Below are 279,832 nucleotides of genomic sequence, written 5' to 3'. Positions count from 1 at the left end.
TATCTGGTTCTAAAGGCAGGTCTGACTATTGTAACGAGCAACTATTTTTCGAAGCAACCGCTCAGGCGATGACATGCTGGTGGTATGGACAGTTGGTGGGATCCGTCTTGGATGAATGGGTTGATTGGTAGTAGTCCAACAGCCGCAATAAGGGTGGTTACCAGTCCCCACATACTTCTGTCTATTTGTGTGTGGGTGTGTTTGTGTGTCTGTTGTTGTTGTTGCGTCCACGTATCGATCTGAAATTCGCGGAACTTTGTAACCATCAAGAGCATTGGAGTGGTACTGTTTACTCCCTCGGCAAAAGCAGCCCGTGTATGCGCTGACGAACTGCAATGCACCGGTGCACTTGGGATGCAAGGAGCGGAACAGCGTAGCTGAGAGGCAGGCAAATTACACCTCCACCACGCTAGGCTGCCAGGACGGGAGGACCAAAAGAGTCGATGTATTCCGGGCTTGCCAGAGCAAGAAGGTGACCCATACAGCGCTGCACAAACTTCCGTCATGGGCTGCACACTCCCGCACAGTGGAATTGATCTAGGATAAAAATATAGGATCGCTTTTATGGGGCATAACGGTATTCTCACGTACTCAATGTTATAAAAAATTAAAACAATTATTCACACAAACAATAATGATTTAGAAATTTTTCAAAATGACATACTGTATATGAATTTAAGTCAAACTAAGGAACCAACGCTTCCATTGTTCGAAATAGATAGGATGGTTTTTTGAGGAGATGTTTCGGAAAAACAGCTATAACACAATCGCTACGTTGCAATAACTCCTGCAGTATTACTACTGTGCATCGTCAAAGGTGCAGCTAAAAGTTAGAGCAGGAGCAGCTGAGAAGAGAAAGGAGCGATCGCTATAGCGAACGGTGCGAAGTAGTTTGGGAACAAGTAGGGACGTGCGTGATCGCGGTCGTGGTCCAGTCCGCCGTCTTGAGAAGGCAAGGCAGAGTGAAACAACGCGAAAGCACAAAGGTATATGATCTTACTACGGTGCGCGAAGACAGCGAGACAGAGAGGGAAGGGACAGTGCGACCCACTAGGAGTAGGAAATCACTAAGTGGCCCCCCAAATACAACCTACCCTAAGGGGGTAGAAAGGGACGGAGAAACGATTTCCTCGGCTAGCAAGGGCAAGTGAGACAGCTCTCAGCGGTCGAACGGCAGCATGGATTTTTCTATATAAGCGCACGCCGCGTATTTGCGTGCGGTCTGTTTATAAACAAACTGTTGCAAGTGGCGATCGTTCAATCGCACCTTAATACCTGTATCAGCAGGGATCAGTCCAATTTTGGAGCTTGAGTTTGGTTTACACCACTTGCCCAAAGTGTTCAGTGCAGGTACGGTGTTGCACCTTCGGTGTGTTTATATCAGCGGGTGCAAGGACCTCTCAGCGCGAGTATCCTTGAGCGTCGCGTGGTCAGATTGATGATTCCCAATTCTCAATCCCCTTCGCAGCCTCTCAACTCAACGGCCAACCGGATCGACGTTGTTGCGGAAGAACGCCATTCAGCCTGCCGAAACACGACGCGGTCACACCTTTGAACCAGTCAAGCGTTGCTTAAGCGGAGGGTCCCTCGAAGTCACTTCCTCTTGCTCATCTTTTGTCAACAAAACAATCAACCAAAAACCATGAAGTCTCTGGTAAGTGTGTTTTAGCTAGAAAAACATTTGTGGAGTGCGAAATTGTGACACAAGAATTCGTTAAGTGCACCAGAATAGCGACCGAGTGATAAGTGTGCAACCATCGATTTACGCGTGCGAACAGGTCCTACAGTGATTACTCGGAAGAACCACTTGCTAGGAACGTTTTGGTTGTTAGCAAAGCAACCCAGTTGGAAGACCATTTTCCTTCCAGCAAATAAAGAACAAGTTTTTCCTCACCATGAATCCGGGTCAGACTAACTAGTTTCGAAAAAGGAAGCTAGATTGTCAGGTTTCTCGGATGGACGGACGCGCTACAACTGGAAATGATTGTGTAGCACTTCAGGCAGTGCTGCAGCTTATGGTTCGATGGCGGGACTTGCCGGTCCCGTATTCGCCTTTTCTTGTAATGCGTTGATCGTGAACGATTTGTGCCAGTTTCTAGTTGGCTTCCCGGAAACAATTAGACCAGCCGATGTGTACCACTAGTTTAAGCTCGTACACCTTTGTTAGCAAGCTTAGGTGAACGCAGTAGGATGGCGTAGATAACAGATGAAGATGTTACAAAATAACAACTCTATTTATGTTGTAGAGGTCAATTATCTAGTTAAGCCAAGCGCTCCTAACGATTTCACAGGAAAATGACAGTGCCATACCGTAGGAAAACATTCCACATCATCAATAGTTATCCTGAACTATGGCATATTTATGCTTTCAATAAGGAGCGAATGATAACTGTGCGAACAGAAGAGAAGCTCAAACATTCTAAAGTTCTCAAAATGAGTCCCCAGCTGAACACAATTTTGAAAGTAGACGCTCGATGTGCGATGAACCATAAAGGACGATTCTACCTAATGCATGTGCTTCTTTGAAATTGAGATTCGCTTTTTCGGAAGAAGAACATAACGCACGCTCCTATTCGTGGCCCCAAACAGAGGCAAAAAAAGGCCCACAAAGGACCCATCAAAGGCACGTGTACGGAAAAGCGTGTACGGAAAAACATTCATTTTCATTCAACGTCCATTGGGACGAGGCCGGGCCGCCGGTTGTTAATCTGTGGGCGATAAAAAGTTCGCTCGCCGCTTCCGGAAGTAGCGCGTGCGTCCGATGTGCTTGATTTATTGACTATCGAGCGATTTCGCGCCCGTACCACGCCCTTTCCCGTGCCTTGGAGTGATCTCGAAGGGACGGACGACGGCGCGAGCGAGAGGTGGGTCCATAATTTATTTATTTATTCAACACTGCACAGCTGTGCCCCGACATTGGTCGTTGTCGAATTAAATTAAACACCTCCCGCGTACCAAAGTGGCGTACAGCGTACGACTAGGATATATGTTCGGTGGTTGCATGGCACCCTCACCCTCCCATCCATTGACTCAGCCTCGTCTAATGTGGGGGTTGGGAACGAACCCATATTATAACAACTATCAGACGTTCGTGTCGTAATGCTCGGTTGGTCGAGAGTTCTGTCCGCTGAATCGCTCATGCGATACACATTATCCACCGCCGACGGTGCTTGATCAACCGGCAAACCAGCGCAAAAGACGGCAGCCGTACGCTGTAGGCGCTGCAGCGAGAAACAAAAACTTTTGGCGATAATTGATTATCCAAGTCCACCGGAGATAGACGGACTCGCGCGTTTAAGCCCAGGGAACAGGGTGGCAGCAAAACTTTAGCCCACGCTTGCAGCCATTGCGGTCCGCTCGAGCATAGCATACTGCTACGGAAACTGTCTCATATGAGTCGCGCCATAGCGCGCGTACGGTTACGTCGGATCTTACCTCAAACCGTTCCATAATCGTGGAAGAGATTTCGACCGTCGCGCCTCTTAGCTCTTTATGGCAGCCTTCGTGTTGTTGGCCCCTCGGGGAATCTAGATTACCGACCGAAATGTGGCGCAAAAAGTGACCCAAAACACAAACCAGAGACTGCACGGAAAACAGGTTCACCGCAGCACAAGCCGAGGCGAACCGCGCGCGCTGGGGAGCGCCGGTGGACTTGAGCTACTTTTGGGCAGGTGCATTAAAGTCAGGGTGGACACTCAAGACGCTTTTTTCTACCGAACGCTTCTGAAGTCATGAATAAAAGTCTTCAGAGAAAAGTGACACAACGTTCGAGTGCACTACAGTTTTGAAATAAGCTTTAACTAAAATAAATCTTGAGAAAAAAACATACATCAAATGGAATGTTTACAAAATGTCGAAACGAATCCCAAAACTGCTCACTTGTCATAGAAAAACCCCAAATTCTAGGAAACCGGTGAAGTTTTACTTGTGGCTTATCCATCCGAGACTTGTACAATGTAGTAGCTGGCCAAATCTTTAGAAAATCATCGGAGCGGGCAGGTATCAGACCTTATTGCGGCCCTTCTCCGGCCTCCAACTTTGATACACCATTGCTGATCCACGGCTATTTACCAGGCTTTCTTTTCCTGCTGGGGGTTTTCGCTTGCGTAACCGTTAAAACCATTTCGTGTGCCATGGAATTGACAAATTTAAGCACGTTCCGGCTATTATGCAGTTTTATTCTTCACCCCGCCTGTTATTCACGTGATTCTCCAATCGGACCCGGCACCTCATCTGCCTACCTACCCACCCCGGGGAAAAAGGTCGGGCCTAATACTTTGTTTGTGTTATCTCCTTCGCGTAAAATCCATTCTCATTTACGTGGAGTTTTTAGTCTTTTTTTGTGTTCCAGCTCCTTACGGTACCTGGGCTTTCTTGCGAGTTTCCATTTTTATTTTTTCGTTAATGCGAAATTTCACCCTGATTTCGGAAGCCAAGGAGGAGGGGAGGAGGGGTGGCAGTGTACCTAACTGCCAGTACGGTTTCCTAATAGACCATGCGGTGACATGCACCCCTCCCTACAGGCCATGTTTCTCTAAATGGCCGTTGACGTTACCTTTATTTGAGCTCACTTTCGTGCCCACCATTCGATGCCTGCTGATGGTTGGCGAGATTGGCCAGATTTGCCGACCCGAGTTAAGGGAGCATTTAAATTTTTCAATTAATTTGCGTTCGGCTGTCGGGAAGCCAAGCGCTTCGAGCGTGGCCAAATAGCAAGTCGACCGTAAAAGCGTGCTTTAGAGAGAAAGAGAGTAAAAAAAAAGCCAAAAACAAACGGGCACTGTAACACGATTACGAAAGGATCCTTATTAGAATTAGGTGGTTTCTTCTTGCGCTCAGTTTTGCCAAGGAACGGCGAACAGCGTTGTCAACAGCTGTCGACGAAGGAATCATCGCCTAACCTCCGCAAACGCCGACAACCATGGGCCGAAATTCGAAAAAGTAATATTACGCTCTGTTTTCGACAATATCGCCCCGCAGCGAACGCGCGTGGTTTCGGTACGTGTAGGAGTAGAAGCGCGAGCAGAAGAAAAGCTCACCATTCCACGGGCCCACCCACCATACATGTTGTCAGTTTTGGACAGCCTTTCATACGTTTTATTGCCATCTAGCATGGGAACGAAATGCCACACGGATACGAATTTCCACCGTCTGCCAGCGGCGATTTTCCACCAATCTTTTCGTTCGTTCCGATTTTCACACGAATGTGATCTGCACGGTGGAGCAATAAAATGCGCATACCAGCGTTTCGCGGGAAGCCCCAAAATTTCGAGTGAGGGGTGAGGTGAGCGCGGATTGCGGCTTTTGGATGTAAATGAGCCGTCAGCCAGCCGAATCTGCACCGGTGCTGCTGCATTTGGTGCCATCGGTTGGCAAAATATGCACCCGTGCCGTAGGCGGCGGCGGGGTGTGCGGGAAAACGTTTGGCTCAGCTCGGAAAACTCAATACCATCACGTCGAGCGAGTCCTTGTGCGTTGGGAGATTTTGCTGGGGCTGCATTGCACACCTTGCTATTCAACAGGAACAAACCGCAACAAAACTGAGTGTTTTTGTAGGGATCGACTTGTCAAAATAGTGGATCAGAATCATTATCTCAGTCACTATAAAATTGTTCTTTACACCAAGAAATAAATGACACGAACTGTCAAACTCCCATACAAAAAGTAAACAATGCTGAAAACCATCTCACAATGACTTTAAACGAAATAATAAATGAGGATATGCTTTTCATCTCACGCCTGCAGCTACTTCTGTCTGCGGTAGTGACGATTATTGCAGCCCAGAGAGACTACACCACCCCGGTACCGATCCTGAAGCAGATCAACCGACACAACGAGGACGGTAGCTACAGCTACGGCTATGAGGCCGCCGACGGCACGTTCAAGATCGAGACCAAATACCCTAACGGAGAGGTACAAGGCAAGTATGGCTACGTGGACGACGGTGGCAAACTGCGCGAGATCGAGTACGGTGCGAGCAACCGTGGATTCGAACCGCAAGGTAAGGTGAAAGGGATTTAGGAGATCACATTGCTGTATGCTGTACGCTAACGCTTGCCTATCTGCAGGTACCGATATCAACGTGCCACCGCCGACACTGAGTAACAGCAACTACCCGCCGCTCGGCCCGAACGAGGAAGATGACGGCCAGTATCGGGAGGATCCAAGCATCTACTACAAGGATTCCCGCTATAACTCCAAGCCGGCACCGTACAACCCGCGGCCCGCACCGGTAGCCTACAATCCGGCACCGCAGCAGTACTACCGCAACACGGCCGCCCCCGAGGTGCCGGCGGCGACGTACCAGCCCCAGCAGCCGCAACCCCAACACCGATTCCAGCCTCAGCCGCAGCCGCAGCAGCAGCAGTACTACCAGCCAGCCGTTCCTCAACACCGTGCCGACCAGTGGCACCCGAATGCCAAGGTGGACATCAACACGGGCTCCTACTCGCTCAGCTACACCGGCAGATAGAGCATGGTGCCTACCTTTAGGAGCACTCACTGTCGCATAGCTAGCGGAGCTAAACTCCAAACCAATAAAAACAGCCCATACAATGTATCCTAAGTCAGCAAGCACGGGCGGGTGCTGGTCCAGCGCCTGCCCTCAGCTTACCTAGAGTCACACACACCCAAACACACTTTCTCACAAGCCACGCTCGCAATCGTGTCGCACCTAGGTGTACGTTTAAGCTCATTCATGTCGTGCCCAACTCAGTCGACGGTCGACGTTGGTACGACTCACCGCGGTCGAAATAAACCGACGACGAGCCTTTCTCAACCTACCCATCTGAGTCTTCGTTTTCATTCCGTGTGTATGCTGTAGATAGTTCCCATAATCTAGATATTTACTGCGAGATACCAATCGGCACGCAAGATAGGTTAGCGCTGGGTAAATTTCCAGGTCCCTCTTCTACGCCTAGTTGACCCTGCAAGAAAACTGCAGCAAACGATCGACGCCTGAAGCGGAAAATCTGTACAATGGATAGGGCGAATGTTTAACGGCTTCCTGATTCCTAACTTCGTGCTGGTGCGTTAGTCGGGGTTGTAAAATGATGCGATAAACTTCGTCTAGAGGAAAAACTTGAGCTACGGCCCACCGCGATGGTTTCGTTATGCCTTTACAGTTTCCTTTGAGGGGTAAATCACATCTGCTTTAAGTGCCACACATCATTCAGCAGGATACTACTGGTGTGGAAGTTCATAAAACGTTCCAGTCCTTGCCAGCTTCTTGGTATCGTGCAGCTTGCTCTCATCTCAACACGCCTGCTTCTTCAATCGCCTCCCAAACACACGCTTCTCCGTATCGTGTACTTGGCTTAATTAATTTATTCGACAAAGATATTATATGGAACCTTTTTCACTTCAGTGTACAAGGCCCTGGCCTATGGTTAAGCTCGAGCTCGTACAACTTCATCAACAGTCCACTCGATAGGCCCTCGCTGGGATCTTTGACGAATATGCCGGGTTTTTGTTTTATGGCACCACCTTTTCTGAGCGACTACGAATATCATCCAGCATTAATCCAGCGTTGCAAGAGATTCAAGGGATAACCTAATTAAATTCCGTACGTCCGAGTTTCGTCCGTGTCCATGGCTTGCGGTTGCTGTGGTAGCCTTTTTCATTATGATTATACGGTACAGCGCAAAAGGTATGGCCTTTAGCTACGGTCTTGATTCCTAGCTGCCTCTCACCCTTCCTCTCTGTGGTCCTTTCATGCTTGCGGAACACAAAACCGTTACTACACACAGGACGCGAAAGTTTCGAATAAAATCTGTTTGCAAAAAAAAAAAAAAAAACCCGGAACTTTAGGATTCGCAACGAAATATGCGACAATTCAGAAACTATTTCCAAGCGGTTTTACCCTCCGTTTCAGGTGTATCCGTTCTTCAAATAGTTGGTAATATATTCGACCGCGGATTTGGGAGAATAATTAAACAAAATTTAATTACACAATAATTTAATAAAACAGTAAAACGAAGCAAAACCGACAACGGCATCTGGCACGTCTGGCTGGTACATTGTTACTTTGTTTAATATAGTTGACATTATCGCTAGCGCCGTGTTGCGTGCCTGGTTAAAGGATCACATTTCGCCCAATTCGGTGGGTTTCAATCCAGTTCTCCCTGGCGGCAACCAAGTTTTTGTTGCTGTTGTTGACCGTGTGACATTTTAGCACTTTTGATTATTTTCGTTCACTGCCTCTCAGTTCGTTCTTTCTTGTCTCCTTTCGAAACTTCGTACACGGTCCTATCCTTTTGTTTTCCCATGAAAATGAAAGTCGTCCACAGCAATGAAGGTTCAGTTTCCACTGTTTGAGAATAGATATCGAAGTTATAAAACAGGTGTTATCAAACTTGTTTTTTCAAGTTGTGTTAAAGCTGTACGGTAAATACATCTGTGCTTTCGCAGCTACCCTTTGCGGTAGTTATGAATTATGAATTTAACATCCATACACTGCGAAACGTACGCTAGCTCGATGATACGAACAGGAGAGAGAGATAGAAAGCAAAAGACCGTCATAACGAACACAGAACAGAGATGGATGGACGAGGGTACACATTTGGCATTACAGATCTATTTATTTTCTTTACCGTAAACGAAACGTCCTGAAGTGGCGTGACGCACAAATATTCCCATGTCCCCCTTCCTGGTGTTTGCTACCTTCCATTGCGAAGAGTCCTGCCAAGGGGGGAGGGCTGTTTGATGGAAGCGACGGATTCTTGGCCGCAGACGAAACGGAGCAGGAAAAGGGCCGTTGTGGCTCGCAAGGCGTAACAAATGTAATTTCGATAAGCCGCAATTTATAGCCTTCCTGTAAGTGAATGCACATGCTGCGGAAGCCGTACCACAATGGTGGGCCGGCGGGAGGCAAACGGAGGAGGAGCGTTGGAGGGTTGAGAAAGAATACAATATAAAATCCACCCCCGGCCCCATCTGTGTAAAGATGTGCTTTCAAAAGCCCGCAAGAAATGAATGAAGTGACGGTCGGGTACACAACATGAAAAGCTGCCCCGGCTGACGAGCGCCTGGTGAGTGTACGGGAAAATTCGCCAACCGGTGGAAAATATCGTTCCCGTGGCAGCCACCATCATCTCGCCTCACAACGCCAGCGTCCAATCCCAGGGTGGCAGGTTGTGGCTTTTCACAGGCGCGGATTGTTGATGGCAGGGTAAAATGAGCAAAAGGAAAATATGATAAAATAAAATTTGAACAATAAATGCTCTCGCTAGCAAGCTTTCCCAACCCCCACCCTCCCCACCTGCAATAGCAAAAAGAATCGGGTTACGTAACGCACGGCGTTAGGTGTTGGGCGTGCAGAATAGAGGGCAACCCGATACCGACAGCATGTTTACCTCTCCACGCACGAACGCTCCGAAATGTGAATAACTGTTTCTTGTAAGGAGAAGAATGGGAGATGAAAAAAAAACTCACACACGCACACACAAACACACAGTAAGAAAAAACAGCATCAGCCCTTAGGGTGTGCCGGAGCAGCAGCGCGCGGCCTAAAAAAGCACGAAGAAGCTGGCTGGTTTCAAGGTCGCCCCCGATTTGCCGGGTGAAGTTTTAATGAAGAAAGGTATCGAAAAAGGAGCCCGATGATAAACGGCGCGGCGCTGGGGTGAAAGAAGAAACCGCGGCTGGGTGGTGGAGGGTCTGGAAAACCGCGGCCGAAACGAGCAAAGACGACCAAGATGAAATGGAAAGCTTCGCCCCGTTCGCTGTTGCGTCGTTCATGGGCACGCGACGCCTAAGGGTTTGGCTGGGTTTCACGGCACGCGCGGGTGCAGGTGGAAGCCACGGTAGACAGGGGGTAATAATTGGCTCGACCGAAAAGAAATAAGTCAAGGTAAGCGGAGCCATGGCTACCTTTCTCCGGACGGCTTTGGGCCCACAGAAGCCGGTAACTGTACCGTCGGAGTTCCAGAGACCGTGGTCTTGTTTGGAACGCTGGCAACAGCTTCCTGATGCTCAAACGTCACACTGACCCACTCAGACACACCCCACATACACACAAACACATGTGAACACTAATCATTGAGGTACTGGTAGCAACAGACAAGTGATTCAAATTTGATGACCACGTAGGCCAAATCTGGTGATTGGAGAATCTGGAACGCGCGCGAGTCACCGGGCGTGTCAAGTACGTCCAGTTTGGAATTTGGAGTGCACATGCAGAAAGACCTTCCAACGGAAAATGAAAGTACTCGGACCAGTTCCGCATCGTAACGTAATATAGTTAACCGATAAAAACACACACACAACCCAAAAACTAGAGCAGGCTTGGAATGTACGAGATGAACGATTTGCAGCTGACAACTGAGCTGATTTGAGCGATGGATGAAGGTAAACAGGTACGGTTACTATAACCGTTATGTAACGTAACGCAGCAGCCAGATTTGGGAACCATCAGAACGAGGACCATTCGGAGGAAGGTGATGAATATGAATGATTCCGAAAATAATCAATACACATTTCAGCTTATACTCGTACGAAAAATGAACAGAATTAGCACCGCTTTGCTTGTTATGTTACGTCACGTGTCACATCGTCCGCTGGCGGCAGTTTGAGTGCTTCCAGCGGCTCGCGATGTTCTCGCCAGTGCTTTCTAACACGAGGTGATCGGGTGCTTGTCCACCACCAGTCAATAGCGGCTGTTTAGGCCGCACCGCTTGGTATGTTGCAATGGGATGGACCGAAACCGGTTCGAAAAAGTTTATTCTCTCCTCCAAGTTCACTGGCTTGGGGACCCATCGTCACATCGGGCTGTGGTGGGAGTGTTGCTCCCCTCCGCATCTAGAGGCCGATAAAGCCGATGATGTCCAGATGGCTACAGAAGTCGTGCCGTATTTTGGTAGGAAAGCAACGGGCCAGAGAGTGCGAAATGCGGCATCAAGAGCAGCAGAGCGGTTGCAGTAGATGTACGAGGACACAGATGGGCCGCCATCGGGAAGAATTTTACGACATAACGCGCCACTGGCATCTGCTCGCAATGGGAAGCTATAGACTCTAAATATCCAAATGACGCCTCATTAATTACGCTTTGAAAGAGAGTGAATGCGTGTTAATTTTCCGATGTAGCAATCAATTGCTGTTATTCCAACAGGCAATTTCCCCACCCGTTGGAACCGAAGAAAGTGAAGATCAAAGTCTCAAATTTGTCGTAGGACCAACGTGCCTACCCTACCTATTTGCTACTTCCGCTGGTTACGTAGAATTATGCTACGATGATTTTGGGAAGTTCATTACTGCCAGCTACTTTCTAGAAGCTTCGGATCATTAGGCATCCCACTTCTTACCAGTTCCAAACATTCTGGAAGTGTCGGAGTGTGTTATAATTTGGCTCGCGGTTGAAGCTTGCTTTGCCAATACGTATGTTGTTCGCTTTCGTCGTCATTGCTTGAATCTGTTCTTTTGGAGTATCTTAGAAGACTTTTCATGAGTTTCTGAAACTTCTCGTTGCAGGCATGATGTTGTTCCTGCTTTTTTGCACCTCAGAAAAATCGTGTAGTACCGCTCCATGTTTGGACACTCCGAGGAACACACCGGTTGTATTGATACCGGTGCCTTTCCAGCGACCGAATCATGCTTTGCTACTGGCGTTGGATTGTCTGGTTTTTGCTCTTCGCAACAGCGCTGGTCCAATTGCGGACAACCGCACGACGGCACGAATTAGATTTGAACTGGTTCGTGTTATGTCAGCGTTCGCCGCCTCGAGGAGAGTGGCTCAGGGTCTATGAACCTTCCCATACCCTGGTTAGGGACTATATTTGTGTGAAATTCTAACCTGAAATGTGTGCAAAAGCGACATGATTGAGAGTGAGATTGAAAGTTATAGAGAGCGCGAATAGGAGACTAGAGTGCGTAGGTGAAACACAGGAAGGAAGCCGATTCGATCTCCACTTTCAAGGAATGTAAAGTTCGGATACGAATTCCTTTGAACCATCTGCCCGGAATGTGGCAGCAACAATCGGAGGACATTCGATCCGGGCGCTACCAGCTAGTCACGGAGCCTCGTCTCGTATGTCGAGTCACATCTTCCGTCTTCTCCTTCTTGCTGCCTACGCAGGCGACGCAACAACTGGTGTGCTCCATTTCGTCACCTCAGCTCAGCCGCCGAGTGTTACCTTGGGCTACTGACGACCGGATGGATAGTATGCCAACCCATCTAGGGTTTCCCTTCCCAGCAGCAGCTTGAAGTAAGAGACCTCCAGAGACACCCTTGAGTGACGAAAGAAATGTCAAAAAGCGGTTAGCAAATTGTGAAGGAATCGTAAGCATGGTGCGAAAGGTTAAAAACAATATAATTTGGTTAAAAAGAATCTTATTCAATAGAAAGTAGGCTATGGATGACATGAAGAATTAAAATGAAATTTAAATTCAACTAATTTCACACGGATACATTTCTCTGGAAGCAAACATTAGCTTTGCAGAGCCATCAACGTACCGATAACCCTAACTATCACTTAGCACGCACTATCGTATCCAAGCCATTTTGGCTCGATGTGCCACAGTGCCGGCCTTTTGGATGTCAATTTGAAAGCATAATTCGATCGCGACACGATACGGTGTGCACTCTCCGAATGGATTACGCAGGCATGAAACTATCGCTGCCATCGAAATCGCCAATGCAAATTATTAAATTAACACCGGCGCGGACCAGTGCCTGGGCCTGGTGACAAGTGTTGCCGGTGGACTTCGACTTCATACACGCATTTCCCATCCTCAGCGGGATTGTGTCGCGCGCGTGAAATTAGGCGAAGCGTCGGATTGCTATCGATAAATTGAATTAATTGAGCAATTGCCCGCCGGGCGAAGTTGACCAGGAGTGTCAGGAGCCGTTTCGCAAAGCCCGAGCAGCGCTGGGCAGGCATCGAGTTATATTGTGCTTTTCCAGGAATACCAGCCTTTTGTCATCGATGGTAATATACTCAATTACTGTGTTTTTGAGTGTTCATTGTATCGGGACCGTAGGGCAGGACTTCGCAATCCTGAAATAACTGTTTACTCTGGAGTGGGGGGGAAAACCACTAGAAAACTTTGTTGCGCGCGGAAAAGTTCATCGTCAGCTCAACAAAAACTGTGTTCATAAAACAGAACAGGTCCTACGTTATATGCACATAGTTTGAGATTCATAATGTACTAGTTAAATCTGCAAGATGACCAAACAGCCCGTTTGAGCTACTAATTAAGAGTATCACAAGATAATTGATTCGATTGAACATTAGCTTGATCAGTCGTAAAGTTAAATCCTGTGGACTATAAAAGTCATTTTTTGAAATATATTTTATTAATACTTAGCTGTCAAAGTCAGCCCATGTTGCATGGAAGATAAAATAAATGTAAATGGCGCTGATAACTTTTTCTGACTGCTTGACTGGTGTACATCCTTCCGCAAAATATTCTGCCTCGCAAGGAAGAAAATCGCCCATTTGAGAATCCTTCAGCCAGAACGACTGCATTAGCTCGTCAACCCGAAAACGCAGTCCAGGAGCAATTCGGCGTGCGATTCGCTGGCATTGGTGTCATTTGTCAAGTTCACCTCCAGCCCCGGGCAAAGCCTCCCCACAGCAGGCCGCCGAAACCGTCCGGTACAGAATAGTGCAGAATTTTCCTAGCGCGCGAGCGGTTTGGGAAAATTCCAAGCTGTCAATTATGCCGGCCTGAGACGAAGGCCTCGTGAAATTTTGGAGCTCATTATGGCTTTCCACTGATGGAGGCGCATCGCGTACGCACGCCAGCAGCAGACAATCGCGCGCCCGGCTCGCCAACGTTGCACACACCCTTCCGGGCAGTGGGTGAGGAGGCACGGAGGCGGGATGGTGGAAGGTTGGCATCCGACCATTCGTAGCACAATGGGGTTTCGACGCTATTAACGAGTTTCTATTGTTTCCGTCCTAGGCCGCGGCATACCGAAAGATCGCATGAGCAAGGAAACGCGACCGTTAAGCAAAGGAATGAAGAACGGGTGAGGGAGGTTGGGGTCCACGGAGGGATGGGTGAAGTGTGCAAAATGGCCGCACCAGCAAATCCTCCCGACCAGCGAGCGCTCCCGAGTTCCGCCGCACGGAAAAAGAAGGTAAATTCGTAAAAGATGTCTTTCCCGCCATGGTTTCGCTCGTCAAATTACGCTCATCACCAACTCCACCATCACCAAACGACATCATCATCATCATCATCATCTTCATCATCATTGTAGTCGTCGATGGCGCTGTCATAGCTTTCATTGGCCATTCTGTTCATAATCAGCAGCATCATTACCGTTCCAAACGGCAGCACCGGTCCATCGTCCTCGGAGGGTTCTGCATTCCTTTTGAAGTGAAAAATGTTCGCCACGGGAACGCCACTACGCCGAACGCCCTCGCCCCTTTGTCCTGTTTTCGGCTGGGTGTCTGGCATGCTTGATAAGATATCCTTTTCATTTGCTCCACATCCACGCAGGCTCTAATGAACCGAACCCACCCTCTAGGTGAAGCGAGTCTCTTGGCCGCCGGTGCACACTGCTAATGACCAAGAACCCGACACCCGACGTCGCAGTCGGTTACGGTCACCGTATCTAGCACGGGAAGGAAAAAAACACAGGGAAAAATAAAAGGCCAAGCGAAATGAGCGAGCAAGGAGCGTAGTAAATGGGTTAATGTAAGGTGCTCGCCAAAGGGAATAAAAGCCTCAACAGCATCGCGTAGCATGGATGTGGGATAGCGCCAATCGGGCATACATTGTCGGCAAAGAAAAATTTGGGAGAGAAGCGGAGGGGCGAGCTAAAAGTAAAGAGCATAAAATCGTTACTGCACTTCCGCTGTCGCAAGGGACATCGAGCTGACTCCAACGCGGCGTCTTTCAATTTAAGTACCTTCTTATCCTAGAAAAAAAAAACCTTCCGTTGTTTCCGGTTTATGCTTCCTGAAGTTGAAATACATGTAGAAATAGCACCCTCTGCTTCTGTGAGTCGTCTCGTTGGTTTTCATTCATGTTTGATTGAATGTTCTGCACCGAAATCCCCTGAAAGAAAAGCAACCCTAGGATTGAGTTTGAGAGACATTTTTAAACCATTCCAAGTTCTCAGTGCGACTGCATTAGGGGCAGTCTGCGTCACTCGCCGTCCGCCCCCTCTAGACTGCCACGCCGCAGCCAAATCAAATCGCACGCGATTTCAAGAGCGCGTGAAACCACGGCTTTAGCGGTCCGTGTGACCTTTGGAGTGCTCACGGACGTCGTTTTGCCGTTCACCCGGAATCCCGGGAGTCGTGGCGGTGGCAAATGGTTACGTGCACTCGACGTCTACTTCCTGAACGCAGCCGAACCTACCATGGGAAGGGTGTCGGCGAGCTCGGAGAGCTTTGGGGCTACGTTCGATCCAAGAACCGCGCACGCTACTAAGAAGATGTCGATGCGCGCAAGCTGCGCAACAAAGGCCCCAGCATTACGTGACCAGGCTGTGTGGTGCCCACCCCACGGTGGGCTTGTTTCGTCCATGCCTGTTTCGGTCCATAGCGACGGCACTGCTCGAGCTTCGGCGGTTCCAACGCCAGATGGCGGTCGGCGTTGGTATACAATTACCCAGAGGCGAAAGGAGGTCCCGGCGGCTTGCCCTGCTGGGTAACCCGAATCTGGTGCATTCGCCCCGACGCCTAGTGTGCAGTGGCGTGCACGCGCGCGCTCGGCTCTCGATGGGATTCTGTGAAACCGGCAGGCTACTATTACCCAGGCTGCGGCCTATAGCCATTACATCGCCTATATCCCTCCTCCTTTGGCGGCACCAAGCACTTCGCCATCGCTCTCCTTCTCCGATTCTCTTGCAATGCCAGCTCCTCCACTCCGTGGCATCGGTCTCCTACCACCCCAAACTGCCGTTCACCTTTTCCCTCGCCCCCGGGGTTGACCTAGAGCGTCCAAGTAAATCCGCGTTCTCTACCGGCTTGAGGCACGAGGTACCTGTTTTTTTTTTTTGTTTCTTTTTTTGTTGCTGCCTTTCTTTACGAGATCTTACTATCCGCGGTTCACCCTCTCTATCTCGCTTTCGCTATATCTAGCTCTCTGTTTTGCCCCTCCGGTACTCCAGGGTGTGGGAACCAACGCTACCGAGGCTCCAACACCTACCCTACGGCTGGGCTGGGGAGTCGTGGAAGGGTGGATTTTCTATTTGCACGCTTCCAAAAGCCCGGCGCGACTAATAGTAATAAAACTACCAGTAATAAGAGTAACTGTAAATGTAACAAAACGACTCCAGAGGGGTAGGTGAGTGCTAAAAGAGGGTGGTAGGGGGTGGGGGGGGGGGGAGAGGGAAGGTTTAGTGAAAAATACCGAATCGAACCGAAACCGAACCGAGCACCGATCTTGTGGTGACACAAGGACGGGTGAAGAGCAATGAAGCGAAAGGGAGGATTGTATGTGTGTGTGTGTGTGTAGGGGGTGTGTGTTGGGGGGTTGCGTGGTGGATGGTTGGCTAGCTGGCTGACTGCCCTACCAGTTGAGCTCCTGTCTGCCCATGCCACCCCACTATTCTCTCCCCCCCTTCCCACCACCCGCTGCCGACTCAAACACCACGGATCGTTGTCCTTTGTATAAAAGCATTCGAGAGGCCTTAATTGCGCTCAGTACCTTATTTTGTGCAGCCCGACACACGGCCTCCGGTGTGTCCGAACGTGCAGGAGCAGCAGTAGCCCCAGCAGCAGCACTATTCAGCATTCAGCGGCAGCATTCAGCAGCAGCAGCAGCAGCACTTTTCCGATTCGATCGATTAAAAATAAAACAATCAAACGAAAAGAACCAAAGAGAACGATCCTCTTCGAATTCATCAAACTGTGACTGGTTTGCAACAGTGTTGTGAAGTTTTTTTTTGTGTGCGTACGTGCGTCTGTGTGTATGTGCTAAAGGCGGATGCAACCGATCGTGCCCGCGAAAAAAACGTGCATTGTTGTTGTTGCAGGATTCGGATCAAATCTCGGCCAACTGTCGTTAGCTAGCCGCTGTCATATATCCCACTGTGCGAAGCTGCGCCGTTGAAGTCAAAATGACTGGATTCAAACTGGTAGGTTTCGCTGTCGTTCCACAGACCATCGGCAAATGGTTGTAAGGGCCAAAAGGGTTGTTCGATGACCGGAGTGCACAAAACACTGTAACAGTGCGCACGACCTGACGGCATGACCAGGCTGGAACTACACAGCCGTGACTAACGACCCCATGTGAACCACCTGCAAACTCTCCGCCGGACACCCACAAAAGCCTGATACAATTAAACTCCTATCAAACCGACACGTCCACCCTGTCGTCACCTTGGCACAGTATGCTGTAGGTGTATGTGTGTGTGTGTGTGTGTATGTGCGTGTGGGTGCCAAGGGAATGGGGCTCGAATTGTGTGCACGCCCAGCTCCCTGCTCCAAAGCCGGCAACTTTCACTTTTCAAGAATGCGCCTCAACCTCAACTGAGCCTGTGATCCGAAATGGAAAAAAAAATCCAAAGCAACGAACCTTTGCTACCTTTCGGAGCGTGTCGTGGAGCCTAACTTGTGCGGTTCATTGGTGAGGCACACCAACCTAGAACAGGCAGCGCGAGCAAGACCTAATTTGTCCTGCGAGAAAATGTCTTACGGTTCCTTTCTACCCATACGTACGTGGGAAATGTAATTCCTCGATCAATGGACCTCTGCTGTCGTTGTATCTCAAAAATATTGAGAAGTTCACACTAACCTATAATGTTTACGTCCTGATTCATCAAATATCATGATGGATGCCTCCTTGAAAACGACCGCTACAGTTTCGTACTCCCATCCGGAAGATTTAATTCGAATCAATCATTTCGGCGAATCGTGATAGGACACTCGCTCCCCGCGTTCGTTTGCAAAACGAAGCGGTTCCGAAATTCGCCTCAGGACACTCCTTTACACCCCCACCACCCTCTCTCCTCGTCATCGGTGAACTCGGTTGGAAAACCAGTTTTGCTACGGCGTCAGCCCCGCGCGTCTCTGGTCTGGGGTGGCAACGGCGAAATCCAAAATCAAAAGTCAATTTCCGGTATCACTTAACCTTGAGCTGGTTGCTGCATGACTAGCATGCAACCTTTTCAGTGCTTGCAACTGAGCGGCTATAACAGCCAATCACACCCAAACGATCCGCGATGGCTTGCTTGAGGATGTAGAATAAATTATTGCCAGAGAACGGAAATTCGTTTCGACAGGGTGAGGCAGCTCCAGAATGTGCTGCGAGCTTATTTTAAACCAGCCTTAATCGTGACATTTTTCAATCCACCGTCGGCCTACCCTCTCTCTCCCTCTCTCTATCTACTTCCCTCACTGTCTGACTAGATAGACGTTCAATGTATAAACTCTTGACCGAAAGTGATTGCATTAGAAAACATCAATGGCATAATTAACCACCTTCATAAAAGCACACATTATCTCTCTCGGCTGGACAGATAGCTGGCGGGCAACAGCGCACAGCCAACGCCAAAGCCAACGCCGTCGACGCGAGGCGAAAGGCCATGCTGGCAAATCGGCGACTACAACGCACCGTGCCTTCGACAAGGAGCGTTCCAATTCAGGCGGGCGTATACCAAAATGCCCGCTCAAATGAGATATCGATCGAGCCCACTGTTTATTTATTCCGAACCTTCAGCCCGTGGGGAGGTGCGGGTGGCGGCTATCTGGATGCTCAGTTTGGCGTACACACTACGTACACTAGGGCAGTAGTGCTGACACGAGTTCGCTTGTGTTCTTCTCAGAGTTTCCCTTCTCCCGTGGAGGAAATTGGCTCGGGTGCTGGGTGGAGCAGCTTCTGAAGCAGGGGGTGGAGTGGCTGCTGTATGGCCGCCGGCACAATCTATGCTGTACGCTGCAGTACAAAGCGGTTGCTCTACTGTCCGGTTCGCAACGAAAAACCCCGTTCGGGGGCGAGATATAAAACTGACAAAGAAATACTGCAGCGACCAATGATAGTTGGTTGTTCTATTTATTTTTACTAGAGACCCTTTTTTTCGCTTCCACCGCTGGCAAAACCCAATTCGGTGGTGTTGTTGGTATTGTGGAGCACACTGAGTCAACCGGAAGTGGGTCCGGAACCAGGGAGATGGAAAAGTCCGCCCGACGGTTGAACGGTTCACGGATGGATGTCAATAAATAATGATTTTCGGTGGCAGCGCATCTTCCCCTCGGTTGAACCAACTGGAGGCGCCTCTGGTGGAAACAGGCTCAAGGTGAACGACAGTAAGCGGGTGTGGAAGAATGTGTGCCCGAATGAAGGCTTTCCGGTTAGCTGGTTTCCTCCGGGCGGGTTCTAGGACAAGAAATGGAAAGTAATCGTCTCTCGGCGCGCAGTGAAACATGCTTCCCATGCTTTCGATCGTGTATTTCTACATCGATTATTGAAACACTTGACGTGTCTTTGGATGCTAGGTTCGTTACAACATCGCCCGGGCTTTCGGCTACCGCAACGCGATATGATCAGCGATTCCGAAACAGAAGCAAAACAATTTCGCAAAGTGAAACCACACCGTTTGACGTTTGTGATTTTCCCTCCTTCCCTACATGTCTTATTGAAATCGATACGAACAATCATCGGAGTTGCTCCGATGCATGTAACTGACTGCACCAACCGCTCGGAGGATTTACAAGATTGACTGGCCCGCTCCCGCTACCCTCCCCCCTCCCTCAGGGGCCCAGCCGCGGTCAGGTCCTTGCAAATCGACTCCTTGCAACCTTTCGCAGGCGGGAACTCGCTCGTAAAGTTTACCGGCGCTCGTAAAGTGCGATATTGATTTCGCCCCGCGCATTGTTGCCGGGAGTGGGGGGGGGAGCTCTTAGCGAGAGCTGCGCGCTGCCAAGAGTGCATTCCACCGCAACTCTGCCGTGGAGGTGTGCGGTGGAGGCGAAGAAGGAAAGGCAAAAAATCAACTTATTCCTGCAGTTGGCTCGCTCGGCGGGGCTTCACTGACACGGCGTGGGCACACGGAGCGGCCACACTTCCCAAGCACGAATTCGTTATTGGGAAAGTTTACCGAGCTGCCGATGCTGCCCGGGGGTCGGGGCATCCAGGTCAGCGGAATGAAGTATAAACAGGCGGGAGTCTTTTTCTTTTCCCACCGGCGCGCGCTAGAGAAGTGCGAAACGTGATCGAGATCTGTCCCGTTCGCATCGTGCCCCGGCACGGATGGAAATGGAGTTAAAATTAAGTTATAAAGTCGACGGTTGCTCCGATTCTATGGCCATTGAAATAGTTGCGTAGTGAACCCGGACTTTGCCACTTCTCCGGGGGTTGCTTCGATCTGGGTGCGTGGTGCGCCTGTCGAGGGGGAGCGCCTCGCTGTGGAGGGAGGTTTTGGTGGTGCAATCCAAATGGATTACTTGCTTGCCCTTTCCGGTGAGGCGTCCGCCGACTTCCAGCTATGATGAAGTACGTGCGGCTTATGAACTGCAGAGTAACCTCCATCCAAAGTCTGCAAACATGAAGCACAAACAAAAATCCTTACCGAACGCATCTTTTACGTCCAGCAGCTGGCTGTGGAAGCTAGCTTAGACAAATATACCGCTCGCCATGTCACGGAAGTCAGGCGTGGACCGAGCAAAAGTTCTCTCCTTTGTGGAAGGTTTCGATGCTGGCGATGAAGAAAGCATACCGAGGAAATGCCGACCAGTCAATATGTAGGGAGCAAGTTTCGGCGCTCCACTGCACGTGTTGTTGGTTCAGCTTTTGGGCCAGTCGGTAGCGACCCTGTCGTCACTGGGTGGTAAGAAAACTTTTCCTCATTCTAATGAACTATTTGCCTATGGACTGACGATAGTTGGGGGTTCAAGCAACGCGCTGGGTTGAATAATCCTACGAGTAAGCTCTACCCGTCAGAGAAAGGTTTCTTCTAAAAGAAGCCTATTAATTCAGTGTAGTAAAATCCGATCTTGTGCATACGATGGTTGTAAGTTTGTGGTTCTGTTTATACCGGTTCGTTCCTATGAGTTGCCGCTTCATTTTTATAGTCATGGCGTTCTTTATTCGTTTCACTCAATGATAGATGAATGGAGAACGATAAAGTTGTATCTGCGACTTATACGTTCCTTTCTTCCGAGCCGTAAACAGCTCAACTTGATGGATCTTTGTAGTCCTGTCAATACATACCAGTGGCGCAAGGAACAGGACCGAGTGGACCTGCGAACCATTTGATATGCTTCTTCCAACGAGATTACTCACAGTTGAGCGGTTTATGGATGCAAAAATGCTGGATCGCCTGCATCGCTGGAGATGTCGTCCGAGCCTGATGAAGTTTCGACGAGCCGGAAACCGGACCGGTGGAATGTGGAGTCGAGCTGGTACGCTCGACCGGTAGAGCACTTTGAGCCTTGCGGGCGCTTGATGTCTCCCGCGTGCATCACATATAATCGAATGATGCGGCAACAGTCTGGAAGGACGAACACAATGGTGGACAGCTTGAGGTGGTCCCCAAGAGGCGGGGGTGCAGAATGTTGTTCCTATTCCCTGCGTACGGCATATGCTTGGCCGGCTAAGGTCCGACCGGCAGCCAGCACAATCGATAAGCCACCGGACGTCCAGCCGCGTCCATCCGGAATACTCCGGCAAACACTTGAGATTTCAAGAAGCTAAATTGCTTTCGACACACTGCTCCGCCCCTGCCTTCCGGGGGGAATCCGGCGAAGGCATCGATGTTATGCACCTTCGGGCAACACGTCTTCAAGTGCTCGTCCCATCCGAGAAACGAACTGGACGGAAATAGTTTCATCACGGCACGGGCTCGTGTAAATATCTCGAACGTAATTAATTTCAATCCAAATCGATTCGGCACCAGGCTTTGCCCAGTGTGTTTGCTAGGCGTCCCCATCCTCGGCGAGGTTGGGTATTAGGAGGCGGGAGTATGCTCACCAGGGCCGGACAAGGACTCAAGAAAAGCACATTCCATTGGTCGTTGGTGCATTCGTGTGGCACCGTCGGGTGGCGCACAATGAATAACGATTTAATCGATCACGAAGCCGTTTGCAGCATGTCCATCATCGAGTCAAGTTCGTTCCAAATCCCTACGAAGAACCGGCACTATCGGCATAGGCATGAGCAAGAGGAATTTGTATTATTTGCCGGCGAAGGTGAGGTTACGATAAACCTTTCCTACGCATGCCATACAGCGTTTCCTCAATTCGATTAGTGAAAATTGTTCTTGGTATGCTAAGAAGATTCCAATACATTTTCTCGTATGCTCAACCCTCCTCATAGCGCCATAGATTTGGAAAGCTCCTTCTTTGCGGAACCCTTTATTTTTTGCTCTTTTTTTTTCAGTTGATCGCTGCCGCCTGCCTGGCCGGTGTCGTGCTCGCCCAGGACTACCAGGAATATCGCCAGGCACCGCTCCGAATCGGTACCAAGGCCGAGGAGCCAAAGCCGACGCCAGTGCCGATCCTGAAGCAGATCAACAGGTAAGCGTTGCTCGTATCTTCCAATATCGCTCGAAAGTGTTTTCCTACCCATTCCTGGGATGCTTCTAACATCGCTGCAATCGGGACGATTATTTTAATTAATACCTTAAACCAGCCAGTGATGTATGCCCACAAGTGTCCTTACCAATTGATACAAAGATGCTTCTACACACACGTTCGAATGTGGAGCCTATTCCCGAGTGTATTCTAACCGTGAGGAGTTCTTAGTTGCAAACCGGGTCCAATCCCGGCCCTGTCAACTGCCTGTTCCCGTGCTCGCTGCTTCTTCTTGATTACTGGAGGGCCTCGGGGGTGCGGGCGTATGTGTTTGCCGTGTTGCTTTTCGCCTTTAACACATGGTTCGATACATGAAGATATACCCACCGGCGTGTTTCAACCGATGGGTGATTACACTGCTGTCATATTTTGATCCCTCTCGACGGTGGTCACTGACGCCAGGCCACGCGGGACAGTTGTGATAGCCTTTACGTACACATACACCGAATCAGGCATACACACACAACAACAACAACAACAACAAGAACTATCATATGATGCAGCATGGGCGCCGGAAGTCTGTACCATACACGTTGGTTCGGCTCTTTCGCGCGCGAGGGACGATGGATGACCGGGCTTGGCCTTTTTTTTTACTAACCCGCTGTCGTAAAACCCTGTTCCCCGGTACCGATTCCGTTGTACGCCATACTGTATTTTGTTCTTTATCTCTCTCTTGTCTCTCTTTTTTTTCTCTTTCGGTCTTGCATTGCTCTCGTTTGCTGGATGCGGAACGAATGCCCGGCCTGGCTTTAATGGATCAAAAACCAAACATTTAAAAAAAAAAACAACTACAAACAAACACACACACACTTACATTTGCAAACATGCTTTCAACTAAATGCATCCTTGCCCGAATATACTTGCAACCGGCATTTAATCCCGACTTACCGACCATGCTTCCTACCCACACAACCCACCCACACACACATGCACCTCCTCCTCATCTATCACGTAGTGACAGAAGCGGGTACTACCGGAAGCGCTGCTTCACTGCAGTGCGCAACAACTGCAAGCTGCGCTCGGGCGACAAAACTCACTCCAAGTTCAACCCGACCGGTCCGCGGACCACCGTCGAGGGTGCGGAGGCGCGGGGAAGTGCAGTGGCCAGCGAGGCGCAGCGTTCGCCGGCAGCAGCAACGCCCGGTTCCGTCGTCGGCTTCGGCGGAGCGAAGAAGAAACTCTTCAAGACCACCTCAGTATACTAACACCGTCGTGTGTTGCACCGCATTGCATTTAACTCACCTTGCCGTCCCCACGAAAGAGAGTGCACCTTTTTTTTTGTTTTTGCCGGGGCCCCAAACGCATCGTCGTCGGGCCTCGGTTGCTTTTGTTACATCCACTCGCCATTTTTATTTGCCATTCATTCGCGTCCTTCGTCCACGTGAGAGTGCTTTGGGACGCAGTTCGCGAAACGAAGCTTCTTTAAGCAGCAAGAAGCGGGCAAAGAAAGCACGACAGCGAGCGACGAAAATTGCACGACGAACCCTTAGAGTGCCATAGAATCGGCGGGCGGTCATGATGGTTCCATCCATCCCGCACCTTCGATAATTGTTTCAAGTTAAGCGTAATGTCGTTTCGATCCGAACGAAAAAGAAAAACTTCAACACGATAAAATAGACCACCCTCAACAGATCACATAATGTCAAAACACCTAAACCAACAAGATACAACAGAAGAACACATTCATTTACATTCGCTAGGAAATAAGGAAACGGCTACGTTATGTAAATTTATAACCAACTCGCTGTTAAATGTAAATGTTATCCACAGGTTTGTTTTTGTATTTTAAGTTTGTACTTTTGAATAAAAAAAACCATCAGGGATGTTAGAGGTATGACTAGCTCAACGAAAAATAATCATTACCAGTCTGAAGGGAATCCTTTGATTTCGCATGGTAGTCTGCGGTAATTGCAGGGTACAAGATGTTTCCGTAGGTAAGATTGCAATCGATTAAGAGCTGGCAGGGACCTTGAAATTCAAACCACTCGAGTTCCTTGGACCACAAAGAGCCTCCGTCGTTTGGGGAGTTCAGATTCAGGTATCAGTTTTCAAGCACACACACTTTTGCTCAATTTCGTGGATACAAGCTCCCTCAGAGGAGTGTCAGCGCGGCTGAAAGCTGTCCATTTGCGACGACCCGGCGCTCGTCGCTTGTTGCTGATGACTCGCCAATCCTCCGAGCCACCGATCCATTAACTTTTTGGCTCGGTCCGCATGGGTTTCGCAGCTTCCCCCCACCGAAGCATTCGCTTCATTGGGAGTGGGTCAAAAAGGGCTTCCCCGGTGTACGAACGTCGGCTTCTGGCTCTCGTTCATTAGGTCCCGTCCGCAAAACGGTGGGGGGTGGGGGGCCCATCAGCGTTTGGTATGGAATGTCCACCCGACCGGTCACCCGACTTCAGGAAAAGGAAAGCTTAAGAGCTGACAGCTCAACCGTGGAATATACCAGACGTTTAGCTTCACGTCTTTGCACTGCTTCCTGTGTGGGTGTGCGTGTTTTTTCTTCTAGTCCAGCACAAGATTTTCCCACGTAGCACCGTTTTTCCGACCTGCGCCTGCGAGGTTCCGGGAATGCGAGTGGGCAACAAAAAAAAAAAGAAGCAAGCTCTCCAGCGCCGCCATGAACGTCGACGCAACGGGGAGGGCCCAACGCGCGCCGTAATTCCTTTTCGTTAGAATTATATATTTGCTTTCGGTGTGTTTCAGGCGGTTGATTTATTTTGCTCCGTTTCATCTGTCCCCTCCAACCGTTGGGAGTATTTGCACCCTCTCCCCCACCCACTGCCTCCGCCCAAAGAAGGGGAGACCATTTGCCGGGAGAACGTTCTGAGACGGCCTGTGTCTTTCACCTCTCGACCTGTCCCGAGAGTGGAGAAGCAAGCAGGCGAACGAACGAAAGGGAGAGGGGCGAAAGGAAGAAAAACGAAGCCCTGGTGGAGAAGAAAAAAAAACGGCAACGAAATATTCACAGTCATTTATCCTGATTCCATTTCCGCATGGTATTAATGATTCCGGTTGTTACGAGCGAGTTCTGCAAGCCGTCGGCTTTGGGATAGGGCTGGGCTGGGAGGGTTGTCTGAAACGTTGCCAGCGAGTTGATCCCCATTGCCCGTACGGGCAACCCAACGATTCTTAAAAAGCCTACGAATGAGGAGGCAAGAAAGCAGTTGCTGCAGCATCCGAGAGGTAGCGAGAGGTTAAGCGAATGAAGTTGTGTTGGAAAGTTGTGGCCCGACGAAAGAAAGACAGCTCCGGAGCGCTCAGCCGATAGGCCGTGGGTTCGCTGCGAGCGCAGCAGGCCGGATACTTCAGCCGTTTGCTTGTTTTATTGATTGGAAAATCAATATGGCCCCGCCTGGTAGGTCCTGTCTGCTCCGTGTGCCCTCGACGCGCTCGCCATTCAATCAGGCTCGGGGCCTGGCCACCTTCGCCCGGCGGATGGGGATTTCCTGATGCCCGGCCGAGTCCTATTGCTGTTTTTTTGCGGAAACGGATCCCACACACGTACGCTTTCGGAAGGTGTGCGAGGAACCTGAAAATGGCAACGTGTTACGGCGCGCGGGAGCTCGTCAGGAAATTTGTTTGTGTTCCCTCTTTGTGGTTGATTGTTCAAAGTATTTACCGAGTAAATGCCGGCTTGGACCGAGTCATATCCCGAGCGTGGATCCCCCATGGGGCTCTTCGGGCTTTTTACGCCCTGCTGGACATACGCGAAAAACCTACGCATTTTGAGCTGGCAGCACGTGTTATACCAAGTATTTTTGTGCCGTTTCGCTTACTTCCGACAAAGCCGTCGCGTTAGCTCCCCTCCAGAGCGGTACGAGATGAAACAATTTCTCACGAATCACCTCCATCAAAGGCTCGGGGGGAGGGCGCCCCCCTCGGAGTAGGTGCTATGGCCACACGTGATGAGTAGTGCGTGTCTCCGAAGAATGGACAGGGATCAATGCAACGATTGCCGATAAAGCCGCCATGATGGACAGCAACGCAAAAGCACCGTGCGGGATGGTGATGGCCCAAGTGCATCACAAACGCTGCCCATGGACACTAGCGACAGCAACCATCGAACGATGTGGTGAAACTTTGTCGGGTACATTCTTTTGCCGTAAAGGACTAACCAAAAACAGATGCATCCAGCACGGAAACCCCACGAGGGATGCTCGTGCAGAGCGCCGCTAGCGCTTTATGAACGTACGCGACGAAGCGCCGTTCCGTCTTCTCGGCCCTTCCGTTGCGTGCGGCTTTTGTACGAGCAGTGAAAGCGATACTGAAGCTCCAGCACGTACCCTATTCCCAGCACGCACATGGACACAAACACATATTCACAAGAGACCGAGCAATCTTTCCTGCAATCGATCAATGTCCTCCCGCCCTACAAATACCGGTCAGCAGTGGCGATGACTGGTCTCTGCTCCACTGTCGTCGCCCGAGTCGCACGAGAAAGGAATCAAAACGTACGACCACTTTCTGAAGCAAATGGCTTTAAGAAGCTTTACGAAATGATTTCACAGCTAATCTGGAGTGTGGATACGCTTCTATAACGTATCACGAAGTACGATGTAGGGGAAGAGCGAGGACGCATAAATGCATGAGCCTGTTGGCATTCGATACGCTTGTTAAAGCTCCAATGATGGTGTATCCTTTAAGAGCGTTGAGCTAAAGCCGAATGACTTCAATCAGCAGTCCTTGCTTTCCCCAATTCTCAGCAGTAGATTAAACTGGACAAAATAAGACCAAAACGATAAAAGATTTTCACATATTCATAAAAAGACTTTTGGTGGGATCCGTAGTTCCGTAGATCCGTAGGGATCCGTATCTCGGTAAAGTTGGTCAGAGGTGGCTCATCTGGCTCCATGCAACTCATTAGAGATATGTATCAAACGAATGTGTTGTAAAAAAAGCTGCGACCACAAATCTTTGTCTCTGTTAATCTCTTTCACTTGCTACTCTCGCCCACGTTTCCATCTTATAGGCACAACGAAGACGGGTCGTACACCTATGGCTACGAGGGTGCGGACGGTTCGTTCAAGATCGAAACGAAGCTGGCTACCGGTGAGGTGAAGGGCAAGTATGGCTACGTGGATGAGAATGGAAAGGTGAAGGTCGTCGAGTACGGCGCCAACAAGTACGGCTTCCAGCCATCCGGCGAGGGTATTACCGTGCCGCCACCGACCCTGGTTGACGAAACGACTGGCAAGGATGATCTGCTCGACGAGGACAACGACAACGTGCCGCTGGCACCGCGCCAACAGGTACGTACCTCCCGTATAGGGCAGCAACCCTACCACGAAGAGAAGAAGAATTTGCTGCCCTATGGAGAAGTGAGGGCCTTAAACTCGAACCTCTGAGGTTCACTAGTTTCTAAGGAGCATTAACCTTGAGTCGGGTATGCGTTGGGAGATCTGAGTTCTTCTACCTGAACTTTATGTTGTTTTCTCCATCCCCCAGAAGCACCGCCCTGCCTCTAAACCTCGCTACCAGGAAGTGCCGGCGCACCATCAGCACCAACAGCAGCAGCACCAGCCTCATCAGCAGCCTCACCAGCAGCCTCAGCAGCAGCGTCCTCAGTACTACGACTACGAGGACCAGCAGCAGCCTCAGCAGCTGCCTCAGCCGAAGTACCAGCCGGCACCGCAGTACGTCCAACGCTCCCACTTCGGTGGCTCCCCGGCCGCCGCTGGCCCCGCGCCCCCACGCGCTCAAGTCCCCAACGCCGTCCCCGTCGACGTAGTGTACTCGCCGAAGCAGCTGCCCGCACGCCCCGAAGCCGAGTACCGCAGCGTTGGCCCGCAGACCTTCCCCGGTGTGGCGCCCGAGCCGAAGATCCGCTTCTCGCAGCCCGCTTTCGCGCAGGCCGCCCTTCCCCCGCAGCACGCTCCCGCCAAGTCCGCCAATGTAATGTCGCACCCATGAGCTCCCATTGAGTGACTGTTTTCCCATGTCCATCCCTGCATGATGTTTGTTTTGTTTTGTTATTCCCATTTCCATTCCGGTGAACAGCAGCACGCCCCACAGCCCGCCTTCGCACCGGCCCCTCTTCCACAGCCCCGTCCCCAGCCGGCCGTCTACCAGCCCCGTCCGGCCCAGGGACGCAGCACCAGCGTCCTGGACCAGCTGGCTAAGGACTACGCGCTGCCACAGGGTGGTTCCGCGCCGCTGCACGACATCACCTTCGGTTACTACTAAGTCCGATCTCTCCTACCCCTTCCCTACCACCTCCAGTTATCTCTCGCTCTCTATCTCGCTCTCTCTCTCTCCTGTGTTCCTTTTTCACTATGTCCGCTATCCACCTCATCAGAAACATACCTCCTATCGTCATCAGTCCACGGCACTTGTTCCCATCTCTATTTCCATCAACTTTCCCCGTCGATAAATAACCAGAACTTCCCCTTTAACCGTGCACGCACACACACACACACACTCATAACGGATGAGTGAAGCTTCTTGACGACCAACCAACGACCGCCCAGTCGCCATTGCGCGATTTGTGATGTGGTGACCAACCTCCGAACGAAGAACTGCTGATTAGTAGCCATAAGATGAAGAATAAAATTGGTCTTACAAATGGTTACCAGGCCACCGTCTACTTTGACTGCTTTCGGCTCTGCCTACTCTTCGCCTCCCACATTTCCCGAAACTGTTGGCGCTGATCGTGTACCATACATCATCGATGCTGCATAAATAACGCTACCGTCAGCCCACGCACCCATGCGTTCTTCCCCCCCCAACCCAACGCGAAATGGTGGCGCGATGACGACGGAGGAAACCCAATGACTTGCGTAACACACTCTTTGACCTCCGACCTCCCGATGCGGAAGGCGCCGAAAATGGAGGCCAATACCATGAATCTTCCCAGCGCGGTCCCCTTACCCACCCTCCGTCGCTTGCCCGCCCCTCCGTGGGGGGGGGGGGGGGGGGGGGGGGAGCAAATTTAAATCAATCGAAACCATTTCCAATGCGCCCGGGGCGAAACAAAGTTGAAAGAACACACACACACACACGCACACACAGGGGGGGATGCCTCGATAAATAAATAAACCGAACAATGACACGCCATTTTCTCTCGGTCGCGAAGTGCACGCTTTCCTCCGGCCCTCCCCCCATTTGCCCATGGTTTTTTTTTCTATCGCTGTTGGTCCTTTCGCGTGCTTCAAATTGAGGCCGACAAAAAAGGCCTCACCATGCAACGGACGTAGTAAAGCGAAAGTAAAACAATTTTCCGCCGTCGGTCGAGCAAGAATGGTGATTACGTGGAGTAATACGTCGGTAATAAAGTTTTCCGTCACTCACGTACACACACACACACGCACGCGCGCGCGCACACACACACTCTCGGAAGCACAAAAGCGACGGGGTTTGGGGTTGGGGTTATTTATTGTTTTTATCTCATATGATTCCTCTCCCGCGTGGGGTTTGTGCGCACAGGGCGAAAAGAAACATAAGGACGCCGGCGGAACGCTTCGCTCGAACCGTAGGGGAATGCGTTCCGAAATGAGAAAGGTTGAATAAATAGGTTCGTTTCAGGGTTTGGAGAGACATGCGAGGGTTGTACAACGTATCAGTGACTAAAAGGAAATCTTATCAATCCAAATCCAAAAGCAGTTACCGGTTGCCTTGTTTCATTATTTCTCAAACTTGACTTTCGCTGCTTATCGATAAGATGGTACATATTGGAGCATCTTCCCTTACGTGTCTCGGCCTCTCGCGCTCGATAGGCTTACGGATTTGCCAAGAAGGAGGCTGAAAGAAGGCTTCTCACGAAGGACGATCGTAAAAGTGTTCGACGACTTTTGCGTACAATATTATTTCGTCTCCGCGCGTGTTACCGGTGGCGTTTTTTTTTTTTTTTATCAAGCTTTTCCTTCTCGCATCCGGAATGAACGCCGGTGTCATAAAACGGCCCAGTTTGACAATTGCCCACACACCGTGCCTTGTAATGCTGATCCTTCGTCCCAGTTCTTCCGGTTCCGGCAGCGGCGCATCACGGAACGGACGATAGGGAAGATGTCCCCCTCTCCCCCTCCCGCTTCGCTTTGCCTGGCGTCCGGGCAACGGCAATAAATAACGGCACGGATGGTCGAATTTCACGTCGCTTAGTTCGAGTTGAAAGTTTGATAAATTTATATCTCTTTACGACCCCTTGGCCAGTGCCATTTTATGATAGCCACTTTCGGCCGATTAATGGCGCCTGAAATTAGGCAATCGCACCACCATGCGTCTCCACCATGAATGGTTCCCGAACGGCGAAAGGAAAAAAAAAACAACACAACGCCGACCGTTTACGGCGCCAATCAATGTGCGAACGGCGATGAGGTGATGCGGCCTACGGGTTAATCCCAGTGTCTTGTGTTTATTTTTATCCCTCCTTCCCCAAAGAAACACTATTGAGCGGAAATTAGACGACACTTAACGAGCCGCTTTTCAGGACCACCACTTTTCCGACCGACAACGGGGTTCGTGTGGCGCTTCTGGCGAAGGAGCCGCTTCGATCGTCATTCGATAGCGTTCTTATTTGTGTTCTATTCCATGCTAAGCCCCACCCCCCTCTCCCCCAAGGACCAAACAATGTCTTGGCGGAGTTAACAAGCTCGATTCACCTTTTTATCCAATGGTTTGCAGCCAACTTTGCACCGGAAGCCAACTGATAACCGACGAGCAACGGCAACGTTCAATAATGACACTGATTTGACAATGAACGCACCGGAAACGGCATCCAGTCGTGTCTTCGCGCGAGGCGAGCCTCATTGAATTACGCTCGCTGTTGATTCGCGTTCTCTTATCCTGCCCGCAGCCGGAGGCTGAGAGACGTAGGGTGAAGCAGTGCTTCCTGTTGCTACTTTACATCCGAGCGAAATATTTCCGGAATCCGATGGCACATAAACCCCCTCAAGCAACCGCGTCACGTGGATGCAAGGAAAGAAAGCATTCCGGTGAAGAAACGAGAGGCGCCGAAATGAAATAAAATGAAATAACATACAAGTCCTTCGGAGCCTACCTAGAATTGTGGGAGGGGGGGAGGGGGGAAAGATTTTGTGATTTTTTCCTCGCTCTAACTCAACCGTGTTCGTATTATGGCACGTTGGTATCCGCTCAAGAGCATCCTTCCCTTTCCACCCATCGGCCAGAAACAGGCAACGATGAAGCAATTTGTCAGATTCCATTGAATGTATTTTTATGTACTAGCACGCACATACCCACACACACACACACACACTCATATGTACGAACGACATATTCGTCCTACCCACCCGTTCCATTGATGAATGTAGGCTGACATCGGTTGGTGAAGATTTTTTCTGTAAAAAAAAAACAAGCAAGACATGTCCGGGTAGGAATGGGACCCAACCGTCGGTATCCAATTTGCTGCAAAGCATTCCTGCGGCACGGAGCGGAAGGGGAGCCCCCGAGAGGCGAGGTACATTGTAACGGAGCTGTACAATATTAAAAGTCCTTTTTGCCCGGGCCTTTTTTTGTTGTTGTTGTGCTCCGTCGCCAGCAGTTTCGTGTGCGAGAAAAGAAAAGCTTCGCCCAGTTTTTCCCACACATGCTTTCCCTGACGGTCCGGACGATTTTATAAAATCTGTAGTCATTTTGTAACCCACTCGCCCGTGAAAGCACACTCGACCTCTTGGAGAGAGAGAGAGAGGGGGGGGGGGGGGGGGGAGGGGGAGTGATAGAGGGAAAATGGTTGGAAAATAGGAACGTTATTTCGCATTTCGCTTCGCCCGCTGAAAATGCTGCATGCGGAAGCGTATCGGTGACAACTTAATCCGATAACCAGCACCCCAGACCAGCCGAGCCGAGAAAATGCTACCGAGCCGGGAAAATTATGACAACACCGAAACGAAACAATCCAACATTCAGCGCTGTGGTGGGCACGTGCCGCGTGACGCGTGCCCCTCCGCGCCTGAGTTTGTTTGCATTTTCAAATCGGATCTCGAGCGAAAATGCGGGGGCGGGGTGGGTTAAGGTTTTTCGCGCTCCGATTATTCCGTCGTCCGGGGCCCCCGGGGAGGGCGAGGGCAGCGAGTAGCCGATGAAAGAGGTGCTAAAATCACCTGTCAAGCACTCCCACAGTGGTTGACCGGGAGAAGGGGGAAGGTGCGGAGACCGCTGAAGGGTGCGCGGCACGAAGTGATAAGCAGCGAAATGGCGTCGGTGGCAATTATACGAGCCATGACACCAAATTAGAGCAATTAAAAATCCATCCCAGGCGCGAACACACCGAACATGTTTCCTGTTTGTCTAATGAATAAGTGGAGAGGGTTATGGATAAGAGGCGAGATAGAGAGAGAGAGAGAGAGAAAGAGGGGAGGGGGAGGGGGAGAGATAGACCTAGAGAGACGAATGACAGAGGAGAGACAAACAGTGCCTGGTGGAAAAGGGTATAAAAGATGGATTCTAGTCCACCTGCAATGTTTTAATCAATTCCCCACACTCTTCGCTACGGGAAAACCAAGCACACCTTCCCGGTCCATAACCCTCCCGCCTCCCCTTCGCCCCACAAACCTTCCACGTTCTACGTTAGAAGCCGCGGATGTAATCCGCGCGAATGCTTATTTGCTGTCGGGAGCGGAAAGCAACGGAAGTAGGGTTATTAACCATTTCCCGCCCGATTTTCCCGTGCTTGGAACGGGGGCACGGGGCGGACTTTCCTTGGGAACCGGTGTCACAGAAACCGCCCACAAACCACCCGTAGCTCACCGACCATAATTATTTGCGAAAGTAGGCAAATGAATCGTACAGGGTGTTCCAAAGGGGGATTGATTTGTGAGTATGGAAATAAACACAGACTAGCTGGTCGCGGTGATAAGTGTGTGTGCAAGGACACATTTCCATCGTTTAAATGCCACCGACCAATACGCCAAAGATGCTTCTTAATTGGTCTCATAATGTTCATGTGCATAAACCTAAACCCTTATAGAGGAAGGTGTTATCGATTGACAGCTACACGGCGCCTGCAAAAGAATACTAGACATATTTCTTGGTTTCCGTATTTCGGGAAAGGATCGTTACCTTACCGAGCCACCCTGTAGAACATTAAAACGTTATAAGGTATACATACACCACCCTAATGACGCAGACGGTATCAGTGTTCTGGTATGGCCAGTACGCTCTAAATCCAGCAGAGTGTGTTCTACATCCTAGCGACGTAGCGACGTCCGTTCTTCCGTCCAAAGGTAAACACGACCGAGAAACGAGATAATCCCTTCCCGGTACCGATCCTCTTAATCTTGTTCCAGTTGATTGGCTGGACGTACCAAAAACAAAAGTGCCGAGTCTGCCGCAAAGCAAAACATTCGACGCAGCTTATCTGTTGCGAGTACTCGGTGCCGAGTTCCGCGATTCGCCAATCAACAGCGCCATCTGGTCGGGGTTGGCAAATGGTTAAATCGTGTCAAGATCTTTTAGCAGATGTCGTAGCGAAGGCTTTGGAAGATGTCGTACAATTTGTACGGCTAGATCACGGCATGCGATGAAGTAATAAATCGCAACCCTACCTCCCCCCGGTTCCCGCCTGCCGTCTCCCGTTAAGATCTTTGGAGTTTGGAGTTGGATGGTGGATGTCGATGTCAATGGCAGCAGATTGACGCGCCCTTTGCCGAACTCATTGGAAGTCTCACGTCCTGGTGGAAGTAAGCTGAGGCGCGGAGAAGTTGGCTGGATGATATTCTAACCAGCATCTCAAGTCGTTGCTGATGGGTTGTAAGTAACGCTCGTACTGAACCGGTTCGCCAATCTGTTGACAAGTCGTTGGTCGCCCGGTAATGGTCTTTAGTGAGGGTACACCATTTCTTTGGCACTCACACGAACACAAACAACGCAGGCACACACACACACACATACGCCGGAGAATCTTCCTAGTAGGATGCTGGTGCTATGCTGTAATTATGAAACTCCCACGCAGGAACGTTAGACGAGCTTCCCGGCTGCCAGCTAATGGTTCCGCCTGCCAAGAAGCAACCAGATCCGTTGATCTCCCGCATCCCGGTGGTGTCACTCCCTCTCTCGCACCCTGGCTTTTTCTTCCGCCCGAGATTCCGTGGATTTGCGGTGAATATTAATTAGAAGCTCCGGCAGCTCCGGTTGCGATCGAATGCGCATTTTCCCCTTTCGGCAAAATTTTCCACCTAGGGCAGAGGACTAGGATGGACCGTTCTCTACCGTTGCGCTAGCCATTCTCGGGCGAACGCTTGGACCAGCCTGACCGGGAAAGTAATTCGATGATACATTCCCTTTCCTACTGGTGGTGAGGGGAGGGGTGAACCGGACGAGAAGGAAGCTGTTCGTTGACGAGGCGGATTAGCGCTCGGTGACTTATCGTAGTGCTCACCCGACCGATACCGGGCCAGTCCGGCGACTCCCGTCGGCAAGCTGTCAGTGGCCGTTCGACCGAGGCTATACAAACACGCACGCAAGACACGGACCAACTAATGGGCTTCCGGTGGCAGGGGCCCGGAGCGATCAGAGGACGATACCGAATGGATGATTCGCAGTAACGCAACATTTACAACCCCATCCAGGCACTAGCAGCATCCAGGTCACGGTTGGATCTACTCTATTCACTTCGTTTACGGGTGGATAGGAAGCTGTTCGATCTGAACGATATACGAGTATGCCTAAGAAGTCTCAACACCGAGAGTGTTGTAATAGGAGTAGCTTTACGGACAAGGTAACACGATACGGCATGGCACCCTTTCTTCTAGCACGTTGTGATAAGTTGTGTATCTTTCTATCGAAAGCAAAGTAATAACCATCCAATAGACATTCATCGGAACCCATAAAAAACGTATATAAGTAACCAATTGTTAATAACAACCAGGCGGTTTAAATAGGAGTAACAACAAGTTTTTTGTTGTCTAAGATGTGACCATCCGGCCAAACGCGTTTGTGGCACAAATGAGAAAACGTCACTTTTATGAGACACTAGCTGATTAACCCGATTTCATCCGGGTAGAAAGAATTTCGAAACGGAAGAGTGATTTAATTTAGAGTATTTTGAGTTCTACAGTTTTAAGTTTTTACTATTAGCTGAAAATACCTTTAGTCGACGAAACCAGATTAATATACATTTAATATTTATTATCTAACTGTGCTTCCACCTTAGTGCAGCAATTTAAAATTAATCAATTGAAGCAAGCATGACAATAGATAATCGACGTCCGACTGCATAAACAAATGATAAGCCAATCCATGAAGTAATTATGAGAGTTGCAAAATTTGCGTATTATGTTTTAAACACGATTTAAAGTTTTTTTGCTTTCTCGCTTAGAAATAACGTTTTGTGAAAGTTTTCGGGAGAGTTAAAGAAGGGTGATCAAATCTACAAAACTAAGTCCAACAACAAAATTTACTACCCTTAAATCAAGTTTGATGCACACCAGACCAAAAGATATTGCGTAATACAATTGTATGCATGTCATCATAATTAACGCTCTTTGAGTCAAGCCAACATTATTTCGTTGTAGAAGAGGAAAAGGAGGGAAAACAAAAGGAATTGCATATTGCATAAGTAAGGTAGTGGTTAAAAGTAGTGGTTCTGGTTAAATAAAGATAAAGGCAGGACGGAGGCATAAGAATGTCGGACATTCACACTTCAAAAATTGGTTTTCTTATAATTATGTTTGGTGTAAATTGATTAGACCGATTTTGTGTGATTGAGAATAATTGCTACGTAGGAGAAAATAGAAAAAGTATGAGATGAGATTGAGCACTTAAACTGTGACCATTCATTTGATTGACCCTGAATACTACTAAAATGATACCCATATTTCACTTTTATCATTTTTTGAGGTAGGGAATAGTGTGAGAGCCCCCTTTACCCCTTCCCGAAATGAATGTCATGTTATTGCATGATGGCTACATATTTAAGTAGTATGTGTACCAAATTTTGTAAAATCCAATTCCATAATTGTTGAATTATTATTATGTTTCATCATTTTAAGGCATAGGTGTTCGGAAGGGAGAAAGGGAATGAAGACATTCGAAAGAATAAAAAATTAGCAACACTCCAGCCAAGTTTTGTACAGATAGATTTAGTCGATTTTGCGAGCATACATGTGATAAGAATTACCATTTTTCGTTTTGAGCATTGCTATTATTTTGCTGAAGAGGAGGAGGGTAGAGGGAGTCTAAGGTAAGATTGAACATTAAGAGTAACACCATTCGATTTTGAGACCACAAATAATGGGAAATTGATACCCATATTGCATTTTAACCATTTTTGAGGTATGGGGTAATGTGAGAGCCCTCCTTTCCCCTTTCCCTAGATGGATGAAATTTTAACCCATGGTATGTCCATATGTGAGCAGTATGTGTATCAATTTTTGTAAAAATCCGATCAATATTGGTTGTGCTATAATTGTTTTTCATTAATTTTAGAGGGTAGGTGTTCGGGAGGGGTGCGGAGGAATGGGGATATCAACAAACGAAGTTCAGATCATTCAACCTTGGAAAATTAGCTACCTTCCTGCCAAGTTTGGTGCAAATCGGCCCGGTGGATTTTGCGTGATGCGATCACATACATACATATATATATATATACAGACAACGGTGACTTTTATATATTAGATTTATAAATAAAATCTTGCTCTTTTTAAGAAGCTATTTTCAAACGTTCGATCGGATTGTTCCATTGTTGATGGAACATGAAACCGCAATCGTGGGCGCGACGCATACTGTGTAAACTATGCTCTAATTGTGTTGTGCACAGAATGGCAGACGCGGTAATAGCCATTCATGAGCGATCCTTAAATCAGAACGACGGGCAAACACTGACATAAAAGTACAATTTACTGCTCAATGGTCGCCGCGCCAATCGCTGCACGCCGCCCTGTGCGAGATTGATGGTTATCACGTTTAATTGCCACCAAACCCACCCCCACCCAAGCCCACACACATACACAGGCACGCGCGCGTGGTCCTATTTTGCGGCGACGAGTGCTGCTTCGGCCATTTCCATTCGCACATAAATATTTATTGCTCTTAGTTTTGCAGGCCACGGCGGTTAACGACGTGGTGACGAGGGGTGGGGGTGCCCACCCTTCTGCAAGCCTTCACCACAGCCACGCGCACCCCCAGGCCTTTGGGCACACCCCTTTCACACTCGGTCGGTGCGAAGCCAACCCGCTGGAAAGGACGTCTCTATAATTATAAAATGAATATTCGATAGCGCGCCATGACGCGCGGTCTCACTGGCCTTTCTATTCATTAGCCGAGCTTGGGCTGGACTTTCCTTCGCCAGGGTGCTCGCCTAAGCGGACTTCCTCACGCTCACACCCAAGTGAAACTTAATCTTTTCCATTCCCATCCCGCGGTGCTTGCGGTGCCATTGTCTTACGACCGAGCAATGCAGAAAAATGAAACACACCCACACAACCTCCGGTGCTGACCGAAAGTTGGTGGTGAGAAAAGGCCTCCCCACTCCTTTTCCGATGGTAGAAATTGAAAGTGACAACTTGGCTCGTGCAAAAGCACAGGGAGGCCGGGTTCAGCTGTTTAGGGTACATTTCTGTTTGTAATCCATTCTTGCGGACCGGATGTGGACAGGGCACTACCATGAAACTTCACCCGGGCTCGACACGGGGAGACGGTTGACGGGGTTGGTGTATCCCTAGTATCTTTCCCGACCGACGAAGATTTTCCCCGATAAAGGCCCAAAAGGAGACAATGTTTGCACGCTCATTAGGACGATTAGAAGTGGCCTCGGCAAGCGGGCTCGTCCGAAAGCCGACATCCGGAATCGGAAGGCGTGTGTGTGTGGGTGTGGGATGGGAGCGAGTGTCTGTGCGTGTGCCTTTGTTGGTTTTCCCCATTTTTGTTTTTCATCAGACACAATCTCTGCCGTTCGTTGTTCACACTTGGCTTATACGAAACCCGGTGAAGGAAGAAAAAAACAAGCTTCCGGAAAAAACCACCCACACGCAACAAGAGAAAGGGGGTAAGCGCTGCAGCAATCATCTAATTGAATGTTAATGGCAAGCAAAGGGTACACAACGAGGCGCAGGAAAGAAACCAAAATCCGTGAAAATCAATACGAGAATAAAACCGATCGAATGGCGATACACTAAATCCATCAGCTAATAGCGTAATGTCGAAGCTGCTGCTGTCCACTTCGATTATGGTTCGACCCAATGCTTTATCAAGCACGATCCAAGGCATCAAACGGACAGGAAGATTGACATAACGTTGAAAGAATGAACCCATGCACGTTACGAATGAGTGCAGCATCTAAAACGAAATAAAAGGGAAACGTCAAAGAATGTTTGATGGAACGCTTCCATTGGAAGTTAAATGTAACAATGACCTAAGGTAAAACAATTACGGTTCAGCCTGAAATAGCGGATAAGTTCTCGAACGAATCACTTAACATGGCCGTCCTGATTAGAACAGTTTTCATAAGTAAGCCATTCGGTAATGAAACTCAGCGAAGAATCAAAAACTAAATTAGTAGCAACGGAAAACGAACTACTATATCTCCTCCCACCACCCTCTCCCTGTGTGTGTGCTAGTTTGCGGGCCATATTATCATCAAAGATGCATCATCCGGTCCCGAAAAACCATCACGCCACTCGATTTTGTGGCGAAAAGATGTGATAGAAAAAAAAGGAAATCCCCAGCCTTCTCCCATCCGACCGTAGGCCGACCGTAATGAGCGTGTTCCGGCGTAATTATCAGCACTATCAGCACCATCATCGGTGTCGTCGGGCACCGTAATCGGGCCTGCCCGCGGTGGGGGCGGAGGGAGAAGTGGAGGCCGGAATCGGAGGACCACTTGGCGCCTCCATTAGCGCGGAAAGGATAAAGATTACCGCCGCCGAAGCGCGCACGAAGAATCCCGTTTTGGCAGCGAGAAACCCAGCCCTCGGAGACAAGGAGAGGAGAGGGTGAATGGGGGAAAACTGGAGGTCGGCGGGCCGGGGGTGGATAAAATGGCGAAAGATTTATAACAACGTTTCCATCGTTTCGCCCGAACGTACCACAAAGATTGGCTGCTGCCCAATGCATTTTCGACGACGACACTATCCCCACCCCCGGCTTCCCCCGCTCTGTTCCTCCATTTCCACCATCCAGTTTTCCTGTCCTTTTTTTGGGACGAAGAAAAACGGGTGGCTGGTTGAAGCGCGAGCGCAGTAATAAATCGGTGTCGTTGAATCTCGTGTGTTTCGGAACCGGCGAACGCATTACCACCACTCACTTGGGCGCTATCAGCAGCGGGGTATGAGGGTGGGAGGTGACGAACTAAAAGCACCAAAGAAAAAGCACAATTCTTAGCAAAGAAATTCTGCGGGCCAAACGAGCCTTTTTCTGTGGTTTTTCTTCAAGAAATCACTCGTTACCAACCGCACACGTCTTCCCTGGTGGACTGTGAGATGGACTGCGAGTTTATGTGTGAAATGAGCGAGGAGTTTGCCCAAACCCCGGTGGCTACGGCACGGTAGTGGAAGCTCGCGGGCAGGTGAGGTCAGTAATTAAGATAAGATTAATTTCACTTACGTTTCCGGATTGGCGTTACGTACGTTACGGGAGCAGGCTGGCTTTTTGCCCGAATGGCGCTACAATTGGAGTGGATTCCCAAGATTCTTCCTAATCATTTCCCCAGAGGGCGGTGCGTGGAAGGGTGAGGGAGGGGAACCGACACTACCGGCGAGCAAGTCAACGCGCGTCAACTTTCGACTCGCATAATTAAGCCATCGTTCGAAGGAATCGTCGAAAAGCGCCGAACGACCGCCAGGAAAGTTCGACCGTCGAGCGATGGGCGTGAGCGTACTTAAACTTTGACCCGGTAGTAAGCTGCATTTCCAGCCGCCAAAGAGGGGTTTTCCACCAGCCGGAGAAGGCTTAGCGGTACAGCTGAACTGGATTGTTAGCAACTTCGTGAAACTCTCTGGATAGTGGAAAAACGAATTACCACCCAAGGCCGCATTCACCCACGCCCACGGCCTCTTACACCCTTTTACACGTCAACCTAAAACCCTATTACATATTAATTTATAGCTTGCTCCGGGCAAAGGCTCGTATCGCTCGGGTGGGTGCTAGTTTGCTCGTACTCCCCCTTTGCCAAAGCTTTGAACAACCACTTCAGGGATGTTCCGGCAAACGTGCGCGTGTGTACGTCCGAGTCCCAGTACAGCCGGCACCAGGTACGGGGTGTAAAATTAGTTAGAGCGCTAGCGAACCGAACATACCTGGTAGACCGTACATCACGTCGCCTATAACATTCTTTAAAGTCCTCGAATAGCACCTTCTGCCGGATGGGCAAAGGTGAAGCGATAACTTTTTCTCTATGGAGACGTCGCTACAGCACACTCGCACACGTTACCTTAAAGTTCGACGTGTCCCACGGCCAAAGGTGTTCTACTCCGGGGAGACTTACCGGGCTACATAAAGCTTCGTTTTTCGAAGAAGCGTGCAACCAAAGAAGTCTCCTCAAAAATTCCTTCATGAAGGTGTACGTGACGAAATGAGGTGCGAATCGACGACTTGGGACTAGATTTTCCGCACGAGCCACAGCTTTTGAAAGGCCAGACGGTTTGAGGGTCGTAAAATTTGTGTCAGCAATAGAGCTGGCTAAAGACGGTTTGCGGCGGATGCTGGCGTTAATTGTTTGACGATTGCGTCACCAAAGGAAGTTCGGTTCATCCTCAGCGGTATGTACATTGGCTCCATAGATGGAAAGACATCGGCACTGAGCCGGAGCCAATGTGGAGCCGTTTTATGACTCAAGAAGCGTGACCATAAACGGGGTCCGGTTTCGTTGGCGAACTATCGCCTGGGCAAGCGATGGTTCTTGCTTTTGTTTTCGTTGTTCAATATTTGATCAACCCTAGCTGCACTGCCAATGATAATCTGGCATATCTAATGGGGTTCGTCCTTCGAACGAGCGAACGCCGCGCCAGTGGTTGGCACTCGAATCCGAACCGAAGGGGTGTCGCGAACGACGAACACAAAAAGGAGACCATTTTTCCCATTGTTTCATTGTGCAGCTCATAAAACTCGTTTATGAGACCCATCTTGATTTCTTCCATGCCAAAAGAGACGCATACAGGCGGATAAAAGACTTCGGATGTCATACACTCCTCCCAACACCGTGGGAAGCTCCGAACGGCATCGATCTGTCTCAGCCAAGAGTGGGTTCAATTTCTGCCCCCCGGCCACAGCTCGAATTTCCACTCACCATTCACAACCGACCATTCGGTTCGTCGAAAAACCTAATGAACAAGTTGAGCCTGATTCCGGACTCCGGCTGAAACTTGCCAAGGAAAGTTCCACCGTTGCGCCCATTTTCCCATTACAGTGAGGAAGGGGAGAGGGATATACGCAATCACAGCCGCACCATCTGGCTTAGTTTCCACGCGAGGTCGTTCATACACTAGTCCCGTCAAAGTTTTGCGGGGCAAAAGTCGTTGAGTCGATGAATGGAACGGCTCGCTCTTCTATTTCCACATGGATTAGTGCATCAAGTTTTCTTGTTCGCCCCGTTTCAGGACGTATTCATAAAATATTCGCAAATCATCGTAATGCAATCATTTAGGGTTGCTCAAGGCGACAAAATAAAAGACCCTAGAGATGATGTGGAAACATAGGACTGTATGCGGAACAACACGTTTTGTCGAAACATTGCTAGATATGACAAAGTCATGATTAAAGATTCGCTACCTCCAAAACAAGAAATGTCTGTGAAAAGCTCATCGATAGTAGTTTAAAAGCTCTACACAATCTTCACAACTGTTACTCATACGATCGTCATCCCTATCTCTTTTGGAAAAATATTAATTGTACTATCAATACGCCCCGGGTATGCTGCCTGAATTGGTCCCGGAAGTGGTGATTAAGGATATGGACATCACAATACGTCACTGAACATCTCACGAACTCTTTGTTGATACCTGGACACTCTGATGGATAAGGACAAAGTGTGTTTGTAGCTATAATCGGAAGGGTTCGATCTGCACGGTAGCATTATGAAAAGGGAAAACCCAAGATTATCTTTTCGAAGGACACTTTTGGCTCCAACCTTCGTCATAGCTAAGACTGTCGCTTAATGAAGTTTAAAATAGCGGCGACCGAACAGGTCCACCGTACATCTTTTCCCGGTCATCCTTAATAGCATCTCACTGTCAAAAGTTAATATCCAACAGTCAGTGGCTTTGCCGACAGCTAGCTGAACGCCGATTGATTTTTACTTTGTTTTCCACGAATTTCTCCTACACCTGTGTGAAAGTTCACTTAAAAATCTTCCGCTTGGTATTCTTTCTGTCCGGTGCTGATGAATCTTGATGGTTAGCGAGCCAGATTCTTGGCCCCACGCGCCATCCGTGTCAACTACCTCTTTCGTTATCAAGTGCCGAATTGTTTGGCTAAGTGATATTAATGACCTCCTTGCGCAATCGCGACTTACAAATACCCGAAAGTCGGAAGGTTGCTCAATAAGTACAATGGTTGATTAAACCTCAATCGGTGAAAAGGTGAACTGCAAAAAAAGAGCGGTAAGAGAGGGAGAAAAAACATTAGAAACGAAAAGGCGGGACTCATCGGATGAAACTGAAGTCGGATCATTTTTAGTCTTCTTTGTAAAATCCGTTCTGTAAACCGTCCGATCAACGAGGGCAGTCTCCGAAGGGACCGCGATGAACGCGCTAAGAAGGAACCAAGATCAACGGAATTGGTGCACATGTCACAAGGGATAAGTACGTACACACGCACACACAAGACATCCTCCGACGAGTCAATTGATAGCGGATAGCAATCAATCATCCACCCTAATGGCCCACCAAGGAAGGACAGCTTCCGCCCGAAACCGAAACCCAGCAAGCGTCCAATCTAACTCGCACGAAGCGTGCATACCGAACAGGAGACCCGGCCCTATTATTTCACCTTCCGACTCTCGCTACTCTTCCTCGTCACCCATGGCTCTTCAAGGAGGGACAGATCCTTTTTCGGTGCGGTTCGGAAGAATATTTTATGTAAATTCACCACCATTCACCGAACGGTAACCCACTGTGCAGGGAGCGAGAGAGCTGGGTGGAGTGCCCCTGTCACACAGGTTTAAATGTTCGTATAAATAACAGCGAAAACAATCAATGCCTCTCTCGCTTCCTAGCCACAGGAGAAAAGGTGGAAGGGTGAACTGGTAACGACGAAAAAACGACATGGACAGGAAGGGGCCTCAATGTGTGTCGCCAAAGTCCACCGTAGCTACACTGTGCACCCACTGCTGACAATAAATCTTCGAAGTCGATGGTATACGCTTGGAGACATTTTTACTTGAATTGGCCTTCCGCGAGGCAACGGGTTTGATTTACATTACGATATGTATGGAGTAATTGAAAGTTTAGTAGTACTTTGGGCTAAAACAGACCGTAATCGATCCTATTTCAAGATCATCATCCTTTCCGTTTTTCATCACATGATGTTATCAAAATATATGATTATTTTTCTAAAAGAAGTATGCAAAATGCTGTGGTTAAGATTGCCAGCAAAAAATATATTCTGCATGATATTTTCCACAATTGAACTGATTCAGCGAACCCCACCCTGCGGCTTACCCACAGGAAAATTTGAATGGCCACTTTGATGGGTAAATAGAGTGTGGTCGTGAGTGAGAGCATCGTTCGGCCCCCCTACCCACTTCTAATCTCCTTCTCTCCCTCGACAACCCCTATCACATTAATCCACCAAAATGCCAACCCCTATTTAGAGAACTACCATTCCGCCCGATACATTCAAGTGCGCATAAACAAGCACCGGCCTGCCTCGATGGGCCGACCTAATTAAGGGTGATGAAAACAATAAATAAAAACAAAAAACCACTTCTTCCACCATGCCCGGACCGGGTGATGTGCCGTGATTGTGCTGGAAGCGTCCTATCGAAAACTATGCGCACACAATTTCTGTTGCAACACGCCCAAATACCCCGACGATGTGGCATTTTATCGTCGAAAATGGGCCATAAAATAACGTACGTAGAAGATTTAATGCCAGTTGTTTGTAGCTCTTTGCTTTTTGTTCCGTTTAGCTTGCCAGCAGCGTTCTATTTCTCCCAAGGTATGTTCTGCAATTAGAACGTATAGAATGATCCAAACACAAGGAGGCTCTGCGATGGCAAGGTGTCGAATTTTGCAAATCGCCCGCAGGTTCAGCCCTCGTTTGGGCGGATTTTATCGGGGAAATCGATACGCAAATTGATGTGCTTCGTCAAAAGTCCGTGTTCTTCTCAAGACGCAAGGGGGTCGCTAGAGTAACAAGAGCATTTGCGTAAGGAAGTGACGTACGTTTCGTTCTCGCAAAGGATAAGCACACGAAGCATCCTTCATCGTCCCGAAGTCTATCGCCCGTAGCCCTCTATTATTCAAGCACTCCTACCAATCCTTCACTCTTCCATCTTCCCAACGAATTTGTGAAGATTCGCTTTCGTTAGCACACACTATTCATCAATCAGAACCACCGGCGAGAGTGTCTCGAGTGACGGAAAACGAATGTCCTCTCAGTGTTCGATGGATCCTAATTTTTTTGTTCTTTCTCCCATTTTCTTGTTTCCCTTCTGGTTTGTTCAACCTTGCTCGAAGCTGGACACTTCTGGGGGCGCTTAAAAATCGCTTCGCCAATCGCTTCCAATGAGGATTACCGACAAACGGTGGGCGCGCTACAAAGGACGACGCAATGTTGTCTGCGATGCTGCCCCGATGCTGAGCATCCTTCACCAGAAGTCCACCATTGTGGCCCGCTTTGGCGCACACTCTGCAGCCCGTTGTAAATTGATATTCTATTTTTCTTTCCGCCAGGCATTATCTTCCTACTCCACGTTTCACTTGTATGAGTGAGTTTGTGTATCTGTGTAGGATCGATTTCCTGTTGGGAAAATTTCGCCACTGGGTTTCGAAGGGGACGAGACTTCAACCGGCTCAACTGAAAGATGGAAAGGCAAGGTCGTTTTGTGAGGAAAGCCATTCAAACAATCAAACAAAAATTTGAGGAAAACATACATACCTACACAGCCAAACACCGACCGCCATAAACAGCGGAAGAAGCATGTGGATAAGGCGGATGCGGAATATTTGATTTACTTTCCCGCCTCCGATGGCGATCGGCTTTTCGGGAGGGTGTCTCTGTCCAAGGAACGGTATGTTTGTTATCTTTCTTCGAGTTCCGTTTGCCCGGAATGATCGTTTTCTTCTTCGCCCGGTGGAATTATAATTGATCTATATACACTCCTTTTCAATGGAGGGAACGTTTTCCGTTCGGTCGCGTCAGATGACGGACGACAGAGAACTGCCCATCGTTATTCGAGTTGCTGAGCCGTCCGAAGCGGCTTATCCCAATCGAATCTAAATTCAATCAGCGAAAACCGGCGTACCGGAAGGCTCGCTTCCGCTGTAAAGCTGAAAGGTAAATAGAACTAATTTTTAATTCACACAGCCGTCCTTCGGGAAGAGTTCCTTTGAGTTGAGCAGTCTCCCCGGGAGTTTATCTCCGTCAAGAGACGGGATTAATTCGCCCGTTGTTTGACCAGGAACGGAAGAGAATATCGAATTAGGTAATATGAGGAGGCCGGGTCAGGGAGAGAGTACGGTGGTGAACAAAATCACAAATTGATTGCCAGGTCCGGTTCACGCTCGGGGCTCCCAACGAGCCCTTTTTTGTAAGCTACAACCTACGTGCTTCTATGTATAGAACTAGGCTTTAGGACCGTTCTACGCCCCATAGACACACAGTTATACGAGGAACAAACCTACTTTCATAAAGCCGTAATCCTGATGAATGAAATATACCTCTGTAAAACATTAGGAATTTGAAATTTAGTGCACTGTGATCCCGTGCGGTTTACTTGAGGATCACTTGAAGATCACTTGAAGATCATTCGATAACACACGCACAAATTCTTCACATTTCTCCACTTTTTCCACTAATCTTCCACTTTGGCACACATGCTTTTCCTCCACAGAATACTTTTTTACTTGAACTAGCACTGTTTTCCGCAAAAACCACTACATAACCTCTAATTCTGCACACAAAATGTATTGCGAGACCATTCGACAAAACACACCCACATTCTTCACTGTGCTTCACTTTTTCATTCATTTTCCACTCTTGCACAGTTAGTTTTCCGTCACAGAACACTTTTTCACTTCAACTAGCACTATTTTCCGTAGAAAACACTTTTAACACACTAATTTTTCACACAAAAAGTATTGCGTAGTAAACAAATGATCGTTTGTTTTGATTCGAAAACAGCAAATGTCAAATGCTGCTCGAGCACAGTGTTTCTCAGTCTAATTCACATTCATAACAAACTTGACGTCCGGCATATAAGACACTGTTAGGGGTTCAAATGTCTAGAAAAACATTAATTCTTTTGTGAAAATGCTCTCATGGGTGATTCAAACTGTATAAAAATATTATTTTGATTAAATCACTCAAGGGTCAACGAAAATATCCCAGGACATTCATAACTTTTCGTTACCATGCTTTTCCTTGAGTATCCCTTTGTAAAAACTAGATAAACCAAAATGTGAATTGCTGTTAATGCACCTAATGGTTTTTAACTAAAACCAAAACAAATTATGTTTAAACAATCCAAGGAAAAAGCTTTGAACAAGGTGTATTAAAAGCTTTATCGTTAGTCATCGTTTAACGTCAACACCTATTCAATGAACGACCAAGTATGAAAAATATCAATCTACCGCAGTTGGAGAACTCGAAGAACTCTGCTCAACCGCGAAGCGGTTTGTGCTTGCCAGTAAATTATACTAATAACAACAAATTTCAAATCCCACTTCACTCGAGGGATGAACCATAACGACGAGCTATTCTCCGTAAGGACTACGCGCTCGCGCGCGTCTTTAAGATCGTAAAAATAGACATCGCATCGGCAAAGGAACCGTCAAGCCGAAATCCAAGCGAAAATTAAACAGCCCATTCCTTCACAGCTAATGGTCGACGCCATAATGCACGCGATGGGCTTTTCAAAGGAGGCGAAATAACCAAGTGGCTCCATGGCTGTCGTCGGCTGGGTAGAGTTAGACGATGGGTGGGGGTGAGGGTCCAATAATAGTAAATTATTTGAAAATATCATCGAGCCATTTACATTTTTATCGGTCGATATAAAAACGCGAACGCGCGGTGCGTAATCTGAGCTCCGGCACCGGTACGATTCCCGTTCCCGTCGTGGAGGCGCACCGAGAACGGAATCCTCGATCCTTGCTTTGATTTTGTTCCACTGGGCGCACTTCGGTGGGCCGTTACGTTTGAGTGCTCATAATTCTTGAACCGTTTTGCTTAATTGGAAGCGATAGCGCGAGCTGTATGAAGACGTTCTCAAGAATGTAGGGGTGAGCTTTTAGGAAAAGCTATACCCAGTCCTCGTTTTTACCAGGATTTACGCTGTTCAAATATTTTCACCAAACCCACATTCTTCACGGTATGCTCACAGGAGGGAACTTCCTTTAAAAAGTAAGAAGGTGGAGCAACGCGACTCAGCAACTGTGAGACGGTACATTACTTGGAACTCCAGGCATTCTTCTGCTTAACCTCCACAAGAAAAAATTGTAGACCTTTCTGTTGGTAATCTCAAGATCTAAGCACCTAATCATAATTCGACCTGAAATCGTGGGAAAACCTGAGTAAATTATACACAAGACAAATTAAATTACCACCCTGTCCCAATGGGGAAATGAACCAAATCTGGCTATTGAAAGAGAGAGAGAAAAGAGAAAAAATGCACTAGGAAGTAGAATACACGCAACGATCCCAAAAACCAAGTGTCACCGGACGAATTTTTATTAACGGTCCGCACACAAAGGGACGGAAAAATAAAACCACCCAAACCCAACCCAACCGACAAAAGCGCTCCGATTCGCTCGGGCAAAACCACAACCAAACCGGTCCCATCCGTCGCCCGGCTCCCCTGGGGATAATTAAATGGGCATTGCGAGCACTAATTTACATGCTAATGTAAATCCTGCCCGAGTGGATGACAGTTTCATTAAGGGTGTGGATCTCGGATTGGCTTGGCACGCGCCGCGCATGTTGCTGCCAGAGGAAACCGCGGAAGGAGAAGTTAGATCAGCAGAAAGGAAGGGGCTAGTTCTTGTTGGTTTTCACCCGTCGGAATATCGTCGACTTCGTCGTCGTAGTCGTCGTCGTGGTCGTCGTCATCTAGCCAGAAGCAGGGTAGGTATGACCGCGCTCTTTGATATCGACGCACTTATTATTCATGATCTTCGATCAGATCTCGCGCAATTGCGCATAAGTAACAAGCCGCGGTGGGTGAGTGTTGCAGGGGCGCGACCAAGGGGTGAAGCTGTGACATTTCCTGAAGCCACTCACTAATTCATGATTGGGTGAATATTTCAATTCAAAGTTGATTACATTACGCTGCGTACTCGCCGTTCGGGAAACGGGATTCCATTTGCACCAAAGTAGCAACGAGAAATGAAAAAAAACAACCGAAAGCAAAACAACTAAGAAATACGCTAGAGACCCTTTAACCATAATGGCCAACGCCCTTTTTCCTTGGACGAACAAACAGCTCGCCATCAAAGGGACTGGTGGCATTGAACATCAATTAGTTTTTCGTACCCTCCGCCGGCCGACAGTTTTGATGGATTTTGATGGTTCGGTTTTGTTTTCTTCTCCCAAGGTTTTCCGCCGTTGATTTCATCCATATTACATTGACAGCCGCACTTTGATGCAAGGTGCTGGCTGGCGAATGGAAAGGAAGCGCTACGCCTATGTCGGTTTCGTGACAAAATGATGAATAAATAATATCTCAGTGCCCTTTGAAAATGCCGAATTGAGGCAGAGATACACGGGAAGGTAGGAATGAAAGGGGCAGTTGAGAGCAACATTAACAATAAAAAAAAACAACGAAACATATACGAGATAGAATACTCCCACGAAGGGAAAAACATAAAATCAATACCGGTCTGGATGGAATCTCAATCGCCGGAGTTGGAGGACTGGAAGCGAATTTTCATTTTCATTCTCGTTCTGCCCCCTGCAAGCGAGTGTGGAAAACTATTTCTCCCAAAAGCTATCGTGGATTGGTTTTCAGCTGGAAACGAAAAATGGATTCGAACAAAAAAGAAAATAAATCAGAAAACTCACTAGGCAACGTCGGAAAAAGGTTCTGGGCAAGAGTACCTCAATGCACCATAGCCTCTTTTTGCGAAGTTTTGCGTGCAATTTGTCGCGAAATGAACGTTGCAATTTTTTACAATTTTCGTTAACGTGATCAGAAGCTTACTGTAAAAACTAGTTTTGATATAGAATACAATGTATGCCAAGATTTACGATACCATAGCAACATCAGAGTATTAGATTAAATGCTATTTGTTTTACATTGATTATGAAGCACCAGCAGTGAGCAAAGCCACCGGTTTGGACTGGTTTATTCTCCCCGGTCGAAAGTTGGTTATTGAAATGCTCAGGCTGATACCAACCAGTGATTTCCTTTTCCACCAACCCCTACTTTGCTGACTAAGGATAACTATTTGCATCTTATCTACTCGCTATAAACGACATAACTTCGGCTCGGTCGAATGTAATCTACACTAAATGGCTAGGTTCTTTGAGTTTTATTTCGGCTCCTCCTGTCCGGCAACGGCCTTTTTTACGCGCCTCAGACGGTGCAGGCAAAAAGGAAAGATTCAATTTCGTAAAAGTGTTCACCTAAGCACAACCAGCGCAAAGAGTGGTGAGGAGAAAAAGCCCTTAAAATGGAATCCCACCCAGTTCCCCTCTCTGATTCGATTTGGATTCATATCGTTTGATATATTTCATGGTGCTCTTTCACTTGGCGGTACATTTCCCGTTTCCGATGTTTTATTGCCTGTCTCTAGCCGTTGGTTTTTGGGAAACGGACGAGACTGTTTCGCTTTATTTAGCTGGTTGTCCTTGCTGCTTTTTTGTTGTTGCTCAAGTTTTCCTTTGCCTCCCGGCTTTCCGGGACCGTGACCGCCAAGAATCGTTCGCCGTGTATCAGCTGCCCCCGTATTTCTATTTATCTCTTGCTAGCGTGCACAAAGCTTTACACTTCGGCGCGATTAAACTTATCGGAGCCTCGGACGTCGGTGTAAAAACATTCAGCACAGTTTGTTTCGCTGACAAAGCGTGTCCGTCTTGGTGTGCCGGCACTCGGTCTTTGGCTGTCCCGACGTCTTCCACCCCGTTCGTTTTTTTCTTGCCTGAGCTACCAAACTTTTACGGTTTCACGCTTGTCTTTGCTGCACCTTTTATTTTTGTTTTCGGTCTTGAATGAATTTTAGGATTTTCCCTTTTTATTGCTGACGCGGGTGGGGAAAAAAAAGTTGAATACCGAAGCAATCAGGGCCGGCTGACGCTGATTTTTGCCTTCTATTTAATTTTATTTCCATCGACTAATGTCGCCATCAAACGAGACACACACATACGAACAGACTTCGACAAATAAAAATGCTAACGAATTTCTTTTTCCTACGCGGGAACGGGAAAACATTGAAGCGACTGACAGTTTGGAGGAAGTGCACTAGACTAGAGGGAGCTAGCTTTGCGCGATGCGAAGGAACACGCATTCGAAACTGTGGTACATCGTATCACATAAAGCTAGGAACAAACAACCAGCTCGGCCGACCAATCAAGGAAGAGAAGGGGTGTGAGCTATTTCCATCGGTTCAGCGAACAAGTGTCGGTACGGAAAAAAGTGTGAACGCTGGGAGAATAGAAAGGCATTTTCTGATTTCGTTGAACATCCGCCCGCACATCGATGTCTCATCTGAAGATTCTAACCTCTGTTTACTGCATTTATGGATAAGGATACACTTCTTCTCTATTTTTTTTACGAACAGCTTTATAAACATGCTAAGTTGCCAAAACAAAATATCTGTTAAAGCAAATCGGAATAAAGAGTGGAAGCAAAGTGTAGCAGCTCTGCTTCCTAGAAAGTGCACAAAGATTCGAACTAGTACTAATAATATAAGTAAGCAATTTCTTATTTGCTCAAACAGCTCTTTCCAAACCAAACCAGCTCTTTCCGATATCTTAACGTGTGTTTAATTTTACACGCCAAAAAACATGCCCAAAAGCACGCCAATAAGCTTATATTACGGTTCAGAAACTGTGCAAAAAAAGACTTCTCACATTTTGAAAAGCTCTACACACTAACGCATGCACACATACGCCCATAGACCGACACTTACAACTTGTGAATGCTAACCTCGAAACTAGCGATAAGCAGTGCTGCTGAAAGCATCGGCTACCGAAATCGGAAATCGAAAATGGAAATAGTTGTCACAGATGGAAATCAAGCCCCATTTCGCCTTCCTCAGCATCTCATCAGCCCTTCGCCTCCTCGCCAGAACAACCCACTCAAGCAGATCGAAATTCACTTCCGACGACGAGCGAAAGAAACAGAAATAAAAGGACGAAACGAAACCGATATCGGATGGAGCGAAGCGCTTGTGCAGCTCGACAAAGACTCAGGGCGTATTGCGGAGGCCAATTTCCGGCAGCGAAAGAGCACAGCGTGTTCCTAGGCTTGAAAAATACTTCCCCAATAGGGTCGGAAATCGGAAAGGTCAATCTAACTGCCATTAGCCACGCTGTCGAGCTGAAAAAAGGAAACAGCGGCCTACACATGCTGCGTTCAAACGGGAATTGAAGCCATTTCCATTTGTTTGCTTCGCATGGAATGGAAAGGTTCCATACTTAGTGCAAGTGACAGCAAGCGGTGAGGTTTTGCTTTCCACAGGTGAGTTTTGATACGCAGTGCATGTCCCAGCGAACGGTTCGGCTTCAAGAGAACAATACAGCCCAGCCCGGTATCATGGGTAATGTTTGGATGTGTGTACAAATCGTAAATTAACGATTTTTAACCCGTCCAAGCCACACACATTACTTTCCGCTCACGGTAGCACAACGGTCATTTCAACTCGCTCAGTTAAAGGTGGCCGCTAATTTGGGAATCGGTTTTTCCGGTGTGTTCTTTGGAAACCGTCGGGTTTTGGACGATTTTTCCGGTTACCGGATGTTTCACACGCGATCGCCCAGGGTTTCCGCGGGTTGGCAACCCGTCGTTCGACCCACCTGAAACGACTCACCCGAAAACGAAAAGGTGTCCTAAAGACCGAAAATCAAATGGTCACTGTTTGAACAGGGAGGAAGTGGCAAAGAGGGGGGTTTTACGAGCCGGTCTGGTCGTTTAACTGAATACCAGGCAGCGCTGATCAACCCGATATGAGGAGCCAGAACAGGCTCTTCTCCAAGTTCGGTGAGGAAAAGTTTCTCGCTTGTATGCGAACACCAACCCGCTACAAATGGAGGCAAGGCTTCTTAAAGTAGCTGATCTCTTCAGTACGACATAACCGTGTGTTTTTATCACATCAGTTTATGTTATAGAGAAAAGTGTTGTAGTTTTAACTCCTTGTTTTGGTTAAAAAATTAAATGCACTTGTCCAACAACAACAGAGACAATGAAAAGTATCATCCAGATACAATCATTGAAAGTAATGAAAATAATAGGATTATGCTATATTCATCAGCGTGAAACCTATAAAAACGATTTAAGGCATCATAAACGTCGAATATCAGAGAGGCAGTAAAGAAAAACTGACACTCGGTTTTCCAATTAATGTCCAGGTTTGACGTTCCACCAAGCACGTGTGTCTGCATGTGGGAGTCAAAACAGCAAAATACAAGCATACTAAAATAATCACCGATCCCCACGGTGAAGGCACGCGGCACCGGATGTAAAGACGGGCGGCGTTGCGTAGCGATTCCCGGTTTACGGCCGATGGAGCAGAAATGGTATCCTCTCGATTCGTTTATTTATGATGCATGCCAACATGATGCTGCTTCCCTCCCATAATCCCTGCTGCCGAAACCCAGCATCCGTAGCTGAGTTCTGTTTCATATTACGTGAATTAGCTTTTAATAATTTTTTCCCACCTCTCCGCCCACAGACAGCCGTCACCGGGATGGTGGTGATGGGGGTGGTGATTGAGATCTTCCTCCACCAAGGCTTGTAAACCTCGACCCAGCGTCATGTCGGGAGCCAACCGGGAGACCATTTTTCAGCCCGACGAGCACGCTTTGATGTTGGAATCAAATTAGTATGAATGAAACGACACCGAATGTTGACATCGAGATGCTTTCGCGGGGCGGAAGTAGGAAAAGAGAAGGCAAGAACGAGGAGTGACAAACGCCAGCTCAGAGTGAAATAGAAATGGAAATGAAAAAGATGGTACGCTCGCGCCACACACGGTTTGTTTCGGTTTCGCCCCACTTCGCGGGTACACGAGCAGCTTTTCCAGCAGCACAAAGCACGACCAGCGAAGATGGCGATCGGCACAAAAGAGCGTGAGGAGGAGAGGAAAATGATCGAATCAAAATGGCAAAATAAATGGCACGCGAAAATGCAAAGTGAAAGTGGGAGTGAAAAAGTAACGAACTCGAGCGCGAGCCACAAAGGTTTGCCCGAAAATTGTTTCACTTTTTTTCGCTCCAGTTGCTGCCTGCCTTTTCAGGGAAAATTAAGAGCCAGAGATCATCCGTCCCGTTTAGCTGGCAACGTTGCAAACGAGACCTTCTGTTCTACACAAGCAAACAAGGAAGAGGAAAGAAACCAAATACACAAAGTTACCGGGGTGGAAAAATTAAACGTAGCCCGTCGTGGATTGAGTTCGCCACCCGATTGCATCTTCGGTGTAAGTTTGTTTGGGGCTTCTTTTAAACCCCTAGGCAAACGCTTGCTAAAATCCGCATGCCTCACGAAGGGCACTATATTTCAGAATCAGCATCATCATGCTGCATTGCATACGCTTACGGCGAAGGAAAATGTATGGCGCACCGAAAGGGAAAGCTGACTGAAGAGCGAATTAATTAAGACGTTTCGAGCATGGTAGTTTCTGTTTTATAAATTATGTAAATGGTGGCATCTTCTAAAATATTTTTTCATCAATTTTTTTAATAACGAGAGAAGGCATGGGTGGAAACTGTTGCGTTGAGGGGAAAACCGAACGTGAAACCAATCGCAAGCGAGGAAGCCCTTCACAAAACCCGCTTTCATTCTCATACGCTCCCGGTGCCGACTGAATGAACACATATGCTTGATTTATTTTATTCTTAGCGCAACATTGTATTATGCCGCCAGTCAGTTGGCTTCATGCCCCATTGTTCCCCACCGATGAACAACTTTTCTCCACCTACGTAACATAACCCTACGGGGTTTCTTTGCAACATAAATGTGTCCTTAAAAATAAACCGTCACCTTCGAACGGGAGATATTTCACGGCGTTGTGGAATAGGCATCGAGAGCCGAGAGACGGAATTGATGAGAAACAGCCTTTCGGTAAATGGAGGCGCCTGGTGGCTGGTGACGCGAATGGAGCCGCCTGGTGCCCCGTAGGCGAGCGTCTGAGCAAGATTGGCATTGCGTGCTGCTCCCATGGTTCATGTTTGCTCCCAAAACCTTGCTCTCGTTGCCGACAAGGTTCGCCTTTGGACACGGACCAGCACCGGATATTGCACTCATACTTCTTTCTTGCGCACCCGACGTGCCGGCAAACCCTCCAAAAACCAAAGAAAAAGCATAACCAACGTTGCCAAACTGTCGGTGCGCGTGCGAAGGTCGCGGGTGATAAAATAGGAAAGTTTTCACGCAAATGTGTGGTATTTATCACGCGTCACGGTCGCGGAGCAGAGCAGTCGTTTACTGCTACCAGTTGGTACATCGTACGACCGGGGGAAAATAAAATGGAAACATGATGAAACTGTTTACCTTGCCACAGGGGCAGGAAATTACCTAGCATAAGTTAAGGAATTGTGAACGAAAATCGTTTTTCTCCTCACAAACGAAATGCATGATTTGTATTTCATTGTCAGCTGGAAGGGCTGCTGGGGCGGAGCGCCCTGTTATTGAGCCATATTAGTTTTTCCACAAAAGAAAATGTTACGATATTTTGAACTGCTTGAATTATACTCCTATAATGGTGCATCCTTCGCGCTGGAAAGCCATCCCACGTTGATGCCCCTGTTTGCTGCTGCCAAGGCAGTGACGCCACGAGCCAGTGACGGTCCCACGTTTTCCGGCGTTTTCCCACCAACGACCGACCATCCGAACCGAACGCTTACGACGATGGAAATCGTAAAGTTTTACACTGTTTGCTGTACATTTTTCACTTCCCGAGCCAAGATGCCACTTGATGTCCAGGTGGAACACGGGGATGGTTAAATTAAATTTTAGCATCTCCTTTCGCCATCCAACCCGGGTTTTCCCCCCTCCGCACCCCGAACCCGATGGCAGGGCGTAATGGTTCGAGTATCTGCAAAAAGAAGCAGAGCAAAGACAAAAAATAAACCAAATACACCCACAACACAAGAACCACACCCAAGCCGTGTCAAGGGATCGTGTTGGTTATGCCAACAATTGCTGTGTCTGTATGTGTTTGTGTATGCGTGTTTTCTTTTTCCTTTGTGCCGAATTTGTGCAAAGAAACACATGCACGACCTGAGTGCAATTTCGAGCTCGTCGCAGGAACAGCTTGCCAGCAAACCTCTTGGCGAAGGGACGCTTTGCCCTTCCCGATGGCGATACGCACACCTGCTGCATGCCCGCCTAGCTCTGCCCCAGCAGAGATGCAGTTAAAAATACAAACACACACACACACACACACATACACAAGCGCGTGCACGTGCCTTGTTTTGCCAACGGAGACGAGATAATCCCTGGTGCGAGTGAAGCACAGGAAGGGTGGAATAACACAGAGGAGGTCCTGGCGTGGGAAAACAAATGAATACATCAGCGCGTTACTCATGCAGCTAAGTACCAGGGCAAACATTTACCCAGCAGGTCCTGCTTGAAAATGAGACGATAAAGAGTTGGAGGGGAGACGCCTTCCTTCACCCTTCAACTGGGGGGGGGGGCTTAGCCATTTTGTTTATTCTACCACTTCCGATCTGCCCAAGCTAGTGTTAGGATGTACATGCCCTCTGTGTATGTAGCATGCTGCTAAGCCGCGTGCCCGGCTGTAAAACTGAGCGCAGAGGACACTAAGCATCAAAGCAATGTGCTTTGTCTACTTCACACAGCAACGCCAGAGAGTATATGTAGCAGTTTCATTATGTTTTGTTTTTATTATTTTTAACACAACACTACCATAACCTGTCAAGTGTGCATCGCACTAAGTACTCACGCCTTCTCAGGATCGTGCATAACAAACTGGTTCTGAGAAAATCCTCCCATCTCAGAATGAACTCACTCGATTCTAGATTCGATCATTGATTGCTCTGAATCCCATAACTCGGTCCGGAACCCGTTTTACCCATCACTTAAACGAGCTGGTGAAGCTGCTTTATCTCCATCCATCGCAAATAGTTGGCGGAAAGTAGTTTACGAAGGATGAGCTCCACTTTCAGTACTCTATCTGTCTACATGACAAATCAACAAGGGAGAATTGTTATTGAAGCGAATTTCTGAAGAAGTACCTCACAATTGTTTATGGAAAATGAGTTGTCCATGCAACGTAAATCACCTTTCGTAGGCACAGCGTGTTTCCTATAATCGAAGTCTGTGCTGCGAAAACTGTTTTCCTTTTCTCGAGTTGAGCCCTGGTTCGATTGCGCAACCATCTTTACCATCTATAAATAGAGTCCTCTCCGTTTTTCTCCTCTCCGTTTGTTGGATGATACTCTTAACAAGAAATCAACAAAACGTAGTTGCTATGCATCCGCCGATGGGTTCTTGTTGGATTCAATCGGTAGGAAAGCACACTTTCACGGCAGAAGGCTTCAGCTGAATTGTACACAATTGCTTCCAGTACAAAGGTGCTGTTTGCTTTGGTCGTTAAAGCAAGCGTAACGAATGCGTCGAATATCATCCCATTAGAAGATTGATAAATGGGCTGGAGATTATGTTTTATTTGAAACCGAACGTAAGCTTTTTAACTTTGGACATACAAACTCAAAGGTGTTAAGTCGAAATCAAAAGTGTGAACGTGCTGTTGACAAAAGTTCAACTTTATCACTCTGTGCCAATTTTCCCCCCTCATAAGACACGCAAGAAAAACTAGCGGATTAGCATAAATATAATGACGCCCCCCTCTTTCTTTCCCATCCCCTCAGCAATCTTTGTTTGCACAAGCAATCGGCTTGCATGTGAAATAAATGGTGTGTTATTGTCAATGGTAAAAGTTTCGCTGGCGTCTGGCAAGTTTACCTGCGCCTCAGTGTTTACCTTACGATTTGGAGTCCCCAATGTTGCGTTGAGAAAAAGCCGCCACGATCACAGCGGCGCGGAATGGAAAACGGTCCGTGGTTAGCAAATACGGTGCAAGTCGAACGTTTTGCTTGACGGAGGACTGTCGAGATTCGGCGGACAAGGCATGAGGCGAGGGGTATGTTTTCACACAAAATAAACAAACCACGTCCGGGTGGCGAGCCCGAGGCTGAGCGCGCTGGAGAGATTTTACAGAACGTAGCAAACCAGCAAAGGACTCCGCTCTCCACCTCGGGCGGATTCCAAGGAAACTACGTCTCGTGCGCCCCTCTTTGAATGATTGATCAAGCGTAAATTAGTTGGAAGACGAGCAAACGGCAGCATCGTAAGTAGATTACCACCCCAACGTAGTGCGACCCCGGTGTCAACCAGTCCTAGAACCACCCACTGCTACCAGCACAGTTCTGGAGTGTCCTCAGGTACGTAAAACGCTCCTTCTCCCCTCCCGGTATCGACTCCCTCTTCGTGGCGGACGCCGAATTCAATTAGGATAAAATAATCAAGTACGCACCGTGAATCTAATGCCCCATAAAACAAGTGACACGAGAAAGAGAGTCGACGGCTACCGACTCTACCCGGTAGGTAGACCATATTGAATTCACGTCTTTACCCCCGATTATCGACGTGGTTGTCTGCCGGAGAGCGCCTTGCGGGACTTTGGGGACAGCATTTCTTTTCTCCCGAGGGCTCGAAGGCTATTACTTTCCCGCTACGTCTACCGGTATAAAGCGAAGCAGTGGTTTGCAACCTGCCAAACGACGACTTTAAGATGCTGATGCACGAAAACACACAGTTACTAGAGCTCTCCGGGGGAAGAATATACTACTAATTAAAGTGATTTTAACCAAAACCGGACGAATGCGCCTAAAAGTTTGCCACAGTAGCTGCACCAACTGAAACCTTTAAAAAAGTTTACGAGCATTACGAGAACGCTTACGATACAAATAAAAAAAATGTGTTTTGGATTACAAAGTGTGTTGTAAAACAGTTACCAACATTTACAGATTGCGAAACACTGGTGTAGAAAATATTATCGCGGCGAAAAAGCAATGCAACGAGAAAGTACAGATAATGCCCGGTGCTTGGAGGAAAAACGGAAGGAATTGACAATTTTCCCAGCGCCCGTTCGCAAGCGCATGAAACGCTGAAGCGGGAGAAGGGGACGGAAAAAAATACGACCCGGGGTAAGAGATATCACTTCCGCACTGCCGAAGCGACTGTATGTGAAACCATCGACCACCGACCGAGGAAAACATGAGCCGAACTACGAAGTTGGGGGCACGATTTATGGTTTTGGCACAGCATCGTCCGGGGTGCAGCAGCCAAGTTTACAGTCAACCGAGACCCGCCCGGAGCTGAAAGGGATTGTGCCAAAACTGATGGCCGTGCTTGGCTGTGTGTGTGTGTGTCTCCTTGTCGCTCGGGAAAAGCCAATGTCGAATATGGTGAACGGAGCGATTGCCTTAGCCTTGGGCCACAATCTTGCTTCCGGTGTGAGGATCGAACCCGCGTGAAATGTTCATTTGAGATGGACCGGGGCAGGAACGGTGAGGAAGAAGGATGCCGCTAGTTGGGGGGGTGGAGGGAAGCAGGCATCGAAAGGGGAACGGGTTTCAATGCAGCACCAGAACCACAAACGAGCAAGCGCATCCATTCTTTGGCAGCACATTTGTTCCACTATGAGAGTTTTATGTTAATGTCTGCCCGCAAAGCAACAATTCTCTTTTCCGCTCGGTCCAGCCAAAATCACCAGCCCCTCTTTCACTCCCCCACACCCCAGATTGCCCTCTGCGCCAACAGCGAACCGCACGGAACCCGAACCGAAGCCGTTCCCCCAATTTGGCTAATGGCTATCGATGTCAACGTTTTGTTCCGTAAATCGACTTCCCGAAAAACCGATGTCGTCCAAATCAATGAACTGTGTAGACGGCATTGGCACCGACGATCGTACGGTGGACCGGATTCTTCGCCACCTCCGGAGCACAGCGATGGGTGAAAAGCGCCCGGAACTCCAGCCACATGTCGTTACATTTTTGCATAACAATCCGGCAAGATTTTTCATCTTCGGTGGGGATAAATAAACCTTCCAACGGGGCGTCCACAACACACACACCGTATGCCAGCGGAGACGCACGAATTTCGTGCCTTCGTACGGAGGTGGTGTAGGATTCCTATCCTGCGGTACACACAAATTTCCTTGCAATCTTTACAACAACAGTACAAGTCATAGAGTTTCATAGTTACGATCAAGTAATGTTTGTGATTCAACTACAAATCGCAAAACGTTACAGCACCAGATATTGTCGATTTATGAATCCTTAAAGCAGTTTCAAAAGATTGGCGAAACATTCAGATTGTATTAAAAATGTTATCGTTATCGATAGCATTTAAACTGCATTGCGGATGCTGAAGCTGCCATCTCTTGTTTTGATTACAAATTACTGAGAAAACAGTCAAACAAGCTCGTCACAACATGAGGAAGTAATACCTTCACTATGCAGTTCCCGGGAATGGAACACACGATGCATAATGGTCCCTAAACGAATCCCTTTCCATCACTGCACAAACGGTGCCCCTAATGAACGTCAATTGACCCGATTCGATGCAGAATTACTTCTAATGACCTCATTTACAATCTCCGCTCCGACTCTCTTCCCCTCTCGCAACCCTCTATCGCTGGCTTACAGTCGAAGTTGGGGCGCATCCATGATGATGACCATCAATTGGCTCGTAGAACAGTCGGTCGGAAAGTTGACACAATGGATGGATAATGTTGCAAATGGTACGCAAACCCACCCGGACGGGGAACGGATTCGCAATGGAGATTATTTTCATTCCCGATAATCGCCGCTGGCGTTTGGATTGAGTAAGCACCAATAACTGGATGGAATACACACACACACACACACACACACACACACACACACACACACACATACCAAGAATGTGGCGCTGAAAGCTGCGGTGCAGGCGTATCCGGAAGTGTTCAGGGAGTCGTTTCAGCGGCTGCTGGAAACGGGAGAGTTCCCGGCTATATGGAAGAGGCAGAAGTTAGTGCTTCTGCCGAAGCCAGGGAAAGGCATGGGCGGCCCTCCTTCATTCAGACCTCTGGGGCTGCTGGACACAACCGGTAAGCTGCTGGAGAGAGTCATATTGAACCGCCTCAGCGTTTGCACTGAGGGTCAAAATGGACTCTCCGACCGGCAGTTCGGCTTCCGCAAGAAGAGATCAACGGTGGACGCAATCCTTGCGGTAGTGGGGAAGGCGAGAGCAGCGTACGAGAAGAAGAGGACGGGAGATCGTTGCTGCGGAATCGTCACCATCGACGTTAAGAACGCTTTTAACAGTGCCAGCTGGGACGCGATCGGTTTAGCTCTGCGCAGGCACAACGTACCCGAGTACCTGTGCAGGATCCTCGCGAGCTACCTCAGCCAGCGTCGCCTAGTCTACGACTCAGAGCGGGGCCAGGAGTCCATGGCCATAACTGCAGGTGTTCCACAGGGCTCCATTCTGGGGCCTACCCTATGGAACATTATGTACGACGGGCTGCTGGAACTCGACCTCCCCAAAGGTGCAGAACTCATTGGCTTCGCCGATGACATTGCCTTGACTGTACTTGGGGAGGACGCAGCCGAAGTGGAGATCCTTGCGGCCGAGGCCTGTAGTAGGATTGAGTCGTGGATGAGGCAGCACAGGCTCGGGATTGCTCACCACAAAACCGAGTATCTACTGGTGAGCAGCCACAAGCAGAGGCAGTCTTCGTCTATCTGGATGGGTGATTCCCAGATCATCGCTCAGCGGCAGCTGAAGTACCTGGGAGTGATGCTGGACGACCGGCTTTCCTTCAAGGCACACGTCGAGTATGCCTGTGAGAGGGCAACGCGATCTGCAGCAGCTATCTCGCGCATCATGTTGAACACCGCAGGACCCAGAAGCAGTAAACGCCGCCTTCTAGCGACGGTGGCTACGTCGGCGTTACGGTACGCGGCACCAGTGTGGGCAGACGCCCTGAGCGCCACAACGTACCAGGAGAGGATCGGAAGGGTGCATAGGTTACTTGCTATACGGGTAAGCTGTGCATACCGGACGATATCCTTGGATGCAGTAGCGGTGATCGCAGGGATGGTGCCCACGTGGTTGTTGGTGGAGGAAGACGCGGAGTGCTATCGACGGAAGGCGGCAGGAGGTGGCAGCTCCAGTGCGGTGAGATCAGCGGTTCAGCAGGAGACGATGCGGAAGTGGCAAAGCAGATGGGACAGTTCTGGCAGGGGACGATGGACACACACCCTTATCCCAGACCTCGCGTCGTGGGTAGGGAGAAAACACGGAGAGATTGACTTTTACATCACGCAGTTTCTCTCCGGTCATGGGTGCTTCAAGTCCTACCTGCATCGGTTCAATCATGCCAGCGCCCCGTGGTGTTCCTGGTGCAGCAAGATGGTGGAGGACGCAGAACATGTCCTGTTTGTTTGTCCGCGTTTCCGCGTGGAACGCGTCGAGATGGTGCAGAGCTGCAGAGTGGTGCTGACGGCGAGAAACCTCACGCAAGTGATGTGTGCTTCGGAGGAAAACTGGGTGGCAGTTGGTGCTGGAATGCGGACGATTGCGACGAAGCTGCAGATAAGGTGGAGAGAGGAGCAGAGGCAGGCCCGTGTTGGGCATTGACGACGGATTGGAGCCACTGACCAATCGCTAGCCGTGTGCGGGAGCACAACCCCCCCTGGAAGTAAAGCCTTGCGGCAGTTCCCAGGGGATGTGGTCGAGGAGAGGTTTTAGTGGGTAAAAGCCCCACACTACCCTAGTGTGTGGGGTGTCTTACTGAAGATTTCCTCTTCGCGTAACAAATTAAAAAAAAAAAAAAAAAAAAAAAAAAAAAAACACACATACCAAGAACACCCATTATGGTGACGTGAAAAACCGAACGGGAAACTCGCAACAATACTTTGTTTCCCCACCCTTTCGGACCTCAACGACGCCTTTCGATTGCATGCAGTAGGCATGTAAGGGGATGTAAGTCTACAGCATCATGTATACCAACAACTATTGCTGTAAGCCACAATATAAAACTACGGAGCACTGTGTTGGATACATTTTTCAATTATTTCCAGCTCCAAAGGTACTGGGCGCCTCCATCGTGGCTGTTAACTAAAAATTATTTCATCCACGCACATACTCCTCGGCACCCACATCGGACTGGCGCCATTGTGTCCAGACCGGTGAAACACTCTGACGAACGTTTTGGACCGGCGTAAAGGAAAACTTTAACTGCAGAATGCGACTGCAAAAGTGTCATTAACGCGCACGGAACGCAAATTAAGTGTGGCCAATCTGCGATCCGATCCACCGATGCACCGCGCCCTCGGAAAAGGGAAAAGACGGGGGGAGATGGACCATCGAAGTTGGACGTTACAATTTTCGCCCCATGTGACATTTAAAAAAAAACAGGTGCAGCAGGGTAGGTGGTGCGGGGTGTGCCGCAAATACATTACAGCGATTAACGGTCGCGTTTCCGACGTCGGTGTCGAGAAAGGGAAAATTATTGTGCACCTATTTGAGTGGTACGTGATGGCCTCGGGTTGGTGTTGATTGATGTTAACTTGTCAGAGGAGGGACGACACAGGCCGCGATGAGTGAAGGAGGTGGAGGAGGAAATAAATAAAGCTGCGAGGGCCATTTGTGTGGACGTGTTTTTCTCGGGAAGTTGACGCGAGCTTCGGCCTTCGGTTCGTCCATTTCCGGAAACGATGAAGATGAAGAATGAAAAAGGGAAACGCAAAACACAAGCAACGAACCTTCAGGCATGCAACCCCTTTGCCTACGCGGGCAGGGTCATTCAGGCGGGGATGAAAATATTTCGCTATTAAAGTGCATTTCAGCACGCACATCCCGGAGAAGGGAGGGAGGGGGGGGGGAGGAGGGTCGAAACTAAAACAAAAGGCAACCAAAAGGGATCGGTTAGAAATATATAGAGAGAAGCGAACGCGACGTCCATCAACTCGATTGGACGACGACAACACAACGCCCGTGATGGTGGACGAGGCCGTGCAATTTAAACCGAGAAAAGAGCAAACAGATGCCAGTGGGCAAAATTAATACCGTCCTTCGGGGTTGCACATTTTTTCAACTTCCCCGTCACTCCAAGGCCTTTCGGTGACGTCAACGCGTGACGAAGCTTAATCACACGTAGTGCCTCTTAATTTCCCACGCACAAAGAGTGTTTTGGTTATGAGAACGTAGGACGGTTTGAAAAAATGGGGCGAAGATCGGCAAGAAGCAGCTTAACGCTAACCCTTTATTGGGCGCGTTAACAGGTTTCCAAATTTCGATCCTTCCTGCTCGAGCTTTCCGAGTTCGAAAGAAAAACTGCGTACGAGAAGGTCAGCATGCAAGTACATGGTGCTATAACATACGAACCACTAAACCTAGGGTAAAAATAAACTTAACGTTTCTTAACCAAGACTGATTAAGTTGATTTAAAAAAATGAAACTTTGGTTCGCAGGGCATTTCCTCCCTTCGATAGAGCCTTATCCCGGGCTTTGTCGGTTGTTATTAACAAAGTTTGTGCGGGTTGTTGGATAACTATTCTCAGGTAAGTTGTGGTATTGCGCGTCGATATAACTAATATAGTAACTGCACTGTACATTACATAAAAGCACCCACTTTAGGAATCTCAGTTGAATGGTTTGTATACTTATATATTTTTTTCAGGCGATCGAACTGACTATGTGATTGAAAGATGTTTGCAAGTAAGCACCGGAATATGGATGAAAAAGGTAACAAATCATTGCCACAAAAGATTAGATTGGAAAAGCAAGGATAGAAGAGTGGTGTGGTAAGAGAGGACGGATACCTACCCTCCGAGGGCATCAGCCCAGGTCAACGAAAGCGAGGAAAGATGATTCCATCGAACGAATGTCCTTTCGAGGTGAACCAAACCGTGAAATGAGCTGTTCCAAGTGGGAAAGCAGAACGGGGGCAAGTGTCAGGGCGGAAGGAGAGGAGACAATCCCGTTTTCCCAGATGTGTTTCCCGGGCGGCATGTGAACGAACGATTCGCCTCCCACCGCACTCCTCCAGGGAGTACGGGATAATAATGGAAAATAAACATAACCTAACATAACCTCATTCCGGGCAAGCGACCGGAATTCCGTTCCTGTGTTATGCACGTTAACATCAGTCAATATTGGCTGGTGGTGGTAGTGGTGGTCAACGTCTTGCCACCTCGTCACCCCACCTCCGCCTCCCCCACTCTCGTGTGTGTGTTTGTGTGTGTTTTTTCTCCCTTCTATAGCCACCCGAAACCCCTAACGACGCCACATTCTGCCAACCATTTTCCCATTGAAGTGACATGGCCAGGACCGGGTTTTTCCTCCATTTTTCCCCTCTAGCAAGGGGCAAAAGCAAACATACACACACACTCACCAGTCCACCACATGCTCACGATGCGAGTGTGGCTCGCAGGCGGAGAAAATCCGATCCTTGTTCATTTTAGTTCGATGTTGGTTTTGTGTTTGTTTAATGTTATCGTGTGTTGTTGTTTTTGTATTTCCTGCTCCATTGTTTCGATCTCTTCGATGGGTTTGGCTTTGCTCTTTTCGTGGTTCAAGTCCATGGTTGCAGCAGGGTTGCTGCCGTCGGTAGTTTTTACCGGTTTTTGCCACTGTTTGCTTTTCGCCGGCTGTTTATTGCTGTTTTATTTTTAACGCTACTCCTTCCCCAAACAAACACGCACGCAGTTCGAGGACGAGGCCGAGAACCGGTCAGCTGCCAACGACCACGGTGACATCGATTTGCAAACAAATCATCCCGGGGACGCAGGCAGGGTGCAACAGTCAAGCAAAACAAAGAAAAAGGAAGCTCCGAGCTTGTTTGGATTTGCTGCCACATTTATTGGTCTCTGACGAGAGGAGAATAATATCCTGCCCGCGGAACGAGGGGAGAAAGTGTGTGAGGGAGGGAGAGATGGAAAGAAGGAAAGCGCAAATCGACCACCAAACTGCCGCCGGAAATGTCAATCGAGCACGGACACGGCCGAGAAGTCGCACCGATTGGTCGACTTTTCCACCGTGCGAGCGGACATGACATCCGGTAAACGGTCTTGATCTCGATAGCCACATGGTGTGTAAACAACGCTAGGGTATTAGGGCGCTGGTTTTCTTTGCAGAGGACAGTTACTTCGCTAGCAAAACGCTGGCTTGGAGCTCGATGATGCTCTTATCGGAAACTCGTTGTTTACGGGAACGGAAATTTGGGGAAGTGACTTCTTCGTAACATTCAACTGAGCCTAGAGGTAGGCAATCGGCACAACATATAACTCAACTTGAAATCTCATCAGTAAGCTTCGAATACTCTTGACTACACTGAACTTGTGTACTTGACATTCCAATTGCATATGCAACACATCATGCAATGAAAATGTGTCCTGCAAATCCGTTCGTTTAAATCGATTTGAATCTCAAGTATTCGGAAACTTTGTCTGCGATAATGCATTCAGATTGCTTAAGTCATTTGGGGCAAATCAAAATTATAACGTTTGTGCCCAACCAGGCGCCTCCATCATGGAACTGGCTATCAAATGAATGAAATCATGGTACTGGCTATCAAATAGAACTTCTATCAAATTTCTTTGTTTTGCAATTTCCGAAGAACTCTTACCAATGCTTGCAAGTATAGTAATATTTTCAATCATTCATTTGTTAAGCCCGATTATTGTTTATCAACTACCAGGCGCCTCCATTACAATCTTTGCAACAAATCGAAAGAGTAAATCGGATTACCGCGTGATCTTTCATAGCTTACTACATTTTCTTGGATAGCGAAGTGAAACATAAGCAGGAAAGAACAGCAAGGGAAAGATTAAGTAGAATTTTTGTCTATATCATTCCAGTGACACTAAAGTTCAAATCTAACGCAACAGTAATTAGTTCAGAACCAAAAACCAGAAAGTCATGGCCGGGATGGACAACAATTTGGAAAGTAGGCTATACTTCTTATTGGCGGGATTGCTGCGTTTGATGAAACTTTGGAATGCCGACCCGTGACCAGCAAGCCGACAGTAGGAAAGCCGCTCTGGAAAACGGGGCCAACGCCAACCAGTTGCTGCAAACCTACCCCCCTCATCGAAAGGGGCAGCGAGGTGCGTGGGCCTCTTGTCACGTTGGGTCATACTATCCCGCACCCACCCGCAAACCGCTTGGAAAGCAGGGACTAAAAAGGCAACCGAATGAATGTGAAAGCAAAAAAAGGTTGAGAGAATGCAGAAGGGAAGATTAAATTCCACAACGGAAAATGGCTCCAGAAAGCGTCACAGCAGCCCTCATCAAGAAGCACTGCACGGTCTGGTATGGCAAACGGAAAAACACAACCCTTCTCCACGCTCCTTTCTCCCTTTTGGTTCTCCGTAGGTCAAATCAACTCTTATTCCAAAAATTTCTGGTTTTCTCACAAACATGGACCGCTTCGGCATGAGTTTTTGTCCACTCCACCCACCCTCACGCTATTGCTTCTTCCTCTTCTTTTTTTTTCTCCCTCTCTCCCTCACTCTCTTGCTCTGCATCAGCCATCGACAGGGCGAATATGGCGCGGTCGAAAGTCGGCCAAATTATAAAGGATAAAGGCAGCAGTGTGCTGCCACTAGCAGATGATAACAACAATGGATCCCGAATAAGCGAGACTCAGCCCAAGAAAGAAGAAGAAGAAGAAGCAGGGGGAAACGGAACAGGAAGAGTGTCCCTCTCGGACCGCTCCAGGAACTTATTTCAGAACTTTTAACCTTTCGACCGATCCATATCGGTTTGTCTTGTTGTTTTTTCGTATTTTCTCTTTCGTGTTGCTCCCGGTTTATCTTATTTTGTTTCATTTTTTTAAACCCACACATTGACAACCACCACGGGTCTATTTTCCAACCCCCTTTATTGTTTCCCCCAACCCGGTGTTTGCTGGGGGAAAATTCGTTCAGAATCGGGGAAGCAGAACCAATCCGTTTGCTCAGACGCTCGGAAGTGGACGCGGGCTGCAGACGGAGGTGTGGAAAACAATTGGATTGATTTTTTTTATCCCTTTTTTGTTGTCATTGGTGAATGTTTTTCACATTTTTCCGCCCATCATGCACCTCCTCCGCGTGGCTGATTACGACGGTCAGTCAGGCGCTTTCCGGGGAGGGCACTTGCAAATTAATTACTTATCTTGGCGTTAAGAAGCGGAAAGAAAGCACGTCAAAAATAGAAAATGTTTCCGACGAGGCAACAAAAACTGTTCATCTCCAGTTGACTGCTTTTTCGCTACCCATAAATCCTTCGTTTCAACTGTGACTTCAATAACAAGGGCAACGCTGTATAACGTGCCTGCTGCACAATTTACCTTCAATGCAATCGAGTCGCTAGCGACTATCTTGCGCAATAAGGATCATTTTATACACCATACATATTGCAATTTGTTTCATCGCTTCGCCAGCCAGGACAGGGTGGATGATAAAACCTCCTCGCCCACACACACAAGCCATATCAAAACTTACTTTTTACGAAAACGCTCTCTTCTGCGATGTTTTTCTTTAGTATTTTTCTCCCTGTTTCGATTCAGTCAAGAATGGTATTAGCCGCTTTGGCGCTACGCGGATCGTTTTTTATGAATTTCTGCCAGCTGCCGGAGATTGTGATCCGTTGGAATCAACCATCCAACCCGGGAGTGTTTGGCAGACTTGCTAGCTACAGAGTAATTTATTTTTGATGTCTTCGTCCCCTTCTGAAAGTCTTTCAGTCCACTCCGGGAGATGAAATCATGCCGGTCGAGGGAGCAGAGGAAATCGTACTGAACGATCAATTCAACGGTGGTCCCTGCCGCTTATCCACGGTGACCATGTGCCCGGATGTTTTATTGCACCGGACAGCAGCACCGCACGGGCTTTCTACCGCTATTGGTCCCCGTTACTTTCGATTTATGGATCGTGTTTTGGTCCAGAGCTGGCTCTTTTGACGAGAAGCAGATGGCAGGTGAGCAATACTGCATAATAAATGTGCCTTTCCCGGGGTTCGATTGCGAGCTTGAGCAGAACACAGTTTAGGGGATGACGAAACTCAGTCAAACGATGGCGCTATTTTTATGGGAGATTTTGTTTTGTCAGAAGCGAACAGACCACCATCGGATTCGGAAAGGCGCGGTATGAAGAAACCTGGGGAAGCCATGCCCTCGGGCTTGAGAGCCGTTTCAGGAAGTGGCCAACTTTCGAAACAACGAGACCAATTTCCCCCGAGTTGTCACAGAAAGCATCAGTCCCGACTCGCCTAGAAAGTGCTTCGCTTTCGTTGCTGGAAAAGGAATACGAAAGGATGCTGGAAGAAACGCAGCAGTTTGTCCACAGAACGGAACTACCGGCGGGAAAACTCACCGTCGCGTTTGCTGGTAGAAAACAAAGGCTTGTGCTTGCAAGCAGAGCCAGCGATTGCCCGTAAATTGTGTCAGAATGAAGCCTGCATGGGAGACGTAATATGGTGAACCGTTCCACATGGCAAGTCTAGCCACATTTCCCTTAGGATAAAAAGGAAGGAAAAACTCTCAAACTCTCAATCGCCAAAAAATAAAAAAAAGGCGAAAACCTGCTACCCTTTCAGATGCCAATCATTTGCACTATGACGGATTTATTTTGTTGAAACTTTGTTGCTTGCAGGCTCGATTTTCCCTGTTGTAGGTGTTACATGTTTGCTTTCGACCTGCCGCGAGTAGCTGGATCATTTTCCCGGTGCTACTTTGTTTCTCGTAGCTAGAGCTAACGCTTCTGATGTGAATGTTTTTGTTTCTCAGCTCCTAACACAACGCCCGAACTCACGAGACAAGCAATTCTGTTTTGCGAACGAAAGGTGCCAACCCCTAATGGAAGGTTGGCGACGCTTTTGAAACATTCCGGAATGAATGGGACCTTTCGGTCCCCCATTGTTTTCCCCGGTTTTCACGGCCAGGCTACGCAAAGCGGAAAGTTGGCCAGCCTGACCCGAATTTCCCGAAAAAGGGACCGAATTTAACGCCCGCGAACAAATCTCCTCAGATGTGGTGGAAAATGGGGAAGAAAAATGAAAAAAATCACCCTCATCATCCCCTTCCGCTCGTGCCATATTACAAGTGGTGCGTGAAAATACACTTGCCATCCCATTCGTATGCTAGCGAGGTGGAAAATCATAGCCCGGGTTGTAAAAAAGAAATAGCCAGCAGCGAGCAGAGCTATGCAGTGATGGGAAAACCCTTGGAAAACTGCTCGCAGCCGACGGTGCAGCAATACTAGCACGCGAGCACTGGACTACGCTGCGAACAAGCGCGCGATTGTTCTAAAACTCCGAACTGGCACGGCTTTCCCGAGCAAGGTTTTCGGGTTTCGTACGCGCGGAGATGCACACTATGAAAAGCTCCAAGCTGAAGGAAAATCCCAATTGAGCTTCGTGTGCCTCAATCAATGGGAGAGCCGATTTCCACGAGAGTTTCAAGAGTCCCTTGGTTCACAATGAATTTTCCTTTATTAAGAGAAACATAGTGGAGAAAGAAGTTTAATCTAAGGGAGAGAGAGAGAGAGAAAGAGGCCAAATAAGAGAGGATTGAGGAGAGATAAAAAGACAATACACTACGAATCAAGGCAGTTCCATTGCACGGAAACGGAACCGAGGGATCTGCAGCAATCATGCACAAGTCAAAGCTAACTGTCACTGTCGTGGCGGAGTTTTTAAATTGAATTAATCAAAAAATTTATAGAAGCCGCTCCTGTGAAACTAAAAATGAGCTGTACTTAGAGTTCCGATTCTTCATCTCCCCTACTGACGGTTGTTTCAGTTTTCTAGAGCCTTCAAGGGTTGATTGAAAAAGCATGAATTGTGGCCCTAGCAACGAAGCGAACTCTAAGACGTTTAGGCTGAGTTTTGGCCTCAAAAACGAATACTCTAAGCAAGGTCTCTGGTGCAAGTTAATCGTCCGTCGGATTTTTGACTTGATTGACTGTGCCTTTAGTTGTCGAAAGTACTTGCCGGTTGATGTAACTTCGCTTTGTCGAAAAGCAGTTCCTCTTCCAAGGAGCGCGAACGCTACGCTTTCCCAATCGATGGACCCCTCGAGCGAAAAGCTGACAATCTCTCCGCTCTCGTCCTAGCGCTGCTCGGCTCTTCGTAGCCACATTCGGATGGGCACGAACTGGCCCGTGCCAGCCCTTAAAGCAATTCACTTTTCCCAGCGGTAACCAGTCACTGTCGCGATTGCAAACAACACGGAAGCGAGCACGGAAAGCGGAGCAACCAAGAGTTGTCGGGCACAGACCGCACAGGAAAAAGGAGACGGGGAGACTTCTGGTGCCTCCGGCCGTGGTGGTGGCGGTGGTGGTGGTGGTAGTGGTGGTGGTTCTGGTGTTGGTAGCACCTCTCAGCAGCAACAGCAAGGCAGGCAGTTCTTCGGTGGCTTCGGTAGCATCGTACGTCGTGTTTCCGCTTGGTTCTTTTGATTTCTTACGAGGCGTTCTGTAGGCTCTCAGTGGGTTGTGGAACAGCAGGGGGGAGCGCACGGGCGCGTGTGTAGATGGTGCGCGGTTACACTGATATCACTCCCCCTTTCTTACCTCCCATCCCTCTGCCAACGGACTTCCGTTATTCCATTCTCGTTGGAAGTACTCCGCGCGCATCCCGAAGCCTCCCACCGATTGGGTCTGGTGAACCATTAGAACACTTCGCAGCGTGCCGCCAGCAACCTCCGTGGTATCGGGATCACACACGCACAATGTTGTTATTGGGGCCGTATTATTACTACCCCCCATTCTCAGCCCACATGCCTCCTGGGAGGGGTTTAAAACGGATGCTGAATGAGTGGTTCGTGTGTTGGCTGTCTGAAATGAACTCACTTGCTTTCTTGTAATCTCGGTGTGTATTGGATGGAGGGGAAGATAGAGGTGGGAGGTTTTCAGAAAACGGCAGGGGGTAAGAGGAGAAAAAGAAATTGATGTAATGTTGGTGGACGGAAGGGCAGAGCAAAAATAACGACAATCACCACGCCGTTTGAGTGTAGTAATCGTAGGGTGGGCCAGCGGTTTTAACAAAGGACGAACATCGCAAGTTGTGCGAACTTCAGCCAAAGCACCGGAAGGAATCAAGAGAAGATGGTAGCCAGAGAATGGGGACGGGGGTAGAGATAAAAAGCGCGACCTATTCGAAGGCATTTCATTGGAAGTCCGCGGGAAACACAAGCCTCTAGAGGGCGAGCATGTTTCGGGAAAACGGCACCAAAAGGGAAACAAGTTAGAGCTCAGTTTGTTTTACGAAAGCGTAACTGACACCGTCCCATTAAGACGTAACAGTTAACAATGCGGCCATGGCATGTGATTTTCCGTTTGCTACTGCATTCGGTCCCTTCTTTCTCGGTAGGTAGCATTAGTGCAAGAATGCAGAACAATGTGCAGGAAAAGAAGGAACGAACGGGCGTTTTTAACACGAGGACACGAGGTTTTTAAACATGAGTGATTGATGTTAGAATAATTGTAGAAATATTAGAAGACTGGTTCCTATTTCTTGTGATCACTAGAGTTTTCTAATGGGATGTAACAAAGACAGCTTGCGGTGACAAGAACGATTGATTACCAGCGTGACAAAATGTGAGTCCCTCGAGAAAAAGAGAACTTACAAAATATAGAAAAAGGTTCCAATTGCATCGAACGTCATTTCAAACGGTGGAAGAGAACCCAACTAGTTGTACTTCTACCTCGCGACCTACCACTCCTTCTTCGCGCAAGTTAAACAACAATCAACGAAACTTCCAGCTGATCTAAACTCTTCGGGGACTCAGCAGTCTGGGTCTGTGATTCGTATTACTTCGATCAAACAGAACCCAACTAACAGCAATCAATGATCCACTCCCGTCGTAACCGTATGTAACCGATACGTACAACAGCCTCGAAGTAAGTGCAGAGTAAGGCCCAGCAAGCGATTGCATTAGTCTTTTACGGACATACAGGCAAGACAGCTGGCTCACACGGTGCCCCGATGTGTGTGTTTCGATGCATGCGTGCCTTGGTGTCGCGAACGTTGTCCCGAATCGATAGGCAAATCCGCGGTAACCACATTTCCAGCAGACCAACAGCTCCTAAGAACTGTATGTGCCCGGTTACGTAGCAAGCAACGAGCAACGAGTGTTTTGTAGCTAAAGTTGGACCTGGACATACAACAAACATAACGTGCCAACGAAACTCTCACGACCACACATCACCTCTACCTTTTGCAGGATAGCGTTAGTGGAGCCAATCAACTCGGAAGCTCGTCGTCGTCTTGCCCCCTTTCTTTCAGCGGCCAGTTGCGATGGTGATTGAAGTTCCCGAAAGTAGAGTGCAAAGTGCAGCGTTAGAGGCAAACACCCAACGAACCCTGAACGCTTGAGGTGGTATCGACTGCGATACGCTAGTGTGGCTACAGGCCAAACGTTTTGCAAACGTCCGGTAGATGCTGGCGCCTCGCATCAGCCCGTACAAGTGCCAGAATCATCGCGTACGGCAGCAAGCAAACCGGCGGTGCGGATAGATGACCGTCGGCATTGCGGGAGTTTAAGACAAACAACCACCGTCGCAGTAGATTAAAGCGCCCTACCGTGGGCCGACTGGAGTCGACGCCAAGTGCTAAATTTATTAGGGAAATAGTAAACAGCCACCTTGAGTCAAGATGGTAAGTATAGTGGAAATACGTTCCGCGTGTCGGCGTTTTCCTAAAGTAATGCCGTCAATTTGATCGAATGACTCTACACTGCGTTATGCAAATCGATCGTGTCTGTCAACTAGCGTCGGACACTGTCCTTCACTCGATTTACTGATGCAGCACCACGGCGGAACGCTGCCCTGCGATGTGTTCTGACTCCTGAATCGACACTACCTTACGCATTCTCTTTCTCTCTTCCCTCTCGCTCTCTCTCTCTTTCACACACACACACTCTTTCTCTCGTTTATATCACGTTTGCTTTATGCTTTTCGTCTCCATCCTGATCGTGTGACCCGCGCAACGTCTGCAAAACATCCCGCTACCGAACGGCACTAGTACGGATTCGTCAACTACGCGCTCGAGCTACTAGTTTTAAAAAACTTCGGCCTAACGATATGGGAACAAATAAAGTAAGTTGTGCGTCGCCAGCACCCCCTCCAACCAAGCACTCGTTGGTGGGAGGGGGGGGAGGGGGGAATGATTGATGAGAGGTACCGAATGTATGAATTCCGGTGTGTGCAATTTAGGGAAATGGTAAATCCGACTTTGTCGTCAGTTGTTTGCATTTTGTTCTAACTCCGAACAGTGTCCTTCTTATAAAAGTGTATGATTTATTTTTAGATTTTGAAATTTTTATTAAAAGAGATTATTTCCGGCATGAAAAGTGGCGTTTATGCAGTCGCAATATGTGACTGGAGGACGTGCATTTACAAATATTAAAACAATGGAGTGCTTGAACACTTCGTTTAAAAACGATCGCTTTTAGAATCGGAAGCCAAAATAAACAGAAGACACAAACACATCCAATGAGATGTTACCTTCAGGTTCTATGTAAGTCGAATACTGAAGACAATTGTGTATAAAATAGGCCATAGGGCACCGGTGCTGCAATGACATACAGAAAACTCTGCAGCGAAAAAAAGGAAAAACGACCGCAAAGGTCCCCTTTTCTCGGAGCCGGAACGTTATAGCCAAATGGTTGCCAATATGACCCTGGCGCCACATTAAAATGATACCTTCTAGTCCCTCGTTGCCACCGACGGCATCCGCACGAAGGTGTGCGACATTTTGGCAGCGCACCAAATTGCTGCTGCATTGGAGTAACTGCACTGTGTTGCGTCATCCAGAGGAAAAATGCACCAAAACAAACTTCGTAAGACCCCGTGGGGTTTGCTTGCAACCAAGGTCATGCTGAAATGTAATTAATGTTTTTTATTTATTATGATATTACGGACGTTGCCGTATTGTTAAAGCCAACAAGCTCTAACTGACGAATTTGTTGTTAGGGCATTTCCTCCCTACAATTAGGCCTTATCCCGGGCTTTCTCGGTTGTGTAATTAATATTATCAAGGAACAATTTAAAACGACCATGAAGTCGTTGCTGTTGCTTTAAACATTATTTAAAACATTCCGGCATGCTCTTTAAATACGGCATATGCCAGTGAGCTTCCGCTTGCCGCAGTAGAGCCCCATTTGTCAAAAGAACTAAACAGAGACAGGAGATCAACGAATAAGTAGATCATTAAACAACCAATAGAGCACGATTGTTGGCGTCAAACTCGTCCCGGAAACGTAGACTCATCCCTACCGCCGGGATGCACAACGAGACCGGTTTTCCCCCGGTTGTGTTGACAATCAATCCCAATTGCTGCATCTTTCACTTACCATTTATTCATTTCCGGGACTGGATGACTGGGCGCCTCCACCTCCGCACGCGAAATGACAGGAGTGGAAAAATCTGCTTCCACCGACGTCTAGGATCGGCTTACATTCCACGAGGGTAAATGGGGCACACACACACACACACACACACGTACACACACATAAACACTCACTATGACACATATAAGGCAGACGTGAATTACGGCACACCGTTATGCAACATCGCCTGCATTGAGGTACTTTTAATTAAACGTTGACCGTCGGCTCTCGAACGATGGTGAAAATATTGTTTTAAACCAAATTAAACGTTACACAACTGGTACAACTAGGGGGTGATCAATAAATAAACTTGCGTATTGTAACACATTGTCATAGGATGGGGTTGCAAACCGAAAGGAATCGTTTTATAAACACCTCCCAAACGCTGATTAAATAATAGTTAGCGCATATTAAATGCACTTTCAAAAGATGACAAAATCGTTGACTTTATGGCTCGTGCGAAAGTTTCTTGTTTGAGCACAAAAATAGATTCATTCACATTCCCTTAGGATGTTAGAGAATTCATTTGAAAGGAAGATACAACTACTCGATTTTGTTGACGTTCACAGGAAAAAAGCACAGGTAAACATGGAGGGGCAGTTCCTGGTAAGACAGATCTACGAAGACGACATCACGTACAACCTGATAGAGGCTGCCGTAGACATTCTGAGTAAGTGTTGGCCAAAGTTTCTGGAAGGACATTGGGTTAAGCATCTCTTATCTGCATTGATTTTACGGTCGTACGGGTAGACATTCCCGCCGGCGACATCCTCGAGCTGTTCGGCAAGACGTTCTTCGAGTTCTGCCAGGACTCGGGCTACGACAAGATCCTGCAGGTGCTCGGTGCGACGCCGCGTGACTTCCTCCAGAACCTGGATGCGCTGCACGACCACCTGGGCACGCTGTACCCGGGTATGCGGGCACCGTCGTTCCGCTGCACGGAGACGAACGGCCAGCTCGTGCTGCACTACTACTCGGAGCGACCGGGTCTGGAGCACATCGTGATCGGGATCGTGAAGGCAGTCGCGTCGAAGCTGCACGGCGTCGACGTGGAGATCAAGATTATCCGCCGCAAGGGCGACCCAATCGAGCCGGCAGCTCCAGCCGGTGCCCCGCAGGTGGCGGAGGCCAAGGTCGCTCAGAGCCAGCAACCCTCCGCCAGGCTGCCGTACCCGGTGCAGGCCGCCAAGACAGTTCCTATAACGTCCCACGATCCGGTTGGCGTGCCCGAGCTGGCCAACCTAGGTCTGTGCAAGCGCATTCTGGCCTCCAAAACGTACGGTGAATCCTTTTTTTCGCATAGACTAACTAGTAGGTTTCACGATGGTCCCCGCCGCTAGCGCCTTGCGCGAAACATCCCCAGAGCCCGTCCCGTACTAACGCGTAGCACGTTGTTCTGTATTTTTCCGGATCATCATCAACCCCTCGCCACTCATTCGCTCCCTGTTCCGCTAGATCTAGCCACCTCCAAGAGCTCGACCGCGCTCAAGCAACCGCCTACCGACAGCTCGTCCTCGCCCTCATCGTCGGCAGCTAGTCATGGCAATAAAATTAGTATAAGCAGTAGTCAAAACGGAAGCAATAGCATACCGCTCTACGGCGAAGTGAGTGCGACTAGTAAAGACACCAACACCAATTGTGATAGCAGCCCCGGGCAGCATCAGCAGCAGGACCAGCAGCCGACGGCGACGGCGGGACCCACGGTGGAGCGTTCGGACCACTTCCAGTTTCTCATCACGGAGATATCCGGGCCCAAAACGCCGACACGGCGCTCCGACGACAAGGACCAGCAGGCAGTCTACCAGCTGGTTGCTAAAGGTATGTCCTGCTCCGGACTATTGACTCTATAAAGCCCCTTATGTCTACGGCATTCCTTCACTCGCCTTCCAGAACCAATGATCTCGCCTACGACGTTTTGTAAGATTTTCCCATTTCACTTGATGTTCAACCGGAGCATGCACATCGTGCAAGCTGGCCGATCGGTCTCCAGAGTTGTTCCCCGGTAGGTTACACCAACCAAACAAACCGAAATGTCAAACTAATCGCCGTAACGCGATCTCGCTTGCAGGATCTACGAGAAAAACTGTCCCCTATTGGCCTTATTCGAAGCGGTACGGCCGCATCTGCAGCTGAGTTTCGAAAACATTCTGGCCCACATCAACACAATCTACGTGCTGAAGACGAAGGCGGGTGTGATGTCCAAAAGTGAGAGGTATCTAAGACTGAAGGTAGGTGAGATGGTTTTATCAGCGAGGGAGGTGTGGTTCGTTCGGTGTTGCAAGGGGAACTTATCACGATTCACTCTGTTTTCTCACGACAGGGACAAATGATGTACATTCCAGGGTCGGATCTGATTTTATTCCAGTGCTATCCTAGCGTGATGAACCTAGACGATCTAACCAAGTAAGTGTGTCCGGAAACCGACGGTTGTTTGCCCCTTTTTTTCATTATGCGACCCTTCCCCATGACAAACAGGAAAGGGCTACACATCTCCGACATCCCGCTGCACGATGCGTCGCGCGATCTGGTGCTGTTGAGCGAAAAATTCGAAGCCGAATACAAGCTTACCACTAACCTGGAGATACTGACGGACCGGCTGCAGCAGACCTACCGGGACCTGGAGAGCGAGAAGCAAAAGACGGACCGGCTGCTGTACTCCGTCCTGCCAAAGACGGTGGCAAATGAGCTGCGCCACCAGCGCCCGGTAGCGCCGAAGCGCTACGACTCGGTGACGCTGATGTTCTCCGGCATTGTCGGGTTCGGGCAGTACTGCGCGGCAAACACCGACGCCGAGGGTGCGATGAAGATCGTCAAGATGCTGAACGAGCTGTACACCATCTTCGACGAGCTGACCGACTCGAAGAGCAACTCGAACATCTACAAGGTGGAGACGGTCGGCGACAAGTACATGGCCGTCTCGGGGCTTCCAGACGAGTGCGAGAACCACGCCAAGTGCATTGCCCGGCTCGCGCTCGACATGCTGGACATGGCGAAGAACGTCAAGATGGGCACCGAAGCGTTGGTAAGCCACTGGAAAGGTAAAAATTCTCCTTATATCTTCCGTAACCACTTCCTACTCTCTTTCGTAGAAAATTACCATCGGCATACACTCAGGTGAGGTGGTCACCGGGGTTATCGGAAACCGCATGCCACGGTACTGTCTGTTCGGCAACACGGTCAACCTAACTAGCCGTACCGAGACCACGGGAGTCCCGGGCCGGATCAACATCAGCGAAACTACGTACAAGTAAGTATCATAATTATCTACTCAGTCGAGCAAATCTATGTATTTCTGCATTTTGCGTGGTAGTGGCAGTTTCAGTACGCTGCCGGGCAACGCGAAGTTTTCACGTAACACCTCGCGAACCGCACAACGGCAGAGATGACGCAGCGCCGGTATGCCGTACACCTGCTCGATAGGAAGCAGACCGTCGTCCAGCAGGCGTCCGTATTTACCGTGGAACATCTCGCGCCGAATAGCGAACAGGTGCGGTTTGTAGGGTAGCTCGATCATGGTGGATGTGCGCAGCAGCAGCTTCAGGCAGGACACCAACTGGTACGGGTAGCAACCGTTCTCGCTCTCGGCCAGCTTGTCCAGCACAGCCAGCACCGGGCTCGCACCACCGTCGTCCGGGCAGGGATTCGCTCCGTGGCGCAGAAGGATGAGCACGATGTCCGGAGCCGAGGCTTGCAGGGCTACGCGCAGCGGCGAGGCTTTTCCGCAGGATTCAATCGGCACATCAATAAACCTGGAAGGAACACAAAGCATTAGTATCATGGGAGTGAGCTTTTTACCTGGCGCGAACGCACTTCGTTGGACGCAGATGCTGGTAGAGGTAGGAGAAGGTTGGATAGGTCGCACGTGCTTTTGCTGCATGGTGCAGAAAAAACACAACCGCCCTGAGGTTCTCATCCTGATCGTTGAAGTCACTCTTCCAGCCTGCGATGAAGTGCGGTGCATTACAGCCGAAGAGCGCTCCAAGGAATAGACGCTCGAAGGTATTCTCACATCGAAAAATTTCCTCTGAAAATGGAAACATATATAGCGTCCAGCATCAACACAGCAACTCCGTACGATAACAGCATACCTAGCAGCTTGCACACAACTTCCGAATCCTCCAGCCCCCAGTCCCAGGCAACTCGGAGTGCTATGTACAGCACGTTGTGATATTTGCCCATCAGGCAAACCTCATAGTTGTCCCCCTTCATCCGGTTGTGATAGTCGATGGCGGACGTCACCGCCAGCCCGACGGCCAGCTGCGTTGACGCAGTCTGGCGCCCTTGGATGCAACCGGAGATAACCGAGTTCAGGTGGCTTATTATGTCACGTCTACCTGAGCGCGACATCAGCCCACTGCGCGCCATATTCTCGAAGCACTCGTCGAAGAACACATCGAACACGTACTCCATCGTGGTCTGCAGTCACCGACAGTATGAGCCCGTACCTTCACCTGGCGACTCAAAACGCTCTCTCAAAACCCCAACACACAATCAATACTCCAGTCAAAGCTGATTGGTACCACCGACTCCCCGGTTCACCTGGGAATAGCTTGAGAACGGTGGAAGAAACATGCGAAGGAAACGATGGAACCACGCAAGCCTGCCATGCCGTGATGCGATGAAGCCGTGCTAAGCAACGCCACGACGCTCCGTTCGTGTTCAGCTAGAACACCTGTCTACCCAGGAAAGTTGTAAGGATTCACTTTCTGCTACACATACGCCTACACAATGCAAGGCACAGCCAGAATATCGAGGATCCCCTGCCACTTCCGTAACCGACGCCATCGATGGACTAAACCCATACCCTGGACAGTGTGTCAGCGTCTTTGTTACGCAATGCCCTATTTGTTATTTTCCTGGGAGTTGATAACTCAAACAACTTTGCAAGAAGGCAGCCTTTTCCGAAAACGTTGCCAGATTTTTCACATGAAAATTTGAATTATATTAATCGCTTCCGCAACTCTGTTCTGTTTCGTTTTACCAGGCTGCTCTGCGATCCGGTGAACCATGACCCATCCTTCAATCTGGAGTATCGTGGACCAGTTGTCATGAAGGGCAAACCGGAGCCAATGGAATGTTGGTTTTTGACCCGCAAAGCAACGCCGGTAGCAAAGTAGTTTACTCGGCAAGAGTCATCCGGTATTGCCGATCGGGAGCAAAGAGAAAAATAAGAGAGCCAATATTGTAAAACATCACTGATAGTAAAACAACCTGATAGCTTTTCCACTGCGCACTACAGTGTTTCTAGATGTCCAGAAGACGATATACAACATACCTGGCGCGGCATCGCCCCTCCTGATTGTAACGATGTGACAAAGTTGTGTAAAACGAAACCAAACTAATTTCGATACTTTAATGTACTAGCGTAGATGTATTTTTTGTACTTCTGCCAAAACGATTGTCCTGATATTACTCATCGGTGGCCGGTAGAAAGCGGTTATTGTTCTACTATACATAGGCACGGGGTCAAAGCGCTCCGTTCCGAGCCGGAAACTTTCTCCAGCGCACCGTTCAGCAGCTCTCGGCACCGGCCTTCCAACTTACAACCATCAATACACATAGACTCATACACACACAAACGCAGACACATACATTAACAAGCGCCATGTTGAGGAAAATATTTATGTTTTGAAACAAAGCAAAAACTGGATCTGAGCAAATATAATTTTCATCTCATATATATTCTTGGATATACTTTTGTAGCCTTTTTAGATAGCTGTACAATGGAAGATATTTATAAAAGAAATGGATATAGTTTGGACGTTAAAAGAGTAGCGTGTAGGTAAACTAGTAGTCTTCTGAAGATTAGTAGATTGACGCAAATAAAAACCCTAGCTAATAGAATGGGCCAACCGTGATAGATGTAACTCTAATTGAACGCAGTACGCCGGCAGTCGAGTCAGCGTAGATACAACTATTGAAAACTCCGGTGTCTAAAAACAGCCTACGCCTACAAGAAAACAATAACACACACTTTCCCACACACACTTTCACACAAAGACACACACACACACACATGGCATCATACATTCACACCTACACTGGGAAAAACATACCACATTAACGAATATAATCAAGCAGGCTAGGGGAGGGAGGAAGGAATATAGTGGTGGATGAATCATGATTAATTGTGAGTGATTCTAACGAAACATGCAAATGATGTTATACAGTGCAACAAATAAAATCTAAATCTAACCTCTCTACAATCTGATGTGCTGTAGCACCGTGTGGTGTAGACTGTGTAAGCGAACACCATTATGTCCTGACGATGAACTTCTAAACGCTGTTTCCGCAATGTATTTGGATACAGCATCACACAAACGGTATTTAATCGGAGAAAAGTTTATTTCAATAGCATAGCTTTACGATTTGAATGAATGAATTCGAATTTTAAGAAACGACGAATATATATGATAAGAAAAAGAAAAATGAGAGGAATATCCTGATTCCAGATTGCTGTAAGAATTTTACCACCCTCATGGGCAGTACGAGGTTTTAAATTCATTCTCCTGGTCAGCAATAACGGGAAACTTGTTCAGCGGACACACCCGGATGCTCATGCGCAATTCCATAAATTGAACATGGATCTCTTGCACGTAGACGCGAGGAGCAGCCAGCAAACGCCAAGTGAGCGGATTGAGTGGGTTGGTCCGATAGGCCCAGGTGAGCAGCACGCGGAGAGGTTTGGTAACGTACCTTCCAGCCATGATGGCCGAGTAGTTGCTACCAGGCTCGAAGTACAGAGGGTCCTTGGAGAAGTCCATCTTTCCCGAGCGAATGTTTCCTTCGCCTTGTAGCTCCACAGACATCTTCCCGATTTCCCCTCCGTGGATAAGGCTCTCCTCGTCGCTGGATAGGCTCAGCGTGACGCGATAGTGTGACCCTGCAATGACATACGTGTTGTAGTGGGGCATTTACAAAACTGCAGCAAGCGTAGTAGTGCACTTACGACAATATGGAGATTCGTCGCCAGTGATCATGTATACGCTCAGCGGTTGATTAGGATTTTTCAGGATCCCATTCTCAATTAGCCGACTGTAGCTGTCCCTTGCCTTCAGCCCAAACTCGATGCAGTAGTGGCCGTCGGCGTCACAATTGAAGCACTCGCCACGCAAGAACTGTGCATACGAAGAGCACCCGATGCCTACGAACGGACACTGGGGGTTCAGCACACTGTCGGTGAAGAACTGGTGACAGCGCAGATGGTTGCACCCGAAGAACTCCTGGAACCCCCAGAAGAAGGACTCGTCGTGTTTACGGATGAACTTTGTCATAGGGTCGTTGCAACCGGGTTGATTGTAGCCGCCGTTCGGGTAAAAATCCACATGCCCGATTGGTTGATACATGCCGAGACCGCCCTTGCTCACCCACTCCGACCCGTCCGTATGAATTATGTCTACAAACTTCGCATCGCTTCGGTCCAGCCGCACCAGTGGATCGGTATCAGAAAACAATGGCTCGGCGGGATCCAGTCCCGTAATTCGGCCGAGTTGTATTCCGAAGTCCTTCTGCAAGTGATAACCGGCGTACCCACACAGGTGCGATCCTAGCGAGTGTCCCAGCAGATGCACCTTGTCCAAGTTTTCCATGTTCAGTTCCTCCTGTGGAGAAAGGAAAGGAAATTCTTTACAATCAGCTGCCAAACCACAGTCTCGTAACCCGGAAGACCTACATAGAGCATGTAAATCACGTGAGCCGTGATGGCCCCAATCACCCGGATGTTGGCGCAGCACTGGGTGTACGGTGGGTTCGAGGCCTTCCGCCAGTCGATCACCACGCAGCTCGCCGTCCCATCCGGATCGTTATCGATGAGTGCATTCACCATTTGCTGAATCTGCAATCGATTAGCGTAGCGATTAGTACACAATCAAATCTGCTGATCTGCTCGAATATTCTATGCACTCTCGCTTCATCCCTACCCAAGGGCGATCGCCCGATTCGATGTATCCGTGGGTAATGAAGTAGATGCGCCCCTTCGGGTTGATACCAAGCTTCCTCACACCGGCCGGATCGTTGATGTCAATAAAATTCGGATGGTCGGTGTTGGAGCGCACGAATACCGGATATCGCACGTCAACCTGCGACGGTGACTGTGGATGGTAGGCCACCGGTCGCTTTTCGTCCACCCAAGGGTAGGTAATCGGGAAGCACCCGTACACACCGTAGCACCGAACCTCTTCCGGCAGCGAAAACTCACCTGCAATGAAGGACAACGTGGTAAGGAAGTCACTGGCACAGGTTCATTCACTTTTCTCTCGCACAAATGTATCAAGGTCGCTGTAACCTGACCGACACCTACCAGTAGTTTGATTGGTCTCTGCACTTAACGTTTTATTGTGAATCAGATTGATCAACGAGTTGTTGTACTCATGGTTTGCCATGTAGAGCATTGTTTGGAGCAAAAACCCGGTGGTATTGCTCAGCTCCATGGTTGATCGAGGGTCAAAACGCCGGTTGAACAGGACACTCGACAATGCTCTCCCTGAAGGTTCGTATTAGCTACCGATCGCTCGACTGTCCGTCCCTCAACTAATAGCAACACGGCGGCGAAAAGGCTTTCAGCGGCCCGTCAGAGCTACAACATTAAAAACCTGTGCAATGCTGCAAGCTGATGATGATAGTTAAAACAAACCCCGTCTCACGCTGCCAGATTCACAATCGACACCCTCCATAGCCCGGACAAAGAGTACTGATAACGGGCCGGATTCAAGCGATTGAGTCCTAGAAACAAATTGTGAAACTATAAAAAAAAAACACGATCGTTTACCAACACCGCTCAGGAGGCGCACAGTCCAACCCGGCGCAAACAAGTTTCGAAACTGCTCCAAATCCGTTCGATTCGGCACGATGTACTAGAGGTTGAAGTACAAATTGTTTTACTGGCACATGTTTTCGCTCTATCCATTATCAACAGGCAATTAAACCGTGAGTAGAACCAAACCGTCCGTCCACAGTGCTACAATGTTATTATATGCCGTTATTGTTATTATATGTTAATCAATAAGGTTCATCACGCATAATAAGGTCAGATAAAGCTTGTTTTGTTTTTCTATTCTAACCAAATTTATGCTCGAAGAGGATAGGATAGTTTTTCACGATCTACATTTTTAAAGCGTCAAGGTCATTAATTGACCAGCGTGAAATCGACTGCATTTTTTTTTGTTCAACATACAAAAAACATTGCGTAATGAGCGTTGACAGCGTATTTTTAGATAAAGAATGAAGATCGTTTTGACTATGCGATATAGATTATTGATTTTTAGGATGACCGTTATCAGTAACATTTCCTTTCATTTCCTGTTTCACGCGTGCTGATTTGAGTTGCTCCACGAGGCTGTAACAACCCGCTATTGGAGAGGAAATCAACGAGAGAGACTGTTTCCAAATGCCTCATGATTGCGTAGCCATTCCGTGATGGTGTTTCATTCCAATAGCTTCCGTGGAACAATTCACGATCGTAGCAAGCGATTGGCCTGGACTTCATTTACGTCACTGATAATGGCAAACACACGACCAAAGTTCAAGTCCCAACAAATGTTGATTGATAGATGCGTCTGCGCCACGAGCTTTCCATTGCGTTTCTTTAAACCGTAGCGTACGGATCGGTGGCTAATCGGGGCGAAAGTCGGATTTTGACATTTGGCCGTCTTATCGTGACGGCCCGTTCGCCTTGAATCGGCGACAAACACAGTACGCAGACCCCACAATACGCAGTAGTTTGATTATAGGAAGGTAATACGTATATTTAAACAGCTTACATATTAATACATTGCATTGATAAGGCTGACGGCTTCTAAAGGCCGCCTGTGGTAGATGGATAATCGTAGATGAATATGAATGATGTTTCTTAAGAGGTGAGGGTTGTGATTTTTCGCCAAATTTACACTCAAACCATGGGCCTCAACTTATGCTTGCACTTTGCCTCAGACACCTGGCTTAGCTCGTTGGTGGTGACTGGTTGGTTGTACGTTGGGCACATTTTCGCCTGAACGTGTTCCGTCAACGACTGCACCTGGAGGTGCTCGATGAACACCCGTGGGGCCGTGAGAATGCGCCAAGTCAGCGGGTTCAGCAGGTTTGTATCGTACTCCCATCCAATGGTCATCGACTTCGGATGGCCGCTGCTGTAACCGGCAATAACGCTCGAGTAGTTGTGGCCGGGCTCGAACAACCTGTGGGAGAAAAATATATTTGTTAGGACCATTTTGGGGAAATGCTATTGTTTTTAATATTGTATGCTTACATCGACTGTTCGTTGAAGAATATCTTCTCCGATTTTACACCCCCCGGCCCGTGGATGTACAGGAATATCTTGCCTATCTCCGCCCCATGAGCGACGCTCTCCGGTGTGTTAGAGATTCTAACCGTTATCTTGAAGTTCTCCGTCAGGTACGGCTCGCTTGGTCCGGTCTTGAAAAATAGCTGAATCGGCTGGTACTGCTGCGGATTGATGATCCCTTGCCCCACCAACAGGTTGTATCCCACTATGCTGCTCAAGCCAAACTCGATACATGACGCACCCGCCGTTGGGTTGGCGATGTTGCAGTCGAAACACTCGCCAGCGTTATACTTGTCGTAGGAGCTGCATGCCACTGTCGACACTGGGTTTGTAATACTTTCTATGAAGTAGAGATAGGCGCGCGAGTGGCTGCAGCTGAAGAACTGGAACATCTCCGAAACGAACCGCGTGTTTGGCTGCTTCCAGAAATCGCGTCGGCAGCCGGGCTGGTTGAAGCCGCCGTTCGGGTAGAAGTCCACGTGGCCGATCGGCTCGTACAAACCCAGCCCAATCTTCGGCACGAACGGTGTGGCATCGCTGTGGATAACATCGACGAACTTTGCATCGCTGGGGTCCAGACGCACCAACTCGTCCGTCTCGGTGAAGGCAAGTTCTGCCGGATCGAGCCCCGTTATTCGCCCGAGGCGTAAACCAAAGTTTGTTTGCAGCGTGTTGCCAGTATAGCCGGAGAGATGCGCTCCAAGCGAATGTCCTATCATGTGCACCTTGTCCAGATTCTTCATGCCAAGCTCTTCCTGTAAAATAACATCAAAGGATGATCAGTTTCTTTTCAGGTTACCCAGACAAGCGGAATAATCATGCGGTTTCTAAAACATACGTGTATCATATGAATAATATGTGCAGTTATTGCTCCCACCAGTCGAATGTTGGCACACGCTTGATTATACGGCGGATTTGAGCCCTTTCCCCAGTCGATAACGATGACGGTAGAGCGCGGATCCTTATCCAGCAGGAGGTTTAACAATCGCTGAATCTAAAGAAGAGGTAAAGCAAAAGAAAACGTAAGAACAGAAATATGCCGACAGTGGAAGAAACCAGCACACCCATTACGTACCCATTTCGTTTTGCCAGACTCCAGAAAACCGTGGGTAACGAAGTATATCGTCCCATCTGGGTTGATGCCGGTCGTATGCGCCGTGTCCGGGTCATCGATGTTTAGGAACTTGGGATACGTCCGGTTCCCACCGTTGAACACGGCAAACCGTACATCGATTTTCGACGGTTCCTCCGGATACAGGGCGATCGGACGCCGGACACTGGTCCACGGGGGCGTTATGGGAAAGCAGTCGAAGATGCCATAGCACACGACATTATCCGGATCTGAAAAATCGAAAATTCAGTACCCTTGTGTTGGTGCCGGACGCGAAAAAGGACAGTAATCGCCACAACTACTTACCTGCACGCACTTCCGGCGTATCGTTGTGAACGAACCCACCAAAGCTGTTACTAAAAAAGAGTAACGTGGGAAACAGCAAGCCGGTCTCGTTCACCATCACTAGACCGGAACCCAAGGGGATTTGGTCGAACAGCTCAGAATCGTTCCTTTGCACCAATGGTCTTAAGTAGTTTATTCAGTTGTAGTTTATGTTTTAGTGTTACTTCTCACGGATACTTGCTAGTGATGAACTTGTAAATCCAAACGTTTGATTGTGATGTGATTGAGGCCCGCTCGTAAGCTCCTTTTCCCGAAAGCAATACCAGCTGCACGTGTCGATTCTACAACATCCGGTTACACCTGTACTTTGTTCTCTCAATCGACCCGACCGACGCAATTCTTGACAGCTAAATAACTTTCACCACTGCACCACTTCCGCGATGCGCTAATAATAGTATCGTTGTGCCGATGAAACCCTGTTGGCTCTTCAGCTATCAGCGTTTAACTCCACTCGCTCCGAGCAGATTCCTGCGACTGATCTGTCGCCGGCTGTCCCTGCTCTTTAAATAAAGTGGCCCGTGGCGCCTTCGATTCCTTGCGAGGAGGTTCTCTTGCGCATCAAACGGAGCGGAACGACGGAAAAAGAACAAAACGCCGCAATTACAGTGCGTGCCACAAATGCAGCAGCAGTTTGCGAAAGCTGGTGCTTCAAAACCATCTGCTTACCGCGAATGATTATTGATTGGAATAGCGGGAAACCGAGCAATTTAAACCAATCCTATCTTTTATTAGCAACAGGACATTCGACGATACGCAACCTCCGATTTTTACAATTTAGCTAACAGCTGTCTGACACTGTAATCAAGAAGAACAATGAGAGCGAATATAAACCATGTGCGAATGATTGTAGAATCCAATTTCTCAGCCCGCTTCCCATGTTTTTCTCCGCTCGTAATTTGCTGGGCGGCGCATCAAACGGGGGCCAACTTTTACTACGTTACCACCGTAACCCAAAGAAGTAATAAACGAAGCAGCTTCGTTCTTTTTAATTAGCTGATGCTGGGGCGCACCACAAAACTGAGCGAAACTTTTAACAGAATAATTGTACGGCCAAACCGGCGCCGTCCTCGTCACGAAACTCATTGCTTTAAGCTGCTATCTCAGCTGTAGTTATGCGGTTATAACTTATCGTTCTATGCCATTGCACTCTGATACTCATATGACTCCCGGAAATTTTGTTTTAGAAGAATACACTTAAATGTGTTCATGAAAAGGAAAATGCCTAGAACGGGGAAAACTAATGATGCATCATTAGCCCAGGTTTTACACTCTTTCCTCAAGTAGAGTGTACCGGAATGTGGACGAGCTTCGTTTGTTTACACGGTAGAAAGTTACACCGTGGTATTCGCCCGCAAAGCTTATCATGATTACAAAACATCCACCCACAACTACATTCCATCGCGTAACGCTGGAATCTTCGAGTTGGCCCCCGAAATCACAAAAAATACCTACTTACTGCGAAGTAAACCGCGCGGATGCAACAATATCGGTCAATACCAAAGTTCACTTCGATGCCCGTTGGCCCAAGGAGCAAGAATCGGTTCGCAACCGGATTCCCGAGAATCGCGGCGCCAACGACAGACAACGTGCGAATCGCGGTTTGATAAGAACGAAGGGTACCCGCACACCTCTCACGACTCCGTGACGTCAACCGAAGGCTGCTGTACAATGTTATTGGTGCGAAACCAGCAGGAGGGAAGTCCGTCGATCCCATGTGCCGGCACAGAAGAATAGTGAAAACACCCCTCACGTTGTTTGTGTTGTAGAATTGTTTATTGTGAAATAGAGGCACATTTCCCGAGCGAGAAACATTCGCATGATGTTATGAACAAAGTCGTACTCTAAACCGTTAGTATTGACTAATGAAAAGAAAAACAGGATGCAAATAAATAAGCAGTAGTAGAGGGGTAGTTGAATGTTTAGTGAAGTGGAGATATGATTAGAGAGAGATATATAGGTAGCGGGCGGAATAATGACCGTTAATGGAACTGGCGTGTACGTGGTGCTGCCAGGCAATCGCCGGACGATGCCAGGTATTAAGTACTATCCACTACTCCGACAGTGGGCGCTGCAGGACCAACTCTATCTTGTCGCCAGCAGCTGCTATCAGAGGCACGGTTAGGCAGCAGTCAAAATCTTGAGTTTTGGTTCCATTTACCTGCAAAACAGATAGAACAGGAGTGTAACGGAGTGTTAGTTGGTGATTACCAGTCAACGTGTACCTGCACGATGCGATCGAATGGTTTGAGGAGTCCAGCCAGGTCCGCCGGGCCACCGGATCGTATGCGATTGATGTAGACGCCCCGCTCGTACAGGCCGTCCGATACCGAGAACCCGTAGTCGTCGTACACACGATCCTTAAACAGCGTCACGTGAAGCGTCCGGTAGTTGCCCGAACCGGCACCAAACGAGTTGTTGGATGCCACATCGTTGCCGACCGATGGGCTGCGTGGTCTGCGCTGAACGGCCGCGTACACGGCTGTCTGGGACTGGCCGGGCTCGGTCTGCATGCCCGTTAGCGGCTCCGTGCGGGCTATCTGCAGGTCGACAACGTTCTCGAACTTCTGCAGCAGCTTGGTGGCTGTGGTTAGTGGTACACCGGCGATACTCTCGCCATTGATGGCTAGCAGACAGTCGCCCACCTTGAGCTGGCCGGTGTTGTACGCGATTCCACCCTCCGTGAGGGCACTGATCTTGATCGGTTTCTGCAGATCTTCGCTTGCGGCAAGGGTAATCCCAAGTGGGCCACCGTTGGGCTCTAGACGCACGCTAAACACTCGCTGATGCTTCTGCTGTTGCTGTGGCATGTGAATCGCCTGCTGGGACTCGTCGCGGGGCGTCGATGTGGCCTGCTGATGTTGGTCCACGGATCCGCTCGAGCCGAATCCGACGTAGTTCGTGTTGCTTATGTTCATCGATGCCATCTTGTAGTGCATGATGTCGTCGTAGCGTTCGCCTTCGCCCGGCTCCCCGTCGTTGCTGAGCATATGTGCCGGTGGCAGTGGCAGGTGCTCTGTACTACCGCCCTGTGTGCTGGGTGCCTTCAGCGTACCAGTGCTTTGACTCGTACCAGGCGCCTCGTAGGAACCGGTGTTGCTCCACACAGGGCGACGCAGTTGCTCGTCAAGCTGGTACGAGTCCGAGTTGTTCATCCGCAGTATCGACGCATCCGCATAGCTTTAAGGACATGAGATCGCAATTCAAATGTACCTGATACTCACAACACTATACTCAACTCACCTGTTTCCGTAGCCGAAGGCTGCGCCGACATCCTCAACCGTGCCATAGATGGCGCTTGGTTTCGGTTGCGCGTCAAACAGGAAATCTGGCAACGAGTTCCGCTTCACCGTGAGCGTAATGCAGTCGTTCTTACTTTCCTTCAGCAGCAGGTCCAGGTTGTAGTGCTGCAGTGGGCGACCGTCCACCGCCATTAGCAGGTCGCCAGCACGCAGCGAGCCCGTCCGGTGCGCCGCACTACCCGGTTTCACCTCAGCAATCACGAACGAACCGTGCGCGTTCCCGTTGACGGTGATGCCGAGGCCACACTTGCTCTGCTTCAGCAGCTTGATGTTGAAGACGCCACTCGACGGCACGACCGCGTCAGCCATATCGAACTCAATCTCCAGCTCCACCCAGTTGGAAGTCTGCGGTTGATTGTGGTACAGGTTGGCGGCCGTCACCGGACCAAAATCGCCCAGTATCTGCCGGACGGCATTTGCATCGAGGTTGCACATCTTGTTGACCGCCACGATCCGGTCGCCCTTCTGCAGGCAACCCGATCGCTCGGCGACCGAGTCCGGCAGAATCTGGGCGATGACGAAGCCGCGCCCGCACGACGTCTTCGGCCCGAGACATATGCCCGAGCCCTGTGAGCAGTCCAGGATGATGTGAATCTTCTCTATCTTGCATAGACCGACCGTGGGATGCAGCAGCCCATCCTCAGCGGTCTGTGGCAGTGAACTCTTGCGTAGAAGCCGCCGATGTTTGTTGCTAGCAACGTTCTTCCGCGAGTCGACCGTGTTGAAGCCGTTACGAGGGCTCGAGTAAGAAATTCCTTTTGGAAGAGATGAGTTTATCTATGAATCGTTTCCTAACCCAGGGTCGCCCACTCCATCATTTGAATAAATTTAAAATAGTTTTAATCTAAACTTTGATTATTGAACCAATGTATTACTACAAACAAGAATGCAAGATATACAATAAGAGATTTACCATGGTGTTGAAGAATAGTTGCAGGCAAGCCAGGCTTTCTTCCACTGTTGCCCCCATTCACGCTGGATCTCTTCCATTTCGATACGAGAGGAAGGAAAAGTGTTTGAATTACGGTCACGTTTGCACCTCCTCCTTACAATAGCCCCTTCGTCTTCGCCTCGATGCTCGATCCGTCCCCTTCTAAAAACTAACCGCAAACCCTTTTGGCCAAACCCTTGTCATCTCTTCACTCATATTTGCGCACGCCGAAAAGATAAAATTAGCAGTCCACGGTAAGCAGCCAAAACAAACAACGAAGAAAAGAAAAGTCACCGCGGCAAAACCCTGCCCTTCCGTTACCTATACGACGCGTCCCAGCCTCCCTTCGTGCGGTGCCCGTATACGTACACTCTTAAGCACATCATTTTATTTCGAATACAGATTTATTACCCACCTCTTGGGCGGCTTCTTGGGCGTGTACCCTGCCTCAGTGTCATTGCTCGGCGTCGGCGTTCTCTGTTAAGATGCAGCTGCCTCACGCTGTATAGCTTGAGTGATCACTTCGTCACGCGACGCGCACGATCATCGCCAACGCAACTCCCCTCAGAACGTTAGTCGTCCTCAGGCTCGTAAAGTCACATATGCGTCCGATCGGTGTATGCCTGTTTAGTGCGTAATGTCAATGATTCTCGGAAAAATGTCGGGTTGAATAAAACCATCCCCGAGCGGGATGGTGGGGAGTTGAGAGCACCCCATCCACCTCCTCCTCCTCCTCCTCCTCCTCCATCCCATCTCAAACCCCCGCTGACGGTTTTTCCCCGGTTTCGCTGGCGTGACGATCGATGTATGGGGAAAACATGGGCAACGCAGACCACTCTCTGAGCTAAACTCCCACACGAGCATACGCTAGCAGTAAATATGCGACAGATAAATGGATGGAGCCAGGGAAGTGGAGGGAAATAGGACGCAATGGCCCAAAAGAGCGAAAATAAAAACGCATACACACGCACAACTACTACAGGACGGCGGTGGCGGCGACGACGGCGACGGCGGCAGCGGGATGCGAACGATGATGGCGGCGTTCGAAGCAAAACAACGCCATTGGAAGAAAACAAATTATAATGAGGCTAAAAATAAAACTCTTCCCACCTTCTTCCCATTGGGGTGGGATCCTTCGGCACCCTTAGGGACTCCTGCGGCAAGAACCTGAAGGCAAAGCGCGCGTTTTCGCTCGGTTTCGAGAAGAGCGTGCCGGCCAAGCGCAGGGCCCAAACTCGTCTCAAGACGCCAGACTTTCATGACAGAATGGAAAGAAATCCCCTTTTTCCGTTCGTTTGGCGCGACGTACCGGAGACATCCAATCAAATGTTGCGCCCTCCTAAGCCCTAGTTTAGAACGCATCTGATTTAACTCAACACCATATTTTCCAGGCAATCGTGCTCTATTCTAATGGGGAAAACGGGTTTTCATTTGCTTCAAACGGGCGCTCTGATGCCCCGTTCTGGATCAACTCACACCCGGGCATAATTTTCTCATCCGGCCATCATTTATTATGTTGCGAGGCCCCGTTAAGACAACGCCGAAGTACGCCTGGTGTGCCGAAGTGTTGAAACAATACAACTTTATTACAACCATACTTGCGGCTGACCCTAACCCATGTTCAGCACATGTAGGGTTGATCTTGCGAGTTGAGATTTCCATGTTGCGAGCAAGGTCACGATGGTTGTGGCGAACGAAAAACGCTGAAAAGTAAATCAGTCCATCTCATACAGCGTGCGGCTCTCCGTAGCCGATCGTTTACACCCTCTAATCAACCTAATTCACGTCAGCTAAAGTCAAACCCTCGACGCAATGCATCATTTTTCGAGCAGCAGCGATCGGGACCGTGCTCGGAGGGTTTATTACGCGCTGATGTGTGCGCTGGAAGCGTGTTTTTGTGTGCGCACATCGTCGTCGTCGTCGTCACGGTGTGACAGGAAATGGTAGAAGAGAGTGACGAAGAGTAACCCCGGGGTGGAAGACGCAGAGTTGCGTTATAATTAAAATCGCGCATCGAACGCGCGAGTGGATCTGAAGTGGAGATCAATGTCCCGTATATGGCTTATCCTAGTACTTCATGCATCTTACAACCCTTAACTTTGAAACTATGAGGTTTCTTAACAACACTAGTTTACCGTTGGCGACGTCATGCTTACTTACCACGGCGTCGTACAAACGTATGGGCCGGCAGAATGTGCAGCTGGGTGTAGCCTTTAACGCAGTTAGCATCCAGCAGGGTGCTGGCCTCCTCTAGCGTGCACACGCCACCATCCACGACCATCTCGTCGATCGACAGTATCTGATCGCCCACTGTGAGCGCTCCGCAGCTAAGTGGGAAAAAATACGGAGAATTTAGGCAGCGGCCCGCCGGAACACCGACCGCGGTTGTGCTTACCGATCGGCGATGCTGGCCGGCAGGATGCTGGCGATGAAGATGCCGTCCGGCTGGACGTCGTTCAGCTTGTAGCTGCTGTGGTAGATGTCGTTCAGGTTAACCGCACTGGAGTAGTTGCTGAGTATGAGGCCGAGCTTCTCATTGAGCGGCCGCTCGATTTCCAGCAGCAGCGGACCCATGCTCAACTCGACCGTCTGCATCACCGACACGTCGTACTCGATCGTGAGGTTCGTGTAGCCCGAAACGTGTGCATCCTTCAGTATGTGCTGCGCCTCCGAAAGGCTCTTATTGAGCAGCGAAATCTTCACGGAAAGGCGAAAAGCGTGTTAGAAACTCCCCCTCTCCTAGTATAAATTGATTTCCAAAACCTTCATGGTTTTGACTACATACATTGTCGACGCGTAATACTCGATCGCCTGGTTTGATCTGACCCGTCTTGAACACGGGCCCATTCATGCGGACGTTCGTTACCACCAGAGGGTAGTCGCCTCCACCCCGCAGCGTCAACCCGAGGCAGCCATTTTCACGCTCAACCGTAATCTGAGCAATCTTCGTCGTCACGCACAGGCTATTCTGGGAAACTGTTCAGTTCGATCAACAAAGCAAATCGGAAAGATTGAAAGACGAAAGCAAAATGAAATCTAGATCGTAGCCTAGACCAACCAGGGATACCATTGGAAACTAGACAAACTCACTGTACTCCGGGAAGGAATATTCGATCTCAATCACGGCCGGTCCGTCACCATGGCACAGGATACTGAAGATGTGCTGATTTGTCAGCCCAATCGTGGAGATACCGTCAATCTGGTGAATGCGATCTCCCGGAGCAAGCAAATCGGCTACCGGACCACTGATGGACTCCACCACTGGGGGAAATGCCAGGTCGCTACGGTCTGGAAATGAAATAAAATACATTTGTCGCGTGAACGAATTCATCCCAGGTTGCAAACATTGCAACCAGTCGTTAATAAAACCGCATGATGTCTCATACCCGCTAGCACGATTCCGATTTGTCCGTTGTCTCGTGGTATAGAAATGGTCGCATACGTAGTGCCACGATCCGCCGCTAGGCCGGAATCTTCCGACTGAGCGGGACTCATCGCGCGGTCACTTGCTGAAACGGAACAGAGCGAAAGAAAGAATCATTTCAATTAGTCATAAGTACAATCTCGGAATCAGTCGTCCAATTACGTTGAAATGTCTTTTGATTAGCATAATTTGATTTGGTTTGGTTAACAATTTGACCTCTAATCAAACTTTTCAAGCCAATTTCTTTGCCGGTATGGTTTCTCTTCTAAATGTGAGCATAAAGTGTATGAAATGCATATTTAGCACATCAATATAATAACTACTACCTTTAATTTTTTATTAAGTTGAGAAACGCTTTTTAATATGGAAAATTCTTCTGCTCGGCACATCAATAATTTCTTCCTCGATCTTAATAGGATAAATAATCCGTAAGTTGTTTTCATTACCAACTTTGTCCAAATTTAAAGCCAATCTCGTTTGCATCATAGAGTCGAATGTAGTTACATGCCACATTGCACAGACAGACAGACAGACAGACACAACAGAAGTAAAAAACTCAAGTAGCTCCGCTTGGAATGTTCTTGACTCACCGAGTTCGAGAACATCGTAAATTATTTGCGTTATAAATGTGGTATCTCCTACAAATAGACACTTTCAATTACATTATATTTATACCGGTTAGGCAATAGTGCGTCTCCATTATTCTTCCGGAAAAAGGAGAAAGCCATGGCTGCTGGCGCAAGGGAGCAGAGATATATTGGGAGATTGAAGATGGAAACGAAACTCCGTCTGCGTTGGAACAGAAGCCTGAGTTTATCTGGCACCATAATTGCACCCCGCACCAGTCGTTTCCCCTTGCATGATAAGAAAGAAAAAAACGGGGGCCGGCTTTAACCCGTTTCCGTTTGGTCATCGCCGTTCGGTATGTGGCCTATCTTCAGATCAATGATTGATGAGAGTGCGCTGACCGAGCGACCCTCGCATGACCGGATGGATGGGTACGTTCTTGATGTCTCCAGCCACCCCGTCGTGAAATGTGAAAAAAAACAAAATGTGAGGCAAGCTGCAACCCACGCACTTGCAAAACGAAGATGTCTTCGCCTGCTCCGAGGGTGTACTCGGCGTACTGCGTGCGTTGGAGGATGGGCATACACTCGACAGCCGATGGTTTCATCTCGAAAATAGCCCTTATTATAATAACTAATACGGATCAGCCGAATGAAGTACCCCTTTCGAATTCACCACCCCGTGGAACGGGACGTAAGCCTTTTCCTGCAAGTCGCGAGTCGCTGTTCCTTCGCATGGCGTTCCAAAATTGTAATTCATCTGAGCCGTAAAACCCGCTCGCCCGACGATATGCAGGCAGCAAAAAAAAAGGGCCAGTCCGAATGGCATGCCAGCAGTTTTCGGCGACATCGAGGCGAGAACGGCCGGCACCACTGGAGCCATCGGGTAGTTCGGGTCGCGCCTATGGAACTGTGCCAAGTTTACCATTTTCCCCTGGTGTGTGGACTCTTCCGGAGCATTGGACTCGCTGAGGAGGCAAACAAAACAAATCGGTGAAAAATATAACCACACTACGCACGGACTTTTACACTTTTCTTTTCCACTTCTTGTCATTCACGACGTGCACGCTTTTCCGGTACCATGTTGCCAAACCAACGCTGATCGCTCCGTCGGCAAAAACAAAAACACGAAAACGTTGGCAAATGCAAACAAACCCGTGCTTCCGCGTCATGTGCTACTTCCTCGAAGTTTTCCTCCCGAAACACAGTCGAACACCGGCGAGACGAGTGTCCTATGCGTCAGCCTCCGACACCCGACGGCCAAAAACCAACACGGCTCTAAAATACATCCACTTAACGCGCAAAAATCCGCGTCATCCATGAATCAACCTCGTGAGCTCGCCTCATTACACAATACATTCTGATTCAACGAAAATCAAGTCCCATCTCAATAACCATTCGACGGTTTGCTGCGTTTTTCAATCGGTGTAAAAATAAAAGGGTTTAGTAATGAGTGAGATCCAAGCAAAATTGTGGCATTGTTGTTTTTACTTTTTAAATTTCCAAAACCTCAACACCTCACCTCACGCAGGAAGCATAAGCGAGGAAAAACTGACGACAGTTGATTCAGAGTAATTATTCCCTTTTTAAACAAACATATTTTCTAGTGCATATCTTAGTCCCGACGATCCAACCTTTTAGTTTAAAAGTCTTTTAATCTTAAATCGACAAAATAAAGTCATGTTTTATACAAGTTTTGTTGGTAATTGTAATGCAATGCAAAGTAATTGCTAGCGGCTCACTTACTCGCAAATATGTTTCCGGATGAGTGCTGCACCATGGCCACCGGCACTCCAGTTCCGCCGTTCAGCTCGCCCGGACCTCCCGCCGACCCCTGGTTGATGAAGGATGTCTCTGCGCTGCTATCGTCCAGGCTGCTGCCATTTCCGGCGCTGCCGCCGCTGTGCGTGCTGCTGCTGTTGAATTTGCACGTTTTCGCGAGAATGCCAGCGCCTTTCGTGCTGCCCGAGCCCGGCACGCAGCTCGTCGAGGTGGTCCCGGCGGCACCGGAAGCGGCACCGCCACTCTTCTTCGACTTCCACAGCTTCATGACTTGCGACTCACGACTCGATCACGCCACGATCTCTTTCTACACTGCGCTTCTCTTCGTTCTCACACTCGCACACACACTGGGCCTTGTGATGTCTTTCGTCAATGCCAGCCGTTAAAAAAATACACACCCGTGCAACTTTAGTTCCGCCATTGCTGCAAAATGATGTCCTCTCCAAGACTGGCCAATTGGCGCACTGTTAGCAAACACATGGACAGCTGCGTATTATTCAACGTGAACCAGTGCTCGAAGCTCCGATATGCAATTTCCACTATTTTTCCCGAACTTCCCGACATCGATCGTCTCCGCGGTGTCGCCACGCAGCGCAGTTTTGAAGCACGACTGTTTTCCTCCGCCCAGAGCGTGCGTGGACGAGCCCCGTAGGAAGCGCAAACTAATATCTAATGGAACGAAAGCAAGCACAAACGCCTAACGCGTGCGATGCGTTAGCGAAGTTTTTCTGGCGAACGAGGCAAGGACGGGTTTTCCAACCGTTTATAGACATTTTCTTTTTTTTTTTGTTTTTCCCCTCTACTCGGAGGTCTATTTTTACGGCCACCGTGCCGAGAAGCAGGCACAGGTAGAAGGAAAACAGGCGAGCGTGCACGATGCGTCACGATGGAGTAGGATAAGTCACAAACGTAATTGATCACAAACCGTGAGCTGTGACACACGCTGCATCTCCGGGGATCGATCCCGAGTGCAGGGGAATGTGCATACATAAAAGCACAAACACATACGCATGTGGCTGGAATTTCACGGGCTCGGGATGACACTCGATCGAACAGGGGTTGAGGGTGCCTGCGAGACTAATCGTGCGTTGTATTGTAGACAGGCCCGAAGAAGGGCACCGTCAGCTGCACGCAATGTTCCCGGTGTGCTCTGGAAAAAAAAGGTTGCGCACCATATGGCTCGTCTGGCCCAGAGGGAACCGGGGATCGTTAACCAGACTCCGCGTGACGATCGACGGTGGAATCCCTTTGCTTTTACTTAGCGGGAAGTGGGAGTCAATTGGTATCGCTATTGATTCTACTGCCTCCGGAACAGAACGGGCGGGGGCGGAAGACAACTTTAAAAAAATACACACACACACACCTCTACAAACAAGCGCGCACAATGTGTCACGAAACACACGCATGGCATGCAGTCGGGCGCATGGGTGGGAGGGTGGGAAAACGGTGTGGTGTAACGCGTGGGGAACACCGAACAATGCTCATTGTGTTCCAGTTGATTGATGGCAGTTTGATGGGCGAATTTCGGTGCGCCATTTCCGAATGATCGGATTTTTCCTGGCGCTTCCTGGCACGATCCTGACTTGATTTACTGTCAGCGAAAAAGAAAAGGGTTGCATGATGGTTCTCGTTCCGTCCGCGCCACGAAACAACACACACAAAACACTGAGCACGAGTTAGCGAAAAACATGACATAGAAAGAAAGAAGAAAAGGAAAAAGAAAAACAAAACACAATACCGAGCGCCACCCCCGAAAAACTAACCCACACCTAGTTAATTCCGCTCGCTGGCGCGCGCTGTTGGAAAACTGGTCCGCACCGACGGCGTGCGCGATCGAAATGTTTCGGAGTGTATTTCGGAAACCAACGGCAAGGCAGGCAGCCAGCTCTAGTGGCGCAACCGAGCCGACATCGGTACACACACACACACACACACAAGTGTCGCGAATGAGAGCGATATGTTGGCTGCCCGCGAGAAGAGATGATGCTCGCCCGAACGTGTGTTCTGCCGGGGAAAACCCCCCGTGGTCGGCCGCGAAGGGTGGAACGATTTGCGGGAGGGATTTGGTCGCCAAGGAGCTGGCGCGCGCGTGAGTGTGTGTGTAGATTATTATTTTTGGTGCTTTGTCGCGGTTCTGGCGACCAAACGGTCCGTGACCGGTAAAGACACGATGGCTGGCCCTGACGAAACGCAACAACATCCATCAGTGGTTCTACAGCGATCGCGATAAAAGATTTTGTTTTTTAAACATTTGAAAAAACGCCATACAATATAAGAATAGAAATACATTTGGTTCCCTCTTCGTATCATGGTGTACTTTCTGACGCATTGCATGCTTTTTCTAAAAGTGCATCTGAACTGCAGCAGTCCTTCCACAAATCGTGGTTCACTACCACTGCAGTGTTTATGGCCGTCTTCTATGTGGCAAGCGCTTCTTGATCGATTCGAGCGAGAATACAGAGCTATGGATATGCGTGCCCAACATACGTTAGAGTGGAGCGAAAGAGAACGCAAAAGGCACTGGGAAAAGGAAAGTACAACATTCTATGCTACAATATGGTCTTAGCATACAACATTTTCTTGCATACGAGAGAGTGGCAGGGCCCGGTACCAACCAGACTCCAATCTCGGTACAACATACTATGAGTGTATTGCCGGTGAAGGGCTCTAACATCGGCAACAAATTTCACAGAAGACTGCTTTCCATTTACAATTCTTAAGTTGCGTACGATATTGTTTGCTATTGGCTTTTCTTCTTTTTAAATTTTGAAGTAATAAAAACCGTTATAAAACATCGTTATGTCGCTTTTATAATTATTTTTTACGTTCTACATAGTGTTCAATTAATTACGCAGGAAAACGATCGCCATTATATGTATAGTGATGATTTTATTTGTTCCACCAGTTGATAGTCGTACAGTACAGTACACTATCCTTGCAGTAAATGAGTCTAATTCAATATACATCCAGTCAACAAATATTAACATTGCACGGAGGAGTATCAACTAGCGGAGCAATTTTCAATAAATAAATACATTACAACGCGTACGCCGCGTACCTACTGATAAGTAATAAATTGAGCATTATTCCGATTTTGATCTCATTCACCTATCTAGCAGTATTGTTTACTGTTCTACGAGATCCTGCAATGGATCGTGGACTAAAGTCATTGTTGATACCATTATTACCAAGATTTGATGTCAGTCCGCTCCTGGGCTTGAAAGGCCTCGGAAAAACAAACGAGCCGGTGTACAGCGCGTCGTCACCAGGGCCCTCCGCCGCCTACGATTGGCGCGTACAGTGCATCTACTAGTATGCACACAGTATGCCTTTTTGCTAGGTATTTAGATTAAATAAGTAAACTCTAAAACGGATTTAGTTTAATCTTTGTTAGTTTCGCGAAACGAAACTGCAAACGGGTACCGTCGATAACTATAGCGCAGAACAACTTTAGCAAACAGTTTCGATAATAACATTTAAGTGCTGAATTATAACAATAATCACCGGGTACCATAAAGATCTTAGACATTCATTCGAGACACTAGTAAACACGCACACCAAAAGTAATTTAAACTACCACCCTAGCTTATAACAAAATCGCTACAGTATAATTGCTTATCCTCTCGTCTTCGCTTATCCCGTCAGACTGCTCTCGTCCGACCATGGTTTCCTCATTCTCGATTGATTAATTATTGATTAAAGAATATTGCAATAAACCCGAGGAAAAGAAATGTGTGTGTGTGTGTATGTGTGGATTGAGAAAGAAAAAAGCTGTACGACAGCTAACCTTAGAACGCTCCGTGAGGTTTAATGAAGACAATTTCATGACGAAGTACGAATAGAATAAATAGGATGACGAACGTGAGACACAGGGAGACTCTTTAGATAAATATTCATTGATATGAGTATGATCATGCTTGATGCTCATAAAGTAGGACATAGGTTATTTCTACGACTGGAACATAAGGAAACGGTGAGCACGGTAGCGGTACACTTACTCCACAATCTCACTGGTTACTAGCGTTAAGGTCCATCGGGCGCACAGCAGCACCACCAACAACGGAAGCGCTGTGCCGGGAGCGGAACAAACGCAACGTCATCCAGGTTGCAATCGAGTTCATCGGTGCGTTGTGGCTTGCCGATCGGTTAGCGATCATCTCCTTCTGCAGCTGGTATCTGTACAGCAGCGAGCCGGCAATAAGCGCGGAAATGATTGTCGCCGAGATGACCAGAATAAAGAGAATGCTGAAGCCCGGCACTGGCATGCAGATACCGTACACAACCTCCTCGGTAATCTTGCCCTGGAACACGGTGACCGCCTCCTGCTTGCTGTCGGGATTGAAGGCCAAATCTGCCTCCGAAATCACCTCATAGATACCGCTCACGCCGATGTCCGCCGAACGGGCCGCACGATCGACCACGCGTACCGAGCGCCGCTGACGCACGTGCGAGCCTCCCGTCGAGGTGTAGTAGCTCTGGTTTTGCACATCTTCCGCGTCGAGGTTGAGCGAGCGTGGTCCAGCCACCGCCGGCAGTCCCATACGCTTTTCGGCGTCCATTTGGCGCGGTCCGTGCGGGAACTTGTCATCCTCCATCGGCGTGCCAGGGCCGGGCATTGGCTTTGAGCTGAGCTGTTGCTGCTGGGGTGGATATTTGCCCGGGCCCATCCCTACGCCTGGCATGCCCGGCATGCCCGGCATACCGGGTGGCGGACCATGCATCATCGGTTGCGACTGTGACTTTTTCATCATCTCCGCCGACATGGTCGAGTGGTCACTTAGGAACAGCGACTCGATATCGTCCATCGGTTCGCGCCCTTGATGATGGAACTGCAGGTAGCCATCCTTCTTCTTCTGTACCATTGGTCCGGGTCCAGGCCCTGGTGCCGGCTTTCGGTACTGGTTGAGATGCTTCTCGGTGTGAATAATATCATCATAGTACACGTCTTGTGCGTTCATTCCGGAATCAATTTCAGCTTCGGCCGAATCAGCCAATATGTCGTTGCTGTTCTGGTTCACCAGCGTGTCCTTACGCTCGAGCAGATCGTTCTGTTTGAGGCCACCGGCCGGCAAACCGCCCGGAGCTCCTCCGACCGGCACCCCACTGTGCTGGCAGTGATCGAGGCAACCGTGACGGCAGATCTCCACCTTGCACTTGATGTGCACGCTTAGAGCATCCGGGAACTTGAACGCGTGGAAAAACGCATACGTGATGACGGACGCCTTATCATCGGGTGCACGTGCCTTAAGGAAGCGGGAAATCATCTTCGGGCGCAGCACGCACCCGTACTCGTCCGAAAGCTTTATCACGTGCCCGGCACCGTCAGAGGCAACGCACGACTTCACACGCATATCGAACTCACCGCGAAAATCGTTAATCGCAACCACCAGCGTCATTGTTGAGCCGAGCGGCACGATGCCGCTCACTGCTGGCGCCCATGGTCCTTTACCTTGTTGAATCTCCATCCAGCAATCCACATTGTCTCCTAGACATGGGGGTGAAAAGTATAGACAAATTAACACCAAACCAACAGTATACCAACTTAGCATCATAATCTTACCGCGGAAGTCTAGCTGTATAACGTCAAGATCGGCTATGACCATCGGCGGCTTGGAGGCAGTCTTCTCGTAATCGTTGAACCACTCACAACGCAACCGCTTTGCCTCGTCCCACACCTCGAGCAGGTCCTTGTCATACTGCACCACGACCGTGTTTTCGTAGAACTGTCCGTTTAGATCAGGTTTCGTACCGCACCGTGAGTACGAAATGCGGAACGTGAAAAACGTCTTCCCCGTTGACGGCGGCACGTAGATGCATCGCGGGTCACTGTGTTGCCCTAGGGAAGGGTGCAAATACGCCAGGTTAGAACTTGCGTGCGCTTGATGTCAAGTTTATGCCACCGGTTAATCATTTACCTTTAGAGCTTACAATGCCTTCAAATGGAGCCGAAAAGGATAGATGCACATCCATATGATCTTTACCACACATCACCTCCAATGCCGTTATCGAAGGCATTCCATCCGGACGTTCCACTGGCCATATTTCGTTCGTCGGTGCAGCTAGACGAATCTGAAACAGGAGGCAGCGTTAGAAATGTTTATTTTTAACTGAACTCATTGGAACACGTTACGCCAATAACAATGTAAAATAAAGCTCTGTTCAGTGTTCAACAGGAACTTTGATCGGACACCCTGAATTGAAGCTCACCAACTGAAATTTCAAACATCTTCCCTTCTGAAACCTGTTCTATCATTTCCGTTGATATGATTGTAGCTATTCGCCAGCCTTTTCAATGAGCACGTGAGCCGTGGCAAACGTGCCAACGCATTGACCTCGACCGCATTTTAATGCACGTCCATTTTTTGAACCGTCTAGCACACATAGGGCCTGGAATAGCTCTCCATTCACCGGAGCAGAACGGAGAGATGAAAGTCAGTAACGCCAGGCAGCGGATGAACGTACCGACCGAAAGGTAAAGAAGGCATTCCGAGTTGACCAAACATGTCATTATCGGGATGTAGCGTGTTTTTATTTATTTCTTCATTGTGTTGCGCGCCCCAATTGCCACCAATATGGGGGCGTAGGTATGGTGGGTGAAGGACTTTCGTTTGTGGCTGAGAAGACTGGAAAGTGGAAGCGAGGAAGAAACACGAGCGAACATTGTGATGGGGAAACAAACGAAAGCAACGCCACATAATTTGGAGGTTCGCCGGATGGGAAATATTATGAAATTAGCATGAGCTGGCGTATTTCGCTGGGAGAGCTATTTCAGAATATCCTCGGTGTTGTTTTATCGAGCCATTTCTTGTGCGCGTAGTTCGTCTTCCAGGCTACAACTTTCAACAGCTAGCTATCGTAAAGCTATCTCAGGGAAGAGGATCCACTGTTGCTTCTTAGACATTCTTCTTATCAAGACTTACCAGGTAACAGAGTGCGATCAGAACAATCCGCTGGGCCCTGGACTGGCTAGGCCCCCTGCCGTAGCTCCACATGGCTGGAGCTGTTTCTGTGTGTACGGGTCGATGCCAGATGTGCACGCTGCAGTAACGCTATCGCACTGGTCTGGAGAACCTGATAAAAAAATGGAAATAAACATGAACATGAAGACATTAATAGGCAGAACATGGGAGAGAAGTTAAATTATTTCGCTACATCCCACGGCTGGTTGTTTCTTCTTGAAGTCACTTTCACTTGGACCCCTTGGAATTGAAATTGAGCTGCGCACACGGTAATGACTAAGCAAGTGGTGTAATGTATACCATTTTATTCGGCTGCTTACATGATGATAAGATACGCGTCAAATTTTAAACTAGGACAGTAAAACAGGTTACCATTGCTGTCCACTCGAACCAGCCAGACGACTCATGAAAGAATCGACGCAGCATATTCGTCCAAATCGTCAGTCATAAATAGATTCAATAAATGGAACGTGATACAGTTTCGTCGCCATACATTTGACTTCTTGCAACGTTAAAATTAGATGGCCCCAGCTTCACCAGCAGCCTTAGAGTCATTTGTAGCAACACCTGAATGCTGAAGCTTCGCAGTGCTGGCAACCTCGTTAATCATGTTATGAGCCTCCGCTCGGGCTCAACCCTCAGCCGTACGACTTTCTAGTGTCGTCGAAAAGCGGTGATTTACATCCATCACAACCGAATGGCCTCCGCCAGAACGCTTCGGTGGACAGTTAGCGTCTTGTCGGAGTCGCCTAACGGGACAGAAAGGCATGCCGGAAGCTTTCTTTTTTTTAAATACTCAACACGCTCGGATGGCCGACAGATTCAGCAGACTAACCATTTGGGTGACTCTTGCTTCGACTGAGGCCAGGTATATGTGCCTAAGCGGTTGAGAGAGGCTCAGACAAACTGTTAAAATCGACCGCTAAGATTAGTGGTTTCATATTCGCTTTACGAGAATCGATAGAATCGAATGGTCGATCTTCAAATCTATTTCATATAAGTCGCTTCATCTGGCGCGCGATCGAAGCGCACTAGCTTGCGACTTTTGATTGCTACAATTCAACGCTGGTGGTGAAAGTCAGCACGGTTTTGAGGCAGCAATACTCCAAACATTGTAGCCGCGGCTAAAATGTGGCTCATAATTTTCAGTGTTAGTGGAGCAACGTCCAGTTGCAAGGAACGAAAGTGTACTCTACTCCACTGATACCGGACGCATATGCTGGTGCAGGTTGCAACACAATGTAACGGTGCAACTTATCTCCCGTACTCCATCGCAAGCCACACACACAACATCGAAAACAAAACCGAAAAATAAGCACACTGATTTTCGATTCGTGTTGCAAAACAGCGCTGGCCCCGGAGCTCGCCATTACGATTCCCAAGGCGGTAAAGTTTCACTTTCCACCGGTGCCCGTGCCCCCGAAGTCCGGCCACTGTACACCGGAACACTCGCTTCGTAGCGTGGTGTCCGGGATTGCTCCTAAGCAGGAATTTCCAGAGTTTCTCCTCGCCACCAACTGGACGAGACATGATGAATGATCAACCGGGTAATATGGGAATGAGAACGTTGCAACCAGTGCCGATACTTGGACAGCAGCCGTAGCGGGATGAAACTAAATTAGCCGCATTATTATTAACACGCAGCGCGTGAATCACCGTCACCAACACCAGCATTCCAATGGTTCCAGCTTCGTGCAATCCGGGGCAAGAGACTCGTGAGAACTTGAGCAGCGGACTAGTGGTGTGAAAACAAAAAAATGTGGAAATTGTCTAGTTGATACAGAAATTACCATTTATCAAACCAACGTTACCCCGGGGTACTGCGCGTATCGGGCTCGAGGCTCGAGGGCGACAGCAAGCAACCTGTCTGATCTGAGAGGGCGACCGTAGCAGCTGTAGTGTTTTGTTTTCCCGACCGCAAAGCCCGTTAGGCAGCCCGCTGCTTGCACAGTTTAGCACAAACTAATATGGTTGAAAACAGTAAATTGACAATGTGAGAATCCTGCCCGCGCATGGTATGTGCTTTTCTCCACTGGTGGTTCCGTTGTCCGGTGGGCGACGGCGGGAAGCAGCATAAAGCGAAAGCGGAAACGGGGCTCCGAGCTCTCGTGCGAAGAGCCCGGGAAAAGAGGGCATTATGAGAAAAAGAAAGTTTTTTTCTGCCTTCTGCCCTGGCGTTCCAGCTCGTTCCCTCGTCCGTCGCCGCCCCCGGGGGACCGGGCAGGAGCAGCAGGTTTATTTATTTCTTTTTTCCTTTTATTTTGGTTTTCTTTCCCTCTTTGGACTCGCCGCACCTAGCCCTGGAATGCGGCGCGATGTCAAATCGGCAAAACCGGCCGATCCGGGGATCTTCCGTGAGCGCACCGCAGTCGGCAGCTAAGGAAGCTGCGTGGCCGTGGTTGGAATCTCGGAGTGGTGCTTTTACCGTGGCAGGCCCTGCTCCCGTGGACGGCGGTTTGTATGGGTGTGGATGCGACCGAGCGCGCGCGCGAATTGCGACCTACAGCAAGCGTAGCCGATCATCAACTTAATGGATTTTTAATTAGTGAGTGATCTCTACCCGGCCTCCGAGTGAATTACGGTCAAGCTGAAGACGAAAACACAGCGATACGGCCCCGGTGCAATGGATCTGGCTCTGAGCAGCAGTAGCCCTCACTTGCTATAGGGTGTTCCCGAAAGCATGAGCCGTACCTCATTCGAAGTGTGATGAATCGAAGATAATAAGAACAGCATCATTAACAGTACTGGGTATTAGTCTTCTGAGTAATAAATCCTTCGGATTGCTACCGACAACCTATAAAAAATGATTGTCGGAAGTTGGAGTTTTCAACATCATCAAAATACGAGGGAGGAGGATTACATTACGTTTGGATGATATGTGTTAGAACTATCTGCGTTGAAGGCAAGCACCTGGATTTATGAATCCACACTAAAAAAACCAAAAGAAGCGAAGGTAAGCAAACACCAACGGTGTATGCTGGGTTCAATCCGGTAGCCACACAATTCCTCAACGGAGTACTCTTCTGATTTGAAACGGAGCTTACCCGTAGTTGGCGTACTGTCAAATTGATGTCCAACTCAGCGATGTAGGATCTATCAAATAGTTCATCCGGAGCACTACCCACCGCTCTACATGCGCTATGCTACATCGTCAGCATACTACGACTCACACCCCAGAGACCTCCACAGCTCGTAAAATAACTCACATCCGATGTTCTACGTCGCAACTTGCAAGATATTTCCCAGATGAATTATTTTAAGGACCATCTGATGGACCACGCCACAGTACGTAGCTACCATCGCCTACTGCAGTCGGCAAACAAGCACTGCAAACGTCAATGAGGCGAAAACTGTGTGACGTTTATAACGGGGCCACCGAGAGAAACTCTACCCTTTAGTCGGCTGGTAGTTTGCGGCTAGTTCGCGAGCCCCATCGAGCTGGCGGTGCGTTACAGCGGAGCCGTTTTCGGATAATGACAGCTAATAACGTTCAGTGTATCGTTATCGGGTGGGGTTTTCACCCGGTAGCGTACCGGAGGTTGCTCGAGACCATTCATTTGGTTTTTCCAGCAGCGGAGATTTTCTCGTGACACGCTTCGGCAGTCACTGGGAACCTCAGGAGGAAGACATTGGGAAACGTTGTTCGGTGGGCTGTGGGGGAGCGAAATAATCGGTGAAAGCATAGTAAAGTATGATAGATTTCACCGCGCGCCGCTCCGGTCGCGTTTCACGCGATCCTTCTCTTTATCGGTAGCTACGCCTCCATTTTTCTGCTAATTGTGTGAAAACAGAAGTTGTTTTTCTCCTACTCAAATACACCACAGCTAATCAATATCCTACTGTGGCTGTAGCAGGTTTTCAACGACCATGCCCAATGTGCAAGATACCGTAGCAAAGCGTCTCCCAACAAATTATCGACGAAGTAACGAACATGCTGCCCTTAAAAATAGAGAACACATTCCCCGACAGTGATTTTCTGGGAAGCTTGCAGAAAGCGACAGTAATCCACGCAGATAATAAACTGATCGTCTCCGGAAGGGTCGTAGCTGTTCCGCTATGTGCCCGCATCGGACATTTCCGCTATTCCGCGTTTCACTTGCTCGGGCACTTCGACAAATCCAAAACCCGGGCACGAAGAAATGATATGAATTAAACATGCTTGGCAGGCGATGAGTCCGCGCGCGTCGTCCGCCCGGAACCCGCGCCGGGGCCGATATTAACCCCGATATTAGCGATTCATCGAATCAAAACTTTGTAGCCGCACCGCCGCGCGTTCATCACCTGCTGCTGACCGATTTCGCCGACACCGGGGCCCCCTGGTTAAGGGAGGATTGATGGCGGTGGGATGAAGAAGGCAACGAAAAGGAAAAAAAGGAAAAAAGGCGTATCTGTAGCATATAGGCGAGCGAAAATTGCTGCCGCCTTGTCAGCTACCGCGGCTGGGGCCCCCGAATGGCGTTGTGTCGGTGAGTGTGAGAACGAGCGGCCGAAGGGAAGCGGTCCAGCAAGGGCTCCACCAGCGGAGCCCATGTCGACTGCCCAGAAGACGCCAGAAAGCGCGGATGAGGCGCGAACGGGACCGGCGAGCGAATGGCGGAGACGTTGACTTATATACATCGCAGTACGTACATATGTATACCGAGGGAAAGGTGCCGGGGCAGGAGAGAGCAAACGAGCGAGAAAGGATGCAACCCCGGGAGAGAAAAGTGAAGATCGAAAGAATGAGCTTTGTTTCACCAACCCCATTTCGGTGGGCTCGTGCGCGCGCGAACGCGTACTATTTTCTCAACCGTCTGCTGGTTTGCCGTATCACCATCGCCACCATCTGATGAGCTGATTCCGGTCAGGTTCCGGCGGCCGATGGAAAGCCAATCTGCCGATTGCTTGCCCGTTTGGCGAACGTCGGCGCGACGAGTGCGAAGATGGATTTCCCGGCGCGCACACTGTGCAGCATTGCGGGATTGCATTTTTCAAATCCATCTTGAACACACGTTCCCGAGCCACGTGCGCAATGGCGCGCATGACCTCGTTGCTCGCCGGGCGGGCGCATACATACGTACGTGCGGCAGGAAGTGGGCAGACGAACGCTCGAAATTGTGCCGTCAGGGAACAGGCTCCCTTACGGTCAGTGGCCCACCGCGGTATCATATATGGGTGCTGGTTGGGGAGGGGGAGGGGGGGGGGAGGGGGGGGGAATGTGTCATGGCGACGTTGGAACGACGCGGAACTGAGCAACATTCCAAACTCCCAAGAAACCGCTGAGCCACCGAGCCGAGCGTGGAGATTACGGCGAAATCCGGATTTAGAGCACCCCGAACGGCGGGGAAAGCTTTCCCGTGCCAGGCAACAACAAACTTGCAGCACTGAGTGAGAGCTACCTCGGTAAGCCCTCCGAATTCCGAGAGCGTAACGAGGCCGTACCAAACTACGAACAACCCCTACGTATGCACCCATTACAGGCTACTTTCGTTCTAGACCCCATTCTACATTCTACATGTGTGTGCCAGCAAACCAGTACGCCAGTTCTTCTTATCGCTGCTTCCCGACACCGGTCGCTTACACCTGTTGCTCCTACCGCAACATCTCGAAAGCAGCACGAGCTTCTTGATGCACGCAATCCTCTTTTGGGGTTTAGCCCAAGGGGTGCGGCCGTCGTTGGTTCTCTGCTCCATTCTCTCGACTTATTTCGACTGGCAGAACCTGCCCTCGCGGCGACATACTTTAGCAGGGTTCACACCAGTCCCAGACCGCATTCTTTTGCACGGCACGGAAGAAGGGCGCCCTCTGCATCCTCCGCACTAAACGGCCAAAGGGTGTGCGCCTGTAAAGCAGTATTATATTTCAGCCGAAGAGAAGGAAGAGCAGTTCACCAGTTGGTCCGTTTCATGTGGTCAGTTTTGGGGTCAGCTATCAGAAGATACGAAGACACTTTTGCAAGTCGGACTTTTGACGTTCGAGTGTGAATTCTGAAAGTTTCTTCCTTGAGACAACATCCGCTCCCAGGAAGGCCCGGAACATAGTCCCCCCCCCTCCCCCTCCCAATACATACCTTAATTATTCTCCTGATGAATCACGCTCGTTCAGCTGACGTTTGGTTGCGCCTGTCGACGAATAGCGTGGGTGGCGCCTGACGAAGGACGTAGGTATTGGTGCTCGGTTGAGTGTCGTTTTGATTGTACGTTCAGTTTGCAGCAGCTTGATTATAAAACCGGCAGCAATGCAAGCGACGCCGACAGCGTCCCGGAAGGATCGTTTGCGCAAAACTAACTTACTAGCCGGAACTCATCGATTTTCACTTTCGTATAATGCCGATCGGCGCCCAAATTGACGTCGACGGAAACTGGTCGCTGACGGATTCACTGACGGACACTTGACGCGCGCACACTGCGTTACTTTCTAAGTACGTTGGCCTTTTCCTTGGTCGCACAAACCGACGAACTAATCGATCCACGTGGTTGGCGCGGGACCTACAGGTAATGGGACACCACTTCACCACTGCTGCGACGCAGGCAGCGAATGGCGGGTGCTGGCTTCCCAGTAGCACACTGCACAGGTGAAGGAAAACTCGTTTTCCCCTCCCCCGGGTTGGAAACTACGTCGGTTGGATCAGATGGTTCCGTTGGAAGGCTTAAAGTTTATCTGCCCTTCAACAAACAAACAGAATATTGGAGACAACAACCCGCGCACAGACAATCGCGCACACGCACACGCAAACGCACTCACACACTGAACTTACGGTCGACGAGGCTTCGGAAAGAAGGGTGATGAGCCCTGCCAACACCACCGGAGTGGGCACAGCGAGTCGCAGATGCGAGTGATTGCGAATCCAGGCGCACTGCAAACGGGCGCACGTGCTGCTGCGAGCAGAGGCAATCGGTAAATGTCTAACCGAGCGACCTGGCCAACCCGTTGTAGTACCCAGCGGCATCAGGGGTTTACCACCAACCGGACCCCAAAACATACCAAAACCGGACGGCCACTCGAATGGAACGCAGCCTGGCACACCGTCAGCTTCAAAACACATCGGGGTTCGCTTTCTCTCTTTCCGGCCACTTCCCTCCCTGCTTTCCTTTCTCTCTCTTACGCACACACACACACACACACACACACACACACAGCCAGTTTATCGTGTTCGAAAGAAGGAAAAAAAGGCGCTGCTTTCTTTCTTGCTTTCCCGAGCCCGAACCCCGTTGTCTTCCGTGTATTCGTTCCCCGTGGCTGCCTTCTTCTCTCATTCTCGCTCAACCTGATCCGCGGCGCACATGCGGATCATGCCAACGGAACCACGAACCACCGGGGAAACGTATCGCGGCAGCACCAGCCAACACCGACCGAAAGAGAGATCCACGCGAAGACGATAAAGGAGCAACGGAAGAGACGCAGCAACCCATCCCATCCATGGATCTTCCACCGGGCTCCCGAGCGCATGTGGGACCAGAGCGCGGGACGCGAACTTATGACGGACGGCGCGAGCTGGAATTGTGTTTCTGGCCTCTTTTTTCCTTGTTGTATTCTGTAGCTCCTTTTCGTTCCCTCACTTGTCCACAGCCAGCCGCGAAGAGAAGCGCGAAGGATGAGAAAAGCTGTAAGGCCAAAGTAATCGCGTCGCGCACGACGACGACGACGACGACGACGACGACAACGTTAACGCGCTTTCTCCCCGGAGCTTTTCGGTTGCGGCGGTTGTGCTACCTCTACCATGTGTGCCCCCAATGGCGAGGGCAAGATAAAGTTATCACATAGCGTCGCATTCGCACCTTTTGCGAGATCTGCCGGCGACAAACCGTGCCATGGGGAGTTTTGGTTGATTTGACCGAGCGACGTTTTGGGAAGACATCATTACAGCGAAGATATTTGGCTTAAACTCCAACAGGAGTACCTGGCTGGACCGAGGCACCATTTGGCGCTGGTGTTTGGTGTAAGTCAATTGCTCCGGAAAACAGAAAACAAAAGATTGACATGACACTAGCAATAAGTTAGAACAAGAAATTTTCTAAGGAGACGAGACGAGAAGCAAGAACGGGAGCTTGGTGCCATTCAGTGGCATTCTTACAGCAGGTGGAAATCGAATTCCCCCCGGCACATCGTGCTCTACTTTTACTTCGAGCGCGGTATGAAGAAGCAATAAGCGAAAGCCGGGACTTGGAAAACGACGCGCTTACCAAACTAACCAAAAATTCTGTACATCCTTGAAATAACCAAAGGCCAAATGATTTTCATAAACACGATTGGCCATCATCTATGTTTTCAAGACGAGCCGTTATAATCAGTTATAGTAGAGGATATAACCGTACAGACACAGGGGTTCGCGACAGCCTGGCCCATGAGCGCCGGTGCTCACCACCTTGAAGGCGTGGGTTCGAATCCGAAAATTGTGACCGGAAAGACCCTTCCCTGCTCAGGAGGACTGGCAATCCACGTACGCCAAGGGAAAAAGTCTAGTAAGCCCCTAAGGAGCCCGCGAAGACGGTCGCTACGCCAAGAAGATGAAGAATCGTACAGATGTTAGTGGAAGCGGGTGCAAGTAACGGCATACCCGCAACTGACGGCTAGGGCACTGCACTTGCGGTGTGATATCCCCAACAATATCAATACCAGTCCATAAGGCTGCAAAAGACGTTAGAGACAACATGGGAAACAATGTTGTGCACATAGCCTTGTCGTCGTGTGACATATGTTACCTTGAGCTTCACAACTCTGGCAAGCTCCGTTTGCCTCTAGTGATGCGGATTTAGATCAGCGTTATGGCACGTCGCGGCAAACAAGATGAACCTTTCGATAAGGTCTGCACAGCAGACTTTAACGCATCGTTTAGATTCACCACGCGCCGCCAGTGGGCCGTTTTTGGACTGCAGCTGCAGGTGGGAAGGTGCGCCTAACAAGGGGGAAGAAAAGCTGGGGCGGCCTTCGGGCAGTCTTCCGGAACTGCCCCCACGGCACCGGACCGGTTGATGATGCTCGACTGCCGATAATGCGCGCGTACTAAAGCTACGTTACGCATCGTGGGACCACGGGAAGATAACGGTTTACGAACGAGAAACTCTTTGCTTTGCCATTTTTTAAGAAACACGCACGAACCTAACCAGAACGCCACGACCACGGCCATAGCCCTGTTCGGTAAGGCTGATCTAGATCTGCATCGGATCCAGTAGGGCTCCGTAAATGTTGCCTGCTCTTATGAGCGTATTCACGCTTTGACGATGACGATCAATCTTTGAAGATATGCCACCAATATGCACTTCCTATCAGCGGCCTTTTGTCGCTAAACCTTTGACAACCCATGTGTTAATCAAGCAATACTATCTACGATCCAGTGACTTGCATGTTGCTGTGCAAAAAATCATCTAAATTCTAATGCACAGCAGCTAAGTATGCGTCAACAAACCGTGCCAGAAGTACCGACCTAAGTGCCGGCTTAAGAGGTCTACTTAGTTCGGCTTTTCCCTTAAATGAAGAGCACCTTTGAATAATATTTATAGCACACTTGTTGTAACAAAGATTAACAGTAAGCTACAGCCTATCGACGGTATCATGGTATCTGAAAAAAATTATGGAATTTTCCAAACACTGATAAGAACCTCGCCTATCTTGTATCCTCCTCTTTTTCCTCGCTTTAATTCCCTATTTATATTTCAAAAAAATAAATGTGAATTAAAAAAAGTCATTCAAAGCCACACCAACTACCGACTACACCACGACTGGCAGGATAGCACTGGAATGCTTTGCCTGAAGGCTATGATGCAGCTACACCGTGTTCTGATATGTCTAGAATTTGATTTACAACGCACTTTTGCTGTGGACGCTAGCTGTTTGCTTGTTTGATTACAGAGATTCGTCACTGTTCAACAGTCGGACGTTATACAACTTCCGTTTCTGTTGCCATTTGCCTAGCAAACCGTAGCAAACAGGTATGGCCAACGGGAACTGCTTGTTCTTGGTCGATGTAAGGCGTCTGAATTCATTATCTAGTCTGACCCCCAAGCGAATCAGCTCGACCTACGCAACTAAACCTATTTTGGCCCGTGGCAAAAGGTTTGCTTAACAACTTACGCAAGGGTCGATCGAAGCATTCGTCATAAACAAACCATAGTTTTGTTACTTTTTATCGATATTCGGTGCCGCACACATTTATGCTCGCGCACACGCACCTAATGAACATGTCAATGACAAGGTCTGTATATCTTTTTAACAGTGGAAAGGTTGATGCTTCGAAAGGCCTTGGTTAAAAAGCGGGTGTCGAAGCAAATTATGTACGTCGTCCGTTCATGGCGCGTTCCGCATGTTCCGAATCTCAGAACTGCTTCGATGCACTCGGGCAATCCATCCGAAGAGTTGCGGGCGGTTTGGAACAACGCGTGCGACGGCAAACTTGCCCGTGCGAAGAAAAACAGATAACAAACTCTAAGCTGAATCAACTTTTACGAAAACACGTAACTCCTGCAGTTACGGGCGGCTTGGAGCAACGCGTGCGTCGGCAAACTAGCGCATGCGAAGAAAAACAGATAACAAACTCTAAGCTGAATCAACTTTTACGAAAACGCGTAACTCCACTCCTGCAGAGAATGCCGAAGACGAGGGCTAGCACTCAAGCCATGCTCCACAGGCCGGCTCTAGAGGCTAGAGAGGCTAGAAACGCAACGTTGAGTATTGTTCCCTCGAGCTAGAGGCATGCGCATCATAAGCTGATGCTATTGGCGTGCTGCCAATTGGACGGAACATGCGGCCGGCCAGACCGAACCCGGGAGTCCACACACCCCCGAATATCCCGACAACGCATCCCCGGGCAGAAATCCGTTCGCACTTGTTAGTCCTATTTCCGGACTCAAGATCATTGGCCTCATCCACGTCAATCGATGGCTCTAGTGTTGTTCGATCGATTGATAACATCGCGGGTGATGCTGAGAACGCATGCACATTGCTGCTTGTTACATACCCTCCGCGCCCTCCCCATCTCCACCACTACCCTGCCGCTGACGGTGTGTACACAGCACTGGTACAGCACATAGACCACACCGTGCTTAATTGTAGAACGATCCTACACACCAGAGTACCGTCTACAGCGGTAGGGGGGAATGTTCGCGACCAAACAGTCACCGGGCATAGCATCACCACCCCTTCACACACACCCGCCGGGAACAGACGGGGTGTGTGGTAGATTTCAGCGGGACTCGACCAGCAACGCGTGAGGCCATCATCCTTTATACTGTGGCAATCTGACGTGCGCCGTAGTAGTTCGGCACGGGACGTTGACACGAGTAGCGCACCTCGAGTCTACTGGACATAGCATCGCTGGCTTCTTAGTAGCTCACATCGCAACAACAGCAGCAGCAGTCCCGGACATTCGTCTGGCGACACGATCACTGTGCGATTTGCGGTGCGTCCTAAGGTGTAGTGGCAAAGGCAAACCCGAAAACTGTGTGCAATGTCGTCGCCAAACGAACAACGCAACGGAAAAAGCGGTAGGAAATGGTTTAGTGTGTAATTTCGCAAAAAACATAAATAAATAAAATGTATATAGAACGAAGCAACCAGCATGATTCATGCGTGAAATGTGATAGAAATGAGATGCAGCCTTACAGGATTATCAACAGAAAGGGGGGAGGGGAGGTTTAAAAGTGAAGTGGGAACAACGACGGTGCCAATGCATGCTGAGCTCGATTCGTGTATTTTCTTTTTTACTTGCGTGCTTGTGGATTATCTTTTGCAAGCGGACAGCACAGTGGGCAGGGATAGATAACGAAACCTTATCTACAACAGTGGCACGAATGGACTTGTCTAGTTATTGCTAGCCTTTTTGCGCTAGTTTGCTGATAACCTGCACCATTGTGGGAATGATTCTGGATGAAGTGGCGTAGGGATTATCCTCGCGGCGATAGTTCTTAAGAGACAGACACGGCACGTGTAATCTACTGTATCTATGTGAAGTACCGTTTGGTATAGCGGAGAGCTCTAGGCATATCGGAGAATGCCTACTGCAACAATCAACCCCAAAAGTGAATCCAAACGATCAACATAACGAGGACTGCTCTTATAGTTGCAATTCTTGAGCTAGTGCAGCTACTGAATGCTGTTTTCGATTAAGCTAGGGCACTGGCGGGCGTACCCAGCCTATCTAACGGCGTGTTTTGTTCCTTTCATAAGCACCAGCAGCGGACAGTCACACCCAAAATGGAGTCGAAATCCTGGTCGATCCCACGCAGCTTCCTGCGAACGGGAACGGCTGCGGGTTGCCAGTTACACACACTTACAGCGAGGCCCTCGACATCGTCGGCCAGGGATGGTTCCACACGGTGCTGCTGTTCGTCGTAGGTCTCTGCCTGATGAGCGTGGTGAACGAGACGATCACCGTGGGCTTCATCATCTCGGCCGCCGAGTGCGATCTCGGGCTCACGTTCGCCGACAAGGGTCTGCTCAACGGGGCCGCCTTTCTCGGCGTGGTGTCGAGCTCGTACATCTGGGGCTTCCTCTCGGACACCTGGGGCCGGCGCAAGGTACTTCTGCTCGCATCGAGTGGCACGCTCGCGATGTCGATTCTGTCGACCTTTTCGCCGCACGTGTGGGTGCTCATCGGGACGCGGTTCCTCGTCGGTGTGCTGTAAGTCGCGCACGGTCGCCAACCTAAAATTCGACCTGACCTGGGAGCAATCCCGCATTTCCATCCACAGTGTCTCCGGAAATGCGGCCACCTCGTACGCGTATCTGGCCGAGTTCCATGGCGAGGCCAGCCGGCCGAAGGTGATCACCTGGGCAGCGATGTTCATGGCGATCGGTCTCATCTTCCTGCCGTCGCTGGCCTGGCTGGTCATCCCGCTGGAGGACCGGTTCGAGCTGCACCTGTTCGGCATGCGGTACACGATGTGGCGCATCTATCTGCTGCTGTGTTCACTCGAGCTGACGCTCATCATCGGCGGGCTGCTGTGGCTGCCCGAGAGTGGAAAGTTTCTGCTCACCAAAGGCGACACGGAGAAAGTGCTGCAAATTTTGGCGAAAATCTACCACTACAACCAGGGCAAGCCGGAGCACGTAAGTACCCGAGGAACGGGTGGAAAACTCACAGACGATCGCCGGCCGTATGGGGGTACAATCGACCAGGCGCTGGCAGTTATTAGCTACTAGCTAGTTCAGTTCAAGCGGTTGGAAATTAAAGCCCACGTCAGCTACGACGCGGCTGTGCCCCGTTTCCCAACAGGCCGGGTGAAAAACCCCATAGCGAACGCGAGCACCGCCGCGTGATGCTGATGAGCCGGCGATAATTGAACATGGGAAATGGGAAAAACGAGCGTCGGTCCACCGTCTTGACCATCTCCCTGGCCCAGGCTCGACCGTAAAGGCTGAGACCTCTAATGAGTGCCATTGTTTTCGTGTTTCGGTTTCGTGCGACTTTCTTGCCTACGCTCGTAGCCCAATTTCTCATACCTCATCGGTTACTACATCCCTTCGAGCGCTAGTTCTATTTCCTTGCTCCTACACGACTGCAAGCAGAAATTAAAATGTTGCAAGTTGTGAAGTCTGACAAGGGCCGAATTTACGACTCCTTACCCACTCTTCCGCAGAGTTTCCCCGTCAAGCTAATACGCCTGGACGCGATGGACAGTGGCTACGCGGATGAGGTACAGCGTCGCTCGAAGCTCGGCCTGCGATACATGTGGCAGCAGACCGTGCCACTGTTCCGGATACCATTGCTGTGGCACACGCTCAAGGCGTCGGTGCTGATGTTCGGCCTGTTCGCCGCCTCGTCCGGTCTATTCCTCTGGCTACCGGACATCCTGAACACGTACCTCCAGCACAAGGACATGAAGCTATGCGACGTCATCGCGCTGATGCATGCGAACAAGGCAGCCAAGCAAAGGGCCGCCGGTTCGGGGGCACCGGCGGACCACTGTCCCATTCCGATCGACGCCAACATCTTCATGATCACGTCCGCGATGGGTGTAGTCTTCCTCGCCTGCTACATTCTGAACGGCTTCATCATCAACCTGGTCGGCAAAAAAGCGCTGCTAAGTAAGTAGAAACGGCCAAAGATACGGCACGAAAGACAAAACCTTCCACAACTCTTCTATCCTTCTAATCAATCAAACCCCAAACAGCAGTTGATTGTGGAAAATGGCTCGAATAGAGCTACCAACTAATTTGCCGAACGAACTAGCGGACCGCCTGCCATAAACCCAATTAGTAACACTCCCAAGCAAGGTTTGGCTCCTAAAAATGGCTGCGTCAGTTATCACATTAAAGTCATCGTCGCAGAGTGTCGCGAAAACAGCGCACCGGGCTTAATTTACGTCTAGGCCTGACACTGATTTCGATTTCTGTCCGTGCGATGGCTAAACCCGCTCTAGCCCTCTTTCCCACCGAAACAACACAATAGAAATTACCTTTTCCCAGCTGGAAAATTTCCCCGCGCGCGAGAAGCCATCGTAAAATCGAACCATTTTCATGCCGCTCATGGGGAAAACTCCAGACTCACTTAGGGGAGGGATTGGGAAAACCTTGAACAGGGCAACGCGCGAGCGGGGCCTCGACCCGCGCGTAACTTCATCATTAACGCAGCCGTCCCTCGTTCCCCCACCTCTCCACCTCTCGCCTTCTCACCCAACCTGCGCAATATGATAGTTCTTCTGCACCCCTACCGGTTGCCACGGTTAAATTGCATTGATCAAATCCGGCACATACGTGTGCTCCGTTTTCCACAACCAATTGGCTCTCTCTTCTTCTACCCATATGGAAAACTGCTGCATTCGCCATCGGCCGGAGAGTTTTTTCCAGTTTTTTTTTTTTGTTTTGTTTTGTTTTTCTTGCGCTTCTCTGTTGTTTTCCAGCGTTTTGATTCCTCTTGCTCACTTGCTGCTTCCAATTTTCGTTTTTCCTTTTCCTCGCAAAACACTACAGACAGCTGGTACGTGGTGTGCGGTGTCTGCGGAATTGGTGTGCTGTGGACTTCCGATTTCTATCTGACGCTGATACTGATCGCAGCCTTCCTCTCATCTGGCTGCCTCGGTGGCCTCGTCAGTGCAATATCGGTCGACCTATTTCCGACTAATTACCGGTAAGCATTTCTCTACCATTTTACCGTTCTCCCTCCACCCGCTTCTCGGCTTCACCTCAGCGCATCCCATTCCTAGGCCACAGCTAGGCTTCCACCGCCATAGTCATCCCAGTTCGAGCTCCCTCACAATGCTATCTATGGGAGTCTGTGTTACTTTCTTCTTCTTTTGCGGATTTCAAACGTTCCACCGAACGGGTGGCTGTCCGGAGGATGCAGACACGAGGTGTCGATGGGTTTTGCCACGCTAACGCTCGCGTCGTTTCCGATATGGGCGCACGGGTTTCGGGGCGCTAAGGGCGGCATATATCTAAACGACCACCGCGGAAAAGCGGGCCAACCATACCATCACGCCGCAATGCACGCATGGGGATGGCGTGGCGGAAGGATCGAAATGATGTTTAATAGTAATCATCAATTTAATTCACTTCGGAGAGTTTCTTTTCCGCGCGCAGTGATTCCCGGTGTAGCCCGCGTATTTTTTTGCATTTTAATTTCTTACTGCTATACCAAACCAATAAACTTTCTTCGATTTCAATGCTTGGACAAATAAAAGAAAAGTTTTCCGCGATACCATTAGGAGAGGGGTCATCAGATAGTAAACATAACAGTACAATCATTAGGCTATTTGTTTGATTCCCTCCCAAGCGGATAGCGTTACCGTTAAAGCGTACAATTAGAGATAGAGAAAGAACTGTCCACTAGCGTTCTGGTTTTCAGACCAAACAAGAGTTACCCTAACAAGGTGTTACTACCAATGGAACAAACATTGTATGTTTAAAAGTGGAACCAGTAGTGCTTCCATTAAAGCGTGTCAAGGTTGCATTGAACCCCAATTCGTACAAATGGTGATGCTTGAAGTCAAGAACATTAACACAGTTCAATGTGATACTATACTAAATACATAATTAATATTTCAAATATTTGTAGCAATGAAAAAGTAAATCTTCAGGCTAGCAATCATTTTGTCGGTCACTGTGAATAACGGTTCAACTTATTAATGCATAAACCTTAAAGCCTTATCATTCCACACTAAAAACAAACTTCAAAATGGTATGCTCACTGCCATTCCATTTAAAAATAGGCAGATGCATATTGCGGAAGATGTTTTTCATGATTAAACAATTCATATCGGTATAAAAAGATTGAGCAAAACATGTTTAGTTGTACTTTCATTCATCATCGTGACATATGAACCCATTTCTTCAATAATAAATTCATTAGGCCGTCAACGTGAGAATGATATGTTGTTTTAGGAGACAAACTCAACAACTGTCGCTGTAGCTCATACGTAGGAGGTTAAAGCCCGTCTGCAACCCGCAAACATGTGTTCATACTCATTTTCGTGCAAGTTAAGCTCCGCACTAAAACTCGTTCCTTCGACCTGCAGAGACGTATACCAATCATTATTAACACATTTCTTTATTTCACCTTCCGTTATGGATCCCCGCCGCAACTGTTTCCCCGGAAAACTAACGGGGCCGATCGTTCAATCCATCTCATCACGCCGGCCAACCGTTTCAACGACAAACAACTACTAGAGCGATGGCGCTCTGTCTGATTCTCATGACCGGTCGGCTGGGTGCTATGGCCGGCAGTAATCTCATCGCCTATCTGCTAACCTACAGCTGCGATCTAATATTCATTCTGTTCGGTGGTTTACTGCTAGGTAAGAATACCTCATTCGGGGATTTTTTTGTCTCATAGAGTTATAGGTACAGCAGTAGAACTTCCTGCAAAAGACGCTTCAACGTCAGACACTGTGATGAAATGAGAACGCGATCATAGATGATGGGATCAAAAATAACAACTCCACTTGTAGGATGGTGAACGCCATCAAGGTATCAAGCGATAAGTTCTGCAAATGAAGGCTGTTATGAATTGTGGATGTTGAATACCACAATTTTGGTTAGAGAACAGATCTGTTATCGAAGTACACGGGTTGTTACACACAATCCCCGCGTAACCGACACGGAAGTCATTTCAGTCATTCGGTTAACTGATCGGTATTGGTTCAGTGACGATGGTGTATTAACATCACCCTGCCACGCTTTCCTGTGACCTGCCACTACGTGTACCGTTGATATCTGCTCGCGTGGTCCTTCGACCGGTTCGTCTGGCCAGTCGACCACACACGCGAAGACATGCATGGGTTCTCTCTATTTTTAAGTCCATCGTCTTTACCGTATCTTTTTCTACCCTTCCCAATTCCAATTCCATCCCGCGTGGCTGTCGGACTCCCGCTGCTCTCGACACTCTAACGGATATGATGATAACCCTTCCCATCTTGACCGCGCGGCCGCACGGAACCGAACCGTTCCTCACCCATCCATCCGCCGGCCGCCGTTCATCGATTGCAGTCTGTGCCTTAATTGGAGCAACCTTAACGGAAACGTGACGGACAACTATTCCAAAAATGTTGAATTGCTGCTGGCCAACGGGCCCACCGCCCGCTTCGTCGCATGCTCGATCGTAGCCTGGTGTCGATGTCGACAACAACAAAAAAAACATCAAAAACATAAAAACAAAAAAAAAGCTAGAAATCAACTACCAGGAGCGTTCAGAAGAGGGCAGCTCGACTGAAGCTGTACTATATTTTCTTGCTGCAGATGAAAACAAGAGAAAAAATAAACCAAAACGAAAACTACCGCAGCAGCAGCAATGGCCACAACAACAAAACCTGCACTTCCCAAATATGGACCGGCCACATCGCAATACTAAACAGATAGAATAGGTAATGAAGCTCGGTTAGTGAGTACAACAAATCAAGTGTCACGTTAGAGCAAAAGAGAAGTTTACACTGTTTTCAGAGCTAGTTCTTCTGTATAAAACTGTTCTTTGCCTAGGCAGTAAATTGCAGTAAGACAGCATCAAACTGTTTTTTGCAAAGATTAATTTCTTTTTGAAATATAATAACGGTTCATTAAAAACAATCCTGGAACGTTTGATTGGTAAGATAACGCCTAGAGATAACGCCAAAGTTGCACTTAACAAGCTTAAAGTGCTTCATAACAATACCAAAAACTAGTACCGGCAAAGAACAGATTGATACGGACAAACTGACCCTGAAAACAGTGTATCGCGACTGCTGCTAGATCAAAACACGTTAGAAAAACACGAAACGCGCATGGAGCAGCATTAGCTAAAATCCCAAGCAAGTTAATTATGCGAGGCACGAAGTAACCCGTACTACATATCAGCAGGCAAAAACAGGTCGATCAAGTTTGCCTCTTAGCAGTGGAGATCATGTGTCGATACAACCCGGCCATAACTATAGAGTGATTTTAATATTTTTAGCAAGTGTGGATCACATATCGAATGGTCGGTACTAAGGTGTAACGAATGTGTCTTGGAGTAAATAAAATGCATTACACAAAAAAAGAAAATATAGTAATGATTAATATCAGGAGCATTAGCAAACGACAACACGGAGGCACACTTTCTATCTTTACATCCCACCTTTATACAGCAAACAAGAACATGAGCATTCGAGCAACACCTAGCCCCCTTTCTAAACGGCTCACAAAAATAGTGTCGCATCACAAGACCATCCGGTGGTTAACGACTATTCAATTAAAAGTGTTACCTTTCGCGGAGAAACAGTCAAAAGAGATTCGCATCATGATTGTGATGGATGTGGTTGTACGCAGCACGACAAATAATCATACTCTTCCGGAGCTATGCGTTCGTAGATGAGCTGCTGGACGAGTGCTCGGAAGAAGTAGGTCGGAATGTGTCTATTGCTGGTAGATATCTGCCAACAGGCAGACGGTGGAACCAATGAAGTGGTAGCGCACCGTGTAGCGATAGTGAAGATTTCTGTTTTCAATCAAGTGTCCTCCTATCAAACACAATCGCCGTTTAGTTACTTTCAGTAAACCAGATAGCTATTGGCGAGGTGATCCTTCTTTACTATAATACGAGTACATATATACCGTTGTTACGAAAAAACATAGTTTAAGATAAAAGCACAGCAACATTACCTAAACTTTTCATTTCCATCCGCTCACTATTAAAAACGACCACAAACGCCATTTATGTATTAGAACATTTTTCCCAATCAATCCAATCATGCAATTCAAAACACTATCTTTTGCTGATTTAGTTTAATAACTACGCAGCAAAGCTTTGGTCACCCCCTAAGCTTAAACGATGCCTTACGACTTTGTCAAAATATACCAGAACATGTATATATACCAACATAGTTACCGTAATGTACAGAACTCTAGTTTATGTTCTACAGATTTCTAAAAATAATAGGCTTAGATTTATATTTAAAAAATTAGATCAATTAAAGACATCTGTGATTACAACTAGTATTGAATTCAATAACAAATAACTTACTACGAAAACCTTACTCGAAAGATGATTAACACTTATTAAGGACACTTATTGGAATTGAATATGAAAATGACATGTGACTATTTTGAAAGTAAAGTCAAATATTGCAACAATAAAACATTTTGTCGGTGTTCTAACAGCTAAGGTGCAAAGATGCCGTCATCAAGGTTGATAAAAAAAGAGATATTTCATTACAATTAAAACCATTATTTAAACGATAGCATGTTGTTTTCAGTTTTTGGCGATCGCGACTGACAAAAATGCATCAATTATACAATCGTATTTCATTTCTGTACTACCCCAATCTTTCAATCCTCACCAACTATTCGTTCACTAGGAGGTAGTGGTTTGGCGACGGCTTCTCTACGACGCTGTGCGTCAAAATCTATATATCTAGCTCTATTGCGACGACTGGCGGCCGTTAACATGTACTCTTTGTAACCAAGCGCGCGCGGTACCCACTCTATCTGAAAACATCCACATCACCCACACGCGACTCATCATGACATGGCGTTTTTTGGAAAAATAAAAAGAATCCATTACAGATACTGATACGGTGATGAGGGGCGAGAGAAATGGCATTGAGTAATGCTGAGGTCACCGCGATGACAACGCACATTATTTCGTCACCAAAACCATCACCAGTAATCGCTGCATTTGCACCTGGGACCAACCCGGAAGTACTGGAAACTCCTTCCTTCCCTGGACTTTGTCTAGACGTGCCACTGAATCGGCCGCAACAGATATGTTTTAAAGATTTGTCGTATCCTGCTGCGGTTTCTGTTCCGCAACACCGCTTGCCAAACCAGCGTCACCATCGACGGTCTGGCACGCTTCATTCACCATCTGGTTGAAACTTTCGGCATCGTCGGCATAGATGTGGTGGCCCGATCCATCGATGATCCGAACGCGTACATGGCTCTTCTCCCCGAGCTGCTTCAGCGTATCGGGTGGGTTGGTGTGCAGCAGCCACGATTTGGAGCCGTATAGTACGGTCACCGGGACGGTTCTCTTCAGTTCACCAAAACGATTGAGCATCGGGTGTTTTGCCCACGCAAAGTCCTGCATCATCGCGTGGAATGCTCCCTCGCCACTACCAGCAGAAGCGAAGTGCGTTTGATTGAAAGGAAGAGAATGTAACGCTGGTAAGACTCTGATTGTTGATTGAAGCGTATAACATAGCACAAACTAATCTCACTAGTGTCACTTTAACATTCATCCGTTTTGTGAACGAACCACATCTTACTTCTATGGGTTTTCGTTTAACTAAAATCTCTTACAACAAACTGGTACTTACGTTGGATTCTGCGAATTGCACTGATGAATGTAGCCCGAAATGTCCTTCCCATCCGAGATGACCGATGAAAATTTCTGCACAATATCTTGTCGAAAACGGTCCACCAGCGACGAACCATACGGACCCGCCAGCCGGATCGCCCAGAGTGGGTTGAGCATTTTCGATACAGCGAATATAGGCTTGAGCCAGAAGCGGATGCGTACGTTGCTTTCGAAATCTTTCGGTTTTTCCGGCATACCCCACGGATCGGCGAGTATAAGATGGCGCAGCCGGTCCGGGTAGGACAAGGCGTAGCTGGCCGCGATGAAACCACCCATCGAGTGCCCGAGCAAGATCATTTCCGGCAGGTTAAGCTCCCGGCGCCACTCTTCAATCGATTTGACCAGCTGCTTTTCAACCACGAGAGGATCGGACGAGAAGCGCGGCCTGGAGCTACGCCCAAAGCCGAGCACATCGATCGCGTACACCGGACGGTCGCGTGCGAGAGCGTCCAAGTTTAACACCCACAGGGCAACACCGGCACCGAGACCATGCAAAAGAACTAACGGCACGTTTTGCGAGTTAGTGTTCAACGAGATGGTCCATAGTTTGTCTGCTTCTCCGACGCAATCTCCAATGTCAACAAAGCTACCCCGGAACGGTGTTTTAAGATCTAAAAATAACAAAATGTCCTATTAGTTGCTCTTACTTTGCTATAGGCTGACGGAGCGGAAGTTTAGTAAACATCAGAGTGAAATTTCATCATCCCACTATTGTCACACTTACAGGAAAGGATTCGCTTTTCCAGTGTTCGCAGCATATCGCACGATGCGCCTGTCCACCAGTAAAACCAACTAAAAAGGGGATGGATTTATGTAAGAATGATTGTGAAGAAATGTATCAACAGCACAATCTACCACGGTCAACCGGAGCACGAAAACGGTATGTACCTTCTATCCTTTGCGCAGTGAGAACAATCACTATTGCTGGTTGCCTTGTGAAACCCCGTTTGTGTTGCCGTCACCTCCGATGCCATGGCGATGAATTGCTACGCCTTACCTGAACGTCCAGATCTTACGTCCTCACCGGATAACGCTTGACAATGTTATGAAATTCGGCAACATCATCATTGCTACCGCAGGGTACCACTCGAAACAATAATTAAGAACGGCGCAATATTTTCACACTGGCAGATCGCGTACTAATCGCCCAAGTGAACCGGTGCGGTTCCGGCATGTTTGACAGCTGTCATTTTTGACAACTCAAGCACTAAACTTCAACAGTTTACCATCAAATATTTCACCGTTTAAACACGTTAAAATTGTACTTGCCAGCTTATAATTTTAGCATTATTAACAATAATTACGAACAGCACAATATTTTCATACCGGCAGCTTTCCACATAATCGTTCAAGTGATGTTGTTTCTGACATCTGTGACCAAGATTACTGGAGCAATACTTCGTGCTGTCAGCTGTCACCTGTCAGTAGTAGCAGCAAAAGGGAAAGGGAAGAGTGCGTATAGTTCGGCCGCTGCTGTTATCCATCCATTTTCTCTGGTGAACGTCTTTTTCGGCCTGCGCGGTGCTCAAGTGAACCGATGTGGTTCCAGCATGTTTGACAGCTGTCATTTTTGACAACTCAAGCACTAAACTTCGACAGTTTACCATCAAATATATCACCGTTTAGACACGTAAAAATTGTATTTACCATCTTAGAATTTTAGCACAATTAACAATGATTACGAACTGCATAATATTTTCATACCGGCAGCTTTCCTCATAATCGTTCAAGTGATGTTGTTTCTGACATCTGTGACCAAGATTACTGAAGCAATACCTCGTGCTGTCAGCTGTCACCTGTCAGTAGTAGCAGCAAAAGGGAAAGGGAAGAGTGCGTATAGTTCGGCCGCTGCTGTTATCCATCCATTTTCTCTGGTGAACGTCTTTTTCGGCCTGCGCGGTGCGGCGGCGGTGTGACATCGTCCAGAAAGGTTCTTTGCGGGTTGTCCCCATACTCCGGTAGTGCGGAACACTGCCAACATACGACACTTCATTCAATTTTCTCCCATAAATTTCTCCATGCGGTCGTGCGTGTTGTTCGTTCTGTGTTGTTGTGCATTGTTGTGTGCCTTGGTCAAAGTCATTGTTACACCCCCCAAACACCCAATTGTACCTTTCCTGCCCTCCCTTCATCATTGATCGTTGAATCAGCCCAGCCCGCGGATCCGTGCGATTGCGTTCGTGTCTGTTCGTACAGTGTTTTTAAGTGGCGCCCATACTTAGATGTAATTTACCCCAGATAAAACTAAGCAAGTAATACCGATCAAAATGTTCCAAAGCATTAAATGTAAAGAAGCACACAGCTACCAACCAACCCACCGACATTCTGTGGCCTACCGGCCAGCCCAGCAACCAACCGGACCGTGCCAATCAGCCAAACCAAACCAAACCAAAACCAACCCCCTGTATCAACCCGTATATTTCATTCTCTTATGCTCTCTTCTCTTTCTCTTTCCGCTCCACCTGTGTTTGCTAGGGTTCCAGACATCTTGAGTTTTATCATTTGCCCCAAGTGTGCCGTTGACATAAGTCGTGCTGCTCCGCGGTTTCGCAAGCGAGAAATACAAAGAAAAGTGAAGTAGAGAGACAGAGAAAGAACCGGAAGACGTCGAATTAACGTTAAATTAACGGAACGCGGTCTAAATTAGCGCCGGCCAACAAGTCCGCAGCCTCCCTGCGGCCCAAAACATTGGCGTGCACGCCGTGCTCTAGCGAGTCGATCGTTGGCTTGCCTCGATCCTCGTGCTGTCGTGAATCCCGGAGGCGGATCGCTAGTATTTCACACGTTTGCCTGATCAAATAGAAACCAATCGCAAGTAAAATCATCCTACCACTGTTTTGCGTCGAACTCGCGTTTTGTTTGATCGTTACGATAACGCCACACAGCGTCATTTTATCTGGCTCGCGGTCGCCGTACCCGTAGTAGTGTGTTCTCGATTGTAAAACAGAAGAAGAAGAAGAAGCATAAACACAGGGAGAAACTCAAACTCTATTACGATGCTTCTGAGCCGAAATAAGTAATTGTTGATTTTACCTTCCTATTTTATTTGATTTTTATTTAGTTTTAAACCCTCTCCCTATGCCCGTTCCCATATTTACACCACCAACCACGGGCCGTGCGGTTCCGCATTTCCATGCTGTCATGACAATTCAATTCCAACGGTAGCCACCTTCGTCCTGTTTTAACACCAACCAATTGAAGCCAACAAAAACAACCTCATCCTTGACACTTGAAGTTTGCTAATACGACCCTTTCCGCTCGCGCTACTAACACCTGCGAGCGAGCTGTTCTCCCGGCTGAGTGAAATCGGGAACGGTTTCTACCTGATCGGAACCAAGTCACGGTGGCCGCTCCGGGGCTCCTAAATCCATGGACATATAACAAACGGAAGTTGTATGTAGTTCTAATAAACGAAAGCAGACATTCGACTAACAACAAAAACAAACCTACCCATTCCGCTCCCCTGCCAGGGCCAGCAATCCATCTTGTCTGCTCCACTAATAATAAATGCCCCTCCTTTCCGTGCTACCCCGAAAAACGGTCACCTTCAGGGAAACCGATTCTTCTCACTCCCGATCGAATGCATACTTTTCCGATATGATCGAATCTATTCGTTCGTTTTTCCCTTAGGTTCGGCAGTATACGCCCGCTGAAGCAACCAAAGCTCGACGCAATGGACGCTCCGGCCACCTCGGACATTGTCATCATCAACGGGAACTCGCATCCAGACCTGGCGAATCTGATTGCCAAGTACGTCATCGGGAGATTTGGGAGGGATAGTCATCGGGGAAGGGCTAGGCTATGGCTATCGATCAAACACGGATTCACGGCTCAGACTGACGCAAGGCCATCGCTCTTCACACGTTTCTAACGTTGTTGTTATCTCCATTTCTCCTCTTCTTCCCGGTCCTGCAACCAGCCGGCTCGGTGTGGCCAACGGAGGATGCGCAGTTTATCACAAAACCAATCGCGAAACGATGGTCGAAATCGGAGACTCGGTGCGCGGAAAGGACATCTACATCATACAGACCGGCACGAAGTGAGTATCCGGGAGGGGGCGCGGTAAGCGATCCGATCTATGATGGCCACCTTCAGACGGTCGATAGTTTAGAAAGCAGCCCAACGATTTACATTTGCTTTGCATTTTGTTTCGTAACCATTGCGATAAAGGAAATGTACCGCGTCAAGGTTGTTTGCTTTTCTTGGACTGCAGCATGTATCTACATAAACAAACCTATCAATCCGGGTCGTCGAATACCTCGGTACTATGCGGCATAATCGGAAAGAGAAAGCGATACAAACAAGCCCTACACGGAAAAAGACGCTATGCAATCAGCTGATGTTTGAGAATGTATAATCTAGTATGTTTCAATCAATTTCAATAATTTTGCTAAATTAATTGGAAAGCTACTTTGTTTGACGAAAAGCATTACATGTTAGATTGAAATAAATTATATGAATAGGACTTTTAGAAATTTAAATCTGTAAATCATGTTCCTATGGAAAAGGGCTGGTATAGCTCAAATAGTTATATATGTATTTGTACATTGTTTATCTCACAGTAAAAAGATTAGCCAACCAAGGATATATTTAAAAATAGTTTAGGTGAATACAGGGCTACAATAGATTTGTGCACCAATTTATCTTCACCGTACTTTGTTACAGGGATGTTAATAACAACATCATGGAGCTGTTGATCATGGCGTACGCGTGCAAGACTTCGTCGGCCAAGTCGATCGTGGGTGTGATACCATACCTGCCGTACTCGAAGCAATGCAAAATGCGCAAGCGCGGCTGCATCGTGTCGAAGCTGCTGGCAAAGATGATGTGCACGTCCGGACTGTCCCACATCATCACGATGGACCTGCATCAGAAAGAAATTCAGGGCTTCTTCGACTGCCCGGTCGATAATCTACGTGCTTCGCCGTTTCTGCTACAATACATTCAGGAGAGCATCCCCGACTACCGGAACTCAGTGATTGTCGCCCGCAACCCCGGCTCGGCAAAGAAGGCCACATCGTACGCTGAGCGGCTGCGTCTCGGCATCGCCGTCATCCATGGCGAGCAAAAAGAGTCGGAGGCGGACGAGGTGGACGGGCGCAACTCACCGCCAACGCTGCCAAAATCGCGCACTATGGACGTATCCGGTGGCGTGCCGATCCATCCGGCGAAGGAAAAGCCCCCGATCAACGTTGTCGGTGACGTTGGCGGCCGGATTGCGATCATGGTGGACGATATGATCGACGACGTTCAGTCGTTCGTGGCCGCGGCCGAAGTGCTCAAGGGCCGGGGCGCGTACAAGATTTACGTGCTCGCGACGCACGGTCTGCTCAGCCAGGACGCTCCCCGGTTGATCGAAGACTCGGCAATCGACGTGGTCGTCGTCACCAACACGATACCGCACGAGATCCAGAAGATGCAGTGTCACAAGATCAAAACGATCGATATCAGTATTCTGCTGGCGGAGGCGATCCGGCGCATACACAACAAGGAATCGATGTCGTATCTGTTCAAGAACGTCACGCTCGAGGACTGAGCTGGACAGCGCGTCCGTGTGGTCACCTACACGATCCGCACCATCGTTCCCCCGCGTATACCAGAGGTCGGCTGGTGGCTACGCTCATTTCATTTTTTGTTTGAAAGGAAAAACACACACCCCGCCGCGCCGCACCCGGCGCTGGATCACGATGGCAGGAAGAGATGAATGAGAACCAGGAGGACCTTAACATCGCCATTCGGCCGCCCGCTGGGACCAGTGATTTCTTACTTTTCGTATTTCGTAACACAAGCAACAAATTTTAAAACCAATGTTATATATTTTATGATCGTTTTAACAGTATCCTGTATCATTCGCCTGTCTGAAGTAACAGCGTTCAACAGAGCAGCATCCGGAGTAGGACGCAAACTCCGAGAGATGTTCATCCCATCATCAAAAACCCCTCGCCCCATCACACACACACACAGTAATCGTACATACCACCTGCAATATATAAATGGTAGTGAAAATCTAGGCAATAGGGAAAAAAACGTACTAGAAGGAGCAAAAAATGATTAAAATTATGGCAAAGCAAAGTGTTAAGTGTAAAAACCCTGCCAGGCAAAACCAAATAACAAACACCAGGGTGGAGCCACCCTATTTCGAGTATTCTTCTCTCCACCACCTGCACCCGTTCTATCTTCTACGTCAGCGTGTTCGCGTCACTGTGTTTTTTTTTTTTATTTGTTTTCAACGAGAGAAGAATCCGTTGGCAGATTGTGGTATAATAAAGCAAAACCGAACCGATTTGCGATTTTATAAAGCATCGTTTGGTAGTAAACAATGATAGCATTAAATATTGCTGTTCTATTTTTTTTTTTTTGTACTAGGCAACGATGACCAGATGAGGGACAGCCAGGACGTGCGTCCTACAATGTGAAATTATACTAAACGCACTCGCAATCTGATTTTGTATTGGTTTTCTTATTTATCTTGTTTTTATGTTTTTACTTCTCAGTATCGTTTGATGTGACAGGGAAGCAGAAGTAGTGCGGGAAGAAGGGGGTTGGTTGCAGTTTCGTTTGCGTTTTCCGCAGGACATGATCACGCTTTCTCAACTCACTCCATTTTGATGCTCCACCTGCAATGGGCCGAGGATTGGTTGTGCAATAATTTATTTACTCGGTGGTGTCCGTTTTGTGCAGGAATTGGGGAGCTAGGTGCGGACAGGGTTGGATTTGGGAGTGTTGTTTTCATTTAGCGTTTTATTATCCGTTTCACCATCGTATCCATTCACCGTTCGTGGTATGTTGAGTTTATGACTTCCTTCATTAATGTTGCGTAGTAAGCCCCAGCTTGGATCCATCAAGATGTTTTGTGTCTCCATATGATGTTTTTCTGTTTGTTTCAGGTTTCTTTTCATTCTTCTAGCAAGAGATTTAGCCAGTGCTCTGACTCGTGGCGATGCACGTGCGGAATTTACATCTCACACATCGCCGTCGCCAACCGGAGATCGGATTCGTCCGCCATGCGCATCGTGACCATCGCCTGGTTGTTGTACCGTCCGCTCGAGACCAGCCGGACCGTGGTGGTGCCGCACAGAATCGTCTGCTCTAGGTCCATACGGCCGCCGCTGCGGCCACAGATGGTGCTCGACTGCACCGCCTGATACGCCGGATCGAGCCCGGGTGAGCCGCCAACCTCTAGCTTGTCTTCGACGCGGACACGATCGCACTGCGGGAGAAAAAGGCACATTAGCCTAGTGGAACACCGACAACGCAAGGCGTTCTAGCACTCACGTATCGGACGTTCTCGCTGATTCCTCCGACTTCCAGCGCCACGACGGAGACGACGGCTGGAAAGAGCGCAGTTAGGGTGCAGTTGCGTCGTTGGCCATAGTTTCTAAGCTTGTAGTACGGTGCTAACCCTTCCGCCATGATGTGGCAAGCTGTGGAGGAGCCAAGCCCGGATAATTAGGTCTTATATTAGTTACAAACACATTTTCAAAACAAAAAGCTCCCTTAGGAACTTATTTTTTTATTTATTTTTCAACAATGGATTTAAGATTAGATCAAATTATTACTAGAAGGCTTATACGAAACAAATAATTTACACAGCATAGGTTTCATAAACTTTTCTACGATAGGACAGGTTTGACTAAATATGTTCGATACGTACGTTTGGGATTGCGAAGAAAACGTGCCGAGAGTACGAACGAGCCCCGGGTCGGAATGCGATACTGGACCAGAGCGGCATTCTGACTGGACCGGAACACCCAGGCGCCCGGTGTCGATGCGTGTTTTCCCGCCGGCCACGGCCCTCCGTCACCACGCTCGGCGCAGAACTCCTGCACGCGCAACGCCAGCGGCTTTTCGTGGTCCCGTTCGCCCGGAAAGTATTGCCCGTTAAGCTCCCAACCATCGACGAACGCCATCAGCCCGCCAGAACGGCAGTCCACGTTGACCTGCCGCATGGTCACCTCGATCAGCTGGTCCGGATCGGCCACGAAGTAGATGCCGCAGACGGTGGCCGCGTCCGGCGACTCCGCCAAAGACCCTTCCGCTGATGCGTCCGCGTTGAGCGCTGCCGACAGGTCCCCGTCCATCGACCAGTGGCCGTGCTTGGCCGTCGAGCGGGTCGCGGGCAGCTTGACGAAGGAGAACTCGCCCTCCTCGGATGTGACGTGCATGCAGTCTTCAGCCCAGGCGGATTCACCAACCCGCCGAAAAGAAACGAGAAAAGAAAACCAAACCCAGCAGAAACAGGTCCCGCCTTAAAATACCGTACCGAGAGCAAACCACAAACAAGCGACAAGTGTCTTCGTCATTGCCATGTAGTCCTGTCAGCGGCAGAGGCACACTTGTCTCGTCACCATCCGTCAAACAACCCCTTCACCACACCGGTGTGCCTCTTCCCCTGCTTCGTGCGGAACTGTGGTTCAACGCTCGTGACAGCTCGGTACGAAATTGACGCGCGTTGGCCCACCCTTCCGCCAGGGCCTGTCGCTGAAAGCGATCGAGTTAAACATCGTAATGGGACATTCATCTTCGTCCGCGCTTCGTGCACCCTTCAAATCAGTGCTTTCGAGTGCTCTCGGCAAATGGCAACTAAAGGTCCTTGCGAAAGACATGCCACTCCATGGGAGCAAGTGGCGGACAGGATGGAGACGCTCGCACACTGACGCGCAAAACATAGCCACATACACGTACCTGTAACGAGATGACTTTTCTCCTGCAGCGGGGTCGACTGTTCGGGCTCAAACGATCTTCTTACCGCGTGCCAGGCCTGCAAATGTTGTTTTAATAATTTACCAATAGATGGTAGAAAACAAAAAGGCAAACTGTTTATGGTCTGGAAAGAGTAGGCGATTTGCAGGAAGAATTGAATGATGTATTACCAATAGAAGGTAAAAATGTGAGTGGCATGTTGGTTTAAACCACAGGATTCAAACTATAATAGGGGCAGGGCAAATAATTGATAATTATTCATGTTTAGCCTTTCGAAGTCTTCCATCCACTGCTCTCGTAATAGTTTCGAACTACCCAGTGATAATAATTTTTTCGTTTCGTTAAAGTTGAATTTTAAAAAGTTGGGAATTATGCAACAAAGGCAACTAAAGCGCTGTTATGCGAAGGACAAAAAATCGCAACCTTTTTCCCGATTTTAAATACCAATTTTACCTTTCATCGGTCCAGTTGCTGCCGGCCAAAGTGGGTAATTAGCTAGATTAGCTTTTGTTTTGCCCGCCCGAGCGCTAAGCTAATCGTGCTTTCAATCTTAAAAGTTTTACTGCACCCCTTTTTTTGCTTCGGGTACCAAAATCTGTCTCACAATGGAAAGAAGTTTTAAACGGCGGCGAGTGTTAAAGGCAGGGAGCTTTTAAATTAGTTTTTCCAGAGCCAATACCATCATTCATCTTGTGCCTGTTTTCTAGCGCTCCCGGTTCTTGATTCATTGCATTCCTTCTTTGTCCCATTTCGAGATGGTTGCTGCGGAAAATGGTGTCGGTGAGGGAGGCTTAGTTCGTGTAATTAATTTTGCCTTAAATTGCATACAGCCGAACCCCGTTCATTTATATCGTGGAAAAAGGAAGTCAAAACACAGAACGCTGTTTTTTAACGTTATGCTTCCCAAGCGAATCGCCTTTCTTCCTGTTTGGGTTTAAACGCCAGTTAATGGGAAAGTATCAAAAGTTTACACCGCATCCTTCCATCCGCGTGGAGATCGGAAGCGTTCAGAAAATGAAACGTAAATATCGCTTAATTAAATTGTGTTCATGTATTTTACTTTCGCCCACTTCCACAAAACGAAAGGACCCTTAGCGATCTCGCTTCCGGTTCTTGGCCCAGGCTTTTCGGGTCCTTTTCCGCAGGCCCTTGGCTTATTCGCTGGCCCGCCCCATGCCCTAGCGAAGTCCGAATAGGATCCTCGCACTTAGAGGTGCTAAGATAAACTGGCACGAATCGGTCTTGAAAAAGGGTTGTCGATTGTTTTTCCGGGAAAAGAAAAGCAAACACGCCTGGTACACACGTGTGATAAATAGTTGGAGGCTGAATAAGCAAATGGATACTGTACGCTGATAACGGTGCAACTGCGTGAGAAATATATCTCTAGCAAGTTTTGCAAACGCCTAAACACGGGATAAACACGATCCTTAAACGGTACCGTTTTATGGGTGGTGCAAATTTCATGTATCCTTTTAAATCCTTCCAAAATATCATGTGTGCTCGTGCGATCAGGGCCTTTACATGAATGTGAAAGTGGGCAAAGAAGCTTTTAGCCGAGCAACGCATGAACTCTTCCCTCCTCCTTCTCAACAGGTACTGTTCAATATTCATGTGCAAATATTGAAAGAAAACATACGTATCAAATGACGTAAATGGGGCTCTCCGTGGAGGTTGATCAAAACCGAGGGCCCACCACGAAAGCCCTCCCACCGAGTCCTTGCTTGGCAGCATAGGAAAACAAAAACGGATGCTGGATGAAAGCTCCAATGTTATTCGCTGCCACGCCAAGTGTTTCCCTCCCCTCCACAATCCCTTCGGCCTTCTTCGCCTTCCTGGCGAGATGCATGTTTTCGGAGGTACACCCGCGTCGCACACGTTTTCCTTTGTGTTTTTGCTGGCGTATTTTTCCAGCTCATGAAATATGCAACGGCTACCGAAAGCAGCACGAACCGCAGCCATGCTGCACAGCTTCTGAAGCGCTCCGGAACACCAGGAGTCAAACCGGAGTGGTGGAAAGAGTAAAAATATAGCCCTCCATTTGCCCCCTCCTCCCATCCCCCATTCCCTGCATGAATGCATGCAACGGATCCCTGGCGAATGCAACAGGTGGTGCAGTGGAAAGATAGAAGCTGCACTTCGCCCGCAGTGTAGATAACGGGCTTGGAGGAGAAGGAAAAATACACACCCACACACTAAGGGTAGCAGAAAATATGCAAATATTAAGCGATGGACGGAAATTCAAAATCGAGAGAGAGTAAACATAAAAATGTTATTAAACATCGCGCCCAAGGCCAAGTGGGTGGTGTGAAACGGGAAAGCTGAAAGAAAAGCGACCCAACTTCCGGCCGATAACGATTACCTTCGCCTGGAAGCAAAGAATCAGGACCTGGAAAAACAACATCGTAACGCCTCGCATGGCCGCCATCGTTGCTGGCGTTGGCCTCTTGACTTGGACCGGGGCTTCCCACCGGTTATGCGGCTGCGGAAAAATACAGGGGAGAGAAACAAACCGAAAGGGAAAAATGTAAAACCACAAAACAGAGCTGAGCGGTGTAGGTTTGACAGGCAGCCGTCGAAGAAAGTGCTCGCGATCCGTTGATTGGTACGCTGAAAGGAGAAATGAAAATAAATGATGGACAGTGCAACCGGAAGCCGTCTCTGACATATCAACTGCTATTTTTTTTTTTTCAAAATTTTCCGTTTGCGAAGTTCAGCGCACACCCGAAGTGAAACCTGTATACCTGCAAACACGTCCGCATCAAGCGATCACACTCTGCTAGAACTTTAATTTTGTTGGAATTTAAAATGCAACACTTCTTTGGAGTTGAAAACGGGTGGTGCATGTCTCGCCTCATCCACTAATGGTTGATTTTGAAACTAAAATACTCCAGCTTATTTAAACAAATACTGCACGCCAGGATCGTAGTGACGGGACGGTCCGCTACGCAACAACCGTTGAATTCAACACATCCGGTTCCGGGAAAGCGGTTCCATCTAGCATCTGAAGCGATGAAATGTGGCTAACGGATGAAGTTCTAGGATGTTTTTTTGTCACAAAAGTAAACACAAACTAAGATGCCTTAAAGGTGTTTTGTTGGTCGCGGAAAACGTCGAAGTAGTAGGGGAATATTCAAACGGTAGACGAACGATGTTTGTTGAAGAAAATGGTCGGCACAATTCCCTGTCTCCGGATGAGCCTGAGTTTGATGGGGTGGTTCGTTGGGCTTGCTTAGGTGGTTCGTTTTGCTGTTGGTAGCCGCTCGCTTCCGATCTGCACTGTCGTCAAGCACACACACAAACACACACACCTGCACAAAACACGCACGCACGCACGCAGGAGCCAGGAAATTGTTGACAAAACGTTGCCTTATCGTAGTAGCAGGAGCAGCAGGAGCAGCATCCAGTCGGACGGTTTGTGAAACGCCAAATGCGAGCCTCCGATGACGGTTGGGCCCGTTTTAAAGCTTGACGCCGATCCGGCGTTTCGGATGACGATCCTTTCTTACCCTAGCCCTCCCCATACGCCCTGTCCTTTTACCCCCATTCGTATCCCATTTCGCGCTCGTGCCTCGCACACTGGTCCAATGGATGACATTTCTTTGTGGTTTGTCATTTGGTTGAATCGATTTGCTCTTAACCGATGTCACGCAGAGTAAGAAGTGTTCTGCTTCCAAGTACCTGTTGGAAGGAAGTGAACATTTTAATTCAAATGTTTCGTCAGTAAATACTAGTAGCTAATATTTTTCAATGCTTCTCGCAGCGGGCTGAGTTTTTAAAAGTTGAAGTTGAAATTATGTCAAAAAAGGTATTTACTATTGTAAACTTAGGACCTAAGAGCCATCATAAAAATTCGAATTAACTCAAGATCAACGAAAGTAGGCGTTTGCGTCCGCTGTGAAGCCCACTGTGCACCTCCGGATCATTGCGTTCCGTTCGGTCCAACATCGCGCTACTAACCGCACGGCTTCTGGGTAGTGAAGGGACCGGACGAGTGGCAGGAATTGGTGAATACGAAAGACCCCGAAAGGATCCCTCCGTCACAGGATCGAGGGATGGAACGCCGAGCCCGAATATGGGCCGAATACGCACCCGAAGCAAGGATTCGTCTTCGAAGTTTCGCCCAACGTTGGGTGGTACGTGTGAGCCTCTCTGATTGTGTGTGTGTGTGTGTGTGTGTGTGTGTGTGTGTGTGTGTGTGTGTGTGCATCTTTGTTTTCGTGTGCGTTGTTTCGCTTGCTCCTTCCCCATCGATGAGTAACGCTGGTCGCGACCATACGGTACCCGACACGGACCCGATATCCGGAACTGTATTAAACCGCGTCCAAACATCCGACACCCAGCATCAGCAGCCGTTTTGCCGTCCTTTCCGATGGGCAAACTAAGTTTGAAGCACCCTTTTCTTTTCCCCATTCCCGACGCCTGTTGTAATGGGAAGCCTCCCTTGGCTTCCGATATGGAGACAAACAACAGGACCAACAGTGATTATATTACACCCGACTCTAATGATAAATGTTTCGTGAAAGGAATTTGCAATTACACTCCCCTCGCCCTACTTGACATTAGGTGGCTCGTTGGGGAATGAGGCGGAAGAGTGGAGGGTTATAGGAATGGATAGCAGGCTTATTACAGGGGTCGGCAGGAGCTACCGAAAATCATTTAATTAATAGGTGTTAAGAGACGATTTATTTTTCACAAAACGCCCCCTACTCTACGGTGGAGTAATTAAAATATTATAAATTGAGTCGTTTACTACATTTTTTTCAATCATACCAGCTTTGCATTCTTAAAGCAAATCATAAATCTTTTGATTTTTGAAAATATGGAAACATTTAGTGTCAACATTTGCGCAACTAACACAAAAAACTGTTTGGTGGATTTGATCAAAACGAACAGGCTCGATTTTGTTTCTTTTGGCGCTCCTAATCAGGGGTCGACAACCCTGTGATGTCTTCTTTTAGTGGAACGGTCGGGGTGAGATCTGTAGACTTTCTATGTTTGAAGAATAGTCTGTGATGCAACCCTCGTCAAAGGGAAAGTTTGTGGCCACTGGCTCATACTAGGTGTTGAAGCAGAGACGAACGAATTAGGTTGAACTTACGTTTTAATGGATCACGACTTGTTGCCGCTGTACGGAAAACAGCGAGCCTTTCTCGGTCTCACTCAATGAAATACATATACACCCACCGACACACCATCTCATCCTCGTTAAGGACGTTGATAATTGCGCGTGCGACAAGCAATGGGTCCAATTTGTCCGTCAGTTCGTTATTCGAATTGCATTGCGCTCGGTCACCACATCACAGCTTACCCCACCCCGATGGCTGACCTTCCTGCGCTGGGCACTACTTCCACACTTTCTTACCGAAATATCCTGCTCGTTCCCCATGTCAAACCCTCCGCGCTGACCATGTCCATGAAGGGGCGTGAAAGGACGACGAAGCAACGAAACAACTGCACGAACTCGAATGGAAAAGTGTGATAATCTACCCCTGATGTGCCCTCCCCCCTCACACACCTTGACAGCATCGTGGTGATATTTTTGGACTGCACTTCCTCCCACAAAAGTCTACGGCATTGTTGGCGCCGGAAGGAAAATTCAAACGCCCACACACATACGAAGTGCTGTAGCAAAACAGCATACTACACGTAACAACTATATTAGCGGTTTAGAGGAACCTTGGAACTCCGGCATTATGTTGCGGGGGTGGGCGAACCTATAAAGCCTAGCAATAAAGCCGGAATTTAACAAATAAATTATAATAAACAGCATGCGAGCTCTACTAGCGGGCGGAGGGAGGATGTTCAAACGCTGGGGCGGGTTCCACCACCATGACCCGCTCCTATTTTAGTGGCTTAACATTGCCTCTACGTCGGTTTACTTAAATAAACGGTTCTTCATGCGAGTGAAAATTGGCGCAAACTGAGCGCCAACGGGTACGTCGCCATCGTCGGTCCGAGGCCCTTCTGCGTAGCCCAAGCCATCCGTCCGCTCGTAAAGCATCGGTCCCGCCCCGAACGGATGGTGAAGCGGCGGTGGCGGATGATGCGGGCCAGCGGAGTACGGCTGGTCGACCGCATGGTACAGACCGTAATGGACTCCGGTCGACGCCACCTTGGACGGGGAAAAAGGGAAAGAATGCATACAGTCGGGTTAGGCATGCCAAGAGATTAGAGATGCGCTGTTTCTTACAGGGCCGGGCTCGACTTACCGCGCACTAGCTTACCCGTTTGAGGCCGTTGATGGAGGCGAGCAGTAGGGCCAGCTTCGCCATCAGGAACGCCTTGCCGCTGAGGGCAGTCAGGAACTGGAAGGCGATTGGGACGATGAACATGCCGAACACCGTCACGCCGAAGATCATCATCGGTATCATCTGCTGCCGGCGGCGATGGCGCCCTGCGCAAAGAAGTCGTTGTAACCTCTGTTAGGTGCCTCTTGGTAGCGGGAGCTAACTCTGCACACCTACTCACCTTCCGTTCGATCGATGTTGGCGGGCATGTTCTGTCCAACGAACCGCAAGGTAAGCAGCTGAGGCGGTTTCGGTGCCCCCAGCGCCAGATCAACTTCCAGGATGTGGGACTGCAGCAGACGGCGCAACACTTCCAGCACCGAGTTGGGCCATGTCAAACCCGTCTTGTATCGCAGGCTCTCTGCCACGGCCGATCCATTGGTACTGGCGCGCACCAAACTGACACCGTCCAGCAGCGTGATCCTCGGTGCTAGGGAAAGCCGTTCCACGGCAGCAAGGCTTTCCTGCTTCAGGCATGCCCAGGGACCAGACGCGTTGTTCACACGGCCAAGGCACGGCGCCACCAGATCACCAACTTCCCGACCGAGCTGGCTCGCAAACGAACCCCGCCCGGACACGGCAACAGGAATCACCGGAAGCCCCCGCACCAGCAGGACCAGGGACGTCCAGAATACGTGACACTTCATGGAGGAGACTCAAGGGCTCCGGCCCTCCCACACACTAAGTCTAACTACACTTCAGATAGACGCGATGAACGTGCGCTGCTAAGCGGTACACCGCGGGTTACAGTCCGATGGCGGTTTATGCGAACTGACTTCCCATCGCTCCAGAATGCACCGCATTTTATACTTTGGCCAGTGCCGAGCTCGGAAAACCTGCTGCGCATGTTGCCAAGTCTAGATCCGAGTTACCTACCTTCCTTCCTATCATTTGCCACACCTTCGGCTTTCCACTTCGTTGGATTTGCTCCTCTCGCATCCCGAGTTCATAATTGATGTCGCCACGGACGAGTGGCCTCTAACCACAAATAACATAGTCCGGTCAACTGTAGGCCACTCATTCTCGTTAATATGTAGGCCGATCAGCAGCTGCACTCTCCGACGAACCCTTTGAGAAAAGTAGTTAGCAGATGTTTTTGTTCTCCAGTACTGCAAGTGCAGAGCTCTCCAAGCGACCCAAAATGACCTCTTGATTGAAGCCAAATGAAGTGATTTTATACTCCAATGCATCGATGAGGTTAGAAAAACGATTGGGACTGTTGGATACTGAACTGTTTGGCTCGATTCTGAGCACAGTTATTGGACAAACAGCAATCAATCAACAACGATCAGCGCTTTCAAAGTGAACCTTCGTAGACCCACCATCAATCGTTTCCACAGGACAAAACTACCGTAGGTAGGTTTGCGACAAAGAAGCAAGAAAATGAACGAAGCCACTACATTTTACACATTGATTCAAACATGAATGTTCGTGCTGTGCCAAATCCTGAACGTGTGTTAAGTGTGCAAAACAAGCTAGGAACACGAAATCGTTGGATCTTTATTTTGTTTTGTTTTATTTTGTCTACTTATCAAACTATTCAGCAAATGAGGTGATTCTGTTTTATTCCCGTTTTTTTTTTACCATTTTGTTACACGTCTGTGTACATATTTTTAACTCTATCTCTGTTGCACTACAACTGCGTCCTGCATCGGATAACACTTGTGGCAATGCACTTTAGTTTAGTCGGTTCAACCGACGAACGTGGCGTGTGATTGGTGTGATAGGTTTGCTCTTGCATGTAGTTCGTGGATTGTTAGTTAGTTTGTTTGTCCATTAATTCCATTATTGCTTGTTATGTTGCTTACGTTAATACAAGAAGCGTAGTATCGCAGCCGATGGCTATTGTATCCCAAACCCAGCGGCCAGAGTAGCAAACCTAAACCGTAAGAAACCCGGGATTTTTTAGTAAGGAACGCGGTGCTGTTATTGCACAAACCAGTTGGTGGCAACGAATTGATGTGGAACCGAAAGCATTCCTTTTGCTTGTGATTGGAAAACGCCTGGCCGGTCAATGGGTTGGGAAGGCGAACGTGTGTCGTCTAGGAGCAGCGTGGGGTATGGATGTATCTAATTCGTAAATTCGTAGTTTAGAGCTCGCCTTAGTTGCCGTTTTCAAATTAAAAACCTAATGTAAAACAAAAGTTTGCCTGTCCTCCAGACGGTTGTTTGCCAGCCTCGGGCCTGTGAAAGTAGCGTGTAGCAGTAATAACTACTGCTGGCTCCAGCCGTTAACAGCGCACACAAACCGTGTGTGGTGGCTTATCAGGAAGCTTGGCGGTTCAGGACTGCGTTGGTGCCGAAGCGCGGCAGGCTGAGCCCGAACTTTGTCTCTATACCGTTCAGCATAGGCAGGGCCGCCTGGTAACCTCCGATGTGGTCCGGATTGGCCTGCGCCATATCGACCTTCGATTTAGCCACGTCCGAACCAGCTGGGCGAGATCCACCAAAGTCCACGTACAGCATGCGCTGCAGCAGCTCGTACGTAACTAGCGTCACGCCAAACTGCGGTGACGACCGGAACACGCGCGCTGTAAAAAGAGAAAAGGGAAAACGAATCTTTAGGCAAACAACACTCACTGCCGACACGGGATTTGGACTCAAACCTACCAACGGTTCCCTTCCAGAAGGCACGCGGTCCCTCCTCGGCCATGATCTTGCGCGCCGCATCCATCACGCCGGTGTAGGTCGTCTGGCCAGTGCGCGCGACCACCTGCAGTCTCGTCTTGATAACGTCCGCGGGGGTAACGAGCGACGCTGCCGGTATTCCGGCGATAGCTCCTGCCGCGAGCAGCGTCAACGGATGGTTATAGCCCTCATCGTCGGCGAACGCGGCTTTCGTGTGCGCGTACATCGGGAAGTAGATGGCGGAAAACGGGACGTCACGTAGCAAGCACGCCCGAGCTCCTTTGTACAGCCCGAACAGGCCGAGCTCGCGGACGACGCTCAGCGCGCGGACCTTCGCACCACCCGCAATCTCACCGGCAACCTGCAGTCGGATTTTTACTATCTCCAGCGGATTTGTGAAGATTACTTGCGATCCGCCGGCCTGTGAGGGTTGCAGACAGAAAATAAAGATGATTAATAGTTACGAAAATCACTGCACTTAATTAATTACGATAATCACTGCACTCCATGTATCGACAAAATAGTTGGTACCACTTTCAAAAGCTTGTACAGTGTTTATAAAAGTACCTTTACAATATTGAGTAACAACTGGCATGCTTAACACAGATCTTCGGAAACAGTGAACTCTTTTGTACCAACATTGAACTAACGACCTACATTCTAATGTAATAGAAATGGAATGATGAAAACATACAACAGTTTTTCTTCGTTTCTCAAACTTTAAACTTCAACGGTCGACATCGATTCGGTAGCGAATATTTTGAGCAGTTCACCATGGCTTCGCAAACGCGGAATGAACTTACGCAAGCGCCTGCCAGCACTTCGGCCCATTGCGGAATGTTGCCCTGTTTGTCCGTGAGCTTGTCGCGCACTAAATCGTTCACTGTCAGCTTGATGGCCTTCTCCGGGGCAACACCCATCAGCTGCGGAACCAGTCCGCGGTACAGCCCCAGGAACCCTTCATGGCGTATGACCTAAAGAAAGATAAAGCGAGAATAACAAGCGAAAAGGTTCATTATACCGTTGTGGCGGTGTCCATCTGAAACGGTTACCTTCTTGCAGCAATCCCACGAGTTCCGGTAGGCCACCTCACCAATGAACGAGCCGGTACGCTGGTTTTGCATGCGGGTTTTTACAAGATCGATCGGATACACGGCCGTTGCCCCGACAGCTACACATGGGGCAGGAAAGTAAAGAAAAAAGCAAAACATTAGCAAACCGAGTAGGAACGAAATACACACCGGTGCAACCTACCGCCGGCAACGGAACCAAGCGTAAATCGGTACGTGCTCTCCAGCATCTGTATCATGATCGATCGATCGGCTGGCGACTCGACGGCCTTGATTTCCGCTAGTCGATGGGTTATGTTTTTTATGTAGTGTTCCGGTGCAATGTTGCTCAGATCGTTGTACACGATCCGTCTGCGCGGACGGTTCCATGGAAAAATATTAAAAAATACATTTATTGATTAGACACCATTGCCATCCAATACACATACAAATTCACTGAAAAACAGCATAGTCAGCATACGATACAGTCAAAATATTGTAACAGAAACAAACAACACGTGAGAGAAATGCTTTACAACAGACACAACGTGGTGCAAATAAACACAATTAAACCGTCTCGCAAAGAAGCCACATAAAGAAAGAAGCATACATGCGAATCAAATCACACTTCTAGAGAGGAGAGAATTTTAAACCAAATAATGTATGTATATACAGTGAAAAATAAATCTACCGATAGAGTAATTAATTGTTAGCTGCAAAACAAAAAGGTGGAAGAAAGCGCAAAACGGATAGCTCATAACTCGAATACATTGATAACTTCTTCGGTAGGACGACAACGGTTTTACGGAACGGTATGCAAGCACTAAACACAACCGTGGGCTTCCTAATACAATTTTTTTTATTTTTTTTTTTTTCATCTAGCAAGCGTTATACTGGGGAGAAAATCGCAAACGTGTAGGGTGCTTTCGCTGACGGGGAAGGGACAGCTAGCATCAGAAAGACGCCAAAGAGGTCGTGATTAAAGTAGTTATGTCAGCACTTGCCTATTCATCTCTACCGCTTTGCTATGCCTCCGCCAAATTGATGTTCTACGCACCAGGATTGGCCCATAACCAAGGCATGGCGACGTGCGATGGTATGGTACGCGATTAGTAGTTCGGTTATGTTATCGAAGTAATTCGTGGTTTATTTTTATATTTACGATTATTGCAGCACATGATGCCGGCACGTCAAGCGTGTTAGTATCGAAGGATGTAGTTTAGATGAAAGAGAGAATTCAATGGGGGGGGGGGAATGAACAAATATACATAAACAATTAGAGCGAAGCCATGATTGACTGTACGACAAATAGTAGGTCATATTAGTAAAACAAAAGTCTGTTGTATTGACGTGAGATACAAATCATAATTTACTGTTGTGACGCTTCAGAGACATTTCAAGGAAATGAATGACAAACCGACGCAGGTGATTAATGTGAAAGGGGGTAAAACTACAAACTATTATATGCTGTAATGTAATCGAACCCATGACCAATTTGATCGACAGAAAACTCTTATAGACTCAAAGAGAAACACAATGAAATAAAAGAAAATAGGTATAGTGCCAAAGGCTCGTGGCATGTAAAGGTTGGAAAGGCGACGACAAACAAACGGCCAATCTAATACGGTACAATGTTCCATACCGCCGTGGCCGTTCTAATGAACTAAAGCGGTAAAATTTGTGCTCCTGCTGTACGATGTATAGTTATACAAACATATAAAACGAAAACACACTTGTAACGAAAACGATAACAGGAACAGCAACAACAACAAACGGTTGATAAAATAAAGTGAACGACGATTAAGCGAAGGACACTTGAGCACACACACCCTATGAAACAATTAGAGAACGCGAAGGTGCCTACTTTACTTGCTTTTATCAACCAATTCTTCTCTTTCGATCATTCTCAAATATCATTTAAGATTGAACCTTTAAAAAACTGCCTCTATTTAGAACATGTGTGACTATCGTTAAATGGCACCATCCGATTCCACTGGAAGTCCTATAGACGGTTTAGTACGAAGTTAAATATCGAAACAAAACGAATAAGAAAATGGTTGTGAAATAAAAGATCGAATATCGGTATGATTACAAAAAAACATACACATAAGTAAAGGCTTCAAGATCGGTTTTAGTGGGAGAATAATAAAGTTATTGATTGATTAGGAACATGAAGCATCAGTAGAGAGAAAACGGTATTGTGGAGAAACCTACCCGGTCTGGTGGATGACCCCGGTCAGCTGGTAGAGGATGTCGATTTCCAGCGGCGTGATTTGGCTCATCGTTTGCGCGGAATGCAGCAGCTCGTCCTTGGTGATCGGCTCCAGTCGGTTGCCGCCAGTCGCGTTCAGGTAAATGCGCTTGATCAGCTCCATGTTATTGAGCAGCGAATTAAATGCCATAAAATAGGGAAAGCTCACTCTATGTCCCTCGGTCACCTGCAAGCGAACATGGAAAGGCGAGCGCGATGATAATTAGATACGCCGATCGACTATGCCGATTGTCGTCCCACCGTCGACACTTACCGCGATCAAGTTATCCCGGACCTCGCTGGTCAGCAGGTGCTTCTTCACGTTCACCATAATGTCCTGAAAGTCGAGCGCCGAGATAAACCCGGAGCCGGAGGTGTCCTTCAAGCGGAACGCCTCCATCGCACACTCCTCGTGGAAGTCATGCAAAAACTGACTGAACTCGACGTAATTGATCACACGCTGCCGGTCCTTGCCGAAGTAGAGCTGTATGAAAGGGCCGTCCAGTTTGGACGGGATTTTAGCGTGCAGATCTGTCTTTTTGAAAACATCGACAAACTCACTGTACGTGACCGAGCCGTTCCCGTTACGGTCGAACAGCTGGAAGGCGGTTTTGTACAGGGCGTCCGGCGTGCAGAGCAGCCCCTCGAACGCCTGAAACTCGGCGAACGAGATGAGCCCGTCCTTGCTGGTGTCGGCAATGCCGGCGATCAGTTTGATCGATTCCTAAAAGAGGGAAACCGAAGAAAAAACCAAAGCAAACATAAGTCTGGCTGCTCGGTGACGATGGTGGCGGTACTTGTGCTTCTTCACGACGACGACGAACGCGGCGATGATGGTGCAATGATATCTGTTATCTGTGCTATTTTTTCTGTTTATCTCCTGTTTCTCTCTTAGCAAATTGAAGCAGCGTACACCGGCGCTTCCGGAGCGCTCGCAACGGGTGCATGCGGGTATGACGTGCATATGCGTGGACGGTGCACAATGGATAAATGGAATGGATTCAACCCAGTCACCTCATTGTACGACTGCCCCAGGAAGCTCCGTACGAAGTCCGCGCTAGTCATGTGCGGTTCGCCGTTGATCTGTTGTGTCGCATATTTGCTAAAGATCTCCCGCAGCTTTTCCGTGGAAGCCCGCTTTATGTGCATCGGATTCTGCAAAGGAAAAGAAATAGAGAAATCAGATATCGGTGTGAAGATAAATTTGCCGCTGACCACCGGCATGGAGTTTGAACAAAAACTTCGACAATGATATTACGCAATCACGCTTTTGTTATCACGCCGTTACATAAGTCGCAATGTCGAAGAAAAGAATTAAGAAAGTGACCCTCAACCCAGCACCTCCACCCCGACCGACCCAAGATGGTACACACTTTATCATCCTTTTCCTCGACCCGCTTTTCGTTGGTGGTGGTCATGGTGTTTTCGTTTTCTTCACCCCTCCCTCTCTTTTCCTCGACGGACACACACAGGTAAATGCAGGCCACAGGGAGCGGCACACACACACAAACAGAAAACGATTAAATGCGTGATTATGGAAAAAGGTTTGTATTTTTCTTTGCGTTTCCGACGAAGGACGATGCAAAATGTGTGTGCCAAAAATCCCTTTAATAGTTGCTACTCGTCGATTTTGGGTTTTTTGTCGCCTTTGGGGTCAGAAGGTTAGACAGGACATACACTGAAAAACCACCCGCGCACTTTCAAGGGCGAACAGCTTGAGTGAAAATGCGCGCAAATACACAAACGCATGCACGCACGCACGAGAAGATTAGAGAAGTACACAGGACAGATAACAACGCACGGCGCGTGATGCTGGCGCACGGTAAATCTTTATTATTGATCTTTTGAAATGAAACGTTGGTACGCTACGGGCATCGTTTGAGGATTAGTTTTTTCCGATTTTTTCCTTCGACTTCGGATCACGGGAGATCTTGGCTTCCTTTCTCAGATTCGATGCGCGCGCGCGCGTTCTTGCGCACACAAACGCACACACACGCACAAAAGCGACCGGTGGCTGGAGGTGAAAAGTCTCGAGGATGGGTCTGGTGTCCGGTGGTTGGAAAAATATTCCGCGCGCGCTCTTTTTTCTCTATCTCGACCGGGAACCAGCAGCTGACTGAATACTGAATGGCAAAAACGGCACCTGAGTTGACCGGAACGATCGTCAGGCCACCATACAAATTGTGCAGTGGTCACGGATTTGTCCGCCTGCGCCGTACGCAATGCGTTCCTGGCCCCCTCTGGCTCCGGTCACGCTACGCGCGTACTTGTGGCACTTGAGAATTTTACCTTACGGTTGTTTGTAACCTGCCCCAAAAATACACATCGGTACGAGTGGTGTACGCCTGCGCGGTTACAGCTTAGATTTCGGGCTAGGCGGTGTTTGTAACAGTTCAGTGAAATTGCGTAAGTTTGGCTTTCAATCTTGCCGACATTGATGCAGCATCCGCTCTTGCCCGATGATCGCTCTTGCCCGATTTCGACTCAGTTCTGAACAAGAGAAGCCAGGATCAGGTCGTTTCGGTTGGAGCAATCCTGCGCGCAAGTCTGGAATAGTCCTCTGTCCAAGGCAAATCACGTGACGCCCGTCCAGTTCTACCAACGTTGTTACTCGCATCGCATGATCATTGCAAGCATTGAAGCAGCATGGTAAATGAAAGCTTATCGCTTGCGGCAAACCGACGTTCTCCCATCAACGATCCTACGATCAACTAGTCCCGAATTGCGCCCCTTTGAAGGACGATAGGAAAAACAGAAATAAGAAACTACTTAGAACACCACGGAATGTCCCGTTTTATGGATGGATGCTTTTCCAACAGGTTCCGAAACAAAAAGGCATTGACTGCAATGGATGGAGCAGTGAAGCTTGCTCCTCAACCATCCTCGTCGTCCTTCTCCTCTTCATCTTGACCCGCTAACCGCAGCTGGCCTGAAGTGAAAAACAACAGCCACTAACGTCACATCTGACCTTAAAGTAACCGCGGAGAGATAGGGGTGAAAACACACACGAAAACACAATAATAACAACGGCTCTCCATCACAACCGTGGCAACAATACCAACAACAACAACCATACTGAAGGGAAACGGGGAGGATATGACGGGGGAGCCTGGGCTTCAGAAAAGAGGGTGAAGCACATTCCTGTAGTTTTCGATTTTCTTTATGTTGATGCCCTAGTGGCCTAGGAGGGCTAGTTTTACAAAACTGCAAACCTAAAAAGTGCCAACTTGGCACCTGCAATCAGCTGGCTTAGTTAACAACAAACAACAAAAACTTAGCGAAGGAGACTTCGCTAGGCCAAATAAGTATGGCTCCCAAATATTCCAACAAATTCTCTTCTTCTACGTCGAGGATGGAAGTTCACCAGGTAATATGGTGACATAGCCATCTATTAATCTATGGACCGGCTGCTAAGGCCATATGTGCTGTTAACAAATGCTCGAAATGATTTTTTTATTGATCTTTGAATTTTTGTTATACGCAACAAAACTCAACCAAGGAAGGAAACTGAATGATTCCCTCTCAAACAGTCAAACGTTTTGTTAATGTTAATTAATCATCGATAAAAGGAGTTACTAGATGTTCAGATATAGTTAGATTGCCTAGAAACAGCCTTGTTGTAAAAACAAATATTTTAGAGAAACTTTGCGGCAATCCTAATCGGAGTGCGACCCCAGGACAAAGGTCGATGGGAGGTACCTGTAGTTCAAGACCGATCCGCACCGTTTGTTATCTCTCGCTGAGCCATCGGCGCTGACACCCGGCGCTGAGTTGAGGTGGGGTTTTACACGTCCGTCAATCCGATACCGGCAGCCCGATAACCACGGAACACCACGACGCTAGGTGATGATGACGACGAAGGAAAACAAATCCGATCTGTCAAAGCTGCTAATTAAACGCCTATTAGCGGTCAGCCAAGATGAACTATCTTGCGATTGATGGGCCCGCATTGAGTTGGTCCGGTCTGGGAAAGGGGGAAGACAGGTGGGAAGTCAGCGACACACGCGCCGATAGACACAACCGCGAAGAAACGAACGCGGAGCATCGAAGAAAAAATTCGAGCCGCGGAAGGTCACCGGAAGGATACCCGAAAAGGATCAATAGTTGTTTGGTGGATTGGATGCGGGGAGGGGCGAGCGGTGTACGGGTTCACATGGTACGACCGCCGCTACCAACACCACCACCGCCACCTCTTGCTGTACCACTTACCTCGGTAATTTGTCGTGATTCTAGCTTCATCGTGAGACTGTCGTCGTCGTCGTTGCCGTCTCCAAACCGTTGTCTGCTCCTGCACGCACGCACGTTGCACCCTCGTGGGCGGCACACACTATTTCACACTGCTTCCGGAGCACCCACCGCAGTAAGCACGTATGTTACTCCGTAATCAGCACAGCCTCGGCAGACGGTGACAGTCGGCTGGAATGTGTTTTCTTGTTTGAACGCTGGTCTCGTTCTCGTTTGATTGCACTGAATGACTGGAGATGAGAATTATGGAGATGTTATTGTTGATGGTTCCAGGGCAGGTTCCTTGCCTAAAGTGACACACACACGCGAGTAGACACAATCGCGCACGCACGCACGCAGGCACACACCACACACGACCTGCAGCGAAGTAAAACAACCGCGGACCTCTGGCGTGTACACTTGAGACTTTGTTCGCCCTTCACTGATGCCGTCCGTCTGTGCCCATGGAAGGAAACGTACTAATCATCGATTGTTTCCAGCGTACGGCGTCGCGCTTGTTTGTAAGGCAGCTCCGCGGGCGGTGTCTCGCTAGCGGTGTGTTGGTCCCGCAATTCGGTCCGCGATTATCCCCGCAGTGCCATTGATAGCAGAGATGTTGTTTCGACGGATGCACACTAGCGCAGCTGGAGAAGGTCAGCAGTGCCACAGCATAATGCGGGTGGGGCTGAAGGGGTGGGGGGATGGGGGCGAGCAACGAGTAAAAAATGGAGCATTGTTTTCACTGCTGGAATCATACTAGCATTAACATCAACAGCAGCTGTCAACCGCGAGAGCAAATCGGTGCTTACGTCAAGCGAGCAGAATCGCGACCGGTTCCTGCGAATGCGAAACCCCGTTCAAAACGGTAGAAAACGGTACCATCGGCCAGATAGTAAAATTTAATATTCTGCCACGGTGTACGGTGACCCCCCAATTGGCGAATGGAACGCGATGCAGTTTTTTTTATGCTACTCTTTTAAGGCACACTACATGTCCGCGCTGCAAGTTGAACACACCGCAGCACGTGTCTTTGCTCCTTTCCAATTAGCGTGATGTTAACAGCAGTTTATTGCTTCCATTATCCGAATACTGTTTGCTCATCACGCGTACACATTTGAGTTATGTTTAGAACAAACTGGCGAATCGATCTGCAAATGTACTTCAACCAAAATTTTTATTAAAAAAGTGGAGGAATCGAAAACACGAGTGCAGAAAGGATCTGGATTAGACAACATTTTATTGATTAGTAAAACGATTACAAAAGTAATAATAACCTTAGTGCCGTCCAATCATTACAAAGGAAAAACCATTTAATACCAAAACGGCTTATCGTTTCTTTGCGCTTTGTCACGAGCCACGAGATGTAATGATTCATTGAATGCAACATATGTTTCTCAAATGAGAGCTATTCTGTAACAATGTGAAAAATTGTTTCTGTCGTTGGACAATATTTTAAACTTTATTTCATGACATAGCGTAATATCGATTTTCCTAGCGCTTCTGCTGTTGGACACATATAAATACTCTTTAACTATAAGGTTTCTAATTATTTTTCGGTAAACGGATACTCAAAACGACTAGGCACACAGTGTTGCTTGATTGTTTTTTTTTGTTTTTGGGCTAACAACAGCTCAGTATGCATTGAAACGTTGAAGGGTACAAACAACTTTTTGCAGCTGTCTTATTCGCCCGGCCACCGGCAAACAAACACTATCGAATGAGCACTCGATAATCGGCATACTAAGTGCATTTCGACTCTGAATATCTTATGACAATGTTGGTCTGTCTTTCCGAAGTTCAAGCCGTTAAAGTTTGACGCCACGATTACGTTTCGATACGGGTAGCAAAGCAAACGAAAAGTACAGCAACAATCCGGCTGTAGGCGTTGATTGGAAATCGGTTAATTTAAAGTGTTGTTGCTTCAGACAATGTGCGTGCGTAAATATAATATACGTATATATACAATCTGACCGGGAGTTGAAGACAATCGATTGCATATCCCGGTACCACTTCACACTGGTTAGACACCAAAGTTCACAATGGTTTATCGTTATACATCACATTCATTGTGACTATGTACAAGATACAGACGTATCCGTTTAATTATCGCAGATCAATCACTTTAACGGCCACCGCATCGCTCAGTACGATGTGCTGGGCTTCCTGCAAAAAAGGGTCAATTATACTTTGAAAATAATGCGTCAAGGCTACAAAGCTTACCGAAAATAATGGTTGACCTGAAGAATGCGGATGAAAGCCGGTCTGACGGCACTGAGAGATTGAGTCCATTCCGAACGGGGTGAGATTAAAAAATCCAGTTCTAACGTAGATTACAAACTTAGCAATAAGTTTCATGAAAAACAAGATCAAAGTAATGTAACTTACTCTTGATACTTTGGCGAGCAGACAATCGCAATGGCCTCTTCCAGCATAAGCTGGTAAGAACAGTGAGTATGTAGGTCTACCGACGAAAGAAATGCCGTCTGCGATGGGTGCGTCTATTAAAAAATGAAGTTTTGTTTTATAAGAATAGAAGATTTCAACCCAACACAATAATGAATGCACGTACATGAATCCACCCTAGCGTAATAAGGTTGTGTCGATCTTGTACAACGGCAATTTCCTCCTCATTCATCGTATTACAGCTGTCCGCCGTGCCACACTGTTTCGGAAATATCACATGCGTGATAGTGAACTTGGCCTGCGCTAAGCTTCCGGCCAAAATTGCACACGTTTCCAAATTTGCTGTGGTGTTTTGTGCAGCTTGCTCCAGAAATTTCATCATCGTGTTAGTAGGCACGACAATCGAACGAAACCCGGTCATGGCAGGGACCATCGGTGGCACCGGTTGCGGTTTCAGCGAGCGATCGAACCGTTTGTCCGCACCAGGTAGCAACAGTCCGGTGCCGGGCAGTCCACTCGCATGATTTCTATCCGACAGGAAATCGCTCGGGTACATAACTTTATCCATGAGTTTTGCATCCTCGTCGCTTATCAATGACACTTGGCTTGGTGCGCTAGGTGTCGGGGCTGCTGGGGCAGCGGGTGATACAGTGGCTGGCTCCACCGGGTTCGAGGTCGACGCTTGTTTGCGATCCTGCTCATCGCGCTCTGCTTGCAGCTTGATCTGTTTCAAGTAAATCTCGTACTCGGTCGTGTATTTTGCCAACAGTTTTTTTCTGATTTCTTCAGCCCGCGGAAGAATTTTCTTGATTTTGTCCTTTGTTTGCTGTTTATCGCCCGGCAGCACAGATTTGTAACCGGGATGGTCCAGAATAAGTTCCACGAAGATCGTTACAAAGCGCAAATAGAAGGTGAAAGCCTTTTCAAAGTTTCCCTCTCTCAGAGATCTATCGGCCGTTTCCACTATTTGATTCCCCGAGCGATAGTAGCGATTTATAGGCATCGTCGGATCAATTGAGACGCGCTGACTGTCCGCAATCAGCTTCTGCAGGCGTTGATGCGGCTCAATAGCTCCCATTTGCACGGTATTCCACTGCTTTTCTGCCATTTGCCAACTTTATTCACGACTAGACGATCAGCTAAAACGAAATGTAAGACTTTTGTTCACTCACATTTTATGCTGGCAATAATAACAGCCAAACGAAAATTACTCATACCATTCAATGCAGAAGTGCCGTTTTGACTTTTCGCAGAAATAATCCATTGTAAATATTCCATCGATGGCAGACCGTGCATTTGACATTTGCCAAGGTTCCTCTTAAGGAATACTACAATTTGTAGTATTGCATTTACCTTGGTTCTTTTTATAATTTATCTAGATATGCTCTATTGTTTCCGCAAAACGATACAACAGATTGATATCATGATGATAACTGAAATTACAAATATCAATATAATTGTTTTATTTTATGAACAAAATCGTTATACGGTATCCAACCTCTCTTTCATCGATCTCGTTGTCGACTTTGGGCTCTCGTCAGTGGCAGTGGCAGTGTAAATCTTTATTTGGAGTTTTAGCCATAAACGGTTCCAGTCAATTAAAATGCCTTGTACGAATGCACATGAACAAGTACAATGTGAATTGGTTCATGTAAACAGTTTCAGGAAATCTGTATGATTTGTTAAAATATTAAAAGTCATTTCACATAGAAATCTTAATGTAATTTATTCAGTTAAAGTTTAACATCCTTTAGAATACTTTTATAAATCGCCCGAAGAAATAAATACATTGTTCAAATTGTTAATCAAATTCGATGAGGAGTTTTATTCAGCCCGAAGAAATAAATTTAATGCTTAAATTTTGGATAATATAACATAGCCAGATTCCCTTGCGAAAAAGACTACATTTATCCTTTGTTAATATAAGCTATTGAACGGATAGCAATAACATAAAAAATGCTCTCATTAAACTTAAAATATAAAAATCATGGTGTGAAAAGCAATTTTAAAAGGCCGTTGTCCTCTATCTGCATCAGGCCGTTGTATCTTCGGGTCGTTCATAGTAGCCCGGGTTTAAAAAAAGTTGTTTAAAAAATCCTCTTTGCTCAGTGCATATAGTTTGTAGTGCCGCCGTTTCAGTTCGATATGTGGCGGCATTTTCTCCCACCAACTTCATCAAAATCTCTACATCCGTATCGTGCGCATGTTCTGCCCATACTCGGCACATGCTTTCAACGAACCATGATCCAGTGCTCGGGTCACGGTGAGCAGCAAAACCTGGTACCGTAGCATAGCATACCAGCATATCGCAGAACGTAGCGATATTCGATGGCAATTGTTTTCGTGGATCTATCATGCCATCGCGTTCAGTATTGGTTGACAGGCGGAACGAACCAAGGTCCGACTGCTCTCCACTGTAGGAAAATGAATAAATATATAAATATTTAGAACATTTCAAGCAATCTTTGTATACGGTTAAGAGTCGTAACTTACCGACATATGGATATGAAGAAGAGTTTTGGCTTACGAATCAGTTTAGTACAATTCACTGTGTTAAATTCAGTCAATATGTCCTCAACCCGGAGGATTGAATTATCATGTAAATAAATAAAATCGCTGCCTTTCTTATGGTCGCCATGGGAAAGAATGTAGAATGCAAAACAGTCGCATGATAAATAATCCGACTCTTTCAGTTTTGCAAATAATTCTTTCAAGTCCTGTAAAATAAGATGATAATGAGTGAGTACCGTGGTGCACCATTCTCTCAAGCCATTGTTGTTTACCCCCATGGTAATGTTTTCATAGTAAAATACTACAAATCCTAGTTGCTGGAACAGCGAAATTAAGTTTTGTCCATCGATATCAGCTCCATTTCTTTTTCCATGGACGTCCTTTACGAAGGTTATTACATTTACAATAAATGCAACGCCTCTATTACGGCTTTTCATCGGGTATGCTGGAACTTTCGGGTGTGTCGTCGTCGGACCACTTGACAGCGTTACTGAAAATGAAGGCAGAATATCTTCATGGACTTGAAGCGTACATTTACTCTCTTCGGGGACTGATTCAGCTGCGAAGTTATAATTTTTTCCGTCCACTATTTCGAGTGCACCGCGAATCAAGAAAGGTTTAGGGGCAACATTGCAACTGACTGACCGGATACGTTGTGGGTTTAACGTAGAATGCATTTGTTGATCGTTTGAAGAGGGGTTCAATTCGGCGTATGCTTTGGGAAAATTGCGTTGGCAAATATCGAGTAGTGTATTGAAAGCCTTGGGACCACGTCTAGTGATCTTCTCAAACATTAGTTTATGCCTGGTCGTCTCGTCCGCCGCTAAGCTCTAATAAAGACATCATGTAGTTAGTTTCACACAGCAACCATGAAGCATCGGTATGACTCACCTCAATCCGGAGAACCATGTCCAGCGAAAGCATATCCCGTTGGATGCACTCATTACGCAAAGTCGTATAGTTGGTGTAATGGATAAGTTTGTCCATGGAATTGAAAATTCTTTGTCGATGTAAATTATTCATCTTGCAACCTTTAGGACCCTTCAATGCACAATTGCTACACTCGGTACGCTGTGTAAGCTCTCGCTGCATACAACGCAGGAAATGTATATTGTTTGCCAAACAAAGACATTCTGCTACATGGTAGAAGCGTCACCAAAGTAGATGAAAAACAGGTGTGTACAGAAAGATCTATGATAGCCATTTTGAATTTGACGTTAATTTGATTGCACAAAGTGAATATATTGTATAAAGTAGTAAAGTATGTTGCTACCAGGAAGTCAATTCTGACCAATGGTTCTACCAATTTCAAATTATAGCTACAAAATTGCTATCATTAGGTATTTTTAACAAAATGTGTACCTCAAAGTATTCGGTGTCTGCTATATTCGATGAGTCGAAAAATAGTTACGAACAAAGAATGGAATGACATGGAAACAGTTTTAGTTTCATACTTACTTTTTACATACTTTTTACATATAACAAAGAAGACTAGACTTGAGCACATCAGAAACAATCACGCCGCAACCAATGACGATGATTTTTGTATAATTTGTAGAGGATGCCTTTACCTTCCTTCTACATCTATTTTGAGCTACATTAGAGCTGACAGATCACAATGGTGTAAGCATATATGCTATAGCTAAGGAAATAATGTTTACTTCATGCAAACCGGTATAAACTTGTTCAGATACTTAATTTTTTATTTTTTATTCTACACGGTTAAAGAAACCCCTCTTCCAAACCACTGACACAGTAAGCTACATGAAACGTTTCAGTAAAGTAAACTTTGACCTGCTTTCATCCTGACCCTCCTGCTGGTTCTCGAGCGTAGAGCAGATCTTTTCGTGCATCGGTTTTTTGCAAGGAATAAACCCTACTTGCTGGCCAAAGTATCCCGGTTTACCTTAGCGTCGCAAGTCTTTGCCAATCATGGCTAAATTAAGATTTATTTTTCCAGATAATGAGAATTCCACAAACGAATGTAAAATATACAAATTCTTTATTGATACTATTCTTTATCCGGTTCCGTATCTTAACTATCGTTCATTTGCTCAAACATATTCTAGAAATCTGTATGATTTTATAAACAAAATTAAGACCCATTTAGTTAATAAGTTTTAATAATACTGGTTTGGCAATAATACTGATTTTGTGTATATTAAAATATTAAATGTTCAATTTGTGAATCCATCTCGAGTCGAGATTTTGCTGCAACTATGGCTGCATTTTGTTCTTGATCCTTTATGTGAATTATGAAAAGTATAAGAGAACAATAATATGAAAGAAATACTTTAAGATCCATTTTACTTGAAGATTGCTTTGAATTTGACCGGATTTTGATTTGACTTTGATATTTTATACCTCAAAATTAATAATCAGCCTCAACACTCATTCGATCGACGAAATTATACTGTTTTTAAATATATTCACATAAAGGATCAAGAACAAAATGATAATCTGCCAAAGAAATAGATTGGATGGCAAGATTCCTACACATTTTTCTTGATTGATATTTATAATTTAACGTACAAGATAGCTTTAATACGGATGAAAAACTGTAAGTTGCACTTTGTTGGAAGAAATCTTGAAATTTTGAGAGGGTTTTTGTCTTGGTTTTGGTTTCGGTGTTAGAGAATCCTTTGAGTTATGTTTTGGAAAATATAATATGCCAAAAACATATGTTTAATGATCGCGTTTCTCTTCGTCCTTGCTGAAAAATGATTTTCTACATAAGATCGTATTAATACGAAATAAAAACTTTAGAATCCATTTTTGTTGAAAACCTTTTAAATAATACTGCTCTTAAATGTCATTATAATATTATATAGCTATTTTTGTACGTCCTCAGTAAATATTATTGAACGTATAGGAATATTTAGAAACTATAATATATAATATTATGGATTGCCGATCAATTGTACACAATGGTGAAATGCAACTAGGCGTCGAGAATGTCTTGCAATAAAGGCTGCAGTTTTTTCTTCAACCATAATAACATTATTAAACGTATACGATAGCAATAGCGTAAAAAAAGATCATTAAATTTAGAAAACTAGAGAGCATACCGTGTAAACCATTTTAACATCATCGAACATATAGTTTGTAGTGCCGCCGTTTCAGTTCGATATGTGGTGGCATTTTCTCCCACCAACTTCAACTTCATATTTCATATGTCATGTGCATATTCTACCCATACTCGGCACATGCTTTCAACGATCCAGCGCTCGGGTCACGGTGAGCAGCAAAACCTGGTACCGTAGCATAGCATATTCGATGACAATTGTTTTCGTGGATCTATCATGCCATCTGGCTCAGTATTGATCGGTGGATAGTAAAAACCAAGGCCCGACTGCTCTCCACTGTAGAAAAACAAGTAAGTACATTAAGCAAATATTCACCAGAATATTTCAAGCAATCTTTGTATGTGTTTCATAAGTTTCAGCACTGTTACTTACCGACAAATGCATATGAAGAAGAATTTTGGTTTAGAGCAATTCACTGTGTTAAATTCAGTCAATATGTCCTCAACCCGGAGGTTTGAATTATCATGTAAATAAATAAAATCGCTGCCTTTCTTATGGTCGCCATGGGAAAGAATGTAGAATGCAAAACAGTCGCATGATAAATAATCCGACTCTTCCAGTTTTGCAAATAATTCTTTCAAGTCCTGTAAAATAAGATGATAATGAGTGAGTACCGTGGTGCACCATTCTCTCAAGCCATTGTTGTTTACCCCCATGGTAATGTGTTCATAGTAAAATACTATCCTAGTTGCTGGAACAGCGAAATTAGGGTTTGTCCATTGATATCAGCTCCATTTCTTTTTCCATGGACATCTTGTACGAAGGTTATTACATTTACAATAGATGCAACGCCTCTATTAGGGCTTTTCATCGGGTATGCTGGAACTTTCGGGTGTGTCGTCGTCGGGCCACTTGACAGCGTTACTGAAAATGAAGGCGAATATCTTCATGGACTTGAAGCGTACATTTACTCTCTTCGGGGACTGATTCAGCTGCGAAGTTATAATTTTTTCCGTCCACTATTTCGAGTGCACCGCGAATCAAGAAAGCGAATCAACATTACAACTTACTGACCGGAAACGTTGTGTGTTTAACGTAGAATGCATTTGTTGATCGTTTGAAGAGGGGTTCAATTCGGCGTATGCTTTGGGAAAGTTGCGTTGGCAAATATCGAGTAGTGTATTGAAAGCCTTGGGACCACGTCTAGTGATCTTCTCAAACATTAGTTTATGCCTGGTCGTCTCGTCCGCCGCTAAGCTCTAATAAAGACATCATGTAGTTAGTTTCACACAGCAACCATGAAGCATCGGTATGACTCACCTCAATCCGGAGAACCATGTCCAGCGAAAGCATATCCCGTTGGATACACTCATTACGCAAAGTCGTATAGTTGGTGTAATGGATAAGTTTGCCCATGGAATCAAAGATTCTTTGTCGATGTAAATTATCCATCTTGCTACCTTTCAATGCACAATTGCTTTTCTAAGAACGAATTTACGCTTACTACACTCAACGCGGAAGACCGGATACTGTTTGCCAAACAAAGACTGTCTGCATATCACTGCAGTGACATTTCCTAATGTCAGCAAAGAAGACGCGGAGTAGGTATAGAGTAGGTAGGATCATACACGACTTTTCTTTGATAGCTATTAGAGCCATATTGAGTTTGACGTTAGGTAACTAGAAGTTAGTTTTTTATCACGAATTACCGTAGCAACATAAGCTCCTTGTGCTCTCCGTGAAACTAAATGGGTAGATGAGGCTGCTGTCGCAATTATCGAGTCAGGCTCGGTCAAAACCATGAAGGAGTTAACATGTTTCACGTTTGAGCCTGAAGGTATGCAATGCGTGGCTCATGGATTCCTTTCGAATATTTGAACGCTAACGGGTTTATTAAAAGAATCGTGTAAAGGAAAACCTTTTACCATTCATGTTTAAACGGAAGCGATTTTTTTATTATTGGGGACGAATACATCTACTTTATGTATCCCGAGCATTTGGACGATCCGCAGCGACACTCCTGTTTCATGCTGGCAAAGTATTTCGAGTTATAATTGACGGTTAGCTCTTCTCCCTGTAAATGTTGAAAGAAATGTGTTTTTTAAACTTGGATAACGATTGGAATTAATTTGAATTATATCGCTTACCGCTTTAATGTCTTTGGTGGCAAATAATCCAATGGCAGGTGCATATCCGACGTTCCACTTTTGCATTTTACAATTCGGATTGCAAGAATGGTTAATGAACCGCGAAACATTACCTTTCTGACCAGCGTCAATGGTCATTAGATGGTCTATTCTCAAAAAATAATTCGTGTTCTGACGATTTTCCTTGACTCGGCGGTTTAGCTCGTTCCTATCGATCACCTCGCCGACATATTCAATGATGAACTTTCCATATGTGATCGATTCGCTTGCCACTAGTCCATGACCTTTCTCTTCAAAGTCACGGACCTCCAAAGACTGGTAATGCCGTTTGGCAAAGCGTTGATTTAAACACCGATCTTTCGCTGGGCAGGTGCTAGGAATACATTCGATCATTGTTATTCGGTTGATGCACAAAGACGTCGGGCCACATGGATCTGCATCATCTGGACGGCAGTCGCAATACGAATCGATGCAAATTGGTCGTCGCTTAAGGGGAAGAACGTAACGGTTTGTTTTAAGTATCGTAAACATTGGAGCGAGTTTTTTAGTTTTAGAGCTGATCGGAACATTTAGCATTTTCTGCGTCTGCAATGATTTATAAACTGATCTCGCTTCGTCTATGGCAATGTTATACTTTTTGTCCAAGGTTCTAGTTTTTTTCGTGCCAAGATTTTCCGAATTATGGTATAGATACATCCTTCTTCTATTTAACCAAGCTACATTGTGGGATTGGAAGAATTTAACGCAAATAGATGATGCTCTCGGTCGCCGTTGAAATAGATATTCTGATACCTTGGATGGCGGTAGAATTAAAGCTGGCCACCAACGATAGTTACCGAGCTTTGCCATCACAATCTCATTATGCAAAGGAAATCTACCGGATACACATTCTTTACAGAAGTATCTTCCACCGTGTATTTTGTGTGGCAGACAGCCCTGGTGGACGGTGTTGGGGCAGGTTTCACAACAAACTAAATCTCCTCCTTTGGAGCATAAGTAACACCAATTAACATGTGGAGCTATCTGATCGAGGCTGTGCTTCGGACAGATGAGCTGTTTCGTGGTAACCATTTCCGACCCAGCCGGAATACATCGCAAGTCTGGATGGTAGGCAGACGGACACTTAATGCATCGTACAAGTTTTGCTCTAGCATGAGACGCTTTTGCCATTGAATAGTGTGCGCAGGTGTGGCACACGTGAAGCGGACAAATGATGATCTTAGGAATTACCGCTTTATACTGAGGAAACATGCACAAACAGGTGATATGATACTGACGAGCGCATAAATTATATATGCAGCGATTTTTCGATTCGGTTTTAGTTTCCTCTCGCTCATCATTGCACACAAAACAAGATTGTTTCTCAAAACTATCCTTCATAGCTTTACATTCGCTGCATTTGAAACCACGCTCGTGGACTGTCGGTCCTTGAGCCGTCGTACAATCCAAATGCATGTCGCGGTGGCACTTACCACATCATATTAGGTTTTCTGGTCGTTCACAAACGCAGCACACATTGCCTGTCGGTAGACCCTTTATAATTGATTTCGGGTCGATCGAGAAAATAAACGTTTCATCCAGTGTAGGAGATTCTGCCTTTGCCTGCTGGGCCACAGAAGCAACGTTATGGACCATTTCTTCACCGATTAATTCTTCAAGGACCTCAGTTTCCACCTCTTGCTAGGATGTATTCTAGTTTTTGTTGTTGTATGTTCGAACACAATGGGGATAGTTTCGTAAGATGCAGTCTCGGAGGAGGAACAGCTAATTTATGTTTCGTTGTCTCTTCGTCTTTTTTAAGCCGGCATCTATTCAGCCAAAAGAACTCCTTCCAGCCCAAGTGATCGAACGAACGAACTGTTGCAGTCGATTTGCAAGTTCAATGGCATGCAACTCCACAGTTTGCTCGAATGCTAGTTTTCATGGAAACTGCAGTTTTGACGCGAAGGTACATTCAACACCTGCTGAACAATTCTCCCGTATTTGAGAATGTCCACCTGGGAACAATTATCAGCAAGGCCTCGAAATGGTAAGATATTTCCTCCTCTGACCCAGCCGTGGCGCTCTCAATCATCGAAGATTTTTTTATGTATCACTTTGTGGTTTGATCGCTTGCGAGTACGACAATCCGTTGTTGGCTAAACTCGAACGATGCACTGCCAATGAATAGATTTTCGGTCTTGGGTTCCCCAATATATCTCTCCTTCGTTGTATTCTTTTCGTATGTTCATGATCCTGTTGCACTGCTACTCAGACCAAAGAATCAAAGCGCAGCATCCTGCGCGGTATGTAGGTTTCCGTGATGCCATTGTACTTAGAGAAGTAAGTTCTGGAGTGATAGTGTTGGTGAAAGGAGACTAGCGTAAGTATGGTTACTAGTGGTGTATACTAGGCAGGCCATTTCGTTTAGCAAAGCTGATTTACGGTTCGGATGACGTTGCTGCAATGGGACAAAACATTTCGCAATGCATCACGACATATTCCGATAAGTGTTCTTTCCTCTGTCAAGTGTTTTGAAATAAATGAAAATAATACAAAACAGAAAATTATGTGCATGGTTAGTAGTGAATTGGTTTGCAAGTGCATTATTGATCGTTTTATTACCTATTTATACACAAACATCGAGTGACTAGTCTAGTTTGGTAGCAAAACAGTGGATTGGTGCTACGCCACGTACGTAGAGTGAATCCAGCAGGCCTGACCGGCACTATGCGCCAACGTTGCTCCGGAGGGTTGAAAGACCAATTGGAGCTCCTCACTTAACATTGAACGTATTCGTGGTGCCAACGTACGGGTAGATGCCACCGAGGATGTAGCGATAGTTGCCAAAGTGTCGGATGCGGTACTTGCCGGGTGGTGTCGCCGGGCCGATCGTCCAGCTAAACTCAATATCGCTAAAGCCCAAAATGGTGGAGGTGCGCTCCCAACGGAATCTAGATAATGAAAGCGGGGAGTGGAAAAAGATTGTCCAGTGAGTACGGTATGGCAGACGGCGTTTCGCAACCTTTTACCTGGTTTCCCAATTGGCGTCTGTTGCAACCACCGTCCATGCCTCATCCTGACCCTCCGTCTGCTGGTGCTCGACCGTAAAGAAGGTTTTGTCGTGCATCAAGTTGTTGCGCGGATTGCCGGCAATAAATACGGCAGTAACCGTGTCACCCCGGCCGTACTCGCCCGCGGGGTGTACCTTCACATCGCCAAAATCTTTGCCGAGCGGGTGCGAGTCAAAAATTACGCCGGTGGTGAGTGAGATTTGCTTGTCATCTTCGTACGGGGGCGTAGGACCAGGTGGTAGTGTCTCATTTCCGCCAGTTGTGAGAGCCTGCACCAGTTTCCGATACTGCTCGAGGTAAATCGTGAGCGTGTGCGGACCGTACAGTGTTGAGGCTCCCTCGTACCGCTGCACCTCGTACTCCTCAGGCGTGGTGATGTAGCTTGAGTACATATTAGACAATCCGGCAACGACAACTTGCAGCTCAGGGCCGCCGGCCGCCACCGAAGCCCGCGCTACTGCAGTACGTAGTCGCCGACCGGCCATCGTGGTAAACTCACCGGGCACGGCCGCGATAGCTAAATCGCCCACCATTAGCAATTGCGTGGGGACAATTTTGGGTTGCCAGTCGTAGGGGAACCGAGCCCGTCCTGTTGCTAGCAGGATTGGCTTCGGCGCTTGGCACTCCTTGTCGTCAGGCGTTGGCTCAGCGATGAAATCGCGCACTGCGTTCCACAACACATTATCAGTGATAGTGCCCTGCTGAAAGTCAAACGCACCGGGTCCATCAGTTGTTCCGGCCGCGAAGCTGTAGCCCATCGCGGGCAAACACCCGCGAACCTGTTCGAGCCGACCCGAGTGCCTCTCTAGGTGCATTACTTCGGCCACCGTCATATCCACATATTGGTGCACGAAACGGACCGGGCCCCGTAGCTCACGCGCAACGCCACTGCCGGCTTCCTGTAGCAGTTCCGACGCGGCCCGATACAAACGACCCGCAATGATTTCCGTGCTCTCGAACATATCGCCACCAGGGCCGGACGCAAAGCAAGCGCCAGCACCGGACGGGCACGAGGACGTTAGCACATCGCATGGTAGGCCCGTCTTTTCGCAACGTGGTCCCTTGATGTTCGGCGATACGTCACCCAGGTTGGAGGAAGCGAACGCTCCCACAAACTCGCCCTTGCCGACTAGTACGCCTGGATTGCGCTCCTGTTCGAGCAGCACTGACGCCAGGCCCACGTTGTCGCTCGAAACCAGCCGGTTCGTGTTGTTCATCGACGTTGGGTGCACGGCAAACCAGTTGATCGCACCGAGCGGGCGCCCGTCGCGTGCCCCCACTATCTGTAGCTGTACCAGCGTTCGGTCGACATTGTGCCGGTACTGGGCGCGCTCCTCCGCCGGGTTGTTCTCGTACGCACTAGGGCTCCGGTTGATGCTGGCGTCCACTACCTCCGTCTCCGCCACGTACAGGCGCGCATCGGCCATGTTGTTGTGCGCCCGGATGATGCTTTGCGCGATGCCGTGCACCAGCGCCCCGAACGTCTCCGAGACGAAACCGAGGGAGGTTAGATCGTACAGCAGGTACATTAGGAAGCCACCCGGCGTCGAGTGTGTGTGGGTGCCGCTGATAACGACGTTCGCGTCCGTGTACAGCGCGCCATACTTTTGCTGCAGTACCGCCAGCACATCTCGCTTCACAGCGTGGCCCATCATCCCGGCATCGACGCTTACGAACACGACCCGGTTGTTCTGGTCACCGCTGCTATCGTCGATAATGAACGAGCGCGCGTACTGGCGCAGGTGAATACCAGCTCCACGCTGCGCGATCTGTGCGTATCCCATCTGGAAGGGAGAGGATGGAAAACTGAGAAAATGTATTTTCCAAACCATAACAAAGGTATCATTTAAATTATTTTCAGTGACCTTTGCACGATTTAGTTCGTTGAAATTCGTTTAAATCATAAACTTTTTGCATAATGTATATGTACTTACGAACGTGATTTCCACCGAGGGACCGGTACAGTCGGCGCGTCCTACACCGACCCTGTAGCCGCAGGCAACTTGAACTGCCAACGCAAGCAGGCCAAACATCAAAAATGCCATCACATACCTAGATCGCGCCCGGTGCTGGAACATTTCTAGTCCTCCGGTCACCCGGCCGGTTTGATGGCTGATCGGTTTTGCACGGTTGGTTGGCACACCGATCGTTTATTTGATTGAGGAAAAACGAGTGACAATGCTGACGTGATTTCCTATCGTTCGTTGCCTTCTGGCTCTTATTTGTTGGCCGCCGTTGACTTGTGGCTGCTGCTGGGATATGAATCTTGAACACTAGGGGATGCCTTAATCCGAGGAGGGTCAGCAACAAGGCCGGAAGATATGGCACGGTCCTGGAGACTAGAAACACACGACGGCGGCGACGTCGACGGCCGACATACTGCGAACGTTTGAATGCTGCAGCCTCGCTGGAGACTGTAAAAAGAACCGAATGGAGCAGGAAATGACGGTCACTGATCGGTGACGATAAGTGTCTATAGGCAGAGTGCAGCAATAGTTCTTATTATTGTTACCCTTATCTACAACGTTTTTTGTGTTTTGTTTTGCGTGTTGATCACGACCCATGGTGCACGTAATCAACGCTATCTCACTTCCTTCCCGATCCCGGACTACATCTCGCTGAGTTGCATAAAAACGCCGCCACGCAAGCCCTTCCATGAAGAATCTCTGCACGTTCGAACGTTTATCTTTCAGATTTGATCTTCAAAATTCATACTTGGTTCGGAGATTTCCTTCCAGTCTTACGTTGCCTGTTGATGATATCTCTCTGCATGTTTAAAATGGCTTCCCATGCAGCATGTGCACACAAATAGGATAAGGGAAGACTTTTCTAATCTTCTCAAAAAAAAAAAAAAATACTGTCATTTTTTGGGCTGCAAATGTCTTAGTCCAGAAGACTGCTGCCGATAACGCATAAGAGATCGTCGTTCGAGAAGCAGGCCAACAACCATATTCGAACATCTATTCGTCAATGCACTATTAAAAGCTCATTCTCGGCACCTGATGTTCATTTGGATGTGCTCGTCGTCGTGTCGGCCAGCCAAGGTGTGCCACCACGACCCCCAAAGGCTATGTGTGCGACGCATTTCTGCGTGCCGTTCGCTCGCATCGGACCCGGTCCGAAAACCAGACTGAAGCCGCTGATCGGGACCGATTATGTAACGGAACGGCCACCATTGTTAACGGTTACAGCATGTTTGTATGTTTATATGGATTTCGATTTTATTTTTTTCTTCTTCCCCTAGATTGTTTCGATTTGCTTGAGACGGGATCAGCTCCGTCTTCGTTCCCCTATCAAAATCGCTTGCTCCCCAGGTGGTATGCACAATTTAGAGGCTGATAAGTCACAGGAAAGGCTACGAGCAAGAGTCCGTTCGGATTGTGCGAAACAAAAAAAGAACAGACGAGAACAAACATACGAACTACACAGCTTAACAAATATTTGGACATTCTTGATAATGATTTTACCGAAAACAATTAACAAGCCAGTGGCGTTGGAGGAAGGTATTGAATTGTTGTACAGATAATTGGATTCCTCGTTTCCCCTATCACCACTGGTTGCTTGTCAAGATTACATATCTTGTTTCGAACATACGTACGTTACACAAACCACCAGTATCTGGATGCTGTATCGGATTGTAAAGGAATGGCACCCGGGTTGAAGTGAATATAGCGTATCGTTTTTTACTGCTAACCCGAACCCTAACGTGCTAAAACACCTAGCACACCTACTTATTTTCGCACCACTAAAAGTCGCAAACTAAAATTCACTGCTCACCTCAATCAAACGGCAACTGGGAAGTAAACGGCAAACAGTTCAGTTATATACAGGATTTTATTGGACAAGTGCCTCTGAAGAGGGCAGAACTGTTCCCTCTAGTGGATTGCCTATCATCAAGGCTGGATTTACCGGATGCACCACCTGACGCCAAAGATGGTGCAAATACGGCATTTACAAAGCATATGATTTAAAAAGCAAAACTATCCGTAAACAATATCGTCATAATTTCTGGCAAAAATGCAAATTGAGGAAAAAGAGTTTTGGTTTTGAGAGCCCGAGTTTGTACTCGTTGAATATACAAGTATGCCATTTAGGGTAATTGACCATACCGAATAGGGCGTATTTACTCTCTGTCCTGTTCATAAATGTTGTCGGAATTTAATCATATTTTTTGCTTTTTTACATAATGTTTATGATGCCCTGTACCCGGGATACCACTCGACCAGTACAAATGCAGGTGATTGATCGCGGTTAATCTGTTGGCTGGAAGATAGACGATAGTCTACCATATGAACCTTGTACCTGGTCTGTCGCAAGAACAATGCTAGGGGCGTCTCCCGATAAGGGTCTACTTTGCGCTATCGTGCGCATGGTCATAGTGCATTCATCTTATGATGATGATCTTACAGTATCGCGAAAGCAGTCTGAAGGGTGTGAATCCCACACTGTTCACTGGCCCATAAGGGAAGGACGCTAGCGCAGGAGAATGCAGTCGGATGCATCGCGCTACTGGGTGCGAACGGAAGGTAGCTTGTGGGGAGACTGGACGTTTCGTGCGGTTGACTCCACAATCATCTTCATACAGAACAGTTTCCACAGTTCGAAGCAACCCAATCGAGGCGGCTGTTGATCGAGGACATTTCTCCCGGTGGGTCACCGTTCGGGTGTAATGGTGTCGGCCAACATTGGGTAAGGTATGCGCGATAGATAGATAGAGAGAAAGAGGGAGAACAAGATGAAGTAAAAAAAAATGCCATCGGGATGCGCGCTATCCGAGAGCAAAACCACGTTTCCCGTAGCCGCTACGCGTTTGTGAACTGTTATTGTGTCTCTGCCTGTATTGTCGTTTTTCAGCACTCTTTGTGTATCCAGCGCGCTGCTATCAGGTCGACCGTGTTCGCAAACCTTACCATTACCTAATAACTCGCCGGATTGATTGCTACATTTGCACGAATCCATCCGGATTAGTGTGGTACGCTTCACGTGAATACTTGAGCGCGGTGTGGGTATGTAAATTGATTGCTGCACTTTGAGGCCATCCGCGGCAAACGAGCGAACACTGGGCATCTCTTGCCGTCGATCGGTGGTTCTAACACACAACTATTGTCTGTCGCATTTTGCGAGGGCGTTGAAACTTACGCTCATTAGCTTGCATTCGGGCTCGTGGACGTCTTGATGCACAAAGGTAACATTTCCCGGAACAACACTCGGGATGACGGGACTTAACACTGATTAATCCGATTCGCCTGATCTCGCGTCCGCCGGACCCGGAGCAGCACTTCGTCCTCACGAGTTTCACTACTACCGTATATCTTCCATGCAACTTTCCGACGGTGAACACAGTCAGCACCGCCGATAAAATAAATAACCCGTTCAACTTTCAGACAACAACAAACTGGATCTCGATCGACAGGCATCAGCAGCAGCGACAACAGTGTGGACAAAACAGTGGCGCATTAAACTGATGGAGACATCCGACAGCACGAGGAGACACCGTAGAGTCCGACGCATCGCATATGGCTCCGCTTGAACAAGCAGGACGGAGCAACCAACCGGGAGCGGCCCCGCGGAGAAAGAGCGTGCTACCCCGGCACAGTGGGCAGGCCGGTTTTGTTTGTCGGTCATAACCGATTATTGAATGAGTTGATAATTTTGTCAACTTATTAAAACTATTATATAGTCATGATTTTTGGTAATGTAAATGATCAAACACGATTTAGTAATTGTACACAAATGATAAGAATCAACGCAACCTTCATTTGGTTTAATTATTGCATTTTGTTCCTTAATTTGCGATTGTGTCAAAAATAAACCTTCGTAAGGTACGCAAAATTGTTAAAATCCGATCGTTCATACCTGATCATTAAGGATTTAAGTGACATTTCCTCCTTCCAGAAGTCACCAGCCGGACCACTTCTTCGGTTGATATGTTTTAACAATGCAAACCATATGACCACCGAATGATGGAGTATGCATCATGGTGACGTTACGCTTCCCAAATGGACACTACACGCTCTCCGCCGGCGATGCATTTTGTATGCTTCGCTCTGTCATGGCGCCACATGTGTGGATATGCCGAGCGGGAACAATGAACCCCACCCCTCCCGTTACATACCGATGCTCTAGCTCAGGGATCGGCACGCGTTTTTCAAAAAGGGCCAGATGATTAAAGAGAAACCGAAGGCGCGGGCCGGATACTTTAAACGATGCTTCAATGTTTCAACCCTTTCCATACCCTTTGTAATGGAGAGTGGAACTTTCTAAATAGCAAAGTTGCATAAAAAGTGGTAAAAGATATAACATTTAAAATGTTATCGATAAACATGTAACAGGAACACCTCGTTAAACAATTATCGTCTTCATTTTTGGGAAGAAAATAAAACTGACGTCGTGAACAAATCCGATAAAAATTGGGATGGGTTTTTAGTATGAAGCACTTAAATATTCTTACGGGCCGGATAAAATTATTTGGCGGGCCGGATTTGGCCTGCGGGCCGCACTTTGCCGACCCCTGCTCTAGCTTTCTCTCTTTGTTCCCGAAATCGCACACACCAAGGTGCCCGCGTTCCTCGGCCTGAGCATAAGAAGAGCATCTCGAAGAGTGGGGCAACAACATCTGGTACACGTGCTGGGGAAGTCCCTTCTCCCGTACCGCGATCGTTGCGTGCAGATCGTTCCGACCGCGTTGTTTACATGTGCAGAATTTTATTATCGGTTTTATGCCTGAACACCTGCAAAAACACTGTGATTTTTCCCAGATGTTGTTGTTTGATCCCTGCCTTTGGGGAGAATTTCTGCAGACGGCATTTAATAGGTTTTGCACCGTCCCATTTTACGTAACAGTTGTGCCGAAGCGTATGCATTTCCAGACGGCTTTTGAATATCCCAGAGCCGCGTCCCATTCGACCTTGATCCAGTTTTATTCCTCTTCCCCGCTTCACCATAGCCTTAGTCATTGTTGGAATTCGTCATTAAGTAGGTTTTTATTTGTCTTCCATTCTTCTGTAGCAATTTTTTTAACATAAAATGTTGGGATTGTTTTTTAACTTAAATATGGAAAACACGTGTTTTGGCCAACTAAACGACCGTGTCACTCCGATGAGTGGTGTTGCTTGATAAGGAAGGAGATTGCAAATTAAGGCTAATAACTATTTTTCTTTCAGTAAGGAACTCCAGAGGAAAACTGTCCGTAACAAATTTTAAAAAAAGTACTTCCATAAAAAGCTCACGAGTGAAAGCTTTACCGGCAAACTTTGGTCCTCCATTGTGCTGTCGTTGTTGACAGCAGATACAGGACGCGGCTATTCTCGTTCTTTCTCATCTTCCGCCCTTGCGCGAGACGGAGAGGAGGAAACAAGCGTTCCAGCAGCACGGCATCGCGCAGGCCACAACTACCGTCCGGATGTACATATAGCACTGGCAATCTCTCGCCTAGCTCAGTGGCGTTTGACGTAAGGCCTCTATCCGAGCGGTGCCAGACGAGAAGTGATGCGGTTGCTTCTCTAGCTTGCTGTAGTTTCTCGAATGAGACACACCGTTTCTTGCCGTTCTGCGTCTGCGATAGGTAACTCCATCGGATGTGATACCTTGTTGGTGCGAGCGTGTGACCACTTTGTTGTCAGCACTGAAAGTGTCAACTTATCCTTTGTGCCAAAACCGTCGAAAAAGCAGTAATAGCTAGGAAAGGTCCAAAAGGAGTTTATCGTCGTTGCCGCAGCGGATAACGCAAGAAGACGTCTGCGTTGTGGTGAGTTGGAGGTTGGTCTGCCGGAAGATGGTTGGGAATTGTTGTAGATTATCTGCGACTGATCAGTGGCAAGGATGAAACACAGTTAGAAAAGAACACACCTCACCGTCGTCAGGCATCGTGAAATCAGCAATCAAACGGCCGGTCCTTCGCCCATCAAACGCTTCGCCCATCGCGCGTCGTTCAAAATGTCTCCGGTGGAAAGCAACACCCTAATGCCTTTCACATCTGTTTAGCGGACCGTGGCCGAAACGCTCCCACGCATGCTGCATGCAATGTAAAGCGATTGACCACGTAGTTCTGCTCCTTTGTAGAATTTGTCTTGGCAACGGTGGGTGTGTGTATGTAAGTGGCCAGGCACTTCCTGTTCTTGTTTCTACAATGTTTAGAAAATATCATGCAATCGAAAGGGAGAGTGTTCGTTGCTAGCGAAGGAGCGACAGAGGAGGATAATGATAGAATAGCACAAGAAAAAGCGAGATGAGCGTGCGCGGGGGTAGAAATATGTTATGATCGTTATCATTGTCGGATCTAGCCGCATATGTGCCCCTCATGCTCGCGCAGCCTGGAGGCGCTGCGTCTTGAGCAGACGTAAACTCTCTGGAAAGCGAAAGGGCTTTAAACTCGCCGAAGACGAAAGGCGTGAACAGGGGGAGCCTGGTCGCGGTATGAAAGCATCCCGCGTCACGTACGCCACAACATCTTGCGCGGCCGGGGCCTAACAAAGGAAAAGAAGACGAGGGAAGAAAAGAAAATACCATTGCGCCGGTTGGATTACTATGCTGGCCGTCTAGAATTTTCCTCACAGACAGTCGTAGTCATTGCACGGTGCCTCGTCATAGCGACAAGTACTCCAGCGTCCATAACACCGGACGGTTTTACTGAATTTTTATTTTCATAGATTTGTTTTTTGGGTTTGTTTTTAGGCGAACATCACCTTCACCGAAGCATAATGGGACCCGCGATCGAACGCTCGCTGCTTACGGTATCGTTGCTGGTAGCTGTTGCCGTCGTGTTGCAACTCCAGTCGGTGCACGTTGACGGTGAATTGTTTACGGCGCTCGCTGACATGGAGGAGCTGCTGGAGACTGAGGCTGTGCTGATCACCAATCTGGATAACTACGTACACGCGCAGGAAGAGAAGCTGCTGCAGCTACGACAGTAAGTGCTCTAGGGTTACTGTGCATGCAGGGTAGGCGGTAAGACTAATCAGTCGAATTCGGTGGTTAAGCAATTCTCTTCTGCAGTGGTATTGATTACTAGACCTCTAACGTTTGCAATGCCATTTTGTTTTGGTTCTGTTCAGGAAAGTTAACGAGTATCGGAGGGAGCACTCGGAGGCTGCACGAGATGTCAGTGCGTACCTGTCGAACCCGGTCAATGCATTCCTGCTAACGAAGCGGCTCACCACCGACTGGCGGTACGTGGAAAAGCTGATGACGTACGAGGTCGGTAAGGAGTTTCTGGAGAACGTGACCAGCTATCGGAGCGTGCTGAAGTTCCCGTCGGACGAGGATCTGAACGGGGCAGCGGTGGCACTGATGCGGCTGCAGGACACATACAACCTTGACACCGCCAGCCTGGCCCGTGGCATGCTTAACGGCGTCCAGTACAGCACCGAACTGTCCGCGGGCGACTGCTTCGAGCTCGGGCGGCAGAGCTACCTGAACGGGGACTACTACCACACGGTGCTGTGGATGCGCGAGGCGATGGACCAACTGACGCACGAGGTTAACCGGACTGCCACAAAGGCGGACGTGCTGGAGTACCTGGCGTTCTCAACGTTCAAGCAGGGCAACATCCAGACTGCACTGACGATGACCGAAGAGCTGCTCGAGCTCGTGCCCGACCACGAGCGGGCGGTCAGCAACAAGGCGTACTACGTAAAGGAGCTGGAAAAAGAGGCCCTGCAGAAGGTGCTGCGTGGCGACGACGGCAGCGAGGAAGTCCCCATCGACACGAGCACGGTAAGCAGAGTGTAGTGTAATGCGTGTAACCGCAGTAATGCACCGTATTTCAAAAGGTATTTCCTTGCATATACTTTTGACTTGACGATGATTTCGATCCTTTAAAATTATTTAAGATGTATGGTTACTTGTAAGAAGAATACTTTATTTGATGTTTGATTTATAATCCAATTTCGGTACATCACTGCGCGCAATCGAATGAATTCGCATCAATCAATTGACCGGCACTTTTCGCTTGTTTGAACCCTTCCTTCAACTGTGTTGCTCGCTGGATTTGCCCACAGAAGATCGTCACCGATGGCAGCCCGCACGTTTACGATCGCAACGAGCGGAAGCTGTACGAGCAGCTGTGCCGCGGCGAGCAACAGCCGCCAATCGAATTGCGCTCGCGTCTGGTTTGCCGGTACACCAGCAACCAGTCCGCGTTCCTCCGGCTCGCACCACTCAAATTAGAGGAGGTGTATCTCCGGCCGTACATCGTTATCTACCACGAGGTGATGTCCGACGGGGAGATCGAGCGCATCAAGCACTATGCTCGGCCACGATTCCGTCGCGCGACCGTGCAGAACTACAAGACGGGTGAGCTGGAATTCGCCAACTATCGCATCAGCAAGTCTGCCTGGCTGAAAGACGCCGAGGATGAGATGATACGCACGATTAGCCAGCGCGTAGAGGACATGACCGGGCTGACGATGGAGACGGCCGAGGAACTGCAGGTGGTCAACTATGGGATCGGCGGCCATTACGAGCCGCACTTTGACTTTGCGCGCCGCGAAGAACGCAACGCGTTCAAGAGCCTCGGCACGGGCAACCGGATCGCCACCGTGCTGTTCTACGTAAGTAATTGGGCGACAGGTCGGGAGCTACATTTCATAACAAATACAATTAACTACATTGTCTCCTTTAACGGAATTAAGGGGCTTCCATCGGTGGTTTCGAATGCTTTCTTCTGATAGTAAAACGGTCTAAAACAAAATAGTTTGCATCACTGACGCAAAGTCTTGCATTACAACAAAACATTCCTTTTATTTCATCGTGTGATTAGAAGTATATTAAATTAAAATAAATTCAAAGTATCCACGTTTAAATCTACTTTTTTCTCTCTCCTTCAGATGAGCGATGTAACGCAGGGTGGCGCCACCGTTTTTCCATCCCTCCATTTGGCGCTTTGGCCCCGCAAGGGTACGGCCGCTTTCTGGTTCAATTTATTCCCCTCGGGTGAGGGTGACTACGCGACGCGGCATGCCGCCTGCCCGGTTCTCACCGGTACCAAGTGGGGTAACGTAATCAAGAAGAAGAGTACTCGCTCTCATCATCGACTATATTGCTAACACAATTCCCATCCCCTTTCAGTGTCGAATAAATGGATCCACGAGCGTGGCCAGGAGTTCCGGCGACCTTGCGGTTTGCAGCCGGACCATGGCGTAGAAGAATTCTGATAGTGATCAGCAGCAGCAGTAACAGCAGCAGCTGGAGGACTGACTGGCGTGGATTCGTACGCATCATGATCACCACCGCCACCGCAGCGCACTCCATGACTATTAATGATCCCAAAAACCAAAACGAATCTGCCATAGGATGTTTTTTTTTTAATTGTCACTAACTGAATAGACATTAGCCAATTATGGTATTCGACGCGTGGCGACGAAGCATTCTGCACGCACAAACGATATGCCATTATGTACTCTAGGTTGCCATAAAATAACCGTCGTTTTAATCGTAATGTGAACATTTTATCAAAGAATTGATGTATTCTTTACCAGTAATTTCAGTTCTCACCCATTCAGATGAATTGATCGTTAGTGTTAGGAGAGCGAGTGATTTGTAAAGAACGACAAATAGCTAGCTGTAAGGTAATTGAGCGCATTTCGCATTCCGGCAAAAGCGTGCGCAAGCCAATAGCAGGCAGGTTCTGGAAGGCTTTAGTCACGTTTCTCGCTGCTGCCAGGATTAGCGAAAGAACACTCTCGGAGTTTATCGCTTTTTTATTTTCTATTTTGTGCCCCAAGAAAGTTCCTTTATATTTCGTTTCTTCCATGTTGGTTTTCAAAAGCATCAACAACTACGCTAATCAAACACACGCATTTTGACGGGATACAGTTTAAATTAAATTGTAAACTGGCGCGTGTGTTGAGCAAACTTAAATTTGACCGGTTACTGGAAGCAAAGGAAAATGATTGCAATTGATCGAAACACCAAAAAACCAAAACTAAAAAATAAAAAACCGAGAAGGATACCACTAATTAGATAACACTGCCAACCCGGCATCCATTCGCTCGTCGTCTTCACTTTTGAGGATTGTTGTCACAAGACACAATGAACGAACCGAACGGGTGGGTAGATGGAGAAGAAACGCGTACCAACAAACATAATTGTTAAACGAGCAGACGCTCTGTTGAAACTTTACTACTTACTGTTGATGGTATCGTACCGGTTTGCCATGCTCATATCGAACTAACTTTTTTTTGTCGAAAATAAGTAGCAAAAGGTAACAGAAGAGAGCGACAAGAAATAACAAAACAATAACATAAATTGTAATAAAGACAATTTTTACGTAAAGCAAACGGCTTGCCTAGCTATATCCGTAAGAGTATTTCGGATTATTTTCACGGCGTAAAACAAAGCGATTGGCACAGCTTGCGAAAGGTAGGCTTTATTTAGGTGTTCCAAGTGGGAGTGTGCACGGTGCACCGGGTGGTGCAGTTTGGCCAACACAGCACAGAGATAAATAAATGTCTTCTACATAAAACAAACAATAGCATCAAACGATCCAGCGGAAACTCCAACCTCCGTACGCGGTTGCGATCCCTCCACCGGAGCGGTACGATAGTGGAATGTGCCTTGTCCCTACAGGATATGAACATTGATCCATTAATTGTTTTTATTATCCTTTGTGTGTGTGTGTGGCTTTTGATTTCAAAGATTTTTTATAATTTTTTGAACATTTTTTGTTTTGTTTTCTTGTGTTGCAATTTAACACAGCTTTTTTTACTCCATTTACTTTTTTTGTTTGACGCAGGGCATGGATATGGACATGCGTGTAAAAGGTTAATCATCTGTATAATATATCAAACATCATTGTCACACAGTTTTAAATCCACATATTCGATTATCATAATTTGAATGTAACGTTTGCCCATTCGTAATACTGTACGTGATGTATGTATTTTTTTTCTTATCCTGCTTCATAAGCAGTTTATATTTATATTTTGCATATATGTCGTTTTACTCAATGCATGTAAATCGCGCTTTTTCCTAAATATGCTATTGGTTCACGGTTGTCATGCCCCCTTCACGCTTGTCTTTTTTGTGTGTATGCTTTTCACTTGTTATCTTATTCACGCCCGTCTTAAATCGTTTCATGTCTCAAAAAGTGTCCTCGCAGAAGAACGGGAGAGAGATAGGCAACAGAAAATCACATATGGGAGTATCCCTCCGACAGGAAAGGAGGTTGGAAGGTGGGTTCGTTCTTAAACGTATCCGTCTGCCTTATCGACCGACATGCCTTTTGACATCCTGCTGTTCGAAATTATCCTTCTCCTAACGCTTGCTAGCTATGATTTCAATTATGAAAAATATGTTCCAACAACAATCTCAACATGCCACAGCATTTTTGAAGAGGGAAATTCGTGCCCATCTTCACGTATGTTTGTTTGCTCCCATCGCACCTTTTCCCGGCCCTCAAGTTCTAGGTTTCTCTCAACGTGTATGGGTTTTGGCGATGAATGGATTTTTTTTTCAAAAACATTGACCATTCCTCGATGAAGATTGTAAATTTCACAAAGAAACGGTAGGTAAAGAGGGTGCTTCAAAAGATGAAGCAACCGCTGGTGGTGGGAGTATGTGTATATATTTGATAGCTCATGGTTGCCTGTTGATGTACAAGTGATTTGTAGGTTTTTTTTCAGTGCTCCTTTGTATAACAATAATGTTTTTTCATCAGTGATGTTAATGCATCTTAGTAGGTAAGAAAGTTTTCCTAGAAAGGATAAAGTGAACGTAAGAATTACCGTAAAAAGATGTCCAAAGTGGTTGGGCGTCTACGAGCGGACGTAAATATAGATCTATCTTCATGGCAGGTCCCATTCCCATCTCATCACACAATGTTCGTGCAGCGTTTGTGAAGTAATAATCAAAGTCATGTAATTTGTTTGTTTGATTCATTCTCTAGCCGTACATACCGCTGACAAAACAACCATTTCACGCAACCTTTTTCCGACCGGCTTTCGGCAACCTCGACGAGGGCAACGAAGTGTACAATATCATCGTATTTATATAAAAACGTTAAGAGTTTTTTCTTCGTTCTCATTTTCAATTCAATTTATCCACACTCAAATGAGATTGAAGTTGACTGGTAGAGTGGAGGTTTGAACTTCGGACCTAACCGATTTCAAAACCTGTTTTTCGACACTGCTAGTGGCAGCTTTACAGTAGGAATGAATTTACGGGCACGCGGGATATGCGGTGGTGCACCATTAGCGATTGTTCACACTCAATATGAATATACATATACTTATATATAGTAATATTCTAACAAGCTACACGTACAATATGCAAACTACATTACTAAACAGTGTGAAAACTCCCCTACGTTGAAAGGTCCCACAAATGCGAACCCTAGCGCCCGATATGGTATGGAAATCATTACTCTTGTTTTTTGCTCTTGTTTGTTTGCTTCCCCCATGAAGCCCTTTGTCTCTGTCGTCTTACATCATTATTATCGTCTTAGGGGGCACCTGCTATCGATCTTTTCTTTCTGCAGCTTCTACACTCTTTTTTGTGTATGATTATTTTGTTATGAATTATGAATACATTTTTAACTGCTGCTGTATTCTCATAGCAGACGAACAACAACAACTAGTACAGTCGTAAAACACCGATGGCAAACGGTCAAGGAATTTATTTCCTAGGTGGAATAATATCAACGATGACTGTCTACGACAGGAAGTATAGATTAATCCGTTCCTCTGCTATTTGCACTCTTGCTTTCAATTGGCATTACATTGACTCGCTCATAATGAACCTCGCATCTGTGTTAACTGTAAGGAGGAGGATTTTCAGATAGTAGATTTGCAGAGAGATCTGCTCTCGTTTGAATCGACTTGCATGATTTGCTACGCCCATTAACAAGAAGACAAAAGGCCCTAAGGCCCGATGACCGTTTTTGCACGCTTTTCACTAATTCACTTTGTTTTGTTTTTATTGATCCTGCTGCTACGTATTACATTTGCATCATCATGTAGAAATCGTTCGACATAGAAGTATGTCACAAGCGACTGATGAAACAAGTAACAACTATCCGTTCAAATAATAATCAAATTATAACACAACACGAACATACATGTCCGATTATCTACCTAATAAAACAATACAACCGAGATAACAACTAGGAAAGAAACTGTCATGGTGTTGGGGAATTTGTATATTGCCACATGGTGATTGCATTTTCTTCCTGCTGTGTTGTTGAATGCGTACTGCCTGCACTAATTATGAATTCAACCATGAGTTCATTAGCAACCGCAGCTGGAAGTGAAATATTTGAGTGTGGTTTCGGGAACGATGCAGTGAAGGCTGCTCCACTCATTCTAGCACATGGGTTTCGAGGTTGGTATTATCCTGGGAAAAAACACGTGAGATTCAAACGGGTAGCGGCAAATGCCAGAAATAGCCTATATGCACAGGCAAGTTGCTAGAGAGGGAGCGAATCCGGCGGAATTGTTCTTGAAGCCTCTTGTGGCACTTCACTTCTCCATCCTTGCTGGCACCACTCGACCGAGGTCTGTTTGCTTAGATCTCGTAGTTGCGGAACTTGTTGACGACCTCGCTGGAGTTTTCCGAGCCCCATTCTCCCTTGCGGCCACCATAGTATAGCGCGGCCCCCCCCTCGGACGCGCGCCGATGGGCCGGGTTTGGTTGGGCGGCACTCAGGCCCGACGCGGACCCAGCCGCGCCGGTAGTCGAGCCGGCCGCACCGCCCTCCGGTAGCATGCGGTCCTTGGTTTTAGGGATGGCCCAGTGCATGCTCTGCTGAACGTGCTCCTTCATCCCGAGCCAGTTCTTGTAGCTGATCTGGATGCCACTGTTACGCCATTTGTCGTAGCTGGCCCGCTTCTCCGGGTCGCACAGGATCTCCTTCGCTTCCTGCGGGTAAAAATGGAAGAAAAAGAATTTGAGACTTGATACTCAATGTCAGGAAAATTTCAAAAAAATATCTCAATAAAAAAGTCACACAACTGTACTGGAATCTTGTAAAGTAAAATTGTTGGAAAGTTTTATAGATATTGAAACAAATATCATTTTGTCATTCAGTTTCAAATGGTTTACAATAACTATCTTATTTTGAAAAGAGCTGCCATGTCTATTCGTCAGCATCGATCAGGTTGCAAATAAAGCAAATAGCTGCAAATAAAGCAAACAAGTGCGTATCGCTTCTCTTGCACGGATAAGAACCGCAAAGTTAATGGATAAAACCAGCTTAAGGACGGACAAATGGGTCGGATGTTCCCGAGTGGTTGGTGGATGGTTTATCGTCCACTCTTCCTCTCTTGTCACCACACTTTCCCCGATTCGTAATCATTAGTCGTCATTACCTTCAGCTGTTGAAACTTGGCCTCGGACTCCTTGTCACCATCATTCTTGTCCGGGTGGTACTGCAGGGCAAGTATTTTAAACTCGGCCTGGATTTGGTCCACCTGTAATGGAGAAGAGAACAGAAGTTGGCACCGATGAGAAACGCAGCGTGTACGAACGAGAAAGAGACAGAAACAGAAAATGGGGCAAAGTGTGGGAGTATATAAACAACGTGTGTTGAGGTAGGGTGGGGACTTGAAAAAATAACCAACTCATCTTGTCATGTGCAGTGGCATTTAACCAGTCTCGGGGTTTCCCCTGATCAGCCCAGCAAATCCGCACTGTCCTCCACCATCAACACACAACCTCGTCCCATTTGTGCACATTCATTCATTCACCTTCTGGGATGGATCCCTCCGTGCGAAGGACCAAGAGGGTTCAGAAATAATTTATGTATAACCTATCCATGTCTGCCTATGCCTACACACCTATGGTGGCCCTATTCTGTGGGTCGTTCTTATATAAACCATGCATGGTACCTGCCATTTCCGACCCTTAATAACCGTTGTTGTGCGAAAAGTAGAACACGGGTAGTAGGAGAACGTGGTGTGGGGATAAAGTGTTTCAAATATTCTTCAACAATGAAAAAAGGAGGTGGTGAGGTTGGAAAAATCGGCTCACAGAACATGAATTTTACAAATGGCGGCTAATGTAAACTTCACATCGGCGCCAACGGGTTCAGGGTTGCAGTAACATGCATTTTGGTAGATGCAGAGCCGAAAAGAGGCATAAAAAACGAAGGAAAACCCACCAACTTACCCTTTAGGCAAGCTTCACGCTACCACCAAGCATAGTCTCTTGAGCAGAACAACGGCAAGTGGCAGGGCCGTGAAAACGTAACATTGAGATAGCAGCTGGACGGCAGCTGAAACGTAACATTGAGATAGCAGCTGGATGCAAGTATTCTCGATCCGAGAAAAATGTGTGCGTGTTTTGGTTGCATTCGCGCCACTTTTCACATGATGCCAAACGTTGGGGGGAGAAAATCCGGCCCAAGGGGAATCCCTCCCAGGGTCAGGTGATATCGATCATCGGAACAGCGTGATTCAGTAATGCTGTTTTGTTGCGTTTTGCGTAGTGAATTACTACTGGTGTCTGCGCATTTTCAAGTGTGACAGAGAACACCAGCATCTTCGTATGCTGAGTAGAATTGGGTCATACCGATGACATCCACATAGAACCTTTTTGTCAGTCAACATTTTTGGCTCTAGAGATTTGCATGAGAGCGATTGAAATTGAAGGAAATGTTCGAAATTTCGGTCCCATTTAATGACCACATATATCTCTGCTTCACCCTTTCAGATAGAATTGTCTGCAGCAAAGGTTAATTTTTTTTAATCACTATTTATCAAGGTGGAAAGCTATTCAACCGTTTTCGCACGCACGTGAAAGCTCGGATGTATTTGCTTCCTGCTAAAAACATACTTCTTGAGCAAACACTTATGATGGTTTTCAAACATTTCAAATTTCTTCTCTCTATCTTTTGCTTGCAAATTATTGTCTCTAATTGAATTGAGGTAGGACAACTGATACTTATTTAAGACGCTCTATAGATCATTATTTTGTTAAATGGGTACAACGTCAATGGAATGGAAGATGGTGACATTTAGTGAATGGGTGTCCCAGTGATCCTTAAAAGACGAGTAAGTGAGATAAGAGCATTCGAAAATTGTTATCCTTAGGTGGAAGAAAAAGGTCATAAGGTTGTAGAAAAGTGGAAAGCGCTAAGAGTGGCGGGAAATTTGGAAATGCGAAACGCGGCCTTACCGTGGACGTTTCGTTGCAGTTCAACATCGCGTACAGGTCCTCCTTCGAGTCGCGTTTGTACGCGAGAATTTCATCAACCCCGCTCATGGTTGCCCCTTTGTTGTCTGAGGGAATTTGGTTGCTGATTACCGCGTATGTGTGTTTACTGGTCGCTTCGCCAGGCGGGTGTTGATAGACGTGTGACGGGGTACGTCCAAGCTGGCCGCTTCCTGCCCGTTACTGCGCTTCACTCGTTGACGACGCACAGTGATAGTAATAATCTAGCGATACACGGCGTCAATGGCTAACCGACCAACTTTTGAGATTGGAAAAATAAATATATAAAAAAAAAATCAGCAATATATCAACCGAGTAAGCCCGGGATAAGGCCTAATCGCGGGGTAGCAAAATGTCATTTTGTGCTTATTGGCTCTAACAATACAACTATATCGAAATAAATAAATAAATAAGGAAACAAACCCACCCGAGTGCCTAAAGCAGGGGTCTAGACAAGGGTCTAAGGACAGAAAAGGACAAAGCCCTAATAAAGTACGATAATTAATGAATTTGTATTCATATTTTTGTTGATTACTATTGAATGTTTCTGTAAGTAATTTTTAAAACGCCAACTTTACACGCGAACGCACCCTACAGTTCTTTTTATAGTTGTTAAAACATCGTCTACCAAACATGGTAACAAGTTATCCTCTGACAGCTTCGCCAGTTTGCAACAAATATTTTATGTTGCTTTCCAACTTGTACAGATTCAAAATTACTCCAAAATAAAGAGTTCGTCTAAAGGATTATCAGCACCGGAGCGAGCCCGGTTTTTGATTTTTGGTTCCACTGGGCTATGGTGGGCTCTTGTGCAGGTGCACGGCACACAGATACACACACACACACATGCTAGCCCCCACGCACATACACTGACATATAACGACCTTCGCGAGCTGAAGTGGCGGGCATTTGGCGAACCCGCGAAACTTTCCCTTTTTTTTTTTGGTGTTGTTGCTTGTGACTTCGTTAACGCGCTTTGCGGTCCGGAACGTTTCCCTGTTCATAGTCGGTCGATATGTGCATGTTGTTGGCAGCGGGGTTTTTCTTCACTTAGGTGTTTCCTACCCCGTCCAAATCTCTTAATATTTCCCACCAAGCAGCTGACGGCTGCTGCTGTATGCTGAAGTGCGGCAAAATGTCGTTCGCTTGACTTTGACGAGCGGTTTGATTGGGTGGTTGCCTGCATCGCTGCTGGCTGGCTGGATAGCTTCGGGTATTTTTTGGTTGAGTGTCCGTTAGGCAGGGGACTAGCGCGTAGAGATTGTTATTCTTTTGGATTTTAAAATAAATCTAATCGCCGTAATGCGTGCTTACCCACAGCTCGCACGTACACACTCGCAAAAGGCTGATCGACGAGGTCAATCGAAGAGAACAACAATTCAACACTGGGCCGCCCTTTTTCCTGGGCTCCACACAACGCAACAACACACAGTCGACCTCCGAAAAAACGGCCTTGCACCGCACTGCACACCGCACTGCAGCAAGCGCCTTGTGAGATGCACTGCAAGTGAATGTTGTGTTGATATGTATGCGTGTCTGGGTCTGTGTACCGTTGCTGCGCTATTGCTCGACTGTTAGGAACACCGAAACTGAACCGACCTCTAAGCCCGACTGTAGCCAACGACCGACTGAACCGCACTCTGGAGCTCACACAGCTCAGGACAACCAGCGCGACCCGAGCCAGCGGCATCAGCAGGCTCCGATCCCAGTGTTCGCGCGAGGAGCGAGGGCAATGGGAGGTGCGCGCGGGCCATTATCGTTTCATCTCCAGCAAGAGCCGCGAGTGGGGCTTGCTGGCTGGTCCGACGCGGAAGCGTGGTGCTCCAGCACGACGGCCCGCGCGCAGCAGCCTCGAACCCGCGGCCGTAAGCGATCGATGAGCCGAAGGTATGAGTAATCGTGCTCTTCGTTCGGTGGGCACGCGAGAGCGCACACACCATGGTCGTGAGGTTGGTGCAAAAGTACCGTCCGGATGTGACACACTTCATTAACTACATCGACTGCCGTCAAAAAGCTATCCACGCTGAAGCCTAGGTTCAGCGGTAGAGGATGTGTTAAGCAGCACAAAACAGAAAAACTGTTTTAATTCGGTCTTGCTTGCCACGCATCAGATACAATGCGGATAATCTGCTACCGCCGAAATAAGGACACATCCTTTGGAACGCGTATGATTCCGTACAGACACAAAGTAGGAAATGATAGTGGAGTCTAATAAACAAACTAAAACCATTCGGTTGAGGACTATATAGCTATCTGCGATTCACAAACTTTGCCCCATAGTTAGTCTGGTATAGTGACATCATCGCCCCAATACAGTTAGAGATTCACAAGATAATTTAAATAGCAAGGTTAATTTGTTACCGAATTCGATTTACCTTAACGTAAATTATGTTTATGGATACCACACATGCACTCTCTCGTTCACGAGCTTATCAGCTAGCGTTTTGTGTGTGCTAAGGCCATCATGTAAAGTACGCTCTTAAATTAAGAAGATGCTTCACCTACGATGAACACAACAAAAGAAATATAATTCTTAAGGCCTTTCGCATATATGGTTTATCTTGTACGGAGGATTCTTCGGGAATCCTAACGTTTGCAAGCTAATCTGATACAAAATATCTCTTTTAATGGCAAGCTATCTGTACTATATCAAAAGATTTTATAGAAAAAATTACATTGAGTGTTTGTAGGAATCATTAAAGATTGCTTTAGCAAGAATTTTATACAATTCTTTCGCTTGCCTCATGCATCCAAAACCAACTGTGTTCTGGTAGGAAAACAATTACTTCCACACTTCTTTCGCGTGGCCCGTGCATCCAAAACCAACTGTGTTTCGGTAGGAAAACAAGAAATTCCTATCGATTGTCGTCACAAGCAAGCGTTTCGTATTGTTATTCTACTGTTGGTACACAACAGGTTTACCTACGTTTAACAGTTCTCGTGCCAAGTTTATGCGGTGAAATTGTTGAACGTAAATTCAAAGTATTTCCCCTTATAATTGCTTACGCTGCCCACGCGGTTTGCTCTCGTTGCGCTGTTTGTACTATTTTAGCAAACTTTGGAGGCTGGGTTCGGCCGCAACGGAAAGAAAAAACTGTCCAATTCACCAGAAGCAAGACCGAGCGAAAGAAAATAAAACATCAAAGAAAACATTCGTGCATTGCTGAAATACTTCGATCGGTTTGCATGTCGGCTGAAATCAAATCAATGGAATTGTTAGTCACACTGTTCAGGGGGCCCCAAAAGTGCCGAAAGTTACGCCTGGCTTGATGGAAGGCCAGGTTTAGATCTAATTACTTTTTAATATTACAATTTTTACCCGTAAGTAAGACATTGTCATTCAGCAAATTGGATGTAGTCAGGATCAGCGTGATGGGCAATTGGATTTGTTCGCTCACAGATTATTACTGTGCAGTTGATTAATTTTTCCAAGTGATAGTGTCAGCCACAGGTACTCTAGTGGGCAATGGCATGTAACCATCATCTCGTGTTTGTGTTCTACAGGCTGAGGTTCAGTGAGGGAGAATTTACATCTCAGCAACTCCGAAAAGTGCATCGGTAATTCTTTACTGAACTTCGAACATATTTTAATTGAAAAAAAAAAATAAAATTCCTCGGTACGTGCCACAACTAAGTTTCGAAAGCACAGCACTGTCCATTAAATTACCTGCACTTAAAAGGTTAAAAGTGCTACCTACATGCACAAATAACGGGTCCTTCATTCGCACATTTCATTCGTTTCAAGACCCAACCAAGCTTTTCAAAACCATCGCTTCGTGTTCATCCGTACGAGGAATCATAAAACCAGCCTGCCGTAGCTGGATAGCTTTTCACTCAGCATCCCTGCAGCATCTCCGCCCCGGTGGCCACATCCCAAGTTTTAAAAATAGCCATATTTAACAATCTTCAAACCATCCAACTGTTCTCAGCCTCCCACGGCTACGGATTCCAGAAGCGCACGTTCCTGGATGTCTTTTATCCTTTTTTGCGCTCGGTTTTGAACCCGTTTCCCTTTTTCACCGAGCAGAGTAGAGAGATGCCATAATACTCTGCTAGTGTGTGATGGTGTGTTTGTGTCTACCCATTTCTTTTTCTCTCGCGTAATACACCGACAGGACCCTACGAAATGAGCCTCCATATCATGACGAACCCAATAATATCGGCCGTTTCGAAAATGGCCAGTCCCGACTAGCTGGATGGACGGAGAAGTATAACCAATTATGCATCGACAACGTATGGTGTATGGTTCTAATCCTTGTGTTCTAGAAACAAGTTCAACACCCGCCACTTTTCAATATGGGGCCCTGTTCCTTGGCCTATGTACGACTAACTAACCTAGAGCTGATGGTTAGTCAGCAGATTTCGGGAACTTGTATCCACTGCGTGTCAATGCATCACTCACGTCCCCATCATCATCATCATCATCATCATCATCATCATCATCATCATCATCATGAGTAACATCGTTCTCGTCTCCATCGGTATGTTAGTTTGCTATCCGACACCCGAACAGCCATCAGTTATTTCCCCCGTTTTCCATCGTTAAACGTTGTAGCGCTAGAATGAAGTTTTTATCGATGGCCTGCCGACTAACGGTGGCCTTACAGGTGGGCAGTCCGGCCCACGTTCTCTATGACTACTTAATATACTTCCTTCCTGCTTTTGGGTGTTCTAATCCTTCCGACACATTCTATCATTTACCACTATCAATGGTGATGTTTGCAGCGGGGGAACGCGGTGATTGGAGGCGGGGTGGATTTTCATTTCTTTTCTGGTTTTCCATTTGCAGGACGTTTTCCTCCATACCCGATGTACGAGGGATGTTCCAGAAGTATCTGACGGGACGTTTAGTGGGCTGATTTAAAATGAAAATGAAGAAAATGTCGAAATGCCGTCGGTGAGTACTTCAGCTGAAGATGTGGGTTCTTTAGCTCTACAGTAGAAATAGTTAATTGGGGTAAGGTCCAGCTATCACATAATAGGATAATGCTGTCTTTCGAAGCATATTTATGCTCAAAGTACAAGTTTCGTGAAATGTTATCCCATCATTTAATAAGATTTCTCCAAAAGGTCAAGGACTGCCGAAACTACCCTCGTGAGTTATCCAAAAGCTGAACCTTTGCTCGTCTGCTCTCGTTGTGTGTGTATTTTATTGACAGTGAAACCACGCCGAAGACGTTCGACTTTCTTAGTCCCATTTTTAGAACTATACCACGGGGAGTTGCGTGTCGCGCCCACATGCTCCCAGCATCAGCAAACACATCTCTTTAGGGTCCACCAGTAGGACTACTGGAGTAAGAACGGAAAAACGGATACCTGACCGAACCAGCCCAACCGTGATGAGTGATGCCGTTAAAAAGGGAGTTGGTGAACCTTTTGCTTTGACACGGAATTTGCGGGAAGAGAAGAGCAGATGTGAACGGGTTTGGAGCCCTCAGTTCTCCATCACTCGCTTCTTTCTTTCGGTCTCTTGTGAAAGCAATTGGAACGTTCTAGTGATCGATATTTATTCGCTACTTCTGGCGCTACTTCTCGTACGGTAGACCGTCGCCAGTTTTTGCCTACCGACTAGAAACCGTTTTCCAACTAGTTATGGAACTGGTAATGGATTTTCACATTCGGAGTTTTTTTTTTGGATGGGTTTTAAAGCAGCCTTTTCAACCACTGTTGCAATGAAAGGAAATTTCATTTGATGACAGAAAATTTTGTGTCCTCAAAGATTCTTCGAGATCAATTTTCGAACATCGTCGAAAGCTCAACAGGTAATATGGTAAGGGTATCCTTACTCCATGCTTGTAGAGTTCCAAATACTGCATGGACTAGTTTATAGTTTCTAGTTGTATATTACGGACCTTAAAAATTCCACCCTGTACTTGAGAATGTTTTTATGTAAACTTATACACATCTCCGTGGCTTCAAGAGTATCGAGTTCGTTTCGTGTCTATCACGTGACCAACGAAACTAGATTGTTTTAAATACTAGAAAGGGGTCATGCCCGAATGCTTTCGGGTAGTCAATTTGATCGATGTTTGATGGTAGCGTGCGAATAGTAGTAACCATAACTAACGGTCAAAATTTAAACACTTATCCTTAGATTCGGAAAAGTTTGAAATGTTCGAGATAGCACATTTGTTCTTGTACCTCAGGGTCTTGTATTTTGTTTCGTTGAAAACAAGTTTAACAAATAACCTACAGGGAGCCCACTATAGGTTCATATCTTAGTGACCTGTGCCACTCGATGATGTACGTACGCAACAGTATAGCATTCAAGTTTGAGCTGCTGCGACCGACAACAGATTCTTCACCACCTCAACCACTCTTCAAGTCCTGCTCTCGGCTATGCGATTTGCAAAGAACAAAGAGCTTCGTTAAATTCCGACAAAGCAAGCGAACGAGCGAGTTCGCGAGCGCGCGCGCGCGTCCTCTGGCGTACCAGAAATTCACCGACCGGTCGTCGTAGCGCGGTGGAAAGGGGTGGAAATGTGGCGATTGCACCCTGGCAAGGACATGCGGTCGAAACTGAAACCGAAACACTCCGCTATGGGTAATCCCACCACAGCGACCCCCGCCAGTTCAACGGTACTTGGGATGACATTGACTAATTGATCGAATTAAAAATAGTTTTATTTATCTTCCTTGTACGGGGTGTGAAGAAAGCGGTCGACATTGACACCTTTTTCAGCATTTCTTCGCTGCTTCAACACGACCGGAAGCTGTTTGCAATTAAAAATGTCAAAGTCGCAACCGCAAGCAGCACAAAGGGCTGGAAAAAACATCCGACCTTCAAGATGTTTCGCCCACCGTTCCTAGCATGGACAAAGATGTGTTGTATGATCTGCATTGTAACGGTGAGGATCAAAGGAGTAGCAGTGGGGAAGGCATGGTTCCGGGTTGTGGAGAACGCAATTGGAAAATGGAAACAAAAAATACGCTTGCCACCAGCAAATAAAGAAAGCGCTGCAAGCTGGGAAAACAATAAACAAGGGCAAAACATGGGAAACACAACGGAATGGAGTTACGGGCACCAGCAAGGATGTTCAAGATGCGGTGTGGCGTATATGTGCTATCTTTTCTTATCATCTCTTCTCTTCCAACATCCTCCCTCTTGCCAAGGTCTGCGGCGACACGTCAAAACCAGTGTTTGCAATTCGCAAGCTAAATCTCGACCGTGAGTAATGCCAGGAAAAACACCCCCGGAAGGTCATTCGATTTTGCGCGCCCACAGGGAAATCGTGGAAGATAAGGCGCCTCCATCGACGCCGAAGCGAGGGTCACACGCAGGCATTCCGAGTTGGAAGTGAAAAAAACAACGAGCAAAAAGCAATCAAATTAAGAAGCCATCCGAGACAAGTGGAGCGGGCAGAAATGAAGAAACGGTGTAGATCACCAGACAAGGCACACGAAGGAAATTGTGCGCCTGGAAATATCGGGTAGAAGGAACAAAAACAAAATACCTTGCGGAAAATCTTAGCCCCACCGGATGCGGATAAGCATGAAAGCTGCAGATGGAAAATCGCCGACCCGACCGGATTAGGGAAGTTTAGCCAGACCCACGCAGGCGGGTGGTTTTTTTCCCTATCCCTCCTCCCAAAGGGGGTGTTGGGAGGAAAAAAGGAAAAACTTGCGCTAAGTATCTGCGAAATAATGCCTGTCGGTGCTCGGTTGCCTTTGGAGAACTTGCTTTTCATTATTTGCTCGACTCGTGTCTGTGTCTTTCGGTGTGTCATGTGCTTTCCTCCATCCAACTAACACCCCGTTCCTCCTTCTGCTGGTCTTGGCTTTACCGTTCCCCACGCTTAAACAAATCAATTTGCACTGAGGGTACTATTTGCGCTTTGCACACAGAGGCGCACCCCATTCTATGTATTTATGTAGAAAATGAAAATATCACCATATCACTGTGCGTTTGAGTATGTGTGTGCTATTCACTCTCTATCGTTACATTTTTCTCTTTTTCTCTGACTTTTCACTGCCTCTCATGGTTGAGTTTTCTCTGTAAACCGTATTTCCTTTTTCCATCAACATAGACGTTTTGTATCAGGGCTGGCAAACTAGTTCCTCGTAGGAGGATTAGTTATAATATAAAGGTTTCATTTTCATTTTATACATACAAAATTACGTTTCGTTAAACATCGCAATACTTCCTTTATCGCAGCAAATTTAAGGTAGTCATGATGTGATCGCGTTCGACACACTTGGCTAAAAATCCTCTACTTTCAAATCATTTTCAAGCTGGGCGATTTTCATCATCCCAAAACGCTACAGGTGCTATCCCTGTCCGTTTGCTCTTGCCCGGTTGTGGATGTACCTCCCGCATTTTCCCACGGACTCTCACGCATTTTTGCAAATATAACCCCTTTCGCTCGAGTTGACCCACCGTTACCCCTTACACGTCCGTGCACGCAAACAAGTATAAATATCGTGCATGTTAAGCAAATAGAGTAGTTAGTGTTTAGAGAAGAGGCAGAAATCACTGACAGGCCTTGGGTGGGCGAACGAATAGACAAACCATGCAACTACCAAAGGAAAGGTTCTTAACGTCCCTGCTGTCGTAGGATTTGCATGTACACGCAGATATCCTCGATGTAATTTGCACGTACATAAAAAATACAACAAGATGTAGAATATGAATACTGGGGTTGGAGCTGGAGTGTGGACATTGAGTGGCAGGGAGAGGACACGAGGAGCATGTCAGAGACAAACGTATTTCGCGCGCGCGCGTGTGTGTATGCGCGCATTTATCGTGGTGCTTTTTCCATGGTGACGTCCGTATTGGACGGTAGATGAGTTATGGAAAATTTCCAACCGATTTAACATTAATCCACTCTCGCCTACCCCGCTTTCCTGCAACCACCTACCGGACCAGCCCGACGCACCAGACACACGCAGCCGCCAGTTTTTTGTCCGCACACAGACCCTGACGCTTTTTTCTTTCCTTTATTTTTAATTTGAGGTAGTAAAGTTTATTCTTTGTATTATTCGTGCGAAAATCCGTGTTAATAGGCAGCGGACGGTAGGTAGACTACAGGGGCGGGAGGAGTTCGAAGTAAAATGGCGGAGAAAAAAACAATCTTCCGACCGAGCACCGACGGAAATGGGAGTAAACCTTTTCAATTACGGCGAAAGAGTTTCAGGAAGTAATTCAACGGAATTTCTTTTTATTTTATCGTTTGGAAAAGGCTGCTTAAGGAATGATTTGGGGTCAGTATATTTTTCGAATGCAAATGCTAGGAAGTCCTCGTATCAATTCTCCGCAATGAACTCAATCACCGATTACCATCCAGAGATCGTCGCGACGACAAGAGATGTCGCTAGCTCCTCAGACAACGGCTGTTCGTCGGTTTTTACTTTTATTTATTTATTTTCCCACTCCTCCCACAATGATCGCATCCACTCGGTGGGGGGAGGGTGGGTATATGTTTATGCCTTGCTGAGCACACAGCGCGCGCCATATTTCGTCACAATTATTTGTGCCGCCACACAAGCAATCCTGCACACACAATCATAAGTACACGCACACAATGTGCGAGCGATCGTTGGTCGCGTTTTTCATCTAGCACATTATTACAAAGCAACCGTTTTTGCTCGTACGTTACACGCAACAAGAGGAAAATCTCGATTCGGAGGAAGTTTAGCGCCAGCTGGGAACAGGGAAACGCGAATCTTGCGCGAAGGGTTACGCGACTGTGTAGGTTGTGAAAATCGCGACCAGCAACTAAACATAGGATCTTTGATACACACAGGTCATCGTCAAGGAGGAGCGCCATATCATGACTAGGTATAATTACTAGTCGTGAGTTCGATTCTCGGTGGTCACTGTTTTGACAGACAGGTTTGATAATAGGATAGTAATAGTAGAAATTCGAAAGGCCAATCATCAAACCAATTCGAAACGAAGCAAAGGTTTGCTATATTTTATTATAACTGAAGTTTAATATATAACTTTGTTATTTAAAAATTATGGACATATAATGAACAATGCTTTCTGCGATTACTTCACGCTTCTTCTTAAATTTGGCGCAGGTGCACTGCGATATAGCCTTTTCGCGTCTAGAAAAGTATCTTTACTTACTTAAAACTTTACTTTAAAAAGCGACTCTAGGGATTTGAACCTACAATGCGCTGGTCGAGTTCAAGAGAGAACCTATTACCATAGAGCGCGTTCTCACACAATTTAGATCTCACTCCACATTTCACCCTTGTTATTGTGGATGCACTTCAACTGACGTGGGTCCTTGAGGAAGCAAACTCAAAATGTTTTTGGTGAATTGTTGGTTTTTTTACAACTGTAGTCTTTCAAATAATCAAGTCTTTCTTTCAACAAGTTTTGCTTGTAATCTACGGGTATTACTGTTCCAATCAATGTATTTTTCTGCGTGCTGCAAACGATTAGCGCCACCGGTCAAAAGGTTTGCTTGTGCCCCAGGTTGGGGAAGAGGTTTAAAATCTCGGGTTCGGTGCGACTCAGTTTTCCCAAACAACTGTATTTTACCCTCTCTCGCTCTTTTTCGAACCAGATGAACGAAACAGTGCTCGAACTGAAGATCGATTTCATTTCAAAGCTGCTCCCCCCTAGTGATCCTAACCTCCTTGTTTGGACCCACCAAGCCACCGGTGTTCTGCGCGGCCAGTGCGCATTCGCACACACCATTCACACGCGACTTGTGAGAACGAGAAGACGGCGCCGGATGTGGCGTACCGCTCCTGTTCGCGCCGATGCGGTACTGACGCTCCCGATGGGCCCGATCGGCGCTGCGAACGGCTGTATGACACGGTCGCGCCGGCAGTGTGTGCCGTAGTCCCGCCCCGGTGCCAGAGCAGAGTCCGGCCATAGCGTAGCAGTGTGGTTGCAGCTGCAGCTTCCGTGTGAGGTTCAGAAAAGTCGTGCGCGCGGTAAACCCCGTGTAGATTTTCTACTCGCTCGAAAACGTTGCCAGAGTAGCACAGTGTCCGGAAAACCGAAACCATCGTTTGACTCGATCGCTACATTGGACTGTCGGTCGTCGGAATATTGACCCAACACACCCTGTTCGTGTGCAGCCATTTTTGTTGTTGCCCTTGTGTGGGACGGTGGTGGATCAGCTTGTTAACGTAGATCGTACTACTCTATATTTCTATGTCTAGACGTAGATTCTCGATCAGTCCTGTATTTCCAGTGCTACATTGAAACGTACACATCCTTTCGATCTTTCGCTCGCTCTCCTTTCTCTCCTCCTCTCTACTTTTGTTTTTTTTACATCAAATACACACAAACACACACACACACACATACACACACATACATAAACACACTCACACACACACACAGACCTGTTATACTCAGTTAGTGATAAAGCTTATCAACGCATCACGTGTACCGATCCTGTATTGGCGGGTCGATTTTTTACGAACTCTATCAAACACTGTGGCTAAAAAAAAACGCATACACATTCGCAACAGTAACACGCGCTCGCACGCATACGCACTACGCAATAGTTCCTTTCGAGTAATAATAATATGCATTAGGAAAATTCGTTGCGTTTGGAGGAAAAATGATTTTCTAACGTTATTAAGAGCACAGCATGAATCTTGGGGTGGGTTTTCAACCCGTGACGTGAGATTAAGGTACGCACGTATGAAGCAAGAAAAAAGAGAGAGAGAGAGAGAGAGAGAGAGAGAGAGAGAGAGAGAGAGAGAAAAAGAGGGAGAGAATCGAAATAATTTTAAAAAAAAAGAAAATACGTAATTATCGCGGATCGAGCATGTCGGAGCTATATGGGACAAGCAAAGGGAGAAGGAGAGAAGATCAAAAGACTTCAGAAATAAGATCGTATAGTGAGCGAGAGTTTGGTGATGGTTTTCTTGAACCGTTTGCTCAAGTTTCAACCACCTTCCCGTCGTGTGGTGTGGAGCACACATGTAGTTTTAATTTGTTAGGTGCGCGAATAGGTTTCAGGATTGAACGCTTTCTCCGAAGATACATTGTTACGGTCATTACAACCGCGTGAAGAGTATTTTTTGGTTTTTTCGTGTGTGGCGGTATGTAAATGTGCGTATGTATGTGTGCCTGTGCGTGTTGCCTTACCCATCTTGTCAATCCCGTGTCGTGTTCCGACCGTAATAAGAATTAGAAAATATAGGGTGAAAAACAATTAAATTAAATATAGTTCGGTTTGGCGATCGTTCTGCTGCCGGCAGGGCCAAATAATTAGCGCAACAATTAGTAGAAAAGCTGAACCGATCACCAGTCACCGAGGCTTGCCAGATATGCCAGGCTTTAAATAGACACCGGACATTTCCAGGTGGCGCCCACCGTGACGGCATTTGCCACGAGCCATACGGTTACTCCTCACTATCAAAATCTAACCGGGAACCCGACATCCCCAGCGAACCACCAAACCGAATTGATCACCGCTCTACTGCTGTTATCGATACTGTATTGAAGTGTGCGTGTATGTGTATGTGTGCGAATGTACGTGTGCTCTTAGTTCTTGATCTTGTGCATTCGTTTCATGTTCAGTAGACCAGCGTACGAAGGGGAGCGACTATGTGCGACTTTTTTCCATTTTTTTCTTTCTTTCTGTTTTACTCTCCTTCACCCCATGAATCTCCGAATGTTTAGCACCACACTGTTTCCGAAGCGACAAACGAAGGCGAGATTTTTCGAGATAATGCGACACGCATCAACCCCGTGTTGCGCGAAAAGTTGGGGGAAAATTTCGCCTTTATGTAACATATATATTTTCTAACGACGTTTTTGCGGCAACAGCGGCATAGAAAACGGAACTCTATTACGCAGGCCACGAGGGACAATTTTCCAGTTTTGCTCCTGCATACGATCTTTTCGATGCGTCAGAAGTTTTTCTTCGGTTCGGACATTCAGTTGCGAGATTTTTTGAACGTCATAATATCCAGCGCGGAACATGCGTGTTTTGTTGTTTGAAGTTTTTCCTTCATCTCTGAAGGATCTCGAAAGCGGGTATGCGGGCGGGAAAAACGGGTGATCGAGTTTGTAGGGGAAGGCGAGTAAGAGAGAGAAAGAGAGATAGATAGAAAGTGACTGGACGATAGAGACGGAAGTATTCGGTGGTACCCTTAAGCGCCACACAACCTAGCGGCCAGTGTCTCTGTATATATAAATAATACGTACATTTATGTATATATATATATACACAGCCGCACACACATAATACTTACTCCGGGTGTTAAAAATAGAAATTGAACTGATTTTAAGCCGATTTAATTTCCAATTATGGCCGAAACGTACGAGGAGTACGAGGAGACGCACCATGTCACCAGAAAGTCCGTGACCACCTTCAAGATCGAGGAAGTAAGTAAGGAAGTTTGTTATTCTTTTTCTGCCAAAACCCCTACCAGCGAGTCCCAGCTTGCCTTGCTTCTTATCCTCTTCCCCACCCCTTTTGCCGCGGGCTAGGTTGCAACTGCAACTGCGACGGACAGCTGCCACCCGTACTTCATAGCCCCGCAGTCAGAAGTCACGTTCACCGATTGCGCACTTTGTAGCCGCATAGTACTTTGGTGATGTGTGGTATATTTATTGTGAAACGCCCCCGCCACGCTCGAAACGAGGTATTACAGTGGACACGCCTGTACGGTGGACCACACTGCGTCTGTTGACTTTTCAATATAGTTGCTGCTCGAGGTTCTTCGTTTTGTTTTTCTACCCAGCCACCCTTTTTCAGCCAGCTGCTGGGCATATTGCACCCCCAGCGTTGGTGAAGTAGATCTGAAGACTGAAAACTTCAAATCCTTTCCGGTGGCCCCTTTCTGGTTTGCAGGATGTGAAATAACTCACGCAGCAGTTGCAGAAGTAGTCTACGCTACTGGGGCTGCTACTATCAAGCGACAGAGATCCGCAGAAGCAGTAGTAGATACGCAAGAGCACGGCCAAAGAAGCGCATGAACGGCTGCGAACAACAACAGGGTCTGTGGGACTATTTTTAAATGTTGATTTTACCATTCCGTACATATAGGATACATGTATACATCGTATGTGTACGCACAGACACACATACATACACGCTTATTATTGGCTCGAAAGGAAACACACTAGGAAAAACAGAACACAAGAAAAATAAAAACCAAAACCGCTGAAGTTACACGCAAACCATCGCGAGCAGATCTGTAGTTTGCTTGTGTTGACTATTTATTTTAAGTAGTCCTACCAATTTAAATTTAGCCGATGTATTGCTTAGTGTAGTCGCTGTGCTCGCTAGCACCCCACACACACACACCCGCGGAGGGGCGGGGGCAAGGATTGCGCAGATAGGACACGAGCAGGACAAACCATCGCTACGGCACATTGGTAATAGCTACGCTTGCTTGCACTAACAAACACTTACTTCCGTTTGCCATAGTTCGCTCGGGGTTCGCTCGGTGGATGCCCTTAGCGGTTCAACTGGTCGTTAAAGGGATATCCTTGTACACGCTGTTCGATTAGCACCCACGGACAACTGGTCACCTCTTCCATTGTCACCTTGCTCGAGTTTGTCCTCGCCCGTGTGTGGAGAAGATTGATTACTTCGTTGGTAAACATAACTTCAAAAAAACACTAAGGGGAGCAAAACAGACAACAGCAACTGGTAGAAGGACACTCGTGGTCTAGGTGAAGCTAGGTTTTCCGACCTCCGCCCAACCTGTGAGCATGCGTGCGTGTGTGTGTATGTGTGCTCAGTTACAGTTGCCGCCGGATTTCGGACGACCAAAAGGAAGATCTTAACTTGCTAACAGACGACCGAATAATCATGTCCGATGAAAGACAAGTTCAAACGCGACACACAGTGGTTTCCATCCCATCTAACCGTAGTTTTTTTTTTTAATTTTCAAGGAAAAAGAAACTCAAACTTCTGCTGAACAGTCGCGAGGAAAGTAGCCATCGCGATAGTTGGGAAAATGATGCAAAAATAAAAGGGAATAAAAAGCAAACATGTCCGTGATGCTTTCCTCGTTTTGAGGTTGTTGGATGTACTAACATTAGCAGAAGCGCTGGTCGGTAGTGGCAGTACCCTAACGCGTACAGCCATATGCGTCAATCCCTGCATCTTCGGGTGAATCTTTCCGGCCAGCAAAATTTTGGTTTTGATTTCTCTGCTTCTTTGTGTGTGCGTGTCTGAGAGGGATGCTGGGACCTCGATTAGTGATGCTGCCAAAGATCACCACAAACAACCCGGAACCGTTGGACCACTACAATCCGCCTGTCTCACGGCATTCTGCCATTCTGCTCCGACGGAAGTTATGTAACCCGCCCAACCCTATTTTGAGAGCTTGACGCGTGTGAACGTGAATTATTCGATTTTCCGTCCCATGTAAGTTTTCCAATTCAACGCAGCTGTTCGAGGGCAGCAAAGATTCTCGCAAAGTTTGAAAAGGCAAACTCTTTTTTTTGTTACTACAAACTTAGAAAATTATCTGCCCGTTAAGGGCTTACAAGACTTTTACCCTATGTGTACGTACGTCGATAGTCAGTCCTCTCGTACAGGGGAGGGTCCGGTCCCCGGTTGGGATTCGAACCCACGCCGTCGAGGTAATGAACTTCGGCCGATCATGGACCGAATTTCTAACTTGCGCTACTGCTCGGCTGTCGCGGACCCCCAGATTACATAAGTCGTAAACGCAACTACTTAGTGTTTTAACGTTCAGACTAATTCGGAAGAATTCGGAAGGTTATTCTAAATTTTGACTGTATTTGGTTTTAACTCACTACTTACGCGTAACAATGAATATTTTAAAACAAACCCAACTATCTAATTTCCAGCATGCTTTTAAAATAATTTAAATAATGCTTATACTAATAAGTTTGGCCCGAAGTTCTGTTCCTTCTTGTGTGATAGTTTTGATTTAGTTCCTATTGCAATATTCTCTCCGTGTTAAGCCATTTTCCTGTTTCTTCCGTTCGACGCTTCAAATATTTCCAAACAGTAAATCTTACTCCTTGTTGTGGCTTTTACTTCAACTTTTTCGTATTCTTTGGTTGCTTTTTCAGGTAAGTTACATACCGCAACAAGTGCAACAATCAATCGAAAGCCCGTTCCACGCCGAGACACACCTATCAACAAGCGCCGACAGTACCAGCAAAATAGAACTAATCAATCAACGGAACAGGGTGGTCTTTTCGGACAGCAACAGACAAAACAAGGGAAACTGCTGGATCCCTCCAGGGTTTGATCGTCACGTTCTTACGTCGGGGGAGGGGGATGAGGAAAAACATAGCTCTCTGTACAATAATGTGGAAAATGTACCACGACCGGACAAGAGAAGATGCGGGTTCGACTTGACTTGGCTCAGCAACACCAAAAGAAACACATATACACACAATAGTAATACACAAACACAATGGGAATGTGGTACAATTTCGAAAACAGCCATAGGCGACATTTGGCAGCACAGCCAGAGCAAATGTTATTTATTCATGTTTCTGCTGTGGAGTGAGCGCTATGATTTCGGGTTAGCATTGACACATGAGGTACAAAGAGAAGAGAGATAGAAGCTATTATGTTTCGTACTTAGAAGGCTTATTGCAACTATATACGCACATACCTCCCATATCGACAACGCGGTACCACCCATGCACGAGCAGAACAATGGTCAGCACTCTGTGTGTGCGTGGTTTATGTGGCAGGGCTGCGGCGTACGGCCCCTACTTGCCACACCCCCGGCCAGGCGACACGTTGCCACCAAACCACGTGGCCACTTGAGCGGCCACTCGCTGTACATACTGTGCTTGCGCGTAATAAGCAAACGCAATCGGAACGGGCCGTTGTTGTGTAAATACGTTATTTTCCTACTAGCAGTTTTTCAACGACCACTTCTTCGTTTGCGCAACAATCGCTACTACACGTGTGTCGAAGAAATTGTTTTGAAATGTCTAAACGAATGATCGTTCTTGTATTCTTTGATAAATACTTTTTCATGTCAGTTTTCTTGCTGTCTTCTGGTTAATGTTTTTTTATGCTGCATGTGTTTTTTTCTGTTTGCTCTCTTTCACTGGCAGCTTTGATGTTTTTGCGCAGAGAATTTTCGTAAATGCGCAATATTGTTGCTTTATTTTCAATATATTTTCTAGGAGTGATCAAGTCTAGATTTCAGAGCTGTTAGGTGAATAGATTCGGAGATTCGGAGTTGGAAGCCGACCCACAATGCACTCCACCGGCCAATGGGGGGAATTGGTCCTTGGCGGAAAGGAAGCCAAAAATGGCGGGGTTCGAAAAAACAAACGTTCCCTTCCTGGACACGCAAACGTGAGCGTGTCATGAGATCGGACCGTCGTAAAGATGCTGGGTGATCTTTACCTCTAGCGCCACAACCTTCCTGCCAGGTAGGCGAAGGTGCATTCTCACGGCTTCAGCCTTTGTGTGGCAGCACCAGTAATGATGAGATGGTGCGAAGTATAATTTACTGCAAATCCATTTTAACAAAAATACTGGAAAAACGACTGAATATTTTTATACCGTGTAGCAACTAAAAAATATTATTTGGAAAGTGTCACTCATTGTTGATTGATTACGTTAAACTGTTATCACATCGGTTCAAACATACGGTAATACAATGGTAGCTCAAGAAACATTTTGAAAAATCCAGTACAGAAAGTGTAAAAACTGATTTCAAAGACTCAGTTGGTTTCAGACAATAATTCAGTTGGTTTTCTGCTGCTTTATACCGTATCTTTGCTGATTTTTTGCTAAGATTTATGTAGCATGAATAGCAAGCAAGCAAGTTAAGAACAGAACATACATAACATAAACTGATTTGACGCTCGAGTAATTCTGTTTTAAGCATTAAACTTACCAGTATAAACTTTACACACCGCAGTCATGGTATACGCTGGGGTAAACTGCTGTTTTGGGACCGGACGGCAAACAACCGGGAAAAGGAAACAAAAACTAATGGAGAGCAAATAGAACTACACTTCAGCTGTTATAAGCTTCATTTTCCTAACAGTGCTTCTGGTTGATGGAGTTGATTAGAAATCAAAGCAATTAATTTTTCACGGGAATTTAAGGCACAAACAATCCAGCGTTAACTTCCGCAGACGATGTTAACGACGTACGCAAGAAAGGCGATCCCCGTTACTCTCACTTCGTGCTGTGGCCCATAGTGTTTGGTACGTCAAAGTCAAGTATCGAACTCGTCCGTTCGTAGCCACACAGTGTCAACGGGCTCGCGGGTAGTGTCAGTCTGTGTACGTCATTTGTAGCGTCTAGATGTTCGTCGGGGTCAGCATCTGCTAAGTTCTCTTGTTCATCCCCTCTGCATTGTGTTTTTTTTCGTGAAACAATCACGAAATTGTGAAAATCCCATTCGTGTCGCGTGTGTTCAACCGAATGTACCTTGGTGCTTGAACCTCCCGCGCTGGTTTGTTGTCGTTTCTGGGCATACACCAGGCCAACAAACGGGACCGTTCCGTTGTGTGCATCGATCCGATCTGTTTTTTTTTTACTGTTACCGGGGTAAATTGTTCCTCGCTGGCCTCAGCCGCACCCTACCAACCCCTCGAACCGAATCAATCGGCAGTGGTGGTCCACGGCCCCGCCAAAATCGCGATCGAGCTTCCATTGTTGCCGTGATCAATTTTTCCAATCGCAGTAGCCCAATTTTCCAGCCTCGATTAACGTGAAAACTGTTTTCTACTTCCACCGATTCTCTCCCATGCAAAACACGAAAAATTAACCTCCAGTAAAAATACGGCTCACTCGGAGGGTGCTCAAGGCAACATCATCACCGTCATCGTCATCGTCGGCGGCACTGATAAGAGGTGGTCCATATATAGGAGCGAACCAAAGGCTGTGGGTAGATTTTGCGAGGACGAACCAGAAGAAGGGGGTTACCAGCTAATTGAATCATTCAGTTGACAACTTCTTCCGCTCGCAAGTGTACATACTGCCAGTCCCTGCCGTACACTCGAGGCCCTTTTTAAAGCGTGCATAAACGACATAAAACGAGAGAGAGAGAGCGAGAAAGGGAAAAATAACCAAAAGTGCTTGTGTTCCATCGCGAAGGTAGAGGCGAGACCCAATAGTAAAAAAAAAAGAAAATCCAGGGTGTGTTCCTTGCTCACAGTGCGTGTGTGTGTGCGCGCGTGTGCCAATAGAAACCCCTAGTGCAACATGGTAAGCTTTCAATCAATAATTACTAGCACCCTAAAAATACATCGTAATGTTTTCGACACACGCTCTGGACCAAAAGCATAAGACCTGTGTGATATGTCTAACTTCTTTGGGTTTGCCCTTTACGATGCGCGCTCTGCACGGCAAATACTTTGTCTCTTCTCCCATTGTTTTGTGTTTGTTGGATGACAAATGTGTTACTTTCTGTCCGTTTATCCCTTACCGATCCGCAGTTTTCCAGTTGCTAACGATGAGCAATGGCGAATATGTAATAATAATATTACCACGTCTGTTTGTTTTCCTTCATAATACAAGCATATCCCCCCTAAACGCGCCACATCTGCATCATTCGGTTTGGTTTTGCACGTTTCGTTCGATGCTTGCACAACGCCGCGAGGCACAAAGTATGTAACGCGTACCCTGGGCCGAGGGCCAATCAATCGTAGATGATAAATTAACGGGATAGATTTTTGTTGTTGTTTTTGTTGCTGCTCTTGCTGTTATTATTATCATTTCTACATTGACTTCCGACTGTTTGTCGCCGTTGTGCTGATCGTTTGCATTCGCTCGTTATGTTACTGCCCGGTATGGTTGGTATGTTACATATGATGGCGCGAACCGTGTCTGCTCTTTCTGACCACTGTCTCAACCAAAACAGCATGTGTTAACCATCATCAATTTGCGCACCCTGTACCGTCACACCGCAGCATCAGTGGCAGTTGTTTTGGTAGCAGAGAGGCACGTTGGGTGGATTATTGCTACCATAGATTTGAGAAACAAGCAATGGTTACAGAAAATAAATGGGGAAAACATATTCGTTGGCATGGAGGCATTTGCTACAAGAATACAACTGGACAGGTCAAGACGCATACCCCATCTACAAGAGTAAGAAATACAGCGAAAGCCACTGTATCCTCATAAAGATTCAATCCACTAGTCGGATTCAAGGCAGAATCGTGACAATATCGTTTGTTGCCTTGTGGAGTTTGTACCAGTGGGGGTGTAGGGAAGAAGAGGGTAAAATAAAGAAACGGTACAGGCGCGTTAGCGTTAGGAGAGGGTGAGATCATAGCGCTCGATCACCTTCAGCATCACCACCCCCACTTCGTCGGTTCGGTGGTATGGTAAAGCTACATTGCAAATTCCTTACTTTCGGATTCGTGCTGAAGCCACCGTGCTGTAGCGAGTAGTGGTAGCACGTTTACCTTGGAAAAGGGACTGAACCTGCTAGGCCCGGGCCAGCAGTTGAAAAACCGTTCGCCAAGCTCAAAAGTAGCTCCTACAGAGCCTCTGCAGTAGCCAACGCAGCGCTGTTTATGGTCATCTGACCACCATCGCGGTAGGTTACCGAAAGGCGATAATAGGACACATCCATTCTTGTTTTGTGGCTGACGAAAGGCTGACCACCGATCTATAATATATCCGTCTTTCGGTCACAAAAACTCTCTTCGGAGAGAGGCCTTGTCCCACTAGGGGATGTCGTGCCACATAAAAAAAAAGATTTTTCGCTTACATTTTACGGTATGTGTTTTAAAATTAAGCACAGAATTATACGGAAGATTTTTTGTGAAAAATTGCTGCTCCTCCATGTTGCTCACACTGACATCACAGCACTCGACCAATCTGGCGATACGAAAAACATTAAATATTAAATACAAGTACCTCCATCTCCATACATTGCACCTCAGGCAACATCATGGCGACCACGCAAACATGGCACTACACCATTCTCTTACATATATACTTATGCACACTCACCCGGCGAGAAGGAATCTAAATAAGACAAACGGTGCCTTCACCCGAATGCAACCGCTTGCATTTAGCTTGGAACAACAAGGGTCGGTCAGGGTTGGGGGGTGGGAAACGTATTTTAAAACAATCCCAAGGAGTAGGAGAAGAAAATGCGGCCAGCTAACAGTGCTCTCCGCCGCCACCCCAGCTAAATTTAATTATGCTACCGGATGGTTTACTCCGCGCAAGCCAATTGGTCCCGGGAAGTCTTTTTCGAAAAGGCTAACCACTTGGTGGCGGAATACTATCGCGGCCTGCTCAGATGGGAAATGCAAGCCGACGTGTTGCCTACGCGCTGGAATGGATTGTTTAATTGCTCCTTGACTGCTGGATTGAACCGCGCGGAACGCCAACTCCAAAACATTTGCGACCTGGGAAGCCTCAGCAGCTCATAATTCATAACGATCGTTGGTTTTTTCGACACATACACATACACACACGATAAACGCATACATACATCAACTACCATATGCTACACAAAGCCGCAAATATATAATAGAAAATACAACATACATCTGTTTGTGACTAAGCGCTGCTAATAAGGCGAGAGTGTGCATATTGTGCGCTGTCAGGAAGTGTTGACACAATCAACCCTGATGACGTGCCCATAATTGTATGCGGGCTTGTGGTCATCATCGCCACTTGTAGCATGCTTTAGCATCGTGTCCCGGAAACATAAACTAACGCCAGTTTCATTGCTTTTATTCTTCCTCTTTGTCTGCGATGATCTCACCTGCAGACCTCGTCGTCGACTACCACGAAAACCATCACGACACCGGCCAAACTGTACGGCAAGGATGTCGGCGCGTACGACGATATCGATGTGGACGAGCTGCTTGCCCAGCTGTCGCCGGAGGAAATCACCATGCTGGCAAAGGAGGTCGATCCCGATGTGAGTAAAAATCCCCGTCCCGAGAAACATTGCGTCGCATCGACTGACATTTATATTGGCTTGTGTTCCGGTAGGATTCGTTTCTACCGCCGAGCCAGCGTACGAACTACGAGTGTGATAAGGCACCGACCGGTCCGCTCGATCGCAAGAAGCTGATCGAACATATTAACAAGCAAGCACTGGAAACGCCCGACCGTCCAGAGCTTGAACCGTACGTACCGGGAGTGGTGCGCGGAAAGAAGGTAGGCAAATTTTCCACCTACGATTTAACTTGGCTTTGTAAACAACTTGCTTACACTTCCCGCTTCCTAGTGGATGCCACCGCCACCAGCGGCGAAGCTGCAGGCCGCCGATGAGCAGATAGCGATTGATCTCGGCGACGAGTACGAGCAGGCTCTCACGGATGCCACGCAAGAAGAGATTATCGATCTCGCCGCAATCCTCGGCTTCCACTCCATGATGAACCAGGACCAATACCACGCGTCGCTGCTGAACAAGGGCCAGCCGGTCGGACTCGGCTGGGATGGCATCACCAAGTCGGCTATACCGAAGATCTTCCCGGCTGAGGCACCGAATACCACCGACCCGGAGGAGACGATCCAGCGCATCAAGAGCGACGATGGCAAGCTGGTCGAGGTGAACCTCAACAACATCAAGGTGAGGTTGTCTTGTCAGTTTGAATGCAACCGAAATTTATCTTAATCTTATCCTATTTTGCCGGATTGTAGTAACTCAAAGCAACACTACGAGTGGTCAGTTATGAGCTTGTTTACAAAAACCATTCTCTGCATTTTAGACCATCTCAGACGAACAGTTCGACAAATTATTCGAGGCGCTCAAGAGCAACACACACCTGGAGGTACTGTCGCTGACCAACGTCGGACTGACAGATCGCACCGCACTGATGTTGGCTTCGGCCATCGAACAGAATCACGCCCTGCGGGTGCTGAACGTCGAAACGAACTTTATCAGCCCTCCGGTCATCGTGACGCTGGTCAAGAGCTTGCTGACGCAGATGACAATCGAGGAGTTTCGAGCCTCGAACCAGGTATGGGTTCAGATTATGGTTACGGGAGAGGCATAGTTCGAATCGATTTTAATGCTCTCTACCTTCTACATCCTTTTGCAACACGATTGGCAACACGCTGACACCCCATCAATCGCATTGCACCCCCGATCAACACGTGGCTGTGTCTCCGCCTCGATCAATACGCAATCAAACCACCACTGCAGCGATCGCAAGTGTTCGGTAACAAGATCGAGATGGAGATCACGGAGCTGGTCGAAAAGAATACCACCCTGCTGCGGCTGGGTTTGCATTTGGAGTTCAACGATGCCCGGCATCGGGTAGCCGCCCATCTGCAACGTAACATCGACAGAAGTGAGTACGGCGTAGCCGAATTTTGGGCCGCCAGCCCTGCGTTTTAGAGGAGGGAAAGGTTCCACATATTCGCATATTACTCTCTTTACTCTACCTTTCTCCTATACAACCATCCTACATTCGTCTTGTTAAAGGTTTTCCGATTTCATCGCTCTTTCATACTTCTACGGAATTCGCCGAGAAAGGGTTGTCAATTTGTAGCTTGGGATAATTTGTCTGTAGCCGTTTGAAACGTTTGCTTCATCAACAGCTGGTTGGGTCCATGAAATGTGTTTGTCTACTGCGTGTGTTAGTAGAAACGGAATTAAAGGAATCGGGTGGGATGCTAAAACTTGCTAAATGCTAAATCTCGGTCATGGTGCATCGCAATGTTCCCAATCTTAATCTACCTTTTTAGACAAAATGAAGTACCTTAACAGAATCCGTATACTATTTTGGTGGCATTTATACGACTTCCATATATGTGTTTCAGCCATGCCGAGGCATGGAAGCCACCAATCATTTTAAGATGCACCCTATTGTAGCAGGAAAGATTTTCCCCAATTTAAACTGCCCTGTACATATGTATTCCGCCAGATGATCCGGAACACTGCCATCCGATACCGTATTACCGCTTTCTGCACGTACCGATCCCGTCCGAGCCGGTACCGACGAAAACGTGGGACGAACTTCCCTAGCTTGCTGTTGGCTAACCACCGAAAGAGTGCACCGCATCTTACCGTTGGATGCTCCGCCTTTTCCCCCCTCTCTTGGCTGTAGTATTTTCCAACAACGTAGTCGATATTGTATGCTCCGTTGCACTGCTGTTTTGTTGCATCAGGGCACATGCGAAGGCTCTCGTTGGTAAGCGGCAGTACATCCGAAGGTATTTCTATCGCAACTTCTCCTCAGCATCAACAGGTTTGAATCGTGTCTCTGTGCGTTTTGGAAAAAGTGTCTAACCAAAAGATATGCGTCGCTAAATTATTCCCCATGAGAAGGATAACATTCGGTGCCTTTGGGGATCTCGTGCCCGGATAATGTCAACTTCCGGTACACACGAATCGTCTCGACAGGATCTATTTCATCTGTGTCCTCTCAGTTTTCCCGGCATGATAAATCTTCTGCCGTCTTGTTATTCACCTCCCGTAAAGATAAAACGTTTTATTTCCTTCGACTGTTATGTATGTCTTAACGGTTCGGCACAGTGCTTGCGATAACATTAATGATGTATCGAATGATTTTGTTGTCAAACCCTCATTATTTTATTTCATTTAGACATTTATTTCTCTAAAAACTTATGCGTTGTGTTTCTTTACGTTTCATTTTTGTGGCATCGTCCTGTTTGATCCTGTTTTCGTCTATCTGTATATGTGTCGTTATTATTTTTCTCCCGTTCGCTACGTTTCTGTGGATACCTTCCTCTTTCTGTCTTCCGCTATTGATCCTGAGATTTTTTTTTTATAAAAACTAGTTTGCAATAGAATCTTGTTGTGAATACCCAACTATCCTCCATAAATTTTCTGCTCTCTTGAATGTGTGGGGTTTGAGTTAGTCTTGTCATTGATCCTCCACTCTTGCTCAGATTTCCTTATTCACTGCATTTCTTTTGTTTGTTTTGACGTTACAAAGTCAATCAAAATCGACCAGTCAGTTGCGTTTCCTGCTCGTCTATCTATCTCTATCTTTCTCTTTTTATTTTTGTTTACTCTGAACCACCAAACTTGAATGCGCAAAACAAATTTGAAACCAAACAAACATCCACCTACCGAACGAACGAACGTTATTGAACGTTAAACAAAATCACATAAAAAAACAAACAAAAACCAATTAAAACCAACTTTTAAAACAATAGTTCGGGTGGACAAACGCGATGGCCGATCGTCCCGTGGCAGCTACTATCGCCCGGTCCGCCTCGGAGAAGAGGAGGAGGTGGCGGAAATGTCCGACGTCGAGGAGGAACCGGAGGAGGAGCCGGAGGCCGAGGTGCCGGCGGGCGACTACGACGTCGAGGAGGATCCCGACAACGTGGTCATCCGTCCACCGCCATCTGACGACGAAGAGATGTAAATGTCGTCCTTTGCGGAAAAATCGCAAAACAAAATTAAAAACAAGGAAAATCATCATCAGCAAACATCAAAACCAAGAAGAAAAGCCAAATTACGATAAAATCCATCAAAAGCTAAAGTAGCACAAGCAACTTTATATGGCACCATCCATTGTACCGCAAGCTAGAGTCCAGAAAACGCATAACGCCAAAGAAAACCCCACCCTGCAACTTCTAGCTTGCCGCATCCACCGTGCCATTTGCGTAACAACTTTCTCTGCTCCCACCATCCTGTTTTCCATGTCCTTGTCCTTCTCCTTCTAGAAGCCAACAATGATGCCAAACCTAAAACATGAATTGCAACAGCGCAGATGAAACACGAAATGGATAAAAAACCAGTCTCCATTAAAGAGGACGGGAAACCTTGTGTGCTGTCAACAGCACGCATGGTTTTTATTTTCACTTATTTTTCTTTTTCTTCCTCTTTTTCTCCACTTCTTACAACTTTCACACCACATTGTTGTAAATTTTATTTCTTCTGCCAATATGTACACTATCTCTTCTACCATAGATGATTTCTTCTCCGTGACACTTGCCACTCTTCTCGCTGTTCAGTGTTATTTTTAATCAACTCTATCCCATTCTTTTGTTTTCTACTGTTTTCCATTAGTTAGCTCCTTTTCCTTTTTTGCGAAGTTTCCCTTTTTTGTGATGCTAATTATCTCGAGTAATGTGTGAGCTAAACTGACACTAGAACAGAAACCCGGAGGCAATCAAAAACCAAATATCACAACGCTAGGAACACGGACGTAGGAATTGTTTTCCCTCATTTTCTGCCAGGTTCCCTGCTAGTTCAATGTAACTACTTGAATTTTGATCTGGATGACTTTGTAACCAACTAAGATTACTTGATAATATAAAAATTCACATCGAGCTGTATTTTTTTTTTCGTTCTTCTGATAGTTTTTGTAGGCTTTTTTACACTTGTTTTTATTTTTGTCATGTATTGTTGATTTGTAAAACTAGCTTTGTATCTCATTTCATTTTACCGTTTGGATTGCTTGTTCCTTTCTAAAATTTTTCTTTGGTCTGCACATTTTCTGGACCTGGTATGATCTTAAGTAATTGACCATTTACGGGTCAACTTGGTGGGTACCGCGAGTAATGAAGCATTTAAAAGTGAGTCACGAGTTTGTTTCCATCTACTTGGATTGTTCGCCTGATATCCCCTGCTTTCGTTGTTGTGCTTAATACAGATTTCTATCTTCCAATCGCTAACCAACCCTCTTACCAACAACCATTCTCTTTTACCCTACTTTGTGTTATATGACCTGATAGGAAATGTCCGTTCGATCACGTCCATCAACCGCCGTTGGACTCTCGGCCGTGTTCGCCCCGGTTCCACCCGCTACCTCCATCGATTCACAGAGCCCGTTAGTCATCACACCTCAGCACACTATCGGCTGACACTAGAACAGAAACCCGGAGGCAATCAAAAACCAAATATCACAACGCTAGGAACACGGACGTAGGAATTGTTTTCCCTCATTTTCTGCCAGGTTCCCTGCTAGTTCAATGTAACTACTTGAATTTTGATCTGGATGACTTTGTAACCAACTAAGATTACTTGATAATATAAAAATTCACATCGAGCTGTATTTTTTTTTCGTTCTTCTGATAGTTTTTGTAGGCTTTTTTACACTTGTTTTTATTTTTGTCATGTATTGTTGATTTGTAAAACTAGCTTTGTATCTCATTTCATTTTACCGTTTGGATTGCTTGTTCCTTTCTAAAATTTTTCTTTGGTCTGCACATTTTCTGGACCTGGTATGATCTTAAGTAATTGACCATTTACGGGTCAACTTGGTGGGTACCGCGAGTAATGAAGCATTTAAAAGTGAGTCACGAGTTTGTTTCCATCTACTTGGATTGTTCGCCTGATATCCCCTGCTTTCGTTGTTGTGCTTAATACAGATTTCTATCTTCCAATCGCTAACCAACCCTCTTACCAACAACCATTCTCTTTTACCCTACTTTGTGTTATATGACCTGATAGGAAATGTCCGTTCGATCACGTCCATCAACCGCCGTTGGACTCTCGGCCGTGTTCGCCCCGGTTCCACCCGCTACCTCCATCGATTCACAGAGCCCGTTAGTCATCACACCTCAGCACACTATCGGCTGACGCCGCCACCTCAAAATAAAAATTGTTTGTCACTCGGTGAACGCCTCGTCTGCACCTACCGGTTTGCTGCATGTGCATGTGCACCAGAAACACATTCACACACACAGTCATGCTCGACTGCTGGCAGAATGTTCCTTCGTACAACTTCTTCTCATTTGTTTTTTCTTTGAAGACCCAATTTTGTTATCTTCTCGTTTGTACGGCGCACGGCGAGAAACACATATACAGATAGAATCAAGCTTGAACAGATTTTAAAATACAAATCTGAAGCTTGCCTACTTCCAGTTTTACAACTGTATTAGAACAAGTCAACAACGTAAAGCCATACTTTCTTCGTTGTTTCTTCAATTATTTGTTCCAGTTACAGGATTTCGCTTCATCTTCCAGTTTGTTTTCTTCGTTGTGCTATTGCCATTCTCCCTTATTGTTCGCCAACATAACACGTTTTGATTAAATTATATGAAACATGTCTTTTTCCTTCTTTACCGTTAGCGTTGCCAGGTCATGCGTTCTTGGTTCGAGATTTAAATTTTTTTTTCACACACACACACACACACACACACACACACACAAACACAAACACAAACACACTCACAGAACCTCAGTCCCCTACGATATCGGGTGATGGAACAAGTAATCACAATAGACTATCGTTGTAACCCGTTTTCCTTATCATATAAATACACAATGATATATGCTAATTTGACATCTTTCTCTCCATGTGAATAATTCTACATTTGTGTATTTGTGTGGGTGTATATGTATGTGTATGATTACCTTGTTCATAGTATACACAATCATTGGCTTCCCCAGCCTCCCTGTCTTCCTTCCGCGTTGTTTTCTTTTCTGGTTGCATCTTAGAGTAGTCAATATCTATCCGAAAAACTCGGATGAACGTACCATCTATGTATATCGTCAGCACCAACATCATGCTATTCATCGCCCATTTCAATGGCCGAATGTTCTCTGCTGTATCATTTTTAATGACGAAAACCTCGGAAATGTTACAAATGGGAAACACTATATTGCTTCTGAAGATTTTCCATATGTTACAGCATGTCTTTGTAGATGTATGTATACACTAGGCAAAAGCATATCATCGGCATTGGACGCATTTTCATGAAGAAACGTCACTGGCCAACCTGATGCGCTTGTCGCGACATCGGTTCTCGGCTTGGCGCTTTCCATGTTACAGCTACTTTTCGGATGTTTTTCTGTAACATAAATAGCATCGTTTCATTTTTTACTTTTTGCATGTAACTTATCGTTCCCAACTGATTTACGTTTCCATGAAAACATATTTTTGGGGAGTCCTGTAGCGACTCAGTTTTCTTCCTCCATTGTATCTTATTTACTAAGTATTACTACTACCCATGCTACTTTCGTTGCTTTTCATATCCTTAAATTGTCTATATTGTACATTGTGTATTGTGTCTCGAAATTCCTTTCGAGTTTTGTTTTTATTCGACGTTTTTTTGTTTCGTTTCTCCATCCACTTCCAGTAAGAAAAAATCTCTCACAACGGCTGCAGTTTAGATTTTTTCAAAACATGCATAGAAAACAGACAACCATGATACAGTGAGTCGCAGATTTTACCGGCATGCGTCTTACGCGCGCGGCCGCTTCTACTTCTGTCTACTTCTTCCCCGACACATTCTTCATGTACTGTAACTACTACTACCACTACTACCACCACTTCCACCATTGCTACCAATAGTGTGCAACTTTTTGTGCAAGTCTACCGACAACCATAAAAAGAAACTTCAAGTCATCACACTCAGTTACGGCAACCAGAAACAGGAGCTGCTGCCCAAACCATGGACCATGGTTTATCAAAAAGATCAAAAACAACCAGCCCGCAGCCAAATTGCAAGAAACCACAAATAAGTCGATCTAAAAGCGGGGAAGAAAAGATGAAGAAGAGCACCTGGTCATTGCGAGAATGATAATGAGTGAAATTTTAGAAACACATCACATATTGTTCAACAGGATTTAACCGACCAACAAAAAAGTACATTATGCAAACAAAACAAGCAGGTCAAGCCTATCAAACTTACACACTATCTGCCATGGCAATAAGAGAAGGAAAGAGAAAAAGAACGAAACAAAACTGTATCCGAATGTGATCTAGCTGAAGGTATACTTTTACATTTTACTTTCGCTAGTTGATTGCTTACCTATAACAAGCATTGCTTGTTTTCTTGTTTCGTAAATCCTTCTTTTAACGAGTTTTGAGCAAATCTGACAATCTTTTCTTTTTATTCTTCTTCCTTTATGCTGCTCTTCGTCCATTTTTTCTAGTGTACTTGTAACATAGTAAGATTAACTAAATCATACTGCCATAACATACTGTAATTGAAAGCTTTACTTGGCTCCACTGCGTTATTTTGTTTTTCGGCCGTTGTGGATAACTACTAAAATTGTTCGATTTGTTGGTTCTTGCGAACATAAAGAGCACATCTTTCTAACCTTGCTTTTCTTGTTCCTTATTTTATGTACACAAAGGGTTTGTTTTGAGTGAAGAATGCTTTCTGAACAAATTTAAACTAATGCCGTTTGCGCGCAAATCGGTTCTTTACTCCAAGGATGGATAAGCAAAATTGGTTGTTGTTTGATTCCATGTTAGTTCGTTCCTCTTATCATCTTGAACTAATTTACCTTCATGTGTTGCAACTATGTGTAAAGTGCTTTTCTGCTTAAAATCTACATTTCTGTTAGCTTTACTAATGTTTTGTGTGTCTTATGTTTACGCTGAAAAAGTGCTGAATCCTCACTGTAAACACTCACGCAAACTCACACACATCCACCTCACCACTATAACACACATTATTTTTTCTCAATTTTTATGATGATCCTTTTAACATCTTCTCCATTTTCTGTGGCGTACGTTAGCACTTGACCTGGACAGGATATTGCTCTCGCCTCCGCCGCGTTATTTACGCTTTTCCCTCTCTCTATTTTCTACCTCTCCACTATGTACGCCCACATCTTGCACATCCATTTCGATCACAGCGTTTGTTTATGCACTTCTTTTGCTGATTCAAAACCTAGCCACATCTTTTACTTTCCGTTGATGTTTGATGTTTTTTTGTTTTCGTTCGATACATCAAGCTGATCTCAACCACATCCGCTTTATTGTTTGTAATTTTCCCGTTTGGGTTTGGATTGGTTTTTACCACTTTTTCTTCCCCCTTGTTAAACAATGTTAATCCAGTTTTTGTTTTTTTTTGTTCTGTTTTACCCTTTACTGAACTTTAATTGGACGATGTAATTGATGTTTGTTTTCTTCTTTTCTCTTCCTTTTTTCTTTTTTATTTCCAAATTTCTCATATTTTTTTTCTCATTGAATCAATAATGCTATCGGGTTTCATTTATCGTCAATCATGCAAAAATGGTTGTTGGAGTATAATTTTTGTTTGTTTTGGTTTTTATTTTTATAAGTAGCTCGGAGATCACACTATAAGATACCAAAAAATGTTATCTAGAAAAGAAGATATAGAACTACGCAGTACGATAAAAACTTACAACAAAAACATTGCGAACAAAGCAAGAAAAAAAAAACAGGCAGAAAGGTTGAGCTAAACCGTACCAAGCCGTAGTGCGCTTCCTTTTACGTCTTTTTCCCAAAACATTTAACTAGCGAAACAAGAAGTGTTGTGCGCCTTGCTTGCTGCAAGAGCGTGTTGTTTAAAAATATGTCGGTTATTTTCCAGTATGGTACCTCTTTCGCTTGTTGTTGGTTTTATTTTTCTCTTTCGGGATGCGCTTATTGTTTCTCTAATAATTGAGATAATAGTTTATTTTTCCTGTTGGCCCTGGCCGGCTCATTCTCTCTAGCGAGTAGCTATTCGATTTTGTGGAGGGAAAAGTTAGATTTTAAACAAAAATTGAATTTTAACACTCGATATTTATCAATGAGGCCTAAGATAATGAAATGGAGGATAAATAAAGTTATCTTGACAGCTTGAATAGTGAACCTTTGAGTGGTTGTAGATGATCAGTAAAATCAAAAGGAAAGTGCACAACGTTTTGCGAGGAAATCGAACAAAAATTAAAACAAACTAAACCCCTTGGGGGGTTCTTTCCTCGGTTGTTAGCATTAGGAGCTTTTCATCGGTTCATGGTAGAGATTGCCTGTGAAGGAGCGGTGTTTATTTTGTTATCAAGTGTTTTGCTGTCACAATTTGTTCATCGTCTCCTTATCGAAATTGCTTGACGAGCCTTCTTTATACAAAGTTTAAAACAAGTACGGTATCCGAATATGTGTGTGTGTAAGAGTGTGTGCTAGAGCGGGCTTTTGTGCGCCCGGTCATTTGTACTGGTTTTAAATATTTGGAAATTTTCTTTGTTTAAGGTAGTACATAACCATGTTTTTTTTGTTTTCGATCATTAAAGTATACAATTCTTATCAATCACTTAGATATATAGCACAATTTGTTATTCACCTAAAGTTATAGGGAGTGCAAGAGGCACAACAAAGCAAGAGATAAATCAAATAAATTGATGGCGTCAGGATCTTGGTTGCGGTTGTTGAATACGTATTTTGGCCATCCCAATCAACTGTCTACCAGGATGCAAGATTAGTTCGAGATTGGTTCAGTCGGTTTTGAATGTTAAAAAGTCCCCAATATTCCGGCCGACAAGAAGTGTTATTGTTCGCATAGGATACCCGATTTTCCTTCGTCCATTTGATTGCATCTTGGGCGTGCGTATGTTGGTGTGTGTGTGTGTTTGTGTGCGCGGGTGTGTATGCGTGTAGAAATGTTTTCCTGGTGAACATAATTTCACTATGCATTAGCCAAAACCACTGGAACCGGAACTATCAGCAGCAATCTGTGCCATTAGTGTTTTTGAATATGGAATAATGTTCTCACTTACACACCATGCATAAACACATATGCACAATGCAAAAAAGAAGCAAAAGGAAGCAGCAGGCGATACGTTTGCGAATAGTTTGTGGTAGTTGCTTTAATCATAAAACAGAAATAAAAAAAACACCGTAAAACCATATTCATACATGTATGTATAGCTATGAATATATTGCATCTACTTTCGAAATCGATTAAACTTGCTACCGTAGAACCTAGGGCCCAGCGAAAAAAGAGAGAAAGATTAGGGGTTTTCCAGGGTACGGGAAAAATCCCCCTGTCTCTCGCTAGTTGAAAAGTTTCGGTTGAGGTGGTAAAATGAAATAGAGCTTAACGTTCTAGCGCGTGGGTATGTGTATGACATGCGTCCGTCCTTCGTTCTTTGGGTCACGGGTGTGGTTCACCTTAGTGTTCGCGGGTTTTTGTCGTGTGTCACGGTTTAAAACCGTTAATAGCAGGTTTTGTGCCGGTTTGGCACGGTTTGCAGCGACGCACCGGAAAGAAACAATGCCAACGAAGGAAATTGCAGCGGAAGGATCAAGTGGAACACAGACCATCAGAATCAGCAGCTCGAGCGACCGCGTAGAGAGCCCTTCAACCGCGTGCGTGTTCTTATTGATTCGATTGGCTTTACTGCATCGTTTGTCTAATGCTCCCGCCAGTAGTGTGTTTGCTCTCTTTCTGTCTTTATGTGTGCTATAACCGTTTATCTTTGGCATCATCACCGTACGAAATCAATCTGAACAGAAACAATATTTAATATTATTGTACGAACCCAACTAACTCAACTACATGGTTTGCAAGAGTGCATAGAAAAAAACAGCGAACATTAAATTAAACTTCAACAATATCTCCATGCTAACCTTCCTTTCCTTGGCATGCAAACGACGAGCCACCCACGGCCACCGGGGGAAGAGAACGTTCATTCGTTTTTCTACCATTTCCGCCCCAACAGGAACCATCTAGATCCACGTCCTGTGCGGTTGAGAATAAAACCCCTCCAGAATATAAGTCCATGCAAATTATGTGAGTTGTTTGACGCGTGACGTTCAAACTTTTTTTTAACATGCCATTGCGTCTGGCTCGAATGTTCCCAAAGAATTGAATGTTGCGTGTTTTAAAGTTCAAACTGCAACCATAAAAGCAACCATATCTCCTGCTAGCATACTCGCTCTGGGTGCGGGTTGTACCGGGAAAGTTAGGATGGTTCTCCTGTCATTTCGCGCTAACACTCGTTTCCGATTGCCCAAATCGCATGAAACTAAACACGCGTGTGTGTGTTGTGTGTATTTTCGTTGCTTGAGTACTTGTATGAATAATATGAATTTAAGCACTACATCTAAACAACTGACACTGCACTAGCATAGCACTTACCTGATCGGGACTAACTATTTCCATTTTATTTTTCATCTGCTATCTTCGTTTGCAGTACGTCAGGCGCGGCTGAATGAGCGCAAGTAAGCGAAACCTAAGGGACATCCCGTCCATTCAGCAAAACCAAGCCGGAAAGAAAACGGCCAACAGACCCCGGCGGTGCATGGTGGCGCTATAGAAACGGCACATACACATACACACACGCGCGCACACACACACACACACACGCACACATAAACATCATATGTACCAACCGAAGATGACCGACGCCGACAGCAACCAGCCACTCCCTGGTGAAATAGAGAACCGGAAGCAACCGTGCATCCTCCTGAGTACCAGTTTTAATCTTACTACTTCTTAATCACCATTGATGGGTTTTACATACTTTAACTTTTACGAGAAAGCTAGCGACTAGTGACACACAAAGCAATAAGACCGCGAGCTAGAGTCGTTTGGGCTTACTTTTGCTTTGTCTTCTACCGATCATTATGTTTAATATTACGTAACTTATTTGTTTTTTTTTTTCTCCAAATAATGAATAATACAAAATGAAAACATTTAAAAACAGACGTTCATTGAACGACCAAAGAAAAGGATGAAAAAATCTATCTAAATCATTTTCTCGCCGAAACAATACAAGAAGAATACTTTATTAATAGAAAAGGGCGTTAATATTAAATTGTTCAGTTAGCTGATTAGTGAACCTTTCTTCTTTCTGTATTAGCTCTAATTTCCGCAATTGTACAAAAAAAAATGTCTCAGTAGCAAAAGGTCTTATTGTTTTGTCGTTCACAATTCAAGATGTATCTTTTAAATATCATAATTGTTTCGTATTCTATAAAGACGTCTCGTAAATGTGATTGATTCTTTTTGCTTGGTGTCCTTACGAAAACACAGATACAAACGATAATGGTTTACGCTCAATAAGCTTGACTAGCGACGTACTATAAGATTGGCATCCATTTTTCATTCGTGTATTATTTAGTCGAAATTGACGAACGAGTACTTCGAATCGCCGAATTCCAAAAATATAAATACAAAAGAAAAAACCCCTAGCGTCCGTACTCCATCCGTAGCAGGGCCTGATAGGTGAGGGTTTACTAGGATGACTAAAATTTAAAATTATATTTCGGTTGGTAGGTCCTTTTCTTCAAGCTTGGCTGCATCCTTTAGATGATAAATTACGCGAGATATTTAAAAGAATGTGTTTTTGTTTTGTTTTTTTTTTGCTAGACTAGTTAGACATCACATGATAAACATAAAAAAACAAAACAATCAAAGAAAGGCGTAGGCGGAAAAGCGCAGTTGCGGTATGTTGGTATTCGAATTAGTTATTTTGACATTTTAAATTATGCCCTAACCGTTTCTCAACTGTTCTTACCCGTTTTGACAGCCTTTCGCTGGAGGAGATGCTCCTTGCGTAGGAGAAAGCACGTGGTGTGCAGCTTTTTGATGAAAAAAAATTGAAAAGAACAACGCTGTAAGGAGCAAGCATGTTTAAGGATATTTTTCTTTTAAACAAATTATAGCTTCGATACCCGAAAGTCGTGATCCCGCGGCAACCAGGAGCAGTTCTGATACATTTTAAATTATTCTATTATTCAACTGTTTATGGTATAAAATAAAATGTAAGCTTTACCTGTGGCCCATCTGGTCTCAAAGCGGCAGATAGTTTGGCTGGACTGGCATGATGACCAACCGACACTGGATAATTTATCTGAAAGAATAACGCGTTGCTCGGTATAGTTCTAGCTGTTTTACAATTGTTTAATAGTAGAATAGGAATATTCGTCCACCGCCATTGTTTCATCTACAGTATAAACAGCTCACAGCAGCAGCTATAACTCATTAAAAGCTTGGTAGTGCGTGAATCATCTTAACCGGTTCCGCGGAATGTTGACTGTGCTGCGCATAAAGCATAATGCTTTACACATACATACAAATACGCGAGACGGGAATCGGTGTGTGAATGTGCTGTGTGTGTGTATGTGTGTGTGTGTCGTCTGTGTGCGTGTGCGTGTGCGTGTGTGTTTGTATGTGTAGTGTATCGGTACATCAAACAGTTGCGGACCTGCATTTAACCGTTGAATGTCCAGTGTTGAGTTGATTTTTGGTCAAGTTCATGCATTATGGTCCATTACCCCTAAATGTGATTGCGTGGTTCGAGATGACTCTACCTGTTGCGAATCCAACGTGAGTGGGAAATAAAGGAATTCTTTGGGAATTTCGTTTGTGGGAAAAACTAAAAAAATAGTCCTTTATTAGTCTATTTTTTCACACTGAGTGTGCCACATCTTTATATCCTTTTGTCCGTGAGTTCCACGGGCAAAAGTAATCTGTTGGTACTCAGCCCGTTACATTAAGCAGCTACCGTTACAAACCATTTGTAACACTTCCTTTTTGGTGATTTCATGCCTTCCAATCCTCTACCCTTACGGAATAGAGTAGCTATATTAAGACTAAAGATTGCCCTTCTAAGAAACTATGGCTTATAAAGATAGACATCACTTTCCGCCATTACTCCAAATATAAGCTAACATTTCAGGCCCTGTTTGTTGTTCGATTCCTTTAATTTTTATTTACTGGATCATTTCATTTAAAAGTATAATTTATTTTCATTCATTTTTAATTGATGCTACAAATTTCTTTAAAAAAATCTGCTCACCACAGCTCTCGTCGACAATAAGCCAAATTCCGTATTCTGGCTGTTCTTGCACATTAAATTAGGTTTACCATGCCTCACTAGTCCATTATGATTGTTAATTTTCCGGGATGGGATTTCCGCCTTCTCTCACGACTAAAAATTACCAGAGCTGAAATGTAATAATTTTATTAAATCCATTAATGAACAGGGTCTTAGGTATTGGAAGTAGTTTTCTGATATTTTTATTTAACTCAAATATTGAAATTAGAAACGGATAAAATATGTTCGACTTGCCAGCCAAGGGTTAACTCTTGGATGGCACCAAAGGCATATACTGAACACAAACACAATCTCCGTCAGAGTTTGTGTGTTGGATAGAGGCGCACGGATTCGAACTATTGTTTCTTGCAATGTTCGTCCGGGTGGTCGGTGCGTATGATACACGGCTCAGTTCGTTGTTGGAAAGTGAAACGACCGGTTGAACACAGAAAGTAAGAGAGTGTGAGCTAAGACGCACCGCACCTGTATCGTGATCACGGTCGATTCCTAGTCCGGGTTGACGGTGGGTGAGACAGGCCAAACAACGCGTTCCTTTGTGTTCCTCTGGATATTCTCTACAATCAACTATTTGATATTGTGCGTTGTTACGGCGGTCCTGACAACTTACCTGAAGTTTCACGGAACTAGACGAGCCTCCGGAAGTCCGGGATAGTGTACGGTAACCACATCAGATCTAGTGATCTGCGCAGTTGTTCGTCAGTTGCAGTGATTTAATGGTTGGAAATTGTGTTCCCGATTAGCTACTAAGGTTATCTGTCTTCCACGGGCTATAAAGAATAAATTTGAAAAATAGTGCCATATTAGTTGCTGTTCAACACCCGCACAAGGGTCACCGCCTATGCGAGCTCGCGTTCGAGCCTCCAATCAATCAACAACTGCCAAAAAACCCTGCAAATTCCAGTGGCTTCCAGATGGCACCGAAGAACTCTCCGATTCTCTGGACGCTAAAGCGCTGCGTGATGCTGCTCGCCGGTGCCATACTGCTTATTCTTGGCTCGATCACATCCTCCGATGCCATTTCGCTCGAGATGCACCTACGCGACGATCCGGATCTATCCGAGGTAAGGAGTCCAGCTAAGCCTTAAAACTCTTCAGTTACATTCTAGCCCTATTTGTATTTCGTTCGTTGGAAAATTCGCCAAAACAACACCGTTTCACTTCTCTGCTGCCTTTTTTTACATCCATTCCATTTTCGAAACCCATTAAAAGTTTCGCCGATCATTTCCTTTCTCCTTTAGTCCTATTTATCAGCAACAATGTTTACACTTTACGGCTCTTGTTTTTTATGACTAATCCAAAGTGTGGGTTTCTTGTTGCCTGAAAACTCGTTCTCTGGACGGAAGATAGAATATTCTTGAACTATTAAAGCATTTGCTAAGTATGTTAATGATGTTGGCAACTTCGAACTACATTTAGATTAAAAAAAAAAAAAAATAATACAAAGTCCGTGTGGCTCTGATATATTATTACGGAGCACAGTGAATCAGCGCCTTTATCTCCAGGATGCCTGAATTTATATATAATCGGATTCTGTGCCTCTTCCAAACGAACGGCAGCAGTGCGTGTGGGAAGGAAAATGTGATGAGATCTTAGATTATAGTTGTTCCCGTAACCGGAAAGCGGGATTTATCTGTTATGGAATAATAGCACAGTAAAAGTTCGGCAGCCCAGTTGCAAAACGGGGTCATTTGCACACAGCCACCGCGTTCGCCAGTGTATGTAGTGGTATGAGGGCTATTTAACTATGTCCCGCGCAAGATCATCTTTCAACGTATGACGCGGTTTAAATTTAAATCTACGCTTCTTGCGGGGTTACCCAAGTGACCCTAACCAAGTGTCCAGGCCGCAGTATCCAAACCCGTAGAGAACATAAACACCTCCACAATGTATATTAGGATGATGTGCGCGTCGGTTTAATGTTGTCTTTTTCTGTCAACCCTTATTTAGGGAAATAGAGTGAGGCTATCAGCGTACGGAAATAGCTCCTGCACAATGTGTGTATGCCCCAGCTCGCGAAAGTGGAAACAGGAACAGTTTGCCAATAGAAAAGAAAAGCGCTAGTTCAATCAAGCCACAAGCCGCTCCGCCTCCTACTCCCTTTGGATGTAATCCAGGACGTAAATAGACAAAAAATCAATGCGAGTCCATCTCCTCCTCCCCTTCATGTCATAGCACACTATTTTCCCGAACTGCGAATGAAAATGCTATACTGGCTGGCAGCCCGTTCTGAGTTTTCCCGATGTGCTCACGCGATAATGCTAAAACTGAAGTAGAATGACTGATGTATCGAATCGACAAATGGTGGTGGTGGTGCTGGTAGTGGCAGAGGGTGGGGGGGGGGGGGAGGAAGGAATGACTTTTCCAGCCCTTTCCTTTTGACAGAGTTAGGATTGTAGTGCGAATATTTACTGGTTGCATTTTATTTGATTTTTTTCGCTGTTGCTGTGGGTTTGTTGGCGCCAAGCTTTGTAGTTGCTCACCCCGGAGGAGAGCAGGATTCATATTGGACTGACTCGAGGAAGTTTGTTTTTTTTGGAGGAAGGAGGTGAACGTGAAGAAAAGTGCGTGTCCTTCTCCCTTTGGATTCAAGAAATGAATGCCAGCTTCTGCCTTGCTTATGCCGCTATCACAAGGGAAAACCAGATGAAAATTGCTTAACGGAAAATGAACCTACCTCCCTTTTCGTCCACTAGCCGGATGTTAGTGTGAGTATCTGTTGGCACACAACACACTACCGCTCGGTCGGGGGGAAGGAAAAGCAATGGCTTGGTTTTTCGTCGACCCTGTCGTCCTATCCGGCCACATCCACCGTCATCGCCAAAGGAAATGGCCACGGTTTGGCGCCGCACCGTCTGCATGACGCATACACACTCACTTGTCGGTTTATGGTGAAAACGTCACTCCACTACACACATACCCGCGGCTCTCTTCCGGATTGAAGGAAGCCAAAAGAGCAGCAGGAAAAGTCTAGTAACCCGAAAACCAGCAAACACTGTGACCGGGGCGTAGATGAACCGGGAAGGGAAGATGATATCCTAGGGTGGTATGTGTAACGCAAAAGCATTTTATCCTTAGCATAGCACTATCTGCGGGCTTGAAGGTTTTGATTCATAGGTTTCTTCTTGGTTTACACATAACAACCCCTAAAAGTAACATTTTTTAAGAGTTCGGGAAGTTGGAGAAACCTGCCAACCTAGTTTCAAGCATAGCATCTCGAAACAGGCTATCCGATTTTAGTGGCAGACAGATATGTAAAAGCAAATTTGATTACTCTGTTTTTCATCATCAATAGTTTATGTTAGCCGGAAGTTTGTTTGCGCTTAGTAATTTTTTAAAGTATCCATTTTTTCACAAATTTAAATTTTACATTCATTGTTCCTTTTATTGTTAACAGTTCCAACTGCTATACTTATACCAGAGAAATAATATTTTAAGCAGCAATTTTATCTGGCCCGTAAGAATCTTTTAGTGCTTCATACAAAAAACCCGTCCCAATTATTATCGGATTTCTACACGACGTCAGGTTTGTTTTCTTCCCAAAATTTAAGATTAAAATTGTTTAACGAGGCGTTCCTGTTATATATTGAAAAAAAATCAAAATTCAACGAAAATAAACATGAAATTTATTTAAAAAGTTTAACAATTACATTTAAATATTTTATCTTTTCCCCCTTCTTATGTAACTTTACTATTTAGAGAGTTGATACTCCATTCAAAAGGATACTACTTTCAAAACATTAAATCATCGTTTCAGGTATCCGGCCCGCGCTTTTTGTTTCCTACTAATCATCTGGTCCTTTTATTAAATTTATGCCAATCCCCGTTTTAGATCATGTTGAACAAAGTATGTAATTATAAAAACGAAATATTTCTCATTTTCTTTTCAATTTTTTGCGATACGGTGTTACATAGGCGTGTTATTATTTAAAGTCAATAATTCATTTTATCATCTATTTAACTTCACTATTATATGTACCGCGTAAATGTCGTTAATGACTGGTTGTTCTTTCGCTTTCAGTTTTACTCCTTAATCGAACGAGACAGAGCAGCCCTGGAGTGGGTAAAGGATAGCGCGGCTACCGTTTTTGCCCCGACCAATCAGGCCTTCCAGCGATTCGCGCACAACAAGACGCAACTGCTCTATCACTTCGGTAAGTGTTTCGGGGGTAAGAGTAGAGGGAAATAAGCTATTCTTTATCGTTTATGCAAAATGTGTTTTTGTTTGTCTTGCGCAGTTAATTCGGCGTACAAACTGGACCGACTTGGGGATGTTCTGATAAGCAATTACGAAGGTAACCCACAGTTGTACATCACACGTGTTCGCCAGCCGCGTTATGGAGATGGAAGCTACGCTCGAGATCTGCTGTACGTCAACAATGCAAAGATCTTGCGCGAGCGCTCCGATATGCAGTTTCGGAACGGTTTTGGCAATGATCAGGTGAAAACAGGAGGATGGGGACACCCGACGTGCTGGCTAATCATGATTGGTGTCTTCTATTTGGCAGATTCTGCACGTTATCGACGATGTATTAGTACCGGTTAGTGTGACGCCCGGATTGAACAAATCGTATGGATCCAATCCTGACGCTTGGGAGTTCTTGGAGAACGTCGAGGCAATGAATATCGAGCCGCATCGTGTTCGGTAAGAGAAGAACGAGGGCAAGAAGGATCACTTTGTGGCTCGTTGAATAAATTTCTTCACGCAAGATTGTATTTATTTTATCTACGGTTCACTTAGATCCTTCCGGGGAAGATCATACGCTTAGATATACAGCAAAACTATCGCAAGTCCGGCCGAAATACGTTTCTAATTCCTGTGGAGAGCGCGTTCAAGAGTCAACCACACAACCTCGTGAACATGATCGACTCGAAGGTGATCGATGGGCACATCATTCCGAATAAGACTATCTTCATCGCACCTGCTCCGTACGGTCTGCCACAGCCGACGATGGCGTTCGAGGATGCGCTGCGGATCACGGTGACCTTCCTCCGCTACGGCGAGGCAAAGGAGGCACGGGGTATGTAGTTCCGCTTTCAACTCAGTTAGCACCCACTTACATGCTATTTTCTTTTTACATCACGCAGTGTACGTCGTGTCCAACACCATGTATGGTAACTCGCGCCATACTTCGGGTGCGGTCATAGCAGAGGTCGTCAAGGCCAATATCCCGGTTCGAAACGGTGTCGTTCATCTGATCCAACGCCCGCTGGTCGTCGTCAATATGAAGGGCGTGCCGATGCTGACGGTCCTTTTATGTTCCTTTTCTAAGATGCACCCTTTTTCTTAACAGTACACCGCTTGGAAGATCTAATTGCCACACAAGCTATATCTCTTTACTAATCAGTTCGCGTGTTTTGTTTTTTTCTATACCCTATTTAGTTTTTTCTATATATTTGTAAATTACACCGCTTTACCACATCATTTTTCCACCATTTGACTTTATCCTTTATAAAAAGGATGCATGCATGGATGACTGATTTTTTACCGAATTGATTATATTGTAGACCCTTCCATCCTTTCGTTTCTTTCTCATGCTTGCTTTATTCTAAAAGTTCATTAGCCAATTGCTATCAACAACACACTCTTCATTTTTCGACCGCAGGAAAACAACTACTTCCTTTGGTCAAAGTTTCGCGATCTGATCGAAGACTACGCACCAGAGTTCGTGGAGCACATAAGGGATATGTCACAGAAGACGATCTTCGTGCCGCACAACGATGCTATCGCAGAGATGATGCAAACCAATTTTATGAGGTAAATATTTTATTTAGGAAGGAAAGAGGAAGGTTAAACAACTCTCTTCCTCTCTTTCTTTCTCTATTTCTTTAATATTACAGCAATCGACAGAAGCTTCGTGAGGCGCTCTTGATGCATGTTGTACCAGATGCACTTACCATCGAAATTATTCGTCGCAACAACCAGAATCATGTAAGTAACTGTTTACTTCATACCTATGAATAATTTTAATGGTAATCGTTTTTAATGCAACTTGCAACGATCCAGATCTTCCAGATACCGACACTCTCCACGCGCAAGTTCATCTATTGTAACGTTTTCGAAAACCGAACCAGCCGCACCCGATCGATTACAATCGAGGGTGGTGGCGTGAATGCTACCGTTGTGCTGGGTGACATCGCGACCATGGACGGTTACATACACATCATCGATCGCATGCTGGGCGTACCGTACATGACAGTGCAGAAGAAGCTACAAACCGATCCAATGCTGAAGTACTGTACCGCATCCCGAAGTCATTGTGGAATCATTTGATAGGTTTTTTAATCACGGGTTTTTGTCGTATACATTTTCCCACAGCTTAACATATCACTTTGGAATACTGAATCGCTTCAACGAGCAGCTCAACAAGACGACCAAACGGTTCACGTATTTTGTGCCGCGTGACAAAGCTTGGATACAGTGGTTCCACGACCATCCGGCTGCTAACTTGGAAGATTTCGTGCGCAACTACGATCGGGTATGCATCACAGGCGTTTGTCCGATCGTTAGGATCGCTTTGGATCAGGGATCGTTTAACCTACCTAACATAATTTTTGCCTTGCAGACACGTGAAGTTCTTCAACGCCACTTGGTCGTGGCCGATCGCGTCTTCACCATTGGTGAACTGCGCAATATGTCCTACGAGTCGCTAACCCTGCCTACATTAGGTCGGGATCGTTTGCAGATCAAGGTGAAAGAGGAAGATCGCCGTAAGTACCAAGCGTGAATCCTCGCCGAGCAAGTGATTGAAATTATATTTGTTCCAGGGTACTACATCCAGTGGAAGGAGACGGGACGGTGGGCGACCGTTTTTCGTGCTGATGTGGATTGCACCAACGGGTTGATCCATGTCATCGATGATCCTTTCGTGCTGGAGGAAGAAGTCATCGTACCAGGTGGTACGAACGCTGCAATGATGCGGTGGAAACAGACTGTTGAGGTGACCGTCTTTATGACTGCAATCAACCTCTTCCTTGCCGTGTCGGTGTTTTTGATGAACTAGTGTGGAAAAACTTTTCAAAGGCACACCAATGCATTTTACCGCGCGACAAAGCCGTGCCGCCCTTGTGTCGATGAATGTTGAATATGTTTTGGTTTTACTTACCTTAGTTCCCGCATTACCGGAGAATTAGATTCTTGAAGATACAACTTTCCAGGTTAATTTAGTTTATTTGTGATTACATTTATGAATCTCGCAAATTTTCCTTTGCGCACCGAATGTTTCTCCGTCGCTTATACGTAGCTGAACGGCGAGAACTGCACATGTTACTACATGACAAACCGCACGTGCATTAAATGATGTATGTTGCGAAGTTTAATTTCAAGTGTCATGTCATACAGAGTTTGATGTAAGGCATATTTTACATTATTCCTCTTTTTTCATGAAATGATTTACGCGCTTTATATGTTGCTAAAAATCCCTTCCGCAGGCATCGTGTCCTATCGACTTTTTTCCTCTACTCTTTCCTTTTTTAAAGTGTTTGTGTGCCTTAAAATACATAATTAATGTACAAGTCCGACAGAGGTCCTTCCCTGCAGATGAACGGTTCATGCCCGATAGTGCCTAGAACTAACAAATGTCTTCAGTTTGGGAGAAAAAGATTAGTAGTCGTCAACTAAAAAACCCCCTCCCTCTCTGCTCTCACTTCGTATCCTTTGTTAGCCATTCATCTAGAGCCGCTCTCCCTTTCCCCTTGGGAACATGTGGCCCAACGCTACGGTTATTCCACCCAATGCGGCGCGCGTTAAAAAAAATTTAAGGGGAGGGACGGGGAGACCCCTGATCTAGAGCATCGAACGTAAGGTAACCGTATGAAGCAAAACGGACATAACATTGAAAAAAACTAGCAAACACGTGCCTGAAATTGGAAGACAAATTTTGTGTGCCCTTATTTGAATGTGAATGGTATATTAAGAAGGTTTCAGAGTATTTACATCATGTTTAAGCTTATGCATCGTACACTTACTCCTGACGTGTGCGCAAACGTAATAAATTAGTGTGTACCTCGTAAAAAGGTAGAACAGGGCAATGCAAAAAATGAAACCAAAAACCTAGACGTTTTGTTGAAGACTACCGTTTGAACTTGGTGGGAAACTATCAAATTTTCATAACTCTCTTTTTCTCTAGTGTATTGTGTTAGTTTAAGCCAGGTAGGAAAGAAGAATTAATATATAGACATACATATATATATATATATATATATATATATATATATATATATATATATATATATATATATATATATATATATATATATATATATATATATACATATTATATTGCCAAAATAAGTAACAGGTGAATTTAAGACCAATGAAGTGTGCTATCGTAAATTTATATAAAGGCAGGAGGCCTAGCAGTCTGGCTCTACAGTTTGTCCAATATTCACAAAACCTTGGTTTAAGGTTCATATAGTTTCAAGCTAAGGTGAAAATCTGCCAGAAGAAGCATACATTAGGAACGCAAAAGTGTTGTATGAATATCGATATGAATTCTCGAATGCTTGAACTTGATAGACGTGCAGTGACCAAATAATAATTTTCTGTATCCGAGCCGACGGGCGTGAACATGCTCTTTCACACCATCCGAAAAGGCTAATGTGTGTAATTTAATTTAATCGGTTCACATGTATTAATTAAATTATTAAAGATATGAAGCAAGCCTGATGAGCAGAGAAAACAGAAACCGAAGGAACGCACTTACAAGCCGGGTCGATAAGAGACATTTAGTTCATTAGCAGTGTTTGTTTATTAGTCTACGTGTTTTTAACAATGAGAAATGCGTCATTGGCTACGTGAAACGTAGTTGTCGTGAAATACCTATCTTCTCGGATGGGGTGTTACTAACACTGGGCTAGCGCAAAGTTCCGCTTGCACGGAATGACCACATGCGGCTCGAAGGACGTCGACCGGGGCATCCGATCCAGTTACGTAACAAGTTCAACCCCCAGCCGCGCAACCACGTGTAATTAGGGCTTCCAAAATTTGCTCACTGATGTTTGGTAACAGCATTTTCTTGTCTCCAAATTGTATCTTTTTTTCCAGCCAGCAAGCAGTTGACGTGGCGAAGGTAATGCAAAGTAGGAAGGGCGGGAGCCTCTCTGTTACGGTTGACTAAGCCTAACGAAACCTGAAACCACATAACGCTGATGCCAGCAACAATCACAACAACACCATCCCTGCTTTCCTCTCGGTTAATCTAAGTTAACAAGGAATTAAAGAACCCCTGGCAAAGAAAGCGAAGAGGGACCACACATTCGTGGCCGCCGGTCAATTGGATATTTCCGACGGTGACACGCAACTACGGTAGATCGTTTGTTATACTTACAGCTCTGAGGAATTGAATCGTAAAAAGGAAAAAAGCAACGGCTAATCTTATGCTTGCCGTTGATGTAGACGTATGGTGTTAATTGGATTTTCTTTTTTTCGCACCCACCTTTATTCATTGTATATTTTTTTTAGTTGATTTCTTTCTCGGTACCATGGCGACATTATGTCGAGGGACAACGCGTCATCCCAAGCCTGCTCAAATTCAGCGACAGAGATTGAGAATAATGTGCAACTGGAGTGCCGCTGTAACTGCGTTGCCTGTTTCAAGTGACTCAATGAAAAAGGCCTGAATGGCCTCTGGTTGGGCCGGAGGTTTAAAAAATCAATGCACTATTTCAAACTTCTACCAGGCGTCAATGCGTGCCTAGGGGAGGGTTTTTTTGTAGCATTTTCCCCCGGCAATAATTTTTTGTTCGTTTCACTTTTTCCCAGCGATGGTTGGCTGGGGATGGGCATATTCGTCCCGTAAGAAATAACGCCAGCATAATTGATGCGTTCCATAGGCAGCCTTCAAGCGAGTTACCGATCACCTGCATAAACTTCCAAATATAAATACAATTCGTGTAACTTGTTCTACCAAAAAGGAACATCTTAACGAACGGACTTATCTTCTAGGATCGCTTTCTAGCGCATCGAATGTAATTAATTTTATTCATGGAGAAATTATACAAGAGTTGTTTAATGTATTCAATTAAACAAAACTACGACGTAGGACTATGCAGAATCTGTACTGTGAAACGAGTAGCATGAGCGGATGTTGATTGAATTGAAATGTTTGAAGTCAGTGCCCACTAACCACTCTTTTTATCATCTCGTTCTGTTTGATAAGAAAAGCAACTTATATTGCTTGTCCGATGCAGTAAAGGTATTAGGATTTTCTAACCCATTTCCGAGCGTCAGACCAATTACATGGGAGTGTGTACCGTAAAACCATCGTTACTGTTGCTGGCGATATTGAAACGAACACGGCTACAAATTGGACGCCAGATGCGCATGCCTCGATCCATCTTGTGTTAGGCCAAAACTAACACACTAACGGTAGAGCAGAGCGCATCAGATTGTGGTACGTCCCGCGGTGGCCATATTTGGAAGGGCTCGCTGTTGCTTGCTTCGTAGTGAAGAAGCGCCACCGCTGTAGCGGACTATCGAGCGAAAAAATAATAAACGGTTCGGTTTAATAAATCCATCACAGATAGCATCCGATGGGGACGGGTTGCCCGCCAGCATTTACGCCATACCCTGCATGGGGGTACATAATCGACGTCCAACCCTGCGGATTGTGCCCTGCACATTTTAATAATCTAAGAAACTCTCCAATCAAATCGAACATTTTTTGGATTTGCAAAAATGTTCATCCATCTATCAAAATTCATCAACATTCGGCCGTTGTCTTCCAATGAGAGAGTAATTTTTGTGTGAGGTTTTTCTCTGTTCTAACGACACATATAAGAATGGAAAGATGGCTGCTTCTTTTGCTCGTGTTTGCTAGTGTTCAGAATATGAACAATATTATTGTTTCAGGCATCCTTTAAGTGATGTACTCCTATTGATAAGATATTAAAATTGAGTGCGGTACAAATTGGTTTAAAAACATTTGTTAAAATCAGACCAAGTGGGTGGTATGGTAAAAGTTTCTTTTAGATAATTATGCGAACATTATGCGAAATATGAAGCATTGTGAATCATTGTTCCAATTGACAAAGGGAAAATTACCAACCAACGTGTGTTAGGGTACATACTGCGTGTAGGTGCCACAAACTTTTATTTTTCGGCTCGTTTGGTCCACCACAGTTTTCAGCGAAAGTTGCTGCGTCGATAGTGCGTGCCCTTTCATTTTCCTACAAAGCAAATTTGAGCTAGGAAGCTCACCGTTTTTTTTTTTTTTTTTTTTTTTGTAAACCGTTTGGAGCTTCGTGTCGTTCCAATAGTGTGGATGGAAATTCTTCTATCTCCCTTTGGGTCGTCCCTTGTGCACCTTTCGTATTGCGTGCTTCCCTCGTTGCTACCGCATCGGAACATCCCGCGCGCGCTTCTACTGCTGGTGCTGCTGCTCGAACGCGTGCGATTTCCCAGCACTGCTACTGCCGGTGCTGCACGCCTGATAGGCACTCGAAGAGTCGATGGCTTTAACCGATCGGTTTTCCATCGATTCCCGGTTTCTGATTGGAAAAATTGGTTTTCTTCCCCGTCCCCGTCGTTCGCAGACTTGCAAAACCACGGCTTGACAACCGAAGTCTATCAAGTTGCGGTCGATTAATTGGGAGCTTCAATCATGAGATGGTTGGTGGATAAAGGGATGGCTTTCGGGCAATCGCATCGCTCGAACCAGCTCGCCCGAAAGCCCGCACATCTGTCCACATATTGGCCGCCAGCCGAAAGGCGACATGGCAGGGGACATTTCGCTTTCCGTCAGGTTCATCGGCTCTAGCGGCGAGCAAGTCGCTCGCCGTTCATCAGATACCAAGCAAGCAGGACGCAGTGTAGATGTACCGGCGCTTTTAGAGCACTCGTTTCACGCTAAACGGCCCAGCGTGTGGCAGTGTTGTGAACGCGCGTGTCCATCGAACACCGTCATACAACGGTTGGCGGATGTCGCAGCTCCATCTAGCATGTGAGCACTAGCTTTGATGCAGGTCAAGCTTTACTCTAGCTACCAGGCGATCAGGCTTTGTGTTGGCAATACAGCGCTTCGCAGCGTGTCGTTTGATGTATATTTTCTTGTCAACATCCTTCAATTAAATGATAGTGCACATAAATCATCCCTTATTAGGTTTTCAAAATAGTTTTCATTCATTTCGCATAGCAAAATTAAAAAAAAACTGGTGTGCAAAATAAAGAACAAGCATTCGTTTCGAGCGTGGATGGTAGGCAGGCAAATTTTATACGTTGACAACGCGTTGCTAACGCGGCATCGGCGATAGAAACCTTGCCTCGAGCAGTAGTGGTGATGACGGTTGTTCTAGCACGGGATCGTTGATTTGTCTTTTGTATTGGCATCGCTAGCAATAGTTTCGTTGCGATCTTTGCTTCGGTTCGCTTCTCTACCATTTTTGTCTGTTTCAGACAAATCGACCGGGCTGAAGCAAGTGGTACATCCTGAAAATCCTGGGTCCCTACTAGCTGTGTAGAGTCGGTTTTCTAAGCAACACGCTGCAACGGCTGAGAAAAACTATACGTTCAGCTGGGTTGATTTTTTCTTTCTCGCTCGTGTTGCATGAGGTTGACGATGAGCTATCGGCGGCCACATGAGAGGTTTCTAATGTTCACTTCACTTTTGCCTCACCCTTCCGTCGCTCTATGTACACCTGCGCCGGGGCATGTGGGCAGGCATTCATATGTGGTAGCACATGCGTTAGATCCACTGCCAGCGGATCATGCGATCCTAGTACGTAAAACACATGGTGGGGTTTCTAATCCTCATACCGACCAAACGAAACGGTGTGTGGTGTATTTTTTTACGAAAAGGTAATTGATTGATATACACGCATCATGCATGTGGAAGTTTAAATTTAAATGTACACTAAAGCAACTGCGTACTGCGAGATCTAATGTGCACATAGTTGCAAGCATCATCTAACGTTTTATTATAATCTACATACGTATGTACCTACTCGATAGAGGATTGATGCTATGCCGCAGCGTTGCAATGAAATTGTGACTTTTCTAATAGAATGATGTAACTCTATGGTAGCGATTAATTTGTCATGTTTGCCGTCACATGCCGCTGCACATAAGAGGAGTTGGAAGAAAATCGACGAAAGAAATTATTAATCAATGATTCTAGACCATTTTTTTTATTTATAAAGCAGTCGGGGTTGAACGTTTATATCTGCCATACGAACAGTCCCACAAGTGGGATACTGGAAGACACGTTTGCACAGGAGCGCAGACCATTCGGAGGGTGCAGCGCTGAATAGCGCTGCTGCTGGCGGGTTCGTCATCGCGTTCGCTCGGCGCCAACCAAAGGGAGGCATCGCACACACTTGCATCATTCAGAAGTTTAGGAAGCACAGTTTTCCGTAAATGTTCCGTAACTTCGCCCAGGTGGGTCTAATCTACACCGGGTTTCACAGCCATGACATCGGACTTTACCAAGTTCCACACTTGTATTTGTGACTATTTTATTATTATTATTTTTATTTTTTTAATATATTCTTTCTCTTGTTTTCTAACAAGGAACTGATAACCCAACGTCACGCGTCGTCCGTTGGCAATAGTCGAAAGAAGATTAGCCGTCCTCGACTGCTCGAAAAATAAAATAAAATAACAGCTTACGCCTTTAAAGCAAGCTGCTGCCTTGTATGATGACAGCAGCTCTGCGTTTGCCTGCGCTCCTGGTACGCGTGGACTCGTTGAAGATCATTCGGTTACATTGTAAGGTTGTTGGTGAAAGTTGGTTTTCACCAACGGTGAAGGTTGATTTTCTCTTGTCAGAGCTTGCATTGCCATAATGCAGTGGAAGCGTCGACATGTGCGAAACGAAACCGGCACTACTCGGTTGCTTCCCTTGTCTGGTACATGTTTCTTTATGAAGATTGTGAGCCAAGCATAGTACAGTAGGTTGCGAAACATATGTTTCCAGTAGTATTTGCTTTTATTCTCTGAACTATTTCTCGAATTTGAATTGCATGGGTGATCAATATCGTTTTTATATTGTGAATCTAAATCCACATTCTAAAAACAAGTTGTTAAACATTGACGAAAAGCCTGCAAGGCGCCATAGCAAACCGGAACCGGAAGCGTCCGAAAGAGCTGAAGGCAATATAACTAGCCGCTAGCAGTAGATACAACCCGGTTGACAGATACTTAAATGTTTGCTGCTATCATGTGGTTCCAGCAAGAGTCCCAGCAATCTGCCATGGAAAAACTTTCTGTAACTACATGACACCTGCAAAAAATTTGAATTTTTGTTAACCGGGAAGTAAAACTTTTATGAGATTTTTATAATTTTAGTTTTAAATACATATATATTTCGTTCATTGGGTTTAGCTTAGTTTTGTATACAAATAATCTCTATTTTTCAATAGATAAATTTTGAGAAAAAACTCAAATTTAGACTATTTTCCGTCAACTACTGTCGGTACTTTCACCCGAACGTTGGTGTAAGCGTGCCAGCGGTATACTGACTGCGATCAACTGGTCGTTTGGCATCATTCCAATCGCACCTCCTGAGCGCTCTTCGCTACTGGTAGCAATGGTCGAGTTGAAGACACTAAACGAAGCTTGTGATTTTGGCCGAATTTTGGTGCTGGTTGTCCTTGTACTGGCTCATTTTGAGGTGGTAGCGCGCTTCCCTATCGCGTTAAAAAGGTCGAGTGAGAACGAGCACAGGAGTGTAGGGATTGTTAAAATAACTAAATCAATTCATAATTAAAAGTGAAATTGATTCGCTAGGAAAAGATGATTTCTTGGAGTGCATGCTCTTTTCTCGACATCCCGCGATGGTGCGTCGTGTTTGCATAGGAAAAATATGATTGCCAACCTATTCTTTTTACTGTCATCTCGCATTTTCTCTCCTAATTATCCGGCCCAGTATAGGACAAAAAATGGTTCCCCTTATCGGTGCACGAAAATAAATTTAGCAAGCGGCAACGAACGGGTTTCCTGATTCCCCGACGCCCTCACGGTGACAGGGTAGCAGCATCCGGCTTAGGATGCAACGGTAACTGCATTGTAAGGTGCATACTGCACAGTACCTCCCGAGCGAGAAGGAAAAAAGACCTTGGAGTAAACGTGAAGAAGAGATGACAGATGTAGAGTGCAACTGCCATTGGATGAGCAGACTGCAGAGTTTGACTGACTTCATGGCTAACAAGGGAAAGTGTGCTATTTACAGGAATGAACTAAACTATTCAATAATCCAACGCTGCATGGTATTTTTAGTTATTCACTTACGCATTTGCTAAATTATCTAATTATCTTAAACCAATCAACTAATGCAATATTATTTAAATGCGTTTACTCATATAATAACGCACTACCGAACATGGATCATTATCAGTAAAGCTCAAAGTTTTACGTGTAACGGTTAATTTAAAAATCGCTATTGCTGGTTTGTACATTTTATGTCAAACAACGCCATTTACGTTGTTGTTGGTTCACACGATATCTGTCACACGAAAACGTGGTCACATGATAACTGTCAAAGCAGCACAGCATGTAAACAAACCGTACTGTCAACACAGTCGGGGTGCGTAAAAGTGTTAAAAGTGTAAAAAGTGTAGAAATTTGTTAAACTAGTGTGTTTGTTAACCGTACTTATATAGATTACTTCTGGCATCATTGATGTTTAGTCTCATTGCGTGGGATTGTGATAAAATATCCCGCGCAAGCCGACTACGCAGTCTGCACTATTCGAGCTGTTTCTATTTGTATGCTCCCCAGGCTCTGTTCAACATGTTCTGCAAATGTTATCTATGATTTATTTTCCATCGCAGGTTTAATTATCCACGCGTACGTTGACGAGCACCTCCTTGTCTAAACACTGCTGCCTGTTCAACTGGGCCCAAAAACACATTCACACATAATATCCTACTCCATAATGATAACGGAGCTGGTGATGAACCGGGTCCGGCAACTGTTCCTGGCGCTGATCGGCGTGCTAAAGCGTGCGATGTGCTGCTTTTCGCGCCGCCGGAAACTGTCGCTGGGTGAATGCGAGGTGCTAAACACAGTCAGCGTCGACCGGGACCAAGGGCGTTTCAAGAACGTACCGGAGAAGGACTGGAACTCGTGGGACGATTCGCCCAAGACTGTCGAGGAACACATAGAGCGGTACCGGGAAACGCTGGCCCAGGTCCCGTCACCGGTGGAACCAAAGGCAGAGATGGACTACTTTCAGGATATGGCTCCGCAGATCTCGTCGCAGCCAAAGATCTGCATTGCTACCGACACCGAGCCGAGCGATTTCAGCAGGTTAACGGCGAAAATCGACATTCCGGTCGTGGTAAGGACGTTCATGTTCCCTGTTTCAGGCGATGCTCAGCTGATCACTGTTCCATCGTATCTGCAGAATGAACTTGAGGATTGGAACGAGGGTGATAGGCACGGCTGGGACGATGCGGATGAAACGACGACCAAACAGTTAATAAGGGAAACTAGGAAAGAGCTACGAGCGCAGCGATACCATAATCGCCACCAGCCGGAAGCGTCCTACACATGAGCAGCATCGTAATCATTACCACCCAAGTATGTACAGAGACTATCCTACACTCTTTATCGTACATTTATAACAAGAACTAACGTTTCTTTCTATGAGCCTACCGGGCTATGTTCCACTTCGTGGAAGTCCGCCAGAAGGCAATTCGAGCGTATAAGCTTTCGATGCCAGTCGGTTCGGATAGGATATAGCGAATAAAACCAGAATAATTTTAATTTTAACTAACCGGTTTAGGGTATCACCGTATTTAGATGATGAGGTGTCGAACGGAAGCGTTTCTCGAAGTGTGGGTCGAAAGAAACAAAGACGGGAGTGTTTTGTTTAAAATTATCGACTATTTTTTGCAATATTTCATTAAAAATGTGTATCCAATACAATGGTACGTGTTATGTTGGTAATTGAGTCAGCGTCGTCCAACGGCAACGCTTTCGCGCTGCGATTGTTACTGCTGAAGGTGTTGCTGCTACTCCTGAACTCAGTGATGTGCTGATGTTCCATGCCGCGTCAACGAATCAATTCTTTTTCCTTGCCAAGCGGTCGAAGCAGCAGCCGTTGGATGTCGTTCCATTAATGCGTTACGTTGATAAGGGGTACTGCGGTATGCTTGGTTGTGTCTCGTCGTGGTTAACTGTGCGGTAGTGTTTCGATTTATTTTGTACCAATGGGAATGAAGTAAGACTATCGGAAGAGAAACGTCAAAACTGCTAGCCGGATCATCCCGGTTTTAAAGTACGTGTGTTGGGAGTACGAATGGATGCTAACAACAATAATCAACATTAATATCCGATGTTGTGAGCATAAATTAATCTTCACTACCAAGGAGGGGCGAGCCCGCCTCGAGAGTGCCAATATAGTTTTGGTTGGGTATTACTTTCTTTTGGCTTTTGTTTTGTTCTTTGAGTCTCACTCCATCCCATCGTTACTATCTACTCCTAGTGTAATGCCATTGTGTGTTTTTTAAATTCTCCAGTTCATGCTTAAAAAACACATTCTCAAAATGACTCGCTACAACGTGGCTTGCTCTCCACCATGCGCCTCCATCGTCCGCCCACTGATTCGAATCTATCCGGTGTAAGCGTAACTTACGTTGAAATAGTATTGCCTACATATTGTTCTTAAATTTGCTCACCCGTTCGTGTAGTTTCATTTTTATTCTTTTTTTATATAAATTGAGCCATAACGCGCTGTCGATACTAGGTAATTTTGCACGATTATGTTTACGTTTGTTTGGTTGAGCTTAAATTTGACCACCACTGGTTGGTGAGATTGGCTTGCGTGCGCGGAAGTGGAGATGGTTCTGTGTTCTCTCGTTGTGTTCAACGCCTGATCAATAACCTTAAGCGCAAGCAGTTCGCGGCTTGCCTGTTCGTTATCCCACGCTTGCGGTCTTTCCGGCACCGCCAGTTTTTGCTAAGCTCCTGCTCCTCAACCCCAGTCCTCCCTCAAACCCGTTCAAAATGGCCTGTACTTTGTTTATCATTATCGTGGTTAAACGTATCGGTTCGATCGTTGTTTATTATTATTTACTTAATTATTGTGACCTGTGTATCACGTTGGTATTTTGTTTGTTTGTTTTTTGTTCTGATTTCTAAACTTGCCTTGCGAAATGCGTTTGGTGCACTGGGCATCAAGAAATGCCCGTTCTGTTTTCGTTTTTATTTTGCTTCGAGTGTGTTCCTCCGTGTGTGACGATGCTGAATTGCTAGCAAAGCACGCTGGATCCTGGAAGTGGTTAGTACTTTTCTGCGATGTTGAAAATTCGTTTCGTTAGTTTGTTTGCTGCTCTGTTTATGAGGCAGAAAAAGTTTCGCTAGTTAGTTTGTCGTTTATAGAGTTTCTTTTGGCATACGATACGTGGTTGTTATTAATAGAAACATCAATCATATTACGCTAGAAATATTCTCTAGAACTGTTACTCTCCTCTGTCTTTCGTAACCAATAGGTTTTCTTTAATTGTGTGTGTGTATGTGTGTGTGTGTGCGTGCGTGTGTGTGTGTGTGTTTAAATTTGCGAATACGGCGTATGCGTTTGCTAATGTAGATTCCTATACTTTTGTATTATTTTGATTTGCTGTTCGTATAGCAAGGGGTACGATGAGTACCTGGAAATGCGCGATAATGAGTAGATGAGTTTAGTTCCTTCGCTTTTACCACTTAGGTGTCGGTTGTGCATAATTCGCTCTCATGCGCAGACATCACATCATGTGTTTGCGTTGCACATCGAATGTTATTCGAATAACTGGAAACATGGATGGAGAGCATGCGGACTATATCCACGCTATGCTGCCTACCGATCAGGTTTTCTTAGCTTACAGGATTGGTTAAACGATTCTATTCGTAAACAAAACGATAACTTTCGTAACATACGGCCCACCGGCTAGGCGGTGTAGCATTTTTTCTAGCAAACGCTAGAAACGTTCCTGTCCGTGGCGATTGCTGGTGAACAAGTTTGTGTATTACCATGTGCTTTCGTCACTTTATTGTTTATACTAAACTAGATGACTTCTATTTAGCCGCCACGGGCAATCTCACACTCGCACACATACACTCATAACCCGTATGGCTTTCACCAACGAATAGGTAATATATTGAGCTACTTAAAGTTTATTCGATATAAAAAATCAACAGTCAACGTCATTGGCCATTTCGGTATACCCGAGAGGCCAAGTTACATCGCCGCCAGTCACAGACGAGTTTGTTTTTGGCGTTCCCTCTGCCGGAACGGTACACTTTGGGAGCCCGCACTGGCCTAACTGCTGGGTGTCGTGCTTCACTTAATCTACTACAGATTTATAGCTCGTGTTGCGCAACGGATACTCGGATTAGACATGGTACTACATTCATCTGTGCGTAACTGTCCGGGTTTGCTTGTGCTTACCATCCTAGTGTGTCAGGTGCCGGTCTACATCGAACGTCTCCCCACTATCAGGAGATGGAAAATGGAGCAGAACCTGGGAGCCCCTTGCTTTGGGGTTGAGGAACGACTGTTGTTTCAATCAGATGTTGAAATTGTGAGCAAGAACATTTGTTGGAGGCTAGCGAAATGAGAATTCGCTATACACACACGCACAGATGACTGTTGCTGCCCTGGAAGCAGGGGCTTTCGTGTCGTGGTAAAGTGTGAAACATGTTTTAACGTATAAGGCTGTGTGTTGTAAGTGGGTGAGTGGCGGCTGCTACTCTTCGCAGCTTTCCTGGCGGTTTTTGGTATTACAATTTATTTTCCGCGGTAGATTTCGATGATACGATCCTGATCGACGTACTCGAAGATGTGCGGTGCGTCCATCAGGATGCCGACCGTTCCCGCCGTTGTTACTATGAAGAAGATGTACAGCTGTAGCCGATCGATAACCATCGCCACATACTTCCAGTCCTCGCGAGTCTATTGTGGAAAAGGCAGGGAAAAAGAACATAAATTGGAATGCAACTGTAACATACATCTTTATTCTACTTATTTAGAAGAGACTAGTGAGCTGTGTATGGCGTAGGCTACGATACCTCTTGAAACCTACATAGGCTCTCGTACCGTGTACAGACAGACCGTGTAATATATGTATACACGTGCACAAACAGAGTGTGCACATGTAGCCCCGCATAACGGGTTAAATTCACCCTTGGGAGGATGGTGATGCATGTCAAGGCAAAAAGAGAGTGGGCAGTTCGGGGTTTCGGACTGCTTGAACACCTGGGGAGCAACCAGGTGCAGCCAAAGCTGCTTTCTTGGTCGCAGGGCCATTCTCCCGGCCTGTTTCATGGATGAAGGCCAACATGTTAATTTAACGTCAAAGGTCTTTTGTGTGGAACTTGATACTTTCCGCCTACACCATTTTCGTTCATGAAGGTTTCTTATGGCTTTTTATAGAGGCTATATAGATGTTGTAGCCTTTTGATTTGATTAACAGCTTCCACCTACCTGGATGTACAGATCCTCGTTGCGCAGATGCTCGGCGATGAACTCGACCGCCTCGGTGGCCTTGCTCGCCTCCGGCGACAGCAGAATTGAGTCGGAGCTCTCGCTCTCCCGACGGCAGCTGTCGGCGCCGATGCCGAGATCACCGCTGTTCAGCTTGCGGTTCATCTTACAGTTCGGATGGTGTAGGTCGGACAGCTCCATCACCTCCATCTTGGACTGCTTTGCGCCGAGCGCGCTGATGTGCTTCGGTATCTCGGCTGGCGAACCATACGACGGGTGAGTGTGCGGTTGCGGTGGAACGCTCATGCCCGGCATCTCCATCATCCAGCGGAGACGCGTTTTGCGCGGACGCTTCATCAGCAGCATCGCCGGCAGATAGTGCAGGAAGACCGATCGGATCCACATGGGCATCCGATGTGTGCGCGGTCCCCGGAAGTTCCAGTTGATGATGATCACCGTCACCAGGATTGAGACCGTGTTCATGATGAAGGTGAACAGCAGGTACTTGGCGATCAGTGGCAGCACCAGCGAGGTTGGCGGTAGAATCTTCGACACGAGCAGCAGAAACACAACCAGTGACAGCAGAATACTGATGCCAAGCGTCACTTTCTCGCCAGCTTCGGCTGGCAGGTAGAAGACAAGTACGCACAGAAACGAAATCAGCACCGTTGGCAGAATCAAGTTGACCGTGTAGAACAGCGTCTTCCGGCGGATGATGATGTAGAAGGTGATGTCCGTTTCGGTCGGGTTGCCTTCGTACACGTTCAGGTAGGCGGGCACCTCGATGATGTCCCACGTACCCGATTTCCAATAGTCGGACAGATCAACGAAGTTTTTGTTGTTGTATAGCGCAAGCGACACCTGGTCACCGTTGAACGTCCACGACCCAAACTTCATGATGCAGGTCTGCTGGTCGAACGGGAAGTAGGTGACGTCGATCGTGCACGAGCTTTGATAGATGGCTGGCGGAACCCAGAGTACTTCACCGTTCGGATAGATCAGCACGTTCGATTTGTAGCGCACCTCGTAGTTACCGTCGGCGCTGCGAGAAGATTATTACACATACGCACATAAGAACTTCCTCCGACCTGGCGATGGAAGCAATCAACTTACTTATTGAACAGTACGATGTCCGGCTTCCAAACCTTATCGGGTGGTAGACGAAGCACGCCTATGCCACCATAGTCGGCTTCGTCCCACTGTAGCTGGTAGTCGCTCCACACCAACCGCAGCCATACGTTCGATTTCATGATCTGATTTTTCTCATTCTATGCATTCGAAGTAGCGAGCAGAGCGAATAACGAATAATGGCGATGGTTGATTTTATGGTTAAAATGGAAAAGATTAATTCCGATCACTTAGGTACGTACCACGTTGATCAGCTGGACGAAAGCCAACCCGAACCGCACATCCACCTTCTGTGTCATGTTTTGTACGGGTCGGATGAGCTTATTGTAGCCACGGAACAGATCCCGCACCAGACGTTCCTCATCTTCGGAACAGGAACCTAAGCAACGTTGAGAAGAGAATGTCAGCAGGAGGACAAAAAGATAGCTCTTCTGTGCCGCCCGCTAGACAGGCGGATAGACATAAAGGGAAGTGCACAGGGCACCGTTACTAAGTTCTATTTTTTGTTGTGTTAATAGGAGCAGGAAGATTTAAGCTTGTTCCAAATTATTGATTAACGCAGCCGATCTCAAGTTTTTGGATTGGTTGGAAAAGTCACGTAAGAAAATGGCTTCCAGAGCGACGCAGGTGTCACCTACCTTTACCGAGGTACTGGAGTAGCACCAACAGCACCGACACGATCAGGACGCTGGGACGCATGGTTGGATGCTACCGGCCGTGTGCTATTCCCAGGGCTCTTCGTTTGCGTCAAGTCACGCCAACCTTCTGCACGTTCTTGTTCTATCACCCAAGCGCAGCACACGCTGGCCACCACCTTGTTCTCAACCACACATATACACACACACACAGACACACACGCCCGTAAACCCAACACACAGTGATGACAGCAACTCGGGTATCACGGAATTTCGTTACGAGGAGAGATTGATGGTCGCCAAGTTTTTCAAGTGAACCTTTGGAAGGTCCTACGCTGAGAGGAGGGGTGTTGGGTTATGCGCCTTCCAGAGCACTGTCAGGCTCGCAAATGCGGTCTAGTTAGCTGGACATCATTTCGGATCCGTATGACCAGGGGCGGGGTGTCAAAAACAGGTACTAGCAGGCGCTTCCGTCCGTTCGGGTGCGGCAGGCTTACACACTTTCACACGCTTCCGACGTGCTGATGGCTGGGGCTCCGGGAATTTTAAAGCCTCAAATCAAGCTACCTTCGCAACGCTTAGGCCAGCGGACGGGTCCATTTCTGCGGAATGCTATGCATCCACCACCTGGTGTGGAGTAGGGCTCTCTGCCTTCCGTAGAGAGGTACTAAGCGATGCTACTAACTGCTGCTGCACCTCCTTTGTGTGCGAGGTACTCTGGACAGGACACGCCAACGTTGCGGGAAAATAACACAGAGAGACTGTTGTTGAACAAAGTAACACCGCCTTTACGAATGGTTTTATCGATTTTTCCCTTCTCCCTTATCATGTGCCCGTTTCGTATTGGTATTTGTGTACGTGTGTATGGTTGTGTATGTGTGTGTATGCCTGTGTGCCTTTGTGCACGTGGATAAGATAGGGTGAGGTTGGATGGAAAAAGAAATGTCTTTTTTACATCCGTCCCTTTTTCCTACCTTCAGACATCTCTCTCTTTCTGTACCATTAACTCTCTCTCCCTTCTTCCTCGTGCTCACTTTCTCTTTCTCTATTTTACTGTTTCACTGTGATGTTGTTTCTTTCTTCTGATGGTTATGAACTTGTTTCGAGTGGGTAGGTCGTTGGTAAAAGCACCTACCTGCAGGATATGCCTTCGCGCTTTGGGTGGGTGCTTATCCTACGGCACCAGTCCTGCTACTACTGCTGCTTGCTGATAACGACGATATGGCTGCTGACTTCTGACTTTGCTGAGCGATCTCCCGCGCCGTGGTGGTGTTGGTGGTGGTGCTGGTCCATCGGAGAAAACCCCAAAATAACCGGGCGCATGTGTCAGGAATCGGGAGATGAAGACGGAAGGCACTTGTTCTCCTCTGTCCTCCGCCATTCCTCGCCGGACCTGCCTATTTATCCAGCGCTTGGTCATGAGGATGCGAAAAGGGATATTTGTGATGGGTTTCTTTTTATCTTGGATGGACGGGCGGGTGGAGCTGTGTGGTGTGGGTAGTTGGAACGTTGGATATGACCAGTCCTTTCACCAATGTGTGCCCTTTTGGGCATGCGCATCTCCACTTTTGCTCGCCTGGTTTTTGCTTTTTATTGCTTTTAAGGATTTGATTGTGTATCGTAAAAGGGCTGCTCCGACTTTTGGCGTTCGGGTGCTTCACACAATCTCGACACGCGCATCCAACCTATGCCAAGAAGCATGGCTCCCAGAGTGACATACATTTTCTCCCACGGGTAAGCGTTGGGAAAACTTGTCCACCTCCCAAGCATCCCAAGCTCCGGCAAGCGTTTCTCTGTAGGGGTCCAGTCAATGGTGGGTGTTGTTGAGAAATTTCTTTGCAACCTCATTCCGTCTGGTTCCGTTTTGGGCGTACCACATGATGGCAGAACTAGACTAAAAGAACCGTACTCTAGAATATGTGCTGAACATGCTAGTGATTCATTGCATTGAGAGCAATTTGCGTAAACAACAACACATGATTCTCCGCTTCGACTACTAATGTTTCTGGCGATTCTGTGGGGGCAGTTAAAAATACGGTCTCTTTTTATGTACCGACCGCTTTCCAGATGTTGTCCAATTATGACGTCTCGGTTTGTAAGGTTCCAGGTCTTCACAGTTTTATCTCCTTTTCTCTCTACCTTGAAATTTGCCTTGCAGAGCAATATGCACCGGCATGTATTTTGCTCAATTATGCAATTCTTAACCCATACAACAACGAGGAAATATTGAAATATTTTTTGGGGTTTAAATCGCATAATTGAGCAAAATACATGCCGGTGCATATTGCTCTGCTTTTGTCCTAACTGTGGAGATTGTAATTATTTACCCGCATCAAAAATTATATACCAACTTTCTACGGACCAAGCCCTACAACGTCACACCACGCACATCTTACCGTGTTTTTGTTCTACCAGTTTCTTCCGTTGCAAATTTAAGACGGAGATTGTACCGCGTTTCTTTTGTCGAGCATTTGAACCATTTTTTGAGTTTATTTTCTGTTTTATTTTAAATATTACCGTTTGCCTGGTTTTATTGGCCTGTTTTGAAATGATATAAAAATCATTTAAATATTTTATTATGATTTTGAGCTTTTAGTTTTTTTTTGTTTTGCCTTCTGGTTATAGTTGATGGGATGATGGGATATATCAATTCTACCGATTGCATGCTTCTAACTTTTAAGTTTTGCTTGTGAAAGTGATCCGGCAACTTAAAATATTGATATTTTGCTCTTTATTCTTTTTCTTTTGTGTTTTTGTATTCTTTTAATGTCTTAGCTATACATTGAAAGTTTTAAATTGTCGTTCGTTCGATCATTGAGTTTTATTATCTCTCAGTGTTCTGCGGGTTGTGTAGAAATGCTATGCTTTCATAAGCCTTTTCATGTAACAAAATTTACGCATAAACTGTCGGTATATAATGTCGGCCCGCAGTCAATGATGACCTAAGCCTGAAAACCCAATTTATAGAAGCACAAACTGTATGTGATCACTTACTTTCTCCCTTTGAGTTCCAGTGAAGGTCGGGTGAGCAGGTAATAAATGAATCAACACTTCCCAGGTGCAACGCCCAAATCAAATAGTTATTACTTATACTTGGATATACATGCATCTTATTCCATTTATTTCACGTTTATGCTTAAGTTACAAAGTAGTGTGTCAAAGGAAAAGGATAGTAATCCTGCGTAAAGAAATGCACACTTTATTCCTCTCCGGTATTACGTCATGTGTTTCTGTTTTTTCTCGATCGAATGTGTCCACTTGCTACGGGGTTTTATTCCACCACGCTGGTAGGATGGTACAGCTAAACACCAACAAACACCGATTACGTTTAATACTGATACAAACAGACACAGTCAACTGCTTTTTGACTGGTTGTAACTTGTATATATTATAGTACGATTTTGCGTACTCTAGCATGCTGTGTGTTTCTTGCATTTTAATTGTCAACGTGCTCGTCTCCCCGACAGAAAATCCTGCCGATTTTCTATGTTTTCAGGTGATTGTTCTGCTCAGGTTGCTCGCTCTATCTGCTATTGCATGGTGAGGCTTGCTAGTTATATATCCCTCAATGACTTTTTTTTATTTGCTTGTTATATTTCTAGTTCGTCTGAACCGTTTCTGTAACATGTTTTGTCTATTGTGTACTATTTGGACGCGATGACATACTTTTCACTTTTTTAGGTTGTATATGCCTTACATTGGTGGAAATGGCAAAATTAGCTACCATATTTTGCGAATTTTAATTACTTGGTCGCTCATCGCGGGGCAACAAAGATTGTTAAATGGATCTATTTGTAAAACGGCTCAAGGGATGAATGTCAATCAACAAATGCACTGTGCATGTCTGGTGTTTAGCTTGATCTTTGAGTCACTAGTAGCATTCGCCCCAAAAAGGTGTGCATTGACGAAGATTTTTGTTTTTAATCCTATTTTTATCACTCTTTCTTGTTTCACAATTCGTCTCTTCAAATTGGTGTCTCGCTGGTTTGAAATTCTATTCACATGCAATTTTCCCACTCTGTCGCAGTGTTCGTTTTACGATTTAGTTGAGTTTTCGTTTAACGCATTAACCAATCAATAGTGTCACTTCCACAAAAGTTTCTCTAAATCGCTAGTTCCTGCTTGGAGTTTGGTTGTTTGGTTATACTAGAATTTGGAAGAATGAAAACACGACTTGTATTTGTGTATTTCCTTCGCTCATTTGTGTGAATTTTTTTTATTAAATTTTCTTGTGATGAATTGTACCCGCGAAGCGGACTTTTGCCGATGTATCTACCCTTGTTTTATATGTATTTCAAATGTACTTTCGCAGTCGTTGTATGTTGTGGTTTTCACCTTTTTTTTGTTTATTGCCTGCTAGCAGGTTCCTGTGCCAATTTCCTGTGCCTTACGGTTCTTTTTTTGTTTGTTGGCATAATGTTATTGTTCTGGTGGTGTTAATGAGGGGGTTGCAAAAATTTTACGCATGCTTCGTCAATTAAAAACATCTACCTTCATTTATCTTTTTCGTAAATGTATCCTTTTTGTTTTTTAAATGTCCTGACTGGTTTCTGCTTCTTTTTCACAAAGACTTTCCCTTGGGCGCTAGGTCACCGCTGTCCATATGTGCACCACGTTTCTCTTTAGCTAAACGCTCTAAGTTTTTCTTATAAATTTCATTTATAAAATTTTCCCTAAAGAAATATAGCTATATTAAGTATATCATTTGCCTGTATCCATATGTCCATGGTATCTGCATTGAGCGTGGGATTACGCATAGGCTCGTGAATTTGATGCGTGCCCTTCCACGCGAACCTGGCCAAAATTGTAAGGTCACTCATTGCACTTAAGCTGACCATTTACTGGAAGTGGATTATATTCATTCCTCACCAATAAATGTTTCCTCTGGTTGTATACATCTAGCAGCGTTAGGGAAGCATCCACGTCAAACATACCAATTTTGCACATCGTTACATAACGTCACATCTACATATGCTTATGGGATTTAATAAGTACAATAGTTCCAGTCTCTTCTGTGTTTATGCATGTTCATTGATCAAAGGGTTCTCTGGAAAGTAGCTTCAACTTCCGCAAGGGATGCGCTTTTCCTTCTCTGGGCACTTGTAAGACTTAGTTCGAACAGTAGATGATGAAGGGTTTTCTCAAACATACGACTAAATTTTTTTTTCTACAGTATCTCCAACTTTTTCCTGCTTAGATGTTAAATTTTTACCTATCGTCAGCCTCACATACAGCTAGTATATATTTTACAGTAAAGTGGAACTTGCAATTTATAAACAAATTTAGCTCTTTCAGTGGGAAACAGTTATAATGTCAGCATCCTGCATACGATTTCGGACTGCTTCAGTAATTCCACCTCTGGCTGTCCGGAGCAAAATCACATAGTACGGTCTGGTCATTGTTCACAGATGTGTCTTCCCACCATGTTACGTTGAAGTTCTTCTGGCACTTCAACGACCAAGACCAGTACTAGGTCCAAATGAGACCAGTGATTTGTTTTGACGAAAACCGAAATCGGCACCCCACCATAGTAGTTTCCACCAATACCAAGTCACTGGAAACGACAAAAAATCATAAAGCGAATCAAAAACACAAACAAAATGAAAAAAGCCGACACCCAATTGGAGCAGAAAACTAAAACAAATCAATTCGTTTGATGAAACGATCTGCGGGAAATTTTCTTTCTGATCAAATGGTTATTTTCTTTTTGGTTGTTTTGGAAGTCTAAAATATAGAATTTAAAACAAAATCAATTGAACTGTAAAGGAAAAGAAATTCTTCCGTGTTTGGTTTCTTCAATTTTGTGTATATTTCGAATGCCCCTTCGATTGAACCTAGCTCCTATTGCACGTTTTCTTTGTTCCATTCCGTTTAGCTCTGTTGTTTTGCTGGTTGAGTTTTCTAATTTTTTCGCTCGCTTATTTTCCTGCTGTATTTTTTCTGCGGTGGAGATATTTGAAATTAACTGTAAGAAAGATTTTCCTTTCCCTGCTCTGCTGGGGATTTTAATGGGATTCCTGCTATCTATTAAACCGATGCATGAATTTTTTGCATTATTTGGTTTGTATTCGTGATTGCGTGTTTTTCATTTTAGAAGGTTTAAATTTGAATGTTTTTCCTTGTCCATTGCCTAATAAACAATCGGTTGGTAGTGTGTAGGATTATATAATTTGTTTTTTTCATAGGCGTTTTCATTGTTTCTCCCTTCAGATGCAAACAAATAAAGAACAGACTTTGATTGGTGAGGGACGTTATGGAGTGGAAAGTGTTTTTTACGACCTTTGCGTTTTTTTCTATTACTTCCAATCTTAATATGCTGTGAAGTGTATTCGACGGGGAAAATGTACTGAACTGTGCAGTTGATCCTTTTGGTTGTTGTTTAAATTTTAACGTCAGTGCAGATACAGCGAAGCATTTAAACAACTAGTAATGGGATAATACCTTAGTTTACATAAACGTATTGATATTTAAGTTAAATTATATGCATTTTTTCCAATATAACATTTTCATGATTGTGTGTGTGTGTGTGTGTGTATGTGTGTGAGTGAGTGCATATACCTGTGGGTGCAAGCGCATTTGTATCAGTGAGTGTTTGTGTGTGTTGGTATGCAAATGTGATAGCAAAACTGTGTTCTTCTCTGCTCTAGACATCAATAGGCTATGCAATAGAACTTCAGAAGCTCGAAAATGAAACTTCTCTAAAAAGTAAAATCCTTTCGGATTCCCTGCTCATCGCAAAAGAGACTAGAATTTGTTAATTTAATGCCAGCTTTCTTCTTGCTTTCATCGTTAAATTTGCTCATGATAAACATTGATGTATACTTCTAAATAAATAGTTCCTGTATGCAGATATATTTATATCAATATACCTACGTATGGGTACGTAAATCAATATAGGGATACCGACATACTTTAATAGTCTAAATAGGTAAGAATTTTTACTAAAATGGTAGAAATCAGTTTTCATGAGAATAGACAAACCTTTTCCACCGTCAGTTGTTGTGTTTTTGTCTTATTTTGTGCTTTCGTTTACGTTTGCTCACAGTTCACTTCTATTTGTTTATTTTTTTATTTTTTACAAGCTGGCTGTATAAGGTTTTGTGTATGTGTGTTTGTGTGTACGTGTGCAATTCTTAATACTTTGTTTACTCGTTTCTCTTTGCCTGTTTGCTGCTTGGTTTGGTCGTGTTTTTGCCCTTCCATAACCAAGTCTTTGCGAACCCAAACGCATCATGTTCTGCTTTGTTTGTTTTAATATATAATTTCATGCTCCAACTCAATTGCTTAGTAGAATCCATTGCATCGTGGAACAAAATTATAACTTATCCTACGACTAAATATTCCTTTTTCGCAATCCGCGTGGGGTTGCTTTTATGGATGCTCAATATAGTTTATCAATTTATATAATGATGAAGTAAAGTAAAGCAATTCTTGATTTATCTCACAGTGATTTCATTTCACATCCACGTTATGTCGGCGCACTTCAATGTTCCTTATATTGTTGGGCATATAAACTACATTCACGCAAAACACGCACAGTGGTTTTTACGTGACGTGCATAATTCCATGACTGTTAGAGAAATAAAATACATTTTATTCGTATATTCTCAAATATAGGTTAAATTGATTGAATTGGTTAGTTTAAGCACAATTAGATTTCATTTATTAAACTTAGTTCGGCTAAATATTAATTAAAGGTCTGATCTTCTTTTTTTAGTTCATCATATCGTTTTCTTCAGCGAAAAAATCCACCGATGGACAAAGAAGACAAAAAACATTGAAAAAGTGAAAATTTACAGAATAAAATTTTACTACAAGATATATTCTCCACCCTTTCCGTTTTCGTTTTCTTCGTCTTTCCCATCTTTTTCCTCTCCTGTTCTTACCTAAGTGATGGTAATTGCAGCTGTTTTTGTTTTTGTTCTTCTCCACTCAGCCTCCGCGTTTAAATTAATAATTTGTGCATTCAATTTCTAAAAGTTGTCAAGTTTAGAACGCATTACCGAGTTCCTACTGAGTTTTCCACGGTCCGGTAAAAGGAAAAAGAAACTAAATCCATACATTGTAGACATTACATTTTTAGTGAAATCACTGAATGTCGCTCCCACATTTCCATTCAGGCTTGTTTTTTGGAAAGCTTGCTTTTTTGACTAGTTGCGCCTAAACGGTGAGAAATCTTACTTAAGCGCTTAATACGCTTTAAGTTTTGCGAATTTAGATTACACCTTTTATTTGTTTTCGATTTGCGTTGTTCTCTTCTTTCCCGTCAGATTTGTTTGCCTGTTATATCTCTTTGTCGCCCTGTTCTGTTGTTGCATACCTTTCATGCTAGGAATAACATAGGTCTAAATTAGTAAACATTTAATTTTAATCTAATTTAATATTTTAATCTCCTGAGAGAGCCGCGGACCCTGCCGAAGGTGAAGCTCCTTAGTCCTCCCCCTTGGTTGGAGTTGCATCGATTTGTTAAGTCGATACTGATTCTGTTTTTGCCGAAGAATTTTTAGCTGGCATTTGTGTGTTTTGCATCCAATCGGACTTTCAGCAACAGTATATTAAGTACATATAGTTTGTAGGAGTAAAAAAACCCCACTTTTTCGTTTCGTTTACGTAGGGGAGCCATTTAAAAATTACTATGCATAATGTTTTTTTTTCATGTTTGCTTTTTTGTGTTCCTTTTTGCTTTAGCATATGAATAGAAGGGAGAATATGATACAATTATTCGAGTAATAAGAATAAAATAGTTGAAATGGAAAGAAATTACGTGGAACGAACCTCTTTTTTTAGCCGCACGATTAGTTCAACACGCTCTACTGTGTTCTGTGGCCCATCGTCAATAGTAAAGGAACTCGCTCGAGGGCCCAAGTTTGAACCAATACCCTGCGCCTGCCCCGAGAAAACCGAGGGTCGTGTACAGTTATGAGTAATGATACTAATATCAATCATTGCGATAATAAATATAGGGAGATATTTGCTTACTAATGAATATAGGTACAATAAATAAGACTCGACGCGTGGGAGTTTAAATAAATGTTAGTCGACTAAATAAGGACATTCTCACGTTGTACTCTCTCACCCTTGCATTAGCTCTGGGGTGAGGGGCTTTCTACTGTCTCGCCTGCCAGTCATCCAACTAACGGACCTCCGGCGTTTCCAGGTCTCACAAACCCACGACGGACCGGACGGTAGGCACCAGTTTTTCCACCGATACTTGCTTTTTTGGATTTGACTAAGTTATATAATATAAATTCACAGTCATCCTCGAATTTACGCCCCGTTTTTACGCGTGCATTGTTTTGACGTCGTTTGTTATTGCACATACACACATATTGTTCTAAACTGCACCCCGTTTCTTCTCATCTCCGCCACTTCACTCTTTCTTCCTCCCCGCGATATTTACCTAGAGCAGCCTTTTACAGCCAAGATTGTTTCTAATTGCAGCCTCACCTAGCTAAAACAGATTTTTGCAAGCGTACGTCTTTTTTGATCTTTTCTCGTTCGTATCTTCTCTTTTTTCTCCATTTTATCTATCCCTTTCCTGCCACGACGCCGGCTTTAGTTGTTCATCGTTTTCTAAATTATCTTTACATTTAATATATTTTCTTTACATTGCGTAGTTGAGCGTTTTGGTTTTGCTTTTCTTTTCATTATTTTCGCGGGCAAATTTGACTCTAATTATGTTTCAATTTCACTAGGTGTCTGGTGGAAAAACGGTCCTTGGTTTTTCTGAGGTGAGATATGCGGAACGCCAGGTGCCGCAGGGATGTCTGACACCATGTACGAGTACGAATGGAAAACCTCGTTGGGTAGTCAGAGAAGGTACTCGCATAGCGAAAAGAACAAACGCCCCCGACGTCCTGATTAGCACACGTAAGTCCTTGTACAAATACCTAGTTTAATGTAATGATGTTTCATTCCTTTCGCTCGCTTTCTATGGACATATTGCACAAAGTTTTACCCGTTCAAAACAATCGATAGCTGGTTGGCGTGGTATCGTGTTGCATTGGTTTTCAATGAGCCAAACATGTCTCAGATATCCCAAGCTACTTAGTTAGCTTCCTTGTCCACTCCGATGGGGTTCCTGGTTCGTGGTTCCAGGGTTGTGCGTATTAATATCTGTGCGCATCATTTGCTGCTCCGGAGTATCGCCTCTGTCGGCTGCTCGCGGTTCTTATTCTCAGCGATAAAGTAAGGTAATTCTACTTCAATTTCTTCCGATACTAACTTAAGCACACACGGCCTGGCAATGCAAAATGAATGCACAAAGCAGGAATCTTGAAGATGGAAATGGGGGACAAACAGAGAATGACGGTGACGAACGGAATACCAAATCCTAACTCAACCTAATCCCCAACTCTTTTCTTCGCTCCTTCTCGGTTTCTCATTCTACTCTTTCTTCCTCTCTTCTACTCTTCCTTCCTTATCTTTTGCGTTTCTCGCTGTTTCAATTCCCGGGTGAGGATGGAAATTCCGAACGAACGTAAAGAAAACTTAAAATTTTTCCCATTTTTAATTGGCCTTCGACTTGGTGTTGTTGGTCTTGAAGCTAACCTGCAGGACGCGGTTGCCGAGCGTGTAGCCGTTCAACGACTGGACGGCGACGACCGCCTCGTCGTAGTTGGTCATTGTGACGAAGCCGAACCCTTTGCACTTGTTGGTCTGCAGATCCTTGATCACTTTGACGCTCTGGACGGCCCCGAACGGACCGAATAACTGCCATAGGACATTCTCCTCCGTCTCCGGCGCGAGGTTGTACACGAAGATGCACCAGCCGGAGCCGTTGATTGCATTGGCGGATAATACTGAGCTGCCCAGGTCGCCGGTCAGTGGAGAATAGCGGCTGAAGTTTGATGGCAGGCTGCACCCGAGTCGAGGTTCGGAAATAAGAACAGAGAGTGCAAACGTTATCTAGGGAAATAGTATGGTGTCGTTTATGCACGAAAATCTGAAGAATCGGAGATAAACTCCTTCCGTTGAGTCATTACACGTTTTGGTGCATCTAACAAGCTTCACAGAGCAGGTTGACACCGTCTCGGTTGATCGATGATGCACAGTATCAGATTGTAGGCTAAGTTTGATTGGTGACGCTAATAACCAACACTCTGGCTCACCAGAGTTTTTAGTCTCTTCGGGTTGATCGATATGAAAGTGTGTGTGTATGATGCACATGTAGTCCACTCGCTTCAATCAACAGGTACATGCATCGAGTTAGCTCCACTCGAGGGCTTTACGTGAAATATTCCTATGCCATACGGCAGATGCTCACCTGAAACGGCCGCTCAGCGGATGGATCGGACCCGGTGGGAAGCGTCGCAGGTTCGGCGTCGGCGTCAGGTACGCCGCTAGCGGTGGAATCGCCTTGTTGATGTTATTGCTAGGATTGTTGGCAAACTTCACCGTAATCGGCTCGGACGCGCCTTTCGGCGTGGTGCCGTTCAGCTGCTGGATCGCTCGCTCCGCCTCGGAGCGCTGATCGAACCGGATGAAGCCGACGCCCTTCGATAGGCCGGTAATGTTATCACATAGAATGCGGGAGGTGATGATCTGCCCGTAAGCGTTGAACAGGTTCTCCAGGTCCTGCTGGGTCATGCTCTTTGACAGCCCGGACACGTACAGGTTTGCGCCCTTGATCGCGTCCGAGCTGGGTCGCGCGAATGATACCTTGATCGTTTTGTTCTGTAGCCGCAGTCCGTTAAACGTATTGATCGCCTTCTCGGCGTCCTCCGGTCGGTGGTAGTTGACGAAGCCGTACCCGAGACTCTGGCCTGCAAATTTGATGGAAAGACGATGGAGATGGTGTTAGTCAGTACGAAACCTCGCTGGATTCCGAGAATGCTTTCAGCGAGGACTACCTACCAGTGACCTTGTCACGGATGAGCTTGCAGCTTTCGACATCCCCGATGCTGGAGAACAGTGACTTCACCTCCTCCTGGGTCATCGTCTGCGGCAGATAGTTGACGATCAGATTCGTCTTGCTGTCCTCCTGCCCGCTGCCGATCGATCCGGACCGGCCGTTCTGCTGTACGGTTTCTAACCCGTTCGAGATCATCTTGCTGTCTATACTGCCGTGCTTTTCGGTGTTGCTAATCTTAAAGATGGATGGATTCTCTGTTGCTTAATTTGTTGATGCTGCTGCTGTTGCTAGTCAGAACCTTCTACTTGATGAGTTTTTTTATTCTCCACTTTCTCTGTCTCTCTATTTCTGCTCCTATCAGTACACTCAGCCGTCAAGTTGCTTTCCGTTTCGTTTTAAAACCGTTTCGTTTCGTAATTTGCTTTCTAATAATTTTTCTATTCGCCTAGTACATTCGCTTTGTGGTTGAAGTTTTGCGCACTTTATATTTTTGGAATCCTGTTCAAACTTTTCGTTCTCTCACTAGTCTTGGATGCGAATGTTTACGGATAGCTCCACGTGTTAGTCGTTTGTATATTTCCTTCGCGTAGTGGCAAAATATGGATAAGAATAGGCTCGAAGCGCTTGGCGCTTGTCGCTTTATAAAAAGGAAAAACGCGATCACCGAACCGAACGTCGTCCCCGACGTCTCGTTTTCTGCCTAGTTAGTCCTATGCTAGTTCTTTAGTCTTTAGCACAAACACAGCGCAATCACCAACCTGTATGTGTGTGTCTGGCTGTGGGTGGTTTTTTTAAATTTACTTTACTTTTTCTGCTGCCGTTAAAATGGTGTGCTATCCTTTCTTTTAACTATCTTTACACGCTCGCTTATAATAAGTACAAATTTTTGGCGCACGCGCACACGCACACCCTCGTTGGTTTTTACGATTCCTCCTGCTCAATTGTTTTTATTGTGCGTTGCTCGTCCTCCCTTCTCACTCTCTATCGTGTATTACTCGTGTTCTGCGCTTGAATCGATGTCTCTAGGGAAAACTGCCTTGCCTCCCGTTATAATCTGTTATTGACCAGCCCGCGTGTGCTCACACGTTCGTTGATTTGTTATGACATGGAATTTGTGCTAATATATTTATACATGTATACATATATTTAGTTTTATATGAGGGTTATAAACACGTCGTTCGGGCGGTGTAGCTTTGCTTTGCGGTTTTTCTTTTAATAAACCCTTTTGCCGGTGTTCCGGATATCCCAGCGCAACGGAAGGAACAACAACTGGCGTTAACGTGGCAATGGGTTATGAGGGAGTTGATTTCCTTTGTGTTTGTGTGAGTGTATTTGTGTGTATGTATGCAAAATGTTGCAGGTTACTGCTTCAGGTTGCTCGCTGAGAAAAGCGGCAGACTAGCTACAGCTCCTTCGGGGTAAATCCTTCCAAACACGATAGTGAACCGGTTCCGCTCAGATGCTCTCGTTCACGCACACGCACGCCGTCGTGTAACCGATTTTGCTTTATGGGTTTTTTGCTAGTTTGGTGGTGATCTTTGATGATAGTTGTTGTCTTTTAAATTTCACTCTTGGTTGTGTTGAATGCTAATGTTGATTGTCGTTTAAACTGCGACTCCTTTTTAATTACGCGACGCTCACGGCCTCGTTAGTGAGGTGGTTGTTTTGGTGGCGGTGGTGATAGTTTGGATGACTACCCTTTTATGTGGCTACCCAAAACTGGAGCCCACCGGTACCGCTTCTTACTAAAGCCTGCTTGTCTTTGCTTCACGCTTAAGGTACGGTTGTAGTATTTCCTCCTAGCCCTTTTCGAGCGTTTATCTATCAACCCGGTGCAGTTGATTATTTTGCTTTGTCGGCAATTTTTTTTTTATTTTGCCAGGGAGTTGTGGCCTACCTTTGTAAGTCCGGTGAGACTCTAGTCCGTGGAAGATGAGAGATTCGGCTTGTTTTTTCCGGAGAGAATCTTCCGCGTGCTGTCAATTTTCAGTTGCCTGTGTGCTTCCGTTCCGTTTCTGTTTTACGTTTTTGCACAAAAGTGGCTTAGAGGGTGTTCGCTGGTGTGTTGTCGTTTCGTTTTTCCCGTCCTTCGTTCCAGCGATGGCTTCGTGCGTTGCGTCCTTTAGCCGGACATGACAGATTCTTACCTCGCCCCACGGTTGTATGTGGTTGTTTTGTTGTTTCCTGTGTTTGTCTGTGAGTCTACGTGAGAGTGCTTCGTATTCCTTTGCACTATAATACTTTTTCGTTTACCGTTTTGATTATATAATTAATCTTCACTAGGATAATTTTGTAAATAGGAAGCAATTGATCTTTTTTCTTTTCTCTCTCACACCCACCGTTGTTTCGGTTTTCTTTCGCCGGCTTTTGGTTTCTTCTCGTCCTTTACTCCGTTGTAAATATTGTGTTTGTTTTGCAATCCTTGTTTGTCAACGCGGAAAAAAAGAAAACGGTAGTACCACGTGTTGCAGGGCCTCCCTCGTTTGATGAGTCACAGGCAACCGTTTTTACCTCTTCTTTGAAATGGTTGTCCTTGTTTAATTTCTGCTATTTTTTTGTCCAACCTGTTCCCTAATGGAGACGCGTGTTTTTTGTATTTTTTTATTGCCGGTGTGTATATACGTGTGCGGATCCGAGAAAAGACGTCGCAGCCTCAAATCCTCAAATCTCCGAATATCTGCAATGAAACCGGATTGAATTGAGAGTGGGGACGGTGGTTGGTAGTTTTAGGTGGGCATAGATAAGAGTATGAGCGAGAAAAAAGGGGGTGGATGAGTTAGTTTTACGGCTAGAGGTCCGCTAGGTTTAAGCAACTGGACAGTAACAGTAAGGTTGATGGGATCGCAAGTTTTCTCTATCACCCCTTTGCCCCGCGCGCACGGCTACCATGTATTTCGAGTTTCTTCTAAAGGGACAAGCTAGTGCGCTCTCACTCTTCTTCGTTCTTCTCCTTCTACTTCTCTCGCAGGAGGGAAGGAAAATCGATCGAAATGAGCGAACGTGAACGATGATAGTTCAGCGTCGCGGTCGATGTACCGTACTTCACGTGCGCGCGCGCGCGCGTGTATGTGTGTGTGTGTTTTTTTTTCGTCCCTCAACTTTGCGGCTTGCTTTTTCTTCTACATCACGGGGAAAGGTCCTGGACGGCGGCAGTGCGCACTCGCACATGACACAGCTCACATACAGAGCCGTTGTGCTTCAATGGAGGCGCCCCAGAACATCACACCGGATACGGTTTTCCCCCCTCGTGCCAGCCCCTTATACACAAAAACTGGGCTCCGGCCGTTCGATGACCTGGGGTCGTATACCAAAAATAATTAACCGTTTTCTATTTCCATCTGGGGGAAATGGCTGAGAATCGTCCTCCCGGTGCACTCGGTGTGAACACCAACTATCCCAAAACGGGTCTACGAACGGACCCCGTAAGCAACACACGGAAAACTGCAAACCCCTTCGAAAGGATAACCGGCTCCTTCTGGTATGCTTCCACTATGCTTACTTACATTTTCGTGCCCCTTGCGGCTATAGTTGGTGTTGTCTCTGTACACTAGCAACCACCGGCCCTAGAACGGATCGACGGATGGAGTTATCGCTGGCGAACTCGACGCACGACTACGCCAGCGGAACGTGCTCGCGCAGACCGAAAGGCCCCTTTTTACCCGAGCATTCCCGGTGCATTCTGAGTGCCCGCAAGCGCCGCGAGGGCTGGCATGTGTGCGTATATACGAGCGCTCTTTTGCCGTTTGTCAGTGTGCGAGTTTGGCGATTTTCTCCTGTTTCTCTCCAAGGTTGCTCTTCCGGTCGCTAAGGATCCGTTATCCCTCCGAGCGAACCAAAAAATGAGAGCGATTAAATTTAACGAAATCGAGGGGTGATTGAGCGAGAGAGCGGCAATAGAGGATGGTTGTTCAACGGAGGGTTTGGAGGGTACGGTGCAAGCGGATATTATTGCTCAGTTCTCGCAACTTAGATGAAAATCACCAGAGCGTACGATTTAAAACATGAAGACAGGAAAACAAAGGAGTGAACAGCGAGAGGGACGTGAATGAAAGGATATCAAGCAGCAGCGTCAGCATAGGGGGGAGAGTAAAAAAGAAGAACACGGTCAGCGGAAAGAGATGGTAGACAAGGCCGCAGAATGAATGAATGGGTGCACGCGAAACCCTCTGTCTTCGGGGCTCGCCTGCTCGAGAGCAGGTCCTGTCGACCGCAAAAAGGGACACATACACACGGAGCCTAGCGGTACATCAACTCACACATACACACACGGGTGGAAAATGGAAAAATCGCTACCGGAAACGAGCCACTGGGACTGAAAAGCCGTGCCCAAATTAAATGGCACATCCCATGAGTATCGTTTTCATTACTTTCACACGCGCTGTGCGCGTGTTTGTGTGTGTGAGGGTGTGGCGGAAAATGCGCGCCCATCGCCGGCGCGTTGAAGTGGAATTGTGAAACAGTGCCTCGCTTAGGGCGCATATAACCTAGCCATCGTCAACCCTTCCTGTTACTGTCGCACGTACACAAATAAACACGCATGCACATAGGCACACGCTCAAACTCACGCACACACTGATTGAGCATGTCCTTCGACGCGACCCTGCTGCTTTGTATCCATCCTGGGCTAGCGAGTGGGCGAAGTACTAAAGATATACGTATGCCGCCCTTCAGCTCGACGAAGGACACAGGAACTTCAGCGCGGGTGTGTGGCTCTGGCGTTCAGTAGAAAATTAGAAAATGCTACACTCCATCCAAAACAGAAGGAGACCATTAAGGCTCGTGAAAAAGAGAGTATCTTGTGAAGTAAGGCAACCAAACGGCTTTGACCGGCGAAGCGAGGCGCTTAACAAAAACATTGCGATCTTTTCTTATTCAGCTTTGCTTTAAAGTAATTCTTGCTCTTACTGCTACCAGGGGAGGGTAGGGTTTACCAAATCGATTTTATTCGGTTATTCGTTTGTAATAACTATTGCGACAGGGGTCTATAACTATTGGGGGTCCGTGACAGCCGAGCGGTAGCGCCGGTTTGAAAATCGGCTCATGAGCGTCGGGGCTCACCACCTCGACGGCGTGGGTTCGAATCCCAACCGAAACCGGACCCTCCCCTGTACGAGAGGACTGACTATCCATGTACAACAGGGAAACAAGTCTCGTAAGCCCTTAATGGGCAGGCATGACCAAGACGGACGGTCGTTACGGAAAACGGAAGTTGCGTTAAGACGTGAATCGCACGCGACTGTTTTGCAGCCAGCCTCTCACGTTTTAACATGGTTGAGGAAAAGTTAAGGAAGAAGGACACGGGGTTCGTATCTGCTTGAAGGTACACGCGAGAACCAAGGTATTGATGAGAAAAAGAAAACACCAACTTACAGAACACAACTGTTACCGGTTTCCTCAGTTACCACACGCAAATGGTAAGCATCCCTGTGGAGGCTCGTGAAGGAAACGCCCTGTATTGTCACTAGTGTCCAGGATGGAGATGACAATAAATTATGCAATTTGTGCCCTGCCTATCTTGTGGTGTGTGAGTGCCCTAGCTATCAAAGATGTCGGTATCCGAGGCCGATGCCGGTTTCCATGGACATCATCCCGTCGTAGGAAAAAGGGGATTCTCGTCTCTCGGGACTCTAGCCTGGTGGCGAAACTGTCAAAGGATGCTTTCCTACACCTACAGTATGCCATTATAATTTACATACACACCGATACTCTCGTACATTGACGTGCAGGATTAACTTTCTTTCAATATTGAAGCTCTCTGTTCCATCGGTCGGAAATTTCGGGAAATTTTCACCTTAGGAAACGCACACACATACACCGGTACTGCGAAGTTCGCCACTCTATCACACCAGGGGGGATACGAGGAGCTTCCAACTCTCGGCATTCCTCTCCGGTCTAATGCCTGGCACGGGGGTGTTCTCTTTTTCAGCTCGCCACACAGTGTGCGATCGGCGGCCAAGGAAGGAGCTGTGTTCCGTGCCTTTTGACCTATTTCTTATTCGCTGGTTGCACCGTTCAGCGGATGTTCTATGCGGAGGTAAAGACGGACCTGAAGTGTGAAAGTGAAGATGTAGCGCGTATGGCGTAATAGGTTCATTCTACGGGTTTGTAAGGATTTATGTCCTTTTCGGGAGATTTTGTTCAGAAGATGATCAGGGAAACAGGTCGTGACACTAGACAAGGCATCAGAATCAATATACCTCTCGTCTAAATGCAAAGACTTGTTACTTTAAATTGGTTTTTGAGAAGTCTTTCTACTTGCACAAAACTCCAAGCTACGCGACAGTATCTGAGGATTCTAATGGTGGTTATATTACTGTTTTTTTCGTTGACACATTTAAAATCTGAAGCTAGTCTTAAAAATCCCATCAGGCGATGGAAATTTGCAAAATACGTTGATTAGAGCGACCTAAAAGTTTGTAGCTCTTTCTGAAGTGAATGGTACCTAATGGGGAGGTTCTTAACACCTCTAGTTGTGCCGCTAATAATTGGGTTGCTAGGAAAATCACATTCGATCAGGCAGGGTCGATTCGAGTGACTCTCAGCTTCTCGAATCAAAAATAACAACAACACGAAACTACCGTTGATCACGCTACCGTAAGTAGGTCGCTATCTAATGATGCTACCCATAGCAAGGTGTACAGATGGACCTTTCCTGACCAATATCACGCAATAGCGGCTCTATAAGAACCCTGTAACGAAGTGACAAGTATGCCTTCCTTATCACCTATATAGTTGATTATCACATTCGTTTGATATTTTTGTTTGAATACCATGGATATAAAACTATTTATCTTACAATATCCTGGAACCGGATAGGACAACTTTACAATTCAGTTCAGAAGAGAATTAGCTCTTACCGGTATTGGGATGCCAGAAATTAATGTGTTGGTGAGATCTTTTTAATTAGCGTACCTTCAACAAGTATAAACCTATATTATATTACTGATTAGCAAAACGGATTGGTTATCAGCATGATTAGAATGACAATCTTACCTTGTTATGAATCACTACTACTTTTTACTAGCTCAAAACATATGAGCTTATCATAGGGTCTTGAATCGTAAAGATTATTTTAGTAATCGAGAGTTTGTATCAAACACACGCCGCTGGTGTTTGCTGTCCTAAGTTTTACTTCTCCCCTCATTCATTCCAGTAAGAAACATCCACCAGTGCGCGTGCTCTCCCTTTTCTTCTTGCGCTCCTTTATAGGCTTCCGGCAAATGTTTTGCCTTCATCCAAAGTCCCTACCTTCCATTTTACTTAAGCTCGCGGGAACAGAAAATCTCCCACCTGCTGTAAGTACGTACCGCACGGGACTCGCGTCTTTTGGTTTCGGTAACGCCCGTGCGTCAACCCCTGGCTCGAATGCGAACATTCACTCGGCGGTGGGAAAAATGGTGGTCTTTTATGTTACACTAAACATGGCTTCCCACTTCCTATGCAAAAGATCAAACGCGAAATTGGTACCGCTACCTACAAAGTAATATCGAACGGCCTTTGAGAGCATAGCGAGTGACCCATGAGCATATAATAGGAAAGCGAAACGAAAATCCTTGGGAAAATCTTTTTATTGTTAATGCGATAGGAATGAATGAGAAAGAAGCTAAAGAAAACCGTAAAATCGACGTGACAGCACGGCGAAAAATAAAAAACAAATATTATACCTTAGAATGCTATTGCATCCATCGACTATGGGTATGAACGGCAATGTTATGCTGACTTACCAAAAAGTGTCCTAAACGGTAAATCGTCAACAGCCACCCTTGCGGGGAGTTTTGGGTTGGTTTGTTGGTTTATTGTTTGAAGTGGTCTTTATCAAAATCCGTCGTCTGTGTTCGACAGTTTCACGTCTCCAAAGATGAGTGGTATCGTGGTATTTGCTATCGGCTCGGCTTCACAAAGCTATCGAGCGCGATCGTTTCGTTCCACTAGGCTTGAAAGTGCATCCGAAAAAGGGTATGGCTGGATGTAAAAGGATCTGGAACGCGTGTTTTTCACTAGTTGTGATAGTAGCACTAGCCAGGCACAACGAACCGCGCACCAACTCGCGACCGAAAGGATTCTATAATTTGGACTATGCGTTTGAAAGCCGCACCAGAACCGAGAGCTTTGAAACTTTCCTGCACTCGCGGTTTAGCCTTTCGGTGTGTGTCTCTGTACGTGCGTAGCGTGCCTCTGTATTTATGAAGGATGTGTGTATATTTGTGTTTCTCGTGGTATATTGGTGCGCTATTTTCGGTTCGACTTAGATTGACACTAGACAGTAAACACTATGTGTGGTTAACGTTTCGCGCTATGACTGATTCTGACTCCAGGATCCAGGTTAGGCTACGTCCATAGCATCACCGCACTTTCTTTACTAGGCTGTCATACTCGTTTCTATATCTCTCTCTTTGTCTTTATATATCTTTCCCTGTCCCATTCTCCCTTTAAATGTCTCTCATCTCTTGTCGACGCTGTGTCTTTTGCTCTCCCTCCCGCTCTAGCGTGTTTTTTTTTCTATTCGCAAGGATATGCCGTATGACCGACCGTATGTCGTTCGTGTGCGTTGGCGTACTCGCCTACGTCGAAAAAAAAACTTCGGGCTATCGGAACGCGTTCTTTCTGGACCGAAGCAAAACGTACAGGCTTAATCACGTCTCGCCGTGGAAAGAGAGAGCGGGGGGGGGGGGGGGGGGGGGGGTACTGCACACCGAGCTCGTGGCCAGTTGATGCTGCTTTATGGTGTTCGGTTGCGGTCTTTCCGTGATTTCAGCATCGATCGCGAATCAAATAGACCCTGATTTTATTCATTCACAGGATCCGGGCGTCCATTTTTAGCCTGTGTCACACGCTCGCTCGCTCCGTTTCACTTTCTACGCTGTTTTCTCTCTCATTCTCCACGACGTAGCAGGCTGAGAATAGTATTGTGAGCAAGACCGCTACAAAGCGAAGGAGTTAGTGAACACTAAACATCCTTTTCTCGATCACTTTCGCTTGAAGTATGCGTGTGTTTTTTTCTCGATAATTTCAGCCCGTTTCCTACTGACTAGCTAACAGAAACCATTTGCTACGATAAAAAAATTTCAAGATGACCATTCCAGCGATCATTGGTGATCGTTTCACGAATTGCAGATTTACGGCGCAAAACTAGCAAATCATCACAAAGAAGAATTCTACTAGGCAAAAACAAAATTTGTGGAGTGCTCAGTAGCAAGTTGTTTGTTGTAGGTCGTCATTTTGATGAATAGTACTACGAGGTCGTTCCGGCCAACATCCATTCCAAACCCCAAATTTAACATTGCTCAGGAAAGGTTGAAGGCTCGGGTAATTAACATGTAAAAACAACCCCTTTTTCCCGCAAAAATGCATGCTATCTACGTCAAACTACGGCTACATATCAGGTCCCATACTTACATTGATTTATGCTTGCGTGAAAGTGTGATTGTGTCTTCGGGGTGGAGATGTATTTAGAGGGTGCTGCAGTATTCGCTGATTCGGCTATCGGGCATGTGGTTGTTCTGTTGTTGTTGGTGTTGTTGTTGTTTTTTGAAGAGGGTAGATTTTCCGATACAGAAAAAGAAGGGAGAAGTTGGTCGGTTTCGTTCGTTTGTTTGCTAGGATTCCAGTGTTTTATCTCTGCCCGGAGTAGGCTGTCCTGTGCAGAAAACCACACACATATTCAAATATACATGCACACACTCGTACACACACGTACGCACACAATCGGTCCGTGGCGGCCAAACAAGTTTGGGACCTTCTTCCTGTTTACTACGTTGACTAATAAATTACAGTGTACGTAGGATAATTGCAGGGTCTATTTGATCTAATGGATTCCACGGGGTACTTACTTTCTTACTTTGCGCAACAACCTCCAGCAACAACGAAAACAAACGAACGTAGGGCGTGAAAAACTGCGTGGACAGCACAGATTTCTGGTGGAAGAATCTTGTACCGAAAATTCCGCACTCTGCACGCGCCTCTGGAGTGGCCGCGTCCGGTATATTCCGGCAGCACAACCTGCCAAAACTCCCTCCCACTGGTTTGCTGGGTGCTGAAAAATGCTGCGTGCTGCGAAGCACCGTCGACGTGGGTATTTTTCGTTTATGGCTTCAATTAAAGCTTGGGCGATTTGTTTGGCGTTTTGTTGAAAAACACAACTCAAAATGTGTGGTTAAAAACCAAGATGAGATGCACTCACGAACAGACGAACAAATAAAGCCTGTCTAACACGGGAAAATATACACTGGAATGGAGTCGAGACCACGAACAAATTCGGAGCCAAGTGAGAACTATGAACAGGACGAGTTGGGGTGCACGTTCGCACACTTACATCAACAGAATGGATCACGCACGCACAGATAATGTGCGATATGCGCGTGTGTGTGTGGGGAAGGGAGGGGGTGGTGGTGAACTGAGTCGTCTTGCTTTGATATACTGGTCAGAGCACATTATCTTTCTCTCTCTCTCTATCTGGCCTCTTGTGTTTGTGTTGTATTCTAGTAGTTGTCCAGTGTTATCCTTACTGTCGGTTGTGTCTCGCACCATTCTCTTGCCAGGAGCGTAAGCGTAACGCCCAAGTGGGCCATTTTTGCGCATCGTAGCCCCGAATTCGAGCATGTGCTAGTGCATCGAATTACTGGGAAGTGGACCGATGATGTTAGGGGATGTATGGGTACTACGGGATGTGGAGGAGCACCCAGTAAGGGCGTTGTTTTTCCCAAGGAAATATTTTTCAAACCGAAAATTGAGTTTGTCATGTTTTCCCTTGCCATTGCTTGACTTTTTTCCGGGAGATCTTTTCCGGATTTTGTGGATTGGTAAAGGTGAACACCGGGTGCCGCTTATGGTTCGGTGTGTGACTGTGTTTGGTTTCTCCCACATTAAGTCTTCTTTCCTCCGTGTGTCGCACTAACCGCATTGTTTTTCACTTCGAGTGTGTAGCCGGGGAGTTGGCGAATTACTCTTGCCGATGGGGTGGGTGGCACAGGGTGGATGTGAACGGTGGCACGTCTGAACTGGTACCCGAAAAATAATCGGTAACCAGGGCCGCATGCGCACACACCACTTTCCGTCTCGCGTTCGCTCTCACTCTTTCAAGAGGAATGTCATAGAGGGCGATACACACGAAACAGGAAAATGAATTTCTATCGCTATCTCGCTCTCTCCCTCAGACAAGCATATCCTTTTTCTGTTTGATGGATTATGATTGTGTATCGGTGCCGGCTTTTCATAGATGTTCCGGCTAGCCAAACGATGGTCAACGTCTTTGAAGCGCATCTCGGCCGAACACACCGGATGCTTTTCCGCGGGTAATCGGTCATGCCTGGGGAGTTGCTAGGGGCATAAGGGAGTGGTTGATTGTTAGAGGGTGTAGAAAGACGACCATCATCGGTTGCACTAGACATCCTGGCAGTGCACAGGGAGTCCGGCCTGGATGAACGCGAACCAATGTTGCTTTATCGTAAAAAAGTCATCTCATCGTGAATGACAATTAAAAAGAAAATCTCTATGCCACGTCGGGAAAATTGAATTGATCGGTAGTTAGCGCCTTGTTCTTCTGATTGGACTGTTGGCAGAAGAAAGAAAAGATGAAGGACAAGAAAAGAAACGTCATTAAGAGAACAAGACAGGAATACAATTTGGGAAATGAAATGGGCTACTCCTTTCTCTTTTAAAAAAATGTGTGAAGTAAAATGTAAAGCAGCTTTCGGTTCGAAAGAAAATGCAACTGAAATACGATTGAGAGCACAAACAGCAAAGTGCAGCACTGCTGCCGGACCCGTAATTTGCGTTGTCCTCAGGTTTGAGAAGATCGTACTGCTCTTCCGAGCCCATCAGCAACATGCAAGATCGTGTAACACGAGGTTCCTCGAATGGTTGTAAATGGCATCTTTTTAAAGCGAATTTATCTTAGTGGATTCGATATAGTTTAATGCTCAATAGAGTGTACAAGTTCTTTTAAATCATAACACTCGTTCGTACTCGTTTTCATTTGATTACGAAGAGTACTCTGCAGGGTCTAGCCAATTACCTTTGCTGGAAACTTGTTGGAAAAGTATCTTTAATGTGTCAGTGTTTGAAGATGTTACGATGTTATGAACCTATATTTTCCTATAGGTACCCTTCCTACTATCCATCCTTCCACTCTACTAACATTGACTCTACGATCTCCGCGCCTTTTTCACGGTAAGGCACAGTGGGCCAAGAGAGCGAACATTTTGGAACAAATTGAGCGTTTTATCCATAATGAAAAAGTCGAAATTGTGAAATGGTGTAAACTTAATTGAATCCATTGCACTACGGCTCTGATATGCAGTGTTAATATTGGGAATGTAGGGTAAAACCTCCTTTTATGTGTTTTTCTGTTCATTTAAACGCAGGATCTTCTGTGTAAAGCTAGTTTAACACTACAACACTAGGATGCTTGCTGATGGTAATGTAATGTTGGGTTTCTTCCACGTTATGGCACAATGCAAGGGAGGGAGGGATTTAATGTATTCCATCGGTAAGAATAGACTTGTGTGCACTCGTCTCTAGCATTCGTGAAATTCGCTTAAGCCCGACGCTGGCAAAGCCGGGCGATAAAATTACTTGAAATGTATGCTGAAAATTTATTTCCCCGAAGCGTCGTAGGCATTTTGTCCAGTATGGACGATGTGGTTCATTTGTCGGTTCGGCATGTAACAAATCTGCCTTTTCCGGGGGCGCTCAAGCTTATCATTTTCATGCGCTGCGACGCTTTCCGTGCTGTATCGTGTGTGGGAGTTTATAGGCGGTGGGTGTTTTGGAACATCATTTGCGTATTGCATTGCTATTTTGCAAGGCCCCAATCTCTTATCTTTCTCTCTCTGTATCAGGTCTTACTTTTCGAAAGTAAATCGTGCTGGCAGCATCATGAAGAAACGGACGCTTTCCCGGACAGTGAAGTGGAAAATCGCAAATAATTGTCGCTCGGTGGTGCTCGCGAATAGATTTTAATACTGAGAACGAAGTACTGAGAAAATCGCAAAAGCGAGCGCTTTTCCGTTTGACGATTGCCAATTAGATCTTGTTACGTCCGTCACTGTCCGTAGAAAATGTCATCCCGCCCCGGGTTGAAGCTATCGTTTACGCTCGGCTGCATGATTGGCTTTTGCATCGGTTTGCACTTTCTTAGAAGTCGCTTTAAGTCGGATAATCACTCTCCTCGAGCGTCGTCGATATTGTTCTTCTCTGTTTCTGTATTCAAACACCAACTGCATCCTTCTTATTAACAGGATGTGCTTAATTGGTTGGCAAGTTATTATTAGCTTAATATTGCAATTATATCAGTTTACTTAGCCTTTTTTTAGTTTTCCCAATTGTATGATTCCACGCTCATCATCGAAGGCCTTTTTACTGTCTTTACATTTCGCTGGGTCTGCTTCATGGCAATTATCGCATGAAAGGCAACAAAAAAGCGGATGAGTTGATACAAGTAGGCACCATTCAGCGGTATATAAGTCTTCTACTTTAGTTTAACAGGCGAACGATTTTATTTCCCTGCTTAACGAGATATCGAATCGATCGTTTAGTATTTTATGTTTCATACTAGTGTTGATCGTTTCGCACTCTCCACGAGAGAATTTAATATCACCAATCAACGGCTCCAAAGCGACCTCGTTGCTCGGTCTTGCGTAAAATCTTAGACCGATTTGAAGGCAGATTGATAATTCATCCTGGAACGGATGGTTACACTTGCATCTTGCTTTGCCTGCTGGGAGTGTCCACGCTTTTTCTTTCAAGTGTCATTTTCCATTAGCAGGATTAAATCTCACTATTAGTTGCAACCACTTCTAGCAGTGTACTCTGGAAGGTTCTAGACGTATCGTCCGGCCTTCTGAGATAACCTTTTGTGGCGTCAGTAAGCTCCATTCCGAGTACCGTAAAATGCGTCTTCAGCTGTAACGTTTTCCGACCGTTAACGGTTGGGTATTCCTGCATCGAATGTGAATGCGTTTTCCTACAAATAGAAGTGCTTTTAGCAGCAGCTTTCAGAGTTACTAAAGAACTGTTCCCATTTGCAATACAATAGCGTTATTCTTTGTATATATTAGTCCAGGAACGCACGTTGTTCTGCATCTGTTAGTCATACTAGCTGAAGCATAATTTCGTGAAAGATTACTGTGTACTTTTGGTTGCATACATGTAAAGTGTAACGCAAGTGGACTTTTCATTAGCAATTGGCGTGATGCTGCAATCAGTTCGATTAAATACAATGTCGAGTGAACATCCAAAGACAAAAACAGGCCATGCATGCACTCATACCATTTTACTTTCATGTAAGCTACCACCGAGGAAATTATATGTAAGATGGTAGCAAGAATAAACTTGGATAGATTTTTTTCGAATCATTTGAGACGATGTTGATAGCAGTCAATTACTGTATCATATGTTTCTTTTTGTGTTTAAAAGTTTATGTATTTACACATATTTGGTTGGTTACTCATCTTTGCATTTAGTACTCTACGTGTACGTCTCATACACCTTCAAGGATCAATTTTTAATTAGGGAGAAATGGTGCATCAATTTTCAATGGAAATATTCGTTTCTTTCTTGCTGAGCGAGATTAAATGAATCGCTAGAACTTACATGTAGACCAATTTATAACACTTTATTTCACACTGAGACGTATAAAAGCTTATTCCTATTTGAGTATAGTCAAAGAATCAAGTCGGTGGTGGTCCTGGCGTTCCTTGGAACAATCCTGCCTGAAGAACGCGCTCGTTACCTTTTACTCGTAACGGAAAACTGCAGGTTTACAACGGTGGCACCATTACTAGCGCCCCCCTGGTTGTGAGTTTATCGTCTCTAGCAGCGCCCTCTAGGACAGAAGCATGGATTTGGTTTGTGTTCTTTGGAAGAAACGGTTGGCTACTGTTGCAGCGCCATTTGAATGGAGATGTAGTTTCGTGTTGGTTGCCTTTTGTGTGGTACGCAGTTTTCCAACAAGTTAAGCCTTGGATTACACAACAGTTTATAGAGTAGACAATATATTATATCAAAACAAATACGTTTATCAAATTCTGCATGATAGCTGAGATTACGCACACGAGTTCACACCATAACAGTAGCATGAGTATAAGAAGGTTTAATTCTAGATAACAAATAATGATGCCTAGAGAAAACGGTTCGTACCAGCGTATCCGGAGAGCAGTTATTCTTATGGATGTTGAATGGTTGGTGAATGGCACCACGTTGATTGATAACGCGAAACGAATCTGTTAGGTGATAGCAGCATCTTCTCGCTCGGCACAGATTAGTACATCAAAGATGGGAGGTTAAGCAAAGAAACTAAACGGTTACTCAGAGTGTTTAGTCGCGCAGAGTGAAGACGGCGTCGAAGAGGAACAACACCCCGTTCACGATGGCGAGCGAGCCCTTCGAGATGGCGATCTTCTTTGTATCTGTGTTCCAGATGCTATTTTCCCACTCTCTCAGGATGAGCACGCCGGAAGCGATGAACATGGCGCACCCGATCAGGCTGAAGAACATGTCCAGCTTCTTGTTGAGCGGGTTGCTCAGCAGGTAGCCTGTGGAAGGATTGGGAGGTTAAACGAATTCATGTACCGAACGGATCGAATTTAGCTTCAGCATTGGCACTTACCGGCGAACAGCGCGATCAGGATGACACTGTAGCCTACGAATGTGCCGGAAGTCAGCAGCTGAGTGATGGGGTCGCGCTCACCGAGACTTTTGTAGTGCAGCACCACGCAAGCAATGGCAAGGGCCTGAAAGAGTCAGATAGCGATAGAAACAAACACACAAAACAAAATTAATAGGCGAGATCGCGGAAAGGTCGCTTCTAGATTGCCCGCGCGTGGCAATGATCCGATTCCGATCGTATCGCACGTGCTTCATGGGTACGCTTTGTGGTGTTTTTTTTCGTTCACCTTGCGCGCCGTCGCGCTGAGATCATCCCCGTGAAGTCATCCAATCCACCGAGGTTGGCAAACTGCCCGCCATTGTTCGAGTTAGTCCACTACGAACAGCTCAATTCACGAAATGGAGAACTTAAGCCACAGTTCAAACGAACACTGGATTCATTCATCCGAATCGTTAACATCTGTGCCGCTTTTGAGTTTTCTTTGGCGTGCGACTGGTATTTCAAGTGGGCTTTGATATGTTTTTTCTACGAAAGCGAGAGTACTGAATGCTTTTTAGAGTATTTTGATGAGTTTTATTATGGAAGAACTCATTGGTGAAAGAGTGTTCTCAATATTAAAAAGGACAATTAGCAAGATTTAGATCCTGTGATGTGAAATCATAGATTATGTTCTTTTAAAACCCGATTCAGAAACACGCACACCTTTCACAAAACACTCACAACTTTCGTCAGCCAGACATGGCAATCTGTTTATTTTATTTCGCTGTGCATTCATCATCGCCATGGAAGCGAAACAACGATGCGGCCATCGGGAGTTGCACGATGGTGTAATTGTTTACCGACTGTAAAGTTGCGATTACTCATACGACGCTGCGATGGTGTTGTTTTTCGTTGCAGCCCGGCCAGAAACCTTGTGCTAAGAATATGCACATACAGGCATAGAGATACACATTTGCAACAGGTTTTTTTTTTCGTTGCTATAATGCGCATCGCAGAAACGTTATAAAATACTCGTGGAGTTCATTTGTTCGTTCGACTGGAGTGTCAAGGGCCACCCTTCGGCACTTTTGGTATGGTTAGGGTGGAAGTGGGTCAAGTTGAACCAGTAACGACGGGTTCATAGGGGAAGTTGATCGCCGACATGCGCGCGCATCGTGTTTGTTGGTGAACGAACCAAATGGGAAGCAACGAGTCTCCATCTCAGTTGTCTGTTTTCTTTCTGCGTTAATCTTTAACTTTATGCTGCGCGTACTCAGCGGTCATCTGAGTCCCCATCTGTTTGCTTCTTTACAGTTGTTTTTTTTTAAATGATTTTCTTGTCATTAGAGGCAGTGTGGAATGAATAATGGAATGACATGGATGAATTTTGATATGAAATATTAATGGAGTGTTTTGTTGACAGTGATACACATTTAGCCGGTGCCGACCAGCACGCACCGTATGTAAAAGCAATCTACCCCCCCTTACTCTCATTTGCTAACAGTCTCATTTTCTTAATTAATAAAACCAGCACCTTACAAATGGACCTTATGACTGTGCTTCTCGCTCCGGGTCCGTTTGATGAGAAAATAGATTATTTTAAACATGACGTACCTATTCTACACGTGATGTCATCCGACACCAAACCAGCAAATCATCATCATTAGCTGTATTAAAAGGGGTGTGCGCGTGCGTGTGTGTGTGAGGGAATGTCGATCATGTTTCGTTTGCAGCTTCCCGAACGTGTCGGTGGATCGCAACATTGTTGACTTTAGCATAGCCGTATAATTATACTTCCGCATGGTTTGTTTTCTTTTTGGATATCAAAATTACACCACTGGCGGGCGCTGAGGAACAGGGGTGGCCCTTGCAGGGTGTAACATGAGTCATGTGACATGGGGCCCTTGCAGGGTGTAACACATGGCTACCCCCTGCTCTCTGCCAGATTCCCCGGGGAAAACAAAATATTTTCCCCACAAATGTTCAATTGCATGACGGATTGAGGACACGTACGTACTAGCGATTCACATTCAACTGGAACTGTGTGCAGGAGTGTGTTTGTCTGGTAGACTGTTAAATTTAGATTCCGTCGGTGTTCAGTACTAAAACCTCTCCGGACCTATGAACGACCACAGTGGGGAATGGCTCCCGGAAACCCTTATTGTTTTAAAACAATAGTTGTTTTGTGCTTTTGGAAAACTTGGCTACTGATGCAAATAATTGGAAATATATTTTCTATGTTTTTATCGCGGCTACACCCGCGGGAAAATCGACCAAGGAGGGCCCATGGCGTGAGTTCGAATCCCTAACGAGAACGGACTCCATGTAAAGTCTTGCAAGCCCTTAAACGAGGCATGGTCGACGAATCAACATAACATTTTGGCTGCGTATACAATATTTTGCATCTTAAATGCGCTATACCTCATACCGCTAAGGGTTAGGATGCTCAATAAATTCAGCCATCCGTGAAAAGACGCGCACACAATTGGGGAACAAAAGGAAATGGCCGAAACCAGCTAAAGATAGACAATGGTTTAAACGAAGCGACGCGATTGCCGTCGAGCGTCTTTCGTTTCCCGTTCGGGGAGGAACGCATAAGCATCTAGCAGGAAGTGGCCAAATCATCAACGGGTAGACCACGGTGATCTCATCCCGCCGAATTCGCAGAACGAACAGTGCCTACGAACAGCGGCTTTTGTGCGCCATGATCGAACGTTTCCTTCGCTACGGGCAAACTGTCGCGAAAAACGTCTGGCGCCTGCACATGAGCTTCGCTAATCAGAAGACAAAGGGTGTTGGAAAACGCTCGCAATCGTAAACACACTCGTCTCGACGTAATTTTTCCAACACCAACACGGAATTGCGTTCCAAGGTTTCCTGAAGAAGTCGAACGGTATGCACGGTTCCCAGCTACCTACCAGCTCCAGAAACTTGACGATGGACAATCGACTGACGGCCATTGTGGATGTGTGTCCCACAAGGTCACGGGAACGGTTGACGAGGAATCGAGGTTGAGCACGGTGCGTTATAGGGGAAGGACGCTCGAGACTCTTTCACACAGTCTTGACACAGCGGAAAACACGTGGTACGGTGTGTTCGTGAATATGCTTGGGAGCGGAAGATCAACCGGTTGCGTGCACGATTCGCGCGAGACTGACGATGATGCCGGTTTCCATCGCGTTTAAGCCCTGGCTTGGTGCGCTTTGGGGGTTGGGGAGGGGAGGCGGCGAGCTGAGCCCGCAATCTTCGAGACGTGGCGCGAATGCTTAATGCATTGAAGGTGCGATGATGTCATCGGTTCTCCGAAACGCTTTACCCGACTGTTTGAATGTTTAAGGTGTTTGTAGACGACAAGCGTGTGTATATACGTACTATGAACAGACAAAACACTCTTACCTTTCACAGTCGCAGAAAAGAAAACTTATTTTTTCGCATAGAATTTCTGCCATATATTTCTGCCAAAGGATATTTTCTTTGGCTGCCTCAGAACCAACATCCTACCAAAGGAATGTGAAACCAATGTTAAATTATTTGTATTTGATACTCACACACGACGTCAATGGTCAAATCATTTGAATAATCTAAATAACGTGAATAATATGTTTGGCACTTACATTTTTATGTTGGGTCTGGACTTTGCGGTACAGTATTATTGTCAAACATGATTTTGATCCAGTTGTTAGAAATATTACGAGTCTGTTGCATGTAAACGCACCTCAACTATCATGCGAGAGGAAGATGAATGAAGTTAGCACGCGTATCTTGTTTTGTGCGGCTAGCTCTCTGCATGATGATCGCACAAGTTTTATGGGCGGAACTTCTAGGCAACCTAGAATTGCAGAAAGGAGAGTCTGCGAGCGATGATGCATCGGTTGACACATTGAGATCGTCATATGTGGATCGAGCAATGTATCCTCGCACATGGAGTGCGTGAACTAGCCACTTCGTCATAGGTAGGATTGTAAACTAGATACTGATTTTAGGTAAACATGTACAGTTATGTGGATACCCCAAAGTTGGGGTTAAATATGTCTGGGGCAAATAAGGTAATTGTATTTGTCGCACATCTTTTTAATGTATATTCCACAAATCGTGTGGATAATCACGCTTTCTAGCTCGCAGTGAATCATTGGGAAACCCATTTTTTCACTACGGAGTCCAGCGATGTACATCAATCATCTTCTTGGTTTATTTTCTAATCAATCTTGTATCAATCATGTATGTTTTTTATGAGCAAAATGGAATTCAATATTTTGTTTGTATAACTGCAATACGCGCCATCTGTATGTCTCTTAGTCACGGCCGTATGGGCACAACTTTCAAAGTAGTCGATGCGCATAAGTTGGATGATTGAACGCTAGATGGTGCTGTAAGGCAGATAAGCTTTTAAGTTTTCTATGCTTATGCTAAACTTATCCTTCGCATAGCGTCACATGGAATGCACGTGCATAACTGGGTTCAATTTTTTAAAGGGGAATGCGTGATCAAATATCTCTTCTGAGTTCATGTAAACTGGCATGTTGCGAAACATAAAAACATTGAACAATCGTAAGAAAGCTATTTATGTGCTGGTAAAACAACAACACCTCGATTTTTCTTGTCTTGGGAGGTCTATTGCCCCACCTCCCCCCAGTAAACTCATATAAAACGCTGTTAAGATCGGTTCCAAGTCAGGTGCTACTAATCAATGCACTTTGATTAGATTTGTCATTCCATCGTGTCGTTAGATTTTTGTTTCCATCACGCGATATGAACCAAACCTGTTTGCTTCCTTATTGGATAACCTTTTATTTGGTTTACCAATATAGCGTCCATTTGAGTTGAAATGAATTTCTTCTGAGTTAAAGTTCCAGTTTTCATGAACGTAATCGGTATGTAGGGGTGTAGGTCAGCTGTTGTCCGTGTCATGAATGGTCCTAACGCACATATGCAATATGGAATTATATAAATTTTCTGTTGATATAGGCCTAAAATAGAATTTTGGTGAATACCCCTCCATCGTCATGGAATCAAATGAAAGCCAAACAGCTTTGCTTGGCTTTGAATTAATTTTTCTATTCATCTGTTAATGGTTTTTCGGTGAACCAAAAACTTGTCCGGCTTTTCACTGTTTTCCATAGTAAAGATGGCCCGAAAGCGCATCCTTCGATCTTTTTATACCTTCTGAAAACATCGCCATCGCGGCGACGTTTCCGTTCGGCTAGCTCCGTTGGACCGAAACGACCCAGCGGTTCCAACAACTAACGCGCATAATGTAGCTGCATAATATACCCTTTATGTATCGACCATCTATACGTTTTCCTCTCCTTTCCTACTTACTCGTCTCACATCGTGATTTCATTTCGTCAGCTTTTCTAGACATCTGCGCTTGTGTTCCGTCTGTTTAAGAATCTAATCTATTGCGCGACGGGCAATGGATGGGAACCGGTGCCGCAATCGGGGTCACTGTCAGTGGCGCTTGGAGTCAAGCGGCGCACACTGTCGAAACCGAACAGTTGTGGTTTTTGAGTGGCCATCTTGCGACCTTGCGGATGTAATTTGCCAGATCGGCAACCCTGCTCTCATTGTGGCGGGTAGTGGAGCTAGCGATAGGTAGCGCTGTTTCCAAATTAAGCCACCCTAAGTTAATTGTTTGCGCGCCATGCTCCTTTTGACGAACCGGTTCGTCTGAAATATACTGGGAAAAGGGTTTGGGAGTTTTCTACACGCTGGAAAAATTGTTGTTCCGTGCATTGATTCGAACCTTACACGCAAGGTTTGCGTCGCCACTGAAGTGCGAAAGGATGGAATGGCGAGACACTTGAGAACGCAACATCTAGATTCCCGAGGTTATCGTGAAAGGCTGCGATGAGGAAGAACGCCTGTAGCAGCTGATTTCGACGAGAAACCACTTCACCAGCTCACCGCCCGAAAGCCGATGCGAGATTTCATCAGGTTTGCTTGCTGGTACGGGTTTGGTAAGTCGCGACTTATTGAAGCGACTGTTGTGTGAGATCCGGGAGTAGGTCTGGTTTTCAACCGCATGGTTTTGAGCGGGAATGATGTTAGTGTTTAGTCGGCGAAGAAGTTTTCACGATAGCAGTCGTCGTTGCTTTGGTGGACCCTAAGCTAGACTGTACTGAACAACAAGTGTACGTCAGTTGTGAGATTGTGTAGCTAACATTCAGGCAGGAGTCGAATATAAGATAAGCAGCATTCAAGCTAGTGCTAAAAATGCCGGAAAATACAGTAGTGGCTCCACCAAGGCATCACCATTCAAGTGTGGCGCTTCCGCCCGCTATCCTTCCAGTGCCATCTGGAGAAAACCATTCGCCTCCGCTGTCGGTGATCAAATTTCTCGAACTGGTAATTCCATTGTCTGTCTGTGTTGAGCCGGTTGAATCAACTTTCACTTACATCAATCAATTTTGCGACCGCTAACCACGAGCGCACGTTGTTCGTACAGGTGTTTGAACATGGCGTGAGCTAGAACTCGAGGCAAAGTGATCAAAATTGTTCTCCCAGTAATTTGCTCACCAATCTATTTTGGCGTTTGGTAGTTCGTTATTGTGATGATATAAGTTGTTAACCACATGCAGAATTGAGCCGTATACCATCTAGCTTGTTCTGATCACTTCAATGAGTTCTGAATTAATTGCGTCAAACAAATATCTTAGTAGCCTAGCGAAGTGTCATCAACTTTGTTTTTCAGTATGATCCACATGCTAAAATATCTCATCATTTTTATCTTCTTAAGTAACTTACCGAGTCCAAAAATCTCTGATAAGATTAGCAAAAATTTGTTCAGCTAGCAGGTTTACTCTGCTCATCGAACTGATCTCGGTTACATAATCCAACACGTCGTAAATTCATTCTCCTCAGGTCCGATTTAGGACTTTAATCTCAGTAAATCAACCTTTCTTATGCTGTTGGAGACAATATACGTAATCAAAGTAAATAATTTAGCCAAATCGTGACTTGTTTTAGTTCGAATAGTTCAAAGATTGATGCTTCATGGTAGAACTCGAACGAGCATACAATATCCGTAGTAAACAGATGTTGGAACAGCCAATGGCTAAAACAGTCCTATGCATCCTCTTTGTAGTGTCTTGCGGTAGCATGCACTACACTGCACTACTACAGCTTTGACGATGGTGATTTGGTGACGGGTTTCCTTGCAACTGGGACGTTTTGTGGGTTCATAGTGATACTGTCAACCATAATGGCCGGTAAGTGCGATACAAGGGAGAGCGCGGAGCAAGTTTTAAAGTTGCCGTGTCTTGATCCTCCACCTCCACCAGGTTACCTCATCAAGGCACACCTGCACCGTCGTCTGGCCATCTTCTACAGCCTGCTTGGCAGCGCCTGCTTCCTCACGTCCGGCGTGTTCATCATCGAGGCGTGGAAGCACGCGTTCCGGACTAGAATGCGTGACCTCGCGATCACCAAGGGCTCGATCGCGATCATCAACGGCGTGATCTTCCTGATGGACACCATATTTACCTTTCGCGAGCGCAAGTAAACCGCAGCGGTGTCACTGCATCGGTACCATTTGGTCGGATGTGTAACTGGCTAAGACCCTCTCCTACTCTGCCTTCTGCATCACATCACGTCTCTGGTCTTGGCTGCATTCAACTTAATAAAGAGCGTTTATGTTGTTTATAGTTCCCTCCTCAGTTTTAACGTTGGTTGCACGAGAGAGCTACCTATCACAATCATTCTACAGATCAAAACATACGCAGCAACGCAAAGCTTTTCCACCCACGATCAGTTTTAACCAGGCTATGGTGGAGACGCCTGGTGTTTCATAATAAACCGAAATGGAGGCGCCCAGTGAGTGACAAAAGTTTCCCAATTAAATAAGGTGTTACATTTGTAGCGTTGAATTATCAAACGGATAAACGGAAACAGCTTCAGGCGGTCACCGTTAAGCCCGACTACGAACGCGAAAGAAATATTTTAAATGAAGCTTTATCGAAACAAAAACGAAGAAAGTAAACAAACGGACGAATCAAATGCAAACACCAATGTCCCAAATAGACTTGCAGCCCGCAGGATGTTTGCGTTGGATCGAAAATTGCTCACGAAGGACTAATCACTGAATGAATCAATTTGCTCGTCCGGGCGAGTTTGTGATTGTTTATTTCCAATTTGGCGTGACATTCTCGTTAGTTCCGCGAGGCCGGGTTTGATTTTTTCCCGGCGAGCGGGTAAATGAGGTGGTGCTGTGTGTAGGGGCTGATGTTGGAAGCACGCTATATATTTTGTGTCTGGTTTAGTTAATTAAAAAACTTTATTTCCTCTGTGACACACTTAAGCGCTTCACGGTGCGAGGCCTTCGAGGACTTTCCAGAACTTGGAACTCGGGTTGACGACACTGCTGATGCTGCGTTCGGTGCGTTTGCCAAAACCCGAGGTAATCCGTTTTTTTTCTATATCTTGTCTATGATTCTTGGTGGATTTCATTGACCGTGGGGGAGGAATGGAGGAAAGGAGTAGACGACGCGCATGAACGAACGATGAACGAACGCCATAGGATTCGGCTCCAACGCCGCTTTGGTTATTCTGCAGCGCATTACAAAGCGTCGAGTCAGGGCAAATCGGGACAACGAAACCCGATGTTGCTACACTGATGTCCGTGTGTATGAGTGTGTGCATGAGTACTAAAAATGCTTCGGGTGCAAAATGTTTGAGCGCGAATTTTCAAACCATGCCACGTGAGCGTTACGTAGCGTTACTATGACGCAAGGTGATTGCGGATTCTGTGACCGTTAAACATATTGTTTACTTGAAAATGTTCCTCAATCAAATATGTAATAATCAATTTCCATTTCAAATATCAATGGAATAGTGATAAAGGCTTTCAAATGATTCTTTTGAAGGACAAACAAAGCAGGATCCCCGGTCTTGCATCGTTTGTTTGTTCTTGTCATAGTTGTTCTAAAAAATGTATGGTATTTATTTTCGTAGAAAGAAAAATCAGTCACATATATTTAGTTTTTCTATTTTCTATACCAAACGGATTTAGAAGAATGGAATTTAGCGGTTTTGTTCTTAGAAACGATTCTGTCCCGGTGTGCATTTGGTGGAAGTTATAAAGTATCGACTCAGTTCTCCTGTCCCCCGACAATTGCCATCAATCACGCGAAGCTACATCTCAATCACACGATTGGTAAAGCATTCGAAGAAAATGTGCGCCTGCATAGGAAATGCAAGGATATTGCATCTTGCGGGAGAAAATAAATTCACTACAATATTTTAACGTCCCTTCCACGGTGCATACGTTTCGCTAGGTTTATTTTGTCCCGGTGCTAGGCTGTTGGATGCTCCGGTGCTGGGGCTGGCAATTATTCATAAACATTCATTGCATTAATCACGGCGTGGCAGGTGCGCAGCAGCGAACGCGTCCATGACCAACCGGAAGTTCGACCAGTTTGTCGACGAACGGTAGAGAAGCACATGTGCATCTCCGAGGTAGGTTATGTTTTCATGTTATGTTGTGTAGGGGAAGAGGGGGTAGGCATGGAAAATGATAGCGCGGGATGCGTGAGTCAAGCCAATTTAGCAAGAAGGTCGTTGCATCCGCCCACTGGTGAGCGTTGATGATTTTAATTAAACAATGCATAATCGAGACTGGCATGGTGGCCGCTAGCAGCAAATGAGCATCCCCACGTGTAGATACGAGGCATAATGAAGACGGTCTGGAACGTTTCCTTTCATTCTCCTCCTCTTGCACCCTCTCGGGGACGCATCGAGGTTGCACGCGAAATTCAGGACTTTCGGGTGTGTGTTTGCACGAGCTTCGGCTCGCATCGATCGACGTTCCTACCACCAAAAACCAGCATTTATACTTATCGGGGCCCGCAAAACGTACGTCGTGGGAAAACTATTTTTGTGCCACCCCGCTCTCTCTAGCAGGTGTTAGGCTTAATTTTTCAAGGTCGCCCCAATCGAGCCTCCTGCCGCTCGAGGTCAGATCTTACAAACGCGCATCCAGTGAATAATTAAATCACCCATAATTGGACTAAGCAATAATACATATTGAACGGTCGAGGGTCGCGAAATGACGCCTTCAGATCGTCTAGTTGGACAGATGTGCACGAAGAGCACAAACGATGGAAGACAACACAAGCAGTTCTTATTAAATATGCTCTAAAAAATAGAATACAATAAGCTGCCTTTAAGATTTGTTTAATCGTGAATATAAAGTCTGCTTTTGTGAATAGTTTTTGTGTTGAAACTATTACAAAAGATATATGGAACATATTTTACTTGCATACATTTTACCTTCCCGGAACAAAAAGAACATAAAGTGTAATTTATTTTTTGTGCGTTTTGATTTTTATTGTTTCAGATAAGCTAGTTATAATCATTCTAATGCGCGCTTTTCTCCAAACCACTTTTTTCGCCCCTTTTTTGGCCAAAATTGAAGGGAATTCAAAATGGGGGTTCCTGATGGCAAACGGTGGCAACGGAACTTCGGCTCTGCACAAATCCTTTGCACCACCGTGCTGCGGTTCGTTATGGTGCAGAGCTCTGCAGGACCGCATGCACACCTGCATTCCCAGGGTTGCAGGTGTTGATGGCGTTGACGGCGACGTGGCGATGGGATCTATCACCATGCTCTCTCGTCGCCGGTGTGATCGAGTCCGTGCTCTTCAATCCCTCATCCCATACCCAGCCACCCACTCGGCTTCCACCACGGCACTTGCGAGCGTTATCTTGGAAGCAGTACGAGTAGCAGCTGAAACTAAATCTACTGGCCTACCGTTGAGAAGACTGGGGTGAGTCGTGGTTTACGAAGTGCTAGGTTGAAGGGTATTGAAGGTACGTGATTAGATGCTACGTTGAAAAGCTCGCACGGAAATTCGAGCGCCAAGGGTTCCTCTACTCCCCATTTGGAAGTCTTCAACGGAAGTCGAGGTTAGCTGGGAAATGTTTGCTTTGTTCATTCTTAATTCGAATCTACACCTTCTCGTCCAATTCCGCCATCCCTTACTCCACTTCGTCGGCAACTGCAAATGCCTGGTGCCGTCGGGAGCTCGTTCCTTATGGCGTTCATCAGTCGGTGCTGGCAGCCGTTTGTCATGTAGCACCATGCAACGGCATGCCCGGCAAACGTTCGACCACCTGCGAACTCGCGCAAAGCAAAAACACAGTCACATACATACATACATACATACATACATACATACATACATACATACATACATACATACATACATACATACATACATACATACATACATACATACATACATACATACATACATACATACATACATACATACATACATACAAAAAAAACATACATACAAACACACACATACACACACAGAGTCACGCCTACTGCGCACTGCACCGAGTTTGCCTAATCAGGAAAGGAGAAACGTTGGCAACATCAAGGCAACACGCCAGAGCTCGAGCTAGAGCCTCTGCGAAATCCCCGTACCCTCCTTTCCCTTCTTTGTTCTCACCTTTCCGCATTTCAGTCCTCCGCGGCTTCCTCATGAAGACTCGATCGTGCTGGTTTATTTATTGCTGGAAGATGATTTTGAATCTGCGCCAATATTCAACACTGGTGCATATTTATTCAGTCTATTCATTTCATCCGCCCACAGCCACTAACTTCTTCAAAATTTTGGGACTGATTCTCACAAAAAATAAAAACGGGAAAAGAAAATGGCTTGCACGAAGTACCTAGTTGATTGCCGTATGTGTACCAGTTTCTTGTTTCGTTTTTTTCTCATCGTTTATCCTCTCCTTTGATCAAGTCTCACATTCTTTGCAAACACCACTATCGAAAAGTACCGTACAGCAGTCAACCATTTAAATGCACCAGCGAACAGGAATGGATAACATGCAATTTCGGCCAGTCCTGGGGCCACGTGCTGGCGGAAAAGCAAAACAAAATGCATCGGTGGGGCCAGATTTTTGATGCAACGACAACTCAAACACACTGTGATACGTAGCTACATATTTGAACGTGCGGAAAGTGTAAGACCCGGATTCACAAAGGATAAAACTATATGCGGGTCGTGCACGTACCTTCGTATCTAGTAACTTTCATCATTGCAACATTTAAGATTTATTTCAAATATTTTACATCAACGACCAGGATCCGGCACAAGGGGTATTGACGATGTGAAGCAGTTCTTTTCCGCAATGTACCGAACAGTTGCATACATTTGACGTTACGTTTGTTGCATAGCAAGTCTGCGGTAACATTGATTGAAATATGTATCCATCACAAATAGTTTTTTATCAATTTTTTATTAATATAGAAGCAAGTAAAATAAGTAGCTTGTGGAATAATCAACATTAATCTTTGTTTATATCAACGGTGAAGTATAAAATTCAAATACTTTAAGCTTGTTACTTAATTCTTTATTGCGATTTAAGTTTAGTGCCGAACACTGTTCGAGCAAGAACATGTTGTTTTCTTCTACTTCTGTCTCTAGAGCGCAACTCTTCGTACCTCAAGGCCTGATCCCTGTCGCTCCGTGTAGCTTACAAGTGCGCCATCCGAGCGCAGACACGGATAGATGTTGCTTGAACGTGAGCGGACCAGTAAGAGCCTGTGCACCACTAAGAAAGTTCCAGGTCCTTGGAGCACAAAGCGGCTCCTCCGCAAGGCAGCACTGTTTGCAATATTTTCCAGGCGATTGATGTTTGCCTTTTCGCCTCGTGGTGCAACGTGGTGGCCCAATGGATAGGCGGTTGAGGGTGCCTCCTTTTTTTCAGCTGGGCGTACACAACGGCGTGGGGTTCCAGAAGAAAAAAATGCGGAGTTCCGGAAGAAAAGCCCTGGCACATTCATTTATTGCTTTTCATTTCGTTTTTGCGGAAATCCAAAAGGCTTGAAAGGAGTTTATTTGTAGAACATCGATTTTCTTCCATTGAATCTGCTCAAAATCTAGAAACTACGATCGTGGTGGTTTGACTGTGTTCGAATATAATTAACA

General features: G+C 46.4%; 27 protein-coding genes and 1 pseudogene across 31 annotated transcripts; 10 read left to right on the top strand and 18 right to left on the bottom strand.

Annotated features, from left to right (window-relative positions):
- Positions 1-1,642: 1,642 nt before the first annotated feature.
- On the top strand, positions 1,643-6,472 carry LOC131290907 (pupal cuticle protein 27). The gene is made up of 3 exons (XM_058320094.1): positions 1,643-1,654; positions 5,746-6,001; positions 6,069-6,472. The coding sequence occupies exons 1-3, from the start codon at positions 1,643-1,645 to the stop codon at positions 6,470-6,472; spliced, it is 672 nt and encodes a 223-aa protein (XP_058176077.1).
- A 10,542-nt stretch (positions 6,473-17,014) lies between these two features.
- On the top strand, positions 17,015-28,652 carry LOC131290406 (putative cyclin-dependent serine/threonine-protein kinase DDB_G0272797/DDB_G0274007). The gene is made up of 5 exons (XM_058319561.1): positions 17,015-17,032; positions 22,210-22,409; positions 27,439-27,718; positions 27,915-28,361; positions 28,470-28,652. The coding sequence occupies exons 1-5, from the start codon at positions 17,015-17,017 to the stop codon at positions 28,650-28,652; spliced, it is 1,128 nt and encodes a 375-aa protein (XP_058175544.1).
- A 34,091-nt stretch (positions 28,653-62,743) lies between these two features.
- Positions 62,744-80,235, top strand: LOC131290404 (guanylate cyclase soluble subunit beta-1). The gene is made up of 12 exons (XM_058319559.1): positions 62,744-62,765; positions 70,963-71,156; positions 73,753-73,826; positions 75,688-75,788; positions 75,869-76,429; positions 76,574-76,936; positions 77,009-77,120; positions 77,187-77,346; positions 77,439-77,521; positions 77,594-78,140; positions 78,208-78,365; positions 80,103-80,235. Exons 1-12 carry the CDS (start codon positions 62,744-62,746, stop codon positions 80,233-80,235), a joined length of 2,508 nt encoding a protein of 835 aa, XP_058175542.1.
- Positions 78,387-79,528, bottom strand: LOC131290726 (uncharacterized). The gene is made up of 3 exons (XM_058319895.1): positions 79,207-79,528; positions 78,929-79,142; positions 78,387-78,867 (listed from the first exon to the last, which is right to left on the bottom strand). The coding sequence occupies exons 1-3, from the start codon at positions 79,526-79,528 to the stop codon at positions 78,387-78,389; spliced, it is 1,017 nt and encodes a 338-aa protein (XP_058175878.1).
- A 1,359-nt stretch (positions 80,236-81,594) lies between the features above and the next one.
- On the bottom strand, positions 81,595-83,547 carry LOC131290403 (pancreatic triacylglycerol lipase-like). The gene is made up of 5 exons (XM_058319558.1): positions 83,418-83,547; positions 83,038-83,315; positions 82,791-82,952; positions 82,068-82,719; positions 81,595-82,001 (listed from the first exon to the last, which is right to left on the bottom strand). Exons 1-5 carry the CDS (start codon positions 83,545-83,547, stop codon positions 81,595-81,597), a joined length of 1,629 nt encoding a protein of 542 aa, XP_058175541.1.
- Positions 83,548-85,004: 1,457 nt separating this feature from the next.
- On the bottom strand, positions 85,005-86,911 carry LOC131290402 (pancreatic lipase-related protein 2-like). The gene is made up of 5 exons (XM_058319557.1): positions 86,815-86,911; positions 86,473-86,738; positions 86,236-86,391; positions 85,362-86,152; positions 85,005-85,290 (listed from the first exon to the last, which is right to left on the bottom strand). The coding sequence occupies exons 1-5, from the start codon at positions 86,909-86,911 to the stop codon at positions 85,005-85,007; spliced, it is 1,596 nt and encodes a 531-aa protein (XP_058175540.1).
- Positions 86,912-88,903: 1,992 nt separating this feature from the next.
- LOC131290833 (glutamate receptor-interacting protein 1) lies at positions 88,904-97,123 on the bottom strand. The gene is made up of 9 exons (XM_058320015.1): positions 96,820-97,123; positions 94,470-94,592; positions 94,174-94,371; positions 93,869-94,059; positions 93,479-93,780; positions 93,244-93,410; positions 90,094-90,907; positions 89,076-90,030; positions 88,904-89,011 (listed from the first exon to the last, which is right to left on the bottom strand). The coding sequence occupies exons 1-9, from the start codon at positions 97,121-97,123 to the stop codon at positions 88,904-88,906; spliced, it is 3,162 nt and encodes a 1,053-aa protein (XP_058175998.1).
- A 3,739-nt stretch (positions 97,124-100,862) lies between these two features.
- On the bottom strand, positions 100,863-103,847 carry LOC131290834 (uncharacterized). Its single transcript, XM_058320016.1, has 4 exons — positions 103,776-103,847; positions 102,771-102,924; positions 102,416-102,691; positions 100,863-102,340 (listed from the first exon to the last, which is right to left on the bottom strand). The coding sequence occupies exons 1-4, from the start codon at positions 103,845-103,847 to the stop codon at positions 100,863-100,865; spliced, it is 1,980 nt and encodes a 659-aa protein (XP_058175999.1).
- Positions 103,848-112,316: 8,469 nt separating this feature from the next.
- LOC131290399 (synaptic vesicle glycoprotein 2B-like) lies at positions 112,317-121,252 on the top strand. Its single transcript, XM_058319553.1, has 7 exons — positions 112,317-112,338; positions 115,956-116,409; positions 116,480-116,837; positions 117,368-117,815; positions 118,701-118,857; positions 120,396-120,523; positions 121,215-121,252. The coding sequence occupies exons 1-7, from the start codon at positions 112,317-112,319 to the stop codon at positions 121,250-121,252; spliced, it is 1,605 nt and encodes a 534-aa protein (XP_058175536.1).
- Positions 121,253-123,437: 2,185 nt separating this feature from the next.
- On the bottom strand, positions 123,438-125,325 carry LOC131290594 ((Lyso)-N-acylphosphatidylethanolamine lipase). Its single transcript, XM_058319752.1, has 3 exons — positions 125,258-125,325; positions 124,493-125,144; positions 123,438-124,288 (listed from the first exon to the last, which is right to left on the bottom strand). The coding sequence occupies exons 1-3, from the start codon at positions 125,289-125,291 to the stop codon at positions 123,946-123,948; spliced, it is 1,029 nt and encodes a 342-aa protein (XP_058175735.1). The 5' UTR covers positions 125,292-125,325; the 3' UTR covers positions 123,438-123,945.
- Positions 125,326-126,350: 1,025 nt separating this feature from the next.
- On the top strand, positions 126,351-130,648 carry LOC131291444 (phosphoribosyl pyrophosphate synthase-associated protein 2). Of its 2 annotated transcripts, none has more exons than XM_058320655.1 (4): positions 126,351-126,463; positions 128,164-128,283; positions 128,453-128,572; positions 129,199-130,648. In XM_058320655.1, the coding sequence occupies exons 2-4, from the start codon at positions 128,207-128,209 to the stop codon at positions 130,067-130,069; spliced, it is 1,068 nt and encodes a 355-aa protein (XP_058176638.1). In that variant the 5' UTR covers positions 126,351-126,463; positions 128,164-128,206; the 3' UTR covers positions 130,070-130,648. The 2 variants fall into 2 exon arrangements, with proteins under 2 accessions (XP_058176638.1, XP_058176637.1); XM_058320654.1 differs by lacking the exon at positions 126,351-126,463 and adding an exon at positions 127,330-127,549.
- An 840-nt stretch (positions 130,649-131,488) lies between these two features.
- LOC131290915 (corticotropin-releasing factor-binding protein) lies at positions 131,489-135,652 on the bottom strand. Its single transcript, XM_058320102.1, has 5 exons — positions 135,596-135,652; positions 133,219-133,294; positions 132,188-132,703; positions 131,809-131,957; positions 131,489-131,743 (listed from the first exon to the last, which is right to left on the bottom strand). The coding sequence occupies exons 1-5, from the start codon at positions 135,650-135,652 to the stop codon at positions 131,489-131,491; spliced, it is 1,053 nt and encodes a 350-aa protein (XP_058176085.1).
- Positions 135,653-139,111: 3,459 nt separating this feature from the next.
- On the bottom strand, positions 139,112-140,170 carry LOC131290398 (uncharacterized). Its single transcript, XM_058319552.1, has 3 exons — positions 139,705-140,170; positions 139,461-139,630; positions 139,112-139,348 (listed from the first exon to the last, which is right to left on the bottom strand). The coding sequence occupies exons 1-3, from the start codon at positions 140,168-140,170 to the stop codon at positions 139,112-139,114; spliced, it is 873 nt and encodes a 290-aa protein (XP_058175535.1).
- A 1,427-nt stretch (positions 140,171-141,597) lies between these two features.
- LOC131291460 (calcium-binding mitochondrial carrier protein Aralar1) lies at positions 141,598-149,879 on the bottom strand. Its single transcript, XM_058320676.1, has 10 exons — positions 149,661-149,879; positions 146,466-146,606; positions 145,726-146,175; positions 145,415-145,638; positions 144,205-144,249; positions 143,406-143,572; positions 143,204-143,322; positions 142,955-143,125; positions 142,134-142,572; positions 141,598-142,054 (listed from the first exon to the last, which is right to left on the bottom strand). The coding sequence occupies exons 1-10, from the start codon at positions 149,688-149,690 to the stop codon at positions 141,789-141,791; spliced, it is 2,052 nt and encodes a 683-aa protein (XP_058176659.1). The 5' UTR covers positions 149,691-149,879; the 3' UTR covers positions 141,598-141,788.
- Positions 149,880-150,965: 1,086 nt separating this feature from the next.
- LOC131290744 (STAM-binding protein) lies at positions 150,966-153,212 on the bottom strand. Its single transcript, XM_058319914.1, has 4 exons — positions 152,245-153,212; positions 152,061-152,173; positions 151,896-151,995; positions 150,966-151,838 (listed from the first exon to the last, which is right to left on the bottom strand). The coding sequence occupies exons 1-4, from the start codon at positions 153,184-153,186 to the stop codon at positions 151,779-151,781; spliced, it is 1,215 nt and encodes a 404-aa protein (XP_058175897.1). The 5' UTR covers positions 153,187-153,212; the 3' UTR covers positions 150,966-151,778.
- An 846-nt stretch (positions 153,213-154,058) lies between these two features.
- Positions 154,059-155,700, bottom strand: LOC131290535 (caspase Dronc-like). Of its 4 annotated transcripts, none has more exons than XM_058319687.1 (4): positions 155,481-155,700; positions 154,862-155,419; positions 154,572-154,795; positions 154,059-154,492 (listed from the first exon to the last, which is right to left on the bottom strand). In XM_058319687.1, exons 1-4 carry the CDS (start codon positions 155,679-155,681, stop codon positions 154,111-154,113), a joined length of 1,365 nt encoding a protein of 454 aa, XP_058175670.1. In that variant the 5' UTR covers positions 155,682-155,700; the 3' UTR covers positions 154,059-154,110. The 4 variants fall into 4 exon arrangements, with proteins under 4 accessions (XP_058175670.1, XP_058175672.1, XP_058175671.1 ...); XM_058319689.1 differs by having other exon boundaries at positions 154,862-155,079; XM_058319688.1 differs by lacking the exon at positions 155,481-155,700 and having other exon boundaries at positions 154,862-155,079; positions 155,235-155,375.
- Positions 155,701-157,488: 1,788 nt separating this feature from the next.
- On the bottom strand, positions 157,489-159,147 carry LOC131291237 (caspase Dronc-like; annotated as a pseudogene).
- A 443-nt stretch (positions 159,148-159,590) lies between these two features.
- Positions 159,591-161,398, bottom strand: LOC131290396 (nuclear receptor binding SET domain protein-like). The gene is made up of 2 exons (XM_058319551.1): positions 159,763-161,398; positions 159,591-159,689 (listed from the first exon to the last, which is right to left on the bottom strand). The coding sequence occupies exons 1-2, from the start codon at positions 161,215-161,217 to the stop codon at positions 159,591-159,593; spliced, it is 1,554 nt and encodes a 517-aa protein (XP_058175534.1). The 5' UTR covers positions 161,218-161,398.
- A 921-nt stretch (positions 161,399-162,319) lies between these two features.
- LOC131290770 (neutral ceramidase) lies at positions 162,320-164,885 on the bottom strand. Its single transcript, XM_058319944.1, has 3 exons — positions 164,750-164,885; positions 162,774-164,599; positions 162,320-162,695 (listed from the first exon to the last, which is right to left on the bottom strand). Exons 1-3 carry the CDS (start codon positions 164,858-164,860, stop codon positions 162,518-162,520), a joined length of 2,115 nt encoding a protein of 704 aa, XP_058175927.1. The 5' UTR covers positions 164,861-164,885; the 3' UTR covers positions 162,320-162,517.
- A 5,485-nt stretch (positions 164,886-170,370) lies between these two features.
- LOC131290771 (prolyl 4-hydroxylase subunit alpha-1-like) lies at positions 170,371-173,968 on the top strand. Its single transcript, XM_058319945.1, has 6 exons — positions 170,371-170,562; positions 171,489-171,723; positions 171,869-172,529; positions 172,814-173,365; positions 173,642-173,807; positions 173,883-173,968. Exons 2-6 carry the CDS (start codon positions 171,515-171,517, stop codon positions 173,966-173,968), a joined length of 1,674 nt encoding a protein of 557 aa, XP_058175928.1. The 5' UTR covers positions 170,371-170,562; positions 171,489-171,514.
- Positions 173,969-178,220: 4,252 nt separating this feature from the next.
- Positions 178,221-181,214, bottom strand: LOC131290522 (J domain-containing protein). The gene is made up of 3 exons (XM_058319674.1): positions 180,927-181,214; positions 179,120-179,221; positions 178,221-178,670 (listed from the first exon to the last, which is right to left on the bottom strand). Exons 1-3 carry the CDS (start codon positions 181,011-181,013, stop codon positions 178,317-178,319), a joined length of 543 nt encoding a protein of 180 aa, XP_058175657.1. The 5' UTR covers positions 181,014-181,214; the 3' UTR covers positions 178,221-178,316.
- A 12,979-nt stretch (positions 181,215-194,193) lies between these two features.
- Positions 194,194-209,876, top strand: LOC131291389 (tropomodulin). Its single transcript, XM_058320594.1, has 8 exons — positions 194,194-194,271; positions 202,596-202,748; positions 202,823-202,990; positions 203,061-203,405; positions 203,545-203,796; positions 203,982-204,129; positions 205,964-206,174; positions 209,843-209,876. Exons 1-8 carry the CDS (start codon positions 194,194-194,196, stop codon positions 209,874-209,876), a joined length of 1,389 nt encoding a protein of 462 aa, XP_058176577.1.
- An 8,321-nt stretch (positions 209,877-218,197) lies between these two features.
- Positions 218,198-224,287, top strand: LOC131290395 (fasciclin-1). The gene is given in 13 exon segments (XM_058319550.1): positions 218,198-218,347; positions 221,305-221,437; positions 221,522-221,724; positions 221,792-221,928; positions 222,025-222,032; positions 222,035-222,304; positions 222,372-222,532; positions 222,890-223,041; positions 223,125-223,215; positions 223,291-223,517; positions 223,603-223,762; positions 223,850-223,994; positions 224,052-224,287. Coding segments are annotated over 13 exon segments (2,073 nt in total).
- An 8,819-nt stretch (positions 224,288-233,106) lies between these two features.
- LOC131290889 (receptor-binding cancer antigen expressed on SiSo cells) lies at positions 233,107-233,828 on the top strand. The gene is made up of 2 exons (XM_058320075.1): positions 233,107-233,560; positions 233,627-233,828. The coding sequence occupies exons 1-2, from the start codon at positions 233,156-233,158 to the stop codon at positions 233,774-233,776; spliced, it is 555 nt and encodes a 184-aa protein (XP_058176058.1). The 5' UTR covers positions 233,107-233,155; the 3' UTR covers positions 233,777-233,828.
- A 3,161-nt stretch (positions 233,829-236,989) lies between these two features.
- Positions 236,990-239,512, bottom strand: LOC131290957 (acetylcholine receptor subunit beta-like 1). The gene is made up of 5 exons (XM_058320148.1): positions 239,452-239,512; positions 239,056-239,192; positions 238,799-238,953; positions 237,686-238,727; positions 236,990-237,154 (listed from the first exon to the last, which is right to left on the bottom strand). Exons 1-5 carry the CDS (start codon positions 239,510-239,512, stop codon positions 236,990-236,992), a joined length of 1,560 nt encoding a protein of 519 aa, XP_058176131.1.
- Positions 239,513-249,957: 10,445 nt separating this feature from the next.
- On the bottom strand, positions 249,958-251,497 carry LOC131290419 (ELAV-like protein 2). The gene is made up of 3 exons (XM_058319572.1): positions 251,305-251,497; positions 250,715-251,213; positions 249,958-250,306 (listed from the first exon to the last, which is right to left on the bottom strand). Exons 1-3 carry the CDS (start codon positions 251,495-251,497, stop codon positions 249,958-249,960), a joined length of 1,041 nt encoding a protein of 346 aa, XP_058175555.1.
- A 15,120-nt stretch (positions 251,498-266,617) lies between these two features.
- On the bottom strand, positions 266,618-269,848 carry LOC131291252 (uncharacterized). Its single transcript, XM_058320439.1, has 3 exons — positions 269,807-269,848; positions 266,910-267,033; positions 266,618-266,835 (listed from the first exon to the last, which is right to left on the bottom strand). The coding sequence occupies exons 1-3, from the start codon at positions 269,846-269,848 to the stop codon at positions 266,618-266,620; spliced, it is 384 nt and encodes a 127-aa protein (XP_058176422.1).
- A 3,253-nt stretch (positions 269,849-273,101) lies between these two features.
- Positions 273,102-274,389, top strand: LOC131291246 (uncharacterized). The gene is made up of 3 exons (XM_058320432.1): positions 273,102-273,233; positions 273,973-274,096; positions 274,169-274,389. The coding sequence occupies exons 1-3, from the start codon at positions 273,102-273,104 to the stop codon at positions 274,387-274,389; spliced, it is 477 nt and encodes a 158-aa protein (XP_058176415.1).
- Positions 274,390-279,832: the final 5,443 nt, after the last annotated feature.

Source organism: Anopheles ziemanni, chromosome X (assembly GCF_943734765.1).
Source record: "Anopheles ziemanni chromosome X, idAnoZiCoDA_A2_x.2, whole genome shotgun sequence".
In the NCBI taxonomy this organism is placed as follows: Eukaryota; Metazoa; Arthropoda; class Insecta; order Diptera; family Culicidae; genus Anopheles; species Anopheles ziemanni.
This window is presented reverse-complemented; position numbering and strand designations above follow the sequence as displayed.

What these genes read in the sequence shown, in the direction of transcription:
- LOC131290907 (XM_058320094.1), top strand. An exon ending in CCGTGGATTCGAACCGCAAG is followed by an intron (nt 6,002 to 6,068) that starts GTAAGGTGAAAG and finishes GCCTATCTGCAG; the next exon opens with GTACCGATATCAACGTGCCA.
- LOC131290406 (XM_058319561.1), top strand. An exon ending in CGCTGGCACCGCGCCAACAG is followed by an intron (nt 27,719 to 27,914) that starts GTACGTACCTCC and finishes TCCATCCCCCAG; the next exon opens with AAGCACCGCCCTGCCTCTAA. An exon ending in CTCCCGCCAAGTCCGCCAAT is followed by an intron (nt 28,362 to 28,469) that starts GTAATGTCGCAC and finishes GGTGAACAGCAG; the next exon opens with CACGCCCCACAGCCCGCCTT.
- LOC131290404 (XM_058319559.1), top strand. Translation starts at nt 62,744, where the DNA reads ATGTATACCAACAACTATTGCT. An exon ending in ACGATATGGGAACAAATAAA is followed by an intron (nt 73,827 to 75,687) that starts GTAAGTTGTGCG and finishes TGACGTTCACAG; the next exon opens with GAAAAAAGCACAGGTAAACA. An exon ending in ATCAGCGAAACTACGTACAA is followed by an intron (nt 78,366 to 80,102) that starts GTAAGTATCATA and finishes TCGTTTTACCAG; the next exon opens with GCTGCTCTGCGATCCGGTGA.
- LOC131290726 (XM_058319895.1), bottom strand. Translation starts at nt 79,528, where the DNA reads ATGGAGTACGTGTTCGATGTGTTCTTCGACGAGTGCTTCGAGAATATG. An exon ending in AGTTGTGTGCAAGCTGCTAG is followed by an intron (nt 79,143 to 79,206) that starts GTATGCTGTTAT and finishes TTCCATTTTCAG; the next exon opens with AGGAAATTTTTCGATGTGAG. An exon ending in CAGCATCTGCGTCCAACGAA is followed by an intron (nt 78,868 to 78,928) that starts GTGCGTTCGCGC and finishes TGTTCCTTCCAG; the next exon opens with GTTTATTGATGTGCCGATTG.
- LOC131290403 (XM_058319558.1), bottom strand. Translation starts at nt 83,547, where the DNA reads ATGGAGCTGAGCAATACCACCGGGTTTTTGCTCCAAACAATGCTCTAC. An exon ending in AGAGACCAATCAAACTACTG is followed by an intron (nt 83,316 to 83,417) that starts GTAGGTGTCGGT and finishes CCTTCATTGCAG; the next exon opens with GTGAGTTTTCGCTGCCGGAA. An exon ending in CGACGAATCTCCATATTGTC is followed by an intron (nt 82,002 to 82,067) that starts GTAAGTGCACTA and finishes ATGTCATTGCAG; the next exon opens with GGTCACACTATCGCGTCACG.
- LOC131290402 (XM_058319557.1), bottom strand. Translation starts at nt 86,911, where the DNA reads ATGGTGAACGAGACCGGCTTGCTGTTTCCCACGTTACTCTTTTTTAGT. An exon ending in TACGCCGGAAGTGCGTGCAG is followed by an intron (nt 86,739 to 86,814) that starts GTAAGTAGTTGT and finishes TCGATTTTTCAG; the next exon opens with ATCCGGATAATGTCGTGTGC. An exon ending in ATATTATTCATATGATACAC is followed by an intron (nt 86,153 to 86,235) that starts GTATGTTTTAGA and finishes GTTATTTTACAG; the next exon opens with GAAGAGCTTGGCATGAAGAA.
- LOC131290833 (XM_058320015.1), bottom strand. Translation starts at nt 97,123, where the DNA reads ATGAAGCTGTGGAAGTCGAAGAAGAGTGGCGGTGCCGCTTCCGGTGCC. An exon ending in ATCCGGAAACATATTTGCGA is followed by an intron (nt 94,593 to 96,819) that starts GTAAGTGAGCCG and finishes GTTCCGTTTCAG; the next exon opens with CAAGTGACCGCGCGATGAGT. An exon ending in TACGTTTGTACGACGCCGTG is followed by an intron (nt 90,908 to 93,243) that starts GTAAGTAAGCAT and finishes CTCTTCCAAAAG; the next exon opens with GAATTTCTTACTCGAGCCCT.
- LOC131290834 (XM_058320016.1), bottom strand. Translation starts at nt 103,847, where the DNA reads ATGTGGAGCTACGGCAGGGGGCCTAGCCAGTCCAGGGCCCAGCGGATT. An exon ending in AGGCATTGTAAGCTCTAAAG is followed by an intron (nt 102,692 to 102,770) that starts GTAAATGATTAA and finishes ACCCTTCCCTAG; the next exon opens with GGCAACACAGTGACCCGCGA. An exon ending in TATACAGCTAGACTTCCGCG is followed by an intron (nt 102,341 to 102,415) that starts GTAAGATTATGA and finishes CCCCATGTCTAG; the next exon opens with GAGACAATGTGGATTGCTGG.
- LOC131290399 (XM_058319553.1), top strand. Translation starts at nt 112,317, where the DNA reads ATGTTAGTGGAAGCGGGTGCAA. An exon ending in GTTAGTGGAAGCGGGTGCAA is followed by an intron (nt 112,339 to 115,955) that starts GTAACGGCATAC and finishes TCCTTTCATAAG; the next exon opens with CACCAGCAGCGGACAGTCAC. An exon ending in ACCAGGGCAAGCCGGAGCAC is followed by an intron (nt 116,838 to 117,367) that starts GTAAGTACCCGA and finishes ACTCTTCCGCAG; the next exon opens with AGTTTCCCCGTCAAGCTAAT.
- LOC131290594 (XM_058319752.1), bottom strand. Translation starts at nt 125,291, where the DNA reads ATGCTGCGAACACTGGAAAAGCGAATCCTTTCCT. An exon ending in GGAAAAGCGAATCCTTTCCT is followed by an intron (nt 125,145 to 125,257) that starts GTAAGTGTGACA and finishes TGTTATTTTTAG; the next exon opens with ATCTTAAAACACCGTTCCGG. An exon ending in TGCAATTCGCAGAATCCAAC is followed by an intron (nt 124,289 to 124,492) that starts GTAAGTACCAGT and finishes TTCTGCTGGTAG; the next exon opens with TGGCGAGGGAGCATTCCACG.
- LOC131291444 (XM_058320654.1), top strand. Translation starts at nt 127,530, where the DNA reads ATGCTTCTGAGCCGAAATAA. An exon ending in CTGGCGAATCTGATTGCCAA is followed by an intron (nt 128,284 to 128,452) that starts GTACGTCATCGG and finishes TCCTGCAACCAG; the next exon opens with CCGGCTCGGTGTGGCCAACG. An exon ending in ATCATACAGACCGGCACGAA is followed by an intron (nt 128,573 to 129,198) that starts GTGAGTATCCGG and finishes ACTTTGTTACAG; the next exon opens with GGATGTTAATAACAACATCA.
- LOC131290915 (XM_058320102.1), bottom strand. Translation starts at nt 135,652, where the DNA reads ATGCGAGGCGTTACGATGTTGTTTTTCCAGGTCCTGATTCTTTGCTTC. An exon ending in TTCTTTGCTTCCAGGCGAAG is followed by an intron (nt 133,295 to 135,595) that starts GTAATCGTTATC and finishes CAACATTTGCAG; the next exon opens with GCCTGGCACGCGGTAAGAAG. An exon ending in TTTTCTTCGCAATCCCAAAC is followed by an intron (nt 131,958 to 132,187) that starts GTACGTATCGAA and finishes GCTCCTCCACAG; the next exon opens with CTTGCCACATCATGGCGGAA.
- LOC131290398 (XM_058319552.1), bottom strand. Translation starts at nt 140,170, where the DNA reads ATGAAGTGTCACGTATTCTGGACGTCCCTGGTCCTGCTGGTGCGGGGG. An exon ending in CAACATCGATCGAACGGAAG is followed by an intron (nt 139,631 to 139,704) that starts GTGAGTAGGTGT and finishes TTCTTTGCGCAG; the next exon opens with GGCGCCATCGCCGCCGGCAG. An exon ending in CCATCAACGGCCTCAAACGG is followed by an intron (nt 139,349 to 139,460) that starts GTAAGCTAGTGC and finishes TCCCCGTCCAAG; the next exon opens with GTGGCGTCGACCGGAGTCCA.
- LOC131291460 (XM_058320676.1), bottom strand. Translation starts at nt 149,690, where the DNA reads ATGAAGCTAGAATCACGACAAATTACCGAG. An exon ending in TCCGGGATAACTTGATCGCG is followed by an intron (nt 145,639 to 145,725) that starts GTAAGTGTCGAC and finishes GTTCGCTTGCAG; the next exon opens with GTGACCGAGGGACATAGAGT. An exon ending in GCTTGGTTCCGTTGCCGGCG is followed by an intron (nt 143,323 to 143,405) that starts GTAGGTTGCACC and finishes CCCCATGTGTAG; the next exon opens with CTGTCGGGGCAACGGCCGTG.
- LOC131290744 (XM_058319914.1), bottom strand. Translation starts at nt 153,186, where the DNA reads ATGGCAGAAAAGCAGTGGAATACCGTGCAAATGGGAGCTATTGAGCCG. An exon ending in TTACGCTAGGGTGGATTCAT is followed by an intron (nt 152,174 to 152,244) that starts GTACGTGCATTC and finishes ATTTTTTAATAG; the next exon opens with ACGCACCCATCGCAGACGGC. An exon ending in TGCTCGCCAAAGTATCAAGA is followed by an intron (nt 151,996 to 152,060) that starts GTAAGTTACATT and finishes AATCTACGTTAG; the next exon opens with AACTGGATTTTTTAATCTCA.
- LOC131290535 (XM_058319687.1), bottom strand. Translation starts at nt 155,681, where the DNA reads ATGCAGCGAGAGCTTACACAGCGTACCGAGTGTAGCAATTGTGCATTG. An exon ending in ATGAAAACATTACCATGGGG is followed by an intron (nt 154,796 to 154,861) that starts GTAAACAACAAT and finishes CTTATTTTACAG; the next exon opens with GACTTGAAAGAATTATTTGC. An exon ending in TTCTTCATATCCATATGTCG is followed by an intron (nt 154,493 to 154,571) that starts GTAAGTTACGAC and finishes ATTTTCCTACAG; the next exon opens with TGGAGAGCAGTCGGACCTTG.
- LOC131290396 (XM_058319551.1), bottom strand. Translation starts at nt 161,217, where the DNA reads ATGCATTTGGATTGTACGACGGCTCAAGGACCGACAGTCCACGAGCGT. An exon ending in CCACCAAAGACATTAAAGCG is followed by an intron (nt 159,690 to 159,762) that starts GTAAGCGATATA and finishes CAACATTTACAG; the next exon opens with GGAGAAGAGCTAACCGTCAA.
- LOC131290770 (XM_058319944.1), bottom strand. Translation starts at nt 164,860, where the DNA reads ATGGCATTTTTGATGTTTGGCCTGCTTGCGTTGGCAGTTCAAGTTGCC. An exon ending in CCTCGGTGGAAATCACGTTC is followed by an intron (nt 164,600 to 164,749) that starts GTAAGTACATAT and finishes TCTCCCTTCCAG; the next exon opens with ATGGGATACGCACAGATCGC. An exon ending in GACGCCAATTGGGAAACCAG is followed by an intron (nt 162,696 to 162,773) that starts GTAAAAGGTTGC and finishes TTCATTATCTAG; the next exon opens with ATTCCGTTGGGAGCGCACCT.
- LOC131290771 (XM_058319945.1), top strand. Translation starts at nt 171,515, where the DNA reads ATGGGACCCGCGATCGAACGCTCGCTGCTTACGGTATCGTTGCTGGTA. An exon ending in TCCCCATCGACACGAGCACG is followed by an intron (nt 172,530 to 172,813) that starts GTAAGCAGAGTG and finishes ATTTGCCCACAG; the next exon opens with AAGATCGTCACCGATGGCAG. An exon ending in TCGCCACCGTGCTGTTCTAC is followed by an intron (nt 173,366 to 173,641) that starts GTAAGTAATTGG and finishes TCTCTCCTTCAG; the next exon opens with ATGAGCGATGTAACGCAGGG.
- LOC131290522 (XM_058319674.1), bottom strand. Translation starts at nt 181,013, where the DNA reads ATGAGCGGGGTTGATGAAATTCTCGCGTACAAACGCGACTCGAAGGAG. An exon ending in ACTGCAACGAAACGTCCACG is followed by an intron (nt 179,222 to 180,926) that starts GTAAGGCCGCGT and finishes TCTCCATTACAG; the next exon opens with GTGGACCAAATCCAGGCCGA. An exon ending in CCAAGTTTCAACAGCTGAAG is followed by an intron (nt 178,671 to 179,119) that starts GTAATGACGACT and finishes TTTTACCCGCAG; the next exon opens with GAAGCGAAGGAGATCCTGTG.
- LOC131291389 (XM_058320594.1), top strand. Translation starts at nt 194,194, where the DNA reads ATGGCCGAAACGTACGAGGAGTACGAGGAGACGCACCATGTCACCAGA. An exon ending in CAAAGGAGGTCGATCCCGAT is followed by an intron (nt 202,749 to 202,822) that starts GTGAGTAAAAAT and finishes GTGTTCCGGTAG; the next exon opens with GATTCGTTTCTACCGCCGAG. An exon ending in TGAACCTCAACAACATCAAG is followed by an intron (nt 203,406 to 203,544) that starts GTGAGGTTGTCT and finishes TCTGCATTTTAG; the next exon opens with ACCATCTCAGACGAACAGTT.
- LOC131290889 (XM_058320075.1), top strand. Translation starts at nt 233,156, where the DNA reads ATGATAACGGAGCTGGTGATGAACCGGGTCCGGCAACTGTTCCTGGCG. An exon ending in AAATCGACATTCCGGTCGTG is followed by an intron (nt 233,561 to 233,626) that starts GTAAGGACGTTC and finishes TCGTATCTGCAG; the next exon opens with AATGAACTTGAGGATTGGAA.
- LOC131290957 (XM_058320148.1), bottom strand. Translation starts at nt 239,512, where the DNA reads ATGCGTCCCAGCGTCCTGATCGTGTCGGTGCTGTTGGTGCTACTCCAG. An exon ending in ACTCCAGTACCTCGGTAAAG is followed by an intron (nt 239,193 to 239,451) that starts GTAGGTGACACC and finishes AACGTTGCTTAG; the next exon opens with GTTCCTGTTCCGAAGATGAG. An exon ending in GACATCGTACTGTTCAATAA is followed by an intron (nt 238,728 to 238,798) that starts GTAAGTTGATTG and finishes ATCTTCTCGCAG; the next exon opens with CGCCGACGGTAACTACGAGG.
- LOC131290419 (XM_058319572.1), bottom strand. Translation starts at nt 251,497, where the DNA reads ATGATCTCGAACGGGTTAGAAACCGTACAGCAGAACGGCCGGTCCGGA. An exon ending in CATCCGTGACAAGGTCACTG is followed by an intron (nt 251,214 to 251,304) that starts GTAGGTAGTCCT and finishes TCAAATTTGCAG; the next exon opens with GCCAGAGTCTCGGGTACGGC. An exon ending in CCGCTGAGCGGCCGTTTCAG is followed by an intron (nt 250,307 to 250,714) that starts GTGAGCATCTGC and finishes ACTCGGGTGCAG; the next exon opens with CCTGCCATCAAACTTCAGCC.
- LOC131291252 (XM_058320439.1), bottom strand. Translation starts at nt 269,848, where the DNA reads ATGGCCGTCAGTCGATTGTCCATCGTCAAGTTTCTGGAGCTG. An exon ending in TCGTCAAGTTTCTGGAGCTG is followed by an intron (nt 267,034 to 269,806) that starts GTAGGTAGCTGG and finishes TGACTCTTTCAG; the next exon opens with GCCCTTGCCATTGCTTGCGT. An exon ending in CCTGATCGCGCTGTTCGCCG is followed by an intron (nt 266,836 to 266,909) that starts GTAAGTGCCAAT and finishes ATCCTTCCACAG; the next exon opens with GCTACCTGCTGAGCAACCCG.
- LOC131291246 (XM_058320432.1), top strand. Translation starts at nt 273,102, where the DNA reads ATGCCGGAAAATACAGTAGTGGCTCCACCAAGGCATCACCATTCAAGT. An exon ending in TGATCAAATTTCTCGAACTG is followed by an intron (nt 273,234 to 273,972) that starts GTAATTCCATTG and finishes TCCTCTTTGTAG; the next exon opens with TGTCTTGCGGTAGCATGCAC. An exon ending in ACTGTCAACCATAATGGCCG is followed by an intron (nt 274,097 to 274,168) that starts GTAAGTGCGATA and finishes CACCTCCACCAG; the next exon opens with GTTACCTCATCAAGGCACAC.